The 270,348-nt window shown below is 42.3% G+C and overlaps 9 protein-coding genes, 1 long non-coding RNA gene and 2 pseudogenes across 13 annotated transcripts; 10 read left to right on the forward strand and 2 right to left on the reverse strand.

Annotated features, from left to right (window-relative positions):
- Window positions 1-387: 387 nt before the first annotated feature.
- RNLS (renalase, FAD dependent amine oxidase) lies at window positions 388-105,079 on the reverse strand. Of its 3 annotated transcripts, none has more exons than XM_035138363.3 (7): window positions 104,950-105,079; window positions 103,834-103,939; window positions 100,433-100,575; window positions 98,163-98,321; window positions 30,185-30,358; window positions 15,282-15,457; window positions 388-682 (listed from the first exon to the last, which is right to left on the reverse strand). In XM_035138363.3, the coding sequence occupies exons 1-7, from the start codon at window positions 105,068-105,070 to the stop codon at window positions 530-532; spliced, it is 1,032 nt and encodes a 343-aa protein (XP_034994254.2). In that variant the 5' UTR covers window positions 105,071-105,079; the 3' UTR covers window positions 388-529. The 3 variants fall into 3 exon arrangements, with proteins under 3 accessions (XP_034994254.2, XP_034994253.2, XP_034994257.2); XM_035138362.3 differs by having other exon boundaries at window positions 98,163-98,324; XM_035138366.3 differs by lacking the exon at window positions 98,163-98,321.
- Window positions 36,218-38,008, forward strand: LOC118096479 (uncharacterized). The gene is made up of 2 exons (XR_004693927.3): window positions 36,218-36,569; window positions 37,526-38,008. It is a non-coding gene; the product is annotated as an uncharacterized LOC118096479 (long non-coding RNA).
- Window positions 104,252-126,525, forward strand: LOC118096473 (lysosomal acid lipase/cholesteryl ester hydrolase-like). 2 transcript variants are annotated; one of them, XM_088670297.1, is made up of 11 exons: window positions 104,252-104,469; window positions 113,363-113,414; window positions 114,707-114,819; window positions 115,375-115,498; window positions 116,929-117,127; window positions 117,415-117,524; window positions 117,836-117,972; window positions 124,705-124,851; window positions 125,365-125,436; window positions 125,527-125,595; window positions 126,200-126,525. In XM_088670297.1, the coding sequence occupies exons 3-11, from the start codon at window positions 114,715-114,717 to the stop codon at window positions 126,431-126,433; spliced, it is 1,197 nt and encodes a 398-aa protein (XP_088526423.1). In that variant the 5' UTR covers window positions 104,252-104,469; window positions 113,363-113,414; window positions 114,707-114,714; the 3' UTR covers window positions 126,434-126,525. The 2 variants fall into 2 exon arrangements, with proteins under 2 accessions (XP_088526423.1, XP_034994244.2); XM_035138353.3 differs by lacking the exon at window positions 104,252-104,469 and adding an exon at window positions 112,543-112,657.
- Window positions 115,518-116,654, forward strand: LOC118096474 (small ubiquitin-related modifier 3 pseudogene; annotated as a pseudogene).
- A 3,604-nt stretch (window positions 126,526-130,129) lies between the features above and the next one.
- Window positions 130,130-147,703, forward strand: LOC118096564 (lipase member M-like). Its single transcript, XM_060275203.2, has 11 exons — window positions 130,130-130,280; window positions 131,756-131,784; window positions 136,158-136,268; window positions 137,239-137,353; window positions 138,405-138,603; window positions 139,337-139,446; window positions 140,825-140,961; window positions 143,286-143,432; window positions 143,709-143,780; window positions 145,962-146,027; window positions 147,452-147,703. Exons 1-11 carry the CDS (start codon window positions 130,130-130,132, stop codon window positions 147,701-147,703), a joined length of 1,389 nt encoding a protein of 462 aa, XP_060131186.2.
- A 3,088-nt stretch (window positions 147,704-150,791) lies between these two features.
- LOC118096277 (lipase member M) lies at window positions 150,792-165,304 on the forward strand. Its single transcript, XM_035137859.3, has 10 exons — window positions 150,792-151,113; window positions 153,558-153,666; window positions 156,386-156,479; window positions 157,274-157,472; window positions 158,512-158,621; window positions 159,186-159,322; window positions 162,667-162,813; window positions 163,534-163,605; window positions 163,856-163,921; window positions 164,531-165,304. The coding sequence occupies exons 1-10, from the start codon at window positions 151,100-151,102 to the stop codon at window positions 164,756-164,758; spliced, it is 1,176 nt and encodes a 391-aa protein (XP_034993750.2). The 5' UTR covers window positions 150,792-151,099; the 3' UTR covers window positions 164,759-165,304.
- Window positions 165,305-172,468: 7,164 nt separating this feature from the next.
- On the forward strand, window positions 172,469-184,261 carry LOC118096565 (lipase member M-like). The gene is made up of 9 exons (XM_088669838.1): window positions 172,469-172,549; window positions 175,378-175,471; window positions 177,391-177,589; window positions 178,188-178,297; window positions 179,202-179,338; window positions 180,308-180,454; window positions 181,723-181,794; window positions 183,539-183,604; window positions 183,941-184,261. The coding sequence occupies exons 1-9, from the start codon at window positions 172,469-172,471 to the stop codon at window positions 184,166-184,168; spliced, it is 1,134 nt and encodes a 377-aa protein (XP_088525964.1). The 3' UTR covers window positions 184,169-184,261.
- A 1,844-nt stretch (window positions 184,262-186,105) lies between these two features.
- Window positions 186,106-198,393, forward strand: LOC118096228 (lipase member M-like). The gene is made up of 10 exons (XM_035137757.3): window positions 186,106-186,213; window positions 189,258-189,366; window positions 190,327-190,444; window positions 191,377-191,575; window positions 192,504-192,613; window positions 193,123-193,259; window positions 193,475-193,621; window positions 194,205-194,276; window positions 196,348-196,413; window positions 198,143-198,393. Exons 1-10 carry the CDS (start codon window positions 186,203-186,205, stop codon window positions 198,374-198,376), a joined length of 1,203 nt encoding a protein of 400 aa, XP_034993648.3. The 5' UTR covers window positions 186,106-186,202; the 3' UTR covers window positions 198,377-198,393.
- A 7,042-nt stretch (window positions 198,394-205,435) lies between these two features.
- LOC118096237 (lipase member M-like) lies at window positions 205,436-214,210 on the forward strand. Its single transcript, XM_035137782.2, has 9 exons — window positions 205,436-205,546; window positions 205,913-206,030; window positions 206,578-206,776; window positions 208,992-209,101; window positions 209,734-209,870; window positions 210,991-211,137; window positions 212,255-212,326; window positions 213,256-213,321; window positions 213,853-214,210. Exons 1-9 carry the CDS (start codon window positions 205,445-205,447, stop codon window positions 214,084-214,086), a joined length of 1,185 nt encoding a protein of 394 aa, XP_034993673.2. The 5' UTR covers window positions 205,436-205,444; the 3' UTR covers window positions 214,087-214,210.
- Window positions 214,211-214,732: 522 nt separating this feature from the next.
- On the reverse strand, window positions 214,733-217,856 carry LOC148685634 (uncharacterized; annotated as a pseudogene).
- A 10,775-nt stretch (window positions 217,857-228,631) lies between these two features.
- LOC118096238 (lysosomal acid lipase/cholesteryl ester hydrolase-like) lies at window positions 228,632-239,438 on the forward strand. The gene is made up of 10 exons (XM_035137783.2): window positions 228,632-228,735; window positions 230,338-230,446; window positions 230,805-230,922; window positions 231,527-231,725; window positions 232,571-232,680; window positions 234,065-234,201; window positions 234,579-234,725; window positions 236,041-236,112; window positions 237,078-237,143; window positions 238,829-239,438. The coding sequence occupies exons 1-10, from the start codon at window positions 228,641-228,643 to the stop codon at window positions 239,060-239,062; spliced, it is 1,287 nt and encodes a 428-aa protein (XP_034993674.2). The 5' UTR covers window positions 228,632-228,640; the 3' UTR covers window positions 239,063-239,438.
- A 2,896-nt stretch (window positions 239,439-242,334) lies between these two features.
- Window positions 242,335-251,644, forward strand: LOC118096414 (lipase member M-like). Its single transcript, XM_035138226.2, has 10 exons — window positions 242,335-242,456; window positions 244,657-244,765; window positions 245,153-245,270; window positions 246,461-246,659; window positions 247,287-247,396; window positions 247,870-248,006; window positions 248,429-248,575; window positions 249,857-249,928; window positions 251,052-251,117; window positions 251,411-251,644. Exons 1-10 carry the CDS (start codon window positions 242,365-242,367, stop codon window positions 251,642-251,644), a joined length of 1,284 nt encoding a protein of 427 aa, XP_034994117.2. The 5' UTR covers window positions 242,335-242,364.
- The last annotated feature ends 18,704 nt before the right edge of the window (window positions 251,645-270,348 follow it).

The following is a 270,348-nucleotide window of genomic DNA, read 5'->3' on the forward strand; positions in this document are numbered from 1 at the left end:
CAATATACTGTTTTTTCCAGGTGGCCTCCCATCTAGGCCCTCACTGCACCCAGCATGGTGGCTGCATCATGTGACGTCTTAAGATGTTAAAACCCAGTTAGACTCACACAACTACCCATTTACCACACTGGCTTGCTGTTCTTTGGTGGTTGGTTCCTATAATAATTAAGGAGGTAGTCTAAGGTTTCCTCCACCTTACCCATCTAAAATTGGTGGAAATGTTTTGCCCAGATCTGGGAAATTTGGGTGAAGACAGAAGGCATACAACCATTTTTATGTATGTCTGACATTCTGTGAAGCCAGAAAAGTTATCACAGTGAGTGTCTTCAAGGCACAGCAAATAAATAAACAACATTTCCAACTATTGCAATAAATCTGTGAAACGTCTGCAGACTTCTCATGATTTATTTCCTTAAAATAGAGGGCAAGTAGGTCAAGTATATCGAGCTTTAGTGTATTTTATAATTCGTCATAGAAATAAGATGGTATGGGGTGGGGCAGGAAACAAACAAGCAAATTATGAAAAACCCTACAAACTGGACTTCAAAGCCTGCACAATACTCATTGCTGAATCTATGCACCCATCAAAGTTGGAATGAATAAATCCATCACCTCCACAGACAAGAAACGGTTTCCTATGGAGAGTTATTTGTCCTGGACTGCCAGGGAAAGCTTTGGTAACCTGGAAAAAAAACAAAACATGGAGGGGATTAGAAAAATAAGTTTGGTAGCTATTCATTATATTGCATTATATTGCATGACATATGAGTAACTCATATCTCAAGGAAAGACATGTATTAATCAGAAGAAACAGTCCCTTCGTTTTAATAATAATTGACACCTATCACAACAAACATATTTAGTGCTCTTTCATTCTATGGTAAAATGCTTCATGACATGAGGAGGGAAAAGGAACTGAAACCTCTATAAAATTCATGAAGGCCATCTGCCTAAAATACATTTGCACTACTGATGTTGCCGAGTTTTGGAACATTGGCAATATGAATCTTAGCAGCACGCAATACTTGTCTCAAAGTATTTCTGGTTCCAAAGCCATTTCCACTCACTCGTACATTTATCTTCCTCGCTGGATCTCAGGGGGGAATCGAAGGAGGTCTTTCATTCTCCTCTCTTGCACATGGCATGCTGCTGCACACGTGAGCCAACTGCACTGGGAAAAGTATTTCCCCCAGTATGGCACCTGACAAGCCAAGTTGGTTTGGTGTGCCTCACCTGCACCTGCCAACATGGGTGCCAACCTGAATAAAATATTTTTTTGGGGGGGGCAGGTAAGTCCCACCCCACATATTCGATCAAATGACATGGCATACCATTTGAATGGGGATTCCCTTCAACTTTTGGGGAGAGTGGCTCCTTCAAATATTTTAAGGTGTGGGAAAGAAGGGACCTCAGCCCCTAGGAGTTGGCTTCTATGCACACCAATTTCAGCATAGTCTGAAGCTGCACGATTGCTAGAGTTAAACAGGTCTGGGTGCAAAGAGGTCCTTGATGCGAGTCCGCCTGGGAAATCAATGGGCACTGCCTTGAGTTCCAGGATGGAAGAAAGGTGGGATATAAATGTAAATAAATGGATGCATGACTAGATAGAAAAATAGATTTGAACTTGGAAAGATTGAATCCCCATCTCTTATATAGGCTACGACTCCAATTAAGAGATTTCTTACGACAGCTAGCACTACAAGACCATCATCCTTTAATATAGCTATCCATCAATAAATATCCCTCGTTTGACTTGTAACAAAACAATGTTAAAAAGACATTAAAACACAATGTATGTTGAGCCTATGACATTGCTAATGGTCAAGGAATTCTCTAAACAGTGAGAAATGGCATTACATTTTTCTGGGCAAAGTAAACACTGCATGCGTGGTCCCCCCCCCCCCGACTTTGTTAGGAGAGGAGTGGAATAGATTCCTTTTAGCATCAATAGACCTGTTTACAGAAAGAGAGTACAATATAAATAAAAAGGAACATAGACTGTGATTACTGCTGATGCAAATGGAAATAGCTGTTTATATGTTTACAGATATGGAATTTGCCTGGGCTTTATAAAAGGGACACATCAACAGATTAATGTCAACAGGGCAAAACAGCAACGACTACATATCGAAACCTCTGACTCAGATGAAAGAAGTGATACGGAAATACTTTATCTTGAATTAAAGCGATGCCTGCCATATGGCCGTATGGCTATAAAGATGAGCCACAGCTGAGTCAGCAAGCTAATGCCAACCCCATCTTCCTTCCTCTTGGCCTCGGTTTCTGTCCTCCTGCACTCTTAGCTTTCTCCTGCTTCCCACCTTTTCCTGCTCATCTTGCCTCACCTGCCCTGTTCATCCCCATCCCTTCTCCATCACTTCTACCATATGCCTTTTCCTAGGCTACCTACTGCCTCCCTCTTTTGACCCCCATGTTTACGTTCTTTCCTACTCACCTGATCTTTCTGCATTTCCCCCCTCTCAGTGGTAAAGGGCCCCTGACCATCAGGTCCAGTTGTGTCCGACTCTGGGGTTGCGGCGCTCATCTCGCTCTATAGGCCGATGGAGCCAGCTTTTGTCCGCAGACAGCTTCCGGGTCATGTGGCCAGCATGACAAAGCTGCTTCTGGCGAACCAGAGCAGCGCACGGAAACGCCGTTTACCTTCCCGCCGGAGCGGTTCCTATTTATCTACTTGCATTTTGACGTGCTTTCAAACTGCTAGGTTGGCAGGAGCTGGGACCAAGCAACGGGAGCTCACCCCGTCACAGGGATTCGAACCGCCGACCTTCTGATCAGCAAGCCCTAGGCTCAGTGGTTTAACCACAGCGCTTTCTGCATTTCCCCCCTCTCAGTGGTAAAGCATCTACTTAATATAGAAGGTCCCAGGTTTAATCCCCAGCCTGATACCTTGGAGAGCTCCTGCCAGGCAGTGTGGGCAGCACTGAGCCAGATGGAGGAAGGCTCTGCCTCAGTACAAGATATCTTCCTATGCTGCCTTGTTTCCATATACTGTATATAACTCATAGGGAAGTTCACCCAGCCTTGAGATGGCTGAATCCTTCTAACAACAAGCAGAATTTATTATTATTGTTCGCCCCTGCAAAGCTGTGAAGTCTGCTTTTAGAAATCCCACACTGTCATGTAGCAGTCTATATTACCAGACAATGTCTGTGCACTGGGCTGCTTGCTTCTGTAGGTTTGCATTCCTTCTTTGACAATTATTGTAAAAAAAATAGTAATAATGGCATCGGTAATGCTTACAAATATGCCTAGTTGATGTTAGACTTAATCAGTGCTAAAAAAATTTTTTTTAAAGAAAAGAAAAAGAGGTGCCGGAACTCACCATGAACACCTCCCTCGTTCTCTTAGAATGGCAATGGCACCCACCTGAGAGGCGCTGGAACTGACGTGCAGCGAGTTCCGACTGAACAAAAGCACTGGACCTAATAGTCTAAGAGCAGCCTCCACGCGTGTATTACTCCACATCCTGCTCAAAATGTATTTTTGAGTTAGCTGCTCTACTGCATTTGGTGGCCCACTTCCACATTCTGCCAAGAGGGGCCATTTGACTTTCCCCCCAAAGTCCTGCTCCGGCGGCACCAACAATTTTTAACCTTTAACCCTTTTCAATTCTGAACTGAATTTAGCTTGCAGATAAAAGGCATATTTTATTTATTTCATGTGTTAAAATTCGTACCCAGTTTTCCACCAAATGGTGCTCAAGACGGCTAACAGCCACAATGTAAATACAATATGAGAAAGCATCAATAAAACACATTGTAAAAAAGAACTAAAGTAAGGCAGGCAAAACATTACTAACAACTTTTAAAGCAAACCCAACATTAAGCCTCAAACCTCAGCACCCATTTCGTATTCAAATTAACAACTAAAGACATCCACAGGAACATAAAGCTCAGCCTGGCTGATGGAGACATTCCTCCTTAATCAGTTTTATTTTACTCACTTATTGCTTTATCTTACACACGTTTATCACCAAGCGTTGCAACACCAACTTTTGCAAAACTTTTATTTAGAAGGCAGTTGTTAACTAAGAGCACCAGCCTTTGTATCACAAAAATTGACACGATGAAGTCTGCTGAAAATCTCAAGCAGGGTGGATGGAGGTTAAGGGAACGAATATCGTGGGTGATGCTAATGGCCATGTGATGACAAAAAAAACAACATGGGTGAAAAAGGCCCAATTTTATGCTCTTCCTGGTTAAGTTTTTCACTGCAATGGATGCCAATGTTTATGAATGTTGCTGTCTAATATTTATTGAATCAGAGATACGCTTGTAATATTGACTGAAATGTACATCTTCTGGCAAGACTAAGAGAAGGGATTGTGCATCATGTTAACTGAGATCAATGAATAATTTAGAGTGGCCTGCATTTTCCTTTTCCGTTATGCATGTAATAAAAAGCCAATACCCATCCTCACCATCGACAGAGCCATGTAAAGCCAGGGCTTTACGTTACATGCTCTTCATGTCAAGTAGCATGCTTGGCTATTGACACCAATTGCAATACCCACTGTGTGTGTGTGTGTGTGTGAGTGTTGATGGAATTAGGGAACAGACAGAACCCAGGCCCTTTTCCTTCCTCTGGAGAAAGGTGGGGTGTTAGGGCTCACCATGATATTTGACTGAGGGAACTTCCAAGCTGTCAACAATCTATGGGAGGGGCTGAAGTGCATACTGGGAAAGTTAGCCTTGCATAGCTGAAGTGGATTAAAGCACTCCGCCATCCTAGCACAACAAAGACACTTAAAAATAAAAATAAACAGGCTTTTTGCAGTTAGGAAGGTGATGGGGAAATGCATTGAAAAGCGTGGAATGAATAAATGATTAACCAGAAGTACAAATGCCCTGAAAGCATATCAGAATGCTCATTGTTGTATCAAGGCAGAGGCTGGGTACAAGCCAACCTCCTTGTAAGCTTAGTGCAAGCAAATCAGGATGCTCAACAGATTTTCTGGAGGAGCCATGAAACTGAAAATACAGTGAGAAAAGCCTGAGCTTCTCTTATGAGCATAGTTAAAAAAACCATCTAAGTATACAGTGCCTTGAACTCTCTAAATTTAACATTGGACAAAAGTATCTAAAAACAAAATGCAATTTAATTCTTTCTTTCTTTTTCATTTTGGGGGCGGGGGGAGCAGCCCCTTGGAAATTCCCAACTGACCCATTACAGAGAACAAGTAGCTGAGCCTGCAGGATGAGAGAAAGAAAGGGAAAGAAATTATTTAGTATAAGGAGGAAAGGGGGAAGATAGGGTGTGAAAACAAAGTGGAGCAGGGGCCAACAGGAGAGTGATGTGACCAAATTAAGTCATGGCATAAGAAGAGCCCGGCAGGCCCATCTAATCCAGACACATTCCTATGGGAAAGAGGATTTTTGGATCTCTCTCTGTCTTTCCTCCCCTAGCCTCCTATGTCAGCCTTTCCAGCACAGTCAATGGATATTCCCCCTATACATTCTACCACTGTGGTTAAGGATCTGCAGCCAAGAACCAACTGTGCTGTAAACCCAGCAAAGTTTCTCTTCCCCCTGTGTATCAGCTCCCTTTAACATTTAACATGCCCAGTGGCCTTTTATTGTTTGTTTAAAAGGCAGTAGGGGGTGGGGGTGGGGGAGGAAAGAACTGTCTCTAGCCATTGCAAGCCAGCTGTCATATGTGGGCCACTGAGCTTTCTTTAATAATGGAAGGGATGTGCTTTTAGGAAGCAGTTCGAGACTTGACAGCTCGTGGTGGCCTGTTTGGCCTGCCTGATTCCACCTTTCTCAAACGAGCCCATATAAAAAAAGCAGGACTCTCTGGAGAGCGCAGAGTACAGTAGATGAGTCATGCTGAGCATTACTGTGACATCTGCTACCACAGCTATCGTTATGGATCCGTAAGCCTCCCTGTTCAGGCTGACGGTGTATGTGTGTAGGAGGAGTTAATGGGAGAGAGAGGGAGAGAGGGAGAGAAAGAAAGAGAGAGAGAGAATTTCTCTTTCCCGAACTCTGTAACGCAGTGCCAGACTGCAGTTTTCAAAGCTGCAGCTGCTCAAGGGACATGCAGAGGGGCACAGCATCTATGGCAGTGCCTAGGAGCAATCTGTCTGCAGAGAACATACGTGCAGGAGGAATCCAAGCGCACGCTTCTGAGACCAGCTTTCGCCGCTCCACATTGTCACGGAAAGGAGGGCAGGGGCAGGGCAAGGCCTGGTGAAATGGCAGTTGTATCCAGGAAGGAATACAACAAGGGGAAGGAAGGAAAGGAAAAGAATGACCAAACTTAGTGGGGCCTTGTAGACATCTAGTTTAACCCCCTCCTCGGTACAAGAAACCCATAGCTAGATGATCTGACTAGACTCTGCTTAAAGACCTCCATCTCTCCCTTACATAACTGGTTTGACTATAGGCTTGTCCTTACTACGACGTTTCTCCAGCTGAAATCCACCCTCCCAATAGTTTTAGTCCTATCCACTGGGGCAGCAGAGAACAAATCTTTGCTGTCTTCTGTGTGAGAATCTTTGGGTACCTGAGTGCTGTTGCAATCTGTCTCAGAATTCACCAGACCCAAATTGCCCATTTCTTTTAAGCGTTCCTCATAGGCCTTATTTTCCAGATTCTCAATCATCTTTGTTGCCTTTCTCTGAACCTGTTCTGGTTTGTCTATATCCTTCTTAAAGTGTGAAGGAAGAACTGTGCACAGTGCTTCCAGATGAGCTTTGAACTGTGCAGAATAAAGTGGTGCCTTTATGCTACATCACACAGCTGACTCATGTTCACATTGTTCCAAGACATCACAGCCAGGTATTCCCCCCAAATCCTATACTTGTACAATTGATTTCCTTCCCTCTAATTGAAGAACTCTGCAATTTTCTCTGCTGAATTCAGTTTCTTTTTGTTTCAGACCAGTTTTCTAATCCTTTTCATTTTGCCAGAAATATTGATCAACAATGGGAAAACAACCAGAAATTTCAAACACTATGGAAATTGTATTATATTTATCAGGACACCTAATGTCCATTATTACTTCCATTATTACGTGGCTTACATTATTAAGATTCACTTGCAAATATCACTCTTTTTAGGGAAGCTAATCAGTGCCATGCTTTATTCATATCCTATACTGTGATGTATGGTTGCTTTTGAAGAGTTCTTGTGAACAATTAGTACGAAATGTGGCCACCCAACTGCAGAATGGACCACAGAGAATATATAGCCGTACCTTGGAAGTCAAACAGAACCTGTTCTGGAAGTCCATTTGGCTTCCAAAACATTCAAAACCCAAATTGCGGCTCCTGTAGCCAATCAGAAGCCCCAGAAGCCCCGTCGGATGTTCGGCTTCCAAAAGGACTTTCGCAAAACGGAACAATCACTTCCGGGTTTGCGGCGTTCGGGAGCCAAATGTCTGAGTTCCAGGGCATTGACTGTATGTCAATTCTGATGAACTCTACTGGTTCCCAGTTCATTTTCTGGGCCCAATTTAAAGGGCCCAATTCATTAATCTTTGACTGCCATTCAGAGTAGTTAAAGGACCATCTTCTCCACTATAAACCTACCTATTCTTCAAGATATTCCTTGGAGGCCTTCTTTCACTTGAAGTATGAGAGGGAATTGCCCTTGGCAGGTCCTTTATTGTGGTGGCTTCATGGCTTTGTAACTCCGAGACAAACAGTGTGTTTGCAAGGCAACTTTTGCTTTCTGACTACGGTACTGCACTTTTTAGGGGGAAGGTTCTGCTGCTTTTTTGATTTTGTTGTTGCTGTTTTAAATAACTGTATTTGGTTTTGATGCTGTTTAGCTGCCTTAGAGTGTCAGTGTTGTGAAATGTAAAAGGGAAAAAGAGTTTTTAAAACTAAACGAAATAGAATAGAGTGGCAACTGAAAGGACAACAACGGGAGCAAAAGTCATCTGAACAACCAAACCCCATTTTACTACACAGTAGAAATGATAATGTTTTTGGTGGTGGTGGTGGTGGTGGGAATGGGTACATAGATCTACGCTTGGTTCAGAGTAAAGGTTCTTTTAGGTAGATCAAAAGATGTACATCCCTCTGGCAGTGAGACCAAAGGATATACTGTAGAAGTGAAAGACAGCAAAACAAAGGAGGTTTAAAAAAATAACAAACAACATATTAAGAAAATGAATGCAAAAAATCCCCCCTTCAAATCTTCCCAGTAAAGTTTCCCACTTGACTCTTCCCTGGAATCAGTTGTTGTTTAGTTTGGGTTTGCTTCTTCCGGATCAAAGATTTGTTTAGAAGTGCAACTGAGCTACAAATGTCAAGTTTACTGCTCTACTTCCCTTGTGTTATTGTATGCCACTAGGTACAGAGCAGCACAAAGCATCAACCTTTGTAAGAAACAGATGGTACTGAGCAACAACATCTCCGATCATTCATAAGAAAAATAACTGTCTACAAGATAACAAACCTCATGTGCCTCAGGTGTTTAATTGGGACTTGGAAAATCCAGCCCCTCTGCTGTTAAAAATTTAACTGGCACTCTAAGCCAGTTAAAACTAGGGAGACTAGTTCACCTGTTCCTGGACTGGAATGGGGAGGAGAATGGACAGAGCAAAAGAGGGCCACCTGAAAGGGAGCAGGGTGCAACAGGAGTGAACAACAGGTGTGCAGAAGCAACTGGGCAAGACAGAAGCCTCTGGACCTACAATTTTTGATTCAAACAATGGACAGAAGAGAACCCTATCCTATGGAGGGAAAGAGAGTTAAAAGGGGTCTTCTGTCCATTGGCTACATTGGATCTTCTAGTCAGTGTGTACACAGAATAATAGCATTGTAGAGTTGCATAGGATGCTGAGGGTAATCTAGGCCAACCCACCTGTAATCCAGGAACCACGTAAGTATGCACACATATGCGCACACACAGGGAAGAAATGCAGCATGCCCATGTAGGATTATTATCACCTGGCTGTGCTGTACTTCCAAATTCAAAATCCCCTTCCATAGGGTCGTTCTGGCTGTACGATACCTGTGGCAGAGATGCCCTTCTGTTTCAGCAGGAGAGACCAAGGCAATGTGCCTCTTGGGAATGGGAGGCGGGTCTGCTTTTAAATGGAGCTACCTCTTTGCTTTAGGAATGTGGGCTCCTTTAACATATAACTTCAACGATACAGCAAATGTGCTGCTCATAAAAAAGTATGAAATGGCCATATTGCTCAGGCTATGCTCTCCCCCCCCCCCCGAGTCCTACCACAATGCTACATGATGGCTGAAAAGACTTTCTGGCTCAGGAATCCTTGATTGCTGATGCTAATGTTGTCTTATCATAATTAAACCATGGGATAGAACACGGCAGCTGTGCTGCTAAGTAGTATCAATAGAAGTTTGGGGGGACTAATCCCACATTTTCCATGGATAATTGTAATGTCTGCATTTTAATCCTGGGATTGTATTTGGCCCATATGAAGGGCATAATGGCTGTACTGAATTAACAAAAAGAATAAATCCCGCTTGAAAGCCTTGGGGGGTTGGGGGGGGGACCACGTCCACCCTCCATTTTCTCCTTTTGCTGCTGTGTCAATAGTTGATTGGAATGTACAAGCAAAAATGGCTGTAAGGTAATTAGTGAGCACCACTGCATAGCACTTAAGCCTAGTCAGTTCTTGTAGGGAGCTTCCTTTCTGAGAATGCATTCTTCGATTACATTCACTTAATGCCATCTACAAGGACAGATCTATGGCTGACAAATAAGCTTCTTATGAATCAGCCACATCTAATATATAAGCATGTGTGAATTAATGGGGCAGGCAAAGACCTCTTTGTCGCACAGTCGTTGTCACCATCACCATCATTGTTATTTATCAAATTTCTATACCACCTTTTACCTGAAGATCACAGGGTGGTTTACAATATAAAAACAGAAGAAATACATACTGTACCATAATAACAAACCAAAACAATAGAGTGGTACCTTGGTTCTTGAATGTAATCCGTTCCGGAAGTCCGTTCGACTTCCGAAACATTCAAAAACTAAGCCGCGTCGGACGTTCGGCTTCTGAAAAACGTTCAAAAACCGGAACACTTACTTCCGGGTTTTCGGCATTCGGGAGCAAATTGTTCATCAACTGAGCCATTTGAGAACCAAGGTTCCACTGTATCTCCCCCCCCCCAGATTAAAAGGTCACTGTATCTCCCCCCCCCCAGATTAAAAGGTTTAATTATCTTAAGGCCTGGGAGAAGAGGTATGTTTTTGCCTGTCACCTAAAGATATGCAAGACTCCCCGGGGAGAGAATACCACAAATGGGGAGTCACTGCAGAAAAGGCCCCTTCTCATGGCACGGTCTTTGAGGTACTGCAGTCCTGAGCTGTGAAAGGTCAAAACCAGCACTCTGAAATGGGCCCAGAAACTAATTGGCAGCCTGTGCAGTTGGGCCAAGATTGGCATTATATGCTCAAACCATCTTGCCTCAGAAAGCAACCTGGTCACTAAATTCTGCACCAGCTAAAGTTTCTGAACTGTCATCAGAGGCTGCTCCACGAATGACACATTGCTGTAATCTAACCTAGAAGTTACCAGAGCATACACAACAGTAGTTAGACTGTCCCTGTCCTGATATGGGTGCAGCTGGTCCACCAGCCAAACTAATGGAAGGAACTCCATGGCACTGAGGCCACGTGAACCTCAAGTGACAGCAAAGTACCCCCGAGCCATGTGCTAGTTCCTTCAGAAGAAGTGTAACCCCATCAAGAGCAAAATAAAAAAATTCCTTCCAGTAGCACCTTAGAGACCAACTAAGTTTGTCATTGGTATGAGCTTTTGTGTGCATGCACACTTCTTCAGATACCCATCAAGAGCAGACAACCTCCCAGCCATTCAGTCTAGGGAACCACTCACTAACAATGCCTCATTCTTATATGGATTGAGCTTCAGTTTATGGGCTCTCATCCAGTCCATTACCAAAGCAAGAAAATGGTTCAGCACATACACTGCCTCACCTGCAAATGTAAAGGAGAAATGGAGCTATGTGCCATCAGCATATTGCTGACAACGTTCTCCAAACACTAGGTGATTTATGATTTCATGTGCAGAGGACGTTATCTGGCATGTGGGTCATTATGTGCATTATAAGGTTTGCATAAATGTTAAATGCAAAGATCCATTTCATGTCCCATTTACTTTGACCCTGAGCTATATGCCTAGCCCTAGCCCTAAAGTACCATGCCACACAACCCTATGCTTGGTTCTTGGCTAACCTGTAGTGGACACAGTAGTGGTGGCTAGAGAATATCTAGGTCCAAGGAAAGGCCTGTTCAAAGCGCCCTTATTATTTTTGATGTGGCCAGGTGGTATAATCTTGCTACATTTATATTGCTGAAATGTTGTTGCCATGCTCTTATGTTCCTTATATGTTGCTGTTTTATTATTGCTGTTGGTGTGAAATTATTCTTACAATTGTTGATTACGTGATGTATTGTTCTTGTTGTGGACAACACAACACCTTTTTTGTGTGGAAAGGTGGTGTACAAATAAAGTGATGATGCTGATGTTTGTTAGGGAAGCTAACTCATAGGGTAAGGGTGCATAGGATTGAAACTTTGGGTGCCTACCTATAAAGATGAATGTGGCAAACAGATAATTGCAAACACGTTTACGAGACACACACTTGCCAAGCACTGGCTGCCTCAGTGGCGGCCTCTGCTTTTGCTCCATGGCAGCCCTAAGATCCACGAATCGTGTTCAGAGTTGTGCATCTCTCTTCCTCTCTCTGGGCTCCAGGAATTAAATACCATGTCCCTAATTTCAACCAGCTATTACAGTGCAGGCATTGTGGGCATTACAGTAGCACGAGTGATGAATTATAATAACCACAATAAACCTAATTAACAACCTGGTGTTTTTATCTTTGTAATTAAATCTAGCTGCCATAATGATAACCACTCTGGAAATCCTGCTGCTGCTGCTATTATATTATGATCAAAACAGATTACCTTATGGTAGTATTTTTAACCTCTGGTCCTCAGACGGCCTCTTGCTGGTTCAGAGGCTGCTTCCTGCCGCTCTGGAGCAAGAGTGGCATTTGAGCCGCCTGCTGCTGAGGCAGAAGCTCAATTTGCCCCTTCCTTCGACAGAAAGGGAGTCCCAGAGCCAGATCACTCTGCAGCTAGATGAAAGTGGGGAGATGAGCGAGTGATAAAACTCAAGTATCAGGGCAGGCTATGCTCACCTCCTAAGAGGTCATGGCAGAAATGGAAAGGGGATTGACTATTCAGTGGCTAAGTTTACATGGCCTCTTTCTGCCAATGCATACAAGATGACTGACGATTTAAAATAATGGCTTATAAGGCACAGTACAGTGGAACCTCGGTTTATGAACACCTCGGTTTATGAATTTTCGGTTTACGAACGCCGCAGACCCATCTGGAACGGATTAATTCTATTACAGTACTTTCAATGGGAAAGTTCGCTTCAGTTAATGAATGCTTCAGTTTATGAACAGACTTCTGGAACCAATTACACCCATGCTTTGGGTTAAGTACGCTTCAGGTTGAGTACTCCGCGGACCCATCTGGAACGGATTAATCCACTTTCCATTACTTTCAATGGGAAAGTTCGCTTCAGTTTATGAACGCTTCAGTTTATGAACAGACTTCCGGAACCAATTGTGTTCATAAACCGAGGTCCCACTGTACAAAATGAAAACAAAGCAGAGAAATAGGAAACAAGCAAATGGAGTTATCAAAGATAGTCACTGTTTTAGGGGAATTTATTTTTCATGTTCATCATAGTTTTGATTTTTAGAGCTGAGCAGCCTGAGGCCAGAGTGTCTAAAGGACCACCACTTTCAACATGAACTTATCTTCAGAGTCCCTTTAGTCTTCTGGGGGCAGGGAGGTGCTTGCAAGCAAGGGGGTCCTTTTAGTGGTGGTGCCAAAATACGGAATCCCCATTGTTCAGTCCGGACACTGAGATCCAGCACCAAGGGCCTTTTGGCGGTTCCCTCACTGCGAGAAGCAAAGCTACAGGGAACCAGGCAGAGGGCCTTCTCGGTAGTGGCGCCTGCCCTGTGGAACGCACTTCCATCGGAGGTCAAGGAGATAAACAACTACCTGACATTTAGAAAACACCTAAAGGCAGCCCTGTTTAGAGAAGTTTTTAATCTGTGATATTTTAATGTATTTTGCTATTTGTTGGAAGCCGCCCAGAGTGGCGGGGGGAACCCAACCAGATGTGCGGGGTATAAATAAATAAATAAATAAATAATAATAATGATAATAAATAGATATGCTTCCTGGGATCTTTCCTTAGTTATATTTTGGGTGCCAGGCAAAGATTATACTGTTCTTTCATGCTTTTAATGTATCTAAGATCCTCTCATTTTTTGTTTTTTAAGCTGCTGTTTCATTTGCTGGCCTTGATGCTTTTTTTATCTTGCAGTTTGATTGTTGTTTACTTTGCTGTTTGGTATTGTTTATTCTTCGACTGGATACTTGAGGGTATTGACATAAAAAATGGACTTTTATAAAACAAACAAACAAACAAAATAGTTCCTTAACTTAGTTCAGGGGCAGTGTGATGAGCATACCTAATAGCAAACAGCTTACTGTGAGTGTTAACAGGTCTGTCTCCATGTCTGGTCCTGGCTTGTAACATCTTGTGAAATTCATTGTGCGATGTGATGTTCTCTGTCGAAAACCTTGGTTATGGGGCATCATTGAAGAACCATAACTAACTGCTATCTATCTATCTATCTATCTATCTATCTATCTATCTATCTATCTAATCTACACACACAAACCATTTTGAGCTGCTCTAAGTTGTTAGGGTGCTAAATTTCATTTAAAAAGGAGAAAAAGAATTTCGAAAAGCCTGGCCTGAATTGGACACTTCAGATATGTGTCCATCTTGTTACAGCTGGTAAACTATCAGCATCTTCTGACAATTATCTGCACACATGTATCCACACACATTACAGTTGCTATATGCTATGGCGCCATTTGTTTATGTGAAGGCATAGAAGAAGAGAAGGAGCTATGCCAAAAGAGAGACAAATATGAAGAAAACAGCCATTTTAGCCACCAGTGCAAGGTGTCTCATATTTGTCAGTCAGCTAGAATCCCCGCGACGGGGAGAGCTCCCGTTGCTCGGTCCCAGCTCCTGCTAACCTAGCAGTTTGAAAGCACGTCAAAGTGCAAGTAGATGAATAGGTACCTTCCCACAGCGGGAAGGTAAACGGCGTTTCCGTGTGCTGCTCTGGTTCGCCAGAAGTGGCTTTGTCATGCTGGCCACATGACCTGGAAGCTTTACGCCGGCTCCCTCGGCCAATAACGCGAGATGAGTGCCGCAACCCCAGAGTCGGTCACGACTGGACCTAATGGTCAGGGGTCCCTTTACCTTTACCTATATACTATTTCCCTTTATCATCTTTTATCCAGAGATAGGAAAATAGCTAACCAGGATTGCATCAGACGCACCATTTTTTTGTTGCCAGCATCTGGCTAGCTGGAGGCCCAGCCTGGGATGGGGGACATGTATCTCCAGAAGGGACTCACACAGGGAACCAAGATAGCAATAGCGTCTCTGCTCCATTTCACACATTTGACAAGTAACTGTCCTGCAATGCTCAGTTGTCCTGTAGCAAGGACAAAGAACTAACAGGGCCAGAAAGGATAAAGCAGAATAAAGAATAGACTTGAGGCCCTCTGTGCGAGCAGGTTTTCACGTCACAGTGGTGCATGGATATTGGGTCTCTCTGTGATACGCTTGACCACCATGATTGCTGCTGAAGCCATTGCACCATGGAATCCCAGCCATGCAGGGTGCTTTTTTTATTTTAAAGGTGGGTATGAACCCACCTTAGAATGGGTCAACCTCACAGAATGCTTAGCCCAATTCTGCACATTTTCCATAGTTGGTGGCAGGCATATTACTTAACTGGAGATGACAATAATTGAACTAAACCCACACATACAGAACTCAAAGTGCTGTAAATGGTGTTGGTAGGTGGTCTCCCCTCTGTCTGGATCTAGACCTGCTTAGCTTCAATAAGGTGACTGCATCCTGTGCCCTCAAAACAAAGTCCTGGCTCTTTGTGCTCTACCACAGAGCTTCAGCAAGGGACCACATCCTGATGCAATAGTGATATGTAGGCAGCTTGCATTCAGATGTCTCACAAAATGCTGAACAAACTACAGCGAGTCAGTGTTCAGAAGCCAGTGCAATACGTGAATAAAAATCATGTGCGCCTCTCACATTCCCAAACAAACTATCATTGGATGGTATCTGACTTGGGCATTTTGCTATCATCCATTATTAGAGATTACCTGAGAATACCTCCACCTATGGCACTTGATGCTGGCTGGTTTAGGCAAGCTAGGTACAACATCTTTCAGCTGGTCTAGGATCAACTGCTGAACCTTCTCCTTGTCTGACTCCAAGTGGCTAGTTCCAAAGGGAACGCTGGTGTGAACAACAACAGATGGAGCGACATCAGGTGATTCTGCAAGAGACACAAAGAAATATATAGATGTATATTTACAGATGGCATCCAAATAATTATGTTCAAGATTCAGCACTGTTTTGTACCTTAAACGCAGCTTCAATTGGAATCCAAAAGCAACTAATGGCATAGTAGCTCCCTAAGAGTTAATATGGATAGTGCAAAGTAAGCATTATAATCTGTTTTCTCTCTGAACATCATTTAATTCAGGGGTGGGGAACCTATTTCAGCCTGAAGACTGCATTCCCTTCTGAGGGCCACATGCCAGGGGTAATAAATGTATTTTTTACTTTTGTACAATGGGCTAGTATCTTCACATATTCACAAGCCCCTCTCTGTCATCTATCTGTGCAAGCAGGAGGCATTATTGGAGTTAAAGGACATAATATAAGTGGGCAAAAACACTAAAGTTGTGGCTTGGGGACAGGGGGTGTAGCTTAGAGAGTCCTGAGGACCATATAGAGAGGAATGTACCACCTAGTAACTTATATACTTTATATACTAAAGGACCCCTGGATGGTTAAGTCTAGTCAAAGGCGACTATGGGGTTGTGGTGCTCATCTCACTTTCAGGCCGAGGGAGCTGGCATTTTTCCACAGACAGCTTTCCGGGTCATGTGGCCAACATGACTAAACAGCTCACAACAGAACTTCGTGATGTAAGCCAGAGCGCACAGAAACGCCCTTTCCCTTCCTGCCGCAGTGGTACCTATTTATCTACTTGCACTGATGTGCTTTCAAACTGCTAGGTTGGCAGGAGCAGGGACCAAGCAACGGGAGCTCACCCCGTCACAGGGCTTCAAACCACTGACCTTCTGATTGGCAAGCCCAAGAGGCTCAGTGATTTAGACCACAGCACCACGCACACAGTGTGGCAAGGATGCAGAACCTGTGGTTCTCCAGATGCTGCTGAACTCCATTTCCCATCAACCCCACCTAATATGGTCAATGGTCAGTGATGATGGAAGTTGTAGTCCAGCAATATGCAGTATGTTGTAGTAGGTAAAGGGTTAGACTAGGACCAGTGCCTACTCAACCACAAAGCTCATTGGGAACACTTGTACTGGTCGTATTCTCTTCATTGGCATGAGGCTAAAACAGGTTAGCGAACAGCCATGTGCATCACACTGAGTTGCTTGGAGAAATAATTATAGTAAGACAATAAATCAAAATATGCTGCCACCAGTGAGACAGTGGTAGATCCTGCTGCCTGGTCCTGTCAGCTGCTTCCTCCCTTCCCTCACTATTCAGACCAACCATGTCCCTACTAACCACATTGGGTGAATGCATTAGCAGAATGAATTAGGGATGTTTTGCAGTGGAAAATTTAACACCATGAATCTGATTGCAAGGTGGCAACCCTGAGACACTTCCAGGAGTAGAGGCAGCTCTTACTAAACCTCCTTCAAGTCTCTGTCTAGCTTCAGATATTTTCTTTCTTTCTTAAATCTATTGCAGGTCACACCTAAAATCCTTCCAAGCCACCTGAGGCTGCTTTGGGTCTAACTCGGTGCAATTTGTAAATGATTTATCTGCCACAAGAAGCTTTTCTCAGCTCATCCCCAAAGGGGTGCTGTGAGGGTTGTGTTGCCCAGGAGCAATGAACCACAGGGGAGATGGGAAGCTTCCTAGTACAAGTAAAGGAAGAGAGGGACACTGTGCTCACTCAGCAATCAGGAATGGCAACCGAGAAGCTGTTTTTGTTGGGATGGCAGCAGAGAACTGTGTGTGACTGAGGCTGAAACCCAAACTGCGATGGATTTAACGCTGAGGTTACTGGAGCAAGATCCTTCTTAAAATTAAGGGTTATTCTTAGAAGAGGACATTTGAAAACACACGAAGCAAAATCGGATTCTGAAGGCGACTGGCTATGTTTTTATTGGGGGGGGGGGCGACCACCACAGTTAAGTCCCATGAAAACGGTGGTGTGGTGAAATGCAGAAACTGACCAAAACTAAACGTGATCCGATAGGAGTCCACCTTCCTGTATTCTGCGTATTTGCTTCTCTTTCTACACTTTGCTCAGCATGTGCCTCATCTGATTTCAGGCACAGAACTCATTTATCACTCAGAAATGTCAAACATGCTTGCGTTTGGAGCCAAAATGTAAACAGGGCTCAAGCACTTGGTACAGCCCCAGTTCTGTTGCGTATGACCACCAGGATAGTCTCGAAACAAACCTAAAAAACTTGTCACCGCTCAAAGTCTTGGGGAGGGTTATTTATTGGGAACCAGAAGCTTGCTATGGTGAAGTATCACTGCCCACTCCGAAAAGATGGCCGATACCACATGGAAAATAAACAAATAGCAGCAGAGAGTCTAACTCGGACAAACAAGATACCACAACAGTGAAGAAAGAGAGGGAGAGAAAGAGCGAGAGAGGCCAGTAAGAAGAAAGTACCATATTGTGTGATTTTAGCTATAGGAAAGATCTTGGTGCCAATGGTCCTCAGACTTATTGCCAACTAAGGAATGAATCGGTAACATTAATTAGAATTAGATTAACACAACTAAATTTGGTCAGATGCTTCCAAAATAAGTTAGGCAGCAATTGTAACCCTACTACCTGGGAGTAAGCCCCACTTAGCTCAATAAGATTTACTACTCTGTTAGGATTGCCAACTACATGCAAAGGCATTTGGGTCATATGGATGCTCCTGTTCCTCCTCCTCTCCCACTGCGTCTTTTTTCATGACTCTCTTGTATATGTTTATAGGCATACATTTCTTGCTTTGTCTCCTGTTAATTTGATTATTTCCCTTTTCTTGACTGAATTATCATGAGCGATTTCTTATTCTTTCCCACGGTGTACCTGCACTCCGATGGAGGAACGTTATGATTTGAGGTGTGTGAGCTGGTTTCTGCTGTAATTATTGATTGTTATTGTATGCTAAGGTTTTTATCGTTGTAGATGGCTAGAGAACACTGCCAAAGGGAGACAGATAAATATTGCAAAATAATAATAAAAAGTCTGCTCTCCCTTTCTTCCTTTTCCTTCAGCAGTTACCATATTCACCCCATGGGCTGTGAGCAGTAGATATCTTTGATGTATCCATGCTAGGCTGCTTCCCCACACCCCTCTTCTTGGTATAGTTAAAATGTAAGAGAATAAGGCATTCTTTTTTCCCTTTTGCTTTTAAAAAGAGTCCTTTCATCCCTTCTTCAAAAGGCAGAAAATAACCTAAGGAGAAAAACTGCAGTTGATCCCCCAATTTCTGATGCAAATTATTCAGAGTGTTGGAGATTTTGCAGAAGTCTTTCCCCTGTTACTATCAAACAAACAGCCCTTTCACTGCATTTATAGTCGTCTTTCTGCCAGGGGACCCTCATACTCCTTGCATTCTGCATAGAGGAAAGTTCTTGGGATAATGAAACCTCATGAAGATTTTGCACTGGACTGTTCTAAGTATTTTTGCTCGTCCCCCTGCCACCCGCTTCCCTCCCAGCCCATAGTGTCCTTATCTGTTTGCCTTTCTATTTAGTCAACTCCTTAAACTAGACCTGCTCGAAACAGGTTTCTCAGTTTGCACCCTGACTTGCAGGTGATTATTCCATAGGAACCTTCCTGTGGATCTGTTCCAAGGGCTACATTGCAATTCTGATCCCAGTCGACTAGAGCTCACCTTTCAAATAATTGGCAGCCAACGGGACCGTTGCTGGTGGCAAGGCAAACAGAAATAAGCAAGTCAGAATTTGCTCAGGAAATAACACCAGAACATGCTGAGTCGCTGTATGGAAATATATTTCAAGAAGCACTGTGCTGTGGCCCCTCGTTCCATACACAATGACACCGGGAAAAGTCAACTTTGTTGACTTCCAACACATAAAAAGAACTTTCCCAATCTGGCTGTCACAACTCCATAATAAAGCTGGGGAGGTGGAGCCTGTAGTGCCTGAGTGCTACTCAGTCCTCAAAGCTGCTGCCATCACGAATATTTGTAACAGAGTTTTAGGTTGTCCCTAAAACAATCACCTATTAGCTTGCATTGACTGCTGCTTGCATAGCCAACATGGGCAAGAAACTGCAAGCCCTCAGTGGCAGCTTACAAATATCGTCACTTGATGCTAACGCTAACCAGACCTCCCTCTGGTCAGAAGTCCAGGATGTATTTAGTAGGGTTGCAGCATTTACCGGAGTAAATTGATGAATTGGGAGGCTGATATTTTAAAATAACTTACAATAAACTAGTTACAGGTAGGTAGCCGTGTTGGTCTGACGTAGTCGAAACAAAAAATAAATAAAAAAACCTCCTTCCAGTAGCACCTTAGAGACCAACTAAGTTTGTCATTGGTATGAGCTTTCGTGTGCATGCACACTTCTTCAGATACAATAAAGAATAAACTGTCAGTATTAGCTGCTATCTTAGTAGATAAATTCTCTCTTGAGCAAAATAAATGTGTTTTTTTTTTTTTACATTTTCTACTCGTCTGCTGTGACGAGTGCTTGCATTATCTAAAAACAAAAAAAGGTTCTCTATTCTATTTGTTTTATTCACATGAAAAACCATGCAGCTTTGATCAATCAACTTACCATTCATCTAAAACTCATACAATTAATCAGCTAGGGTTTAGCATTTTTATTGTTTTGTATTTAGGAGCTATGTGCTGAAACAAAAAAAGCAAAGAGGCAGGCCAAATAAATTTGAGGAAAGATACAAGGAAACAAAAACAAGTTGGTTTCCCAAAAGTTCTGATTCTAGCGCTTTCGTAGCTACACTGACTGTTTTCAAACCATCACATTAAAAATTGTTTCTATGAATTGGCCCACATCTGATATTATGTAATTGGGGCTATGAATCTTAAGTTAGAGAAAAATATATTAACACTGTTGATGTCATACAAAAGATCTATCTTAAAAAATTAATTGCTTTCCATTTCCATTTTATCAGCTGAAACACAGAAGATTAAATGAAATCATTTAATCTAATCTCAGTTGAATAGTTTTTTTATGTGCTAATTCGCATTTAAAGGTGAACCCACCTAATTTACACTTTCTGAAACAATACGTGAACCAAACAAAACATACCCATTCCTTTAAAATTCATACTTCTCCAAATTTTCCAGTGCAGTTCTTTGCCCAGTGATGTGTACATAACAATGTACCTATTAGTGAACATGATATAAAAATAGATTACAGTCGTACCACGGTTATCGAACTCCCTGGAACTTGGGATGTTTTGGCTCCCGAACATTTGAAACCTGGAAGTGACCGTTCCAGTTTTTGAATGTTCTTTTGGAAGCCAAACATCCAATGGGGCTTTCACTGCTTCCAATTCGCTTCAGGAGCTTCCTGCAGCCAATCGGAAGCCGCTATTTGGAAGCTGAACGCTTTGGAAGTCACACGGACTTCTGGAACGGATTCCATTCGCCTTCCAAGGTACGACTGCATATTAAGGAATTTATATGATCTATTTATATTATATTTGCTTTGCAAATATGGCAGCACTGAATAAAAATGTGTATATTATGAGAAACTTGCATTAAATGCTGACTTTTCATGAACACCTTTTTTACAAATTGCAAACTGATGTGGAAATGCAGAGAACTGAAGACTGGAAAAATGGGAAACTGGTAAAAACTGAAAGTGATAACGTAGCTAACAAGTAGCTATATTATTGCTACTTGTTTCTGATAAAAGAAGGACTTTGGGACAAACAGATATGGATATTGCATGCTTTCCCACATATTTTCAAGAAACACTTTTGTTCACAGGTATTTTGCCTATGGGAAAATGGATTTTTTTAAAAAAAAAAAGAATTAAAGAAAATTAAGGAGTTTAAGATAACTACTGCCACAAAGGGGTCTGGGAGTACCAGGATAAACAAAAGTTGATGTTAAAGAGACATTAAATGTTTAAGAAGTTATAGTGATTTAACTTTTTAATCTTAATGATTAAATGTGCTCATGACATCCATGAAGTTTGAAGGAAAGAAGTATCAGTGAAAATGGTACTACAGTATTCTTAGCTAAACAACAAACCTGAGCTCAGTAATGTCTAAGCCAGGGGTCCCCAGACTTACCGGCGTTTGGGCCGGTTCCCACCACGCCGATTGCGCGGCGGGCCGGAGGACGGGGGAGCGTGCGCCTGTGCGGGCCGGCGGGCGGGGGAGTGCGCGCCCGTGCGCATGCGCACGGGTGCTTGCTGGCGCGGCGGCGCGCTTCCAGGGTGGAAAAAGCGCCGAAAATCCGTTGTGCGCATGCGTATGGGCCTCCCCCGACCCGGAAGTGCACCAGAAATGACCTCTTCCGGGTCGGGGGAGGCCCATACGCATGCGCACAAAGGATTTTCGGCGCTTTTTCCCCGACCCGGAAGAGTGCTGCCGCGCTGCGCGCCGTAAGACTGGGCGGCGTCGCGGGCCGGACTGGCAGGCCAATTGGGCCGCATCCGGCCCCCGGGCCGTAGTTTGGGGACCCCTGGTCTAAGCTATCTTAGCAGATTGAAAATCATGAAGAATTAAAGGTTTTGCTTGAGTAAATGTCTCTCTCAATACACTTCACAACGTGAGAACTCTTCCCGCGGAGACTGGAGAAGGTAGAAATTATACAGTCTATGAAAGTGGAAAACAACACAGCAATCCGGAAGGTTTTAGAAAGCAGTGAGGTCTGAAATCAACGGTTTAAAGTCAAGCAGGCAAAAATGCCTGGTCTGTTCAACCCAAAAACTTCTTTTTGCAAAATCCGCTACTGTGTTTGCCAGCTACCTTTTCATTTACATTATTTCTTATGCATGTGAAATAGGGAAGGAATAAGCCACTGACAGCCACTGTGGCATTTTCCAGGTGCTGTGGGACTCTTATTCCATCAGCCCAAGTTAGCATTAGACAACGGTCAGGGATGACGCAGCTTCTGAAGGGCACCATATACAAGACCACCATGAATAAGTGGTCTCTGCTGTTCTTATTAATTTTTTAGACAACCCCAGAGAAAGCCACAGAATTAGAATAATTCTGCCGTTGTTTTAAAATGCTGTTTTGACAAGTTATCAAGCAAGTTCTCACAGAAACTGACATTTCTTATCATAAAAAAGAAAGCTCTAAAATCTCTGATTTTTCTTTTTTCTTTAATAAAAAAAACACAAACTGTATTTGCCCAAGTATAATCGCATTCTGTGTAAATTGAATCGGTGATTGTTACCCAGTTCTGAACTTAAAAAAGGAGTTGATGCCAAAAGTCCCTACCACAATCAACACTTTTGTTCACGGTCTCCACAGGGATGCAGAGAACAGAATGTGCTGAGAAACTAAACCACATTAGCTTTTAGAAGTGGTAGTTCCTCCCGTTTGTGAATGAAGTGGTATTTCTAGGGCAAACTGAGGAAGCACGCGCTAGTTTCCATCTGCATCTCTGCCCTGTGGTTCATAGTGTTTTATTTTTTTGATGTGTAAGAGAGAGAGAAAGGAGAACAGTCTGACTAAAAGAAAAGCATTTTTAAAAGAACCATAGGTATTTCTTTCAGGCCTGGTTGAGATGTTCAGTCCTCATGCCAACACATACGATGACCTAGAATCAGAGCTTGGTCACTTTGTGAAAGGTCGATATAAAAATGTTGGGTGTAAACATGCAAATAAATCAATAATCTCCCTTTAAAGCTATCTGAACTCACGTGAGAGTTGGGAGGTTGCATGTAATGTATGTGCAATGTGCCTAACACTTCTCCCTCCCCAAACACCCACCCCCACCCCAAACACCATAATTTATGTGATCCTGGGCAATTAGGTTTCTCAAGTCTCATCCTTATTCTCACCATATGAATGCTATTGTCCAAGGGCAAAATGACCAAACCACATCCTCAGGCTTCCTTAAAAAAGACATTTCAGTTAGCCACTTGATTTTATGGTACGGTACATGTTTTATGGTATGGTGTACATAGCACGTGTTCAGTACTTTTAAGTGGTAAAGGACAACGCTCTGTCTTTTAGCGTAGATATAATCTGCTGTGCCATGCATGTTTTGCCCTGAAATATTGCTAAAGCAACGGCAATTAGTCTGCCTACTGAAGCAGGGTTTGCGCTCACTATTTTTAAAATGTTGCATTTGTGTCCTGATCTAACAATCTGTTCCAGGTGTGCAAATTCTGACGCATGCCCTGAGTTCATTCCTTGCAATGGTTTCGCCATTTGTGTCCTGCTTAATGGGAAGTTAAGACCTGCTTGTTCAGGAAGATCGCTAGCTTGCCTTTAAAAAAAAAGTTTTAATTAATACTGCTTATTTTATTGTGTTTTTTTTCCATTGTTTTATTTTACAGGATCGCTATATGGCTCAATCAGCAAAATCTCTAAGTGGTTTACATAAAGTGCACATTAAAATTACCAATAAAATCAGATGCTAAAACTTTTTTCAAAATAAAACCAGGTTGTTGTTTTTTTAAAAAAACTAAACAACAACAACAACAACAACAACAAATTATTATTATTATTATTATTATTATTATTATTATTATTATTATTATTATTATTTATACCCCGCCCATCTGGCTGGGTTTCCCCAGCCACTCTGGGCGGCTTACAACAGAATATCTATTAAACATTAAAGGCTTCCCTAAATAGGGGTGCCTTCAGATGTCTTCTAAAAGCCTGGTAGTTGTTTTTCTCTTTGACATCTGGTGGGAGGGCATTCCACAGGGCGGGTGCCACTACTGAGAAGGCCCTCTGCCTAAACTAAAATGACATGTTAAAATACATGTCAAATGTGTAAGTCTAGGTAAGCTTCCATAAACAAAAACGTTTTTAGCAGGCATCAAAAGCAGTACAGTGAAGAAGCTGCCTAATCTCAATGGGCAGGGAGTTCCACAGTGTAGGTGCTGCCATGGTGAAGGACTGATCCCTTGCAAGCGCTGAACGAATATTATGCGGCACTTTGTATTTTTATAAGCTATTAGCCACTTCACAGTACGCTGTGCTGAGACTGCACGATTAGAATTTTTGTAATAAATAAGAAAGCATTTATATAAGCATTTATATAAGAGGTTAGCCTCCAGTGCAATTTATTTTAATTATGTAGAGAGAATGCAGGGGAAAAAAATGCCATTTCTGACTACTCCCTTCCTTTCTCCTAAAGAACAAAGCAGAGGTCTCCAACCCAGTGCCCATGGGCAAAATGGTATCTATAAGGGGTTTGAATTGTGCCATTGGGCAAGTTCCCTTGACCCCGAGTGTTCATTTAAAAAATAAATAAAATCTCTAGCTCTCCTATAAAGAAAGTTGCAGGGCAAATTTGTGTGAACCCTTTATGCAATTTTCTGTGAAATGAGACTGGTGGTGTGGCTACCTTGTATATTTTTCCTAGTGCTTAGGAATGATCTCTCTCTCTCTCTCTCTCTCTCTCTCTCTCTCTCTCTCTCTCTCTCTCTCTGTGTGTGTGTGTGTGATATATCTATCCATCTCCATAATCAGGACCAGTAGGACTTAGCTCCCGGCGGCAGCCATTTTGTGATATGCCATGCCTCCTCCATGGTAGCCATTTTGTGACTGGCACTTCCAGCCCTCTTTCAGAATTTGAAATGCTCCCCAAAGGGCTGGCAACCCCTGAATTAAAGTCCGAATGGCAATCTGTAAGGGAAAATGACACACACACAAATAGGGATCTAATAACAAGCCGGGTGAGAAGAAAAAACCCGGAAAAGTAGGTAATCAGTTATTTGAGCGGACTGGGTGCCTCTAAAATATCTATCGAGAAAAATCATTTTGGATTTAATAAGATGTATCTAGCTATGAATAATGAATAAAAATAAATTCCTTCGAATCTAAAAATAAACTTGGAATTTCCTCTGAAATGTCAGTACTGACGTTAATGTACTACTTTGCAAACGGATGGGCTGTTCTTGGTTTTTCTATTAAAAATTCACATGGCTTGTCGAGTTTCTTCTATTCCTCCTGGAATCGCCTTAATGTATAGAGCACATATCAGAGGGAGTCCTGCAAAGAGAACGCTGGATAACCTATTCTGTCTTTCGTTATCTTCGTGAATAATTTCTTAGTGGCCTTGAAAGGAGCTACGAAAGGGGCTGTAAAGCAAACCGATAAAGCGAAGAGGAGTCAAATGTATTGCTGGAGTGACCCGCTGAGGGAGGCAAAGTAAATAAAGGCCTTTTTGCAACAGGAGGAGGAGAAGTAACCGTACATGCGGAGGCTAGAGCAAGCTTGAAAAAGCTGAAAACATTTTCCTGCAAATTTCTTAACTGCAAAGCAAGGCACAAGAGAGGCGGTATACAGCATGTCTAGTGGTTAAGGATGATGATCACTGTAGTTCAATAACTTCTGGAGGGCCACAGGTTCCCCATCCCTGATCTACTGAGTCTCACCAGGCGAGAATGAGCCTTGCAAGGAACGCTGTTTTCTGCTCTGTCTGATGCATATTGGCATGACACAACTGGCACCATGTCAAGAAGCCTACACGAAGTTGGTAGGCAGGACAAAGAAGAATGACACCTTCTGTCTGCACCCTATGGCTTGCTTCTTCTTTCGGCAAAGCCCACTCTTTGTGGGTTTCGTGCACCAGAGTTGGCCAAACATGTTATGCACTGCAGACTGAGAACAATGTGTATGAGTTAAGTTTTAAGCACTTATTTATACCCTCGTACTTATCTTCCTTCCAATGGGAGCACAGGGCAGCTAACATGCCTGTGCATGTGAAACATCCATAATATCTATAATATCTATGCAATGACTATGAGCATTATAGTTTTGGGGAATATCTATCATCTATCTATTTATCTATCATCTATCTATCATCTCCCTGGCTAGATAGTCTTCACCATAAGCATCCTGGCTTGCAATAATGCTCGTTATACATGGCATATGAAGTATGTCCTTAAGGACAAAAATCCCCTTCACTCTTACTGTTCTTATTCAGCTATTTCATCCCTGTTTTTTAAAAAAATTAAAGAAAACCCAGAGAATATGGAACCATCTCATAAAACCCCTGAGATTAAATAGAGCCCTTGCCATCACAACTATTTCTGTTTTGCTGCTAATAAGCACATTGTCCTACTACTACTTTTCTTGGAACCGAGTAGCAATTTGCAAAATTCAACCGAGTTAACAAGGGGCAACAGAGTACAAAAGAGAAGGAGGACCATATGTCATAATGAGGTCTTGTGGGAAGAAATTCATCTGCAACTGCTGGTCTTCAGCATTTTTTTTAAAAAAGCTTATATCAGTTATATAGTTCACTCCCTCTGAGAAAGCTGGTTATCTTAGACAAATTACTGCCAACAAATATTTCTCTCCCCCCACTCTCAATTTATAAATCTGTGTCATGAAGGATGAGGATGCTTTGATACACTGTGGCTTTCTCTTAATCCACCAGGAGCAGCTGGTTGAATCAGGCTTACATGTATATAGGCACAATGGCATGGTATTTCAATCAACGGAGGCTGATATTTTACTCCCCCTTCCATTCTTGTTTTGTTTAATTAAACACAATAGAAACAATAATGGAGTTGGCACTTCATTGAGCAATACAAATTTCCTAACAGGCACCTGCCCATCCCATTTGCTTGGACTACTGCAATGCGCTCTACGTGGGGCAACCTTTGCAGGTGACCTGGAAACTACAACTAATCCAGAGTGCGGCAGCTAAACTGGTGACTGGGAGCAGCCGCCGAGACCACATAACACCGGTCTTGAAAGATCTACATTGGCTCCCAGTACGTTTCCGAGCACAGTTCAAAGCGTTGGTGCTGACCTTTAAAGCCCTAAATGGCCTCGGTCTAGTATACCAGAAGGAGTGTCTCCACCCCCATCGTTCTGCCTGGACACTGAGGTCCAGCACCTAGGGCCTTCTGGCGGTTCCCTCGTTGCGAGAAGCCAAGTTGCAGGGAACCAGGCAGAGGGCCTTCTCAGTGGTGGTGCCCGCCCTGTGGAACGCCCTCCCATCAGATGTCAAAGAGAAAAACAACTACCAGACTTTTAGAAGACATCTGAAGGCAGCCCTGTTTAGGGAGGCTTTTAATGTCTAATATATTATTTTATTTTATTTTTCTGTTGGAAGCTGCCCAAGTGGGCGGGGTATAAATAATAAATTACTACTACTACTACTACTACTACCACTACTGTAGCTATTAGCCCCAAATAATTCTCCCCAATGTTCCAGAAGTGGCTAGCTGCTTCTGTTGTGCATTTTCTCAGTTTGCAGAAGAGAAATATCCATTTACAGGTGTGGTCTCAATCCAAACTGCACCTGCAAGAACATTGTCAGGTGGGTGGGGCTGTCCACCTGCCAATGTTGGCCACAGGAGGTGGGCCCTTGCAGGATTATGGTTGATCTGGGCAAGCTTCACAGCTGCCACAATCACAGGACCATAAGTTGGTTGATGGCAAGATGGCAATAGATGAGAAGAAGAAGGGGAAAGAAGCAGCTAGCCAAGCTGGATTCCCTGACAAACCATGCAGGTGAAAAGGTGAAAAGTTACGCCTTTCTGCTGAAAAAAATATCCTTAAATATCAATTCTTAACCTATACTTTAATATAACCAATATAACCAATATATTTTCATGTTTCAGATGTTTTAAATGTGAGAATCCTCACAGCACACATGATTTTGTACAAAATGCACAATATAAGAGATGGAAGGTTAAAATTCCTCTCCCACATCACAAACATAAACCGTAAGCCAACTGGGAGAGCAGAGCAAGATTTGGGGAGCAGTCCAAGAGATGCTGATGGAAGTGAAAACTGGGAAGATGCCCTGGGAATTTTATGGAAGGGTATGATATGCATCTCTAAAATAAATAAAACAAAGACAGTATGACTGTTGTTGACAATGAGGACAGATAAAAGTAGTTATTAATAACTATTTTTCTGGTTATAAATTGAGGTGTGGGGGTGTTACTGGCTTGATTTGGTTTTGTCCTTGTTTTTATAATATATTTAGTGCTTTTATCTTGTATTTTTATGCTGTGAACCACCCTGAGATCTACAGTTGAAGGCTGGGATACAAATTTATAAATACTACTACTAATTTTTTTTAAAAAAAGTATGTCTTATATATGGTTCTTACACTGTTGGAAGTCAGGGCTTGCCTAATAATAATAATAATAATAATAATAATAATAATAATACCCTGCACAACCAAACTAAATCTGTGCAATTTTTATTTAGTGATCTGAGCAGGGAAATGAAGGCTGGGAAATATAGAAAGCCATCTATATCTAGATCTATACATACATAGACATAGATGGCTATGTATATATACCTATCTTTGAATGAAGACCAACTTAGAAAGCCATCTAGGAAAACAGCAGGCTGCAACTGAAAGCACATCACTCTAGTACTTCTCATGCTTCATTGCCCTGTGTTCAATATTGGATTTAGGTCAAGGTCCAGATCTTGACCTTCTATGCCCTTGGTGGGCTGCACCTCCCATGGCCTCCTGATATGACCTACATGACAGCTGCATTCATTAGGGATGCTGCAGTTACAGGGACAAGGGTGAAACGGTTAGGAGCAGAGGGCAGCCTTTCCTGGCAGATGGCCCACAGCGGTGCCCTTAAAGAGCAGAGGCTCAAATGTCTACAGATTCTACCCAATTGGTGCAAATTGCCACTGCACTTGCACCTTTGCAACAGCAGCTCTGCAGGAAGAGCTTGGCACAGTTTCCCCTGAAAGAATACAGTCTTAAGACACAACATGCGGACTGTGTGCATTCCTGCCTTGGAAAAAGGCAAGTCTCGGTTCATTTTGAGAAGACACCTTTGAAAATATACAATCTAGAGGGACTTCTAAGGAGATGCTGGAAATAGGACTTCACTTTCAGGGGCCCACGCCACTGTCCTTCGAGACAGATAGATGCCGACAACCATTTGCACATCATTAGAACTGTGGCAAAATGCAGAATTCTGGAGACTTTAGAGCCAAAGTACACATTAAATGTGTGGTTTGTTAACCGTGTCTTGGAAACTGCAATGTAGGAGCAGGTGAAGTTGGGGGGAAGCATACCCTAGGACAGGAGAAACGAGGTGGAAGGTGGGTGGGTGTTAAAACCTTTCTTCCCATGCCACAGTCCTGATGAAAATCTCTCCTCCTCCAAAGAATACATTTGCCTCAGAAGGGGAGGAAATAAAAGTGGCACCCAATGTCTTTTCCACAACCATTTTCAGCAATGTATTCCGAAACGCTGACAAAAGCAGCACTTCGCAAAAAAAGATGAAGGTCTTCTCGAATAATATATGGAATTACGGAAACGTCATGGTCTTTCCATGCTAAACCCCACCCACCCCCAGTCACTGACACAGGACTGGGCTCATCAGCCATGCCTACACAATTCATTTCTGGAGCCAAGCATGCTCGGTGGGGAGAAGTGACAAAGGGTAGTAAAATTCTGGATGGACGGTAGAATAAATTGTGCAAAAATCAAAGCTTTAAACAGCAGAACCAGGGCATTTCTTGGAATAGCTGGGTTTTGATGTTTTCCTTTGTTCTTCCTCTTTCTCTTTTTAACCCATCTCTAACACTGCTTTCATAAAATGCTATAATATAAACCATGTGTTGGGTGATGATGATGATGATGATTTTTTAAAAAAATTCTTCTTAATTTCATTGTGCATTTTATTACAGGCCAAATGTGACATTACTTTTTTGTTTGTTTCTTGTTAATCCCCTACGGCATGGAGTTAAATACTTGCTCTGTTCAGAATAGCAACACTCAATTAAGTCGCTTCTCCCCACCCCCTTCATGATCTACACCCTCCTTTGTTACTGTGCTTAAAGGGAATAATGGGAGCACTGACCTGTATTGCGCTTCTTATTATCAATGGAGATGAAGCGTATGCAGGGATTATCGGAGATGTACCGTACTGCCCAAGGGACATCAATCTGTGTGCCGGCTTCATAAAAAAGGCCTAGAGCATAACGAGAGGAGTAGCTCACAGATTCCAGTTGCTGCCTTTGACTTTTGTTAATTACTGCGGGGGGGAAAAGACAAATAAAGGAATTAGACAATTACTTTTCTCTCAGAGCATTAAACCTGCAAATAATGCTATAGTTAAGCTGCTTAGACTTTTCCTAAAACAGCACTCATATGTGCCTAGAAATAAAAGGGAGGGGGGGGGGTGCGGGCGGCAGAAGCCATGCGCCATTGCATAGTTTCAAATGACAGAACATGAATGTAGCCCTGGGTCTTTGTTACTGTCACATAAGACGGTCATCTGACAATTTTAAGGATATTTAAGAAGCCACATTTTATGAAGCATAGGATATATCCTTGTGTGTAAAGTGGAAAGGGAAGGGGACAGGTAGATGCGAGTGGAGGTGAAACAGAGCAGGGGGGGGGGCGATATAAGCCACTTGCACAACCACAACAGAATCTTGAGAACACATTATGGCTAAGAGGAAAGTCCTGCAAGATAAAATCGTATCATCCACAAAATATATGTAATCGGATTACTAGCTAATGGCTATAACGAGCAGCAGCAGCAGCAGCAGAAGAAGAATTACATCTCACTAAGGGTATCATATCGCATATTAAAACATTTAATTTGGGACATTTCATAACTTACAGTAAGTTCTAAAAGCCCACTCAAGAACAGAGACGCTGTACTCCATTCAGAAACCCGTTCCAAAAATGTTATTAGGCAAATAGGAATCCATTTCCTCCCAAGGAATAAAACTCAAAGGATGTCCTAAGAGTGTACTTTCAAATCTTTGTTATTATTGCTGTTACATTTCTACCCCACCTTCCCTTCAAGGACCTCACGGTGGCATATGTGGTTCTCTATTTTATCCTCGTGCGTGATAGTGGCTGGCCCAAGGTTGCCCAACGGCTGAGTGGGCTTTCGAACCTGGGTTTCCCCAGTCCTACTCTGACACTCTGACCACTGTGTGTGAACCGTGAGGAGCCTACATCATTATTCATGCCCCAAGAACTACTATCAGATTTGCTGATGAAGTACCCATTCCCAAATCCCCTGCTCCAAATGTCCTTGAAAATTCTTCTCCCTTGGTGTCAGAGATGACCTCAGGCAGCTCACAATGTTGTAAAGCTCATGCCACGCATACATATATCCCCAATCATTCAAAAAAACAAAACAAAACTGCCCATCCTATCCGATCTATGCCATCTGAGCTGTTGAGGAAGTTTCCTCATTCAATATACCATCAGGTGATGGAGATCCCCTTAGGCATAGAGCCCTGAGCACCCAGAATGGTCTGCGGTGGCCATCTATCCAGGGCTTCGCTATTCATCTCAGCACCAAACTAGATATGTTTTGTCATGTAGTTTGCTCTTTAACAGGTGGGTCCAATGTGGTGGAACTGGGTCATGGACTATGGCATGGTCAGAACGGTCCCATTTGGAATTGTACACCTATCCACAGTGGGAGGTATATAGGAAAACTATGGAACAAACATTTTGTTTGGCCCCTAGCGATGAGGTCACCTTTGGTGTCAAATAAATATCAAATATGTGAACGGAGTTCCCCTGGTAGTGAATAGGAAAGGGTACTGTATATGCCCCAGGGGCAGCTGTGGTGGTCTGGGCTGGTGACCTTGTCCTCTTATTATAATGCAGACATAAATTCAAGAATGTGAGTTTTATTTTAGTCTCTTTCTCCTTAAAAGCAGTCAAGGAGAATACTTTCAAGCTTCCATAATAAAGAACAATACATTCGTAATATTGTACTCAGTAGAATTGCCCGCATAGGTAGATTTCCTTTGCGTGCAAAAAATTACTAAAAAGTCATGCAACCACACGTGTGCATCTGCGTGTTTGGAATTTAGAACAAGGACTCCAGAAAATATCAATCTTAAGCACCAAATAATCTTTTCATTACTAATCAGCAACATTCTTGACAACACAGACTCAGTTCTTGGTGACCTCTAGATCTGGGAGTTCATGAGTACAAAAATATATATGTCTATGCTGCTGTGAGTATAGATAAGATTGTGAGTCATGGACAAGAACCAGCGCATTCACGATTAGAGATTAAAAGCGCTGTTTCATTTCAACATGGCTCCAGAGTAATTTCCCCGGACTAAACACACATGGAGACATTCATTCATTCATTTATTCCACTTTCACATCTGCTAAGGACCCTCAAAGCAGCTGGTACCATAAAACTAAAAAAAAAACAACAAAACCCACAGAAACATGCTTATATATATATTTGCAGATTTCTTGACAAATAAACAATTTCAGATAAGAACAGAGGGGACTAACCGCTAACCTAGTAAGAAACCATTAACTGGTTACTACCTCGCTAAAGCCTGGTAGGAAGCAAAAGTCTACATTCCTAACAATTTCAACAGAGCCACCCATTCACACATTGAGTGAGAGAAAATTCCACAAAATCAAAATGGCATTTCTGATAACAGTTACAGGAGGTAGCCGTGTTGGTCTGACGTAGTCAAAACAAAATAAAAAAAATTCCTTCCAGCAGCACCTTAAAGACCAACTAAGTTTTTTATTTTGGCATGAGCTTTTGTGTGCATGCACACTTCTTCAGATACGGTATGTGGTATCTGAAGAAGTGTGCATGCACATGAAAGCTCATACCAAAATAAAAAACTTAGTTGGTCTTTAAGGTGCTGCTGGAAGGAATTTATTTTATTTCTGATAACAGATATTCTTGTTCAGGTTAAGTACAGAGGGGCTTTAGGCTCAGTGGTGGGGTACCTGCTTTGCATGCAGAAGATCCCAGGTTCAATCTTTAGCTAGGGTTGGGAGATACACTGTTTGAAACCACAGAGAGGCACTGCTAATCAGTGTAGACAGTCCTGAGCCGGATGCAGCAATGATCTGACTCAGTACGTATAAGGCAACTTCCCATGTTCCTAATGGTGGCACCCAAAGTTTTATAAGTCCATTGTTTTCTTTAGGTCCTCCGAAATATGGCCAGTATTCTGAAGAGTGCTAGTCATTGGGCAGGCAACATTTTCACATGTCTTCTGTGAAAAGGAAAATTACAGTGCTCTGGCCTGAAAAAGAATGCTACGGTATGTGATATTATATTTTAAAAAGTCATTAGGAAAAAAGGAATGACCATCTGGGGGAAAGGATCCGCAAGAACATTTTGTAAGGCAAAGACAAATACAGTGGTACCTCAGAAGTCGAATGGAATCTGTTCCGGAAGTCTGTTCGACTTCCAAAACGTTTGGAAACCAAGGCACGGCTTCTGATTGGCTGCAGTATGCTCCTGCAGCCAATCAGAAGCTGTGGAAGCCCCGTCAGAAGTTTGGCTTCCAAAGAACGTTCGCATACCCGCAAACTTGTGGGTTTGCAGCGTTCAGGTGCCAAAACGGACAAGTACCAAGGCGTTTGACAACCAAGGTACGACTGTATGTTTCTCGCTGGCTAAATGAAGTTGATGCTTCCTTGAAACTGAGGAAATCACCAGTGCCATCTGCAGGTAGTCACAGCTGTCACTGCTTCGCGTCACCCAGCAGTGGTTCTGAAGCAAACTCCAGAGCTGCGAGCCCCACAGGGCAATAGGAAGGGCTGCTAATCCATAGCTGTCATGCACTTCAACTGTATTCACAGCCTCCGCCCTGACTACTTGACTCACCCTTTCATCGGTGCCTCATTCACCCCACGGGCACTGAAGTTTAATGACTCTTTTAAACACTTTATATACACCAATGAAGTGGGAGGCACCACAACCCAGCCTGCCCTCCCCACCCCCACTTCATTCAGCTGAATGCAAGAAATCTGCAGCTAAAGCATCCCCAACAGTTATTAATTTTATTATAGAGGTGAGGAAACCTCCCCGCCCCCCAGTCTGAGGGCAGTATTCCCTCATGAGAAACCTTCCGGGAGCTACATGGCAATGATGGGCAGGGCCTGTTGCAAAAGCTGGTGAAGCAACGGCTATGATTCGTATATTTGCACATTCAAGCTATGCAAACGTCACCTGTCTATCCTCCATCCATTATCGCAGTTCAATGACACATTTTAGCCAGGCAAAAGCAATAAGAGAGGGTGTAGCTATGTGGCTTTGTGTGTGTGTGTTTTGGGGGCAGATAGAACAGCTAAGAGAAGCCAGGAGGCCTGAGGTCCTGAGCCCTATGTTTTATTATAATGCAGGGGTGGTGAACTGATTTTAGTCCAAGAGCTACAACCAAAGGCACAATCATTCAGGGGTGGGTGGAACCAAATGCCAAGGGTGGCCAGGGCCAGAGGCAAAAGTGAGTGGGGCAACAAACGTAAATGTTAGCTTTATACCATATGTTAGCTGGTTTCTGCACATACCTCTATCTATCCTCCATCCAGGCAAGCAAATGCCATTATCAGAGCTTCAGGACACATTTCAACATGAAAAGAGGGGCTAAAGCAGGGTAGATGAGGAGCATGGCTTGGGGAGAGGTTGCGTGGCATGAGGAAGAAGAAGAAGAGTTTGGATTTGATATCCCGCTTTATCACTGCCCAAAGGAGTCTCAAAGCGGCTAACATTCTCCTTTCCCTTCCTCCTCCACAACAAACACTCTGTGATGTGAGTGTGGCTGAGAGACTTCAGTATGACTAGCCCAAGGTCACCCAGCAGCTGCATATGGAGCTGCGGAGACGCAAACCTGGTCCACCAGATTACGAGTCTACCGCTCTTAACCACTACACCAGAAGGTCAAAAAGGAAGGCCTGGAGGGCTGCATCTGGCTCCCAGATCTGAGCCCCCCCCCCCGATATGAAGATTTATGCCTCACTTTTCTAATACAGGCAGCAACCGTTTTAGGAGTATCCAATATGAGGTCAACCATGCACACGCGCATCGTGCCGAACCTGGAAGTGACCCCAAAACATCACAAAAATGTCACCAAAAAGGCGACGGAATGGGGTAGGCTGACATGGGCCCCACTGATGCGCATGGGAGTCCGGAATTGGTTGTTGCCCATATATACGAGCTATTCAAGCCCCCCTGCGACAATTAAAATCACAATAAGAAAATACAGCAACAAGAAGAAATATATAAAACAGACACAGGCATGGCAGATAAAACAGTCTTCAATAAAAACACCTCAATGTGGAAAATTAAGAGATTGATAAAATAAAAGGATGTCTTCACAAGTCAGCAGAAGGCCATCAGAGAAGAGGCTCCCCAAACCTCATAGAATGAAGCCTTCTACCATCCTAGTTGCTGTGGCTGTTGTCCTACTCCTCATCACAACTGACCATTCTCCCAAAGTGGGACATAGACAAGGGCTCTGTGGTGGCTGCCACTCCTGCTTAGAGACATCCCGCGAGGTTACAACCTGGTGCCACCATAAATAACTGGTTCCATAGTAAAATCACTCTTACCATCAATAGTCCCCCCCCCAAAAAAACTTCAATGCAAATCCACCCTCATGTAAATTAAGCCCATGAGGTCTAGGCATGCCCTCTGAGGCAGCCGAGGACAAGTCTTTGCCATCTTGCACGGGGCAGCCATCCAGGTTTTTGTAGACTTCCATCATATCCCCCCTCAATATTCCTTCAACCTACTTCATAGGACTTTGTTTCAAATGCCCACCAGGTTCCTTGCTCTCCTCTTAATTTGCACCAATTTGGCTATATATTCCTTAATATGTGGTGCCCTGAACTGGGCACAGTACTCTAGATGAGGTGTGACGACTGCAGGATAAAATAGGACTATCACTTATTGCTACTTGGAAACCACGTCTCTATTAATGCAGCCTAAAACTGCATGTTCTTTTATTGCAGCCATGTTACACTACTGACTTATGATCAACTCACGATTGCCCACAATCCTGGGGTCTTCTCACTACAGCTAAGCCACTATACCCGTGCATTTAATTTTACCCCTCCCCCCCAGCCTATACCTGTGTATCTGATTTCCTTCACCAAGCGCAGCACTTCGAAATATGAAACACACCAAAGTAGTCCAACGACATTCAATTCTACAAGTAAGGGATGACTAACCTTTTCAGGCCTATGGGCACACTTTAACCTTTTAGTCACTTATCTCCCCCTCCTCTGAGAGACAGAGAGAGATAAGGTGGCATGCACACACACACACTTCACTTTTCCAAGAGATCTAGGTCAAAGTCGGATCGTGTGGAGTTAATCTGACCTTTGAAAAACACTTAAGATATGAAAGAGGAAGTGGGAAAGAATGTGGCGCATCCAGCTTCAGCTCCATGCATTTTTCAACAGAGAAAAATGTAACCACCTTCACCACTTCATGAGCAGTGAGTTGTGTGTGTGTCTCAGGAGACTTGTGGGTGCTAGGAAAGACCTCATGGGTGCCATGTTTGTGACCCCCTTTACAAGTTGTGTTAAGAAGTCCTGCTTCCTTAGTTGTGGCTCTTGTGAACTACTGAGTGACAGTATTCCATGTGCCAGACATTTCAGCTGAAGGCCAAGCTGAAATTAATACCATTTTACATTCACACGGGATAGCTGATCATCTGTGAACAGGCACAATCTGGATCTTATAGAGTTCCCCTGTGTGCTCAGACTTCTGAATGGAGCACCCTTCCTGTGGCGCCCTTCACTTTTCGTTAGCTATCTCAGTAATAACCATGATTGAATAGTCACTGGAAACATGGCTTAAATCTTAAGGTGAAACACCAGTTAAATGGTTAATGTGACAAAAAAGGATATAAAGCAGAAGCTTCCCTTAAGAGAGTCTGTGCCAAACTAACCAATCCTCTACTAGGTTAGTCTTTTAAAGAAAGTTTATATGATTGTTCAAATTACCAATGCACTTGCACCAACTTTCTCCTTTAATTGGAACAGATGGATATGTTGTTGTTGTTGTTTAGTTGTGTCTGACTCTTCGTGACCCCATGGACCATAGCATGCCAGGCACTCCTGTCTTGCACTGCCTCCCGCAGTTTGGTCAAACTCATGTTCGTAGCTTCAAGAACACTGTCCATGTTCGTAGCTTCGAGAACACAGATGGATATATATACACACAAAATATGCAATATCCTCCCCATGGATCTACATTACTGTGATGTTTCATTATTAAGAAGCCATTTGGCAGGTGAAAGTGTACATGCATGGTCGTGTTTGAGGGCCTATTAGCATCTAGTCTGAGCAAATAAAAGCCTTTGTGAACTGCACGTCAAAGTAACATTCAAGTTTTGAAGGAAAGACAAAAAATGTTCACGTTACGTGTTGTCTTTCACCCATTGCCTAGGTCAGATTAAGAGAAATATTGCATAACAATGCACAGTTATATGCCTGGCATTGTGAAGATTTCTGCTAAGGACAATGAGGTGAGTCAAGTTCAATCAAGGTGAGAGTTTCAGTTTTGGGAATTCTGCGTGTGGTGGTTTGAATTTGAACAGGGTAGATGATTTAACATTGTTTCTAAAATTATATATATATATATCTCCTTCCTTCCCAAAGCAGATATGATTTAATAACAACTCTAGAGTGTGGGTGTTGGGGGAAGAGTTGCACCCTTGCTTTTAGACTGCACTCATACAGAGTACAAGATGCTGGAGCTCTCCGAGAGTTTTAAAAAACCAAGCTAATTAAGTCATGGATAGAAGGTTTGCAACAGACCACCATAACTGGAGCATAAGCGGAAGCCTTGGTCATAACTGTCCCACTGGCAATTTAATTACAAAGAACCAGAGATGGTTATTTCCCCCTGTAACAAACTAAAAACAAAACTGTATTATCATTCAGATGTAGCAACACCTCTCCCATTATGACTTAAACAGAAAAACCGCTATCCCGATGCTACAACATTCAAAGATGCTAGTGCTCCATCCTAATACGGACAAGTGATAAATTAAGGACTCCAATGTCCAGACGCCAGAAGACACTCCCATGTACCATGAGAGCTGGGAGATAACCATGTTGAGTGCTAATAAATTAAGAAATGAGAACCAACAAACTCTCTATAGAGAGTGAAGGAATTGACTGAATACCCAGTATTGACTTGGAAGTGGGACAATGCCCAGCAAGAGTCATGTGCTGGGTCAAGGATAGTGATGACTTGTGTGTAGGCTCTAGGTTGGTGCAACTGGATGAAAGCAAAGGGCAGGTGGGTTCTGCAAAGAGGAAAGCAGAAAACACACAGTGGGGGTTCAGGGTATGCCTCACCTTGCTAAGGCTCCCAGAAGCAGGGGCAAGGGCTGTAGCTCAGTCTTAAGAGCGTGGAAAAGGTCCCAAGTTCAATAAATGGCATGTCCAAGTAGGGTTGGGAAAGAGTCCTGTCTAAAACCCTGGATAATTGTTGGTTAGCCAACACTGTGCCCTCCAGATTAACTGGACTGTAAATCCCATCATCCCTACCCATTGGCCATGCTAGAGATGATGGGAGCTGGGGTTCAATAGCAATTAGAGCGCCACAGGTTTGCCCACTTTTGCTGTAGACAATACTGAGTGAGATGGACCAACAGATCTGCATGATGTAAGGCAGCATCCTGTATTCCTTATAAGAGTGGTGGTACCCAAGATGAAGCTGAATGGGGGAACAAGCTAGGAAGGAGAAAGAGAGAGACCTATGTCCTTGATCTGGAGGGAAAACACCTCAAAAGCAGTAGTATGTGTGGGAATTAAGGAATTAAGGACCATTTATGAACAAGGAAAGGGAAATTGTAGGAAGTGGGATCAGTTGAATGAGACATATTAAATGGCAAGGAGAAAGGAAACCAGGGATAAAGGAGCTCTTGTCGGTAAGAGAAGAGAAGAAACAGGCTCCTTGTATGAATCTTCTTTATACTAGGTCAGGTCATTTTGCAGTGTACTCTCTATTGATTCATCTATTTGGAAAAAAATCATAGACAGTTAAAAATTAGTGGTGTGCAATAATAAAAACACATCAAATAAGGCAGATTAAAAACAGTTTCCCAAAAGAAATCTGATATCTGATATTGAGTCAACAGAACCTACTGGGAAGGCCTGTAGAAAGAGTTTCTAGCATCTGATGAAATGTGCATCAAGTTGGTACTTGTCTGACTTTAGTGGACAAGCGTGCTGAAGGACCTGATCTGAGTCACCATGAAACAAACCTCTGGTGCCCATGGCACCTTGAGGTGGGCCTATATATTGAGCAGAGAGTTTATATAGGGAGTAAACTCATCTCTCAAATATCCCAATCCCAAGCTGTTTAGGGCTTTATACGCTACCGGTAAATTTTAAATTTGGCCTGGGAACATATTAGCAGCCAGCGTAGCTCTCTCAACACTAATGTTATGAGTTGACACTAATGTCCTATACACAGAGATATGCCGCAAACCAGGTGAGGCTATTTATCTATCTTGCCCAATGTTCACTACTCAGGCTGGCTGTGGCTCTCCAGACTCTCAGGCCAAAGTCCTTCAAATCACCTGATACTTCAGGTACTGGGGACTGAACCTGGGAACTTTTGCATGCCCGAGACAGTATGCTTCTGAATAGAGTTGGTAGAAACCACAGGAGGGGAAGAGAGTCCTGCTGCTTGCTTCTGTGTTTCTTTTCCCCATGATTGTTTCTTGTCAAACAGAGGTTTTAATCAGTAGGAAAATCTAGGGCTTGGTGAACTACCCTTCTTTCACTTCAGAAGGTTGATCAGATATGAGGAATATGTGGCAATGAGGTGATATTCTAAAGCAGGCATCCCCAAACTGCGGCCCTCCAGATGTTTTGGCCTACAACTCCCATGATCCCTAGTTAAGAGGACCAGTGGTCGGGGAAGATGGGAATTGTAGTCCAAAACATCTGGAGGACCGAAGTTTGGGGATGCCTGTTCTAAAGCTTTTGGGGGAGGGTCTTTCCTTTTAAATATTAGGTGGCTGAAAGTCTCTCTCTCTCTCCCTCTCTCTCTCTCTCTCTCTCTCTCTCTCTTCCTTCCTTCCTCAAATACTTATCTCACCCTTCCTCAGGTACAGTGTGGAGTCCTCCTTTCTCCTCATTTTATCATCACAACAACCCTAAGAGATAAACAGTCCAAAAAAACAATGATTTGGTCCAAAGTCAGCCAATGACCTTCATGAGAATTTGAACCCAGATGTCCCCAGTTCTCTAGCTCTGATACTTTAAGCTCTGAATTATGCTGGACCTATTCACACAAGGAAAGGTTAAGTGAGATGGGCTCAGTAGACGAGCATAGAATTGTGCTGTTCACCTTTTATTTTGTTACTTTCCTTTTGTATGTATATACATATGCTTGGGGTTGTGTGTTCACACACACACGCACACACACACACAAATAATGTTTAAGGTAAAGGTAAAGGGACCCCTGACCATTAGGTCCAGTTGTGACCGACTCTGGGGTTCCGCGCTCATCTCGCATTATTGGCCGAGGGAGCTGGCGTATAGCTTCCAGGTCATGTGGCCAGCATGACAAAGCCACTTCTGGCGAACCAGAGCAGCATACGGAAACGCCGTTTACCTTCCCGCTGTAGCGGTTCCTATTTATCTACTTGCATTTTGACGTGCTTTCGAACTGCTAGGTTGGCAGGAGCTGGGACCGAGCAACGGGAGCTCACCCCGTCGCAGGGATTCGAACCGCTGACCTTCTGATCAGCAAGCCCTAGGCTCAGTGGTTTAACCCACAGCGCCACCTGTTTAATGCAGTGCAAAAAATATATTATTTCTTCCTTCAACAGACTGTTTTGTTTAAGATGATTTTATTTGTAGTGTCTGACTAAATCATACTTTGGCCAAGAATTTAAAACTAGTCAATTAGATACAGATTGTCTGAACAAGCTGTAGTATTTTGAAGCTGCTGCTGATTGCTGTTTTAAGTTAAAAAGGAAATTGTGGTTAAACTGTAACATAGGTATTTTTAGCGTGGGCATTCTGTTTAACAGAATTCAGAAGAACATTTGCCCTGACAGATTATGCAGCCTGACCTTTTTTTTACCTTGGAGCTGATGGTTGCCAAGACCAAATTCCAAGAAGAAGGGATACAAGAAAAGATGTGGTGTTAGTTCCGTGGAGTTGGAATGTTCCAAAAAACAAGGAACATCGATTGTGCCATAACTAGCAATAGGATTGTTGAAGTGGTGCCCAATTAAATGTTCTTTCGGGATGACTCACTGGATGGGATCTGACTGATCCAACAGACTCCAGGCTGCGAAGGAATCCTCCTCTTCCCACCCACCCCTGGCTAAATTGGCTGGAGACCCTGGGAATTTTATGCCTTCTCCTTGCATTGTGTGGTTGGGCTCTTTGCCTGAATCATCTACAGCTATTCATAAGTATCTTGTTGCTGCGCTGCACCTGCTCCCTTGCTTGTTGGCCAACGAGGACTGGACTGTGAAGGATACAGCCCTTGCTTGTTTCAGGGGGGTTAAACCAGAACACATGTAGTCCCTTTCCCCATTCTATGAGACTGATGGCAAAGCAATGAATGTCTAGAATAAGGGGGTGGGGTGGGAAATGGAAAGAAAGGCAACTTCCTGAAATGTTTTGATCAAGGAGATTCATTTACTCATGAGACTAAAAGCCGTGTCTGAACATGCATGGGAAGATACCCTGGGGGGGGGGATTAATACATGCACAACAATTGCTAAGAGAAGAACAATACAAAGCAATGTTCAAGCGTTCTGCAGTCCCCACTATACTTGGGAGATGGATCCAGATTTAGTCATCCTTTAGAGCATACTCATAGAAATAAATGGGACTTCAGCTAGTGATGATTAACGCAATCTCCATGGATTTCAGTGGATGTACTCTAAACCTGAATCTGACTCTCGGAAATCACAGAATCATGGAGTTAGTGCCACAAGATTCCTGAAGCAAAAGCACTTCCACGTAGGAAATATTTGGTATGTTTATAGCCCTGGCTTTCTTCCCACTATGGAACTCAAGTAGATGTACATGGGTTTCCCAGAATGTCTCACATCTAGGCACTGATGAAACCCAAACCCGCTTCACGTCAACTAGATTTCTGCTTCATGTGCCTTGTACACCACACACTGGGGCACAATACCTTGAATCCTTAATATGGGTTGGCATATGAAAGTAGCACAAATGCAGTGAAGAGAAACGACGATTGGTTGCAGCCAGATTACATGAACGTGCATTTTTAAAATGGGTATCACATATCTATCATTGCAATCCTATACATGTCCCCTCAGATGTAAGCCCCACTGAGTTCAGTGGGAGTTACTCCTATGCAAGTCAGTATAGGATTTCAGCCTAAATCGGTTCAGTATGCTTCCCGTGCACCAACCAAATTGATTTCAAACTAGTTAAAACTCAAGTTAAACACCAGCACTGAACAGACATACTGTATAAGCAAAGCTTTCATATGTTACAATACATGTGCTATTCTGGTGTGTCATTAAGGGTGTAAACAGTAACAATAATATTTAATAATTGACACCACAATCCTAGGCATGTCTGCTCAAAAGTAAGGCCAATTGAACAGGAAAGTATGTACTGTATTGTAGCCTAAATCTTATTCAGAATTGTTGGTAACTGGGAGCTCACACACAGTAATTGCATAATTTTATGAGTAGGTTCGAGATGGTTGCTCTGATACCTGTTGTCCGAAGCCCCACATGCTATGGTGATATGCAAGTCTAGAGATAGGTAAGGTTTTTTATTCTGTTTGTATATAAAGCCAAACCTACCTAATTTGTATTTTCCAAAATAATACATGAACCAATCCCAGCCATCTTTCAAAATTCACACTTCTCTGAATTCTGCAATGCAATTCTCCAGCCAATGAGAGTAACACACACGGTTTGGGTACATTGCTTTCAAAGAATGTGTACATTAGGCAAAATTGGACACAAACATCTTTATTACAACAAATACACACTAAAATGATGGTGAATTGTCATGATGATTTTTTTTCTAATGCAATCTAGAAATGGAACTGTGGTGAACTGAATTTAAGGCTGGAGAAACAGAGAGAAATCGAAATTAACAGATCCACCCACACCTGTGAGCAACTTTGGACATTTGTCTTACAAGTAAAATGTTTATTTATCTAGGCAATTTAAATTCTGCTTATCTATTTAAAAAAAGCAGGGAAAGTTTAAAAACGTAGTCTTTATGTAAGACTATAGAGAATTACTGTTTGCATTATGGAGAAAACTTTTAGAAGCACTTCTGAGAACGAAACTGTAGTATAGGAAACCGCCCTTGAACACTGTTGCGACTTGTAAGGGTAGAGCTGTATTTTTAAAACGCAATGTGAGAACGAGCCTGAAATGCTTTCTTTCCCTTTAGAATAAAGGACATTTTGCAATCAGAAGCGACACTGTTTCAACCTGACAGGCCTTAAACTCTATACAGCATTATGTCTGAGGTCTTGAATTATACAAAATTACACATTACATTAAAAGTTGATGAAGTCAGCAAGCAAGAAAACCATTCCTTCCTTTGTGGGATTTCTCTACCAGAGAATCAGAAGCTGCTTATTAAGATACTATCTGTGAGGAGGCTATAAAGAAGAGACTTTAAAAAGAAAAAAGAAGAAGCCATTTGTTAATCATTAAGGGTTTCTTTTTTAAAAAAAAACTGTCACAGTGAAATGATGCTGGCTTGTTGCCACCGCATAGGCCATTTCCAGCTGCAGAGCATTTGACTGCTTTTATACTTACGTAGGAGGTAGCAAAGGTTATGAGAAAGACATGGTCCTCGAGCTGTGTTTCCTTATCACGTCTTCAGATTTTAAAGGGCAGCACTGCAGATAAATTCAGCCATGTTAAGGCTTGCACAACACAGTAATGGCAATTTAAAAAAAGAGATATGCAAAAATGCAAGTGCATATCGAATCTGCTGAACTTCCATTTTGGTGTTTCTACTGAGAGCCGCAACATAATAGTTATCTTTGCAAGAGCACAGTGCTTAGGAACATTACAGCAATTGTCTATTAACGAGCGGCATTTCTAAATCACTGTCGTCATGAATGGTTTCCTATAAAGTTTATTGCCTGAAGTTTGTGACACGTGAAAGATGTGTAAAGGGTACATTTATGGAGTTATATAATCAAAGCAGGGGAAAAGACACGAAGAATTACGTCGCAATGAGTTTTATGAAGTATCATAATGAGTTACGACAACTTTTCAGATGCGTGTATCAGTTCAGTGAAACAACTGGAAAACAAAATCAGGCCTACATTATAAGAAACTCAAGCAGCTATTCATATAAAATCTTAAATTACTCAGCTAGAAGGCTGTTCTGATACAGACCAACTTAAGCGGAATACCCTGATTCTAAAAATATGATGTAGGCATATGCTTCTCAGTGATATCATTGCCACATATTTCCAGATCTAATGCGCTATCTGGCTAAGGCAAAACACCCGAGTCCCACTGTTCTCTTTGGGAAGGAGTTAAGTACATCCTCTGAAAAGTGCAACATAAAGAGCTATAGCTGTGTAAACTTTCAAGCATTGAGATTATGAATCATCTTTCTAAATACAGAAAGTGCATGGAGAAAACAAGGACACCCAATAGTAGTTTCTTGTAAGCTCATGCTTAACCAGAAAAACCTTCCTCCAAATCCGATCATAATGATTTGGAGGGCCCTGCTCATAAATATGCTGTTTCGTTATGTGAAGGGGAGAAATGGCTCTTCTGTTAGCCTAGGCATCGTTACTGGTGGGTGGTGGGAGGCTTCATAGAATTGTATGCACACGTCTCCCAAAAGGGACAATTTTTGGGTGTGTGTGTGTGCATTTATATCCCACCTTTCTTCCAAAGAGCTCAAGGTGGCGTACGTGGCGACCCGCTCCCAATTTCAGTCCAAAGTTGCCCATTGAGCTTCATGACCAAGGGAAGATTTGAACCCTAGTCTCCCAGGTCCTAGCCTAACATTCTAACCACTACACCAAACTGGCTCTCCTTATGATTGTGACCTAGGTTTTAATGTGTTCATAGACACTTCCTAGAGTGTTACAGGACTAAACAGCTGGAAGAAGTGTGGTTAACGGAAAAGGGTATAGGGGACATGACTAACCCCTAGCTCTATAAGCAAATAATGAGTCACTAGGCAGTTCCTGAGCTTAACTAAGCCCCACACGCGTTAGAATTGCAGATCTTGTTGCAATCATGCCAATAAAATTTGTGGTCTTGGCTATCTAATATTCCAATGTCTTATTTCTTTCTCTCAGTACTTTCTTTCAGCAAGTACCTGCACCAGCATTAAAAGTGAGATCTGTAACAAAACGCTGCAGTATATTGCCACCTAATAATAGGAATACTTCTGTTCTAGGTGACTGCCAGCCTGCCAGCTGTGCCCTCCTTTAGGCTGCAACAAACCAGGAAATGGTAGCTTGTGGCCACCCAGATGTTGTAAAATTCCAATGTAAAATTCCACCCATCTCAGTTAGCATGGTCAGTGTTCAGGTATGATGAGAGCCCAACAATATCTGCTCTAAGGCATTAAGAGGTCAAACTGGGCATTTCACACCACCCAACTCTCCTCCCTTTCTAACACTCAATCTTCTGTAGGTAATCACTATGCTCTGTTCTTATTGGGGTTTTGTTTTAGGAATTTGGGTTGTATTTAATGTTAGTCTTACTCAGAGTAGACCCACTGATGTTAATAGACATGACTAACTTAGGTTCCTTAATTTCAGTGGGCCTACTTTGAACAGAACTTAGTTGAACACAGTCCTTCGCCTCCTTAGGTTTTTATTTGTTAAAAATTTGTTGCGCTTTGGTAAAACTTAGGGTTCTCTTCAGCATACTGATACGGTAACTCTCTCTTCTTTCTCAGTAACCCATTTTGACTACAATCCTGTTGGTACCTTGAACGAAAGTTCACTATGAGAAGGAGTGATATTTAGCTTAGGGGTTTCAGTAGTTCATATTTTAGCAAACCCAGCTTCTCCTCTGGGCCATGGGTCATATAGCATCTGCCTTGCATGCAGAAGGTTGCAAGTTCAATCCCTGGCATCTCGGTAGGGCTGGGAGACACCTCTAGAAAACTACTGCCAATCAGTGTAGACAATACTGAGTAGATTGACTAAAGCTCCAACTTGTTATAAGGCAACTTTCTGTGTTCCTGAAGTGCACACATACTGTATTCTGTTCTGTGCATTTTGAAAACAAGGTAACTGGTTCACTTTCATCAAGTGGTAAAATTATGAATTCCAATTGTTTGACTTTAAGATCATGTGCTGGCAAAAGGGTGCGTGGCATAGCAACAGCCTCTCCCCCACCCCCAATGGATGTATTTATTAATTAAGCTGGAATTACTCAATGGTCTTTGTAATAATTTGGACCACGCCATGGCAGCTTTGTTTCCTACCTCGAAGTGCAGAGATTTAGACAATGAACCTTTTCACGGTACATGCCATAAATATAAAACTCTCATTGCTTATATAATCTTAATTACAAAGCACTTAGCAAATAACTTTTGCATAAAGCATAGCATGCCTCAAGCAGTTGAGGTGAACAATGAAATAAGAGCATTCATTTTCTTCGTGCATGACACTATTTGCAGAAATGGCACTAAAAGCCTTTTAAGTCACACAAAAGAGAATCTGGGTTTCTGAGGTGGCCCCTCCCTCGTCAGGGAACAAAGGCACGTCTAGTCATCTTGACCGACCCGTTTATCTCCTCCACACTCATGATGGATCAAAATAATATTTGGTTTAGGAGAATTCACTCATGCACCTAGCTCTAGCTGGTAGATCTCAGGTTTTACACACCTGTGCCAAGGCACCTGGCTTAACTTCTGCACCACGTAAGCCAGGAATGGGTAACTTGTGGTCCTCCAGTTACTGTTGGAGTCTAACTCCGATGAGCCCCAATCAGCATGGACAATGGTTCAAATCACCTGGCTCTCTGTCCCTATGTAAGCAGAAAATGCTTACTTCCCATTTGTTCCAACCTTCACATGAAATTGCTGGAAGAACGGTGCTTTGGAGTGGGTTTCCCTCTGTGTACTACCCAGATCTATCTATTCTTTCCCTCTGAACCAGATAGGGGCAAAGGCAGAAATCAAGCAGATGAATCTCTGCGCCCCGATGTCATTGCTCAGTGGGACGCTTAAAAGTCTTCCGGCAGGAGAAGTGAGCAGAGCAGGCAGAACGTGGCCTAAAGCATGAAGTCAAAAACAACTGTGAGACAAGCTGGAAGGGAAAAGAAATATATATATATATGGGCAATACCCCCAGGTTGGCGGATCACACTTTAAGGCAATCACATCTTCCTTAGGCACAACACCAGCTACCTCTGCTGTTTCATCCAGAGATGGAATATACCCAACAAGATTCACAAAGCTTCCTGAATGCTTCTACACAACACAGATTGGCCCAGTGATTCAGGAGTGGATAAGAGGATCTGCCCAGATCCCAGGTTCTCCATGTACCATGCTGACAGGGAGGCAGGGCTTCCCACTTGTCAATCACCTGACGAGACGCCAGGAGACCCAACGTCAAAAGAAGTAATAGTTTAATGGCACTCAGAGTGCGCTCCGGATTCTTTCTTTTCTTCCTTTGCAGCCTGGCTTAGACACAAGTCAAGCTACACCAGGGAGTTCTCAGTTGGCTGATTGGCACTGACAACACGCCTTTCTTACCACTGAACAATTAGGTGTGAATTCCAAGGCTCCCACTTGTTCCTTTGCAGCTGTGTCTTTACCTGCCCCCCCCCTGTCAGGTGTGGGCCAACTGGGTGTTATTTGTGGAATGGCCTCATGGGTCAAGTTGGGACTAATTTTGCCTGTGGGCCATAGATTCCCCCACTTCTGCAGTAATGTACCAACACATTCATTTTGCACGGCTCATTTTTTGGAGCCAGAATATTGACAGATCTTTCCGCCAAGTGCAGTCTTAGTTTCCCTCCAAACTGAGCTTCCATTGTGCTACAGTCACTGTCAAGACACTGTCAAGGATTCTCAGTAGCACCACACAGAGCTGCTGAAGTGAAAACAATGGGTTGTTACCTCCAGCAGATTGGAAGCCACTTCTCCCCACTCTTTGGGGTGGAGTGGGGTGGGGCCCTGTTGAAGGGAAGGGAAGCAGGTAGAGTGGAAGTGAATGCATCCCAGGCACAAAAATCATCTGACCCAGCCTATCCTTCTGGGGCCAGAACAAAGAGCTGACATCTACTCCCACTAAAGTCCTCAAGTGATTCAGCGAAACCACATCAAAACACTATGGGAAACAGCTGATGGGCTGAGCAGCATAAAAGACATACTATAAGCATAAAACAATCTTTCTTCACTTCTGTGAAGCGAAGCATAGTCAACCACTGTCTTTTCTTGTCATGCTTTCTTTCTTTCTTTTTTAAAAAAGTCTCTTACAGCATATACCACTTAATGCATTGTCTTGATACACGTGCATATTGCTCTCACAGCCCACCCAATGAAGTATTGATCCTGCATTGCAATTGCTGCTCCGCTTTCCTTCCATGAACATATCATTGTGTGTAAGAAACAGTATTTCTTATGCAGGACTATGTCCTCATGATCGCATGTCCTTAACATTATGGGCTGGTTAGTTTTACTTCCACTGATTAATCCCTCTGTGTATTTTCCCCACCTGGCATTTCCCTTTAAAACGATTCCTTCCTGTTTTTAAGAAACATTCATTAGGGTGGGGTGGGGGTTGTAAATGCATTTTTTTAAAACTAGTCCGCTTCATATTTGGATAGAGCAGGCATCCCCAAACTGCGGCCCTCCAGATGTTTTGGCCCACAACTCCCATGATCCCTAGCTAACAGGACCAGTGGTCAGGGATGATGGGAATTGTAGTCCAAAACACCTGGAGGGCCGAAGTTTGTGGATCCCTGGGATAGAGGGTCTGTATTATACACCTGGTACAGTGAGTTCTATAAAAGCTCACACCATAATAAAACAATTCACTTTAGGGGTGTTTATAATCAGGAAGAGATTAAAGCAATGAGGATCTTATTATACTCAGCCAAAGACTGAGACCCCACCTCCCAGATGAGAGTGGAACAAATCTGTCAGTTTTGGGTTCTCTCCTTTTCTCATCCCCCCTCCTTCTCTCTCTCACACAGAGTCCTGTATCCTTTCAAAACAAGCATTGGGCGCCAATGGTTGGTACTGGTAGCGTAGTGGCAAATTCAGAAGTGCAGGGTTCCTTTATGACAGTCATTCCATACTTCCTCACAGCCATGCCGCCTTCTAAGATTATACAACCTTCTAAGACTATGCATGAAAAATGAGCTTTCGGTCTCTTACTTTGTTTGGAGTTCTGATGAACAATATATGCAGGATCAAGGTATGGGTTTGTTTGTTTGTTTTTAGTTCATCAAGAAGACGACAAAGGTAGAAAGAGCAAGAGGCTTGGCTTTTGCTGAGAATAAGTTACAACTCAGCAAATCACACAAACACACGCTCAGAGCAAAACGTTTTTGGGTTTTTGCAGAACAAAGCAAAGCAGCTTTTAAAAGTTTCAATAACACAGCCCACAAGTAAAGTATTCTTTTTTATAAAAAAAAAACCCAACCCTTACAGGGCAAAGACATAAATGTGCAAAAATTAAATTACAAGTCCTCAGTTTCAAAATACCAGGGTCCTTCCCAAAGCAATAGCAATTTGCCTTCAAATGAAGCCCATTTCAAGCATTTCCCCAGAGGGAAGGAGGAGGCACAGCCTTTAGATAGCCCAGAATGTCCTTGGCAATGCTCTTGGCAAGGACATTCTGGTGCAAAATTACAAAACTGCCTGAGGGAAAAATCTTGGGTGCTGCAGATAATGACCTATTAGTCTTGTTCTTTAGCTACTTAGAGGGCAATTAATATGAGAACTTTGCAGCAGCAATGCATAAGTCAATGCAAATCATCCCTCATTGGGAGCTGGGTTGTAGGATGCCAACATGGGGACTTTCTTAGAACTTTGCTCCCAAAAAACATAATGGGTCAATGACCCGCAACCCTGGCTAACTACACCCCTGGTTGGTGCAATGCACTAGAAAAGTCTCTTGATGTTGTTTAGTGCACAAGTGATGGAGCAGGAAATAACTATAAGGCCAAACCCATTGACTCCAGGCCACAAAGTGAAACAGGAAACAAAATATAACTTCACAGGCTTTAAAAGAGATATGGGAGTTGCTATGGCAGAATATAAATGACATTTTTTTCTCTCTTTCCTGTCCCTACATTTCTTTGAAAGCAAAATCTCAATTGGATTGTGTTGGGCCAAGGAACCGTTTACTTCAAGGTGGAGTCAGTGAATCATGAGGAAAAACTGGAAGTGCTGGCAGGCATATGCTAATCTGCTGTACAGTTTGTTCTCTTGACATATACTAGGAAATTGCTTAAATAATAATAACAATATTAATATATTTAAGTATTTCCAGCTGGCATACATATCCTTGATCCAGCACATTATCTGCTGCACCAGCTGGGTTAACCGAAATCCGTTTTTTAGTGGCAGAAAAAAATTGTCACTGTTCTGGTCAAAAGGCGCTGCTCAATAAGGAAATTAAACTCCCTGCCTTCTCCTCAAATTTCATATCACCCTGATTGGGCAGATGAAAGATATTTGATAAGATAAGTGGAAGTAATTGCCATTACTCAAAATATGTATTAATTACCTGTGACTGGACGTATCAAGTTATTCAAGTTTGTACATTAGAAATTAATGAAGGATATGCAATATTTGCCAGTGAGGCTTCGAGAATCTTCAGTGATCTAAATATATTGCAGCTAACAGCCTTCTAGCATTGTCAGGTTTTCTGTGCTTGTGCCCGATAACCTTCAAGGTTCCTGTCCACATGTGTGACAGAAGGCCTGTGACAGAGCTGTGAGCAAATGCCTTCACAAAATTCTCTAACCCAGAGGTTTTCAACCTTTTAAAGTCCACGGCTCCCTTGACCAATTACATTCTTTCTGCGGCACCCCTGTGGGGCTCAGGAGCCCAGTTATGTCACCCCTTGCCTGCAGAGCTGGCAGCTTCTCACCTTTTTTCGAGCACCCTCCCTTGTGCAGTGTTCTCTCAGCTTCCTCTTCTCTCCTCCCTCTTGGGAGTCCTCTGGGCTCTGCCGCCCTGGTGTCTGAGCTGCCCCCCCCCCCAAAGAGAGGTACCTCCTCACACTGCCCCACACAGCAAGCACAAGAAAGGCCAGTACAGTGCCTGCCTGCCTGCCTGCCCAGCCTCCCACTTGTCTGTCCACTCCCAACCGCACGGGCTGGTGGACTGGCTGGCTAGGCTCACCCTGAGGTGCCTGCTTACTCCAAGGCCCCCTCAGCTCCAGGCAACAAGCACCCCCTGACCAGCCTCAGAGCCACCATTTGCCTGTGTAGCTTGTACCCAGGACTGCTGCAACAAACAGTCCTGGGGAGGCAGAGACGTGAGGAGGGGGGGGGAAGGAAAGATGGACAGAGGCCAGTGTTGCCGGTGGCACCCTGGGCCAGCATTCAAGGCACCTTAGGGTGCCATGGCACGCTGGTTGAAAACCCCTGCTCTATTCTATCTGTGTCAAAATACCTAAAAAAGAGGCAACACACCGACCAATTCCAATGGGCGAAATATATCTGTTTTTATCTTTATAAACTATAACAACATGTGAGACAGTGATCCAAGGTAATCAAACTACAAAAAATAAATCAAATACACACCGTGTTTCTCCAAAAATAAGACACCGTCTTATATTTATTTTTCCTCAAAAAAAACCACAGTGGCTTATTTTCAGGGAATGTCTTATTTTTTTAAAAAAAATAAAATATGGTACAGTTAAACCTACAAGGTTAAACTGCCTATCACTATGGCTTATTTTCAGGGTATGGGTTATTTTTGGGGTATAGCTTATTTTCAGGGTATGGCTTATTTTCGGAGAATCTCTCTCTCTCTCTCACACACACACACACACACACACATTATGTCATACAATATATTAAGGCCAATGGCCAGCATGAACACGAGTCTATGCAGTCCATAATATCTTAACATTGAAAAAATACAGAAAAATACAAAAATAAAACATACCTTAGTGTTTGTATACAATCTGTGGAACAGGGGTCATACACATATGTAACCCCTGCTGCCTGAAGCAGGAAATATAAAGCTTAATATACAGTTCCACCACAGGTAACACCCTAGTTAATCAAGGATATTGTAATTTTAAAGTTACATGCAACCTCAAGATCCTGAAAGTAATATAATTAGATGAAACAATTCAAATCTAACAATCCTTCTGAATGAACATAAAAATAAATTGTGATTCTTTTTGTCTTAATAATTTTACATAATCATGTTTAGCGTTCACCTTCCTCCTGTTAATCCACAATACGGTGTAAAGCAAGTCCGAGTCTGAATGATTGTTAGCTAAAAAATGTTCAACCAGGGGTGCTTCCCAAACCGCATTCCTAATGCGGGATCGGTGTTCACCGATGCGTGTTCCCACAGACCGGATTGTTGACCCTATATAAAATAATTACAAGGGCATCTAATTAAATATACCACCTCTTTTGTTTGGCATGTACTGAAATAGTTGATAACAAACTTGAATTTGGTCTTTTCGTTATAAATCACCTTGGTTTGCAAGGCCAGAGGGCAAGCGGGACACCTGCTACATCTAAAATGTCCCACAGGACATTTCTATCCTATTCTATCTGTGGGCAAAGAAACTGATGTATTAAAAAAATAAATCCTGAACTTCTGCAGTGGGGAGTAGAAATTATCCCAAAGGTTCTAGTCAGTGCTATTTTTCTAGAAAAAGAGATGCTGGAACTTACCATGAGCGCCTCCCATGTTCTCTTATAATGGCAATGGTGCCCACCTGAGAGGTGCTGGAGCTGAGTTCTGGTGAGTTCCGGCTGGAAAAAAAAGCCCTGGTTCTAGTGGTGGAGAGTTGTGGGTCTCGCCAACAACAGTCACAATAGCCCACTTGAGGTTGTTGTTTGTTTGTTTGCCTTTCAGGGTTGGGGGTTGCTGCTGCTGCTGCAAGTGAGAGCAGTAGCAACTGTGTTGGTAGTCTGGCTTACCATTTCCATCTTCCAAAAATCCCTGGACCTACCTAGTGCCATTCTGGGACACTAGAGGAAGATGGCCTACAGAGACGACGACATCTACTCTCTCTCTTTCCCCCACCCCCAGCACATGATGGAGAAGATTATGAAAACCAGACATTTTCTAGCTAAGAAAAATAAAATATTTCTTCCACAACAAAGGTCTTCTGAGAAACTTCTCATGTTATCCTCAGCTCTAGGAAGCACAGGCAGAAATAGGGTGGGGCCAGGAACTTGTTGCATTGGGAAATGATGGGTCAAGGAGTTTGGCCTGGCAAGTCAGGAGGCAGACACTTTGGGTGGTACTCAATGCTAGTCCTACTCAGAGTAGAAACACTCGAATTAACGACCTTGACTAAATTAGTTCCACTAATGTCATTGGGTTCAATGTGTGCAAAACTCTCCCACAGGGGTGGGAAATCAAAAGACCAGGAAGAATCACCCACTAAATTTCTGCAGAGAATGTGATGTGGTAAATAAATTGTTAAGCAGAAACCATTCTACAATAGTGATCCTCTGAACACACCCTCTGTAACACTACACTATAGAGGTCATATTATATTTCAGTCCATCTCAGATCTCAGTCCTGAAAGATTGTTGGCAACAAGGTGAAAAGATTAAAAAGACTGCAAAACGCATTGCATACCATTGGATCACCTTTCTGTGGAAATGATACTGGGTGCTTTTAAGCATGACATGATGCAGATTGTGATGAACAGTTCTGTGTACCTGCTGCACCTATGAAAGTTGAGCTTAACTATAATGGATTTGACTGCACTCTGAAACACCAGGGATAGGGAACTGGTGGCGCTCCAGATGATTTTGGACTCCCAACTCCCGTCAACCCCAGCTATCGTGGTTGAGAACAACAGGGGTTGTAGTCCAGCAAGACCTGAAGGGCAACAGGCTTCCAACCCCTGCTAGACACACCTCTGTAACGGACTGACACAGTTTTGAAATATTTATTCCTACCTGGCTGGAAAAGAGTTAATCCACCTCCAGCCTGACTGACATAACATTCTGATGGGGGTGGGACTGTTCCCAGTTTAAAAGGAGAGAGGAGCGGTTTGGTCAGTTAGGTGGTGGGCAGTTGGCAGTTGGGAGTGGGCGGTTGTGGAGAGTAGAGGGTTAGAGAGGGATGCAGGAGCTGTTGTAACAAGTCTGTGTCAAATAAAAGGAAGATATGTGCTTTTAAGAACCAAAGAAATTCATGTTTATAAGTTAAATAATAAAGTTAAATGTGCTTAAACGTTCACTGACCCGGCAGTGTCTCAGTACCTTCAGAGGTGTGACAAAGAGGGGAGAACAAAGCTTTCCTGGGGAAGAGGAAACTGTTTGCTTTTTCTCCTGTCATACAAAGGGCTGGTTAGCGAAGCTGGAGGAGCCACGTAGTTGCCTAAGGGAGAGGCACACTATAGCAGTAGGGGTCCATGGGAGGGACTTCCCACTGGTGGCCATAGGTTTCGAACGCAGCGCCTGAGGTACTCTGGAGACAAGTCCAATTTGGACACTCGAGGTTTTCTTCTCCTGTTTGTAGAGAAGCACAGGGAGAGCCTCTGAGGTTAAAACAGTGAGGTGGGGGATCCATCACATTTTTGGTGGCAGCGGTGGGATCGTCACATTTTGGGTGGCAGCGGTGGGATTCTAAAACAACACCCACACGCTGAGTGAAGTCGAATAAGACAAACAAATCCTGTCAGAAGATGGCACATTTACGAAAGGGGAGAGAGGCAAAGGGAGATGTGAGAACTGAGGAAGTTGAAACTAGTGAAGAAAATTCCAACTCAGAGCTACAAATTTTGAAGATTAAGTTGGAAATAGCTCGCATTAAAGCAGAAAAAGAAATACAGCTGGAACAATTGAGGACAGAGAGAGAGAGAGAGATGTATTCTTTTCGGCTTGAGGAGATGAAATTACGGGCAAGATTACCTCAGATCCCCGTTACTAATGATAGTACCTCCAGTAGTTTGAGGAGATTCCCAAAAAAACCATTCTTTACTGGCATTTGCAGGAATCTTTGAAAATATGCACTTTGAATAAACAACTTACTTTCGTTATTCACCAGGATTTTCTACTCACAACTCAAACACACTATGCTTAGACATCAGAAGGTATTCTAGGATTGATCTTTATTATCATGTGCCCCTGTTATATTGAAACACCAATGCACAAGGTAGACTATTAAATGAAAGTCTACTCTCTTAAACTGAATACTATTTTTTTTAATAAAAATAATAAGTTAATTTGCTTTCTCAAAATAAAAAAGCCTTTCATAATAATCCAGCTACAATTCAACCACATGTGAAGCATGTATACAGTGAACAAAAATGGCACACTGAAAAGCCCAAGGGGATTCCCCCCCCCAGATTCTTTGATCTTCTGGACCTCATCCTAGTTTTGCAGAGAGAGAATGAATGAGAGAATGAATGAGAGAATGAATGGGTTCAAGCAAAGCTCTGGCTGCACTCATTGGCTAAAACCCTTAGTGGCTAGGCTAGTTTATTTCACAGCAACTGTACCGGGCAAGGAGAGCATGCAAGGACTCCCCCGCCCCTTTTAAAATGCAAGGTGACCCTTGCATTTGCCCTGCAAATATGTGCCCTGCAGGGTTTGCATTTATCTGCCCTGAACAAATCTGCTCATTTCCTATGTTTTGTCAGTTTTCATGGCAAATTAGCAAGTTGTATTGGCTTTAAAAAAGGCTTTTTTGTATCCATGACATAACGACATAGTATACGTTATGCTGACATCATTGTATCCAAATGATATTGCTTATCTTTAGGTACAAGGGCAACCAATCACATATACTTGGCCAAGTCTTTAGTTCTGCATAGGCCGTTGTGCCTACAAAAGATAATGTGCTGAGCGATCTTCTTAACAAAAGAAGCGGATTATGTTGAACATGATTCCTTATCTGAATCTAAATATGAGCTTGATGAGCAACGTACAATCTGTTGTGTGATGCCAACAACAACAACGGGATAGGGAGACAAAAAATTATTTTCACATGTTGGATGGGGTAATGAGAGGAAGGAAATACAAGCTGCGCCCTGGACAGCAAAGTCCACAAATCTCTAATGTCTGTTAACTCTTCCACACTCCAAATTAAAACTCTTATTAGATGCAGATATAGATAGATTTATCACCAGCTCATTTTTCTCTTCTCCCACACCTTTTAATTTTTATTTTTAAGAAGCTGTCTAGTCTAATGAAGACTTGTGGACTGCTTGAAAGCATGAAGATCTTTTTGTGACATTTTTGTTTGCCTAATAAAAAGTACTGCCCTAATTTTGAAGTTAGTTTATTCTAAAATAACCATAGTTCATGTTAACACAGTTTCATATGCTCCACCAAAAGAACCTGCTTTGTCAAGCAAAAAGATAATAGAGGAACACTAGTCTCAAGATGAAAAAAAGAGAAAGAAATGGGTGGACAAAGGAAGAATTTCAGAACTAGGCATTGGGGAAACATGTTAGACCTTTAATCTGAATATGGTGGCTTGTCATCTCAAAAGATGTTTGCAGGATACCATGTGAAAGCAAGCATCAAAAAACTGACTTTGGATCTAGAAAGTAGCCTTTGAGAAAGTGAAGATGAATCATGGGGCTATGAATCATGAGTTTGATTCCTATTGTGTATTCTGGTAGCCTCAGAGAAGGGTTCCAGTGAGAGACTGAAAGAGGACTCTTCCTAGATGAAATATATCAGAATGAACTGGGCACAGATAAGCAACGGCAAAGGAAGATATAACCTAATCTCGGGAAATACATACAAATACACACAGACACGTATCTCAGCCTTTGGTTGATTACTCATACTCATGATTACTCATCACAATGTTTTTATTGTGTTGTTCATGTCCTTTTCATTTCTGAAAATTTTTTAACCCAATGGCCCACCACCTTTATTACATACCACAAATCCTTTCCTTTTAAAATAATGGTTATAGTTCAGTTGTCTATCTCAAGCAGCGCGTAATTGGCGTTTCAGTTTTAAACAAAGTATGCCAGGTACGTCTTTCTTGCCCTTATACTGGGAAATAAAACTTGCAGATCAAAGCAGAGCTTTACAGAAAGTACTATCTAAGGCGGGGGGGGGGGGGAGGAATTTTGTGGAGTATCACTACATTAGTATGTATAATTTAAGTGTGTTTGGGGTCTGAAGTTCTGAAGGACCCAAATATTGATATGAATTTGCATACCACTGAAATTCCATAATTTATTGATAGGGGAGCCTATTAAATAATAGAGGTGATGCTTGCAGCAGTTAGAAAGCTTATGTATAATTTACAAATAAAAAAAAACACATAGGTGGAATTCCAGTTTACTTGCACAGAAGTACTGTGCATACTGTACATTAAAAAGTCAACTTCTCATTTCTATTTCCACAAGATGCATTTTGAGATCTTGGGGGCCAGTGAAAGCTTTGTTTGAGAAAACCGGCTTTGCTAGATAAACATCTCTCTGAATATTAAATATTCCCAGTAATCGGAGACCCTCTTGTTACCCAGATCAGGAGCTGACCTGAGCACCAAGCAGAGTGAGGCAGACATCAGTAAATTTCTGTTCTTCATTATCAAAGGAGAACAGATAGCATGAGGATCAATCGCTTCTTCCAGGACCTGGTACATTATTTATTGAGAAAGGTTTATATCTTGCAGGGATGGTGAACCCTGTGCCTGTCCAGATATTGTGGACTCCAACTGCCATCATCCCTGACCACTCGGCATGCTGCCTGGGGCTGGTGGGAGCTGGAGTCCTAAAACATCTGGAGGGCCACAGGTCACCCACCCCTGATATACTGCTTAATCACAAAACTTTTTTGCAACATAATCTTTATTAACTTTATAAAACAGACACTTTTACAAACGATTCATAATGAAAAAGGAGAAATAAAATAAAATAAAAACATTAAAAAAATTATCTGCGACTTCCCTTCATTTTTCTGCTGTTTCTTACAGTCTTCCTTATTTATCGTTGTATTTTCATTTTCCAAGTACAATTTTTGTTTCTTATTTTGTGAATATGCCGAGTTGGAATATTAACCATGTTAAAACATAAATTTTCTTAAAGTCTTTTTAACACTTGACATTGCTTTGGTCAAACATCTTAAGTTTTCTATTTCCTCACATTGATTCTTAACAGTTCGTGGTGCGGTTTAAGTCTAGTTTACTTCCCCATTGATTTAATCACAGATTTTATCTATATATTTCATAAATTTATTCCATTCTTTCAGATGGGTTTCATTGCTCTGGTATCTGATCTTTGCTGTTAATTTAGCTATTTCCAGGTATTCTAACATTTTTTGTTGCCATTCCTCTAGTGATGGGAGTTGTTTTTGTTTCCACAACCTTGCCAGAAGAATCCTAGCCCCAGTTGTAGCGTAAAGAAAGAATTTACGGTCATTTTTCTCTATATCCTCCCCAACCATCCCCAGTAGGAAGGCTTCTGGTGTTTTTCTAAAGGTGTATCTTAGGATTTTTTTCAGCTCGTTATAGATGGATTCCCAAAAGGTTTTTAACTTCTCACATTTCCACCACATGTGGATAAAATCCCCGTCCTTTTCACCACATTTCCAACACCTTTTATCGCCTGTCTTATACATCTTAGCTAGCCTGGACGGGGTGAGGTACCACCTGTACATCATTTTGAATAAATTTTCTTTCAACGTGACACTTGCTGTAAATTTAATGTCTATGTTCCAAAGTTTATGCCATTTTTCGAATTTGATATTATATCCAAAATCAATGGCCCAGCGGATCATCACAGATTTAACTGATTCATCCTTGGTATCCCATTCTAATAAGAAATCATAGATCTTGGTTATCGTCTTGGTGTTTGATTGGATTACCATTTTATCCAGTTCTGAGGCCCCACTTTGAAATCCATTACTTTTATTATCTTTTACAAATATATTGTGTAATTGATGATACTCCATCCACCCTCCCAGTCTATCCTTTAATTCCTCGTAAGGCTTCAATTTAAAGGTTTTTGTGCTTTTTTCTTCGACCAAAAGATCCCGATAAGTTAACCAAGCCCTATCTGTAGTTATTCTTTTAACCGCAAATGCTTCCTGTGTCGATAGCCACCAAGGTGTGCTTAATCACAAAACTAAGTGGTGTACAAATTCTGAACGAAAAGTAATACAGGACGGGACATTGCAGATTGGCACTGCAAACAGGAAATGGTAAGACATCTCTAATCCACACTATCACCTGACTAGAAGAACACAGAAAGAGCTTTCAGGATCAGACCATCCTGTTTTTGACAGCGGCCAACCAGATGCGAAGTCCATAACAGGACCCGAGGGAGAGAGAACTCTCCACTCCTGTGGTTTCCTGAACCATCCTCTCACCAGGTACCTCATCTGCAGTTTTTCTCAAACACACCTATGGAAATCACTCTACTGTGCCATGCTATATTACTCTTTGTACAAATAAATGGTCACATTTTCTGCAGTCTCAATAATGATTGTGGGGGATCAAACATAAAACGGAAGAAAAACAACTGGACACCACATAAAATATGAATGAACCAAGTACAGTATAGCTATTCTTGTATGTAACTGTCTCATATGGAAGCATCTCTAATCTCTACTTGAGCTACCTTATTCCTAACCACAAAAAGTCACATAAAAAAAAAGGTTTAACAATGGTATTGGCCTTGTGCACTGCATTGCTGACAGCTCTCCAGGTAGAACTTAGAGCTTATGATGGGTGGTCTTTTAGGTACACAGGACCAAGACACTTTTGCAAATGCAAGCCTTGCTTTTAATAGCATCAGATCACTTCGACTGGCATCTCCTTGTTCTAGAGCATGAAGAACAAGACCGCTGTCACATGAGAGCTGATTTAGTTACATGCCACTGAAAACTAGCATCTCAGAAGCCTTACTTGCATAACTTAATTTGTTTTATTATTATTTTTCCAAAATTTGAGAAAACGTTTTCAGGCTGAGACAGGCCGCCTGGAGCAAATTTTTACAGCTGAGCAATAAACCTCTTAAAACATGGGCTTATAATGGAAATCTTGTCAGGGCCTTAATTAAAGTAGGCGCCACAAAAGCGCAACCACTTAGACAACAAATGGATTTTGCCGAGAACACTGGGCATCTACTGACCCGTCTGCCTTAAATGCTTCCATTTCTATTGAATTCCCAACCCTTTCGTTCCATTATTCCAAACTATGGTTCCAAAGACGTCTCTGAATCAGACCTCTTGTTCATCTTGCAGTAGTACCGTGTTTCTCCTAAAATAAGACGTGCCTCTAAAATAAGCCATGGCACGATCTTTTACAGGCAAAAAAAATATAAGACATCCCCCGAAAATAAGACGTCTTAGGGGTACCGGTACCTACCGTACCGTGCTGAATGGCGCTTCCGTAAGGAACAGGAAAAGGAAGATTCCTGTCCTTGCCGGAAGCGGATGCCCACGTGGAGTGCAGAAGGACTGGGAGCCGGGAGAAGCTGCAGCACGTGCTGCGCAGAGCCTCGGACTACAGTAGCAGGACCCTGCGCGACCTGCAGCTCGCACCACGCAGAGCCCTGACCCAGCGGGAGCCCCAGATCCCCGCGCCGAGCCAGCAAACGGCAAGGGCAAGCAGCGCGCGCTTTGCCGAGCCCCGACCCAGCGGGAGCCGGCGAACGCAGCAGCGCGCGCCGCGCCAATCTCCAGCCCAGCGGGAGCCCCAGATCCCCGCGCCGATCCCCAGCCCAGCAGGAACCACAGCCCAGCGCCGCGCCGAGCTCCGACTGAACGGGAGCCGGCTAAGCCAGCAGCCCCAGCCCAGCAAGAGCCAGCAAATGGCAAGGGCAAGCAGCGCGCGCTTTGCCGAGCCCCGACCCAGCGGGAGCCGGCGAACGCAGCAGCGCGCGCCGCGCCGATCCTCCGCCCAGCGGGAGCCCCAGATCCCCGTGCCGATCCCCAGCCCAGCGCCGCGCCGCGCTCCGACTGAACGGGAGCCGGCTAAGCCAGCAGCCCCAGCCCAGCAAGAGCCAACAAACGGCAAGGGCAAGCAGCGCGCGCTTTGCCGAGCCCCGACCCAGCGGGAGCTGGCGAACGCAGCAGCGCGCGCCGCGCCGATCCTCCGCCCAGCGGGAGCCCCAGATCCCCGCGCCGATCCCCAGCCCAGCGCCGCGCCACGCTCCGACTGAACGGGAGCCGGCTAAGCCAGCAGCGCACACTGCGGTAAGCCCCAGCCCAGCAAGAGCCAGCAAACGGCAAGGGCAACTTAATTATAATGGAATAAATGTGGATTGCTGTACCCAATTTAATTAAAAAATAAGACATCCCCTGAAAATAAGCCGTGGTGTGTTTTTTTGGAGGAAAAATTAATATAAGACGTGTCTTATTTTAGGAGAAACACGGTAGTTGTGTTACACAAAAGCCCTATTCACTCACTGTCCCCTCATGTGATTACCACTGTGTAAGGGGAAGAGTAGGACCGCACTCAAAGGCCCAGCCCCCCTCTTTAACTCCCTCCCCCACCTTCCATGCATGGAGGAGGGGGAAGGTCTGAATGAAGGTGACCTCTAGGCGAGTAGGCTCCCCACGTGGTTTAGAACGCTAAACCCACATGGTTCAGAACTCTACACTCAGGTCCTGCATGCAAGCTCCCACGGGCATCTAGTTCACGATTTTAACAGGATGCTAGACAAGGCACATCTACACCATATATCAGAAGCAGATTTAACACACATTTAAAGAATATGGCTTGCCCCCAAAGAATCCTGGGAACTGTAGCCACCAACGTATTGTTAAAAGGGCCATAGTTACAAAGTACACAGGCTTGCATAAAATAGTCACATGCTAATTTATAGGCATAGTTGCAAATTTGGAAATAATTAGTAAAATTTAAATAGAAATAGCGGGATACATCTGTGTGCCTGGTCAAGTCTGTGACTTATTGTTGATGAGAAACCCCAAGGCTCTTCCTTAGTGGAGTTTTTTTTAAAATCATTAATCTGACCTTGGACAGGACACCACTTCCGATAGAGAACTGTCCTCTGAACTTGGAAATATCAGGGCTCTTAGCTGCAAGGGGAGCTTTCACAAGTAGAAAAGGTTTCCTGCTGCAGAAGTAATCAAAGCGAGGACATGTTTGATTGATGGCAGGAGTGGGTCTAATCTTGTAGCCTTGCCACCCTTTTCTTCTCATGTTAGCTTCTCATGTTAGCTGCAGAGGGCTTAGGTATAAGTTCTAACCACAGCATGACCTTCTGTTAATCCCTTCCGTCTATCTAACAGGGGCCACGGGAATATCAACGACCAAATTTACTCATAACCAGTGCAAAATGTGAGTGTTAATGATCTGTATCTCACAGACTTACCATAAGGTTTAATGAGTTCGTCACTCCTGCAAAGCAATTTGCACTTTTATGCACTCGGAACAATTTCTTGGCAAACTGGGGCAAATGAGACTTCAGAAAAGAATTCAAATTCAAATAGTGGGACGTGCTGTAACTTCCTACAGGGATCACAAAGGCACTACTGCTTAAATGTTCAATATGCTGTGTGTATTTTGCACCCAACTATATATAAACACCAAAATACATTTGGAAATTCACTTGTCAGTTCCTATCTCAACCTGGAAGTGGACGATGGAAATGTACTTGATTGTGACAATTCCCTGAGCAGAAATCCCCCCTCCCCAACATGGGGTGTGCTTGCAGCTGTTTCCATTCCCATTTAATCTGTACAGTCCACATGGCGCTATCCACAAACACAAATCTCAGTGCTTTCCCCTAAAATTGGGGATCTGGACTACTCTGGTCTACAGTGGTACCTCGGTTTGTGAACGCAATCCGTTCTGCGGAGGTGTTCGCTCGCCGAGGCATTCGCTCGCTGAAGGCATGCTTCTGCGCACGCGCTGCGCAGATCGCTTCTGCACATGTGCGAGCTGCACAGATTTTGTCTGCGCATCCGACGCCGCGGAACCCAGATGTAAACACTTCCAGGTCTGTGGCGTTCGTAAACAGAGGTAGGTGTAAACCGAGGTTCCACTGTAATTCAAATAGGAAAAGCATGGATTAATAGCCAAATATTGCTCAAATATGGAAAAGGCCTATATAGGTTTAAAAACACAAAGAACCATCTGTTCTTAGACTCCAACTCCCATCAGACCCAGCCAGCTTGGCCAATCGTCAGGGCCACAAGTTCCCCATTCCCAACGCACTAGGATTCACAGGAATCAAGGCCCACATGAAAGCTGGTTGTTTGATGTAAGAAAGTGAAGGACTTCTGGGAAATGATTTATAATGAGATGAAAAACAATGTTGAAATATACATTTTTTAAAAAAACCAAAAGCCCTTCTATTGGGTATTGTGGGTACAGAAATTCACAAGAATGATAAAAAATTGTTTTTATATGCAATAACTGCAGCAAGGATACTATTAGCCCAAAGATGGAAGCAAGAATAAATGCCAACTAAAGAAGAGTGGCAAGAGAAATTGATGAACTATGCTGAGATGGCGAGATTAACCAGGAAATTCGGAACCAGCAGGACCAGACTATCCTAAAGGAATGGATGAAGTTTTTGATATATTTGGAAAGCAATTGTAACCAATTGACATCGCTTGTAGGGTTAAAAGAAGCTTTGTAAGGAGTAATGTATAAATTATTGTGAAAAGAATTATTGTGAAAAGAATAGATGTATTGGAAATTTGAGTTTATAACAATAATTATAGTAACAAAATGCATAACTAGAAAGACTTTAGAAAACCATCAGTCGAGGTTGAAGGAAGTCTTAAGCTGTGATAGCCAAAAATTTCGAAACAATGTTTAAAAGGATGTTATGCTGGAGAATATGTGTAAAAACTAATACAAAATTATTTTAAAAAAGTAAAAGAAAGAAAAGAAAGCTGGTTGTTTGAAGTCTGCTGATAACTCTTGTGTTTAACTTCTGAAAATTGCCACATGGGGCAAAAAAAAAAAATCAATCTGTCTCAACCACAATGCAAATTAGATGTGCAAAGTGGCACACAAAGTATGCAAGCCATTTTTAGTGGTGGGGACACACACTAGACTTTTTAGCTGTGCTACAGAGATGTTCAAATTCTATATCTCCTCTCTCTCTCTCTTTCTTTTCCTCCTGGTTAAATGTACTATCTTCTATTCTGTTCCCAGATCTAGATACTTAAATTGCTTGTAATGACTTTGTCCATACGCCAATGATACCAATTTATTGTTTATGTTTACTGTTTCTATGCTTACAAAAGCCATATATTATAAGAAATTAGAAATTGGGGGTAGGGATAAGAATTGAGAAAAACTGCAAGTCTCAACCAGAGGCGGCAAAGACTCTTCATAGACATAGAGCATCCGAGGCCAAATGATCGTGAAAGGGATCAAACCACTTTATTGGTAATTCCAGGAATAAAAAGTATTATACTACTCAGGTATATATTAAAAAATGTAATGTGTGAAGTGGTGCTTAAGCTTTCATGTTTTCTGGGTAGATTAAGATCTGTAGTTTTGATGTCCACAAAGGGAAAAATGTGTTTTAAAATACTTTTCTCTAATAGTATTTTTTCCCTGGTCAGACAAGTCTCCTATAAATCTGCAAGTCAGTCGTTGCAGGGGCTTGTAAATGATCCAAAAGTACAATATGATTAAGCCTTTAATGGACAAACTGTAAACCTTAACAGATGCACTGAAATATTTAAAAGATCCTTATGACCTAGTTCTGATTCCATTGTTTCACCCCTCTAATGATGTTTTGAATTACACTATAAGCATTTAGAAGCTGCACCTACTCACAATGCTGGCAACTTCTCAAGAGTTTTAAGCATATTATGTTATTACTATTAGGAATCCCTTGCTGGTATTATATTGGAATTATGTTCTTAAAGCATCCATTTTAAAATTATGCCTTTAAAATGCCCTAACGGAGAAGGGAGGCAGGCAAGCACAAAATCACATAATATATTCACATTTCATTATCGTAATTTACCAACAAAACAATCTGCTGTATCGAGCACTATTGTTGTCCCTATATTAATTTAATTTTGAGAACTAAAATTTAAGTTCTCACTGTGTCATTGTGAAGCCTTCATCCCATCCACAGAAATAGGGTATTAAGGACAAGAATCTTCTGGGAAAATATTGCCACACAATATCATAGGATTTTTAAATGGCTGAGCTAGATACAAAAGGGCATTTCCCCAAGTATTAAAATATACAAACTTCAAAGCAACACATAGAACAATCCTGTACGCTTCTGAGTTCTTTGCATGAAGGACAGCATTCAAATATTGTTACAAGAAATAGTGGTAACTGAAAGGTTTGGTGTGCTGGGAGTCATGAGGAATATGATCCTCTTGCACACCTCGGAAGGCTGCACAATGGAACAGCCAACGCAACTCAATATTAGCGCAGTCCCTTCAAAGTGTAGTACAATAGGAGTAAATGCTGTCTGGGGGAATCTTTGCATTAGGAGAAGGTGAAGAATATAACCCACTGCATAAATTATTAAATTACAGTTCGTCTCTGCACCTTTCTATAGTAGTCTCAGGTTTCATATACTGACTTGGCATTCCTTCAGTTCAAAGCACTTTAAAACACAGTAAGAAAATTATGCAGCCTTTCCAGTTGCAGTAGGGTCATATGCTTCACGGGCCTCAGCACACCAAATCCGCAATAAGTTGTTGCTATTACTCGAACTCTGTTTGGATGCTGTTCTTTGTCCAAGGAACTCAGAAGTGTGCACAGGGTTATCTCGGAACAATCTGATGACCTACTTCAGGCTGAAGTAGTCCTCAGGCTGTACTTCAGTAGTACTTCAGGCTGAGCTGTCCTCTCCAAAGCCACCTAGACTACTTCATAAGCCTGGATTTCAAGGTTGATTTCATGTTCTTTAATGGCTATCGGATAGGAAGCGAAACAGGGCTACTCTGAAATTGTTATTGTTGTTGTTTAGTCGTTTTCTCATGTCCGACTCTTCGTGACCCCATAGACCAAAGCACGCCAGGCACTCCTGTATTCCACTGCCTCCCGCAGTTTGGTCAGACTCATGTTAGTAGCTTCGAGAACACTGTCCAACCATCTCGTCCTCTGTCATCCCCTTCTCCTTGTGTCCTCCAACTTTCTCAACATCAGGGTCTTTTCCAGGGAGTCTTCTTTTCTCATGAAGTGGCCAAAGTATTGGAGCCTCAGCTTCACGATCTGTGCTTCCAGTGAGCACTCAGGGCTGATTCCCTTAAGAATGGATAGGTTTGTCTTCTCGCAGTCCATGGGACTTTCAAAAGTCTCCTCTAGCACCATAATTCAAAAGTGTCAATTCTTCGGCGATCAGCCTTCTTTGTGGTCCAGCTCTCACTTCCATACATCACTACTGGGAAAGCCATAGCTTTAAAAATATGGACCTTTGTCAGCAAGGTTATGTCTCTGCTTTTTAAGATGCTATCTAGGATTGTCATTGCTTTTCTCCCAAAGAAGCAGACGTCTTTTAATTTCATGACTGTCACCATCTGCAGTGATCATGGAACCCAAGAAAGTAAAATCTCTCACTGCCTCCATTTCTTCCCCTTCTATTTGCCAGAAGGTGATGGGACCAGTGGCCATGATCTTAGTTTTTGTTGTTGTTGAGCTTCAGACCCTATTTTGCACTCTCCTCTTCCACCCTCATTAAAAGGTTCTTTAATTCCTCCTCACTTTCTGCCATCAAGGTTGTGCCATCAGCATATCTGAGGTTGTTGATATTTCTTCCGGCAATCTTAATTCCATCTTGGGATTCATCCAGTCCAACCTTTTGCATGATGAATTCTGCATGTAAGTTTTAAATAAGCAGGGAGACAATATACAGCCTTGTTGTACTCCTTTCCCAATTTTGAACCAATCAGTTATTCCATATCCAGTTCTAACTGTAGCTTCTTGTCCCACATAAGAGATTTCTCCGGAGACAGATGAGGTGATCAGGCACTCCCATTTCTTTTCTCTGAAATAGGGCAGCCATATAGAAGCACATCAGGTTGTAACTTCAAAAGACAATTACATTTTACAAAATGCATTCCCACCACCCTGTCCCTAAATGGCCAGAGAACCCATGCTTTTCAACTTCCAGTACCGATGAAATGTTGAGCACCGAGTCATAGAACTGTAAAGTTGGAAGGGACCACAATGGTCACCTAGTCTAACCTCCTGCAATGCAGGAATCTTTTGTCCAACTTGCGGTTCGAAGCTACGATGCTGAGATTAAGAGTCAGAGTGTCTGTTCGAAAGAAAAAAGGAAATGTTTGTTGGGGGCAAGATTGGCCTTCTGGAGCACCAACAACCTATGACATCCTCAAGGTGAAATCCTTGCCCTGAACTATGGGAGAAGGTTTCAAGAAAGAGTGGGAAAGGGGGGAGGGAATGACCAGAACCCCCAGACCCCAAATATAGCATTACAGTGGTGCCTCGACTTATGAATTTAATCCGTTCCGAAGGCACCTTCATAGGTCGAAAAATTCGTAAGTCGAAAAGCGCCATTGGAAACGTGATTTCCCATAGAAATGCATTGGAAACGGAAAAATTCGTAAGTCAAAGCAACCCCATCTAAAAAGTCGTAAGTTGAAAAAACCCTATCTAAAACCGCTGCGGTTTCCGTTCAGATGTCGAGAAATTCGTACGCGTGCGGCCATTTGCCCCATTTGTAAGTCGAAAAATTCGGTTGTCGAGTTGTTCGTAAGTCGAGGTACACTGTAAAGTACTAGGGTTTGATGCGGGTGTTACAAGGCTCCTGAAAAGGCACACACTCTTGTGAGCAATTAACTGTTTAGAACCAGTTGCAATAACTGCTGCATCGCCAGCAGCAGCCCATCACTTTGAGCAGAAATGCAGGACATGTACGGTAACCTCTTTTTCCCCAATGGTGCTTGAGAAACCAAATGGAATTTTGCTAATCTAAGTGGATTCATTCATTGCTCCCTTCACTCTGTACTACTTCCTACCGATCAGGTTCTTTCTTTCTTTCATTGCAATGCTTTCCTCATCTTTTGTTATTGCTTTCCCTGCCTCTAGTTATTACAATAATCAGCCTGAAGAACAACCACATCTGAAGAAGTTGAGAGGAAAAATGGGCTTGGCCACTCAAAATGCGAAAACTTTTGACATCTCTTTTTTAGGCTGGGAAGGAATTAACCAGCAGCTTTCCCCTTACTTTAAATTATCAAGTAGCTGTGGTATCCCAGCACTCGTTCACATGAATGGTTATTTCATAACATGGCTCTAACTCACTTTACACCGAGCAAGCATTGAATAACCAGGAAATGAATAATGAAAGCTACACTTAAAAAGACACCCAAACAAGTTAAGATATGACAACATACAGTGCAAGTGGAGATGAATTTGAAAATCACTCCAGATAAACAAAGAAATGCAAAAGTTCATGTAGTGGCTATGAGTAGAAACTCAAAAGCCTCCAGCTGAAATTTCTCCCTATCCATGAAGTCGGAAAAGCAAATAGGAATAGGAGTATTTCCACCCTGTGAGTGTTGTAAGAGGTACAGTAACACAGAATATTAGTAAGCAGAATTATTACCTAACAACTCAGTGCTTTTTGTTGAAACTATTGCATTTAATAAAATATACTTTATTATGCTTAATTGGCACAGAGCACGAAGACTGATCTAGTGACTTCTTGTACTAAAAAATAATAATACTCAGTGTTTTTTTTTTTTGCCATGCTCTGCTGCAGGAAAAAATAAAATAAAATCCCGGAGCAGCTTTTAAGTATCAGTAGGAAGACTGTCCCTGTTATTAGGCCTACGATCTAGTAGATACACAAAATGAAAAAATGGATTAGCATATGGGACTCATGTGTGAGTAAGCCCTGGCAACCTTATGAACAGGGAAGCCCATGACTGGCTAGAGCTCCATGTGCTCCAACAATGCACATGTGGGGCATGAGAACTGTGCTGTTTGTGAAATGGCGCTTGTCAGTTTCATGGCAATTTTTAAAAGACAGAATGTTCTCTAAATTCTGGAAAGTAAACAGATCAGAAATGCAGTAAGTGCTCCCACTTATTTTTGCACGATAAGTAAAACCTCTGTTCATTAAATATCAGACAGCCAATTTTTATTCTACAAAAGATGACTGTTTGGACAGAAAGACATTCTTTTAATCTAGCCACGTCTGGGCATTCTGTGTTTATGAGTGGGAGCTCCCTTTAAAACGAACATGAAAGGACAAAGCTTACACAAGAAGCCCATCCACAGTCAAGAAAACAATAAATAACAGAATAAGATCAGACAGATAATACAACAACACTTTACACTTCTCTTTTTTTAAAAGTTCAGAGGTTCCATTTCTTCTTAAAAGCATGAAAAAGCCGTACATATTGTAGCAATCATATAATTAAGATTTCAGAAGAACAACCGATGGGAGTGTGGGGGGAGCTATGATAACAAACGCCTACTTTAACATATTTGGGCAGCAAGACCCACACAGCTCTCTGAGAACACAATAATCTCTCTTCATGTTGGGATTCCCACAAGTTAAAAAGAGCTGCTGCTTCTTCTTCTTCTTCTTCTTCTTCTTCTTCTTCTTCTTCTTCTTCTTCTTCTTCTTCTTCTTCTTCTTCTTCTTCTTCAACTGTGGGTTCCCATTATCCTATGGAAAATCTGCTAAGGTCCAGAAAGCTAAAAATAAAACAATGACGATCATATCAAATCCGACCAAAATTTATGATTGGGCTGGGTTAACAAATTGGAAAGGAAAGGAAGATGAATTGGAAAGGAAAGGAAGATGAAACAGTGACACAAACATGAACAACAAAAACCAGAGGCAGGTAACCATCTATGTCAGGCATAGGCAGGCATAGGCCCTCCATGTTTTGGGACTACAACTCCCATCATCCCTAGCTAACAGGACCAGTAGTCAGGGATGATGGGAATTGTAGTCTCAAAACATCTGGAGGGCTGAGTTTGCCTGTGCCTGATCTATGTCCTATAATCAATGGAGTCATTCCAAGTGATAAGAGTGGAGTAAGATTTTTGTAGGGTAGGACATGTCAAGCCAGAGGTGGAGGAAAGGCAGGAAGGAAGGCAACGCAAGATCAGCAGCCAGTAGTGAGCATCTGGGGGGGGGGTGCATATTTGTCCATTTCTCGTTCATGTCACTTCTGCAAGCGTTCACTCCTAAGGCCGTTCCCTTTGTGCATCAATCTACAACCTCTTTTTCTTGCAAAGCAAATTACTCAGTTGCACCAATGATTGCACAGGTTACTGTCAATGAACGAATACAAGGAAAGCTGTTCTGGAAGCTAATGGAGGGGAGGGCTTTGTAGAAGTTATTGCCGCAGGACACTTTTGACACACTTGCAAGTGAGTAATGTTTGATAAACAGTTAAATCTGAATGGTTATTTTATTGCACTCCCAAGGTAGATGTCAACATCTTTACCAATTTTGCTTTCTTTAAACAAACAACAACAACAAACATAAGACAAACTTGCTGGATCAGACCAAAGGCCCAGCTAGCGCAGCATCCTGTTCTCCCAGTGCCAACCAGACAACCAAGGAAAGCCCAGAAGCAGTATCTGAGCACAACAGTACTTCTCCCACATGTGATTTTTATTTTATTTATAAAATTTCTATTCCACTCTTCTGTGCAAGGGAAACCAGGGCAGCAAACATCAAAATATTAAAATAATACAATTTAAAGTAAAATAAACTCACGTTTAAAACAATGGAAAACATTTTAAAATGATTCAGAACATCTCCCCCCCCCCCAAAGCCATTGCATACCATCTCATAAAAGGTAAAGGGACCCCTGACCATTAGGTCCAGTCGTGTCCGACTCTGGGGTTGCGCGCTCATCTCGCATTATTGGCCGAGGGAGCCGGCGTATAGCTTCCGGTCATGTGGCCAGCATGACAAAGCCACTTCTGGCAAACCAGAGCAGCACATGGAAACGCCGTTTACCTTCCCGCTGTAGCGGTTCCTATTTATCTACTTGCATTTTTGACGTGCTTTCGAACTGCTAGGTTGGCAGGAGCTGGGACCGAGCAACGGGAGCTCACCCCGTCACAGGGATTCGAACCGCCGACCTTCTGATCAGCAAGCCCTAGGCTCAGTGGTTTAACCACAGCGCCACCTGGGTCCCTATACCATCTCATAGTTGCTAAGATTAGCACTTGTCAGATTTCTGGTTTTAGCACACATTTTAATAGTGAGCTGTGACTATAAACAGACAGACGTGTTCTATGTGTGGAAGGCATCCTGACCATACAGACCAGTTCCATCCACTAGGTAATAAATATACAGTGGTACCTCTACTTACGAATGACTCGACTTACGAATGTTTCTACTTACGAATGGAGCTCCGTCCGCCATCTTGGATACTGTTTAGATAGGATTTTTTCTACTTACGAATTTTTAGATAGGGATTCGACTTACAATTTTTTTCGACTTATGAATGTGCGTTCGGAACGCATTAAATTCGTAAGTAGAGGTACCACTGTAATATAATATAATATAATATAATATAATATAATATAATATAATATAATATAATATAATATAATATAATATAATATAAATTACCCTGTCCAGCTGGCCAGGCCTCCCCAGCCACTCTGGGTGGCTCTCAACAGAATATTAAAAACACAATAAAACATCAAACATTAAAAAACTTCCCTAAACAGGTACATCTGACGTAGGTAGGAACCTTGGAAGCTGCCATACGCCCAGGCAGAACAATGGTCTGTCCTGCTCAGTATTGTCTAAACTGATTAGTAGAGGGTGGAGACACGGGGAATGAACTGCTCATGCAGCAAAGCATGACCTGCACTGCTGAAGGCCAAATGACACACGTCCACATCTGCGTAGTTCTGTCTTTGAGTATTTAACAAAAAAAATATGAATTGTCACCATAGGGGCCCCAATCTAGACTGGGACCCTACAGTATGAGGGATTAGGGGGGCTTCTTCCTTGGTCCTGATTTGGAATAAAAGGTCCTACTGAAATGTTAAAGTCATAGCTAACATAGCTTGCAATCCTTTAATCTCCACTCACAAGCAAGTTCCATGAGTCTGATGGAATTTACTCCCAAGATAAGTGGTTATAGGACTGCAGCATTAGCCCAATGCTTGGGTAAAAGTTTATTGAACTATTCTGATCCAATGCTATGGGGGTATTCAGAACTGTGGAAGGAGGACCTCATAAGATGTCTGGATGGCGAGGTGGCAACTTTTCGTTTCCATGTCTGAGACTTGTATGGAGTAATTATTTTGTTAAGATGAAAGTCAGCTACACAGTGCAGCAATGCTGAAGCTACGTAGGCGTAGCAAGTGATCTGTTGTTAAATGAGAGACTTTTGAGAGTCTTATAAAAGTTGCTCGGTACTTTCCAAAAGGAGATGAGTCAAATAAATAAGTAACTGAAAGTATCCTTAAAATAATTCAAAGCAAAAGCTAGGAGGATAGAAATGGGAGAAGAATACACACAGAAGAATACTCATGCAGCAATGCAAAATTATGACATTGCACTTCTGCATTTTAAGAGGGTCACAGAACATCATCCAATGAAGACATAAAGGATCATTGTTCTCCTATGCAACACAACTGCCCACAGGAAATTAACATGGCCCTGGGAGGCTTTGAGACATGCTTTATAAATCTAATTCCGTACTTTTTTACAGCAGATTTGTAGATTTTATCTTTAATATATCCTAGATGGATGCTTGCTGTGTCTCCCGCTTCCCCCCTCTTTATCTGATTGCTGGGAAAAGACTGAAATAATTATCATCTTAATTGAGAATGAGTTTTTTTTAAAAAAATAAAAGAAGTCTTGGAGAAGGTTTTCACATTCTAAAACGGAGGAATCACAACTCATATTCTCAGAAGGTAAAATCCACTGCCAACCAAAATGCTGCCAGTTGTTACGTCCCATGAAAAACGTATCACACTTCTTTACTGCTAACCAGTCAGCTCCTATATGTATGAAGGGAGACACAAAATCTAAAATCAACTGGCAACTAGTCCTACTTTTAGAAAACAGAGCAGGATAATAACCATCTGCTCCATTGCCCCCGTGATGTGCACTGCCCCCCCCCTCATTTATGAGCTAAACAAGTGCAAACTGATTCTGCGAAAGAAGTTGCTTTGCAACCTAATCCAACACGGAGTGCAGTCCCTCAGAGGATTGGATATCGAGACATAAGTGGAAGGGAAATCTATCCTTTCTGGAATTTCTAGAATCCAATGCCAGCTCTGGAGCAGCAGGTGTTACATCCGTTCATCAGACTGCTTTAAAATTCCTCAACTATAGTTTGTGCTGCAGCAGACAGAGAAGCTCTCCTGAGTTACACGCTCATCATTGTCATCTGTGGGTCCTAATTATATGCTGGGGCCTTTTAGAAAACCTGTCTGTAAAAAGAAATAGCTGAGTATGGAATATTGGCTGATTTTGATGCAGTCCTTGCTTGTTGACTTATAGCTGCCTTGGACTACAACTCCCATCAGCCCCAGCCAGCTCTTCTTAATTTCATTTATCTGTCGCTTTCCATGAAATATGTCTTAAAGCGACTTATAGGTTCATTAAAGCATGGGCTTTTTTCCAGATGCGACTCGCCAGGACTCAGTTCCGGCACCTCTCAGGTGGGCGCCATTGGCATTCTAAAAGAATGAGAGATGTTCATGGTGAGTTCCAGCACCTCTTTTTCTAGAAAAATAGCGCTGATTATAGCCATTACGTAATGATGCTCTAGGGATAACATGCTTAATAAAATGTTTTTTTAAAGGAATCAGCTTTCAGTGAACAGCAGCAGCAGCAGCAGCGCAGTATTTTAAGCATTAAAAACATTGAACGAAAGGCTCAAAAACCTAATTTCCAAACCTTCTTCTAGATCAGGCATCCCCAAACTTTGGCCCTCCAGATGTTGTGGACTACAATTCCCATCTTCCCTGACCACTGGTCCTGTTAGCTAGAGATCATGGGAATTGTAGGCCAAAACATCTGGAGGGCCGCAGTTTGGGGATGCCTGTTCTAGATGCATAATTGCTATCTCTTTTCTTTTTTAAAAAAACATGACTGTTGGCAGTGAGAGTGGTTCTAGATTCAATACTAGTAGGAGATGATTTTTGTTGTCAAGTTAGACAACAAATTCTGGATATTATCCAGTGGGTAAGCAACCTTGCCAAAAAAACTAAAAATTAAAAACTGTATCATGTGATTACAACAACAAAAGCAATTATGACAACAAAGCACACACAAACACACTTTTGAAATTGAAACCTACCCCAATTTTATATTTCCTAGTTAGGACTGGAACAATACTTGCCAAGGAGCCCCATGGCCATTAGTTTGATAAAGACAGTAGACTTACATAGTCTAGTTCAACGCATTCTACGGTCACTCAAGAACCAATTTCCTTATGAGTTTTATTTAAGGCTGGGTCAAAGCTTTATTCCTTTCTCTAGGTGAAAAGGAGATTCAAAGTTGCAGAAGGGCACTGTTCTGGTCGTATGTGTCATGCACGTAGAAACTGTGTCCTTACGGATGTTGGATTCCAACTCCCCTCAGCCCCAGCCACCATGAACAATTGCCAACCATGATGAGAATTGTATACAACAACAGCCGGAGCACCACAGGTCCCCCAAAGTACTGATGCTAACTCACAAAATAGTCAAATTGCTTAATAAACCTAATAACGAAGAAGAACAGCATTGTCTTAGCATTATATGTTTTGCCTTGTATTAATTTGTTCCTGTGAGCCTGTCTTGTAAGCTGCAAAACCTCAGTTTTTCCTCCTTTAATTGGAGCATATGATTTACAGCTTTCTTCTGTAGCTTTTATGAAAGACATTTTTAGCTGTCCCGTGTGAGTTGCTAACATCTGCACTGATGAAGAAATTGCAAAAAGAGAGGGGGAGGGAATGCATCTCACAAAGGATTACAACTATCAGATTTTTAAAGAGCAGTTATATATTATAATTTGATGTGCTGATAGTTTTTGAAGTACAGTCCAATGTAAACTTCAAAAGATAATGAATATTTCATTACCATGGAGCTGACAGAAAAAGTTCAGAATTAGGACAGTTAGACTATATATAACCACTTAAACGGCCTCAGCCGTATTTAGGGGCTTCAATTGTATTTCCTGATTGGTTATGAACTGTCCTTTTCTGCCCTGCAGTATTGAGGGATGTTGGTGAAAACTGCAGGCGCATCAAGATCTATCAAGGAGGGCACCAGGAAGCCTCTCTGGAGTAGAGGTTGACGGGGTCCCTAATGCCTCGCTTCCTCTGCCCCATGACAACTTCCACTCCTCTGATCTCCAAAATAAATATTTTATTCTTCTTTCTGCTCAGCATCCTGAAGGGTGTTCATTTTATTTTTTTAAAAAATTCATTTATTTTTGCCAGAGTTCCACCGTGGGTGGGCTTGCAGCGAAACAATGCTGAATGAAGATGCCCTATTTTTCTGAACTAGGAACTGACTAGGGAGATTTCAAAAGCAATTAATCCTACAAACCCAGCTATGCCGGTTTGGGAAAGACCTTTGAGATGAAACATCCACATGCTGTGTGGAAAGTGCGTCCTCCCAAAGAGAAGCCATCATCCAGCCTTTGTGGAAATATTTAGACTGAAGGGCAGGATACAAATCCACTATGTTCATACATGCACCCACCATTTGCTTGGTTCCCGTGCCTCACTGCTGATCAGCCTGCTCTCCTTCCCACTGGGTAATATTTTTAAAAGCAGGAGCATAATGCATGTTGCTGACTAGAGCAGTGTTTCCCAATCTTGGGTCTCCAGCTGCTGTTGGACTACAACTCCCATCATCCCTAGCTAGCAAGACCAGTGGTGAGGGATGATGGGAATTGTAGTCTAGAAACTGCTGGGGAAGCACTGGACTAGAGGATATCAACCCAGGGCGGATCTACACTCATGGTTTTTAACGTTAAGGAAGGGTTAAGGAATGGTTTTGATAGTATCGACGTCCTACTTTTTACTTTCGTAATGCGTTATTAACTTGTCTTTTTATTGCTTATTTTTTAATCGTTTTACAGTGCTATATACTGCTCGTATGTCCCTATGTAGTGTTTTACCTTTTTTTTTTACTGTATTCAAACTCTGACCAATGGTATTTGAGGCACAGATAACAAAAGACAAGAGGCAGGGAGGGTTAAAAGGTGACCCCAGAACAGAGCAACAAGCAGGGAAAGAAGCAGCATTTTGGAAAATTGTGTGGCCGGGTTGTGTGGCCGGGTATTACTTACATTTGAAAGGGGGGACGGGACGGACGGACACCAAGGTAAAAAAACCAAAAACATTTTAATTAACAAGTATGCCCTATGAAGTTTTAAAATGACATATCTAATGTCGTTCTATTAGGATGAAATAATGAAAGGGGTCAATGCAGATCCAGCCACAGTGGTGCTAGTTAAAAGGGGTATTTCTGAGAAAACCTTCCCAAAAGCTGGCATTAGTATATACTAGTCAATGAAAGTGCACGGGGAGCAAATTTCCTTCTCATGCTGCCCATCTACCCTGACTGGCCCCACCCCTCCAAACATTGAGGAATTCATCTACATACAGGAGTTAACAGGTGAACAGGAAGGAGAGATGGTCCTTCTTTCTTATAACAAATGCATTTAATGAACCGTGCTCCAAATTGCCCCCTCCTCTACGCATCTTTTGGGGCTTAAAGAGGGGAAATACAGATTCAAAAACTCCATGGGATGGACATACTACAGCAGGCATCCCCAAACTGCGGCCCTCCAAATATTTTGGCCTACAACTCCCATAATCACTAGCTAACAGGACCAGTGCTTAGGGATGATGGGAATTGTAGTCCAAAACATCTGGAGGGTCGAAGAGGAGGACATCAGGATGGAGAAGCAGTGAGTAGGGAAAACAATTCCTTCTCCCAATTTCCACTCCCAATTTATCTCATGGAATGTGGCCTTTTCTTATTTAAAGGGATTCTCCGATGCTTAAAAAACAACAACAAATCTCAACAGACACTGAACATTCTGAGACAACTCAAAATGCTCAGCCTTTATTAGTCTGTTTTGTGTGTTTTTGCGTTATATGGCGGGGGAATTGCCATCTTGGTTTCCCCTCTTTAAAAATAATAATTGTTTTTTGTACTTATGCAAACCTCAGACCTCATTTGGCTGAGCCAAATGCCTGAACTAACCCAGTATTTTCCAGTGGAGATTTTCAAGTCATACGACTTACACAGTGGTGGCTCGCAATGCACAAATATCAAGGAGACTCATGTATTTATTGTGTTAGCCATAGCATGTGGCACAGTTGCCTCAATTTGCAAAATGGGTAACTATACAGTTAAATTTTCTGGCGGACTATAAAAATCACTAAGCTGAAAGTAGCGACTAGTTGAAGTAATTAATCAAGGAGATAACCTTTGAATGCATTGCTCTTTTCAGGAATATGGTTGTTAGTTAAATATGAACATCTGGGAAGCCATTATGAATTCACTGTGCATAAACCTGCTGACCTGTACATAAAACTCCATTTTATTACGAAGAAATTAAACGTAATAAGGAACGAAACAACAGCAAAAGTGTGCTTTCCTTTGCTCCCAATCCCCTGCCCACTAATTACAAAAGACAGCAAAATCTTGACGAAAGTTTGGGATACTTAAGATTCTGCAGAGAAGCAGATACAAGATCGCGACATTTTTCAGGGGCTCAAAGTAGTGATTACATCGAAGTTTGGAGACTGGGCCCATGGGAAGCCAAACCATGGTAAAAATACTCAGGACTTTGTTTTCCTTTTATCTTTGGCTCTGGCTGTTGCATCAGGTAAGGGAACAATGAACAGAGCATCTACTGGCATATCTGGGTCCCCATTCAGCAAGGGACACACACACAGAAACCTGCTTCTCTGGCCCCAGTTGGATTTGGACATCCAAAACATGTTGCCACTTAGAAAAGTACCTTTTAAAACAGGCCTGAAGAATCAGGTATTGAGATAGAACAGAACAGAACAAGGACCACAAACACAAAATGTTCCAAGCATTGCTGCATGAAATTTTCAAGTTCTATTTGGGTTTTTGCTTTGTTCCTGCCTTTACATTGGTTGTGTGTGTGTGCAACAAAAATCCTGCTCACTGTGAAGATACAAAATAAATCTAATCATATGTGTGCAAAACACCCAAACCTTTAACGGGAGCAAGTGTTTGTGCTGGAATATACCTCGTCTCTAGTATGAAGAACTAAAACCAAATAAGTGGTTGGTTCTAACTGAGTGGGAGACGTTAAAAGCAGTACTTAACAATACAAAATCCTGCCACTTCACTTTGAACACACTGCTACCTTTTGCCGGGGGGGGGGGAGATACATTTGGTGATAATCACGCCTTCTTGTCAGGGCAAGATGAGAAATTAGGGAAACCCTGAACAAAGCTGCCAATTGCCACTATCATTTCAAACCAAAAGGAAGAACTGATATAATTGAGCTTACAGATGAGATGCATGGCTGCCCAAGTTAAATGGTACAGTGACTTCCCCCGTGAAATTCAGAAGAAAAGCAAGAAGCAAATATCGGAAAGCCCTTCAGTTCTACATCTGAAACTGGAGCTGGAGAACAAAAGCATATAGCTCTGCAGTTTTCAAAAGCTATGACTCAGCAATACCTCCTCCCCTTCCCCAGCTTTTCATTCCCTAAGAAACTACAGTCATCCCGTGTCTGTGTATATGAGGCAAAATCTATGTGAATAGCCGTACAGGCACAATGTTTCAAAAAGTTAATAGAAGCCTTCATTTTAACACTTGCTGCCCTGGGAAATGCTTTCTTCAGTTTGCCTAAGGATTCTGCAAACGGCTGCCAATTTTCAATTTTCCACTGGATAATAAATACATTTTATTGCTATTATTAAATAGATGTTCGTTCGACTTGCCTATAAAAACTTTGTATTCAAACCAGCTGACAAATCCCAACGTCTCCCCACACTCTGCAGTGTATCAACAACCATCAGTAAAAGTATAAAATATAAATTCACACGCATACACACAAATTATACCTGAACCACTCTTAAAAAGCACGGCAGTGACAACAAAACAAAGTACAAAAGCAGCTGACCACTTTGAAACCAAAAGCCTGCTTGGGGCTTAAGCACACATCTAAAAATGGGAAGTGAAGGAAAACAGATTTGCACAAATAATAATAATCAGGACAGTCTCCGATTACATGCAAAAGGAAGAAAAAAGTTGCACAGTTTTACAGGAAGAGACATTTTCGAAAAGTAACATACTGTAAAAGAAAAAAAGACTTCAACAGAAAAACTGAGCATGGCTATGCATCAATTGATCTTGATAAGTGCTCAAAATGTTGCCTTAGTCTGCAGTTCCATAAATACTATCTGAGAATAAGTCCCATTGAATTGAGTGGGCTTATTTCTAAATAGATATGCATAGGATTCCACAGTACAAGAAAGTTAACTGATCTCCTAAGCATACTTTCGAAACGTATGTGGTTATAAATTAGTGAAAATCTTAATCAGGCATCCCCACCCTGCGGCCCTCCAGATTTTTGGCCTACAACTCTCATGATCCCTAGCTAACAGGACCAGTGGTCAGGGATGATGGGAATTGTAGTCCAAAACATCTGGAGGGCTGAAGGGTGGGGATGCCTGGTCTTAATCATCAGGAAATAATCTGGAAATATAACGTTACTACTGCCTTTGAGTCTAGGAGTAAAATTATCTATGATCATAAATAATCTTGTCAATGATAATTTTGATCAACTGATAATTAAAAGCATGACAGATATGTAACTATAAACTATAACTATAAACTATAAACGATATAAAAAATAAGTGTTAGTTTCTATTTTTAAAATAATTATAGTAAGGACGCCACAACACATGTATAATTCAGTAAGTGATTAATCACTTTATACGAGCAGCAAGGTACTGCTAATACAGCTAAAAACAATGCAACAGAGTACTGGGGGTGATTTAGAGACTCCCCCCCCCCAAATATTATAAAATATTACACACTAGTTTTGCCTGTGAGAGATATCTATTCCCTCATCATTTCATCATGTGCTATGATCAAATACTTCCAGTGCTAATTAACCATTGGTTTCAATAACTTTAAAACTTGAATACTATGTGGTTACCTGTTTTGGAACAAGTCAGAATCTTAAACCAACTTAAACCATGGTTTAATATAGAGGTTTGTACCAAATGGGAAATTATGGTTAACTGGAGATTTATGACCTCCATTCAGACGTGCCAGAAAGAAAGGAAGGAAGTGGCTGTGGGGGGCACAAGACTTGTTCATATCTGGTTATTACACCAAGATATGAGAGTCTGAACCCAGCTTTTGTCATAACAAGAAATGACAGTAATTTTGCTGCCTCAGAAAGTTCCAGCTTCACTAATCTAATTATATTTTCAACATCTACAATTTAGGGACCTGTTTTGAAGGGTGCAAATAGAAGGACCTAACATGATTTAAAGGTGTGTTGGCTGAATATATCCATAGGACTAAAAAAAAATGTATAGCATCTTGATGAAAATTATATTTAAGGATTTTATTTAGGCTGCTCAATAACAGTGTTCTCTGGGTAGCTAACAATATAAAATACAATACCATAAAACAACAAATCGTATCATAAAAAATTACAGCAGAGATAGCAATAAAACCAGTTTTACAGCATGACTGAAAATACACAGCCTATAAACAGACTGTGGGAGAATTAAAACAAAACAACACAACTTCACTTGATATAAAAGATGACCATAAACGTGGCTCCGGGTGTACCTCTCTGCGAAGGACATTCCACAGCTGGGGTGCCACCACTGAGAAGGCCCTACTGAGAAGCAGATTACAAGATTGGGGTAGATATATGTGGAGTAATGCTATCTTTCAGGAATCAAGGTCTTAAGCCATTAATTGTTTTAATGGGTCACAACAGCACTTTGCATTGGGCCCAGAAACTAAGTGGGGACTAGTTTGGGACTACAGTTTCTAGGCAGTCTTCTGCAGCAGCCCCACATACAACATATCGCAATAATCTAAACGATACGGTAAGTTTCCAGAGCATGGCAACTGTGGTGGTGGATATCTCCATTCAGAAAAGCACACAGCTGATTTATCAGACGGAGCTGATGAAAGGTGCTTGAAAAAGGTAGGGAAAACCTGGACCTTGTGTAATCAATAAGCATCCCTGTGAAACTTGATCCTTTAGAGAGGGAATAAAATTTACTGCTTGCAGTGCATTTATAGAAATCATCATGAAAATGATGTACAGGTGATATATAACAGATAACAAATGTTGGAAATGTAAAGAAACGGAGAGTACTTTTTACCATATGTGGTGGGAATGTAAGAAAGTGAAGGACTTCTGGGAAATGATTTATAATGAACTGAAAAAAATGTTGAAATATACATTTGTTTAAAAACCAGAAGCCCTTCTATTGGGTATTGTGGGTACAGAAATTCATATGAATGATTAAAAAAACTGTTTTTATATGCAATAACTGCAGCAAGGATATTGTTAGCCCAAAGATGGAAGCAAGAATAAATGCCAACTAAAGAAGAGTGGCAAGAGAAGTTGATGAACTATGCTGAGATGGCGGGATTAACTGGGAAATTCGGAACCAGCAGGACCAGACTTTCCTAAAGGAATGGAAGAAGTTTTCGATATATTTGGAAAGCAATTGTAACCAATTGACATCGCTTGTAGGGTTAAAAGAAGTTTTGTAAGGAGTAATTTATAAAATATTGTGAAAAGAATTAAGAATAGGTATCAAGATTTCAATTTATAGCAATAACTAGAGTAACAAAATGCATAATTAGAAAATATTTTAGAAAACCATCAGTTGAGGTTGAAGGAAGTCTTAGGCTGTGATAGCCAAAGATTTTGAAATGATGTTTAAAAGAACGATATGCTGGAAAATATGTGTAAAAACCAATAAAAAATTATTATATATATATAAAAAAGAAACTTGGTCCTTTAGGAAGTGTGTAACCCATTCCCAGAGCAGGCTGAACACAATTCTCTTGGGCTGACAAACCATCCAACAGTTTCATGTTATTAGCCCTCATCCAGCCTATTACCATGCCCAGGTACCGTACTGATTTAGGAGACCTCTATATGATTAAAGAGAGAGATGAACTGGGCGTTATCTGCATATTGGTGACACCTCAAACCAAATATTTGGAAGACTTCTTTCAAACTGCCACAGGTTCATACAAAGACCTAACAGACCCATCTTCTGGAATTTGCTATCCAAGTGAGGGGAGTGGGGTGGGACACACCACTAAGCAATGGCTTCTATTCCCAACTTGGGCAGCCCATCCAGAAGGTGATCATGGTCCATGGCATTGAAACCCACTGAGAAGTCCAATAGAATAAAAAGGGATACAGTGGTGCCTCGCTTAACGAATGCCCTGCTTAACGAAATTTCCCCTTAACGAAAGGTTTTTTTCTAGCGGAGGTTGCCTCGCTAGACGAATTCGTTTTATGAAAAATTCGTCTAGCGAATCACGGTTTCCCATAGGAATGCATTGAAATTCAATTAATGCGTTCCTATGGGCAAAAAAATAAATAAATAAAATTCAATGCATTCCTATGGGATTCGCTAGACGAATTTTTCGTTATAAGAAAAGACCCGTGGAACAAATTAAATTTGTCTAGCGAGGCACCACTGTACTGTACTCTCCACCCCATTTTCTCAATAAAGGTCATCCCACAGGGCGGCCAGGGCACTTCTTATCTCCAAACCAGGCCTGAAGCCTGAATTAAATTAAATGTCATCTAAGTGACAAAACAAAAATGGGAAAATTACCATTAGACTGACTTATCCAAGAAATGTTAGAATTGTATTTGGGAAGCAAGTCCCAGGGAAATTTAACCTGCGGCAATAAAATAAAAAATGGGTTATTTTTCAATAGTATTAGAAACTGGGAAGAAAATAAAAATGCATTGAGTTGAGTGATATAACTCACAGGAAACCAAAAAGAAAGAACAAATCTAACTTCTTACATGTATGGTCAGGCTGAAAATTATGAAGTATGTTTGGAAATAAGCAATCTTTCCACAATCTCTTTGCACCTTTAAAACCAGGCCCCCAACTTGAAGATACTGTTAAAAATACATAAATAATAAAACTGATAGGTTGTGACATTTTCTGCCACATGCAGTTCTCCCATGAAAGATGTATAAAAAAGAGAAACAGTAAAGCACATATTACCGGTAGCAGCACAAAACAATTTGAGGAATAATAATAATAATAATAATAATAATAATAATAATAATGAGTTTTAAATATCTGTTTGAAGAATGTGTTAGAAAAATCTAATTTTGGCAATTTTATAAAATTACAACAATTATATTCCTGTGTTTCAAGCAGGAAAAAACATTACAGTACAGTGGTACATTGGTTTACGAACTTAATCCGTTCCAGAAGCCCGTTCTTAAACCAAAGCGTTCTTAAACCAAGGCGTGCTTTCCCATAGCAGCGGGGGACTCAATTTACAAATGGAACACACTCAACAGGAAGTGGAACATGTTCTGCTTCCATGGCAAAGTTCACAAACCAAAACACCTACTTCAAGGTTTGCAGCATTCTTAATCCAAGTTGTTCATAAACTAAGCTGTTCTTAAACCCAGGTACCACTGTACAAGCTTTCAGAGAAAAATAGTTTTTTGCTTTAAATAAATAAATAACAATAGTTTGGGGGAATTGCAAAAACATGCACAGATCCCAGGTAAGAGAGATACAATTGTAACCTCAAGTTTCAATCCTTAAGTCCCATTCAAAACAAAGGGGGTTGACTTCAAATAGACGGTCATAGGACTGCAATTGTTAATTATGCCAACATGTAGGCTAGTACAGAAATCTTGAGTGATAAATCATCATAATATCCACCCTGCAACTTTCTGCCATTTGTTCTGGGCTTCTACCTAGTTTGTAAAATGTTTCTCTCACCCACATATTACTACCATTTCACTCTCTCACAACCTCTCCCCAGGATGGAAATTTGGGCATAGAAAATTTGATATAAATTTGGGAGTGGGGCGCACGGTTGAATCACAGAAGAACAATCATAGAAGTGATTCTCCGATTGTTCATTTCTGATGCTTGATGTGAAAACAAGATGAAATTAAAGCACAGCTTTATTTTATGTTGTGGAAAGACTTCCTTCCTTCCTGTTGTGTTTTATGAGACAGCATTTGCTGAAGAGAACAGCGCTGTGGAAATGAAAGCTTGCATGCATGAGCAGCTGAGGTGGTTCGGAGGAATTGGTTTATAATGCTAAATAATGGAATAATTTTCCTAGCAACGTCCTTGGTAAGCACACAGAGCGTGGCACGCTAGCATTAATTATACAGTCCATTTTCATCTCAGATTGCCTGAGTTTAGCATGAATTGGTGGATCTTATTCATTTGGAAGGAAGTTCTTCAAGGCATCAGATAAAGCTCTCTGATGGCAAAAAGGTCTTCTGAGGCCCCCTATCTCCTGACATTGCATAACAAGATGTTCTTCCTTTTTTCCATGTTGCAAAATAATAATAATCTGAGAGAGTAAATACTGGCTGCCTGCAAGATGGATGGAAAAATTCCACAACTTTATATTCAAATTAAAAATTCAACAGATGGGAGACATATACATCCCCTGAACAGCCCATGTGCTTTTATTAATATGGTTAGTATGGCTTCTGACAAGTACCGCGGTCGTCGGCATTTATCACTGTGTAACCAACCAATCCCCCCCCCTTAAGACAGCTCACTTTCTTATACCGCGCCACTGCACTTCTACCCAATTTCAAATATTTATAAAGCATCCCTTCGTTAAAGAGCGACAAGTTCAGAGGACTCGGAGAGCGGCTATGTTGTCACTGTTCCCCTCCGTCTCAAGGCACCAGAAGAGAATTGCCCAGATTGTCTCCACATGTGCCCTGATTCTGCTCAAGACGAACTGACCCAGGCTGCAGCCACACACATTATATAACTGCAAGACGGGTTCTCCATTACAGAGAGCACGATTTGCGGTGGGGGCTGAAAACCACGCCTATGGCAAAGGTGGGGGCATGAGTGGCCACCGTTTGATTGGTTAAGGGCTGTTGTTGGGCAAATTGGTATGTATCATTTTGTGAATCAAACCTTGGGGTGTATTTAAGCTTAACGTTGGTTTTTTCTGGACCCTTCTCTTTGGCTGCGTTTCTGATCCCCACCCTCCCTCCCTGTTTTTTAGGCCTCTGTGTTGACATTGCTATGACTTTTCTTGGTCGCCTGTATTCAGGGGCCGGTAGGAATTTTTCCCATCTGGCTGATTGGCTGGTGCCATTTGGGTTTTCGCCTACTGCATAGCAAATAGTCACAACTTGTAAGGTTGGCGGTTAGGCATTGGTTATGTTGTTTGTATTAAGGGTCTTAAAGATTAGTTGGCCCCAAGTTTATGCCTGAGTGGTGGGGAAATCCTGGTCAGGTATACAGTGGCTCTATGCTGTGTCCGTAACCCCTAGGTAGGGGCCAGGACGGCATATTGAAGCCTCTGGGAGCCTGAAGGGAGAGGGGAGAGTTCTGTACACCCGGTCCCCGTCTCTCCCTGTGGGGATTTCCCCGTGTTGACAAGGCAAGTTTATCTTATTATCAGTTCTGTCCTTAGGTGACAGTTGGGAACCAATGCCTACGCAACCACTCACACATTGTTTTGGATTTTAATAAAGTTGTGGCCAAATTCATGCCAAAAACCATTAAACTTAATTCTGTGTACGTTGTGATTTATTTAGGGGTGGTTTGGGGACCTCCACACGCAATAGCCAGCGCTTATTCTTAACAAGAACGGCACACAGATACATGCTGCAGGAATTCTGCCTGAATAATCCCCCTGCCTTTACTGTTCTGCGATGCACGAGAAGCCAGGACAAACAACACTGAATTTCCACATCCAAAAGTATGCTCAGGGCACCTCCGGGTTAGTGCACCAAGGAGGAACAGAGCAGGTTCACAGGCCACCACAGCAAGCTGTTTTGGTCATCTTGTATTGCATGCTTGTGGGTATGGAGAAGCAATCCGTTCAGGGCTCATCCATACTTCCTGTTTAATGCAAACAGTAGGCTCCCTGTGCCTCCATTAATTCTCTCTCATCCATATGAGGTTCCCCACCAAATCACTGTCTTCCCACACGTACACCCTCTGAATTTTCTTTCATATTAAGGATGCTCTGAAAAGTAGAGCATATGAGAAAGTAGGAGAGGGTACAAGCTTACTATCCACATTAAACAACACTATAGATGAGCTCTGGGTTCCTTGACCTGGGCCCAGATCCTCATGGTTAATCCTATTTATCAAGCACCTAATGTTGCACTAATCCCAATCTACTGCACCGTTACAACATCTGCAGCCTTTTTATGGCATTTAGAGTGGTGTGCGGAATTTAGATCTTGGGCCACAGGGGAATGCTCAGATGCTCACTTCACAAAAAGCCCACGTTCCACATAGGCTGATAAAAGATGACACATTAGATTGAAACCAGTCCACCAAAATGGTTGTGGGAATTGTCCCCAGGAGCTTGATTTCTAGGGGGAATTTTTATTTAGAGAAATGCTGCCAACAAAGAAAGCCTGATAAGGAGCAGAATGTAACACAGTAAGAATCGTTATATCAGTGAATTCCAGAATATCAATCACCACGAAGACTTCGAAGACATAAAAGCTTACAAATACTATGAAGGAAATTCAGAAATTATTTCCATAATTTCCATAAGACGTGTGCCTTGTCCGAAAATACACCAACTGAAACCGAACAGTTTTGATTTGTTACAGTGTCAAAACTGCCAACATCTTTTTCAGATGCCTCTACATCACTCAGAAATTAGAAGGCAAAGTTGTGAATGCAGTAGCTACATGTTACCCAAGAATTGTTGTTTTAACAGAGCTTTTGCCTCCCATCCAATAATTAGCTAACCAATTATGGAAAATATGATTGTGTACTTCCATCTAATAATATCCTAGCTGTGTTTCTCTGTCGTTATTGCTGGTTCTAAAATACATAATGCTTTAGACATGGTCTTGTGATCTACACTTTCCCCCAAACCATATTCAGCTGTACTTTCTGCCATGGGTGCAGAGGTAAGGCGTGGAAAAACTGCCCCATCTGGCTTTTTACCTTGGGCCTTCAGTGCAGTGGTTACAGACCACAAAAGAAGGCCATGCACAAAACTGAGCAGGTATTCTAAAGCCCACCCTTGACCCCTTGAAGTACGCAGCCTCCAGAGTTCTGCACACCCACCTATCATTTTGGAAACCACCCGGTCCCCCAGACACTTTTTGCTCAGGTAGACCTCCCCCTCAGGCAGCAAATTTTTTCAGCCTTCCAGGGTTGCTCCAGTCACCCCAAGGGGAGTGTGGAGGATGCTACAACCCCAGCCAAGTCCATTCTTTACCTCCTTCACCCCATTACCTCCCCTGTTCCCCATATTTGTTGTATTCTTTGGTTAGTCAGGTCCTTTAAGGGTGGGACACAAAGCTATGTGTTTTCCTTAAAGGTCATTTCCCTGTATTTTAATGATCTTGGGAGGGTTCTAAGGAACCCAAGTTATCTATTAAATACAGAGGCATAGCAAGCCCAGGTGGTACCCGGTGCAGAATTTTTTTTGTCAACCCCCCCCCCCCCAACGCGGCTCTGGCGAAAAGTGAAAAACATGAATTGCTTACAGAACAAAACCGACTTCAATCAGTATTGAAAGAACATATAAGAACAGTTGAAAAATCTCATGCAACAGAAAATTTAAAAAATGTTCCCCAGTGGGGGGCACCGAGTGTCACCCCCCTCCAGAGTGGCACCTGGGGTGACCCGCCCCCATTGCCCCCCTTGCTACGCAACTGATTAAATACAAGACTAAAGGCAACCTAAGAAGGGATATCTACCTGTGGAGGATATCCAGGAACATGGGCGTAGACTCTCTAGGAACCTTGACATACAATCATGGTCTTTAACTCTTGGGTCACTGGGGTATTTGGGAAACTTCATTCTACTCAAGTCTCCTCTTCTTGTGACAAGTAACAGCACTCCACTTCCTGGTTCCCCCTAACTATCCCCAATTCTCAGTTTCCCCTGTCCTTTCTGTTCTAATGGGAGCCAAACCTCCTCCATTCGATTAGTTTTCACTACTGAATTTTCAGCTTCCATTTCAGCCTACCAAATCTCTTGCATCCAACCCTGCTCCTGTTGAGGCAACCCTAAGTCTCTCTTTCCCAATCTATCCCTATCACAGAAACAATGCAGCAACGGTAAGCCATTAGTCCAGGCATGCTGGTGCTTAAGCATACAATCTACTCCCAAGTAACCATTTTATGGTCTCTAACCATTGCTTTGCAACTAAACCCACATTGATTTAATCCAAATTGAGACTGAGTGGTATGGTGCCAATTCCCCATGGCAACTGACATGCAGTGCAACATCCTCATGGAGACTCTGGGCCCAAGATCTAAAAATATCATGCCTCTGCAGTAATGTAGTGCTTGATGTAGTGCTTCCTTGGCTGAAGACTTAAGTTGGAACAAGCAAGAAGAAAGAGAAGGACTGGGCCCCAACACCCACTTGAAGAAGCTTTACCACGCTGCAGCCTATCCCTGTTGGATTTGCTGCACATGCACAATTAACTAATCTACGTTCCCACATTGCTCACAGTCAGCAATGAAGCATACTTAGACTCAGAACAGTGTGACAACCTCAGTTAAATTCCCGCATGGGCTGCACCAGACAAGCATACCTTTAGTAAACTGAAACTATTAAAGGTCTGCATAATGTTAAGATCTACCGCATGCTTTAACCACCTTATTATGCCCTCTGCAGGAAGTAAGCTTGCGAGGCAACTCTTCTTTACTGGTAAGTTTGCCAAAATGACAACAAAGGAAAAGCTATTTAAGGGGGCTATCTGTTTAAGTATTAGATCAGGAGTGGCCAACTCCCAAGAGACTGTGATCTACTCACAGAGTTAAAAAGAGGCAGTGATCTACCCCATTTTGGGGGGTTCATGTTGTTGAGCTTTTTTTTTTAGGGAGGAAAGCCCGTTTTTAAGGGGTTCAGGTCAAAATTGCTGAGCTTTTTTAGGGGAGTCAAAGTTGTTGAGCTTCTTTGAGGGGAGCTAGTGATCTACCAGTGATCTATCACAGACGTCCAGTGATCTACTGGTAGATCACAATCTACCTGTTGGACGTGCCTGTATTAGATGATTCATTAATTATTGCAGAAAAAGGTATGTTTGTCTGAATTATGCAGATGTTTGATAATTTCTGCTCTTAATTTCAGTCATCATAAATGTTTCTGGATACTATTACGATTCATAATTTCCCACGACTGTTCCTCCTGCATTCCCTTAAAATAAGTTAAAATAGACACAGTACATTCATTTGTAACCTTAAATGTTGATTCACTAGATAGATTTATCTACGTGAATCAATTTTCAGTGTTTCTAATAAATTTTATCATATAGTTTGGCACATATAAACTATATAGTACATATATTATGACAGTAATCTTATGTGCTTAAATATGTGATGTTATCTGACAGACTTTCAGTATCTCTGTGGAGCAGCAATGGCTTGTATGTAAGAAAGACATCCATTCATTGGCAGTTTCCGAACTGTGAGGGCAGGTGAGCTTTTAAGAAGGACTGGCAATCTTTACACTGCAGATGAGAGATGGGGAAATGATTGAGAGAGATCTCAGAACTAGGAGATAAGGCAACCATACAAAATATGCAAATTAACTGTGGCGAGCTTCTGTGGAATGTCCTACAGGAATAAAGACTCACCCCACCTGCCTGCTACATTTTGAATGCTACCATTTTATTTCCTTGTTGGGTAATATTCTCTCTTCTGCTTAGTTTTAAGCTTTTAAATTAGGTTAGCTTATTTGTATTGCTTCTGTATGGATTTATTTATTTATTTTTGCATTTATTGACATTATTTCTAATTGTTCTTAATGAATTGTTACATTTGTTATTGCTCATTTGGTACGTAACGAGCCGTTTTGAGCACCACTGTGGAAAAGTGGAATGCAAATGAACTGATGGGGATATATCCTAAAACAGACTCAGCTTTCATGTCGCAAGCCAACAGCCTTATCCGCCCCCCGCCCCCAAATGAGGGCTCAGTGTTTCCTTAAAATAAGAAAGAAAGAAAAAATGCACGCAGAGCTGAAAGACCAAACTGGCTTCACATTAGAAGCTGGATTCTGACATTCCCAGGACAATTATGAAGTTGTGCAAATCTCTAGCTGCCTACTAGTCAACAGAAAATAACTCTATATAAAAAAAAGAAACCTAAACAACAACAACAACAACAACAACAACAAGCTTACTTCTTTTAAAGACATACTTCCTCATATCATGGCAGTATGGAAAATGGTGTGATGTTTTCGGAAAGGCAAATGTTATACAGATATTGCTACAGAAACTTCACTGGGTTGATAAGGGCTTGGAATAAGCAAATCACCAGTGTTATAAAAGCATGGGAATGTTTATCTTTTGGCTCCATTAGCACCTTTTTATTAAACAATTTTGGCTGAGTGAAGGCCTCTCAAGCTAAGTGTGGGGTGCTGGAACATGACAACAATAAGAAATTATGCCTGCACAATATCAGACGTGCACAATTTGTGACCCCAAAAGCTGGATTCAGCCTACCAGAAGCTCAATAAATCTCCTATTTTTACTGCCTGCCTGGGCCTGCAAAAACAGGAGTCAAGGACTTGGCAGCCTACCACACATTTGGGCTACATTTGGTAGAGCAGGCCAGCCTGACACCTTTTGAAATTCCCACGATGAAGCAAGACATGTTATATAGGCTGTTACACACACAAAACCACACACACACGAAACTCAAGTTAATTGCACGCAAAAACTGCAAAAAATAAAATAAAAAAATTAGCAGGGGCAATTGGAGTAAGATTTATTATTTAATTTTCTAATCTTGCTCAGCTTTTTTTCTTCTCTTTTATTTAATCAAAAGAAAGCCTATTGGCTCAACATGTTTTATCTGTGGCTAAAGGATCCTGTATCAATTCTGCCATTTGTATTGATGTAAACATCCAAAATGTATTTTGTACAGCTAACTATTTATCTCTATCCACAGTACCTATATTTTCCTTTACTGCTATGGCTAGTGGCTAATGAAAATAAAGCTTCTATCTACCTACCTACGAAACTCAAGTTAATCGCATGCTTGTTGAGGTATAAAGGAAGCGAGGAATAACCTTATCTTGCTGTAGATGGAGATTATAATTTTTGTGACTGAACTACATGTACATCCCATAATTTCTCTGAGGAGAAACAGCACCCCTCCATTTTCTTCCCCTCATACAACCTGTTTGTGGGCTAGACAGTGTGTGGGCACCCAATGAACTTCAAATATTAGGTTTTTTAACCTGGGTTTCCTCAGTCCTGGCCTAGCCTAGTCCTCTATTAACGATACTACCTAGGTTCCCAAGTGAAGCACTTACCTATACAGGAGGAAATTCCTAAGGAAGTAGGTGGTATTTTACAGTTTGGGTACAGTTTGGCTCTCACCTAGGTTTTAAGGCATATTCCACACATTATCTTTCTCTTGTAGTCTGGTCTACTGCATTTGCAAGCATAAATATTAGAATCTATTATCATTATCATTATTTAAATAGGGTTGCCATATTTCAGAAAGTAAAAACCAGGAAACCCCAAAGGTGGTTGAGCTTTTTTGTTTTGTTTTAGGAAGACCCCAAAATAGTTGAGCTTTCCCCCCCCAGGAAACCCCCCAAATTGCTGAGCTTTTTAAAGGAAAACCCCAAAATACACCCCCCCAAAAAATGTGATTTTTCGATTGACTTGCCTAAGATCCAGGACAAAGCGCCACAGATAAAAACAAGAAGCGCTAAAAACATAGAAAAAACAATTATTGAAAACAATTAAACATCATATATATTAAAAATAAATTTTTACAATAAAAGCAGCACAGCCCCAGTTATGCTTCCTCCCTATGAGGGCTCTCAAAACTCCTGGCTCTTTCAGAATGCTTTTCTTCCCCCAGCTACACCCCCTCGCCCACCAGTTTGTGACAACATGGTTTTCACAAAAAGCAGATGGTATGCTAGATATCAGCTTTCCATGCTTCTGTTTTAATACAGCAGTCTTGTGCTTCTCTCAAGCTAACTCTAGATGAACAGGGAGGGATGAAAAGGAAGCCCATGTGCATGACACCGTACCCAGCTGAAAGGGGGACAGTCACGCAAACAAAACTGCCAAATGAGAATACAGAAAGACAGACAAAAGGAAAAGAAATAAAAAAAATTCCTTCCAGTAGCACCTTAGACACCAACTAAGTTTGTCATTGGTATGAGCTTTCGTGTACATGCATCTGAAGAAGTGTGCATGCACACGAAAGCTCATACCAATGAAAAACTTAGTTGGTCTCTAAGGTGCTACTGGAAGGAATTTTTTTATTTTGTTTCGACTACATCAGACCAGCATGGCTACCTACCTGTAAAAGGAAAAGAAACATTCTTATTCCTTTTTTCCCCTTTGGAGTCCTATGTTTGGGGCACCTGCTAAGTTCCAGGGTCTGTGTACTAATGTAGGTGGTGGATGGCTGATGGAGGACCCTGGATACGAGACAGGGAAATGTTGGTCTCCCAGGGTGAGATGCTGGGAGGAAAAAGTGGGGGTGCCAGGTGAGAGCTGGGAGGAGCAGCTACCTTTTGTGGGTATTAGGGGCTGAGAACCCTTTAGGAGACGACTCCATATTTTACTTTGTTGTTGTTGTTGTTATTATTATAATTATTATAATTATTATTATAATATTTATTTATACCCCGCCCATCTGGCTGGGTTTTCCCCGCCACTCTGGGCGGCTTCCAACAAATACCAAAATACATTAAAATATCACAGATTAAAAACTTCCCTAAACAGGGCTGCCTTTAGGTGTTTTCTAAATGTCAGGGAGTTGTTTATCTCCTTGACCTCCAATGGGAGGGCGTTCCACAGGGCAGGCGCCACTACCAAAAAGGCCCTCTGCTTGGTTCCCTGTAGCTTTGCTTCTCGCAGTGAGGGAGCCGCCAGAAGGCCCTCGGCGCTGGATCTCAGTGTCTGGGCTAAACGATGGGGGTGGAGACTTGTTCTGTTTTTGTTTTTTTTGTAGCTGTTATTGTATTGTGAAAAACTTGAATAAAAATATTATTTAAAACAAAAAAAAAATAAACAGGAAGAAACTGTCGAATGGAAGGGATGCATGCATACAATCCCAAGTAGTCAATATATCACTTCACACATCCGAAGTGTTGGTAGTATGGTACTACCGTCTTTCAGCCAACACAGGGGTCAGCAAACTTTTTCAGCAGGGGGCCGGTCCACTGTCCCTCAGACCTTGTGGGGGGCCGGACTATATTCGGGGGGGGGACCACAACAAATTCCTATGCCCCACAAATAACCCAGAGATGCATTTTAAATAAAATGACACATTCTACTCATGTAAAAACATGCTGATTCCTGAACCGTCCGCGGGCTGGATTTAGAAGGTGATTAGGCTGGCCCCCGGGCCTTAGTTTGCCTACCCATGCGCTAACACTATTACCAGGAAACTCTGATAGCAGTGTTAGCTGAAAGAGAGTATACATGAATAGGAGACAGCCTTGCCTAGCCAGCATGGCCAATGCAAGTTGTAGCCCCAAACATCTTGATCAGAAAAACGATGACCCACTCTGCAGCATCCTTAGCCGGCTGGGACAACTGCAAGCTGCAGAGTGAAACAGAAGATACTTGCTTATTCCTCTTGATTAGCCAGCCTCAGCCTCTGCCCTTTTCCTCAGTGAAGACGACAGCTTGACTGCTCCACTTCACCCTCAACCATACATTAAAATGGAAAGGGAAAATAATTGACTGAAGATTCTACAAGTAACTGACTGTGCTATGGAACAATTGTGTTGTGTAACGGTATGGAACAAAGCCATGGGGAATTGCTCTAAAAGGCATCAGAGAACAAATGTGAATTATCATGCCCACTGGCATTTTCATTAATGCAAAGCGAGCAAGCAATGGAAACTTCACCAAGGAGAGATCTGGATTTTTTTTTTGCTTTAGCATCCCAAATTCTCCAGTCCAAATAACATTGTTCAAATAAGGCATGAGGTAGGTCTCCTGTTTCCAAAACAAATTGCGTTGGCAGACATACAGAACTTGGAATATTTGACACGGATTTGGATGGAAGAGGAGGAAATGGTGAAAAAAGAGGGAGGAAGCCTTGAAAATGGAAAGGTAGAGTTTTATGGAACGAAGACACAAAGGCATTTATTCATTCGCTCACTCACTGTCAGTATAACACAGACATCTGGCAGTATACAAAAGGCTTTGAGTTGTCAGAGAGGACCCATTGAAATGAATGGCTATAATTAACTTTGGTCTGTTAATTTCAATAAGTCTACTCTGAATAAAAGTATATTTAAACAACTCAGGACCACAATAACTTAAGGACCGCCTCCTTCCATATGAACATGCCCAGACCCTGAGATCATCTTCTGAAGCCCTTCTTCATGTACCTCCTCCTCGAGAGGTCTGGAGGGTGGCAACACAAGAACGGGCCTGTTCTGCAGTGGCTCCCTGTTGGGGAATGCTCTCCCCAGAGAAGTTCGCCTAACGCCTTCATTACACACCTATAGGCACCAGGTAAAAATGATCTTCTTTAACTAGGCCTTTGGTTGACTGACATTCAATGCCCTTTTAAAATGTGGTGGTTTTTTTCTGGGGGTGTTATTGGGTGGTTGTTGTTGTTATTTTGATTGTGTATTCTGTGTTTTTATATTGTGATTTTATCCTGTGAACCCCCCTGAGACCTGCGGGTATAGGGCAGTATAATACTACTATTGCTAATAATAATAATAATAATTGATGACAAACCTTTATTGCTTTGCCTCTTATTGAAGTTCAACAGAATATGCCAACCAAAAAAACCCAAAAGATACAGAGGGCTAAAAAAAGAAGGTTATTTCAATGGGAAACTTGGGGGAAAGAGGAGCTATGCAAGGATGCGAGCTTAAATTTAGGGACTGCCCATGGAGTCCAATGAATGCTCCAACCCTAAAATTAAGGAATGGACCCACCTTGTGATTACCTGTCTCTTGGGACACCCTTGCATTCCCAGTTCAGGAAAGCCTTTATGTTACTACAGGGGAATGCTGGGGTGGGGGGTCTAATTGAAATTGAAAATAATTCCCGCTCTCCTGAAATCCACCTGACAATCTGTAAAAAGCCCTCTTAGCACTTGTTTACACACAATTTTGCAGTCGTAAGCATGTTAAGTGGTGACCTGCATGTGGGAATGAGCTGCTAAGGATAACACCACAGATGAAGCTTTCATATTTTAGTCACCAGGCATCCCCTCAACCTTGATGCTGTGCTGGAGCTGTAAGTCATCAAGGGCAATCTGGACACGCTCCATCATGTGTGGCGGCCGAGGGTGCAATCCTATACGCAGTGTTGCTAGCCTGATCATCCCTGTCATTTTATCAATTTGGCTTGGGCTGGTGGGAGTTGCAGTCTAACAACATCTGGGGAGCATCACATTGGCTACCCTTGCTTTACACACTTACCTGGGAGTAAATCCCATTGAACTCAGGGGCTGTTCCTTCCAAGCATCCATGTTTATGACTGCACTGTTAATGTGATGGATATTTAAAATCTCACTTACACATGTGGATGAGGAACTTCCTATTATTTATTACATTTCCCCCCTTCAATATTTTTTTAAAAAACCTTATGAAGTCAGCAGAAACGTTTTAATTGCAGAAAACATTGATTTAGAGGCTGAAGTTGAGCTTGAAATAATAGCTGGCGTTTATTCACAGCTAAACCGAACCTACCTTCGATTTTTAAAGGCATTTTGATTTAGCCATTTCAAAGGCCATTAAAATGCTGCCACCCACTGCCTCTTTAAAATACTGCATCTTAGAACAGGATTGCCTCATCCCCTGCAAGACTGGTTCCCAGTGCAACATGGGAAACACTTCCAGGTTCATTAAATGGTAACCCTTCAAGTGCCAAACATTTCTCCCACCCGATAAACCCAATGCAAGGAAGTGCTAGACTTGAAACATGTCAAAATATTGTTTCTTTGGAAGCTTAACTCTGACAGTTAAGTGTCACAGTGGGGATTCAATTTGATAAACTCATGCTGCTCCTGGTTTTTAAGTTTTACTTGCAGCCTTTTTGCATTCTGAAACTGAATGTTTGGGAACTTGTGTTTCCGGAACCGCCCCCCCCCCCAAATTCAGTGGAAAGTGGCAATAGCCATGGACTGACACCAATTTTTGTTTTTAAATTACCGACTCATTTTGAGAGAGAAAAACCATCTTAATAATTAAAATATTTTCACATGTAGGGTGAAATTGCTAAAGGTAAATGTCAAGTAAAAATAAGCTTAAACTTATAAATGAGGGAGGAGCTTTTGTCTTCCCATTAAAGGAGTCTACCCATTTGAATGTGTTCAAACTGATCAGGATAAATATTAGGCTGCAGCCTGCTCAAGATTCCGTGTCCTGTGAAATAGTCTTCAATTGCAGCATCACATCCACAAGAGAAAGGGCATTAAAGCAACAAGGAGAAACAAAAATAAAATTAACATAGATGAGTAACATGGAAATGCCACAATTCTAAGTGACAGAAGCAACCCGCAGAAATCACTACACATCTCTCAGTATTTCCAGTTATTATACTATCATTTCCTTTGTTATGAGACCTGGTAAACGGATAAGATAAACCAAATTATGCACTGCCCCCAAGATTAGGTCCAGACCCCATTCAGAGCTTCAGAAAACAGCATGCCTCAATCTGAAGGGTTTTGAAGGCTGTTTAACTCAGTATTAGGGTCCAAGGCAAAGTCTCTTTGGTGGTGGGGAGGTTTCATCCTCCACCCCTCAATTTGCTGTTGGGAAATAAACAATAATCTATATTTGTTTTCATTTTGAAAAGTGGGTGGAATTTGCATGCCCAGCATCCCTCTAGACCTAGAGAGTATTCAAACTTCCAAAGCACAAGCAAACAGGTCCAAGAATCTTTCTACTGGACATGTTGAAATTCTGATTTTTTGATTATTATTTTTTAAAGGAAAAACCTTACAATTTCCCCTGCAACTGTGGCTAGAACTAGGTGAGAATGCTTAGTAACTCCTATACGTAGCTTTCTATGGGCTGGGATGTTTTGTTTATCTATCTAATCTATCTATCTATCTATCTATCTATCTATGCATCACCTGAGATATCTGTTTCCGTACCTGTAGTCTAAAGTAGCACAGCCCAGGCACCTTAATGACAATTATGCCTTCAGTTGTCCTAGATGTAATGGACAAAGTAATTACGGATTTATATGCCACACTTAAAAAACAAAACCAGCGAACCTCTCTGGATGGCTTGCAATAAAGACAACTGAAATACATAACCATTCCAAGATGGAATCTGCATCAGAACGAAACACATCGGGAGAACAGACAAAACCTGACCCACATGAGCTTACGTACAGCACTTGCCAGAATGCATAACAAATACAAAGATCTTTGCCCGGTGCAGAAATGGCATCAAAGACGGTACTAGCTGAGCCTCCCTAGGGATAGATTCCCTTTTCAATCACGGCATTTCATCTCTCCAATTGCCACATGCCTAACATCAAATGGCTGGGGCAGAGGGATGTCTCCAATATGTCCGCAAAGTTCAGATATACATTTCCATATCTATTACACTACATAAAAACACATATAAATTACATTAATAACAGAACATTGGGGTCTTCACAATGCCAGTATGAACTGACAGCCAGCCAGCATGGAAGCCCCGGCTGCAAATCCTGTCAGCCATGACACTCTCTCTCAGCCCTACCTACCTTGCAGGGTTGTTTTTTGAGGATAAAACGGGAGGGAGGGGAGAGAACCACGTATACTTCTTTGAGCTCCTTGTGAGAAGCGAACGATATAAATATTAGCAAGCAAGCAAGCAAGCAAACAAGTATGTAAAACAAAACTAAACGAGGAGCCTTACAGTTCACAATGTCTCCCTGAAGCTGAAGAATCTGTGGGACAGGCATTGTGAGAATAACTATGTCAAACTGGTCTGAGGAGCCTGTATTGATGGAGACCTCCCACTTCTCATCTCTGAGGCAGATTTGTGTAACGTGGTGGTTATAGAAGATATCAGCACCTGCTTCAAAAGAAAGAGAACCTAACAGATATCTGAACCAATTAACGGACAAACATCACCTGTGCTTTAGTCACATCAAGGCTGGTGCTACACACTTTACTCACAGATGCCTTTGAAGGCTGTCCAGCAACTTCATCCTCTGAAGAACACAGCTGCGCAGGTTTTGACCGGACACAGTTAGGCAGAACATGCGACTCCACTTCTTTCCCATCTTCATTGGCGCCTGGTCTGTCTCAAGTTCCACATAAACCTGTTTGTGCACTAGATCAGAGCAGCCTTTCCCAAATATGTGCGCTCCAGATGTTTTGGACAACAACTTCCACCAGTCCCAGTTGGCACAGCCGTGCTTGTTGCAGCTGACAGGAGTTGTAGTCTAAAACATCTGGACAGCACCAGGTTGGCAATGGCCACCCCAGGGAGGCCCTCCTCTGGGTTTTTCTGCCATCTTGGATGAGGTGGGCTGTGACAGTGGAGAGGGGAAGGTTCTCCATTGTGGAAACTCACTTTGGGAATTCTCCCAGCGCCTTCCTGTGGATATCTACTGAGAGGCAAGTCCTGTTCAAGAGGGCTTGAATACGGGACAGTGCCTGAAATATTTTACACACTTCCCTGTGATTAAGAGCTATTGAACCCAACAAGGCTTACCTCTTGAGTAGACACATATGTTGCAAATGCCTTTTCGGTGACAAAGACATTTACATTTTCTAAGATCTTTAAGTTTCACATGGCATTTTATGTAGCTGTTCATTATTCTATTTCATTTATAACTGTTGTTTTTAATTTGTGTTGATTAGTTTGTATCTTTCTTTCTTTTTGTCACATTGAAGCAACTCCACTGCAACTAATGGACCTTATTTTCACATGGGTTTCCTCTAGCAGCTGAGAATAAGCCAGCTAAATATGCCATAGGTTCTTGGCTTTAATCCCACCTTAAATCACGATGGACCTGTTCTTCTCTGCTCCAAGAAGAGACAGAAAGAAAAACCAATCTGCAAATATTCTTTTCTCTCCCAGCACCTTCCTGGCTGGACCTCACTTGCTAGCTTGTCCTTCTGTCTGCCCTGCCACACCAGTTAATGCAAGTGATATATTAACTTTCTGGTTTTCTCCTCTGACATGAACTTCTGTACACAGAGGGTGGACTATGAGAGTCAAAGTGCAAGTCTGGGACACTGAAACAAGCAAGGGAGAGTAGGGTAGGCATGTATGTTAGAGAATGGAAAGAATTTGGGGCTCCGTTTCTTCCAGCCAGATGGAACCCAACTTGAAGAGGTTCAACATCTTTTTCTTTGGCCTTCATTAGTTAATCTCAGGCCTGTGATAAGGAAAGCAGCCATCCTCCAAGAAACAAATCTGGCATTCATAACTGACACCTGTTTGGTTAAGAGAGCCAGCCAGATCTTGCTCACCTGCTTGGAGTGGTAGTCAGGAAGGCAAAGTAGCACATCCCCGATGGCTTTTAGAATGGGCTGCAAGACCTTCCTTATGCAAACGGCAATGGGGAGGTGAGGTCACTTTGGCTGGATATTTAACTGCTGCAGCAGATGTTTTACTTGTCTGCAATTTGCTTTTATTAACAGTGGATGCTGCAGTTTTAATTATGAGTGGAAGAACCTACCAGCTTCTCCGGAGCCATTTTATCATCATAACCAGGTTGAAAGCCCAAATGAAAAAGGCCAGAAACTGCTTTGCCACCATGCACACAATAATTTGCTGAATCGAGCACAGGATGCAGAGAGAGATAAATGTTTTAACTAAGTTATGTAAAATAACGCAGAGACAGGCCAAATCCAGTAGCTCTGTTTCTGATCCACCATTCATTAGTGTGTGTGTGTGTGTGTGTGTGTGTGTGGAAAGAGAAGCATGAATTTATAGTAAGAAATAAAAATAGACTAGGGTTTATCCACAACAAGATGTCACCTGTCAAATGTGATTTTATAAACACACCAAGAATGCAATTCTGTACACACTGGCCAGAAACAAACTGCACTGTTCTCAATGGAGCTTACTTCCGATTAAACATGTGTAGGATTGCACTGAAAGATTCACTTTTAAATGTGGGGCATGCTTCCACAATAATATATTTAGGATCATTGTTTCAAGGTCTTTACCTGACTCCTTTAAATAGTGCTTCACAATTGATGAAATTCCCTCTGGTGTTACAAAATTCTCCGCCCCTTCCTTCATCTGCATTCCTTCTACAGGGGCAGTCAATGGCCGCAGCACTCCGTGAGTCAGCAGATCTTCATAAAAGCTGAAAACAAGCAAAACAAAAGCATAAACACATCAATGTCAAATTGTCTATAGTTACTGTATTAACTATGTCCCCAAAAGGATGCTTCTGTTTTAAATACCCAACTTGAAGTTGAGTGATCACATTCACAACCATTAAAATCAAAAGGAAAAATATCCACGTGCGCAGCAATGGCCTTCGCATTCACCAGAAAGCTATTGCTACTTAGGATAAATGATCAAGAACGGATTTCACAGCCCTAATTTTAAGATCTGATTGACCAGTTTATGTGTGCTTATTTGTGTGTATGAATCTAACCCAGGCATCCCCAAACTGCGGCCCTCCAGATGTTTTGGCCTACAACTCCCATGGTCCCTAGCTAACAAGACCAGTGGTCAGGGATGATGGGGATTGTAGTCCAAAACATCTGGAGGGCCGAAGTTTGGGGATGCCTGATCTAACCTGCTGCTCTCAAGATGCTATGTAAGAATGTAAGACAGTTGTCAACCAATAGGAAGCCATAGGTTCCCATAGGTTGGGAATAACAGCACTCTCCCCATTTGTGATTCCAAGCAACTAGCATTCAGAGGAATATTTTCTTCAAAAAAAAAAAAAATCATTTCAGTAGCACCTTAGAGACCAACACGGCTACCTACCTGTAACTATTTTCTTCAACAGTAAATGTAAAACCCCAACTACCAACCCCAGTCAGTATTGCCAGTGGTCAAGGACGCTGGGACTTCAAGAATGTTTGGTACTAGGGCACTTTGGCCACTCCCAATGCTTGACAATACATCAGGCCTGAGGAACATTTGGCCCTCTGGATATGCACAGAATGCAGGCATGGATCAGCTTCCTGAAAAAGGCCTGAAAGTGCATGAATGCTGCCTGCTGAAACCTCAGAAGGCAAAGGTCTGTTAGTGCCAGTGTCCTCCTGCAACTAGTAAAACCAGGACAAATGATGCAAAATATCTGAATCTGCAGTAGAAATGACGTAAATTAAGAAAAACAAATAAGCAAGCTGCGAAATATGTTTATTTTAGTCAGGTCTTTATTCTCTTCTGTGATGAATTAATTGCTACACACCCAGTTTAAAGGGAATGCAATGTGGAATTAATTTGGATGACTACATTATTGGGCACTCCTATTGTTATTCTATTATAAAATCTTGAGCACAGCCTTGGGAGGGCAATTGTACCCTGGGAGAGATTTTTTTTTTAATAACCCACTGAGTAAGTAAATAATAAATAAAAAATGTCCTGATTACACAAGTCACAGAATCTGGCTTTCCTTGGTGAAGGGATCTGGATTTAATTTATTTCATTCTAGCACAGACTCTTTTTCAGCCCAGTTCAAATAACATATCCCTACGTTCCACGGGAAGGAAGCAGCAGGTGTATGGGGCTGCACAGGTCACCCAATGCATCAGTGGTGGGCAGTCTGTGCCCTCCAGATGTTGTTGGACCTCGGTTTACATCAGGCAGTATGGCCAATGGTCAGGAATGATGGGAGTTGGGAGTCCAGGCCACATTTCCCCACCCTTGCCTAATGTTCTGGTTGGGAGAAGCAAGCCCTCCTGCCTCCCCCCCCCAAGATAAAGCAGCAATCTACAGCTGGAAGCAGGTATGAAGGTGCCCAATTCCCTCTCTCTTCCCAGGGAAAGATGACTACACAGTTGCTCATCATCACACATTTATCATCACACCTATCAAGCTTACCAAGAATTGAAGCTACTCAAATTCTTGTTGAAGCTACCCACGTTCTTACCACACTTCTGTGTCCGAAGGAAAACACAAGGATAAACAAAGTGACATGGGAGAACATGAAAAGGAAATGATGCATGGTTCCTGCCATGCCACCTACCCATGTTTCCACAAAATAGTCCTGTGTAAATTACTCTGCCGATAGAGACTCAGGAGGTGCCTTCTCTTTCAACTTCAAAAAACATGCTGAAAACTTTCGTATTCTGTCAGGTTTATGCAGGCAACTAGGAATGCACATTTCTGTAACTGATCTATGATTTTGAATGCTTGTATTTTTATAATAGTATGGTTTTGTGAACTTGAAGAGTTCACTCGCATGAGATGTGGTTCCTTGGCTACATGTCTGGCAGCAGCTACTACCCACCACGTACAGAGAAAAAGAACAAATTGGGCCCCAACCTGTCAATTACATCAGAGGTCCATGTTCAAAGCTACAAATGGAACTTTCTTTTTAACAAGCAAGTGATTTAGATCAGGGTTGTGCCGTATGTGAAGGGAAATACCTGTCTAGGGCCTCCCTTGCCATGTGCCGGGTTGCTTTGAGCCACCATTTTAAGTTTCCCACAATACCTTGAAGCACTTGATATAGCACTGTTCGAGGCCAGTAAAATGGTCGCCAACAGGCACTGATTGGAAGAGCAGCGTCACGAGGTAAGCCTACCGGATGCATGGAGGACAATTTGCCGAGGACTGCTTCAAGCCCGTATTCAGTCGTAAGAACAGCCCTCTTCCAACAAACTCTACTTGTGAGCTTCCATAGGCACTGGATCAATGCAGACATACCAATTGATCAGGCAAAAATAGGCTGCCAAACTCAAACCTTTCACAGGTTTTTGATGTCAAGAAATGAACAGGTGAAGCTTTTTACAGAATGGAGATAGGTAGGGCTGCTAGCTAAAACTGTCTGCTACTCACACTAAAGGCATAGGTGCATTAGCTGGTTGAGAACTTGGCAACCTTACACTACCTGCTCTGTGAAACAGAAGACTAAACTTGATGGAAAAAAATCTCAACTTTCAAAGTATCCTTATGTTAACAAAGATTTGCAATTGCTCTTTCATATACGAAGAATGTGCAAGATTTGTAACATGAGTCACTTAGGATGCTCCAACAGTCATACAGACACCAATGCTTCACAAATGATGGAACACAACTGTAGCTTACAAGTATGTACAAAATTAAAGCAACCTCTTATTTTTTTTAAAAGCAAAAAGTTAAACAGTAAAAAGCTGAGCATGAACAGAGAAAATGCAAACAGATTCTCTCTCAAGAGTTTCAGTAAGATCTAATTAGCAAAATTGAGGTCCTTTCATTAGCTGTGGCTCTTTCCTTCTTAAAAGTCACTTTACCAAATTCCCTTTAATATTTCATTCATTGGTGCTCAGCAGTAGATTGCAATGTAATCAATAACCACGCGTTGCTATAACAGTATTGGCAGGGCTCACCCTTGACATAGGAACCCCCCACCCCCCAAAAAGAGAAACCCAACCCGTTGTCATTCATTTCCCCCGCTCACCCTTGATGCTTTTTGGCATATTCGGGCATCCGAGTGACGTACTGGGCTCCTAGATCTGCCGTGCATTTCGGATCCTGAGTGCTGCGGCTTGTAGCCATTCTTCCCCCTTAAAAATCACGTGCGTGGAGACAAGGAAGTTTTTTAAAGCACAGCCGCGCGTATCCAATCAGCTTCCTCCGTGGGGCAAAATAAGCCAGTGGCGCCTAGTAACTGGGAAGCAGCAGGGGCATGGTTTGTTGCCTAGCGCTTAATTAAGAGCTCAAACCCAGATAAGTGTATCTATAGGATTGCTGCCTAAAGCTGTCTGCTTAGGAATCCGGTTCCAAGTTATAAAGACCCAACAACCCCAGCTTCGTCCGGAAGGGGAATTTTCACCGTGCATATCGGGGGAGAACAGACTTCAGGGCTGTGTGTTTTCCCTCCACCCCAAATCCACTAGCTGCTGCTAGGTGCAAAGGACACGCATTCGTTGGTTGGTTGATTGACAGACTCTCTACAAACCTATAAATATACTGTACCCAAGCGATGTAGAGTGTTAAAACACAACAGCTCTTCCAAACAAAAATCGAGTCCGGGTTAACTCGAGTTTTCTGCGGTCTAATTTGGAAAGCGCGTGCGTCATTTTATTAAACAACGGTGAGTCAGAAATCCTTGACGCTCCCCTGGCAAATCAGCCTGAGATCTATTAGATCCCGATCTATCTTACTCCACGCTTGAGTATAATGCACGCTGCCTTGGAATAAGCCTTGCATGGGAGGACGTATTCTAAAGCCGTGCGCTATGCGTAACGCAATAAACGCATCTACCGCGGGACTCACTCAACTTTTTTATTTTTTTAGTTTAGGACGGCGCTGCAGGGCGGCCACAGACCCTGGCGCAAAATTACCTGCAAGTCCCAAGGAACACGATGGGACTTGCCTCTGTAAACGTGCAAAGGTTTAGGGCGGACACTCTCTGCAGCGTGCTCATGTGGAGAAGCGGAGCTTGGGCGCGTTTATTCCCGGCACCCCTCCTGCCAGCTTTCCCAGATCCCGCAGCCTGCCTTCCCCGTTTGTTTATTTTAATAATTCTTTTACCCGACAGGATCTACTACGGCCGAAGACGAGGGAGACCCACCTGCCCCACGCGCCTTGTCCCACAGCACGATGCGCAGGAGGCGCTGCGGCAGCTCCCTGCGCAAAAGCGCAGCGCACAGGCTGCCCGTCAGCCCCGCGCCCACGATCAGAACCCGCGCCATGGCGGGACCGGCCGGCGGATGGGGGCGGGATCCTCCCCCTCTTCCTGGGTTGCTTGTGCAACCGGGAGGCGGAGCCGACTCGCTGCGGAGCGCCGGCAGAGGGAGATTGCGCCGCTTCCTCGCGAAGGCAGCCGCTGTTGGATAGCTTGTTCCCCGTTCTTGGTGCCACTGCGAGCGCGGAGCTTCCTCAGAGCCGGCCTTCTCGGTGGAGGAGGCAGGAAAAGGACATTACTTAATTTCTCCAAGTTAGGAAGCGTGCATAGGAACCCTGCTTTGTGCAAAAACACACCCCGCTCCCTGTTCAGTTGGATTGCGCACCAGAACCTAATTACATACTTAATTACCGACTCGGGGCCTGCCCAAGACATTTTGGCACCTGGTGTAAACCACAAAAGAGTACCCCGTCTCCCCACAGGGGAAGAAGAGGGGAGTGAAGATCTAAATCGGGAACAAGCAGGGGAATAAAAACATTAGGATCTGCTGCCCCTGTGTATCCTGCCGCCTGAGGTCACCTTGCCTCTCCTTGCCTTATGGGTGGGGGTCCTGGGCAGCCTTGCCTGACTGGAAGGGGAACGAAGAAATGTAATGAAAGATGCATGTGATTTTAAAAAAAGAATACACACACACACAAACACAGAAACATCTTCATATGTAATATTGACACATCTCAATATTAAGAATATTTCACAATACTCAGTATAACATACATTAAAATGTTCCAAGGAAAGTTCACAGCTCAGATGCATTAAGCATGGTCCTTGCTTTGAGATGAGCAAATCACAGTTTGCAGCAGTGCACACGGCAGCTCAGCCATAGCTTACGTTTTCAAATCGGATGGAAGCTGGTTTGAGGGAAAGTGCGTCGAAACAGTAGGCTAGTATTTCTCAAGAAAGTAATAGAATACATATGGATTGTGGCCAATGTTAGGTGTAAAGCCCCCACCCCCTTCCCTTATCTACCGCTCTCCCCCTTTTCCTCCCCAATGTCTCAACAATTGAAACTGATCTGTAAAAATGCTATGAGAGACACTGCCCATGTCTTTGTAAACTGAGAAAACCTTTAATAAAAATAAAAAATTTTAAAAAAAATGTTAGGTGTAAAGGTAAAGGCAAAGGTACCTCTTACCATTAGGTCCAGTCACGGTCGACTGGGTTTGCAGCGCTCATCTCGGTTTACTGGCCAAGGGAGTCGGCGTTTGTCCACAGACAGCTTCCGGGTCAGGTGGCCAGCATGACAAAGCCGCTTCTGGCGAACCAGAGCAGCGCACGGAAACACCGTTTACCTTCCCGTCGGAGCGGTACCTATTTATCTACTTGCACTTGATGTGCTTTTCAACTGCTAGGTTGGCAGGAGCAGGGACCGAACAACGGGAACTCACCCCGTCGCGGGGATTCGAACCGCCGACCTTCTGATCGGCAAGCTCTAGGCTCTGTGGTTTAGACCACAGTGTCACCCACGTCCCTAATGTTAGGTGTACTTAGCTTGAAATATCAGTGGGGGGAGTGCCATGGTTCTGGAGTACATTTCAATGTGCATACAGCCTAGTTTTCATCATATGGTGAAGACAGGATCAGTGCTATAATTTGGCAAGCTAGGCAGTTGCCTAGGGCAGAGACCTCAGAGAGGCGCTGCTTTATACAGATTAGTTTGTGTTATATCTGATAAATTTCTGAAAATATTTTCCTTTTATTTTATATTTGGGATAATTTTATTATTTTTGAAGTAATTCATACATTAGAATTGTTGCAAAAGAAACTTATTTGGCTTGGCAACTATATCAATTGAACATGTCGAAGCACCAGCACTTAGACCTGAAGGAACTAGTGACAGCATTTGCAAAGGAAAATGCATGCAAAGCGAGATTTTGATGTGGCTGAAATTGAGAACAGCTTGGGGTAAAGATGAAGCTCACTCTTTCCTCTGGCCTTGTGACACCCAATTTCTCTGATTCGTTTTTTAAAGCACACCACAATATCACACAGGGCAGGGGTTTGGAAACTGTGGCCTTGCAGATGTTGAACTCCGTACTCGCACCAGCTCCAGCCAACAAGGGCTGTGGTCAGAGATTATGAGATTTGTAGTCTAGCAACCTCTGGGGGGCCACAGGTTCCCTATTCCTAATATAAGAAGAATGTGTGGGATCAGACCAAAGGCCCATCTAATCCAGGATCCTGGCAGCCAACCTATGGCAGCCTGCGGGAAACCCTCAAGATGTGGGCTTAATGTGTAGTGTAAAATATTTCTCAAGTCTGTTTTAATGCTCTGTGGATGACTGCATACAAGACTAAACATCTATACCTGCATTTGTCCTGGAAGGCAACACTTTGTGCTTGGTAATTTATTTATTTTTTAAATTCAACAGTGGTTTATAATAAAAAGTAGGAAGAACTGAGTGACTGAGTTTCCACTTGTGACTCCTAAACACAAGTATTTGGAGGCCTACAGGGCTTTATGCTTCAGAAACCATTTGAAAGCTCCTAAAGAATCTGCTTAGCTATCAGTATTATGTGCACCAAAGTAACTGGTATCAAATAATAGTTACCTGGTTTCTGTTTTTAAGCAAATATTTTTTCAGTGTATTTTTTTTTAACTACAATTGTTGCAAACTGTTCCGATTTAAAAAATAAATAAATTAGCGGTATATAAATATTTCTTAGAAAACAAATAAGTAAATACTGTAGCAAGTTTGAAACTGTGGCATGGAGCAGCTGCAACTTTCAAGGGCTGTTGAAGGCAGCTTATTAAGTACTGAAATCGCTTGCTTTTGTTTGTGCAGAAGTGAATGTCAACCCCATTTCCTTTTCAAAAATGTGTAGATATTAGGGTGATGTTTTTTTTACAACCTCATTTCCCTGTATCATAATTTGATGAGCTTTCATTAAAGATTAGATAAAATCTTACTTTCAAAGAGATTTGATAAAAAAAACACCCCACACACAAAATGATTTTTTAAAAATTATTTATCAGTTTTTGACCATTTTTGAAGTCACTGTAAGCAGATATAAAATTGAACCCAAGCTTTAGAGTCACATGTATACAACATTATATAGGGTCATCAAACACACAAGGAAGCTTTTTTTAGCTGCAATAACAGTATAGACACTGCTAGAGGATGATGTCTTGATTTCAGCAAGGCCTTTGACAAGGTGCCCCATGATATTCTTGTAAAGAAGCTGGTAATATGCGGGCTAGACAATGCTACCATTCAGTGGAAATGTAACCGGCTGACTGACTGAACCCAAAGGGTGCTCATCCATGGCTCCTCCTCATCCTGGAGAGAAGTGACTAGTGGGGTGCCACAGGGTTCTGTCTTGGGCCCAGTCTTATTCAACATCTTTATCAATGACTTGGATGATGGGCTTGAAGGCATCCTGAGCAAGTTTGCAGATGGCACCAAATTGGGAGGGGTGGCTAATACCCCAGAGGACAGGATCACACTTCGAAATGACCTTAACAGATTAGACAACTGGGCCAAAGCAAACAAGATGAATTTTAACAGGGAGAAATGTAAAGTACTACACTTGGGCAAAAAAATGAAAGGCACAAATACAGGATGGGAGACACCTGGCTTGAGAGCAGTACATGTGAAAAGGATCTAGGAGTCTTGGTAGACCACAAACTTGACATGAGTGTGATGCAGCAGCTAAAAAAGCCAATGCAATTCCGGGCTGCATCAGTAGGAGTATAGCATCTAGATCAAGGGAAGTAATAGTACCACTGTATTCTGCTCTGGTCAGACCTCACCTGGAGTACTGTGTCCAGTTCTGGGCACCACAGTTCAAGAAGGATACTGACAAGCTGGAACGTGTCCAGAAGACGGCAACCAAAATGGTCAAAGGCCTGGAAATGATGCCTTATGAGGAATGGCTTAAGGAGCTGGGTATGTTTAGCCTGGAGAAGAGAAGGTTAAGGGGTGATATGATAGCCATGTTCAAATATATAAAAGGATGTCATATAGAAGAGGGAGAAAGGTTGTTTTCTGCTGCTCCAGAGAAGCGGACACGGAGCAATGGATTCAAGCTACAAGAAAGAAGATTCCACCTAAACATTAGGAAGAACTTCCTGACAGTAAGAGCTGTTCGACAGTGGAATTTGCTACCAAGGAGTGTGGTGAAGTCTCCTTCTTTGGAGGTCTTTAAGCAGAGACTTGACAGCCATATGTCAAGAATGCTTTGGTGGTGTTTCCTGCTTGGCAGGGGGTTGGACTGGATGGCCCTTGTGGTATACCCTATTTTGCTAAGAACACTCCCCATTGTGGAATGTGGTGTTGTGTCCAAATTTGATACAAAATATATATAGAATTGTTAATACAATTTTATGAAATGGTATAATGGCATACAAAAAAAAATTTAAACGGTTTGTGCGTAACCTTTTTAATATTTCAATGGAATATACCTCAGTCATTAATAGGCAAAAGTTCATCCATTTGTGCTACAGAAAATAATTTTTGAGAAAAAATATGAAAAAGTCATCACCCTAGTAGATATGCATGCTGGATGTGCAGTAGAAATCCAAAACGTACTTCCTTAGAAACAGGTGAGTGATTATGGATCAAGCTGGTACCCTTTGATTGGGATGGGAGGGAAGTCCGATGCAGTTCACATTTAAGGATGAACCTGCCCTATTTTAACTTTCCCAAACAATGTGCAGACACAGCCACCCTGGGAAATTCAAACTTCTCTGAGCTTTGCTGTGCAGTTCTCCAGCCAAACCATATGTATAAAAATGCACAGCAGGGTAAAATGTGCACATATGCCTATATTAGTGAAAATAACATAAAAAATGCATTATATTACGGGAAACCACTTTGAAGAAGCAGAAGCAGCAGTAATGATGATGATGATAGTGGTGGTGCTGGTGATGTACCCCACCCATCTGACTGCATTCTCCCACCCATTCTGGGAGGCTATTTGTATCTATATTTAGGGAAAGTGCATAGAAAAATGGGTACCGTATATTCCGGCGTATAAGACGACTGGGCGTATAAGATGACCCCCAACTTTCCCAGTTAAAATATAGAGTTTGGGATATACTCGCCGTATAAGAAATACGACCTGGCGTGTAAGACAACCCCCGACTTTTGAAAAGATTTTCCTGGGTTATAAAGTAGTATACGCAGGAATATACAGTATATTAGGAGAGGTGCACACCAAAATGCGGATGAGCATTTGTGAGGACTTTAATTCTCTCCGCCCCACCTTGCAAACTGGTATGCTAATATAGGGAACTGAATTTAAGATTATAAAAATTAGAAATGGAGAAATTGAAATTGACACACTGCCCATAGTTGAAGAGTTTAGATTAGATTAGATTTCAGAAGGACTTGAAAGTGTTTAACTTGGGATATATATCCAATTCCTTTTTTATTATTAGAACTATGCATTGGTTTGTGAAATTTGTATGTATCTATCAGAAGGTCGGCGGTTCGAATCCCTGTGACGGGGTGAGCTCCCGTTGCTCGGTCCCTGCTCCTGTCAACCTAGCAGTTCAAAAGCACGTCAAAGTGCAAGTAGATAAATAGGTACTGCTATAGTGGGAAGGTAAATGGTGTTTCCGTGTGCTGCTCTGGTTCGCCAGAAGCGGCTTTGTCATGCTGCCCACATGACCTGGAAGCTGTACGCCAGCTCCCTTGGCCAATAACGTGAGATGAGCGCCGCAACCCCAGAGTCAGTCACGACTGGACCTAATGGTCAGGGGTCCCTTTACCTTTTTATTGTGAATGAGAAATATTTGTCTCTGTGTGAACTGGTACTATGTACGGCCAGAAGAGGGCAGGCTTATCCTTTGGAATTGCTTTTCACAGTTGCAGCAGCAAATTAGTCGATGCAGTTTAGCTACATCTCCGTACAGACGAAAGTGCTAAGTAACATATATTTATTCTCTCTCTCTCTCTCTGTGTTTTCTATTCTTCAGTGATCTAGCGTATTGATTGTAGAAGTGTATTGATGGCTTTAGAAGCGTATTGATTGTAGAATTTAGGCCCTGTGACACTTGCACACACTTTTCTTATGCTGTCTCTTTAATCACATGCAACAAATTCCTGGTTTGCAGAATTGGGAAAGAGAACCAACTAGGCAAGTGTAGAATAGTGTAGAAACCCAGACTCGCATTGAGGAAGCCAGGGCACTTAAATAAATTTTGGTAAGGTAGACACAGTGGCCTAAAATATCAAGCATGATATAAAAGAAGAACTGAACCTGGCCCTTGGTTCTGACCCAAGTATTAAATGTATATAAAAGCATTGTGATACTAGCAGTTTTCCAAGCGGCAGACCAACTGTGTGTTACAAAGATGTCTACAAGCTTGACATGAAGGCTAGCAACATCAACCCCACCATGTAAGATTCCCATGCAGACAACCGCAGTGCCTGGAGACAGTCAGGTCGTGTATACATGGCAGTGACCAGAAGTGGAACGACTGCATCCGAAGCACCACAACCAGATGCCTTCATTTGCCCCAGCTGCAACAAAACATGTCTCTCCAATATGTCCATCTCTACAGCCACAGCAGGCGCTGCAACCATCCAACAGTTTGACTTCACCCCCAGAGGCGCTCCCCTCCATTGTCGCCTGAGACAGACAACAACATATCTTAAAGACAGCCAGCAGAGGTTTGTTCCAGGTTTTGCAGGTCCAGACAAGAATCTTAGTACCTGAAGACGCACACCCCGGTTGGGCTGGGTTTACTCGATCAAGCTGGGGCTTGGGATGACTTAATCCTTGGCACTACGGTTGCTCCTCCTCTGTGTTGCTGCCTGCTGGACCTCACCAGCCCCAACCCCTAAAGTCTATGACCTGAAATGGTGTAGTGATGGATAGGTGGCAGAAGAGCAAGAAAGCCACACAGACTGGGCCAAGTCAAGTCAGTTTATTGTGTGTTAGCAGACAGCCATTCTACACATGAAAACAACAACAAAAGTACTGTATTATTATTATTATTATTATTATTATTATTATTATTAAAATTTACATTTCTGCTTCTTAATTTTTAAGTTTGATAGCACAGATTTTTTTGAAGCAGGAAATATAGATATTCTGAAGTATATACTATATCAGACAGCAGAAAACAAGTCTTTGCTAGGGATCAGCTTCTTTTCTGTGATCTTAACAATGGGTAAATATACCTGCAATTATTTCTAAGATCACTTATAAAAAGGGCATTCATGAATTGTATCTTCTATTGACACAACCACAAGCTCTGTCCTTCTTAGGAATTCCTTTGTTCCAGCCCATTCAATCTGCTAGTGGAAGGACATTTAATCTTGCCTATGCGAAGGCTACCCCCATTTTGACATTTGGTAGGTGTGGCCATTGCAGCTGGATTCTTAATTTTTTTAAAAAAACTGACTTAGCTGATTTTGCTTAGCAGCAGCAGCTGTTTACTGCTCTGGCTGAACCTTTGCTTCTTCTCCCCCCCCCCCTTTTTAAAAAGTGCTTTGTACATGGTGCAAAGGTAATAGTCCAATGCTATGTCTGATGTGGCAGTCAGTTGTAGGGATGCAACTTGGCAGTGCACTGAATGCTAGTGCCTGGGCTAGGCAGATGTCTGACCTTACTGGCACATCCTTATCCCACCAGTTGCCCACAGGTAAGAACAGGGGGAAACCCTCGCAGAGTTTCCCCATTCCACTGAAAGATCACCACAAGGCTGTGCTTTTGAAACAGCATGATTTACAGATTTCTTCATTCTCTTATTTATACAAACCCTGCTTTTTTAAGATTAGCTTTAAGATTAATGTTAACCCTCAAATTAACTTTAAGATTAACATTAACCTTGTTTGACAAAAGCTTTCTAAATAGCCTTTGGAAGCCAACAATTAATTGGCTGTCCAAACTTAATTTGCCTAGCTGTTTCACAATAGCTTAGGAAAGCACGCAAGTGCTCTGATTTATGAGCTAACCTTTTCATGAAGGTTAACTGGGACCCTGTAAAGATGTTAGCTAGATGTATCATTTTTTAAAAGTGTACATAAATATTTTTGGGGAGGAGGAAAGGGGGATGTGAGCAGAACCGACTCAAGTGGTTTCTTAAACTGTAAGAAGATCTTATCTCAAGTGGCTTGTTGTCTTTTGATAGCCAAGACAGTGTCACAGTTATTTACGTGACCCCTGCATTTTTCTCCCCTCCCTACTCCCTGAGCTCCGCAGTTTATATATTGGAAAGGCTCAGAAAACAAAAGACACAGTTTATTCTAAACGGCATGTAGTGAGAGAACTGTGGCTGCTTTTTACCATCTTAAATGTTTTAGCTCTGCCCTTCATTAGGTTTACTTGTGTTTTCTGACTTTTGCAGGTGCTGCTGTTTTTTTGCAGTCGAACCATTTCAAAGCATCAGATCTTCAGAGGTAAGGTTCTCAGAACTGTCCAGGGTGCGTATAAGTGTGTATACGGTTAGATCTAAGGTGTTTTTAATACTAGATGTATCTTTCACCCACAAGGTATACAGCACATGGATTCTGCTGATATAGGTGTAGAAGAAGATGTCCTCTCACTACACAGAGAGGGGTAGATTGACAGAAAACTGATGGTCGCTGCCTATTGCAGAAGAGAGACCTTTGATATATAATGTGGGAAATGTATATGGATGGAGAAAACTTGAGTTGCAGCAGTAGCCATGTTTCACACAAGGGCCAAACGACATAGTACGTTTAGCTCCATATCTGTGCCTCTAAATGCAGGGCTGGTTTGTTTTCCATAGATTGTCAGCATAGGGACCCTGATGCAGATAGGGACCCTAGCATGGTGTTAGGGTGACTTTAACCTACCTGCTGCAGTCCTGGTTTGACCACCCAACCGACCCCTCAGTGCCTGCAATCTGCATTGAGGAAAATAACCCTCTTATTTTCACATCAATGGGAACTTACCGTATTTTTTCCTATTGCTGGCACATAAGGTCTGATCTGGTTTGCTGCTGTGTAGGGGGGCGGCACTGTGGGACGTGGGTGGCGCTGTGGGTTAAACCACAGAGCCTAGGGCTTGCCGATCAGAAGGTCGGCGGTTCGAATCCCTGTGACGGGGTGAGCTCCCGTTGCTCGGTCCCTGCTCCGGCCAACCTAGCAGTTCAAAAGCACGTCAAAGTGCAAGTAGATAAATAGGAACCGCTACAGCGGGAAGGTAAACAGCGTTTCCATGTGCTGCTCTGGTTTGCTAGAAGTGGCTTTGTCATGCTGGCCACATGACCTGGAAGCTGTACGCCAGCTCCCTCGGCCAATAACGTGAGATGAGCGCGCAACCCCAGAGTCGGTCACGACTGGACCTAATGGTCAGGGGTCCCTTTACCTTTTTTTTAGGGGGGAAGGGCTGAAACCTAAAGGCACAGATATGCAGCTAATGTAACATGTTATTTGACGGGAAGCGCTTTATTTTTGTTATTGCAGAAGGGGACCTTTATATGTGGCCAACATTGCAATGCTTCTTATCTGCTGAGTGCTGATTTCTGTCCACGGCGGTGCTCCGACAAGCAGTTAATTCACTTCTTTCTTTGAAAACACTGTTGACTTACCTGAAGGGCAATGACCCGATGAAAGATGCTGTGCTAATCATTTTAGAAGCCCTGAGTACGAATAACATTGACGCATGCGAAGTTAGCTCAAACTCATCAAATTTGGGTGTGCTAATTAAGATCCATTCCCAACAGGCAAACAGATGATGTCGTGGGCTTCCATTCTCATCTGCTTGGTTTATGGCTCTGCGTTAGCTCATGGACTTATTGGGGATAGATCGGTTGATCATGAAGCCACCTTAAATGCGGTAAGTTAATGTAAAGCGGGGAATGTTCCCCAAGACACAGAATGAGAAAAGCCCATTAGGGGTTCAGTTAAATGGGTTCAGCCCACAAAATGTGTGACCTGTTCTCTGCCAAACATCATTCGATACTGATTGAGCTTGGATCTACTCCAGGGGACACACTAGCTGGAAAGCTTCCAGGGGCCACAATGATTATTAATCGTTGGAAAAAGAGAAGCATCCCTAAAACAAAACGTTATGAGAGATGGGTGAGGGCCAGATTCTCACTACCATTGTTCTATACAAAGAGGATGAGGAAGATTCTTTTCTTCCCCGCTCCCCATACATGGTATGCTCCTTTCCTGCCTCGCACAACATTGTCAAAGATGTGAGAGGAAGTGAAAAAGAAGGGAGTTCATGGGCAAAGGCGTGCTCTCGTTCACATGGCTGTGTCTGGATTTTACTACCCCTCCAGTCCCTCTGAGCTGTGACAGAATATATTTACAATACTTACTTGTTCTAGCAGAGCCTTTTAAAGCTTCTCAAACTGATTTTAAAATATTGTGTGGGTCCCTGTAGAAAGAGCTCATCCAGTATTGGGAATACCCTGCTGAGGAACATGACGTCACGACAGATGATGGCTATATACTTACCGTCTTCAGAATCCCACATGGCAGAGCTGACAGCCCGGACCCAAGCGCGGGTTTGTACTATAAATTCTTATTTGCTTGATTTCCATTAAGACTTAACAATGCTTAAGAATTAGTACGCTTTTAAGGAGGGAATCATTTCCCCCCTCCCTTCAATCTGTGTATAAATATCTTGTTTGCCTTCTGAATTTTAAAATGGCTCAACCTTCCTCTGCTCCCCACTCCAACTCATCTGACCCTTCTCTGTGCATGTCTGGGGCACTGAAAGTGGGGTTAAAAATTAGAGCGGCACCACTGCTACTGGGGGCAGGTTAGCTCAGGTAGAGCATGTCAAACTATTTGCAGCCAGTAGTTACAATAGACATGCAGACTTTTCTGGGTATGTATTTAGCAATAGATCCACAATCTAATCTAGCAGCAAATGATATATTACAGGACAAAAGTTACTGTTGAGTGGTGATGTAAAAAATAATCAGTTTCGATTATGACCTGCATTCATTGCATTCAGCACTGTTTCCATTCTGCAGTTCAGCTTCTGACAAAACTAAGTTATTCCTCTCACAGTCTTCTGGCAGAATTTTACATAATTACAGAGGTAATCATTTTATTGTTATGTTATTCCACACCATATATTTAAATGCAAGCAAATGCAAGTCGTGTGTGTGTGTGTGTGTGTGTGTGTGTGTGTGTGTGTTAATCAATTACAAAACCTTTTTGGACTAAAAACAACAGCAAATACCAATTGTATTTGCTGGATTGATTTCTGCTCTGGACATGGGACTAAGAAGTGAACACCAACAATTTCTGCTTCCGTTTCCTATAGAATCCTCCGACATCCTTGTCTTTGAGCTGGCCAAAGTTCAAAGATAATGATGGGAGAGCAGAAAGTGTGTGGGAGAGGAGGGGGCTCCAAGAGGACTGGCTCCTTGCGAGGTCCCTGCCTGACGTGACACCATGTCCGAGGAGAAGCCCAAGAAAGGAGTAAAAAAACGGAGAATGGCCATATCAATTTAAAAGTAAAACAAAACGGCACACACCACTAAGTAAGCTTATGAAGGCCTATTGTAAGAGACAGGGTTTGTCAATGATTAGTCAGATTAGTCAGACTTGATGAAACCAATTAATGAAACAGACACACCTGCACAGTTGGAAATGGAAGATGAGGATACTATCGATGCGTTTCAACAGTAGACGGGTGGCATGTGCTAAATATCCTGTCCTTTTAGGAAGAGGAATGTAAAATTTCAACTCACTTTAGCATCTGTCCTTGGATGTGCTATTAAATAGTAAACAAATGAACTTGCCAATCATACAGGAATCTTCTCATGTTCTGAAGACATTTATCCAAATTCTTTCCCTGTCCCTGATATATTGCATGTTCAAGTTGAAGCTGCACCTGTGGAAAATTACTGCATCATACAAATGGGCCCAGTCAAAGCATCCCCCAGATTGTTCAGCACCCCTCTCTTTTCATTTCTTTCAGGGCCAAGGCCAGTAGTATTTCTGCAGCATGGCTTGCTTGTAGACGCTGCGAACTGGTTCCAAAATCTTCCTCATAACAGCCTGGCTTTCATGCTAGCTGATGCTGGCTATGATGTTTGGCTAGGAAACAGCCGAGGGAACAACTGGTCCAGAAGACATCACATTCTTTCACCCAGATCACCAAAGTTCTGGGAATTCAGGTAGCCTGATTGTTTGGCAGCAGCATTCCTGTCCCAGCTATACAGCTCTCATTAAAGGCAGCCCCACATTGGAGAATGCATTGATCATGTCAGCATCTATTGTGTTGAAAAAATTATAACGTTAGGCCCTCTTTTCTCAGTAACCTCAGAGTATCTGCAGTTACTGAGCACAGCACAAATGGGAAGATAGTAGTCCTGACATAACTGTCTGGAATTAAAAGAGTCTGGAAGGTCCTTTGTTATCCCCATGAAGCCAGCCTAACGTGGATAGTATTTTTTCCCTCCAGCTTTGATCAGATGGCAAAATATGACCTTCCAGCAGCTATAGATTATGTTCTGCAGAAAACTGGGCAGGAACAACTGTTTTACATTGGCCATTCACAAGGAACCACCATGGGTAAGTTCAAAAGCATGAAACTTATTTCCAAATGGGCAAGCCTAGAATTGCAACCTATTTAAAGATGCCTATTTACAGTCACTCTGCATATCCACATGCAGTGAAATATGAAGTTATAGATGACAATTTTGCTAAACCTGTTTGCTTGTAGTTGTGCGATGGGTGAGGTGTGGGGTCCTGGCTTTGCTTTGCCCCTAGATGCTAAAATGTCAACAAACCAGTTCTTCAAGTTTACCATTAACCCCTACCCCCCACGTATTTCCTTTCTTTGACGACAAAACCTGTTCCTCTCTCCTCTTTCTTCCCCACAGCTTTTATAGCTTTTTCTACCAATCCTAAACTGGCTGCGAAAATCAAGCTGTACATTGCCTTGGGTCCTGTTGCCACAGTTAAACATGCTAGAACTCCTCTGGCAAAGCTCTCGCTGCTTCATGAAGTGCAAATCAAGGTATGGAGTTCTTGTGAGTGTTCACTATACAGATCCAGAGCGGAATACCCTGTAGTGGTAAACAATTTGGTGCTGCTGCGGCCTAAGAACCACAAGAGCAACTCCTTTAGCACTGTGTGACGCCTGACAGGCCGGGCATCAACACCTGACGTGGGTTGGGCAAGCATTGGAGCTGACGCCAGCCTCTTTTTCCTTCTGTGGCCTGGCGCTGTGAAGTGAAGCATGGCGGCAGTCATAGTATCGGGTGGCTAGAGCTGCAGTGCCTTCACCGCAGCTGCCCATTTCCTCGGCTGCCTGCCACTGCCAACACCCATCCCTCGGTAAGCTTTCCACAACCGGGAGGCTGTGGAAGGGGACCACCAGAGGGCACTTTGGCAAGGCCCTTATCAAACCTTGCAGTGGCCCTATGAAAAAAGTACATCAGTGGACAACTTTGCCATGTAAACTAGGCAGACCGCTGGTTTAACTCAGCACTGGCTATAAGTTTTTGACTTGAGGGCCACATTTACTCATGGCCAAGCCTCCGTGGGGGGGGGGGGCATGCCAACAGGGGTTGTGGACAGCAGTGGGTGTGGCCACCTCACACTCTTGCTCACACACTTATCACATGCACACACAGGATACACAGTGCATGTCAGCTGAGAAGGAGGAAGATTGCTTCCTCGCACTCCAGCAAATGATCTATCTGCTGAGCAGGGAGGGGATTATTTACATCTCCCTTGGGGTGCATTCTGTCTGCTTTACATCTTGCCCCCCCTTGCTCCTGCCACTCTTGGTCTTTACCTTTTCAGGACTTTAGGATTGTCCTTCATATATGATGTACGATTACTTTAGATTTTACCGCATTACACTGGATGTTGTTTTAATATTGTACAAATGTTTGCATTTTCATTTGCACTGGGATCCATGTGCAGATGCCTTTACAAAATTTTAATAAATCAGTAGATAATATAGTCGATTATAAGGGCCAGGAGCGTAGGAAGATAGGGGCGGTGGGGGTGGTGCGCCCCGAGTGACGCGATCCCAGGGGCGCCATCGCTGCTGCCTGCCCCACTCCAAAACATGCGCCCTGCCCCTGTGCGCGGCACCCTGCCCCAGAACGCGTGCCACGTCATTGCACATAGCGCCACCACCCCAAAACGCGTGCCATGTCATTGCGCATGGTGTGCCCTGCCCCCAGAATGTGCGCCACGTCACTGGGGGCAGCGTGCCTGTTCTCCACCCCTGGTGGCAGAGCATGAAGCTCCACCGCTGATAAGGGCTCTCTTAAGGCCCACATTTCATTGCATTCCAATAGTACTTAAACTAGAGACATTTGCCATGCAGAGCAGTGTCCGTGCCTGTCCTATCTTAAAAAAGGTAAAGGTAAAGGGGCCCCTGACCATTAGGTCCAGTCGTGACTGACTCTGGGGTTGCGCGCTTGAAATGTACTCGGAGTCGAGAGTGAATTTCATGCTCTTTATTCAGCTCATAGTCATCAAGGAGAAGAGGAGAAGAAGAATGGCTCTTTTCCCAAAACCATCTGCTTATATACATTATTTACACAATGGGCCTTGCGTGATTGGCTACTTCAGGGCTACACCTGTGGGCCAATTATATTGTGGATTGACTTCTGCCTGCAGCCTGATTGGCTGCTCCTACAGGCCAATCAGGTAGCAGATTCGCTTCTGCCAGCCGCCTGATTGGCTGCTCCAGCAGGCCAATCAGGTTGCGGATTCACTTCCACCTGGAGTTGGATTGGGTAGCTCCCGCTGATTCTGAATCCTATTGTTCTAGGATTCAGCTCAGTACATAACACCCCTCCCCTCTAAGTTCCAGTCCTGCCCGGGAAGTTGCATTCGTAGTCCCCAAGGTCTGCTGGCCGCCTCCGTGTGCGTTGTGGCCTGGGGTGTTCCTTGGTCAGGGGTTCTGGTTCTGGCTCGTGTTCCGAGGCTGCTGGCTGTGCCGGGGCTGTCTGGTCTGGCGCCACTGAACCACTAGGTTGTGGCTCTGGTTCCGGTGTCCTTCCAGCCTCGGGGCGCCCCTCTGTGCCTACTGCTTCTGCTTCCCCTGCCCACCCCTCTCGCTCTACAGGCCTCACTGCCCTGCTGTCCCCTTGGGACCCCTCTGTCCCGCTCTCCTCCCGGGTTCCTCCTGGGAATCGTCGCCGTAGCTGGTCGCAGTGGCGGCGCCAACATTGCCCCCCTTCCGTTAGTACCTCGTACGACACGGGACCGGTCACCTTGGTGACTGTGGCGGGTACCCATGCTGGGCCTGCCCCAAAATTCTTTGCGTACACTGCGTCCTGGGCCACAAATGTCCGGGGGTTCCTGCCTTTCCCCACCACTACCTCATCCTGAGCTCTGTCGGGGTGAAGTCGGTCCAGTCTAGTTGCAAGGCGCCGGCCCATTAGTAGTTCAGCTGGGCTCCGGCCCGTCGTTGTGCTTGGGGTGCTGTGCTGTGCTAGAAGAAATGCGGCAAGGCGGTATTCCCAGTCCCCTTGTGTCATGCGGCGGAGGCTGTCCTTGGTGGTCCGCACCATGCGCTCCGCTTGGCCATTGGTGGCAGGGTGGAATGGTGCTGAGCGGATGTGGCGGATGGCGTTCTGCGCTGTGAAGGTCTGGAACTCCTCTGACGTGAATGCGGTTCCATTGTCCGAGACGAGGGTGTCAGGGAGCCCGTGGGTTGCAAAAAGCTTACGTAGTACCCGGATGGCTGCCGCCGTAGAAGTGGACGGTACCAGTGCGACCTCCAGCCATTTGGTGTAGGAATCCACCACTATGAAGAATGTTTTTCCCTGGAAGGGGCCAGCGAAGTCCACGTGCAAGCGTGACCATGGATGTCGGGCGGACTCCCAGGGCTGGACTGGGGCCCTTGGGGGATCCGGGCGGGATTCTTGGCAGGTCTTGCAGTGTTGGACCCAGGCCTCTATCTCTCTGTCAATCCCCGGCCACCACACATAACTCCTGGCAAGGGCCTTCATCCTCACTACCCCTGGGTGTGTCTCGTGTAGGGCTGTAAGGACCCTTTTGCGGAGGGGCTGGGGAACAACAACCCTGCTTCCCCATAACAGGCACCCCTTGTGGGCCGACAGTTCATGTTTGCGGTTTGTGTAGCCGGCGAATTCTGGCCCGGGGCTGCTGCTGGGCCATCCTCGCCACACCCAGTCCAGGACCCGGGAGATGACCCTATCTTTTGTGGAATGGTGCGCAACTTCTTGTGCCTGAATGGGTCGGTCGGGAAGCAGCTCCAGGGTCATAACCTCTTGCGCAGGCGCTGGGTCGGGGCCTGTTTCTGGTAGTGGTAGCCTGCTGAGGGCGTCTGCGTGGCCCATCGCCTTCCCAGGGCGGTGGATTAGTGCATACTGGTAGCCGGCAAGGAAAATTGACCACCTGAGGACACGTGGAGACAACACTTGGGGGGTCTGCTTCTCGGGGGCAAACAGGCCAAGCAATGGCTTGTGGTCAGTCACTATGGTAAAGGGCCGCCCGTACAAGAAATCATGGAATTTTTTTACGCCCTTCACGATTGCCAGACCCTCCTTGTCAATCTGTGAGTAGTTTCGTTCGGCTGCAGCAAGAGTCTGGGAGAAGTATGCCACCGGCACCTCTCTTCCATCCGGGAGTTGGTGTCCCAGGACAGCGCCGATGCCATAGGGAGAGGCGTCGCATGCCAGCACCACTGGCAGCCTCTCGTCGAAGTGTGCCAAGACCAAGTTCGAGACGAGCAAGTCCTTGACTGCCTGGAATGCGGCCCTTTGTCGCTGGCCCCACACCCAAGGGGCCCTTTTATCTAGGAGTCTGTGTAGGGGCTCCGCTACCGCTGCCTTATGGGGAAGGAAGGCATGGTAAAAGTTCAATAGTCCCAAGAATGACTGAAGTTCGGGCTTGCTCTTGGGCGCTGGGGCCTCACAAATGGCCCGTACCTTGTCACCGGTTGGATGGACCCCTTCTGCGTCCACCTTAAATCCCAGAAAGTCCACCTGCGGCACTCCCAGTAAACACTTTTCCCGCTTCACCTTGAGGCCCGCCGTCTGGAAACGGTGCAGGACGGAGCGGAGGCGGTCCTCAAATTCCTCTGGTGTGGGCCCGGCGATCAGTACATCATCGAAGAAAGGGGTGACGCCAGGAATCCCTTTAAGGAGAGAGTCCATTAAATTCTGGAATATGCCTGGTGCCACGCTAACGCCAAATTGCAGCCGCTTTACTCTGAATGCCCCTCTGTGCGTCACAATCGTCTGAGCCTCTGCTGTGGCTTCGTCCACAGGCAACTGTTGATACGCTTGGGCCAAGTCCAGTTTGCCAAAGATTTTTGACCCAGCCAGGGTGGCGAGGACATGGCTGACCACTGGCACTGGGTATGCATGGGCCGTGAGAGCCTTGTTTATGGTGCATTTGTAGTCTGCACAGATGCGGACCGAACCGTTAGGCTTGACGGGTGTGACAATTGGAGTTTCCCAGGGGGCGTTGGGCACCGGCTCCAGCACTCCTTGCTCCACGAGCCGGTCCAATTCCTCGTCTATGCGGGGTTTCAGGGCGAACGGGACCCGGCGGGCCTTGTGCCTGATGGGTCGTACAGCGGGGTCTAGCTGTAGGGCAATGGGGGGTCCTGTATATCGTCCCAATGCCCCATCGAAAACCCCTGGAAACTCTTTGCATATGGCGTCCACGTCCACTTGTAAGCTAGTGCGGTTCACCCCGGTAACGGCTAGCCCCAGAGGTCCAAACCATGCCAGTCCCAGTAAGCTAACGTAGGGGCCCTTAACTACCAGCAAGTCCAATTGTTGCTTTCGCCCTCGATATTGCACCCTGAAGGTCCCCACCCCCATTGTAGGGACCTTACGTTTCTGGAAGTCCCGGAGGGTGAATGGGGCCGGCCTTAGTTTGGGACCCCCATTAGGGCACAGTTCCCTTAATGTTCGGGCCGAGATTATGGATAGAGTTGAACCCGTGTCCAGCTCCATGCGGCATGGGGCTCCCTCTATCTGTACCTCTATATAAATTTTCTCTGTGCTGGGATGGGGCAACTGGAATACCTGGTAGTCCGTGATCTCCGTCGAGTTGCCTTGGTGCATGGTGCCGTGTGACCTGGGGCTCCTGGGTCGGTCATCTGATGCTTGTCGACGGGTGAGTCGAGCCCGACACACCCGGGCGATGTGTCCCAATTTTCTGCACTGCCTGCACTCTGCGTTGCGGAAACGACAGGTCCTCCTCTCGTGGTTCTCCCCGCAGCTTGCACAGTTCCCTCCTTCTCGTCGAGGCTGCTGTGGTGTGTGTGCTGCTTGAGTGCGCCGCTGTACTCGGTGTACTTCCTCCCTGTCAGATTCGGATTCGTCGGTGAGGTCTTCGTGGTAGACCCTCGGTTGGGATGGCGGGGCCGGTCGTGCCTCTTGCGTTGACCTCTCGGCGGCTTCGGTTTCCAGGGCTTCCTCCAGAGCAATCTGGAACGTGAGGTCTTTTTTGGCGTAGAGGCGTCGTTGCAACATCTCGTCCCTCAGGCCACCGACGAGGCGGTCACGAAGCATGTTCTCCAACTCTGAGAAGTTGCATAGCCGGGCGGCTTGGCGGAGGGAGGTCACAAACCCAGTTATGGTTTCCCCCGGGGCTTGCCGCTTTGCGTAGAAGGCATTTCGGCAAGCTACCACCGAGGGCTGTGGTGAGAAGTGCTCCTTCAGCCGTTCCATTATTGTTTTGTAAGAGACGGTAGCGACATCTCTAGGTGCAAGGAGAGCCCGGGCGATTTCAAACGTCTCCTCTCCACAGACGCTGAAGAATGTCGCCCTCTTCATGGCATCGTTGGTGACTTCTTTCGCTTGCAGGAGGAAGTTGAAACGGGCGGCGTACCCTTCCCAGTCTCCTGATGCTGGTTTGAATGGCGGGAAGCTGCTGTCGGTTGCCATTCTGGGTTCCTTGGGTCCTGGAGCTGAAGCCTGGATGCACAGTGCGATGCAGCGGTGCAGCAGGTGGCGGTGCTGCGGTGCAGTGCGTGGTGGCGGTCAGCTCAGCAGGATCCCACCTTCGTCGCCAGTGAAATGTACTCTGAGTCGAGAGTGAATTTCATGCTCTTTATTCAGCTCATAGTCATCAAGGAGAAGAGGAGAAGAAGAATGGCTCTTTTCCCAAAACCATCTGCTTATATACAGTATTTACACAATGGGCCTTGCGTGATTGGCTACTTCAGGGCTACACCTGTGGGCCAATTATATTGTGGATTGACTTCTGCCTGCAGCCTGATTGGCTGCTCCTACAGGCCAATCAGGTAGCAGATTCGCTTCTGCCAGCCGCCTGATTGGCTGCTCCAGCAGGCCAATCAGGTTGCGGATTCACTTCCACCTGGAGTTGGATTGGGTAGCTCCCGCTGATTCTGAATCCTATTGTTCTAGGATTCAGCTCAGTACATAACAGCGCTCATCTCACATTATTGGCCGAGGGAGCCGGCGTATAGCTTCCAGGTCATGTGGCCAGCATGACAAAGCCGCTTCTGGCAAAGCAGAGCAGCACATGGAAACTCTGTTTACCTTCCCGCTGTAGCGGTTCCTATTTATCTACTTGCATTTTGATGTGCTTTCGAACTGCTAGGTTGGCAGGAGCTGAGACCAAGCAACGGGAGCTCACCCCGTCACAGGGATTCCAACCGCCGACCTATCTTAAGTGCTTATAATTTGGGACTTTTTAGATCATATTATCATTCTACAGAACTGGAATAATGAGGATTCCATATCCTTAACACAAGTGTCACTTTGAAATTTTGCAGGCCATGTTTGGAATGAAAGAATTTTTACCAAAAACTTTTTTTGGTTCTTCGATTGCTGCTGAATTTTGCAGCCGAAACTTATTGGCCCCCATTTGTGGCAACCTCCTGTTCATATTGTGTGGATTTAATGAGAAGAACCTAAACCTGGTGAGTAGAATTTTTTAATATATGCTTTGCTGCATTCCCAAGACCATCTGTTCTGTCTACTTTCTCCTCCTGAATCACATGTATTAGGAAAAGCAACGGCCACACTCAAGCATGGACCACTTAAGGACCAGGGAAGGAGCCTGAACATAGATGGTGCCTGGCTTGGATAAACAGAGACACATTATCTGTCTGGTTCTGTCTAAACCAGGGACCTCCGGTCATCCAGATATTGGACTACAATTCCCATGATTCCTGACCTTTGAACACACTGTCTGAGGCTGATGGGAGTCCAACAATGTTCACTAGGTTCCCCATACACTGGTCTAAGCAGTCAAGGCAAGAAGGGAACAAACTGTGACTATACACAAAAATTCAGCTGTCGCCAGGCCACAGTTCTATACTTCACTGCATGCACATTTAGCTAATCCTATAAATATTGTTATTCTGAATCACATGTTTAATCTTTTCTATACCTCGCTGGGTTTGTGAAAAAGAAGCTATTTTATCTTTCAGAGCCGAGTAGATGTGTATGCAGCCCAAGCCCCATCTGGAACATCTGTGCAGAATATGATCCATTGGAAGCAGGTATGAGCCACTGGAAATATTAACCTCCCCCTCTCCCATTGTTCCTTTTCCTGACACGTGTGTACATTTGAGATTCTTTTCTATCTGCAGAGCGTCCTTAGTGGTAAACTCCAAGCTTATGATTATGGATTGTTTGACAACCTAGCTCGTTATAACAAGGTAAAGCGTTTTCCAAGTTTTTTTAGATTTTGTTCTAAAATGGGAAAAAAATAATACCAAAAGTTTGCAAATGCCCTTACTATCTCCACCACCCTTAAAGCATTGAATACCATGCTGTATTTATTCTAAAAAGCAACTGACAGGTGACAGTGAGGCAGGGGTGAGACAGCAAAAGAAAGAAAGTAGGTTGTGCAAGAGAGTAAGCCGGCTTACACTGCCTGATGAAGCCAGGTTCAGTGATTAAAACATTGCAGTGATTAAAATTAATTAAAAAATAATAATGTTCTGTACCTTTTACTAAACAACAATAGCATAACAAGCTAGTTAAAAAATGCTACAGGTTCTTAAACTCTTTTTTGTTTATTGTTATTTTAACTTTGCAGAAGTATTAGATTATTGTTGTTAACTCTTCTTATTGATTTTTTTAAAAAATTCCTTTTGTAAACCATATTTAGGGTTCTTCTTATTTAACAGTGCATACTTTTAATGAAATATTTATTTACATTTCTTCCCCCTACCCTTACACATAAAAAATGGACAAAACTTTGCTAAAATCTTATTCTGTTTCATTTGAGCTCATTTTCTCTTTCAATCTTTTTTAAAGGTTCAACCTCCTGAATACAATATAAGGGATATGAATGTAACAACAATAGTCTGGAGCGGTGGAAACGATTGGCTTTCTGGCCCTGAGGATGTCGATGTGTTAATCCCCAAGATCAAAAACCTCCTTTACCACAAATCTATTCCTGAGTGGAATCATCTGGATTTTGTGTATGGTCTTGATGCTGCCGATCGAATGTATTATAAAATCATTGAGAATTTAAAAGAGAACCTTTAAGGAAACGTGTCTCTTGAAATAGAAACAAAGTCCCTTTGCTTTCCTGATTGTCTGATTTTTTAAAATAAAAAATAAACTAATACTTTATAAAACTTTCTCATAGTATTACTGTACCCAGTACATTTCACCCCACCTCAGATTTAAATGCACATCAGTCAAATTGGATTTGATAAATATATTACCAAATTTATACATCACCCAGGACATTTCTGATTATTATTATTATTATTATTATTATTATTATTATTATTATTTTATTTATTGAATTTATATATAGCCAAGGGTCACAGAATAAAATCAAGATATAAAACCACATAATAACTAATAAAAATAAAAACAAGAACCCAATAGCCCCCCCCCAATAACCACACAATTTAAAAGAGCATAGGATGTAAATCACGTCAACCAAAGGCCTGGTTAAAAAGGAACGTTTTTGCCTGGTGCCTAAAGGTGTATAATGAAGGTGCCAGGTGAACTTCCCTGGGGAGAGCCACTGCAGAGAAGGCCCCGTTCTCGTGTTGCCACCCTCCGGACCTCTCGAGGAGGAGGCACATGAAGAAGGGCCTCAGGAGATGATATCAGGGTCTGATATCTCCTGCCCTGCCCTGCTGAATTCTACCTGAAAATCATGGAGAATGGCCTTTTCTGTGGTGGTTCCCTATTTATGAAATGCTCTCACCAGTTGGGGCTTGCCTGGCACCACCACCAAATATCTTTAGGCACCAAGCAAAAGCTTTCCACTATTTTATTGCAATATTGTGTGCCACCTCATATTAAGTTCGAGAGCCAAGGTGCCACTGTATACAACCTGAGCCTATGAGGGAGGGGTCCACAGCTTCCATACCCAAAAGGGGTCTTGTTTCTCCCTTGGATTCTTGGATTCAAACGTAAATCAAACATTGCTCTCCAGCATCGCTCTCTCTCTCTCTCTCCAGCTTGCTGTTTTACCTCAAGGTCACATCACTCCGCTCTCAACACTTGTCTTTTGACTTTTTGTCAGTTGAGGGAAAGGATGGGCAGCCAGACTATCACTTCAACACAGAAAGTTAACCTGGCTTATATTTTAACACTTGCTGGATCCAGGCTTAGAATGACACGAAGCCTAGTCCCCAACCCACACTGTCAAACTCATGACAGTATCAATGTGGTATTATTATTATTATTATTATTATTATTATTGTTGTTGTTGTTGTTGTTGTTGTTGTTGTTGTTGTTGTTTGGTTGCTAGGTTGTAAGTTGCTTTGGGTTGCCCTGGGCAACATAAAGCAACTAACAAATGTAATAATTAAAAAATATTTATAGCACTGGAGACAGTCACTCTACTGGAGCAAAAGCACTAGCATAGTTTGTAAACATGCATGAGCTGCCTAAATTGTGGTTTTGTTAATTCTCCTTGACCTCTCAGCAGCTTTTGATGCCATCAGCCATGGTCTCCTTCTGGAGCGGCTGTCTGAGTTTACAAATGGGTGGCACCACTTTGTGGTGGTTCCAGTCTTATGTGGATGGTTGTTTCCAGAGAGAGATGCTTGGAGAGTGTTCTTTGAGCCTGTGGAGCCTTCAGTGTGTGGTTGGTGTGGGCAGAAGGCAGTTTAAAGACCTCTCTTCCAACGCCTATCTAAATTATACGTATCTTTCGTCCCTCAACTCCCAAGCTGATAATGGATCATTTCATGCCATTCCATCTGTGTCAGGCTACAGATATACAAAACTGCCCACAAATTGTGCGCTTCTTCCATCTTTTGGTTTCAGGACCTGACACATTGTTTTGTTTCCCATTCTTCATTTCTACCTATTTTCTTTTCCTTCCTTCCTTTTTTCTTTTTCTTTCTCTTTAAAAAACAAAACAAAACCAGAAATAAGTTCATTTGCAGAAATTCCTGCTATGCAGGCTATAAAATCCAGCACCACTTAAGCACTTGAAAAAATAAAATAAAAATGCTATTGGTCTGAATGGGGGAAAGTGCAGGAGGGATGCAATGCAGAGCCTGTGGACTCAGCAAATAAAACGTTTTAAGTGTGTTTTAAGTGCCATGTGACACTAGATGGCGATGGTGAGACTTATGGAAAATCCAATGTATTTTTTAAACAAGCATTTTCAGAATGCTTTTATATATGTGTAGATTCCACCTGTGTCTCTCTGCAGGGAGAAGCTTTCCAGAAACAAGTAATATGTTGCTATTTATTTCCTTGACAAATCAGTAGGTGGCAGCAGAAGAAAGTAAATAGCTCGTGTCTTTGGCTTCCCTTACAGTTTCTTCTCATCCTTGGGTCAAGCTATCTAAGAAAGGATGTGTGTTATTGTCTCCCCAAGTCTCCCTTATCTCAGCATTCCGTTTTGTCCATTTGCCGCCTTCTCCCTTCCTTTATTTTCTTAATGAAGTTTCATATTTCCGGGTCGCTCAACCACTGCCACAGTGTCCTTTCTCCTGGCAGATCAAGAGGAGCAGAGGACAGCAAAGGTTGCAAGGTTTTAAGCTGGGGCAATCAGAATAAGGTCCACTATCTGACTGCTGACTTAGGACCCTAAACTGTGTTTTTATAATCGACTTTTTATTTTGTTCTGTGCATATTGCAATGTTCTTTTGTTGCTATGGCTGATGGCTGATGCAAATGAAGTTACATTCATTCATTCATTCATTCATTCATTCATATAATTTGGAGGGCTAGATCATTTTCCCCCCTCAAAAATTATTTCCTCTAGCACAAATGGATGAAATTTTGCCTATTAAAGACTAAAATGAGGTATATTCCATTGGAATATTAAAAAAAAAGGTTACACACATTTTTTTTGTATGCTGTTTTACCATTTCATAAAATTGTATTAACAATTCTATATATATTTTGTATCAAATTTGGACACAACACCACATTCCACAATGGGGAGTGTTCTTAGCAACATAGGGTATACAAATGTCACACCTGCGCAAGGTAAAAGCCCCTTTTTGGGACCTCAAAACTCAGCCAGCAGACCCTGCCGGGCATGCTGGGAAAAGAACCTACAGGAGAGGTAGCAAAACATCGTCCTCTAGCGACGTCTATACTGTTACTGCAGCTAAAAAAAGCTTCCTTATGTGTTTGATGACCCTATATAATGTTGTATATATGTGACTCTAAAGCTTGAGTTCAATTTTATATCTGCTTACAGTGACTTCAAAAATGGTCAAAAAACTGATAAATAAAATTTTTAAAATCATTTTGTGCGTGACGTTTTTAAAAAAATCAAATTTCTTTGAACGTAAGATTTTATCTAATCTTTAATGAAAGCTCATCAAATTATGATACAGGGAAATGAGGTTGTAAAAAAGTCATCACCTTAGTGTATATGCTTGCCAAACTCAAAGATTGTGTAATCTCCCACAGGCTTAGATCACTTGGGTTGATGCTACAGGAGTTTAGGATCAGGGTTGTTAAAGACTAGCAAGCTCCTCTGAGTTCTAAGAGTTCAGAGAACTGTGGGCTGGCTTTACTCTCTGAGTAGACTGCAAGGGATCTGGCTCGGAAATGCAGGGTGTATTTTTCCAGGATCTTAGATGTTGTAATAAGCACCCCCAGATTTCTTCCTGGCTGTGGTTGAGATGGAAGGTAAGAAGTGACTATCAGATTGTTAAGAAGCAATTGGCCAACCCTACAGCACTGTTGTGCAGCAGTTGTGCAAGGCAAGGTGCAAGAAGGCTGCCACACCTACAATAACCCAATATGCTGATATTTTGTTTAATTACAAGGCACGAGATCACCCTTCAGCTCTATATGCAAAATGACATCATTAAGCAAGAGGAACTCCTGGCCCAAGAAACAGGTTTCTCTGCAAAGAGAAGCTATGTGTCTGTTCAGAATATGGTGTTGTCATGTAAGTTGCTGAGTTGTAGTTATTTGTTTAATCTTATATAGCAGCAGTATGCAGGATCAAAGGCATGGAAGATTAAATATAAATAAAGGGAAATCAATCCTTTTTATTTGAAGGGAACAATACACCTACACAAAATTTTCTCCAGTATCAGTGAGAACTTTTAAGTTCGATCACTTCTTTGAAGTGATTGGGGGGAAAGTGATGAAAATTCTAATTGAATAAAAGTTGCACAGTCCTAGCTCCATATAAATGAAATTACAGAGACTATATGGAAGGTTGTATCACCTCATTGGAAACAAATCAAGTTAAAGCTACCAATCAGAGTGTACCACACTGTATGGAAAATTGCACAATCCCTCAAGTTACAGAAGTCCACATAAAACAGTTAAGTTAGCCCCAAAACCAATAATCTGCTACAGCAAACGGCACAAATATGACGCAACTCACAAACTACCCAATTCCAAATTTGTCAAAACACAATTCTACACAAATCAGTATTGGATTGCACAGTTTTGGTATAAACAAGCTACGGAACCTGACTTGTGTGGTGATACCCTGATCCCTCCCAGAGTAAATAAAGACACTGGACAAATTGCATAGGGTTAATGGGCGTTAAAAGGCCACAACTTTATTGATTACAGATGTAGAGAGGTATTGGCTTAGGCATTGGATCTAACCGTCTATATCCGACTCCAGCCCGCTCTGCTGGCAGTCTGTGAAGGGTTAACCACCATTGGGTGAGCCCTGCGATGCACATCAACTAGGACTCACCCTGGGGCCACCGCTAGAGGGTGTGCCTTTTGGCCCTCACCTACCACGGTTTCGGACTTGGCCACGCCCCAGACTCCTTAAGGGAGTACCCTTCAGCATTTTGGGGAGGTGATGGCAGCAACCTCCCCCCCACCTGTAACCTTTCAGAGATAATCCAATGCCTACCGCCAAAAACCAAAGTTGTGACGAGTTGCTACAAGGTAGGCGAAAACCACCAGGCCAGAGCCAATTTGCCAAGTGGGAAAATTCCTACCAGGCCCCTCAACGACGACCAACCGAGGTCCATAGCAATGTCAAAAAGAAGGGCCCTGCCTAAAGGGAGGGTGGGCGGGAAAAACGAAGCGGCTGGGGGGTCAGGAAAGAGAGACTGAATCCCAGCTGCTGCTCGCTTAAACTAGCGAGCCACGCCCCCTTGGAGCATCCTGATTGGACACGCCAAGGGAGCACCGCGTCTGGGAGCCAGCCAATGGGCTGGGAGAATGGCAGCCATTCTCCCAGCACGTGCTTGGGCTCGTGGCCCGCCCACAATCTCACCTCCTTCTACGTCGGAAGTGACTTTTTCAAAATGCAGAACAATAAAAAAAAACTAATATAAATAACAATGCCCAAACGAACTATTAATGAATGTATCACACATAAGGAGAAGAAATCACAGACTGCAATTTGTTCAGTATGTTTCTCAATTATAATTCTCTCCTTAATAGGTCTGCAAGCCTTTAAACACGTTCCAAGAGTAAGTATGTATAGAATTGCACTGCACATCATCTCAAGAAAACACTTACGTGGTCTCTTTAAATGTTGTTAATTAGAATTGGATGGTTCTATTTCTTTTCAACAAACTGAATAACACAAAACCAAAGTTTCTTTCAAACAAACAAACAAACAAACCCAACAAAAACAGTGCATCACGTGACATATTATATTTCAGATTTCATGAGTTGGTTAAAAATAATGTCCCTATAAAGCTTTCTTCTTCTTCTTCTTCTTCCTCTTCTTCTTCTTCTTCTTCTTCTTCTTCTTCTTCTTCTTCTTCTTCTTCTTCTTCTTCTTCTTCTTCTCCTCCTCCTCCTCCTCCTCCTCCTCCTCCTCCTCCTCCTCCTCCTCCTCCTCCTCCTCCTCCTCCTCCTCCTCCTCCTCCCAAACAGGTTATGCTATAGAGTTCCATGGAAAGAGTGTTAACGTGTCCTTTGGTCTCTTTACGCATGGAATAAAGCCACTGCCACTGACCCACAAAATAATCCTCATAGTCTGGTCATCTCAGTGCTTGAGTGCTTGAGGTTGCTTGCTCAGCTCCTCGGCTAGTGCATTATTCAGCTTCCTATCTAGTAGCTTTTATTCACTAATTATACAAGATTATCAATGGGGATAATAACATGGGTCGGAGCCAGTTTCAGACTACACTCCTAACCCCACTTACCGCATTGCATTAAATAGAAATTACTTCTATGGTGACGCTAGGATTGTACTGTTAGTCATGCTTTGAGCAGATTCACTGAAATCAAGTTGTTGTTGTTTAGTCGTTTAGTCGTGTCCGACTCTTCGTGACCCCATGGACCATAGCACGCCAGGCACTCCTGTCTTCCACTGCCTCCCGCAGTTTGGTCAAACTCATGTTCGTAGCTTCGAGAACACTGTCCAACCATCTCGTCCTCTGTCGTCCCCTTCTCCTAGTGCCCTCAATCTTCCCCAACATCAGGGTCTTTTCCAGGGAGTCTTCTCTTCTCATGAGGTGGCCAAAGTATTGGAGCCTCAGCTTCATGATCTGTCCTTCCAGTGAGCGCTCAAGAAATCAAGTTAGATGTGACCAATTTAAGCCCCATTGTTTTCAGTGCGGCTTATTCTAATATTCATGAATATTCTCCAGCATTGTAGGGCAAATTTCTCATAATAAACACTTCTTCATGTAGCTTTGACTAATGTAAGCACATTTACAAGCAATATAATGAATTTGTATACGCTATTTTCAATAATATTTTCATTTTTATGCACACTTTCCTAATATATGCATTTTTGTAAACATGGGTTGATTAGTGAATTCTAACGATAACTGTATTTCAGTCCACATATTATTTTGGAAAGTACGGATTTTATAGATTTTGCTTTCGATGTGAACTGAATTGAATCTCTCTCCTATCCCTGCTTCAGGATTATTATTTTGCAAGTCACATGTACATCGCAGACAGTGCAGTGAATAAATGACTCTCACACCTCCAGTTTCCTGGTTATGCTTATATACAATTGATCCTCTACTAGTTTAGAGTCTTAATACATAATGGGATAAATTCAGCAACCCCACTATTCTGAGATGAGAATTCAAAAGGCATACCAGTTGATCCAGAGGCTCTAGTTCCAGGAATGTCAGGTTTCTAAACCTGAACGTCTTCTAGATTACAACTGTAATTGTTAGATTCCATCAGCAAGTTCAGAGATAATGGTAATTATAGTTCAACAACATCCAAAGGGCCACAGGTTCCCCATTCCTATCCAAGAATGAATCACCATGTTGTTTTTCAAAGAATGAAATTGCCACTTCTTTATTATGAAAGAAAGAATCTAGCTGAGACATTATGTGTATGCAATTCTATCATACTGGGCTTTGGGGGTAAGGTAGCTAAAATGAATGAGCAGTTAATGAAAAGATACATCAAGGCACTTTATGGGTGGGATGTACGCAGTATAATTGCATGTTCTGAAAGTGTAATAGTCTGTGATCATGCATTCCTTAATATCCTTTTGCTTTAACACCTGAGCTATATTAGAACCTGCACATTCAGGTGTCTAGCAGATCCTGCAGAACCTGGCAAGTGAATGTAGACTTGTGTACAACCACCTCTGGCAAAGATCTGGAGTGGAAGTGTTCTTTCACTTTTCTGGCTTGCAAAAATACCACAAGTGGCTGGATGAGAAGGGTTTTTTTGTTTTAACTATAGACAACTGTTGGCTCCCAGGGTCACAGTCACTTTGTACTGAAGAAGTGTGGAAGGTGTGAATTTCAGCACAAATGGTGTGTATTTGGAATGCTTTTGATGGAAATAAAGGGTGTGGGAGGTTAAAAATGAAAGTTGGATAGTGGGGTTGCTGGATCTATTCCATATCTATTAGAAAAATCTGTTGTTATATAATGTGGAATAATAAGAGAGAGAGAGTTTGTATAAAAGTGACTAAAATTATCAGCAGCACTTAGGTTTAGGACAGCAGCAGAAGGGAAAAGTGGTGGCAGCAGGGAGCCACAATGGAAGCAGAAGCCATTAAAAGCTGCACCTCAACTTTATGAAAATTTGGGCTCAGCTTATCATCAGTACAGGAGGGATGCATGTTCTGAATGAAACCATAGCAAAATTACCTTTCAAGATTTTAAGAAGGAGCTGGTCTGAATACAGCAATGGTCTTGAGATGCTGGAACATGGTGAGATAACACGTTCTCCACATACAAATAGAGCCTAGAAGATTTTGGCTTCTTGTGCATGTTACTGCAGCATGCACTGTGGGAATCTCAAGGCTTGCAAATCAATCACAGGAAGCATAACAGTGTGCGGAGTAGCAAATGGCAGTTTGGGTGTGATTGGATGTCTGAAATAGGATTGGCTTTTTGCCAAAGGCTTCAAATGCTGACAAAGAACAATATAGCACCTTGCTGACAGAAGGAGTTTTATGTATCCAACCAGAGGAACCAGTCACTAACAATATTTCTGTGTTGTCAATTAATCCTTGGCAGGCTGGCCAAGACATGTTGGCTAAAAACAAAAACTAGCACCACCTCTTTTTAGGTACCTTGGCAACTGCCTTATATTGAGTTAGACACGGGTCCATTTAACTCAGTACTGTCTGCAATAACTAGGAGTGCTTCACCAGGGTTTCAGCTAGAGCAGGGGTGCCCAACTTCCAAGAGACTGTGATCTACTCACAGTTAAAAACTGGCAGTGATCTACCCCCTTTTGGAGGGTTCATGTCAAAGTTGATGAGGTTTTTTTTTTTTGGAAGGAAACTCCATTTTTTAGGAGTGCAGGGCAAAGTTGTTGAGCTTTTTTTAGGGGAGCCAAAGTTGTTGAGCATCTTCGGGGGGAGCCAGTGATCTACCAGTGATCTACCACAGATGTCCAGTGATCTACCGGTAGATCACAATCTAGATCACGACCTACCTGTTGGACATGCCTGAGCTAGAGAACTGTCCTAGGCCTGACTAGAGTTGTCGGGGATTGAGCATGGAACCTTCTGCCTGCAATGAATGCATAATCCGAGATCTTGGATTATGTTATGCTATTATGAACACCAACAAAGGAAAGCCCTCTAAGGATACAGCTGCAGAGGGACTATCAGGACCAGCTGGGGGCTGGGCAGGGAACTTTTGGCAGATTTGTTTCCCCAGCTATCTAGTAGCCCTGTGATGAGGAAGAGGAACCAATGGGCTGCTGGAAGAAGCCTGACAGCTGTGGTTGACATACAATTCAGAATTTATTTGGAAACTACTTCCAGGTGATGTCATATCCTGAGGTTTCTTGCCTGCCTTTTGTGTAGACCAGGTCCTAATTTGTAAATGTACCTGTCCTCTGCTGAAATAGGGATAGGAGAGTTATCACCAGGTAAGATGCGGAAGAGTAGTTGGGAGATCGTCTGCTATTATGGAGGTGGGGCATGATGGTGGAGAATGTTGGGAGGTAGACCTGAAGCATGGGATGCTGTCTTATATACTACTCAGGGTATTGGTCAGTCTAGCTCAGTTTTGTTTACCCTGACTGGCTGTGACTCTCCAGGTTTTCAGACAGGTTTTAATAGCCCTACCTGGAGGTGCCAGGGATTGTGTCTTTTGCATGCAAAGCAGATGGTCTACCACTGAGCTATGCCCTTCCTCAAGGAAGGCCCTTCCTGATAAAAGATTACTAAAGGCAGTTGGCTGATACACTATTTTTAGTGAAGCTGCTGCATGGTGGGATGGGGGAGCAATTCAGTTTGGTTCACATTTTAATAGGAACAGACCTTCTCCATTGAGTTCAATATCACAAGCAGCTTCAGATACCTATTCCTTTTGTGTTGTTGATTTTCAAATGAAGGCGCATGCAGTTGGTTGTCTGTTTATGGGTGACCCATTTATTTATTTACTTTTTACAGAGAATCAAAATGTGGCTGATGATTGTGTTGGTGTACATGACTGAAGGAATTGTGTCTTCAGGAGAATTTCAAGCGCTAAACAAGCCAAATCCAGAACAATTTTTGAATACTGTAAGTACATCTCTGGATGTGAAAGGAGCATGATATTGCTTGACACTATTTACAGTTTCATCCTCCCTACATATAGGATTTTGCCACCTTAGAGTACTTAATATTGGGTGCAAATGTTCAACCAGAAAATATACAAGGTTGGTAGTGTGTTTGAAAGGTGCATGTATCTTAAATGACTACTTTTCTTGGTGCTCTATACAAAAATAAATGCTTGATGCAGGTATAGCTCAGGGCATCTTGCTGCCTGAACCAATCAACAAATTTCATGTGCAGATATAGAGCAAATGGGAATTAATCTGCTTGGCAGCTTAATCCTCCAACTGCCAACTGTCCCCCAGGAATCTGCAATATGTGGTTGTCCCCTTCCCCTGTTTCTCCAAATACAGTGATGGGAAATCTCTGGTCCACAAATCTAATTGACCATTTTGGGTGAAGCATGAATTGGCCACCTTTACCATGCCTGATGTTGCTGAGGCTCGAATTGGAAACTGCAAAGGAAGCATTGCAAGCACAGTCCAATCCTTCATTTGCAAGCAGAATTCAGTGCCTTTTGAATCTGGAGCTTTTTCCTGTTGCTCTGCACAGCGATTTGGGGTGGTGGGAGCATAATTTGCTTCAAGTTTGGAAACCACTGCTGTGCATTTTGCTGAGAAAAGTGACAATTTGTATGCATACACAATACATGCATCAATAAAAAATGAACTAGTTCACAGTGGGATGCATTCAAGGCTGCTTTGGAGACTATCCTTTACATAACCTTATTGCATTATATTATGAATTTTTATACTATTCCATATTTGTCCCCTATACTGTCCCAAGTGGAAAGTGCGTATATGTGAAAATGAGCTAAAACCTGAATTCTGGGTTTCATTTAACAAGTTTAAATCCTGCAACAACAATGGACCAAGAAGCATAGACAACTTTCCTGAAAGTAATTCATTTCAGAAAATTCTGTTTCTCCTTTATCTAGGATGGAATCATCCGTCGCTGGGGCTATCCAAGCGAGATCCATGATAACATCCTGACAGCTGACGGCTATTATTTGACCATGAACAGAATTCCTTATGGCAGAGGAGGCAAACATGGTGGGTCTCCAAAGTGAAAGAAGAAATGAAAATATAATAGCAAGCCCCATGTGTTCTCCAACCCTATCTAAGTAGCAATTAAGTAGAAATCTTATGGGCAGGTCTGTTTCTTAGAAGTTTCTTTCCAAGAACAGCAAACCAGAGTCTTTCCCACCTTCACTCCCTTCACAGCAGAGGTCAGAGTCCCTTTCCAGCCCACGTGCTGCATTATCCCACAGACAACTCTAGACAGTAAAATAAAGGGATGAGAATTTTTTTTGGGGATGTGCAGCAGGACGTCCACCTACAGAGCCCAACCCCTCCACAGCATAAAATTTATGTGTGCTACTTTATGTGTATAGGTGCAAATTTAGATATAATTCCTATAATTTAAATCTAAATACAATATACAGTGGAGAAGATTATGATCCGGTGACCTGTATGCCTGCTCAGCCTGCTGCCAGGGTGAAAATTGTGGATGGGGAAACTTCAAAGTCCTTGCTTTCTCTTTGAAACTAGGCTTGGACTGGACAAACAGAGGGTGCCTTCAAATGCAGGATAGCCCTCTGCCAGCCCTTCCGATGATGATGATGATGATATATTATTTATATTCCCCCATCTGGCTGGGTTTCTCCAGCCACTCTGGGCAGCTCCCAATAGAATATTAAAAACATGATAAAAGAACAAACATTAAAAACTTCCCTAAGTGTCTTCTAAAAGCCAGATAGCTGTTTATTTCCTTAACATCTGGATGGGAAGGCGTTCCACAGGGCGGGCGCCACTACCGAGAAGGCCCTCTGCCTGGTTCCCTGTGACCTCACTTCTCGCAGTGAGGGAGCCGCCAGAAGGCCCTCTGAGCTGGACAATGGGGGTGGAGATGCCCAAGTATACTGGGGTTTTAAAAGTCAGCACCAACACTTTGTGCTCGGAAACATACTGGGAGCCAATGTAGGTCTTTCAGAACTGGTGTTATATGGTCTCGATGGGCTGTCCTCTGCAGAGAAGGCCACATGGCCATCCTAGTGTGCTGCAGTCTTTTCTTATGAAAGTTAATTCTTTGTATCTGTTTCAGGTTCCAGACCTGCTGTCTTGGTGATTCCTGGATTAATAATGGAAAGTAGCACCTGGGTCTCCAATATACCCAATAATAGTTTGGGCTTCATCTTGGCAGATGCTGGTTACGATGTTTGGCTTGGGAATGTTAGAGGAACGTCCTGGTCTAGAAAGCATCAGAACCTTTCAATCTTGCAACAGGAATTCTGGAATTTCAGGTAGGTCCTCACAAATTGGGGGGTGGGACTTTTGAAATGCATATGCACTTGCCTATTACTGCCAAGCAATGAAGCACTGGGGCTTATCAGGAGTGGCTTGCTAAATGAGCTACCTGGCTGGTGGCTTGCTGCTGCTTAGCCAGGAGGAAGAGGGGGAGGTGACATGGTGAGCAGGTAACTACAGAACTGCCGGATTGGCTCCACCAGTGTGTTTGAGCCACACTCACATCTGCCCCACCCAGTAAGAAACAATGACCCACCTGCCAGAAAGCTCGTGGTGCTGCTGCTCCCCAACTGTCAATCTATTTCTGGATACAGGTAGGTAGCCGTGTTGGTCTGACATAGTCAAAACAAAATAAAAAAATCCTTCCAGTAGCACCTTAGATACCAACTAAGTTTGTCATAGGTATGAGCTTCCGTGTGCATGCACACTTCTTCAGATATCATGCACACGAAAGCTCATACCTATGACAAACTTAGTTGGTCTCTAAGGTGCTACTGGAAGGATTTTTTAAATTTTGTTTTGTGTATTTCTGGAGTTTATGTTAGATTTCATCTGCAGGAAATAAATACACATGGTTTACAACTACAGACATAAGAGACTTCTGTGTCTTGAGATCCATGAATGGTCAGCTCACACTGTTCATATATATGAAACGCTGATGCTTTAATCAGCGATGAGACATCTTGTGTACCAGAAGTATATGCCCAACTTAGTGTTTCTCTTTCTCAGCTTTCATGAAATGAGCCTCTATGACCTTCCAGCCATGATAGACTACATTCTGCAGGAAAATGGCCAAAAGCAGATCTATTATATTGGACACTCTCAAGCTGCTACTTTAGGTAAGTTTCAAATATAGAGAAGGGCTGTCTCATTCACACACACACACACACACACACACACACACACACAGAGAGAGAGAGAGAGAGAGTATATATATACCCGAGTGGAAATATAATTCGTAGAGATATCTCTGCAATCTAGCAATTTTTGCCATCACTGGGATGATGAGCGTGTTAGTATGTTCAAGACCCCAATCGTGAGCTCCAGAGCTAATATTTGTGAGAATCAATGGTAATTAATGTGCATCTCCAGCAACACCCTGTAGTATGATAGTAATTAGTTTATTGCAGCCATTGGCCCACATCAAAAACAAAACAGAAAACAAAAACAAACAATTCATCATACATTAATCACAGCAAAACAATTATTCAAGTTGGGAGTGCCAAATTTAAAATTTAAAATAACACATTAATAACATTTGTTTCATTTAAATTAACCCATATAATGGATAAATAATCCGTCTGAGATCTTAATTTAAACCATCATATGAATCTAATATACATCATATTTAACTCCCCTTATGATTCTTGGTTTTGACAAAACTATCGAGGTTGTGCAGTGGTCCATTTCTTTTCTTATGAAATAAAACAGTAATCAAAAATCTAGCGACCGTAAGAGATCTACTCGGGTCATCATCATTCAGTAGGTAAATTAATTTAGCTTCCTGAGTTCCGTCAGCAGTTTTTGATAGAAGTGGGGTCAGAAATTTAGACCGAGCCGTCGCGTGAAGTGGACAGTAAAAGATTATATGTTGTAAGGATTCTATGAAGCCACTATTACAGTCACATAGAAGAGAAATCTGGCCATTACAGAGTCGGTTACTCATAACATTTGATGGGAAAGCATTAAATCTGGCTTTTATAAGGGCATACCTATACATCACAACAGATAGAGTAGTTAAATAGGGTGGAAGTTTCATTGGTGATGAAATATTAAATTGGTGGTCAGTCTCCTCTAACTTTTGAGAGACAGCTCTCTTGGCTGAAACTAAATCCAGTCCCAATAGTTCAGATGGGGATATCCCAAGGGTTACTAGTTTAGAATGTATAATTTTCGCCCAAGGGCTGGGAAAGTTATCTCTCCAGAGACACTGAATTAAGCGGAGGTTAGGAAGTCTATGCCATAATGTCAACCCCCTGTAGTATGAGTGGAGAGCACATTGGATGCATCATGACTTGGTACAAATCTCTGTGTGATGCAAGTCTGCACGCACATTTGCCTACAACTATGTGTCCAATTCCCAAGTAAGAACTTTTTTTTTGTCAGGGCAGTTAGTAAAAATGAATGAACTCTGTACCTTTGCCTTTCAGACTGATGAGTCTTTCCTTCCTATGCTTTCCCCAATTATGGTTGTAAATAAATTATTATTTTTTGCAGGTTTCATAGCCTTTTCTATGATGCCAGAGGTGGCTGACAAAATCAAGTTATTTTTTGTTTTTGCTCCTGCGTACACATTTCAGAACAGCAAAGGCCCAGTAATCCAGATATTATTTTTCCCCGATTTTCTTTTAAAGGTATCAGTTGCATTGTTCTTGCTCTTTATTAATTTATTCAGCTTTTTCTCACAATGTGAATTTGCAGGATGCAGATTGAGGGTGGAGGGTACAATGACAATAAAGTATCTATCTATCTATCTATCTATCTATCTATCTATCTATCTATCTATCTATCATCTATCTATCTATCTATCTATCTATCTATCTATCTATCTATCTAATCTACCCATCTACCTACCCATCTACCTATCTACCTATCTACCTATCTACCTATCTACCTATCTATCTATCTATCTATCTATCTATCTATCTATCTATCTATCATCTATCTATCTATCAAAATGTACTGGAGCTCGAGCTGGCTGTAAGATACCACGCAATAAGTGGAAAATGAGGATTCGTGTCTTAGAACAGAGTAGAATGGCATCAACTAGAGCTAAATGCAAGTGTTGTCTCTTTAAGGAACTGAGCATTCAGCAGTATCTGTCAGCCAGGAAAAAAGCTGGTTTTCCCTGCCCGAAAAACTCATTGCTGAATATTTTGCTTGAATGAGGCAGCTAGGTCCTGCCACACCTGATCTGCAAATGAAAGGGCAGACAGCCACGTGAGAATATGGTGTATATGACTGCATTATTATATATATATAATAGTAACAACAAATGCTCTTTCAAATGGTTCTCAGTACCATAGGGGGCACTCTAGGGCATTCAGAGCAGGAGCCAGTCTTTATTATAAGTTTGCCAAGCCAAAGCTTGCAGCAGAAATAAATCGAACTTTTAAAGGTCTTTATTTAAGCTGTCAATCTTGCTATGTCTTCTCATTACTGATGGCAGTAAGTCGGGAGTATGTCTCACCCCTGCTGATAGGCTTTTGTATAAACTTAATTTCATGTTGTATTCGTTTGTGTTCTGCATACCTATCTATGCTATCTCTCGCCTTGCTTGAGCCTTTGGCCTCCTTAGATAGAAATAAAATCTTTCTTCTCTCTTTATTTGGGGTTTAATAACTGCCGACTTAGGTAAACACTTCATGTATCAGGGCAAGTAGTTCTTCTCCTCTACAAAAGAATATCTAACCCATTTGTTATTATTTAAGGTGCTTCCATGTGTGTGTGGACCTATTGATACACACACAAAGGCACTTCACATGCCAACCGGACACACGGACAGCGGGTGTGGTCACTGTATGTGAGTCAGCACCTGGAGCAAGGCCTAGTCCACACAATCCTATAATTCCTTATACAGTCATACCTCAGTTTAAGTACACTTGGGTTTGAGTACTTTCAGTTTAAGTACTCCGCGGGCCCATCTGGAATGGATTAATCCACTTTCCATTACTTTCAATGGGAAAGTTTGTGTCAGGTTAAGTACGCTTCAGGTTAAGTACAGACTTCCAGAACCAATTGTGTACTTAAACCGAGGTACCACTGTACAGTACACTGTACAGTGTACAGTGTACAGTGGTACCTCTGGTTAAGAACTTAATTTGTTCTGGAGGTCCGTTCTTAACCTGAAACTGTTCTTAACCTGAAGCACCACTTTAGCTAATGGGGCCTCCTGCTGCTGCCGCGCCGCCGGAGCACTATTTCTGTTCTCATCCTGAAGCAAAGTTCTTAACCTGAGGTACTATTTCTGGGTTAGCGGAGTTTGTAACCTGAAGCCTTTGTAACCCGAGGTACCACTGTACCTTTGTAACCTGAGGTATCACTGTATAATCATTCAATTTGTGTGTTTGTGTGTGACCTGAATCTCCCCTGTGTTTCTTTGCTGTGACATATTATCAGGGCCAGCCCACTCATGAGATAAGGTGAGGTCACTGACTCAGGTGGCAGGATCCACAGGGTCAGCAGATCTGGCCTCCAAGGAACACATCACCTGTTGCCGCCGCTGCAGTGGCAATGTCAGCTGTGGCGTACTCCTTGGAGACTAGATCTCCCGTCTCCTTGGCAGTCCCCCCCCCCGAGTCCCACCTCTACAGCAGCTTCTTGATGAAGAGGAGCTACTGGAGGTCTCCTCCCACCTTTGTTACTGATGTAGATCTTTATCCCCCCCCCCCGTTCCTGATGTAGAACTTCACTCACTCCTTCTTCCCTGGTGGCAGTGGGAATTTTGTGATTCGCCTCTCAGGTGCCAAAATGTGTTGGGCTAGCCAACAATGCAATCCTAACCATGTCTACACAGAAGTATGTCCCATAGAATCAATGGGGCTTACTTCCAGGTATATGTATTTTTATTCATTGCAGATATGTTTAGATTTGTCACTTGGGCACATGAGTGTGATAAGAGAAATATAAGTGCAAGAGAACAAAGACATAAATTCACAATTCTTTTAATGTTTCACAGGTTATATTTGGCACGAAAGAATTCCGCTTATTAAGTAGAAGTCTGAGAGCATTAGTTGCTAAGATTTGCAGCTCCAAATTAACACAAAGACTTTGTGCCCAAGGTCTTTACCTTATAGGTGGCTTCAATAAGAACAGCTTAAATGTGGTATGTATGTATCTTGAATTATTTTCTCTCTCTCTCTTACTTCTTGCCCCTTGACTTGTGGTTTCCCATTCTTAATCTCTCAACTACAGATCTATTGATTGTGGTACTTTTTCATTCCATTGTTTTTCTAAAAAGAGAAATATAAGGGTTGACTTGGATAGACTTCAAGGCCTCTTCTTTGCATAGGCTCTGATTTTGTTTCTCACACTTGTTGGCCCTTCTTCATTATGTGTGCCACATTAACTGTTTTTCTTTCTAAACTGTTTTTTCCCCCAGAGCCGAGTTGATGTGTACATGGCTCACTTTCCAGACTTTACTTCTGTAAAAAATATTGTACACTGGGGACAGGTAATGTTTTTAAAGCAATGTGTACTTCTTTTAAAAATAATAATCAGCTGAGGTTGTGATTTTTATTCTAAATGTAGAAGCTCCTAGGCTGTAATGAAACAGAGGAGGCAGATCTCGAAGGGGGAAAAATAGAAAAAGAATGGAAAAAAATTCAAGGAATATCTTAAAAATTATATTGAAAAAATAGATTTGATAACAGATTAAGAGGAGTCCTGAAATCAGAAACTAGGAGGATAAGAAATTAGAGGATGAAAATAAAATAACATGGTATAATAATTGAAGTAAGATGTAACGAAATGTTGAATAAAAAGAATATAGGATGTATGTATAAAGCAGGCATCCCCAAACTTCGGCCCTCCAGATGTTTTGGACTACAATTCCCATCATCCCTGACCACTGGTCCTCTTAGCTAAGGATCATGGGAGTTGTAGCCCAAAACATCTGGAGGGCGCAGTTTGGGGTGCCTGGTATAAAGGATACAATATGCAAGAGGTACATAGGGAAGAAATGTACATTATGGATTAATCAGGCATGTCAAACCTGCAGCCCTCCAGATGTTTTGGCCTACAACTCCCATGATCCCTAGCTAGCAGAACCAGTGGTTGGGGAAGATGGGAATTGTAGTCCAAAACATCTGGAGGGCCACAGGTTTGACATGCCTGGATTAGATGATTGGAAGTCAAGCAAAAAGAGTGGGTGGTGGGTGGTGGAGGGTGATGAAGCTGATTGGGACTTCTTGATTATAATTTTGCGTATGTAAGATGATATTTGTAGGATGAAAGAGGTATGTATGCTAATTGTTATTTGTATGTACAGTCGTACCTCGGGTTACGACCACCTCGGTTTGCGAACAGTTCGCGCGGCGAAAACACTTCCGGGTTTGCGCAGTTCGTAACCCGAACTGTTCGCAAACCGAGGTGGTCGTAACCCGAGGTACGACTGTACATACAAATAACAATTAGCATACATACCTCTTTCATCCTACAAATATCATCTTACATACGCAAAATTATAATCAAGAAGTCCCAATCAGCTTCATCACCCTCCACCACCCACCACCCACTCTTTTTGCTTGACTTCCAATCATCTAATCCAGGCATGTCAAACCTGTGGCCCTCCAGATGTTTTGGACTACAATTCCCATCTTCCCCAACCACTGGTCCTGCTAGCTAGGGATCATGGGAGTTGTAGGCCAAAATATCTGGAGGGCTGCAGGTTTGACATGCCTGATTAATCCTGATTAATCCATAATGCATAAGCCGCGCGCGCGCGATCGCACAATTTGTGCATGCGCAAAGCGCGAAAATCGCGAAAATCGCGCTTTGTGCATGCGCAAAATGGCGGCGCCCATCGCGCTCGGTTTGCGAACTATTCGGGTTACGAACTGCGATCCGGAACGGATCGCGTTCGTAACCCGAGGTATTACTGTATGTCAATTGTATGGATGGATGTCAACTGTTTTTAACCAATTCTCTTTATTTCTAATAAAAATTAATAATAATAAAAATTAAAAAGAGAGAGAGAGAAAGAAGAGGCAGAGAAGCTGCATTTTGTGAGCAGGACATCACCCATGGTTCTGAAGACACAAACCAATTAGAGTCGTACCTCTTGTTACATCCATCTTTGGTTGCGTTTTTTTCAGGATACAAGCGCGGCAAGCCTGGAAGTGTATACTTCCGGGTTTCGCCGCATGCGCAGACACACTCTGCGCGTCTTGCGCATGTGAAAAAGCGATCTATCGTGCTGCGTGCGTGTGCAGAAGCGGCGCTCTAGTTGCGGACTTTTCTGGTTGCAAACGGCACCCGGAACGGATCGAGTCCATAACTAGAGGTACCACTGTATTATGGCAAACTGTTAGTCTACAATTCAGGTCACATTGAAACAGCTGAAAGCTTTCAACTGGTCTTCAGCTTTGCCCTGACAATTATTGTCTTCTGTACTTTAGAGCTGACATCATTCTCAGAGCTTGGAAAACTGCAGTTGGCAAGCTTAATGCAACTTCCAGTACAATCAGAAAAAAAATAAGTTCCAGCCATTAGAACTGGTCCGTTCAATTCAATTGTCACCCATCTTTAAAAAAAAACTCCACCTTCTTGGAGACATGTGCAAATTAGCCGGCTGACTGCTTACCTAGCCTAATGTGTTATAAATATAATGTCAGCTTAATTTTATTCCTTATAGGCAGCAAAAACAGGGGAACTGAAATATTTTGACTACGGCTGCAAGAATGAAGAAAAATACCATCAGGCAAGGACATGCTTTGTTGTTGTTACATTAGTGTTGGTAAATGCATGGCATAATTCCCCCCCCCCCCAATCCCTGTACAATGGCATTGGAGGTTTCTGGTTGTACAGGCTGGACTTCTTGAGTGGAAAAAGGTGAATTGGAAGTGCCTGGGGTGATGGAGAAAACAACACCTAGCACACTGAGAAGCAGCTCTATAATATAGCTAGATGTTACCCTGGAGTGTTTGCTTTGAATATTTTGAATAATTGCCATATACATAATTGGCAGACAGAGAATTGTGAGTTCCTCTTTCCCCCCCCCCTTTACTTCATTTCTCATCTTATCTCTTGGTTGATATTTAAATTCCCTATTTTGCATTAATGAAGATATACACACAGGAAGGCGATAGATGGGATATGAAGGGATGAGAGGCAAGATAGAGAGGATCTCCCAGGGAGGCAGGCTAGGGGAAGAGGGGGAATCTTCCAGGTGAGTGGAATAAGGGGTATGATGCAATTGTAATAGATGGCTTTGTATTCACTTTCGCTTTTCTTTTTATCTTCTTCCTTCTCTTATTCTTGTTTTTTAATCTTTTCTCTTCAGATTAGCTTGGCTTTTATTATATTTTAGGTGGAGAACGTTCAATATGGGCAGGGTATAAATAATAAATAATAATTATTATTATTAAAAAAGAAAGCATGATATACAGGCAACTCCCCATTTATGTGTGCTCAAGGTATGTGTGACTGCTCACATGTGCATTGCCATGAACCCGGAAATGGCATGGAAAGGGGCAAAAACGACCATGAGAGAGCATGAAAATGGCACGAAACCAGATTTTAGCAATCCCAAGAGCCCTTACACCAATCTTTGAATCCTGAGGAGAGTTGGAGTTTGAGCAAGGAGGTTTGGAAGGAGCGAATGTGGTGTTTGCAGGCTTTTACAGTGCCGCAGAATGTAACCCCCACATAAATGTGGAATTGACTGTATGGCATTCTTGCTACATACATGTCAGAATCCCTTACTCTTAATTCATCAAATTGTCAACACTGTAGCAAAACTATTGCAAAAGATGAGGCAAATGTATCAATTCTTCCCCTTGTCAAACTGTCTTAGCTTCATTTCATATTCTCTACAACTTTCCCCTGAGGAGAAACATTTAAATTTAAAACTCTTTGGTAATTTTGAATGTTGTTCACTTTAGATTTCACCAAACAAGGGGATTTGTCCAAAGTGCATTGTCTCTCCCCTATAGTTGTGGTGCTTTTCTGTATTTGAGCATATAATCTGCTGCAAATTCTTTGAAACTTATTTTTCTCATTCTTCTTTTTATTCAAGTTTACAGTACTTGAAACATGTTCATTTATTTATTTGCTTTTGGCATTTATATACCGAGTGTCCCGTGGGCAGTCCACTAATTAAAGTCTGACAATGTTCCCTTCCAGAAAACTCCGCCATTCTATAAAATAGAAGATATGACTGTGCCAACTGCCGTGTGGATTGGGGGGCAAGACTGGTTGTCTCGCCCAAAAGACAATGCAAAATTAATACCTCGAATTTCTAATCTCATTCACTTCAAGTGCTTTCCTGACTGGAGCCACTTTAATTTCCTCTTTGGACTTGACGCACCTCAACGCCTTTATTCAGAAGTGCTTGATATGATGAAGAGAAACCCATTAGAAACCTGGGATTTTTAGGGAGGGGGAAGACAGATTTTTATTCCACTGGTTTTCAAAGAGTAATTCAAGTCAGGTGTTGTTGTACTCCTATTAATTTTTATATAAAAAAGAACAAAGCACCTGGGTGGGAGAGTGTGCAAATCTCTGTGATCTTAATTGATTGCTGGTCCAATACACTTTATATTACAGGCATAATTTTCATTTTTAAGTTCAATGTTACCTGCAAAGTTCCCCAAAATGATGACATGTTGTACAACTTTTCTATTTCATGTGAACTTTTTTTATTTTTACATTTCCCGCAACATCTTAAAAAATTCTTCTGAATGCAATATAGTGGATAGTAATAGATCAGCTGAAGTCTGGGGGAACAGGCTTCTGAAAGGAAGCCTGTATTCTCTCCAATTTGGAAGCCAAATTTTCTTCCCACTCACCCTGAAGGATTCTTATGCCAAAGCTATCAAAACCATCTCTTTTGTTTCTGATATTCTTTATAATTATAAAAGACTGAATACATTACTGATACCTTCATATTAGATCTTTTTTCTTAATGCAGCTGTGTTGAACCAAAAGTGAGACTGTTCTGGAAGACTGGTAAATGCCATCTTGGTAGTTAAGATGACTCCGAGACTAATTGTTATTTGATACAAGGATGAGCTCATAGGTCTATCTGCTTTGAAGGCTTAGTTTTGGTTCAGCTAGTTGGGAGAGGAGCATAGCTGCCAAGTTTTCCCTTTTCTCGCGAGGAAGCCTATTCAGCATAAGGGAAAATCCCTTTAAAAAAGGGATAACTTGGCAGCTATGGAGAGGAGAGACGTCTCATGCTGCCTGCCTGCCAGTTATTCCCTTATCTGAGATGGGTGAGAGTTGAGAGGTGGCCTCTAAGCCATGGGTGAGTTAATTAGGCTATTGATTCCAGCTTATGTATCTTGCCTTGTGTATAAATAATGCTTAACATATTAGCACTGTTAGCACTTCGTGGACAAGTCATGAGGGCCTCTTGCTGCTGCTGTTCGCCCTGTGTCTGTAAAGGCAGCGAGGCTCTGCAGGCTATGTTATGAGTTTATGCTTCCTTCTTACAATAAAGCATTGGAATTGATCACTCTGGTGTTTTTGTCATCCTTCTTTGATCCCTGCACCAAACCACTCTCAAGGGCCCTCCTTTGGCCCTGCAGTTCAGAGCAGCAGGTAACGTTGAATTGGTTGTTAACTACGGTACCTACTAAATAATAATAATTGAAGTAAAATTATTTCCAGAAATTTGATGCGTTCAGACCAAATACAGGCCATGTTTAATACTTTGACAGTATATAATTCAATCCCATCCACAGAATAGTAGCAGTCTAGAAGCCTCCTCATATATATAACAACTGATATTTATATACTACAAATACACACAGGCAGAAGAATATAGATGATATAAGTATTAGAGACCCCAGGTGTATATTTTTTATTATTTTAATAATGTTTTAAGGTTTTACTTTAATCACATTTAACCTTTCAGACTGTATTAGGCAGGCATCCCCAAACTGCAACCTTCCAGATGTTTTGGCCTACAACTCCCATGATCCCTAGCTAAGAGGACCAGTGGTCAGCGATGATGGGAATTGTAGTCCAAAACATCTGGAGGGCCAAAGTTTGGGGATGCCTGGCAGGGCCGTCTTGAGCAGATCGCGCGCCCTGGTGCTGAAGGGCGGAGATCGCTCCGCCGCCCGACCCGCCCTCGCAGGGCGCAATTGGTTTCCGCGCGGCAAAGCCAGCCCCCCGCCATGGTGCACTGCGCCACCGGGGGGCTATGTAGAGCCGGCCCTGATGCCTGGTACAGTATTAGGCTTGATTTTTGTGTTCTGCAATTGTGAGTCCTGGAGCTGGAGGGCTCCTGGGGCTGGAGGGCAGGGCAGGGGGCAGGTGGAGGCCTGCAGAAAGTCTCTGCAGCAGAGTGTACACCAGCAATGCTTGACGCTACCTGAGACCCAGGAAGAGGATTTTATGATGTTCTACCCTCAATGAAGGCAAGGTTGCCATGGTAACATTGGACAGCTAAAATAGCTATAATAAATGCTGGGTCCCTAAATTGTGATGATGAACTTGAACATAGTTTCCTTGGTTCTGTGGTTTATTCAAAAGGTGGTTGTTCCTCACCTGGGTAACAAATAAGGTGTTGCAGACATGAATTCTTACCACACAGACAACTTTCTCTACTACCGTGTTTCTCCTAAAATAAGCCATACCCCGAAAATAAGCCATACACCGAAAATAAGCCATAGTGATAGGCAGTTTAACCTTGTAGGTTAAACTGTACCATACTTAATAAATAAATAAATAAGACATCCCCTGAAAATAAGCCACCGTGGGTTTTTTTTTTTAAAGAAAAATAAATATAAGACGGTGTCTTATTTTTGGAGAAACACGGTATATGTTTTTAGCTTAGAGTAGAATGGTTTTTTGAATTCTTTATTTCCAGTTTTTAACCCTATCTTTTATTGATCATTTTAATGTTAGTTTCATTTTTTTTTTTTGTAAATTATTACTATTACTCATTAGATTTATATACCACCCCTTTATCACAAGATCTCAGGGCGGTTCATTCACACATTCTATATACAATAAAGCAATAGAAGTTTTGTTTAAATAAATGAATAGATATATAAAATGCGGATCACCCTGTCCACTGTATAGAAGCAACCCTTTTGAATTAAAGGATTTAGCCAACAAAGTTGTCCTGTTCACACAAAGACTTCTGCTTGTGCAATGGAGTTTCCTCTTCCTTTAGTCCCACCCCCACGCTCCCCCAAATCTATACTTGAACTCCACCCAACTTTCCAGAGCAAATTTCAGGGGGGGGGCCAGGGATGCAAGGGAAAGGGGGAAAGAAATGCTGCTGCAAAGGCAGAAATCCTCGCAAAGATGAGGTGGCTTGGTTGGATACATTAGTGAACATGAAAGAATAATGTAGATCCTATCACAGAAGGTTGTGAAAGCCATGACACTGGAATGGTGAAACAAGCATTGCATATTAAACTGGTTATACCTGACTTTTTTATGACAATCTGTCAAATCTGACTGTGGGAAACTATTCATATGTACTTTAAATGTTTCCCTACAGCAGTCAGTATTTCTTTACATCTGTGCATGGAGAATCGATTGGCCTTTTTCGGTCTTTATTTTGTCTTTTGGGACAATGAATTTTTTTTAAGGCATTGGAGATTTTTAGGTTTCTGCTCCTCTTGCAGCTCTCCAGAGCCTAAATATTATAGTCAGTATATACATTTAATAATTTGTATTTGTACTTGTATTTGGATTTGTTTTTGGCATCCGTCTGTCTAGATAATTTAAGAGCGCACTATCAGGAGTGAAGTCAAACTGCTGGAGAGTTAAAGCACCTGCTGTGGCTGTAGAGACAGATACAGGAGAGACATGTTTTATTACAGGTATGGCAGATGAAGGCGTCCGATTCTATTGCAGCAGATGCACTGTGGTTTTTCTTCTCTCTGCGCTCCTCTAATTGTCATTTTCCCCTCTGGTCACTGCTGTGGATACATAACATGACTGTCTGTCTCCAGGGTTTGTAGGGAGCAGCTCTTGTCTGGTTTAAAACACAAGCCCTTTCCGTCATGTAAAACAGAAATAAAGATAATGGGGGTAAATGGTTTTGGGAATACTTGTGTTATATGTGATTATTAACAATCATTTGTTATATTTAATTGAGCCCTGAAGAAAATTCCCTTCTCTAACAAGGCAGACTGCAGCTTAATATTCACTTCTCTGAAAAATGAGAGTTTATGTGTAGTGACAGTTCCCATTTCTCTGCTTTTCTGTAAAGTTTTCATTCTTCAATAACTTGGAATAAAGGGCATTACTGTTATTTTGAATCCAGTGGAAATGTCAGTCACCTGCAGAACTTTAATTCTAACATGCGTAAGCATGAGCATTCATAGACTGAAATCCTCTCTTTATAGATTGGCAAGTCAAATGGAAAAGAAAATGTTCTGAAGAGCTCAGATGCATTGTTTATTTATTGCATGATACAAATGAAGCTACTCGTTTATTGCACAGAATAGAAACATTTACCCTCTGAAGTACACGTCTGGAAGTTCATAGGGAGGAAAAGGTGCCTGGGTGAGTGATTAGGAGGAAAGAAACTGCAGAGGAAATAAAGGGTTAAAGTGGTACCCACCTTCACTGCACCTTCACTCTCAATTAGATCATCCCAAAATGATTTTTTAAAACTACTTCACTTTCAGGAAACTATGTTGGGAAAACAGGAGTTGTGGAAACAAAATAAAAAAATTCCTTCTTTTTTAAAAATTAAAAATAAACTTTATTGAGATTAAAATGCATATACAGAATCTGGACACCTCATCAAAATAAAACATTAAACAAAACAAAACAACACTAACGAAACACTGATGATAAATAATATTGATTAACCAAATGACTAAATGATGAAATAATAATTACAGAATACAGACAGAAAATTTAGAAGACAAAAAATTAAACCCAAATATGTAAAAATCATAATAAATAATAATAAATAATAAATAAATCATATGTAAATCATAGATGAATCATATCTAAATGTAAATACACACACACACACACACACACACATCATATATAAATCATATTTTTTCATTCCTCCTGACTACATATATATACAACAACCAAAAAAAGTAACAAAACAAAAAAGAACTATTTTTTCCCTTACTTTACACCCCTCCCCCTCTTCTCCCTTTAAAATTGACTTCCAGTCACCCTTTACTCTGGTCTTTTTGTTTTTTTATTGTGTTTTTTACACATACTTTCCTCCTCTCTTCTTCTTTTGTTTCTATTTTGTGCCTTTCATATATCCGCTAAAAGATTTGTTTTTTCTATTTGTTTTTTTATATTGTTTAAATGAACTCCAATTTTTTCCCAAATTTTCTTTTACACCTTTTGCCCTTCCCGCTCTAATTGTTAAATTTTGATAATTTATCAATTTTCCCACCCAATCCTCTTTTTTCGGTACTATTTTACCTTTCCAATTCCTTCAGTAGCACCTTAAAGACCAACTAAGTTTTTATTTTGGTTTGAGCTTTCGTGTGGAAGTTGCCTTGGGGGGCAATTAAAATGCAAAAAGAAACGCATGCTCCCTGAGCAGAAGAGAGTGGAGCTCTAGCTGCTTGTGATTTGAGCAAACTGCATCTGTGAATGAAGCCTAAGGCCAGGCACCCCCAAACGTCGGCCCTCCAGATGTTTTGGACTACAATTCCCATCTTCCCCAACCACTGGTCCTCTTAGCTAGGGATCATGGGAGTTGTAGGCCAAAACATCTGGAGGGGCGCAGTTTGGGGATGCCTGCCTAAGACTGTGTCAAGACGGTGTTCCCTCTTCACAGTAACACTCCAGTACACTCAGCGTGATATTTGCAGTCTTTATTACATATATAAAAAAGAACAGCTATAGTTCAAAATCATGTGTCCGAACCTGTACAGTCAGATTCGGGGAGGGGCTTCTTTCGATTCCGGCGTCAACAAAGTAGACGTGGAAACCTCGCGAGACGTCTTTGATCTTTATGTTCCCCCCCACTTTCTGAGTCTGAACTTCCTTCTCCAGGCTCTGGTGGGTTATAGGGCTCCTCACCATCTCTGACCCCCTGCTCTGCCTGACTGCTCTCTGCCCCCTGTTCTGCTTCATGCGTCATTTCCCTGTCTTCCTCTTCTGACAATTCCTGCTCAGAACCCTCCCCTGATGAAGCAGTGTGTTCTGGCTCTTCCCTGACAGACTGCCATGTCACACGACTGGCTCATGTTCAGCAGCTTTTCAACTAAAATGTAGGTCCGTTTCATCACTAAAAGAAAAAAAGGTTTCTCTAAAATATTCAGTTGTTTTTCAGGTGTTCCAGGATGTGGCTGCTGGTTATCATGATGGTTGTACAAGGCACTGTGAATCCAGTAGAGTCCACGAGCAAAACAGAAGTGAATCCTGAAGTATATATGAATATTGTAAGTTAAGCTCTTGAGACAAAGCAGCACTATAGCAGTGTTAGTGGTGGCTTTGCCCTGGTTCACATGCAGTGGTGAAAAGTGGGAGCAAATCTTCCCATCAGGCAGCTGACCGTCACAGTAATCTGGGCCATCTAAAGAGGTGCCTGACTATGTGACCCCCCCAATTAAACTGATTCTTTCACTCTCTTTCATGGGGAAAAATTCACATATTTTGACTTAGTAGGATCTGAAGGGCCCAGGTCATGGTGAAGCTATTCTGGTGCCTTCCCTGACCAAACAGGGAAACTTGGGCCATGCTATTTTTATTCAAGAATACTGAAGAACTGTCAGCAATGTTCAATATGCATAAAATATAATGTTTATACACATTGAAGTCTGCAAATGAAAACTTTTACAAAAGGTTTTTTTTCAAATTAGACAGGCTTGCATTAGGCAAGAGAGGTTTGTCTCTAGGTAAATGCGGCGAGGAAAGTGTTTAGGCTGACTGACAGGGCCATCTCCAGCAGGTTGGGTGCCCTGGCGCTGAGGTGCAGAGATTGCTCTGGCACCCCCGCCCCCGCCCTCGCAGCGTGCAGCATGGCTTCCGCGCGGCTTTGCCACACAGCGCCCCCTTGCCTGCCCAGCATCCTGGCGCCCTGCGCCACCGGGAGTACACCTAGAGCCGGGCCTGCTGACTGATTATTCATCCTGAAAACCAAGCAATCTTTCATAGGAGGAAGGTCAATCTTGAGAACTCAGTGTCCACACTGATTAACATGCAAATTGCTTAGCATCTATCTATGGGACCAGAGACAGGAAAGTTTATTGAACTGTATTAAAGACCCAAAAGAAGACGGGACCACATTGATTGCTGGTTTAACAGCAATGCACTGCTTTGTGTTTTGTAATGTTTATTTGGAACTATTTCAAGATTTTTTCCAGTAAAACTTTGGAACTCATTTTTGTGTTGGAAAGCAAATTCATTTATACTCTGCACAAGGTCCATATCAGGAATTCCACGTTCCGCAACTCTAACAAACAGTGCTTATGCAATCATTCCCATAACTCTTTGATTCTTAGAAATGGCTGAGTCTTCCTGAAGACTTTCTACATCCAAATAGATTTAAGAATATGCTATGACAGAAGGCCTCTTCAAGTGTTTCGCCTGAACATGCAAATGCAAAATGTGTGCCTGAAGGTGGCGTTGCTTCCACTTCTGGCTTCCCTGTGTTGAGCAGGTCTGAATGTAACTTACTTACAACTGCCTTACCAGCTTCCTCGGTATTTGGGACTCTGTGTTATCAGGGGTCACTTTTGTGAAGAAGTTTCTAAACAAGTGCCTCTGCTAGCCCCTTCTGACATGATAACCTCTCTGGAACATAGCTGCCAAGTTTTCCCTTTTCTCGCGAGGAAGCCTATTCAGCATAAGGGAAAATCCCTTTTAAAAAGGGATAACTTGGCAGCTATGCTCTGGAAGCACACAATTTGATTCATTAGATATATATTGCTCTACACTTTAAAATGTTTCAGAGCAATTTACACTGTAAAGGTAAAAGTAAAGGGACCCCTGACGATTAAGTCCAGTCGCAGACAACTCTGGGATTGCAGCGCTCATCTCGCTTTACTGGCCGAGGGAGCTGGCGTTTGTCCACAGACAGCTTCCGGGTCATGTGGTCAGCATGACAAAGCTGCTTCTGGCGAAACCAGAGCAGCGCACGGAAACACTGTTTACCTTCCCGCCAGAGTGGTACCTATTTATCTACTTGCACTTTGACGTGCTTTCTTACTGCTAGGTGGGACCGAGCAACGGGAGCTTACCCGGTCGCGGGGATTCGAACCGCCGACCTACTGATCGGCAAGCTCTAGGCTCTGTGATTTAGACCACAGTGCCACCCATGTCCTTAATTTACACTGTAAAGGTAAAAGGTAAAGGGACCCCTGACCATTAGGTCTAGTCGTGACCGACTCTGGGGTTGCACGCTCATCTCGCATTATTGGCCGAGGGAGCCGGCGTATAGCTTCCAGGTCATGTGGCCAGCATGACAAAGCCGCTTCTGGCAAACCAGAGCAGCACATGGAAACGCCGTTTACCTTCCCGCTGTAGCGGTTCCTATTTATCTACTTGCATTTTTGACGTGCTTTCGAACTGCTAGGTTGGCAGGAGCTGGGACCAAGCAACGGGAGCTCACCCCGTCACAGGGATTCGAACCGCCGACCTTCTGATCAGCAAGCCCTAGGCTCAGTGGTTTAACCACAGCACCACCTGTACCTCATATTAAAACAAGATCTTTATTTTTTGAGCCACGACTCTCTGTTTGCTGCTCCTCATTTGGTGGTCTTCATTCACTTGGAAGATGCCTTCTCATGGCCACCCAGTGGGTAAGTACATACAGTGGAACCTTGGTTCTTGAACGGCGTAGTTGGTGAACAAATAGCCCCCCAAATGCCGAAAACCCAGAAATAAGTGTTCCGGTTTTCGAACGTTTTTCAGAAGTCAAATGTCTGATGTGGCTTCCGCTTGAATGCAGGAAGCTCTTCCAGCCAATTGGAAGCCGCACCTTGGTTTTCGAATGGTTTTGGGACTCGAATGGACTTCTGGAACAGATTAAGTTCGAGAACCAAGGATCCACTGTATTTGTTCCCATGAACAATTCAACAGACCAAACTCGACTCATAGGAAAGTCAGGACAAAATTCATTTCGTCACACCAACATTAGGGTTTTTCTAATCCCTGTAGAGTGAAAAAATCCGGTACTGGGGGTATCCTTCTGAAGAATACGAAGTTATTACAAAGGATGGCTACTTCCTGAGCCTAAACAGAATTCCAGGAGGTAAACTTGAGGGGAAAAGTCGATTGTAGTAGAGGAAATAAAGGCTGCCTCTTTGCACACTAGCCATCTTCTTTTCTCCTAAAAGGGCACAGTTTGGGCCAATAAGGAAAGAAACACCCCATATGTGCAGTGCAACAACACTGTTCCTGGCAGAGACCTTCAGTGTCTACAACTGCCTCGTTAGGGAAGGCCTACTGAAAAGAGTTGCTGTGCTTATTAGGCCTGGCACTCCTGAGCTGGTCCTGTTTCTTCTAATAAAGCCTTAACTTCACTCCTTGTGATTAATTGCTGGTTCCCTCTGGCTCCCTCCTGACAGTGTGTTTGGTACTGAACAGGCAGCCTGGAGGACCAACAGTGGAGGACGGACTGATAGACAACCAGTCCTGTGAGCGATTGGCTAGAATGCTGATAAAAGTCATGAGACTCTGAATTGTGTTTGATGCGTAATGCCAAATGAAACAACCATGTAATGCAGATGTGACTAAAACTACATTTGCTGTAATTTCCTCTTCTATAAAGCTGCCAAAACTATTTATGAGATGGGGGAAAGCTGCTGAGGGCACTCTGATTTGGATCAAATAATTTTGGGGTGGATAATGCGTGTATACCCCCCCCCTCTCACACACATACATACACAGTGCCTGTCTTCCATTCCAGGAAAAGAAAACCTAGCACTCTTAGAGACTAGCCCCCTAATTCCCATACATTTTAGCCACTGCACTCTGCACTCTTAGTATGAGCATTATGAGTGGCATTATAGAGGTTTAAATTTCTGAAGCTTTTTCATTTTTCAGGCTCAAAAGCTGCTATATTGCTGGTTCATGGTTTGACCTTGGAAGGCAGCGACTGGATAGCAAATCCGCCTCATCAGAGCCTGGGTTTCATACTAGCAGATGCCGGATATGATGTCTGGATTGGAAACAACAGGGGAAACTCTTGGTCGAGAAGACACCAATCCCTTACCATTGAAGAAGAAGCATTTTGGGATTTCAGGTAAGCTCAGAAAAGGCTGGAATTCAGCACTCAGGGGACTGTTGCGTTTTTCTCCCTTTGAAGATCTCCCCTGCATGAAATAACTCAACAAGGTATACTTGATGGTTTGAGAGTGAAATCAATATGAGATAAAGTTTAATAATTTTATATATATGCAAAATGTTTTTCAACAGTTCACAAGGACATAAAATTCCAGCATTGAACACACTCTGGAAATGAAAGGGAACTCAGCCCAGTCCATCACTGACTGGCAACACCTCTCCAGAATTTTAGAGATAATAATAATACGTAATAATTTATTATTTATACCCCGCCCATCTGGCTGGGTTTCCCCAGCTACTCTGGGCGGCTTCCAACCGAATATTAAAAACAGTACATCATCAAACATTAAAAACTTCCCTAAACAGGGCTGCCTTCAGTTGTCTTCTGAGTATCCCAGAAATAATTGAGGGTGGCAGGATTGATCCTGGGAAATTGCAGGTGCTTGATTCCTTGGTGCGTCCCTGGAAAATTATATGCAGAGTTTTGGTCACAGTTTTGAGAGTGGGTCAAAGGTCAGAAGAACCCCAGCTCCATCATGGCACTGTCTCAATCTAAGTTGCATCTCCCACAGGTGAATTTAAAGAAAGACTCCTGGTCCTGAATAGTTTGATCCTAAGCATATTTACTCAGAAGTAGTGATGGGTGAACTACTCTTGACTTGATTGAGAATTTGGCTGAGCAAAAGAGCTTGACTTTTTTTTTGGAGGGAATGCCCCTCTGAAAACTCTCACACTGCTAATGATGTCACCAGATATGTGATGAGGTTGGTGATGGTATAAATGGATACTTACCTCCTGGCAGAATTACTCCAGGATTGTAACCATAAACTGTTTTCATTCAGCTTGAAACCAAATGTTCCTGGAGAATATTCTCTTTTTGTACATATTTATCAGAATATCATTTTATCTTCTTACCTTCTCTTCGCTAAAGTAACCAGTGCACGTGAGCATAGCATAGCACACACACTTAATTATTATGGATGTCTCCTGATTTGCAGTTTTCATGAAATGGGCATCTATGACCTTCCTGCCATGACAGACTTTATTCTGCAGAAAACCGGACGGGATAAAATCTACTGTGGTGGCCATGCTCAGGGATCCACCATAGGTATGTCAAGCATAAAGGTTGGCATTTAGCTGTGAAAAAGACCTGTGTAGTCTGTGACTGTATTCTATGCTGCCCCCCACTCAGGGGCAGTAGAAATGCAGGGGAACACATGTCAGGGGTGCTTTATCCAAGAATCAGATTAGCTGAAAAGGCTGGGTGCTGAACTTCCTCCTGGCTGCTTGAGGAAAGCAAATATTGGCCTGGTCATCACATTTACTGTTGCACAACACACACCTATTGCATTGTTTTACCTACTTGTACTCGGAGACTCAAAAACCACCATAAAGGTGGTTTGTACAGACTGCAGGGCCTTAGCAATATTTCCAGTTTTGCCATTTACCTTCTTTCCTTTCATCTGCATAACAGGTAGGTACACTCCAATCAGCAGCACTAGGCATCTAGATTCTAGAAAATTGCCCAATCTAATTCTATATACACACTGGTTGATAATTTAAATTACTAATTTGATTACAAGTTTTTGACTGTAAATACTGATTTGCTTTGCACACCCTCCTTTCCCCGTTAAAAGAATGCTAAATGGAATTTCTCATCTTTTCCTCCCAGCTTTGGTTGCATTTTCTGTAATCCCTCAAATGTCTGAAAAAATAAAGATGTTTTTTGTCATGGGGCCAGCATACACACTCCACTTCAGTATTAGTCCCATTATACAACTGCTGCGTATGCCTAGCACATTGCTCAAGGTATGTGTAAAAGGGTCGTTTTCTTATTATCATGTAGGGTTTACAAGATCAGTAATGTCAAGTGTTACATTCTTATCCAAGTTTCATAGGAAAATAAAAATAAACAAGCAAGGCTAGCTTTTGCGGGGGGAAACAAAACTAAATTCATTTACTTTTTGTCATGGATGCCATCTCTGGGGCACCGGGTGCCAAGGCACCCACTAAATGTTCTCTGTGGGTACCCTGCCAGGCAACCCAATGTGTTGCATGCTGCAGTGGGGCGCTCTGTCGGGCCCTCCCACTGCAGGGGTAATGTGTGACATCATGCGCATGTGCTGGGCACTAACAATGTTGGGTGCAACCTGGTATACCTGTTTGTTTTTTTCAATGTGAGTAGTTTTGTGACCAAAACAAATTTCTCTTTAAATACCCCAACCCTCCCCGAATAAATAAAGACACAAGACACGGTGAGTAAGGTTAATGGGCATAAAAGGCCACAACTTTATTGATTACGGATGCAGAGAGGTATTGGCTTAGGCATTGGATCTAACCGACTATACCCGACTCCAGCCTGTTGTGCTGGCAGCTTGTGAAGGGTTAACCACCATTGGGTGAGCCCTGTGATGCAGATCAACTAGGAACTCATGCTGGGGCCACCAATAGGGGGCGTGCCTTAGGCCCTCACCTACCACGGCTTTGGACTTGGCCACGCCCCTGGACTCCTTAAGGGAGCACCCCTCAGCATTTTGGGGGAGGTGATGGCAGCAAACTCCGCCCCCCACCTGTAACCTTTCTGAGATAATCCAATGCCTAACTGCCAAAACCAAAATTTTGACAAGTTGCTATGAGGTAGGCGAAAACCACAAGGTTAGAGCCAATTTGCCAGGTGGGAAAATTCCTACCAGGCCCCTCAACGGCAACCAACCGAGGTCCATAGCAATGTCAAAAGGAGAGACCTGCCTAGAGGGAGGGTGGGCGGGAGAAACCGGAGCAGCTGGGGGCAGGCACAAAGAGGCTGAGCCCTGGCCGCACGCTTGCTTTAAGGCAGCAAGCCATGCCCTGGGACGTCCGGATTGGACACGCCGGAGAGCGCTGTGCCCGGGGCCCAGCCTATGGTTGGAGGGATGGCAACCATCCCCCCCAGCACGTGAAGGGCTTCTGGGTGCCTGCAACCTCCCTTCCTGCTATGCCGGAAGGGACTTTGTCGAAAATGCATACACCCCTAGAAAAAAAAATCCAAAAGCATTGTCCTAAAGGATTTTTGGGAAATCGGTATTACAGACACATCTTAGCAGGAAAACTTAAAAGAGAAATTCAAGTTTTAGAATACCCTTAACTTTTAGACATTTATTAAGTTAAGAATGGTTGTGGCAACTTTTCATGGTGTATTTGTGTTTTGGGTGTGTGTGTATATGTATATGTGTACAGTATTTGTATATGTATATGTACACACATATATACGTATGGGTCTACGTATGCTTATACATATACATATACAGTGGAACCTCGGTTTACGAACACCTCGGTTTACAAATTTTCGGTTTACGAACGCCGTGGACCCATGGGAAAGTTCGCTTCAGTTTATGAACGCTTCAGTTTATGAACAGACTTCTGGAACCAATTACACCCATGCTTCGGGTTAAGTACGCTTCAGGTTGAGTACTCCGCGGACCCGTCTGGAATGGATTAATCCACTTTCCATTACTTTCAATGGGAAAGTTCGCTTCAGTTTATGAACAGACTTCCGGAACCAATTGTGTTCATAAACCGAGGTACCACTGTACATGTAATAACTGAAAATGATCCTTTTAGAGTTGAAATGTAAACTGAAAATGAACTTGCACACAAGTTTCTGTGGAAGGTAGCATATAAACTAAGTCAGTCATTTGATTTCAAAGAGCACAAACTCTAGCAGTTCACATGGGTTAAGAACATAAGAAGAGCCTTAATATATCAAAACTTTAGACTCTCTCGAGTCTAGTGGTCAACCAGATGCCCATGAGAAACCTGCAAGCAGGACCTGAGGGCAGTAGTTCTCCCCACACTTGGGATTCCCAACAACTGGTACAGTGGTACATCGGTTCTCGGACATCTCCCTTCGGGTTTAGGAACGCCAAAAACCCCAAAATAAATACTTCCATTTTCAAATGCGCCTTGGAAGTCGAACTGCTTCCAGTGAGTGCTTTTCAATTTTCTCAATCGCTTTTGCAGCCAGCCCTTTGTGCCTCAGTTTTCGAACGTTTTGGAACTTGAATGGTCTTCTGGAACGGATTACGTTCAAGAGCCGAAGTACCACTGTATTCTGGGCACACTGTCTCTGCCACTGGAGGCAGAACAGAGCAGGAAGCTTGTCAGAGATATAGTGGGACCATGGAAATAGCAGGGTGCAAAGGATCCACTCATCTCCCCTCTACATACACACACACACACACTGGAATGATGCTAAGGGGAAAGCATATGGATATAATAATGGGCCACAACTTTATTTAATTTACAGGGAACTGTAATAAGCAGAAGTTGTTTAACTCCACCCTTGCAGCAGAGCAAGATCTAAGAGGGCACATCTCCCACTGTCTAGCTTACCATACATAGCATCATACAATCATAGAATCATAGAGTTGGAAGAGACTTCCAATGGTCATCTAGTCCAACCCACTGCAATGCAGGAGAGTCTACAACCTCCAGACGGAGACTTCTCCAATGTCGACCATGGGCAATTGCCTTCCATCCTGTCTCCAAGCACCAGATCAGTCAATTGGCTGATATCTCGTTCTTACTTGCTTATGCCAATGACATATCTGACTGCCTCATTTCATCCTAGCTTAGATGTGATGTCACCAAGAGTAGTTCGCCTCCCACATTCCTTTGAGCCAACTGGCTGTGAGAGGGTGATTGACTAAATAACTCTTCACCATTAAGATGCCTCAGGCCATGTAGCCTAGCTCTCAACCCTTCATTGTCCACACTGAACCTGCCAGAAGAGGGAGCTAGCTCAGATTTCGCTTTCCTACCTACCCATCCGCAGGAGAATACATAGAATGAGTTGGGTTATTATCAAAGCATGGGTTATTGTTGTGAGTTGCTTTGGAAGCCTTCACAACTGAAAGCTGGCCCATAAATATAGCAGAATCATAGAGATGGAAGAGACCCTGAGTGTCACCAACCCAACTCCTGGAATGTGGGAATTAAGTAAATAAAATTAGTACTTATGTAAATAATGCATTTGATCAAGTCAGGACAGCAAAATCTGTAATCCTGGTTAATATTATAATATGAACAATATTATTGTACAGATCAGAACACATCTGTTGCTGTATTCGGAAATATACTGGTTCACTATGAAAAGAATCTATGGATTTTTACAGATTATATTTGGCACGAAAGAATTCTGCCTGCTGAGTCCCAAACTCAAAGAACTTTTGGCTCCAAAGTGCAGCTGCCGACCGGTTGATATAATCTGCAAACAAGCTCTTTTACTTATCAGTGGATTCAACGAGAAAAATCTAAATGAGGTATTTATGTGTGCTTCAGGTAAATATCCCCCTACTCTACACTTTTCTATTCACACTGCTCAAAAAGGCTTAATTCAAGCAATGAAAATACTTAATATGGAAAGCATCAGGAAAACTCTCCAGCACTAATAATAAAAATGATTATTTTGAGTGCTTGGTTTCAATGTAAAGAAGTTACAAAGTTGAGCTTGAGGTGTGCGGATTTTAACCTGCTGGAAAATAAGACCATTTTCAAGAGTTTGTCTGACGTGGCTTCTGCAAAGTCAAAGGTTGGATGTGTCACTGGCCTCTGAATCACTGTGAACTCCAAGTTAAGAAGGATTGACTTGTGATTTCTTAAAGGAGTGCCAGTTACCTATCTATACATGCATTCATTGAGCCATCAGTAATACACTTGAGCAACTAATAGAATAGCACTTGGCTCCTTTTGATCAGCACAGCACTGCTCCCTCCTTAGCTTATCCCAGGAAGCCATGCTACACATGCGCAAAAGACTATGTCTCCATACACACCAAAACTTTAAAGCTCATACAAAGCAAGCACCAAAGAACCTGGGAGCTGTAGTTTAAGGACGCTGGAAATTGCAGGTCTAGGGGGATGATTTTTGTATGGTCTTTCAAAGCCTGGTATGCACACAGTTGCAGACACCGATTATTGCAGGTTGTGGTGCAAAAATGTCCTCTGAAGTGGAAGGAGATTTAAATGCACCTTTTCTTTCAGAGCCGTACTGATGTGTACACATCAATATTCCCGGATTATACTTCTGTGAAAAATATCATCCACTGGAACCAGGTACAGTTAGGAAAATGAAAAACATCTGTTGTGCATTCTCTACCTACAATAGTGCAACATAATATTTTTTTGTTTAAATACAAGGAAGCTGCACTTGAGCCCTGAGCCTGAGGTTCCTTACCTCTGATATAGAGCAATAATTGTGGAATACTCTTCTTAAGTTGTTTCCTCTCCTGATAATCTCTGCTTTGATATCTTGGCGAGAAGCACACATGCTCACACAACTGTGGTGTTATGTTTCATTTTCTAGTCTGGTAGAACTGGGGAATTCAGATACTTCGATTATGGCCCAAAGAACATAGATAAGTACAATCAGGTATGTATGTTTTTGCTTGGATTGGATAAGGATGTCTAGGAAAGGTCTGGTTCCAGCAGCGGCGGAGCAAGCCGATTGGGCGCCTGGGGCGGCATGCATGCCCTGTGCCCAGGGGCGGGGTGAGCTGGGGCAGGACGCTCTGTGGGGCCTCCAAGGAGTCTGCCTGCCTTCTCCCACTCAGCCGTCCTGCAGCTGGGTGAGAAAGGCAGTGGGTGGACTGTTTGGGGCAGCGTGGAGCCTGTGGGTGCCCAAGCCACCGCATCACTCCCAGGAGAGACACGTGGCTCAGGCGCATGGCAGGGCCTCCCCAGTGTGTGCCGCCCGGCATTTTGTCACCCCCACTGTACCCTCCCATCCTCCGCCCCGGGTTCCAGTGTCCTACGTTGCACACGTGTTCTAATTATCTTCATTCGCAAGTTCCACCTCTGAAATTTTCCAACCAAAAATAGTAGTTGGCTGGTATAGTAATACTTCCACGAGGGTCTTCAGCTTTGCTGGGAGTGCACAGCTGGGAATCCCTTGAATTAGAGTTTAGAAATTCTAAATTCACTTTAGGTTACATTTCAGCAGCATCTGTAGTTTATTCTTGTTTTTTCTTCTTTTTCACAGACAACTCCACCCTTCTACAGGATAGAAGAGATCACAGTCCCAATTGCGATGTGGAGCGGAGGACAAGACTGGATTTGCAGGCCAAAGGAAGTTGCGCAATTGCGGTCTCGAATCCCTCACCTTGTTCACTATAAGGAGTATCCAGACTGGAACCACTGGGACTTCATTTGGGGCATTGATGCTCATCAGAGGATGTACATGGAAATCCTTGACCTGATGCAGAAATAGCTGTGGGATTTCTCTTTTGTTGTGCAGGGCTTTTCTTCAATACAGGGTCTTGCATACTGCTGCATTATGGAATTTATTTATTGCAAATTTAACCTGCACAGCAAATTTTAATTAAGGTTTAATTGGAAAACCAGAGAATTGTTGTTTTATGTTAATTAAAAGCAACCTCCCCCATATTTTTAAGAAGGTCTAAGGCCCATAGCTACCAAGTTATCCCTTTTTAAAAGGGATTTTCCCTTATGCTGAATAGGCTTCCTCGCGAGAAAAGGGAAAACTTGGCAGCTATGCTAAGGCCATGTGCAAGGAGAAGACTCTTCAAGGTCCAAACACATATGGGCAAACCATTTGGAATGCAGCTTTTGTCAACAATATGTTTCAAGGCTTTGGAAAATAGCATCTGTGTTCATGTGAGATAATGCTTTGTTTGTATGGAAATGTTGCAAAAGCATAAAAGATTGAGTCATTATTGCATATGCTATGGCTTTTGGCAATAGATTGGATGTAGTTCAATTTTTTTGCACACAAATATTAAAGAAATATAAGTTCATCTAAATCTTGACTTCATTTGTTTATCGGTCCGGTATACCTGAAGGAGCGTCTCCACCCCCATCGTTCTGCCCGGACACTGAGGTCCAGCGCCGAGGGTCTTCTGGCGGTTCCCTCACTACGAGAAGCCAAGTTACAGGGAACCAGGCAGAGGGCCTTCTCGGTAGTGGCACCCACCCTGTGGAATGCCCTCCCACTAGAGGTCAAAGAGAACAACAATTACCAGACCTTTAGAAGGCATCTCAAGGCAGTCCTGTTTAGGGAAGCTTTTAATGTTTGATGGATTTCTGTATTTTAGAATTTCTGTTTTGTTGGAAGCCGCCCAGAGTGGCTGGGGGAACCCGGCCAGATGGGCGGGGTATAAATATATTATTATTATTATTATTATTATTATTATTATTATTATTATTATTATTATTATTATTATCTGTATCGTAGATTTGATTTTCATAAGCCTAGGCTGATATTTCTTGTAGAAAACATTCAGGGAGACAGCTTAATATATACTGCTTAAGCAACAAAAAGCTCCAAGGGTTTTTTGTTTTTGTTTTTTAAAAAATAATTTTTTATGCAACTGTAATTAAGAGCAGTTAATTTGATTTCTTCTTGGTGCGCTCAGCACCTCATGTGATTGCTTGTCTGAGATACGAAACTGCAAGACTTCAAAAAGTTTCAGATAAACTCTGTATTACAAAGGAGCACCTGCATGAGGAAACCCAAAGTGTCTGAGAATAATGGTTCTTTCTTGGTGACAACTGTTTCTTTTATTTCTTGTAGAAAACTTACAGGGACACAGATTTATATACTGCTTAATCTACAAAAAGCTCCAAGGTTTTTTTTAAATCTGATTTTAAAAATACCAGCAAAACCAAACAGTAAAAAGAAAGAGGTATGAAATCTATCAAAATATAAATTATATCAGTTTTAAGCCAAATATACATACGGCAATGACTGATTAACACACACCTGAAAGACACAAGTTTGTGCGTGTGTGCACAGTGTCGAACTCAGAAATGAATGAAAATGCCACCAGAAATGTCATGAAAAAGGCAGAATGGGACATTCTTATATGTGCTGTGCTGACATGTATTGGGCCTGGGAACAGAACCCCAGCATGAAATGTGTGCAGACTGTAATAGAATTACATGTTTGGGTAGGTCTGCTTAAGCCAAGAGCGTGGAACTCAACGCACCTTCCAACTGCTCAAGCATTGCAGCTTGCCAGAGGGAACAATACCCCCTATCATCTCCCCCTGTGTGCTGTACTTGGGCTTCTCTGAACCCCCACACCCCACATGCCAATTTTGGAGGAGGGCAAAGGGTCAAAAGCCCCATTGCACAAGTGGTAGGGTTCGTTGCATAGTTTCTGCCGATGGTGCCTCTAAGTTTAATACCACCCAGGGTTTTTAGCAGGCTCTGAAAACAATACGCTGAAGGTGTAGGATGTTCTAGAACATAAATGCTGGCAAACAGAAACCTCGCAACCATGGAATGAACACACGTGGTACTTGTAAACTGTGCTCCCAAACTGTTAATGTTAAACCTTGAATCTGACCTGGAAATACATCAGCAGCCAGTGCAAATCTTTGAGCTGGGGTGTAACATGTGGACTCATTCTCATTCTTGTTTGGCAGCATTCTGCATTACATGCAGTTTCCGCATCAAGTAGAAGGCCCCACACAGAGTACATTGCAGTAATCCAGTCATGAAGTTACCAGTGCCTGAACTTCTGTGGCCAAGCTATCTCTGTCCACAAATGACTCTAGATGTTGTAGCAGCTGAAGCTAATAAAATGCTTTACCTAGTCACCCTATTGTAGCCTTATTTGCTAATAAAGGGTCCTTAAGTTGCGCTCAGGCAGGGACAGGGACAGTCAATAATGACACTGAGGGTTGAATCCAGAGAAAGAATTTAATTCTTAAATTTAAGAGACTCTTGGTCAGGGGTCTGCAACCTTTAAGACAAAATGAGCCACTTGGACCCGTTTCCGAAGGAAAAAAACAACAACTGGGAGCCGCAAAACCTAAAATGAGATGCCTAAAATCAATGGCTAACAAGGGAGTCTTAAAATGACCTGGAAAAAGGCCTTAAAAGGCCTGGAAACAATGCCTTATGAGGAATGGCTTAGGGAGCTGGGTATGTTTAGCCTGGAGAAGAGAAGGTTAAAGGGTGATATGATAGCCATGTTCAAATATATAAAAAGATGTCATATAGAAGAGGGTAAAAAGTTGTTTTCTGCTGCTCCAGGGAAGCGGACACGGAGCAATGGATTCAAGCTACAAGAAAGAAGATTCCACCTAAACATTAGGAAGAAATTCCTGACAGTAAGAGCTGTTCGACAGTGGAATTTGCTGCCAAGGAGTGTGGTGGAGTCTCCTTCTTTGGAGGTCTTTAAGCGGAGGCTTGACAGCCATCTGTCAGGAATGCTTTGATGGTGTTTTCTGCTTGGCAGGGGGTTGGACTGGATGGCCATTGTGGTCTCTTCCAACTCTATGATTCTATGACTCTTTCCAACAAAAGCACCCTCCCCTGCAGTCTGTGTACGTGTGTTGGTTAAACAATATAGGAAGGCGATTAGGGGGAACAATGTAAAGAGCAATTTAGCCAGCAGAGTTTGATCATATTCTAGAGAGCCAGTTGGCCAGCAGATTTTATTGCAAATTCAACACAACAGGGCAAGGTGAGGCTAATCAAGCTGCTGGCATGGCAAACAATGCTGTTGTTAAGTAGCCTCCCCTCCCCCTGCTCCACCAGCTAGAAAAACACCCACATTCATTGCCTTTTGCCTCTCCAGCCCACCCCTCCCCTCCCCTCCCCACTCCTTCAGAATAATAAAATACAGCAAAGTATTTTTTTCAGACCAGAAGGAGGAAGCTGAGATTTGCGTTCCCTGGCTACTTTTGCTCTCTCTGTGTGTGTGTTGCACAGCCTATCTGCCACATGTACTTCCAAAAGCAAGAGAAGTTCCCATTCACCGCCGTCCCAGCAGCAGGATCCTCTCAATCAAATCCCCCCCCCTCGCAATTTCATCGAAAGGAAGACACCCTGCCCTGCAAGAAGTGGAGGGAGGCGGGGAGGGACATAGAGCTTTGCCATTTACTTTCAAGTTTCTTTTTCAAGTTTCTTTTCTGCAGTCCCGTCTTCCTCCCCCCTCCCCCCTCCCCTTGCACCTCCCATATCATTCACCGTACTTCCAAAAGCAGGCTCCTCTCAATCAAATCCCTCCCCCCCCGCCCAGGTTCGCAATTTCCTCGAAAGGAAGAGGGAGGCGGGGAGGGACATAGAGCTTCGCCATTTACTTTCAAGTTTCTTTTCTGCAGTCCCTTCTTCCTCCTCCCCGCTTCTCTCCCCCCCTCCCCTGGCACCTCCCATATCACCGTCCTTGTCTGGAGACTGGAGATCCATGCTTTCGTCTGCAGCTTTCTTTTGTATTTTTCCGAGGCTGCCGTGCAGGGGCGAGGGGCGGGGCTGCGGCCCAGAGTGACACTCCCGATTGGCTGGCTGGCGATGACGTGACCGGGACCCCCAGGGGCCGTGGCCAACGTCCACGCCCCCCAAGGGGAGGGGGCAGTCCTCTGCTCTTTTCCCTGCCAAAAAGACGCAGGGGAAAAAAGACGGAGAGAAGAAAAAAAGCGTGTGCCACACCGCACACTTTTCTCTCTCCTTTTTAAGTTTCTGCCTCCCCCCCCCAGCTACATCTATGGTTGGCCTCGTTAGAATCCGCCCCGGAGCTGCGGCAAAGGTGTAAAAGAGCTGCATGCGGCTCCGGAGCAGCGAGTTGCCGACCCCTGCTCTTGGTGATCAAGCTTCACGACAAGAGTAAAGAAACACAAATTTGCAATTATTCTTATACACTTCTTGGCCTCCTTTCCCCCTCCTCTGTAAATGTGCGCACACAAGGGGGTCACAGGTTACAAGTCCATATAAGGAGAATCCGTATCCTGGCCTTCTCATAAACACAAGGGGGTCACAAGTACATATAAGGATCTTCTTCCTGTGTCCGGTTCTTCTTGTAAACACAAGCTGACTCAACAAAGCCTTCAGTAAGACTATGCGTCAAGCATAGCAGCAGTGCATCCGCAGTGAATCGCTGATAAGCCTCTCTGCCTCTCATTCTGTGTTCCAGAATAGCAAGGTGTCTCACTGTTACATTACACTTTGGCACACAGAGAGGCAAAGAGAGCAATATGGGGGGTGGGGTGGGGTGGCTAAGCCATACACTCAGAATTATACAATGCAGGCAATGCAAACTATAGGATCAGATCTAGCTCAATAACACAATTGGCAACACCCCCCCCTTCATTATCACCTGGATCTCCAGTGATAAAGCTACACCCAGAAGCACTCTCAGGCTATGTAGCTGTTCCTTCAGAATAATTGGCCAGTTTCTCAGACCCAGGAACCCGCGTCTTGCTCACAGTGCCCTTGTCTTTCCATATTCAAGCTCAGTTTATTTTCCCTCACCAGCCCACATCTGAACAAGAGCACTACAGAAGATGTGAATTGTTATTTTATGATATACAGTGGTACCTGGGGTTGCGGACCCGATCCATTCCGGGGTGCTGTTCGCACCCCAAAAAGTCCACAACCCGAGTGGTGCTTTCACGCATGCGCGAGAATGTGATAGAGCACTTCTACACATGTGTGAAGTGCGCAGAACGCTTCTGTGCATGTGTGAAGCACACAGAAAACTTCTGTGCGTGTGCGAAGTGCGCAGAAAAAACACAACCCGCAGTGAAAAACTCGCAACTCGCATCACGAAAAAACACAACCTGCAGCGGACGCAACACGAGGTATGACTGTGCGCATTAAACACCGTCGGGACTTAAAGTAGAACTTGCTACTTCAGACTACACCAGATGTTCATGGGACAATCGGAGAAAACATCATGTGTGGATAACACTCCCAGGCTGCAATTCTATGCCTATGTACACATAATGAAAAAGAAAGATGTTGCACCCAGTTAATGAGCACAGCTGGATGACTTGAGGTATTTATGAAGGAAATTTTCAGGTCTCCTTTTGCATTCATCAGAAACACTCACCTGAAGGCACATCAACACCTGCTCTCCTGCATTCATGTGAGTTCTGCATTGGACTATTCAAAATGCTAGATGTATGGAATCAAATTCCAAGGCTACATTTTAAATTTAAAACTATCGGAGTCTGTATTTAAACAACAAACAGTCTTGTAGTGCCTTAAAGACTTAACAAACATAGACTTTCACGGACAAAAATCTTCTTCATGAGAGGCATGAAATGTTGTCCTGAGTGGCTGGGGAAACCCAGCCAGATGGGTTGGGTAAAAATAATAAGTTGTTATTATTGTTACTATTATTATTATCATCGTAGGTACATATATGCATGCGTTCTATGTGTGATTATATAAAAGCAGGGTCAGAGGAAAATTAAAGTACAGAAAGTGACAATTATGTTCTTAACATTAATAATTGTGCTTCACAGTTTTTGATGACATTCATACTGGCGTATTTAAACAGTTATTGGATATGGAATCTAGTTGGTGGGGTTTTATTAGATTTGCTTGAAAAACCAAAGCAAGCTTTATCCTCCAAACCCTCAGTAAGCCATCTTATTGCATTTCTCCTTGCATGTTTTTCTCGTTTAATTTTTGGAAACTCATTTTCGTTAAACAGAAACTTCCCTTCCTCTGAAACCAACACAGAAAGCCAATAATATATGTATAAAGGTTTTAAGAATGCGGAAGGAGGGGAACATAAAGATTAAATGCTAATATGCAATGTGAGATATATTTTCAGAATATTAACTTGGGCATATAGATTTGAAAATATTTCCCATTCTTCAACCCTCAAAGTAGTATTGTGTGTTCAATATCTTTTTTTGGAGACGTTTAAAAAATCAGATTTATAGCAAAACTGAGAGATTTTACTAGTTCTTAAGAAAAGGCAAAGTAATGAGATTGGTTTTGGAAATGAGGACTTTGTTATTGCCAGTATTACAAAGGCATGAGATAGTGGTTCCTCAGTTTTGTACCCTTCCTCCTTTATTCCCTGTCTTTACTTTTGCAGAATGCTTAGTAAAAAAAAACACTCCTTAGTATTTCAGGCACAAGGAGTCAGTCAGCATGCTTCCACACAAGTTTTATTTTCTTTTTTACATGGCTAGAACTGTGTGCATGAGAGGGAGAAAAAGAGAGAGAGAGAGAGAGACCCATTGAATTATACATTCCCCTCTCTGCCTCCATAGCCTAAACCGGTATGATCTAAGAAACTTTGTAGCTCTTGATTTTATTGACTGCATAAACTGACCCAATAGATGGACATTTTCATTGGGTATGGGGGTGGGGGGAAGCCCTCCAAACACTTTATGTTAAAAAAAAACTACTGACACTAAAATAGCGTATTATTTAGAAGCAGCAAAGAAGTGCTTTCTGCCTGCAAATGTTGAACATATGTAAACTTCTGCTATCACGGCTTATCTTACAACTGCCACAAAAACGAAATGTTCAGGATTTCAAAAGTCAATGCATGTTTGCAAGGCAAAGTTGGCATAGTCAACTAGGTTTGCTCTACACTCAGGTACTCTTTCAATACTACAAATGGTCCCTGCAAGTTACACACAACACAGGTATTGATTCTGTTCTCTCCAGTTTTGAATGGCACAAGTGATTATTATTATTTAGATAAACAACCCTCTTCCCTCCTCTCTCCCCCCTTCCTAGGTATTCAGAAGCACACTGTCTCTGATTGTGCATTAAGAAGCATTCTGACTTATTTTTCTTTTTAAACAGGATCTAGGTGCCACATGCTCTGAAATGGGGCTGGAAATGCCCCTATGAGAGATGATGCGTGATGACATACCCATTGATATTAGGCAAGCACGTCTGCTTTGCTGTTTTCAGTGCCTGTTTAAAAAAACCCCTTTATTTAAGCTCACCACTACCCAAACATGCATTGTAACATGTAATTTTATTTTATTACATTTTTATTTTTTGAAATTTCGAAAGGCCAACTTGTTTTTAATATCTGATTTTAACAATGTTTTAATAGATATTTTATATTGCTTTTTGTAAACTGCTTTGAGGTTTTGATGACTGAGCCATATAAAAGCTCTCTTAAATAAGTAAGCGCAGTAAACCTTTCCCCCATCTTATCTAAAATATCCAGTTGTTTTGCAGTTTCTCAAGGATGTGGCTACTGCTTATCATGATGTCAGTGCATGGAGCAGTGAGCTCAGAAGACTTGAATCCCGAACAGTTTATGAATATTGTAAGTTGAATATTGAATGAATATTGTGAGTTGAGTTCTCCCAGTGTGATCTTCTCCCTATTTCTTGCACAGTGAGCACCACCCCCCCTGTCCACCAAGACTTGGGAGTGTGTGTAGAATTGTAGCCAGAAGCACTATAGCATTCTTAGAGTCTTAACCCTCAGTCATGCATTTGACCAAGAGTGTAGAAGAGAGCTTTGCGAGCCCTTCCCCTCTACTATGGAGTACTACATACTTCTGGATGCACTTTGTTATAAAATTATTCATGAGAAAACATAACCCTATGAATGCTAAATGCTGCCCTTGATGGTCCTTGCTATTAGTAGATTCTGAGGGTGAGATGTACAAATGTGTTGATAAAGGTGTGCTCATTTCTTGGAATGTTTTTAATGGGCCCAAAAACAACAACACTATTTTCAGTGTATTCATACAATCCCCTTCACAATGGCTGAGTACCCTTTCACCGCAGCACACCCTCCTACATTCCTCTGATGAAAACCGGGGTGCGTGTCTTTGGGTGCCCCACACTCTGCGAGGAGGATGAGCTGGCGCTGGTGCTTGCAGTGATTCTGTGCTCTCTCCATAGCTGCCATGTTCCGGCCTGAGAAATAAGGGACTGGACCGGAAGTAGCAGACCGGAAGTAGCGCTGCCGCCATTTTGGAACTGGGCGGAGCATGCTCAGAAGCGACTTTTGATGCTGCTCTGCCCTGTTCCAAAATGGCAGTCACACCAGAAGTCACGCTGCAGCCATTTTGGAACTGGGCAAAGCAGCATCAAAAGTCGCTTCTGAGCATGCTCCGCCCAGTTCCAAAATGGCCACCACACCAGAATAAACCGGGGGAAAACAAAAACATCTGTTTTTTTCGGCTGGGGACAGCTGGAGAAACGGGGGTTTCCCGGGGAATACGGGAGACTTGGCAGCTATGGCTCTCTCTCGAGTCAGCTGCCACACATGTCCTTCGGTGCTGCACTCTCGTGGGAACCAGCTGACTCACAAGAGCACAGCACCACTGCAAGTGCCAGCGCTGGCTACAAACACCGGCTCATCCTCCTCACTGAGTTTGGTGGTGGCAGTGGAAGGGGAAAATTCAGGGATCTAATCAGAAACTAGAATGGCTTCTGTAATTATGGGAATGTCCTGGGAATGTCCAGCATTTATCCAATGAAAATAGGGGCATCCTATTTAAGAATAAGAAGAATACCCCACACATCTCATTGGGTTGCCTCAGCCACTCTGGGCAGCTTCCAACATATATAAAAAACATAACCAAACATTAAACTTTTTAAAACTTTCCTATACAGGGCTGCCTTCATATGACTCGGGGTTTGCATAACTCCATACCCTCCAATATTTCTCCAATGAAAATAGGGGCATCCTAAGGGAAAGTGGGACATTCTGGGATCAAATGAGAAACCAGGACAGCTTCTGTAAGCCTGGGACTGTCCCTGGAAAATAGGGACATTTGGAGGATTTGGGGTATGTCTCAGTTGGTTCACATGACCCATACATGGGAACATTCACTCCTTAAGTTGCCTTGGTAGTTTGAGATACCAAGAAAAATTAATGTGTGAAATAAATAGAAAGTATTTTCCCCTCTATTTATGCAACTGTAATTAAGGGCAGTTAGTCTGATTTCTTCTTGGTACTCTCAGCACCTCATGTGATTGCTTGTCTGAGGTATGAAACTGGGAGACTTCAAAAAGTTTCCGATAAACTCTGTATTACAAAGGAGCACCTGCATGAGGAAACCCAACTTGTCTGAGAATAATTGTTCTTTCTTGGTGACAACAGCTCATTATATATCCTTATTCACAGGCTCTGTTCATAAAAACATGTCAGCGTAATTTACAATACAATTTGTCCTTATCGTGAACACTAGTCCCTCAGATTGGAAACTTGCCAGGTCTTCAACTTAGAAAAGTTGAAGACTGAGAACACGCCGGCGCTCAAGCTGTGTTCCAAGATGGGTGGCAGCCTGAGGCTTGTCTGAACACAGCAAAATAAGCCCAGTTGTAATTATTTCACAATGCTGGCTAAGCTTCTGTAAGTTTAATGTTATCTGCTGGCAATGAGTGTGTAGCTCTGGCACTGGGTATGTGGCTCTGGCATAGCTATCCTCCTGCATGTGAAAGGATTGGTCCAGAAAGCACTCAAACAGGGGGAGTCAAGGTAGTGTTCTCCAAATCGTGTTAGACTACAACTCCCATTATCCATGCTGGCTGAGGCTGATGGGAGTTGGAGTCCAGCAACAACTGGAGCGCACCCCACTGGCCAGTCCTGCACTGGAGCATCTGCATTGTCTTGTGAACCAATTTAAAATGAACCACCCCTAAGGAGTGGGGAAAACATATATTGGCATTTTACTGTGGTGTATTGGTCCTCTTGGCTTGCGGTATCAGGAACTATCTAAGTCATTCCTCAAGTACTGCACTTTTAGTTGCACAAGCAGCAAAGGGTTGCATGGTTTCCTCCTCAATAAACTATATTAAAGTTGCTTTTCTTTTTGCATCCTTTGTGTGGTCTCCCCTTCGTACTTTCCAGGAATCTTTTTGTTCTCACCTTTCTTTGTGCTGTCTTTCCCCCCAAGGGGTTGCTGATACACTTCGGAGGTATTGGCTCATTCTTCCCCAAATATCCAAAGAGATACAAATATAAATATTCACTCTCGGACACGGCTCTCCTGGGCCATTCTGATCATGTCGTGAAGGATCCATGCTTAATGCTTAGAAATGAGCCTTTAGGCGAAAACTTTCAGCTTCCAGCAATTACTTTTAAACCTCAACTGGTGGAGAAAATGGTCTAACATGTGGCTTTGTATCCTTACAGAGTCAGATAATCCAGTACTGGGGATACCCTTCAGAAGAACATGAGGTCCTTACAGAGGACGGCTATTACTTGAGCCTGAACAGGATTCCAGGAGGTACAGAAAAACTCATGAGACCCAGTGCCTCAAGGACTCTGTTGTGACTCATATCATTGTACAGTAATGACCACTAACATGAAGTCTGATCTGGGAAAGAAAACATGGGGAGGAATGTACTCTTCTGATCTTTCCAACAGCGTAAACATTTTTCTTTCTTTTTTTAAAAAAATTATTTTCAAAGTTTCAAAAATGAAACACAGGTGGGTTTTTTTAACCCACACATACATACATACTATTTTTTTATTTAAAAAACCCCCAACAATAACCCAAAATCAAATCCTTACCTTTATGGGGTTCCCTGAACTCTTCCCTTGGCTTCCGAAGTTCTTCTTCTTTTAACTGCATCTAATTACTTTATCCCAATTTGTTATACTTCATTTTTATCCTTTGTTGTTTTAAATTACAAGTGTTATGTGAATCCTACTACTATTTTAAAACTTTCACAGCGTTCTTTGATATATTCAATAAAATTGTGCTATTCTCTGCTAAATTTGTTATCCTCTTGGTGCCTGATCTTCCCGGTTAGCCTTGCCATCTCCGCATAATCCACCATCTTCAATATCCATTCTTCTTTTGATGGGGCTCTTTCTTCTTTCCATCCCTGGGCATATAATATTCTTGTCGCTGCTGACACATACATAAATAATACTTTCTTATCTTTCGGTAATTCTTCTCCTACTAAACCTAATACAAAAACCTTTGGGTTTTTTTAAATTAAAAGTTATTTTGAACATTTTTCCCAGTTCACTATAAATCATTTCCCAGAAGGCCTTGGCTACTTTACACGTCCACCACATATGATGGAATGTGCCCTCTTTACACTTCCAACATATGTTGGTTGTGTTCTTATACATTTTTGCAAGTCTTGTAGGAGTCAAATACCATCATGAAATTCTCTTATAGCGCACAGCAAGCAGTAAATTTTAGGTCCTTATTCCATAACTTCTCAGCAATGTAAACATTTCTAATTGCCAGGCAGAGCAATTTTTCCTCCCTTCCTCCCTGTGTGCTTTTCTTGAGGTTCTCCGCAGATGATTTTGGGAAGGCACAGAGTGTTTGAGTGGGGGAAACCCCATTATGCTAATTGGATGCCTTGAGCTGGCTCACACAAGCACGCTGGGTTAGTTGAATCCAGCCCAAATGCTCTATCTGCAGTTGTGAGCAGGAAGAGAGCCTGATGGCTAGAATGTGTAGCATGCCTCCTTCCGTGAACACTGATTTCCTGTGCCTCATCCTCTGCTAACTCTGTGTGGTGCAAGGGTTAAAGCTTTGGCCCAAGATTGGGTAGACCCAGGTTCAAATCCCCAACTGGCCAAGAAGCTTCCTGGGTGACCTTGGACACACTCTCTTACCCTAAAAAACTTCATTGAATTGTTGTGATTGTAATACGAATGTGGGAGGTGGGACTTTGCACAATGCCTAGAGCTCTTCAGAAAAAAGGTGGCATATAAAAGTTATAAAGAAATAGATAGCTGCTTCCGGAGGAAGTGGTATATAGATAATTCCTCCTTGGTATTTGTGGGCAGCAAAACTGGGGAAACAAAGATTTTTCCAGAAGGACTAAAATTCTCTATTTATGAGGCGCTCCAAAAAAGAAAGAAGACAAGACAAGAGAAAAAAAACTAAACAGCCAGATCAAATGTTCTTTCCTGAGAATTTTTGGGTTAGCTCTTTTTAAAAAAGGTGTGTGTGTTTAGGTTTCAAGGTTCAGTTCCAATGTTTCTGCATCTAATATTGAGACTTTAGCTTCCCAACTGAACAGGAACTGGAACCAATCTTCCTTGCGTCCAAACCCAGCATTTAGACCCAAGCCTACTGCTCCATGTTAGATTAAGTTTTAATTTTGTATCTTGTGTTGTGTTTTGGAGGTACTAATCAGTCAGTCAGCAATCAAGCAATGTCTTTTTTACTTCCAGGCTCCAAATCGTCTATACTGCTGTTGCACTGTTTGACCATGGAAGGCAGCGTCTGGGTCTCAAATCTGCCGCATCAGAGCCTGGGCTTCATACTAGCAGATGCTGGATATGATGTTTGGATTGGAAACAACAGAGGAAACTCCTGGTCTAGAAGACACCAAAACCTTTCAATTGAAGACGAAGCATTCTGGGATTTTAGGTAAGTTCATTTGGTGTGTAATCACTGGAATTCACCATTCAATGAGATTTATTCTTTTGCAGTTGAGTTACTGGAATTTGGCATTCCGTGTTATTTTGTAGTTCAAAGCATGCTCACCCTTGCCTACCTTATTATGCAGTGAATAGACTCGATGAAGGCTAATGTCGGGCTATATTCAGGCATTTAAATAATTCTATATGTGTGCCAAATTATTTTTAGTACTTATCCAGACCATAAAATTTATGGACACACCCATGAAATGATTTCACTGCAATCCCTTCATTGGCAGTTTGATTTTATGGTCCAGGAAAAGTTTTACCATCTGACTTTGCTGTGATTCTGTAAATGGAAACATTCTTCTTAGTAAATGTGCTCATGCTTTTAGTGTTAATTTGTTGTATCGCAGCCTAGGCACAGCTGGCCCTAGTAAGTATCTCTTTCCCTTCATCTTATCGCCTAATTTTAGGTATTTGACGGTAAAGTCTGCTTAATCTTCCCTTTTGTTCCTTAAATATGCTTTCTAGAGAAAGAGCTTGTGCTTGTAACCAAAGATTATGAGTGCACTTAATTCTCATTTACTTTGTTTTGTGGTTTTCAGTTTTCATGAGATGGGCATCTATGACCTTCCTGCCATGGCAGACTTCATTCTGCAGAAAACTGGACAGAAGGACATCTATTATGTCTGCCATTCTCAAGGATGCACTGTCGGTATGATAACTATAAACCTTGGCATGCACTCTATAGAATTGGACAGTCTTTTCTACAGTTGGCTATGTATGCAAATTTGATTGCTACAGATCAGGAAGTTAAGCCAGGGGCCAGTTTGGCATGGGATGGCCCAATGTTGAACTAGTTCTTGGTCATATGCAGAATAAAGGCACAAAAACCACATCATTTTTTTTTTTGATGGCACCAGCTATTTACTGTAGGTGGCACCAGATAGCTACTGAAGTTTTAGTTATCCAAGAACCTGTGATAGGTTTGCTGTCTTTATAAGAAGCATAGTACTCTTTGGATATTTGTTTGAATGCACAAAAGGGGGAGTGGGATTGTGTGTCCCTGATCTCTTGAATAAGCCTTTTATAGAGCCTGAAAGTGTATGTGTGGGGAACATTTTCTACATTATTGGGAAGTGTGAGGTTTGAGGGGCATGATTACATTGAGAGAGCCTTCCATGCGGCCTTAAAAAACATTTCTAATTGATGTAGAAATGAGGAGAACTGAATTTAAGATTGGAAAAATGAGAATCTGAGAGTAAATGAAATTGATATATAGGATAGAGGGCTTTCTAACTCTGCCCCATCGCAAAGCACTTAGGCTTCAAACTTGCATCTGTTCATCTGACATAAAGCCTATGTCATTTTGTTGCAATGGTGGTAATTATGTCATTTAGTGGGGTTCCAATTCCATCCCGGGCTCTTTCCCATGAAATAGCTTTGTATATTGCATGTAGTCTAACTCTTCCATTTTGAAAAAGAATTGCGCCACATGAAATGAATGTTAATTTTGCTCAACTAAGTTTTAAAGTAAGAGTCTGCCTATAAATGCTGCATTACTTAAATTCAAAACTAAGGGATGCTAAACTGAGTCTCCATTCCCCCCTCCTCTCTAGCTTTTGTGGCATTTTCTATTTTACCTAAAATTGCTGAAAAAATCAAGATGTTTTTTGCCCTGGCCCCTTCCTATACATTGCAGTACACTATCAGCGTCCCACTACAAATCATACGCTTGCCAGCAGCACTGGTGAAGGTATGTGTGCAATCATTATCTTTTCTCAATTTTTGTAAGCTCTGCTTGACATTATGACGAAATGGGAGGTGTCTAATTTTATGGCTCAAGCCCAGTTTTTTTGTAGGTAAATTAGCTGGAAAAACATGGGTTTTTTTGGGGGGGGAAGAGAAATTAGTAATTTAGATTCCAACACCCTTAAATTTTCAAACATACATGCAATTTGTTTTTAACTAAAATGTTATCATGGCTATCAAAGGACAGAAAAGAAAATTCGAAGGATAAACTATTTTTTTAAAAAGTACCCTCTTGAGACTGGATATAGAGAGTCCAAATTAAGAAGACCAAGGATCATAACACAGAAGACCAGACAAGATGTTTTGGCTCACCTTATAAGGATATAAAAAGGGAAAGCCTGGAGGAGAATTAATAGAATTGTGGAAATGGCAGGAGTGTCTGGTCTACTGTGTGGTCTGGTGCCATTGAGCTTCTGTCACAACTTTAGTGTCACTGCAGTTTACTGAGATGTACAAGACAAGCAATGGCAAGCTTTGAGCTTCATGGATATATTAGCAGAGCCAATCCACACAGCACAAACTAAATCAGTGAAATCAACTTGCACCTAACCTTTCTGAAGTTAAAACCTGTAGAGAGTCATCGTCTTGACTTTATCCTTATTCAACTGCTCCATGGATTATTATTATTTTTAAATCATCAGTGTAATCAATCATTTGGAAGATACGTATAATATTTCTACCTTTTAAAGAATAACTTATAAATTATATTAATCCAATACATCCATCGTTGTTTCCTTGTTTTGTAATGAGAAAACTTTGCAATTTTTATATTTGGCAATTAAAACCTTTTTACAAATCAGAAACAAAAAAACCCCCTTAATATGAACCAGCTACAGGGACATTTAAACCGCCCCCCCCTTTAAGAAATGCTTTCGAGAGATTGGGATTATGAAGTATCTCTGGCTTTTTGCAGGCTATATTTGGCACAAAGGAATTTTGTCTGCTGAGTCCGAAACTGAAAGCCATTCTGGCCCGAACGTGCAGCTACAGCCCAGTAGACGAACTCTGCAAACAAGCTCTTTTTCTTGTCAGTGGATTCAATGAAAAAAATCTAAATGTGGTATGTCTCAGTGTTTGATATTTATTTATTCATCATATTTATGACTGGGGTGTATGGGGTGTTAAAGGAGAGGTAGTGCCTCTGTTGGGGGACACGTCATACTCCTTCTGGGGTAGTTTGTCCACTATTGGTCCCCCCCCCACCCTACAGTCAGCTTTCACCTGGCCAGCTAAACCAGGTGAGGGTAAGCAATGGGTCTCAAACCCTTGGTGAGTTAGAGATTTCCCTTGCATGCGTAGACCGGCTGTGGCAGACTGAGTGGACAAGACCAGTATTGGGTCCAATGCTCAAGAAGGCAGCTTCTGCACATGCTAAAGAGGGAAGTGAGGGGCAGATTGTCAAATGTAAGAAGGGGCTCTGCAGGCCCACAAGCAAGGATGGGGGAAGACCCTAGCCAAATCAGGACTCCATATAACGCCAGGGAGCTCTAGACATGTAGGTCACTATGTGCACTGGGCCTCTTTTCACAGTCACTGAATGGGCAGGTAGGTGGTGGTGGGCACAGACAACAGGTGTGTCCTGGGTGGGGAAATAGGCCATATAACCATGAGCCAACTCCTTGTGGCGCATGAAGGGCTGTTCATTATAAGGGTTATTCACAGGTATCTGAATCATAAAATCCTAGAACTGTGGAGTTTGGGCAGTCAGCTGGTTCACACAACTCATTCATGATGTACCAGTTGCTATGAACTGCAGGTCAGGGTTTCCTCAGCATTGGTTTTGCACTTCAGAAGTGCAAACCCAGGAGGACTCCCCTGCTCAGCGCCTGAGGGCCCCAGTCCGGCCACTCACCACCTGGCCGGGGCGGGGCCTAATGGGCTCTCTAAAGGACTACTGCCACTGCTGCTGCTGGGCAGAGAGGGCTCCGTTTTGTTTTGTTTTTTCCTGTTTAAATTCCTGTGATTTTTTACCTGTGTCATTTTAAACTGTACCGTATTAATGCTGTATTCTTAGTTTTAGATTTTGATCTATGTGGAAATTGTTTTCCATTTCGTTGTGTATTTTTTGATGTGGTTTATATATTGTTTGTGACTTTTGTAATTGTGTTAATGCTGTATTGTTTTAATATTTGATTGGGAGCCGCTCAGAGTGGCTGGGGGGACTTGGCCAGATGGGCAGTGTACAAATAAATAAATAAATAAATAAATAAATAAATAAATAAATAAATAATAATTACAACATATATCTGCTTTTGGCCTCTGCCAACAGTCCAGTACAAAGAGTTTTTGTTAAGTGAAATGACTTCTAAATTTACCATTCCCTTACAGAGTCGGACTGATGTATATGTATCACGATTCCCAGATTATACCTCTGTGAAAAATATGATCCACTGGGGCCAGGTAGAGATAATAAGATCTCCCTTTCCCTTTCTCTCTCCTTCTCTCTTTGTTGAATGTTGTCTGCCTTATAACAACTTAGATATTGTTTGAATAGAAAGGAGCCATAATAGCTGAGTTTCCAGTGTTTCCAGTGCAAAATGACTAGACACATATAAAAAACGCTGTGAAAATGCTTTTTTTAAAAATGTTTTGAAAAATGTATTGAATTTGACATAACCTCATCATCGTCATCTAGTGTCAAATTTGTGCACTTAAAACACACATTGAACATTATATTTGCAGCTGTATAGCTGGGTCCCCAATTTAGCAATGGCAAAACCAGAACCAACAAGCCATTGTAACCCAGACGCTGCCTAAATTGGCCTTACCATGAGGTAAAGTGAAGTTGTCAACTTAGGTGGTGGGTGCTGGAGGTGCAGGAACAGAAGCCCACCCCATGTTTAAGCCAGTGCCCCTCTCCTGAGCTTGTGCCCCAGTAGCAGTAATGCTTGCTTATTGCTAAACTGGGCGGTATGGAAGCTTACCTTCCAAGTTCCGGACTGCAGAATCCGGGACCGGCAGCCATTTGACACCGGAAGTTGCGTCGATGTAACTTCCGGTGTCGCTTTGCCCTTCTATGGGCACCAAAATGCCCGCCGCCAACACCGGAAGTTACGTCTATGCACTTCCGGACATGCGTAGATGTGACTTTTGAAGCTGGCGGTGGCCATTTTTGGTGCCCATAGAAGGGCAAATCGGAAAGAGAAAAAATGGCCGCCGACAGGAGAAAATAACGGCGAAAAACGGGAGACGAAGTGATACGGGGGACCACCGGGGAAAGGTAAGTAAAAAAGGGGTTTTCCCGGGGAAAACGGGAGACTTGACAGCTATGTATGAAAGTCTTGCCTATTTACTTTCTCCCAACACATCACAGAGAAGATTATTAAGAAAGGTCCTTGGCTGAGTGAGCAGGAAAAGAGGCAGCTACTAGCCTGGCCCACGGCATTTGTTTGAGTGGGAAGTGTGCAAGAATCAAGCAAAGTGCTGGAGGAGAGTGGGCTGCCTTGTGGCCCTTAAGCTAGCCTGCTGCCCTCATGTGCAGCATAAGTTGCTCTCCACTGCTAGAGTTCCAGCAAGATTCAACTGCCAGCACAGTCACCATTGTTCCACCTGCCTTGCCCCACCCTCCAGCCCTAGGAGTCCTCCTAAGGGAGCTGTGCTTAGAAGAAGAACTGTGAGCGGAGAGATTTCCAGCCGTCCATCAGACAAGGCCTTTCCCACCTGCCTTGCCCCACCCTCCAGTCTCTGCTTCTCAATTTGTATTGTATTATTTTATGCACTGCGACTTGCCGTTGTTTTTATTATTAATATAGTTTAGAAATTATTTATTGTAATGGTTAAGAGTGGATTTCTGTTTAATTTTTATATGCTGATGTTTAATAGTCGATGCTATTCTAATGGATTGCTGAATATTACTTTATTTGATATAAGTTGCTCATTTTAAAGTTATGTTTTATTATCACATTTTTGTACTGGATTAGATTGTTATAAGGTGTACATTCTTTGTTTCTTCAGCTTGTAAGCTGCCTTGGGTATAGTAAAATAGAAAGGCGGTATACAAATTAAATGTGAAATGAAATGAAAGTGAAAGATACTCTGTGAGTGCCCTCTTCCAACATCTTCCTCTTGAGTTAGCTTTGCTTGCTGTTTGCTTTTGTTGGAGGGCTATATATTCACCTATCTATTGTTCTCTTTCGTTTTCTAGACAGCTAAGGCAGGTCAATTCAGATATTTTGACTATGGCTCAAAGAACATAGATCTATACAACCAGGTAGGAATTTGCTGGATTTTTGTGTTGCCTGCAAAGGGAATTAAAAGCGAGGGTGTGTACAAAGGGGCAGTTCAAATTGGGTTGGATGCATCCCTTGTGTGCATGTTTTGTGCATCATCGACACAACACTATCCTCGTTCAAGTAGCAGTCCACGCTTTCCTCAAATTACTTCTGATTTTCACAACTAATTGATAATCCAATAAAAGAACCCAATTTAAAATCACTTGGTTTACTTTGGTGAAAGTTTGTTGTGTACAATGTCACAGATTATTTTTTTAAAGCTGCAGATGTGTACATATATCTAGGTGATATTCAAACTATCTGTCTCTTCCTAGACGACTCCTCCCTTGTACAGAATAGAAGAGATCACCATTCCAACAGCGATGTGGAGCGGAGGACAGGACTGGGTTTCGCAGCCCAAGGAAATTGCAGAATTGCGGCCTCGAATTACTAATCTCATTCATGACACAGAGTTTCCTAAGTGGGACCACTGGGATTTCATTTGGGGCCTCGATGCTTTTCAGCTGTTGTACCCAGAAATACTTGACCTGATGGAGAAGTAGCTGGGAGACTATTTGGTTATTGTTGCTCTATGAATGGTGAAATCAAGGTGGGATTCTGAGATCCCCACAATCTTCAGAAATAAAGTTTAAATATATGTCGCCTCATTTTGATTATTAAATTAGCCTTGCTTTCAAACCTCCTAGAGAGCCCTTCTCCAAGGGAACCAGAAAAAGATCACAATGAAAATCAGCTCCAAAAAGGACTCAAATGAAAATACGTTTTTTAGACCCAGGCCCAGGTATGAGAACCACTAGGGATTAATGTAAGATCAGCAAGGAAGTTTTATTTATTTATTGCATTAGGAAGGTACCCTATGTAGAGTGATACATTATATCCTATTGAATTTCCTGGAAAAAACAGGTGTTTGTTTCAAACACCCTAGACTAGTGTTTTATTTAAATATATAATAGTGTGACAAATATATGTGATAAAACAGGTAAGCTACAATGGTTAGACATTTACAAATGTCTATTTAGACATTTGCAACGAGTCACTGAGATTTATTGCTTTGTCAGTAAGCTCAAGTACATAGTCAAAATTAAGTTGCATCTGTGTATATAAAAATGCAAGTACATCTCCCTGAACATTCTAAAGTGTGAATAATGAGTGCATTGTGTTCTGTTTCTGCCAAAATGGAGATGTGAAGCTTTTTGAATTCATGCATTGATCACACCCATAGCTGCCAAGTTTTCACTTTTCTCGCGAGGAAGCCTATTCAGCATAAGGGAAAATCCCTGTAAAAAAGGGATAACTTGGCAGCTATGATCACACCTACAGATCCATTGCCAAAAAGTAAACACACACACACACAAAATTGAAATGTGAAGAACACTTGCTTCCTGCTGAATGCAGTTTTCCTGTCTCAAAAAAAAAAATCAATTTAACTTTTTATTATCCAAAACATTTCTATATTCTAAAGTAAAGGAACAGGTTTTCCAACCAACACAATAAAATGATGGTTTCAATTGAGACAGAGCACATCAGAACACATTTGCAATGCATGTTTCAGTCCTGAAAATGTGCAGTGATAATCTTTACTCATGTAGAGTATATCATACTAGACTAATCATAATTAACCTCTGCTGTGTCTGAGATTAGGGAGCACATCTTCCTCATTTGGGGACAATGTGGAGTTATATCCAGGGTGGTGTTGACCGCAAGTGTTTCGTTTCAAAAATTCACAGCACTCACAAAAAACCTAAGCAAATATGACAGCACCAACATTTTCTTCCATTCATTTTCATTGGAGATACTTTGAACTTAAGCTAGGTGAGGGGCTTGTTGGAAGAAGATCCACACACCTTTTCTGAAAATACTTAGAATTGCATGTGGCTCAGATTCATCTCCCCAGACCCTGGGGACTCGCAAAGTCTCCCATGGGACCTGAGAGGTGACAGAGCTGAGTTCCAGTTAGTTCCAGCCGAAAAAAGCCCTGGATCATCACCAATTTGTTCTTAAGCTCAAATCATTACAAATATACTGCAAATGTGGGCTTGAATTGCAATATAATGTTAGGAAATTTGTTCCCCGCCTGCCTGGTAAAGCCACCTGAACTCCTATAAAAAAACTTCTGCAGAGGAGAAATGTATAATATATTTGGAATCTGGAATTTATATGTAAAGATTTAAAATTTAATAAAAATTTGACAAAAGATACAAAAACCTCTGCAGAGAACTGGCTGCCCTCCTGAATGATGAGGGATACCCAACACTGGGTAGATTACAGCCATGGTGATATTTTTAAAAAATTAAAATTGTATTTAGTTGCCGAGAAGACTAGTTTGCCTCTTAAGTCCTTAAGTCACAACATAGCATCCAGAAATTCAAATGGATTTGCTGTGCGTCTTTAGTCAGCTATTATGTTCCAGGCAAATCTGGTCTAATGAATAAGCCCTGCTTCCATTTCATCATTTTTAATGCCACCACACCTGTGTATAATTAAACGCTGCACTGCTACATTGACTTGCTTCCTTGCAGTTTGTTACATTCTAGATCTTTTGCAACATTTATTCAAGGTCCCAGCTCCATCTGAGAATGAAGGGCAGGTAAGCAAAGGGCTAATTTTATTTTTTTAAAACCTGATCTTCTTAATTTGATTATGGTGATATATTCTTTATCTGGCCATTTTTCAGACTGTTCTCTTAATGAAAATATAACTGATTATTAATTATCATAAGGCTCAATCCTGTAGATGTCGAATCTCAATGAACGAATAATGCTTAATATAATGTCATACTTACATGTTCAAGTCCCATTGAAATTTGTAGGATTAAAGCACTTCACACTGTGAGATTTGCAGTGGAATCCTATGCTTGTCTCTACAATACATAGAAGTAAGTTCCCTTGAATTCAGTGGAGCTTTCTTCTAGGTAAGTGTCTGTAGCATTGTAGCTCTTTGCTTGCTAACCTGTACTCACCTGTAAGTCGCATTGAAACCAGTAGGGCTTACTGTACTTTTGAGTACAAAAAACTGGATGTGCTTTTTTAAAGACTGACTTAAAGAAAGCAGCTGGAAGTACATTGTTTGGGCTTCCAGGGTGTTGTTCAGGCTTCCAGAAAAGAATATGGGAAAATTCTCATGCAATTTTGTATTTTTATAAATAAAATTAAGTAATCTTTAAAAAGCATTTCTATACAGTGGAACCTTGGTTTATGAACACCTCGGTTTACGAATTTTCAGTTTACGAACGCCGCGGACCCATCTGGAACGGATTAATTCACTTTCCATTACTTTCAATGGGAAAGTTTGCTTCAGTTTATGAACGCTTCAGTTTATGAACAGACTTCCGGAACCAATTGTGTTCATAAACCGAGGTACCACTGTACCAGTCTCTCAGAAAATGTAAGGGCCACATAAAAACACTGAAAAGCAATACAATGCAATTGTTAAAATAATTCCTTATGCCTGTGTTGTTGTATGATAGGATCCTCTAGAAATATTTTGCAAAATGATAGGATCCTCTAGAAATGCAAAATGATAGGATCCTCTAGAAATATTTTGGCGGAGAACAGATGAAGTCCCACAATTGGAGTACCTGAATGAATGTCCATTTGTGAAGTGCAAATATGATCATTGGATTCAGTCCTGCAAGAATTTGTACAGTTAACTTTTGCTCAGGCCCATTATCTTATTTTATAAATTGTGGGGTACAGATTTGTGTTTTGGATTGAATTCAATACCTATCATTCACCCCATATTTGTCCTTATTCTAATGTTTCTATTAATTGCCAAGCAACATTAAGAGATTTCAGATTATGGTGTCTCCACCATTTGGAACAACAGTGGACCTAGCTAGACATGGCATTAATTACATGAGGAACAATTGTAACATGGTTTTAAAAGATTTGAAAGCAGGAAGTGGGGTGTCATTTGACAGCACAGGATCTTGGGAGGGGGTTTGAAGCCTTCCCAGTCAAAATCTTGGTGGAAATTACCCTCCACCTCCCTTTTGACAATTGGCACAAACAAAGAAAATCCTATTGGACATGAGACGTGGCAGGAGATTGGTTACTGGCCTGGGAAATTCTACTAAAAAAATAGAAATAAAATAAAGAGTTGGGTTTTTGTTGTTGTTGTTGTTGTTGTTTTTTGGTGTCATGTACTAGGCAAGATTTTCCCCACATCCCATTGCAGTGAGATGCAGTTTGCGTCATAATTTTGGGTACTATGTTTTCTCCTCACTCTTGTTCTCAGGAATGTGCAATCCTCTTATTAATTGGTGAATCAGTGGCACATAGATAATTTTGGCAGTAGTTGGTTAATTCTAGCACTGGAATTAACTTTTCCAAATTTTGGAATGTGAATTTTGTCTCACACCCAGAGTTGATACCAAAAATCGATTTTTGACAAGTTGAACAAAATACAGTCCTACCTTGTCTTAAGTACTCTTCAGGTTGAGTACTTTCAATTTAAGTATTCCGCGGACTTGTCTGTAATGGATTAATTCACTTTCCATTACTTTCAATGGGAAAGTTTGCTTCAGGTTAAATACGCTTCAGGTTAAGTACGGACTTCCAGAACCAATTAAGTATTTAACCTGAGGTACCACTGTAATTACTTGCTTTATTACATTGCGTGCCCAGGCGGAGACCCCCGACCCCAGGCAACACCCGGGGGGAATAATAACACATGACATGTGTTATGGGATTAAAATTGGCTACAACTTTATTAAACTTTCAGATGTAGGAAGACCTTGGCTTAGGCATTGAGTGTTTATCCCTCTGAGCCCCTGGGCGGGGATCTGGGGCACATCAGGGTTAACCAGTCTGTCTGGGGATTGGGCTGGCTCTGGATGACGTACATTTAAGCAGAGAGCCCACCCCTCATTTCACCGCAACACAGGGGAGTGCACTGACAACCATTCAGCATATGGCCAGTGACTCCCCTCAACACAACCCATTAAACGGGGAACTCTAGGATCGCACCCATGGGGGGGGGGTGTCACGACTTCACGCCCCCCGCCATTGAGGGAAGATAGACTAAAGGATTCCTCTCAAGGCCTGAAACCAGCAAAGTTGTGATGTTTTGCTACGGGAAAGGTGAAACCTGCCAATGTTAGGAAAATTCCTTCCCGGTTCTTTAACAGCAACCATTGCAACACTGTAGCAGCGCCTGCATATCTGTAAAGAAGAAGTTAACCTGCAATAAAAGGCCTAAACGAAATGAGGGTAGGGCGGTTGAAACTCTGGAGCCAACTGAGAGCTCCTAGGTAGGCTCCACCCCCTTATATGCTTACTTGGTCCGCTCCCCTGGCTCCACCTCCCCAGTCACGATTTTGTTATTTAAACTGAGGTTTGGTGGGAACCTCAGGGTTCACGACTTGGGGAGGTGGTCCAGGTGTGCTCTGCCGGGAGTCACGTAGGATCGGGGGTGCTGCGCTCAGGCATGCAAAGGGTGCCCTTCATTTATTGTGGAGAGTGGCTATTCTACTCTGTGTCATTTATCAAATATTGCCAAACACTGATTGCCACCGTACATCTGCTGTCTCATAAGGTCTCCAGATGTCAAATGCAAATGTAAAAACATTTAAGAATATTGTAATACATTGATATTGTATTTCTTTGAAACTACTGGTATTGCTTTACCCAGGCCTACAATGTGGCTCGTTTTGGTAGTGGCCTGCTTAATCCAAGAGGCTTCCACTGCGGAAGAAGCTATAAGTGGAAGACATTTGAATCCTCAAGAATTTATGACTATTGTAAGTTGCGTATTCAAAGGCATTTCCTGCAGAATTTCAGATCCTGTGTGGGTTATCCCAAAGAAACTGATGATTCAATTGCAAGTGTTTGACACAAGCCATCTTTTCTGGTTAGGTGAATGACCGAGTCAGGCTAATTTATGCCCTGTGGAAAGTTCAGAGGGCCTAGCTTAATGTAAATGTTGACTTTGAGCCTGCCTGTGTTTACAGGAGATTATTACCTGAAGGCAAACATGAGTCCATTATGAAAAACTTGGCATACATCTTATGTATTTCTGTGTGCTGGTTTACCACACAAATTAAGCAATTTGCCTTAAAGTAGCACAGAATGATTCTTCTTTGACTGTTTTGAACCAGCATGGAGAAAACCAGAGGCAATCAACATGCTGGGCCACTGCACACAAAAAATATTGGCCTAATGTTGATTGGTGCTATTCGGACAAAGACAGCCAAAATTGATTCCAATTCCCATCAGTTCTAGCCAGCAGGGCTAATGATCAGAGAAGATGGGGGTTGTAGTTAAAAAAATAAAATAAAATTGGAGGGTACCACATTGCCTATACCTTTGTTAGATGGAATTAAAATTAGCCTCATTGACAGCTCTAATGTGTGAACTGGGCTTTAGCTTTGAGCTTTTTGGTGCTTACTCTTTCTACACTTGCCCTCTTATGCTGCTGTTAGGCGGCTTCCAAATGAATATTAAAAAGCAGTACAGCATCAAACATTAAAAACTTCCCTAAACAGGGCTGCCTTCAGTTGTCTTCTAAAAGTAAAATAGTTGCTTATTGCCTTGACATCTGCTGTCCCCGGGCAAGGATTATGCAAGTTGTAGTCCACCCACCAACATGTGAAGGGGACCTGTGGCTTAGGGGCTGGCTCGTAAAATAATTTATCTTGGCTATGCTTATATGCCTTGGAGTGTGGGATGGGGCCATGATTTCTTTTCCTCCCAAACTGCAGAATGAAATCATTCAATATTGGGGGTACCCCAGTGAAGAGCATGAAATTCTGACGGAGGATGGCTATTACTTACAAGCAAACAGAATTCCTTGTGGAATGCACAGTTCTGGCAAGACAGGTAATTTTGGAATGTAACAGCTGTGCATTTGGATTCATATAATACCTTAACTTTCTTTTTTGTAAGTCGTTTGGGTTTCATTTCGGGGGTGGGGGTGGGAAGGCCCCAGCAGATAGCTATAATTAATAAATAAATAAATAAGCTAAAGTGTCCCTGTTCACTAGGGAGAATTCTTGTCTTCTCAAACCTTACCCTGTTAAAAACTGTTTCATTTATTTTATTGTATGGCCTTCTGGATCAATAGTGCTCACTCCTTTGTCACGCTGTATAAAACGGGGTAATCAAAATCACGCTCTGCTGTAAATTGCAACTCCCATCATCTCTGATCATTGGCTCTACTGATTGGAGCCCAAGGGAGATGGAAGCCACAACATCTAGAGAGCACCAGGTTGGCTATTCCCTCTTAAAATTGATTTTAGCCACATGTACTTATCCTGGAATGAAAGAGAAATGAGACTCTTCCTGTTTAAATTTTACGCGATATTTACTTTCTGAGTGGATGTGCATGGGATCGGGCTATAAACATTCATTCATTTAGACATGCTTAAGATCAAAACAAATGTTTACTAACATATCCTGATTTTGAAGCCAGGCTATAGCTGAGTAATCCCTGAAAGACAGCAGCATCAGTATATAATGTGGTCTGTGGGGCACAGGGCCAGGTTGTGGGATTGGGGGGGGGGTAGTGGTCCTTGGTGTATGAAGAGTACCATAAGAACATCCCTCTTTTTATCTGTGAAATGTTAGGTGGTAATAAGAGGTGCAAAATAATTACAGGAACAAGTAACCATGTCTGGCCTAGAAAAAAATGACATTTGTTCAGGAACTCTGGAAGTTCAGATGTATCCTGCTGGAGTCATCACTACAAAGCATCACGGTGGGAAGTTTTGAGGTCACCCCCCTAGATTATATTTCTGTGCTTTCTTTCCCAGGACCTAAACCTGTTGTTTTACTAGTACATGGCTTGCTTGCTGAAGGTAGGTGCTGGATTGCCAATCTTCCCAACAATAGCCTGGGATTCTTCCTGGCAGATGCTGGCTATGATGTTTGGATAATAAACACTAGAGGGAGCAGCTGGTCTAGAAGGCACAAGACCTTGTCAATTGACCAAGAAGAATTTTGGAATTTCAGGTATGCTAAAAGGGCATTTTGGAGCTTAGGCAAGATGTACGCTTTTCCTGAGTGCTGTCCCTGACATACAGCTATAGCAACCTTATCTTGTAGGGAAAGCACTCTTGGACAGGGCTTTGAAGCATGGCAGAAGATGTTCCATTTGAGGTCTTGTAGCAATATGTTTGACTCTGCATAACTCTATACGGTTAACCCCTTAGCAATATCTACACTACTCCCCTGTTACAGAATTGCATGCAATATAATTGTATGCACAATACAAATAAAAGAGCCAAGCTCTATGAGTGGTACTGTTTTTCTATGCATAATTTTATAAATATTAATACCTCAGTTACATGTATTGTTGTATGTATTTAGGCACTGATTACTTTAGGAAATCTGGCATGTACAGTATATGCATATAATATCTGTATATTATTACACATATAACCCCAGTCAGGGGGGGTTGGGGCGGTCCGCACCGGGTGCCATCCTGAGGGGTGACACTCGGCATGCCCCTCCTTGGCCCGCCCCTAGCCTCCGTACAGTCTGTACGGGCTGCCGCGCAAGCAGCACCCTGTTACGGGGTGCCACTACTGTGTTACTTAAGATTAAGTTACTTAAATTACAGTTACAGATTAAGCTACAGTTACAGATTAAGTTACAGTTACAGTTACAGTTACAGTTACAGATTAAGTTACAGTTATTTAAGATTAAGGCCCACTGAATTTACTTTGAATTGACATGGTTAGTATTATGCTGTTAGATGTTTACCTTAAGAAGGAAGGGGCAGAGTAACACTGGGAGGTCCACAGGTTCCCCCATCCTTGTTTTATACAGTGGTGGTTGTTTGTCTAAGCGAGAAAGAGGTTCTTCCAGGATCTTCTGTTTCTGTATCTAAGCGTAGGTGGGCAATACAACATCTGTGTTTTGTATGTCTATATTTCAGTTTTCATGAAATAGCAATATATGATATTCCAGCAACTATAGACTTCATCCTAAAGAAAACTAGGCAAGAAAAATTATATTATATTGGCCATTCTCAAGGTGGGACACTGGGTAAGTTATGATCAAGTTATTGAAATGTATTTCATCCTTGCATCCTTGTTGAATATGCAGTACTGGGTCTCTAGGAAGACTCATCAACTGTAACTAAGGTGAATCCTGTATGCTTTTCTTTTTTCTTTTGGCAAATGGTTTGCAACTCAGGGACAGCATAAAGAGCCACTTACACACTAGAAAGAGATAATTGCTTAAGGTGAAAGCCAGTTAGGGTTCCTCTGCTGATTAAAAGCATCTATTCGTGGAACAGAATCACAAACTGATGTGGAAGTGTGGAAAACTGAATTTTGGACTGGAAAAATTAGGAAGAGAGAGAATCTGAAATTGACCAATTGGTTAATCCCTAGTCCCACTGCATTCTGTAGGACTTCTGAGTAGCCAGGAAAGGAGTGCACTGTTTAAGGATTCATAGGGGCACAAGAACAATGCAAGTATTGTTCCCCACCCCAATGCACTGTCCCAAATACTTACGGCTCCCATTTATGGAATACTTTGTTTTTTTGCAGGTTTTATTACCTTTTCCACCATTCCTCAGCTTGCTCCGAAAATCAGTCTCTATCTGTCATTTGCTCCTGGCTACACATTGGTAAACAGCAAAGGACTTTTCTATAAACTTTTGGTAGTTCCTGATGGACTCAGAAGAGTAAGCATTTCTTATATGATTTAATTACAATGGACTCAACGTAATTATTTCTGAACAGTTTTGAGTTTTGGGTGATTCCCCTTTGTCCAATTTGTAAGTGAGCTGGATAAAAGAAGGGATCTCCAAACACTCATCCATTTTTGTGTTATGACTGTGATAAAGAGCTAAAGGCTTCTAAGCAAATTTGGAATCATTTGCACATTTTTGTATTTCAGCTTATATGGGGCAATAAAGAATACTGTCTTCTTAGCAAGGAATTGAAAGCCCTCACTGCCAAGATATGCAGCTACCCAGTTATAGACAAATGGTGCCTCCGGTTCCTTTCCCTTGGGGTGGGATTTAACGAGAAAAACTTCAATGTGGTAGGTGCTTTCTCTTTATATCTTTCGGCAAAAGAAAAAGAAAAGCGAGCATCTACACATGAATACATTATGGAGCAGCAGCAGCACTATAGCCGCCCAGCACACACTGTACAATTGTTTTCATGTTATATTTTGATATTGAATTCTAATAAAGAACCTGGGTCAGGCTTGCAGTTCTGTTGATGTGTGTGGCTCGTTGAGTGAGCCTTCTCTATAGTGTACCCCAAGTTGCAGAGCGCCCTCCATTTAGATGAGATTTCTCTGTAGGGTGAAAGTTGCTGCTGACTATTTCTAGGATGTTGCTCTGCAACATAAAATAAGCTATGCAAGATGTTATTTGTAGAGTATGAGTTCAGAACATAAAGCATATAGGTATCATATGAAGCCCTGGTATTGTGCTGGTTCACGCTGCAGTGTTGCCCCTAACCAGTCAAGGAAGAGAATTAGGACTGGAAAACCCGGGTGGAGGATGCTACACAAAAGCTTCATTGGAAGGGAGGACAATAAGAGAGACTGTGGAATGTGTTTGCTGCTCTCACACAGCACGTAACTTCAGGCAGGACACCTTACCTTGTTTTTCCAGAGTCGAGCAGACATGTATGTTGGAATCTTTCCTGATTTTTCTTCTGTGAAAGCAGTGGACCACTGGAGCCAGGTAGATTTTGATGACTGTCTTCAGTGCAGTGCCAAAGCCTTAGTTCAAAGTTTGGTATTTTGACTGAATGTGCTGTTTAGAGTATGTGTTTATTAATAATCACATGGGTAGGGCATACCTTCCAAATGTCCTGAATTTCCAGGGACAGTCCCCGAATGACGAAAGCTAACCCAGCTTCTGATTTGTTCCTGGAATGTCCTTCATCCTCCCACCAGTGGCTGCCACCACTGAACTTGGGGAGGTGGATGAGCAAGCGGTTGTACTGAGCAATGGCTGCGGCTGAGAAGGAGCCACTGTGGCAGCCCAGCCTTGTGTGAAGTGCCTGCTCTGAGGGGCAGGCAGAGGGCAGGGCTACCCTGGGTGGGAGGAAAAGGGGATTGGAGCAGAGCACAAGGAGTCTTTATTTGTCTATTTAATAAAAAGCCCCCCCCCAATCTACATCTAATCTTGCCCCTTTCGAAAACTTATATTTTAGTGTATAAGTTTCTTTTTGTGAATTTACCAAAGAATAAAATAAAATAAAATTAGAATGAAGGGATTTTCTCAGGGCAGTGGAGGGCATGTGTACTGCACCCCATTGCTACAGTACTGGCACTCATCATTCTCCTGGTAAGAAATGCTCTGTGGTGGCGGGGAAGGGCCAAAAACATGGGGTGTCAAGGAGGGTCAGTTGGGGGAGAGTGAGAAATGCCTCTTATTTTCATCTGAGAAATGTTGGAGGGTATGCCAGGGTGGTTAGGGGAGTCCTTAGTTTTACATATATTACACCCAGTGCTTTTTTCAGGGGGGGGGGGTAGCGGGGTAGGCATATCCCTAAACATTTTGTGTTGCCCCGACTGACTGACTGACTGACTGACCGACAGACAGACGGACCGACATGCCAGCTGTCTCCACAGTAGCAGTGCAGACTGGAGCTCTATCATTCTCCCCGCCGGTGCCTGGGGAGGGGAGTATGGGGTGGCAGTGGTGGAGGCAACAGTCTCCTCCTCCTCCTCCTCCTCCTCCTGGGCTAAAGCCAGCCGGTGAGCGCTTGCCCCTCCTCACTTAAGCCAACTCCGCCATGGCCGTGGGCTTTTCCCGTACTCTCAGCGCCACTGCCTCAAGTCCCTCGTCTGGGGGTTGGGAGGGAGTTGTAGGAGAGGAAGGGGGCTGAGCGGGAAGAGGGAGAAGCCAAAATGAGAGCACACCTAATTATTATTTTTTTAAGAGAAAAAGCACTGATTACACCAATATTTAAAGATCAGCACAGGCCCTAGACAACTTGGGACTAGGATACCTTTAAAGGTAAAGGGACCCCAGACCATTAGGTCTAGTCGTGAACGACTCTGGGGTTGCGGCACTCATCTCGCTTTATTGGCCAAGGGAGCTGGTGTACAGCTTCCGGGTCATGTGGCCAGAATGACTAAGCCGCTTCTGGTGAACCAGAGAAGCACACGAAAACGCCATTTACCTTCCCGCTTGGAGTGGTACCTATTTATCTACTTGCACTTTGATGTGCTTTCGAACTGCTAGGTGGGCAGGAGCAGGGACCGAACAACGGGAGCTCACCCCGTCACAGGGATTCGAACCGCCAACCTTCTGATTGGCAAGCCCTAGGCTCTGTGGTTTAACCCACAACGCCACCCGGATACCTTTGTATGCCCTCAAAAGATTGCTAAGATTTTCAGTGATATTCACCCTCTGGAATATGCTCCACATGACACTTTTCTGGTGGAAACAATAGTTACAAAAATAGTTTGGCTTTTATTGATATATGTTAACTGTTTTATTGTTTTAGTTTGTGATAAATATTTCTATCTATCTATCTATCTATCTATCTATCTATCTATCTATCTATCTATTCTATGTAAACCACTTAGGGATCATGTATATTAAGTGATATAAAATATTATATATTAATTCCTTAAATAAATTAAATATTTTTACACATATTTTTAAAGGGCTCCACTATTTTAGCAAGAGGTTTTATAAATATTGCATGAGGAGGAATTATAGCAATTTTGTATTTGCACATGACTATGTTTCAAAATTAAAATTTTCAAACTCTACATAATTCTTGTCCTTCTTCTAGATCACCAGGACACATAAATTTAGATTTTTTGATTATGGATGCAGGAACAAAGTTGTATACAATATGGTAAGGAAAAGGATGGGTTTGGGTTCTGTTTTAAAATTCTGCGTTAAAAAAAATGCTGTAATGTTTGAATTCTTGCACACTTCCTTCAGGAACTCTTAAAGACTGAGAGAACATCAAGGAAGCACAGAGAATAGGCTGAAATTATGGGATATATCCAACACTGTGCACACAGAGTACCACTTGCCTCTGCTCTGGGGCCTCTCTCAATTCTTGGCACAGATTTTGAGAGTGTGCTGGTTGGCAGAAGTTCAGTAGTGCATGCAGAGGTCTATAGCAGAAACAGATCTGCAGGGCTGGATACGATCCGATGGCTTTATTTCTATGGAAGCAAACAGACAAATAACAAATATGCATTCCAGTCTGGATCCTGACCTCTGCTTCTTTTAATTTCCTTACTAGATATCCCTCTACTTTCTTAAAAAAAACAGCAACGCCCCATCATATTTCTTCTTGAGTAATCAGTTCTTTCCTTTTTAATATTGTAACATGTTTTCAAATGATTAAATGTGCATAGGTGCTCTTCTTTTTCATTCTGTACCTCCCATGATTGTTATTCTCATTAATGTCTTTGGAATTATTTTCATCTTGTCAGCATCATCATTTTAACTGTGATGTGTTCACTAAATATTCATTACGTGTGGGAATCAACAGAGATCAGCAGAGATGGTCAGCTTAACATGACAACTTTTGTTGAATTCAACATTCAACAAAATGAAGCCCATTTTCCATCTTGGGCCTGGGGGCAGGCCCCATACTCACCTCCGCGGCTTATAAGGCTCCAAGGAGGCCTCGGGACATTGCTGCTGCTGCTGCTCTGCCTATGAGTATTGGGGAGGACTGCTCCCACTTGGAGCCCATTTTCCACCTTGGACCTGGGGGCGGGCCCCATACTCACCACCGCAGCTTATAAGGCTCCAAGTGGCACCCGCCCTGTGGAACGCCCTCCCACCAGATGTCAAAGAGAACAACTACCAGACTTTTAGAAGACATCTGAAGACAGCCCTGTTTAGGGAAGCTTTTAATATTTAACAGACTATTGTATTTTCATATTCTGTTGGAAGCCGCCCAGAGTGGCTGGGGATGTCCAGCCAGATGGGCGGGGGTATAAATAAATTATTATTATTATTATTATTATTATTATTATTATTATTATTATTATTTGAATCTGATTGGCAGCCTTAGTGTGGTGCCCTCTGCACATTAGAGAAATCATTTTCTCTTCTCAACATTAAAATGCTAGAATTTCCTAAACAAAGGAGCCAGTAAAATTTCGTAATGTTCTTCCTCAGGTTGTAGCAAACTATTGTAGGATATCATTAACTGTCACTAAGTAAATGTGGATGAAAAATGTAAATTACATTCCTGCATTGATATCCATTTTTGCTATTACATATTTATGGGATCGTCACTCCACACATTCCTTTCTGATCTTGATTCACATGATCCGGAGCATAATATTATACATTAGAGTAATTAATCTTCAACCACCAAATTAATGGATCTGCAAAAATGTACTTAATGTAACTAACACACAGGAGGTTTTCCTATGTATTACTGGCCCAGAGAAAACATTCAAGTATTAAAGAGGGGGAAATGGATAAATGGAAAAAAAAATCAGATGTCATACATCTCAGAACACTGAAGGTTTTGAATCAGCAAATGTCCGAAAGGTAAGAAAATTTGTCAGCGCCATCACTGAAAGCTATTTCTGTTTTTTTCTCACCTACAGACCACACCTCCATTTTATAAAATAGAATGCATGGAAGTGCCAACAGCTTTGTGGAGTGGAGGACAGGACATTATGGAAGACGAAAGGGATATTCAGCTCTTAATCCCTCGAATCCCCCATTTAGTTTTTTACAAGAATATCCCTGATTGGCAGCATCTGGATTATATATTCGGTCTCGATGCTCCAAAGCAGCTATACCCTGACGTGCTTAAACTGATGCAGAAGTTCAAATAAATTCTATATTTAAAGTATATGTTTCCTATACTGTATTCCATATTAAAGTTGAAACTAAAGCTGATATAGTAACATAAGAATATGCCCACAGTCTAGAATCTTGTATTTTCAGAACGGCTAACCAGACAAATGCATCTGAACAGTTCACAAGTAGCACATGTTGCTTTGGTTTCCATTCTATCCAAGGGCAAAACAAAGCAGTATTTTGCAAGTGGTGACAGCAAGCAGGATTCCTTCTCTTTACTGCTGCCTTTTTTTCTCTTGTCCCCATCAAGGAGCCAGAAGGGGGAAAACAAGCCCTTTCCCAGCCCTGAACTCTGACCTTCCCATAGTGCCAGACATGGGGCTGACAACACACCCTGGGTGTGGTTTCCAAGCACTCTTGAGAAAAACTGTGCAAGGGATTTTGTGGAGGTGGATGGGACAACCCACCTGCAGATTATGTGATGACATAATGATGCCAAGTGATTGATAGGTGTGTGGCCCCACCCCATCAAATTTTGCCCATGAGATTGATCCTCTTAAGGATCTGGCCCAGAGATCCAAAAAGGTTTGCCACCTCTGTACTAGCATAACTAATAGTTGCTGATAGACTTACTTGAAGTGTACATTGTCTCTCTCTCTCCCCATCAGCTTGTTTACACTCTCAAATAAATTGAATAAGAAGGAGGTAGACAAATAAATAATACTAATACTATATTATTTATACCCCGCTCATCTGACTGGGTTTCCCCAGCCATTCTCGGCAGCTTCCAACAAAATATAAAAATACAATAGTCTGTTAAACATTAAAAGCTTCCCTAAACAGGGCTGCCTTCAGATGTCTTCTAAAAGTCTGGTAGTTGTTTTTCTCTTTAACATCTGATGGGAGGGCATTCCACAGGGCTGGTGCCACTACCAAGAAGGCCCTCTACCTGGTTCCCTGTAACTTGGCTTCTTGCAGCGAGGGAACCGCCAGAAGACCCTTGGCGCTGGACCTCATTGTCTGAGCAGAATGATGGGGGTGGAGACGCTCCTTCAGGTATACTGGACCGAGGCCGTTTAGGGCTTTAAAGGTCAGCACCAACACTTTGAATTGTGCTCGGAAATGTACTGGGAGCCAATGTAGATCTTTCAAGATCAGTGTTATTTGTTCTCAGCAGCCACTCCCAGTCACCAGTCTAGCTGCCACATTCTGGATTAGTTGTAGTTTCCGGGTCACCTTCAAAGGTATCCCCACATAGAGCGCATTGCAGTAGTCCAAGCAGGAGATAACTAGAGCATGCACCATTCTGGTGAGGCAGTCCGCAGGCAGGTAGGGACTCAGGCTGCGTACCAGATAGAGCTAGTAAAGAGCTACGCTGGACACAGAATTGACCTGTGCCTCCTTGGACAGCTGTGAGTCCAAAATGACTCCCAGGCTGTGCACCTGGTCATGGGCGTACCCAGGATCAAAACTAGGGGGGGGGGCAAGGGGAGGGGCCAAGGCACGGAAGGGGAGGGGCCACAAAGTGGGCGGGAACAGCGAACTCGCGCTCCGCCGGGCTGTGCCCCTCCCTAGAAGCAGGGCTGGTGGGCGGAGGCGGAGCCCAGCCCAGCGGAGCGCGAGTTCAGCGTTCCCGCCCGCCGCGCCGCGCTCTCTGGTTCCCCGCCGCGCTTGGCCTTGCCAGAGGGCGCGACGGGGAGCTGGAGGGAGGGCGCAGCGCGGCGGGCGGGAACGGCGAACTCGCGCTCCGCCGGGCTGTGCCCCTCCCTAGCAGCAGGGCTGGTGGGCGGAGGCGGAGCCCAGCCCAGCGGAGCGCGAGTTCGGCGTTCCCGCCCACCGCGCCGCGCTCCCTGGTTCCCCGCCGCGCTTGGCCTTGCCTGAGGGCGCGCCGGGGAGCTGGAGGGAGGGTGCGGCGCGGTGCGGCGGGAATGGCGAACTCGCGCTCCGCCGGGCTGTGCTCCGCCTCTGCCCACCAGCCCTGCTTCTAGAGTAGGGCAGCTGCCCTAACTTGCCGCATGGTGGGTACGCCCTTGCACCTGGTCCTTCAGGGGCACAGTTATCCCATTCAGGACCAGGGAGTCCTCCACACCTGCCCTCCTCCTGTCCCCCCAAAACAGTAATTCTGTCTTGTCAGGATTCAACCCCAATCTCTTAGCCACCATCCATCCTCCAACCACCTCCAGACACTCACACAGGACTGGTTCTGATTTGAAACAGAGTTAGAGCTGGGTATCATCCGCATAGTGATGAACACCCAACCCAAACCCCCTGATTATCTTTCCCAGCGGCTGCGTGTAGATGTTGAAAAGCATGGGGGAGAGGACAGAATCCTGAGGCACCCCACAAGTGAGAGCCCGGGGGTCTGAATACTCATCCCCCCTACCACTTTCTGAACACAGCCCAGGAGGAAGGAGCGGAACTATTGTATAACAGTGCCCCCAGCTCCCAGCCCCCCCCCAAGATGGTCCAGAAGGATGCTATGGTCGATGGTATGAAAAGCAGCTGAGAGATCCAGCGTAACTAGGAAACAGCTCTCACCTTTGTCCCTAGCCCGCCGGAGAAGAGCGAGGAGCATTCTCAGGGATGACTCACACCCTGGCCAGCACCTTTTTAATCTTCTGCCCTCGGGCAGAACATATAGAAGCACGATAAGCTGCACCAACAGGTTAAAGAACAATTTATACCCATGGGCCGTGAGACTGCTGAATGGAAGACAGCAACATTGCAGCTAACGTTCGGGGTTGGTGGTCGTGAGACAGCAGAGATTGTGGGTGGGTGGGGGGCATAGCTGCCAAGTTATCCCTTTTTTACAGGGATTTTCCCTTATGCTGAATAGGCTTCCTCGTGAGAAAAGTGAAAACTTGGCAGATATGGTGGGGGGATGAGGGGCTCATTTAATCTCACTGTAAAGTGGTACAGTGACAATAAAGTCTTTCTATTTTGACTATGGCAGTAAGAATAAGGCTGTATACAATACGGTAATTATAAGGGTTGTGGTGATGGGGATTTGTCATAGATTTAAATGTGTTAAAGCTGCATATTTATTTGGGACTAGCTCTCAATAAACTTAGTGGGTCATGAAAAGAAAAGGAGTAAACCTTGCACAGTTGCAGAGTCCCTGAGATGGTTGGATGGCACCTTGTACAACTTCTGCAGCCAAGGTGATGCCAAATGTATTGTTCTTATTTCCTTTGGAACACATCCATGAGCCGAGAGTGGGGTCTTGTTGTCCAGACACCCCAGGGATGCCATGCACACTGCCCAGGCTTGCGTCACTGGCGAGGTCACCTGGGTGCTGCTAATGCAGCGGTTTGACTTCACCGCTGGAATCACATTCCATTGTCTCCCAAGACAGCTGGATACTGACATTGTAAACTTAGATCCCATCTCTCTCCTGGTAAACCCTTAATGCTTCCTTGTACACTACAGCCATGCCTGGGCCTCATGGCTGAGGTCCTGGATTCCACAGCCCAGATGATCACCCAAAGAGCACCAGATAACTCAGGCAAAGGCAAACAAGTGCAGTGTCAGCACCTTGGCCAGCATGGGCATGCCGTGCTCCAACAACAGCATTTTCCTTCCTCATTCTTTTGTAAAGGTTTTTATAGTCAGGGGTGACCACCCTGGCCTCTATGTGGTTACAGATGCTTATTTCATTTCATTTATCGTATTATCCTTTCCTTACATTGGAATGTTGCTTATTCCCAAGGAGATGTGTTTAGCCTCAGAGCAGAAGCAAACTCAAAATTATTCCTGTAGTCATGATGGTGCTATGTTTTAAGTGCTTTTTAAAACATAAAGCCGCACATGCTCTGCATGAATGTGTTTGTGTATGTGGATAGATGATAGGTAGATGGAGAGATAGATAGATAGACAGACAGACAATAGTTTCAAAACTGTTATTTTGTTTGCAGAAGCAGGAATGTAGAAGCAGTTGTGAAGCAATGAAATGGTAGTGGGGAAGAAATATCTTGCGTAGCTTTCTAAAACCTTCTAAACCTCAAGCCTGCAAGACCGTGAAGTCCAGAGCCTAAAAGTACCAAGCTGAACCATTTGTCGCTTTGTCAGACATACACGTTACCCCTGACACAGATCCTCAATGTCATCGTACATCCCACAATGTTAGCATATGCTATGCTCAATCAGTCATCCAATAATTATCCTGGACACATATGTCAACAATATACAGCAAATCATTAATACATCACAGATCCATTAAGATATTGAAGAAGAACAGTTGAAAATAATACTCAAGGTACCATTTTCCAGGACCATAGGTCACACATCCCAGAGTTTTGATGGCCCTGCATATGAACAATCAGAAGGCTTAGAAAACAGGTTAAAAATCTAAGATTGGTAGGTGAAACCCATTTTAATCATTCTGATATTTTCATCCACAGACCACTCCTCCATTCTATAAAATTGAAGACATGGTTGTGCCAACTGCCGTGTGGTATGGTGGACATAATATTATAGAAAACAGAAAGGACATTCAGTTGTTGCTTCCTCAAATCTCTAATTTAGTTTTCCATAAGTATATTCCTGAATGGCAGCATGCCAATTCTTTATGGGGTCTTGATATTCCAAAGAAACAATTCCCTGATGTATTATATCTCATGCAGAAGTACAAATAAAATGTTATAAAAGTCACTAACTGTATATATTCCATGTGATTGTAGATGCTGCAATGGGTCTGCATAATGTGTATTCATGATCAATTTGTAAACTGAGGTGTTCCCCGCCCCTAATTACCTATTGCTCATCATCAAATTAATTCTACCTGCTGGCACTGACACAACTGATAGTAGAATTCATTGACCTTGCATCTCTCTCATGACATTCCAGTCTTACTTGCCTGTTCCCAAAACATGTCAAGGAGCTTCAAGGAGAGATACTGGATTAAGACGCCGGCTCTGGTGCTAACTCAGAACAACAGCCAAGTGACATGGTGTCTCTGGAGAGTATGCAAGAGCCCCTTCCTTCCCCCAGGTCTCAGAGCAGAAAGCTAAACAGGCACAAAGGGATTTCCTTAGAAGCCACCGTAGACTGCAGGAGGAGTCTGAGGACTAGGCGGTAACAGCTAGGGGGAAGGCAGGAGCATCATTCTGAGCAACGTCGGTTCAGGTGTTGAGGTTTACATTCCATGTCTCTGTGTGTGTTCATTGATTGAAATAAAGCACTGAAAGAAGCTCTCCGTGTCTCTGATTTTGCTAGGCAGCTAGCAAGTGAGCTGTTGAAGGCAAGCTCCTGTCAGCCACTGGCCTAATCCAGCAGGCTTTTATTATGTTCTTATTAAATACAGGCATCTCTGTCCCATTTAGAGGTTACAGTAGGTGGCAGGATTTTGGCCATGTGCCCATGGCTCAATGGGGAATCGTGAGCATAAACAAGTTCTGTGGGTTCTCTCCTCAAGAGTGGAGTGGGTGCAGCTGACTCTTGCATTTCTACCAAGGCTTTCAACATGGGCACAGTCCATTTCAAACATGGTTTGGCACAGAAACTCCTTTGGTTGCCCTGTATGATGACCTCTGTTGAGAGAGAGACAAGGGAAACATGTCCCTGTTAATTCTTCTCGACCTCTCAGCAGCTTTCGATACCATCAACCAACATCAACCACTGAACTAAGGGTGGGTGGCACTGCTTTGTGATGGTTCCAGTCCTACTTGGATGGTCGTTCCAAGAGGATGTTGCTTGGGAAATGCTTTTCAGCCCCTTGGAACCTTCAATGTGGGGTTCTACAAGACTCAATACTCTCCCCCACATTGTGTAACATCTGCATGAAACCACTGGGTAGGGTTATCCGGAGGTTTGAAGTATGTTGTCAGCAGAATGCTGAGGACACTCAGCTCTATTTCCCCTTTACATCTGCAGGTGAGGGAGTGGAAGTTCTGGACCAGTGTCTTGCCTCGGTAATGGACTGAATGAGAGCCAACAAACTGAAATTCAATCCAGATAAGACTGAGACACTGTTAGTGGGTGGGAGAAGATGGGTGGGAGATTGCCTGCTCTTGATGGGGTTACACTTCCTCTGAAGGAGCAGGTCTGTGACTTGGGGGTACTCCTGGATCTGTTGTTGTGGCTCGAGGCTCAGGTACAACTTAAGTGGATACAAAATAATAATGATGACACACACAGGACAAAAAAAAAAAGGAGACATACAATTTATATACCACTTAATATAAACATAAATCTCCAGGTGGGTTATATTTTTTTAAAATATGCAAGGAAGTGTAATCTACATTTCAATGCTTTGTACAGACTTGCTTTGCCACTAGGCATATGATAATTATATAGTAGCTGATGAAAGTGATCTAATTCTCTGCTGTTTATTAAAACCTAGGTCTTCTTCAGTGTGTATTAGAGATGTGGTTGCTCTTGATGAACAGGAACAGGTAAGCAAAAAATGTTTTCTTCCCGTATGTTTTTCATTTATTTTTTTGGTGACATACCTTGGTCTTACATTTTAATAGCTTGCATTTAACAAAGTTTGACATTACTATCATAAAGTACAACCTAGTAATCCAGTAGAAATTAAGGCTACTTGCACAAAATCTGCTGACACAGAACTGATGCAGCCGTGGGGGAATAACAAACTGCATAAATGTTTACAGAATGATTTATACATTACTTTCTTCTTTGCATTTGTAGCCTGCCCTTCCTCCATAAGGAAAATACAATTTTTTAAAAAAATTAAAATATCAAAAACTGTTAAAAACATCTAAAAAGCAAAAAATATTTTTAAATCAAATTTTTAAACAGGTATAACCAACAAAAAATGTCTTATGTTTTGGAATACTTGCTTATTCTTTCCCACCAGCGTAATAGTTTCATTGTGGGGCAGAATTGAGCCTGCTTAGCCTTATTTCCAAGATAGGCATGACTTTTCCTTTTTACAGTATTTCCCCACAAACCATCCATCTCAGTGACTAATATTTTCAGAAGAGAGATACATTATTTCTTCCCTGCACAGCACCACTGGAACTGTAATTGTGCTCCCTGCCCTCAACACGTCTAGAACCATTCTAAAAAAAGGTAAGAACAGGTAAGCTCCCATCTTTGCTAAGAAGTTTGAAACAACAGATATTGTTTTACACAGGTCAGCGATGTGGCTGTTTTTGGCAGTGGTGTGCTTAATCCAACAGACAACCGAGTCAGAAGAATTCCTCAGGAAACGGCACTTGAATCCCCAAGAATTCATGACTATTGTGAGTTGCTTGTTCAGATGCATTTGGAAACAATAGGCTATTGCTAGGACAAAATAATTTGTACATATTTCTTTTAAGTGATATTCCAAAGCATTTGCTTTTCACAGAAGGATTTCCAGGCTGCCCTGAGTTACCCCAAAGAGGGCTTGATAGATTTAGCTGATCCCATGGCCAAATGACATGTTCTGTTTAATGCTTATTACATGGTGTGTAAATAGCTCCTCCTGTTTGCTTTTGTTACAGCCAGAAGGGGATCTAGGACTTTTTTTCTCCTCTCCTCAGCACCATTGTAACTAAAATCCCCTGTAGCACATCTAGATTTAGAATAAATGTCTCAATTTGATGAGAATTTCTTTGTTCTTGCAGAATGAAATAATCCAATATTGGGGATACCCCAGTGAAGAGCATGAAATCCTGACAGAGGATGGCTACTACTTGCAAGCAAACAGAATTCCTTATGGAATGCACAGTTCTGGGAAGACAGGTAATTTGGAATGTAACTGGGTTTTATAGGGTTTTGTTTTTTTTAAAGGAAAAGTACTGGCAGGATTCCACATAGCCCAGAGAAAACAAATGTGTGCATATAAATGCTCAGTATTAACATAGTTTCTGGGTTCAGAATGGTTGAAGACCCTAAGTCACATCCCACTTTGTATGTTTTGATGTGATCTTAGTCTTCTTACCAATATTATAAATGTCAGCACAGCAGCTTGTAATATTCTGAAAGCTAAGAAAAATTGTGAAGGATAATTTGAATTGAACTAGTTCATTTTGCAATTGGACAAATGTGAGCTGGAACAAGTTGCTTTCTGGTCATGTTGTACTTGAACTAGAATTAGTTTATTTTCTAAAAAGACTTTCCAAGCTCTATTATCTATGTCTCTGTGTGATGCTGTGTAAGAATGAAGTGCTTGGGTTAAGCTTTCGTGTGTGTGGATAAATTGTGATTTAATTGCAGGAAAAGAGGTACAATCTAAAAGGTAGATTGACTACAATATTTTCTAATCCCCCTTTTTTGTTTTTTTCGTCAGATCCTAGGCCAGTTGTTTTACTGGTACATGGTGTTTTCGGTGAAGGTAGGCACTGGATTGCAAATATTCCCAACAATAGCCTAGGATTTGCTCTAGCAGATGCTGCCTATGATGTTTGGATAATAAATAATAGAGGTACCAGCTGGTCTAGAAGACACAAGACTCTGTCAATTGACGAAGAAGAATTTTGGAATTTCAGGTATAAAGAGACAACTTGTAGCTTGGATAGTTGAGATAATTATAATGACTGCTGTCCGTAGCTGCCAAGTTATCCCTTTTTTACAGGGATTTTCCCTTATGCTGAATAGGCTTCCTCGCGAGAAAAGGGAAAACTTGGCAGCTATGCTGCTGTCTCTGAAGTACAGCTGCTACCAACATATCTTTTTTCCTTGCATTGTGTTAGGGTCCTTCAGTCCTGGAAATACTTCCCAAAAATGGCAAATGGTAGATTGTGGTTCCTTTTCTTAGCCAACATCAACATGACAAAATTCATGACTTTCTCTATATTCATGCAGACTGAATTTCTGGTGCTCTGAGATGTAGATAAAGTGGTTTCCTAGACTGCTCTTGATGTGGTTATACCATTATGAAGGAGTGGGTATATAGCTTGGGGTACTTTTGACCCCTTGCTTAAGAGTCAGATGGCCATGGTGCTACAGAGTGCCTTTCACCAGGTGTCCCAGCTGTGCCCCCATCTGGACAGGCATAGCCTAGCTTCTGTTGTCTATGCTCTGGGAACCTATAGGTTGGATTACTCAGCTCATAATACATAGGGCTGCCTCTGAAAATGGTTTGAAAGCTTCAGCTGCTGCAGAATTTGGCAGCCAGGTTGCTCACTGGGACAAGATGGTTTGAACATAATTCTGGATCCACATGTCCTTCCACAGTGTGGACATAGGTTTCTGGGTGGGAGTTGATCATAGTGGCCTCCTCTTATAGTTCATTTCTCCTTTTTGCCATGAGTTCGTGCTTCTTCAAAGTCCATGACACCTTTGGCAAAGGCTTGTCTGCAATTGGAGCACTCACAGGCCAGTGTTTCCCGGCTATCAGTGATACTACATTTTTTTAGATTTGCCTTGAGATAATTTTTAAACCTCTTTTGTTGGAAGAGAGTAGTTGCTTTGGAATATGATAATCAGGCATCTGAACAAGATGACAAATCCAATGAAGTTGATGTTGAAGAATCATTGCTTCCACACTGGTAATCTTTGCTTCTTCCAGTATACGGACATTAGTTCACCTGTCTTCCTAAGTGATGTGTACAATTTTTCAGAGACACCATTGATGAAACCTTTCAAAAAGTTGGAGATGGTGTTTATAAATAGTCCATATTTCACAAATGTACAGTAAAGTTGGTAATACAATACTGTAGTTTATAAACAAGCATTTTGGTTTCCCTGGGAATTTACCTAGGAGAAGAAAGAAAGGCTCCCAGGTAAGACCTGGGGGTCCACTACTTTCTGCGTGATACAAGGGTCCTCTCTACTTTTGAGAGAGGACTCTGATTTTTCTTCACTCTTTCTTTGTCTGGTTTTGTTTTTATCTAGATTTAGAAGACCTCTGAAAGAAGCTCTGTATTGGGAAGTTTTTAATAATTGATGTTTTATTATGTTTTTTATATTTTGCTGGAAGCCACTCAGAACAGACCATCGGGGAAAATTTTGATCATGGCAGCACACTCCACAGAATATCACAGAGTACTGACTCCAAAACAGGCATTTCCTGCTCTTGTAAAGCATCATCAGTGTGATTCCGTGCATTGTTCCTGATGTAGATCTTCATTCTCCATTTGGTCATAATGAAGAGATTTATTGCCACCTTGACCCCGGTGTAGATCTTCACTCACTGTTTCCTCCCTGGAGGGTAGTGGTCAAATTTTGTGGTTCACCTCCAGTGTCGGAATATCTTAAGCCGGTCCTAATACTACTAATATATAAGGCCCTGAACAATTTGGTATTTAGATTACCTGATAGATGGCCCACTTTTGTACAGACTTGTCGGTTCCTCCAGACATATTGTGAAGACACACCCCAGACATACCAGGATGTCCACCTCAGTCTTAGATTGTGGAAAAGGACTTCTGAATTACCATTTAAATTTAACACAGTTGAGCAATTTCATATAATTTAATACAATTCTTTAAAATTATCCTTTAACATGTGGACAATGTACATATTTGAGAACCTATTGGGCTAGTTTAAGGGTGATATAAATATTTAAATAAATCATAAATACATACCTACTTTCTGTTTCTTTACTCTTTCCATGGGACAATAAACTTATAACATCATCCTCCAGATGTCAGGTTTACATACCTGATGTATTGTATCTTTTGAATTTATACATTGATGTCCTCAATTGTATGCAATTGCAGACAGGCAAAGTTTCACCTATATTCTGTGTTTGTCTTTCAGTTTTTATGAAATGGCAATTTATGATATTCCAGCAACCATAAACTTTATTCTTCAGAAAACTAAGCAAAAAAGCTTGTATTATATTGGCCATTCCCAGGGAGGTACATTGGGTAAGTTAAGAAGAAAGAGAATGAAATGCCTTTTATTTTCTCGCCTTCTTGCATTATCAGGGACCTACTGGGAATGTGGTTCAGTCTCAGGACTATTGTGAAGACTAGTTCAGAAAAGAAAAGGAAAAAAGAAAAGAAAAGGTTAAAGCACACCTTTTTTTAAAAAAAAAAGAGAGGTGGGGAAGTGTAGAGTTCACATATGTTCCATGAGAAAGTCTTTTCAGGATCAGGACTTTAGTAGTCAAGCTGGGGCAGCATATACAGCTCTTATCAGTTCCACAGTCATGAAGAATGTCTATTTGTGGTGCAAAGACCAACAGGCATGAAATAAGTGGGTTCTGCTTAGACCTTATATCTGACACATTCTCTTGAAAACTCCAGTGCCTAATTTAAGGCAGATGGATACCCAGCACCCCAAAAGAAATCCGCCCTGAATTTGTTGAATGACAGGCATTTCAAAAGAAGAGATTTGGGAAACTTTTGACCTTCTAGATATTTTGGACTCCAGCTCCCATCAGCCACAGCAAGCATGGCTGATGGGCACCAGGTCCAGCAACACCTGGAGAGCCACAGGTCCCCCCTTATTTGTTTGTTTGTTTGTTTGCAAGTGCTATGTTCTTTCTTTTTTCCAGGTTTAATTGCCTTTTCAAGCATGCCACAGCTTGTTCAAAAGGTTAAACTCTTCATGGGCTTGGCTCCTGCCTATACATTGGCAGGCGTGAAGGGACCCTTTTCTTTACTTCTAAACCTTCCTCAAGAATTGACAAAAGTAAGTATTACTCAAGTTGTTGCCATTGTGCAGACCCAGAATATACCCTGTTTCTCCAAAAATAAGATGTAGCCATAAAATAAGCCATAGCAGGATTTTTAAGCATTCAAGGAATATAAGCCATACCCCGAAAATAAGCCATAGTGATAGGCAGTTTAACCTTGTAGGTGGGTGGGTTAAACTGTATTTTCGGAGAAACACGGTATATATATATATATATATATATATATATATATATATATATATATACACACCGTGTTTCTCCGTGTTTCTGACTGCATCTTTCCACAGTGGGGAAATAGGTTTTCGGGTGGGAGTTGCTGATGGCTAGAGCTTGCCAGTGGTTAAGAGCGGTAGACTCGTAATCTGGTGAACCGGGTTCGTGTCTCCGCTCCTCCACATGCAGCTGCTGGGTGACCTTGAGCTGGTCACACTTCTCTGAAGTCTCTCACCCTTACTCACCTCACAGAGTGTTTGTTGTGGGGAAAGGAGATTGTCATCCGCTTTGGGACTCCTTAGGGTAGTGATAAAGCGGGATATCAAATCCAAACTACTCTTCTTCTTCTTCTTCTTCTTCTTCTTCTTCTTCTTCTTCTTCTTCTTCTTCTTCTTCTTCTTCTTCTTCTTCTTCTTCTTCTTCTTCTCTGCTCCCAGACAGGATGAAGACTCTGTCACAGTCAGGGATGCTAGAAAGGAATGATTGACATTCCAACCTGCATGCGTCACAACCAGCACCATTTGCATTCTGCTGCTGTTCAGCTTCTGCCAAATACTCTGTTATTCATCTTACTGTCCACTATTGAGAATGCCCTTTTCCAGGACCTCACTCCCAAACTTTTTATGAATTATCAAGAAGGCCCCATCTGCCAATCTTAACACCTGAGAGGTTGTGTGGGAAGGAGGTGGTTGGAGTGCACCCCCTTAGAAATCTCTCCTCAGCTATCCAGAGCCAGGCCTACATCAGGACCTGGAGGCAATATTGCCTAGAAAGCCCATGCATATCAACTTGAGCGTGCTTGAAGAAAAGTGGTATATAACTGTAACAGGAACCTTAATGTTTACTTCCAAGAAAGGACGATTATTTAGTAATGCTTCAAATTTTTTATTGTATTTTATACAGCTCATATGGGGCAATAAAGAATACTGTCTTTTCAATAACAAACTAAAAGCCACCAATGCCAAGATCTGCAGCTATCCAGGGATTGACAGACTTTGTCTTGAAGGCATTTTCTTACTTAATGGACGTAATGAGAAAAACCTAAATGTGGTAGGTACTTTCATTCTCTATCATTTATGCATTTATTTCTTTTTGAAAGAACTTGCTGTGTACATATACAAAACAACAAAAAAGCAATCAAACAAAATATAGTATTTGCCATAATTTTGAGTTCCTTTACACAGCTCTTCCATGGAGAAATTCTTTAGGCCTATTCCAATAAATGTTAATCTATCTTTTAAATTTTATTTTCAAAATTAACTTCACGTCTAGTAGGTAGTTGGTCACTTACAGTATGCATCGCCATAAAGGAGGAAATTCAGCACACTCCAAACATCAAAGCAGTCTCAAAGTGACTTATTTTAATTGCTTATGCTAAACTCAAGATACAAAGACAAAACGAATTCCTATAGTCAGGGCAGTCTCAAGCAGGTCGGCCGCCCTGGCGCTGAGGGGCGGAGATTGCTCCGGCACCCCCGCCCTCACAGGGCAATGCATGGTTTCCGCGCAGCTTCGCCCCGCGCCACCAGGGTCTACCTAGAGCCGGCCCTGCCTATAGTGGGGCGGACTGTGACAGGTGATCTCTCTGCCTGTTCCATGTGCTGTCCAGGTTCTCACTGCTGAGAGGCAACTTCAAGGCCCTTGTTCTTCCTTCTTATGGCTCTTTATCAGCTGGATTCACAGCTTGGGAGGGGGATTCCCATCTAGGTACCCAGACACCTCTTCATCAGAAAGCTGCTTCCTTGTGCAGCATGAAAGTTTTTGTATGCTGTACTTCCATGACCTTGTGAACGTAGGTGTTCCTTGAAACATCTTCAAGAATGTGAATATAAAAAAGCATTTTCCTTCCTATCATTCTTCCAGAGTCGAGCGGATGTGTTTGCGCATCAAGGCCACAATCCACCCCCCTTGGGAAATAAAGACACAATGACACATGAATTAAGTTTAAATGTTAATGGGCAAAATTTTGGCCACAACTTTATTGAATACAGAATGTGAGCAGTATTGGCTTAGGCATTGGCACCCAAAATATAACTGACTCTTGCCCGTCTTGCAGGGAGTCTGGTAAGGGTAGCCACCTGAAGAGGCTCTACCCTGGGGCTCCCGGTGGGTCGTGGCATGGCCCTCACCCCCCCAAAAAGCATTTTCTTTCCTATCATTCTTCCAGAGTCGAGCAGATGTGTATGTTGGAATTTACCCTGATTTTACTTCTGTAAAAACTATCCTACACTGGAGTCAGGTACGTTCTAACAAATACCTTCTCAACATTTCAAAACATGGGAGTCAAAAGTCTGATGTTTTGACTTGCCTGTTTAGTTTCTCATGTTTGTGTTTTGGTACTAAGGTTTCCATTTCATTTTATAAAAATATAGTTTTCAAGATTACCAGACCACTCAAAAGTTATATTCTAGATACTTCAATATTCAAACATGAGCTGTAACAACTTTTTGGATCTCATGGGAAGAACACAGGAAGCTGCCCTTTACTGAATCTGCCCATTGCTCCTTTTAGTTCAGTATTATCTGCTGGTGGGGGTGAAGACAGGAAAACAGTTAGTGGAACTGCAGACAAGGAAAGGCAGAGCCCATTCTCCTTGCTGCTGAGTTCTACAAGGGCAACGCTGAGACTAAGTAGGAAGCTGACAGGCAGGCAGGCAGGCAGGGGGTGGGTGAAGGAGGGAAGATGGAGGTTGGTGGGGTACTGCCCCATTCACCCGAGTGCATTAACATCCACTGGTGTCGGGAATCCTCACATTAGAAAGAAGGTGAAACATATTGCAGTGGTCTTGGCGGCTGAAGATTAGTGAAGGCTGGGCAAATTAGTGAAGGCTGGGTCAATATTGAAGGCATAGGCACCAATTCTATGGGGTGAGGATAGCTCCTCCCTCCCTCAGTCTTGAGGGGCTGGGTTCAGTTCTCTAATATTTCCTCACAAATGAGGATGATAGATATGTTAATAACCTTCTACCTGACTTATTAGAGACACCACTGTTTTAAAACAGAGCTTTTGGTCCTATCATTGCCCAGGGTGGATGGGTGGGAATTCTGATAAAAAAGATCCCTAGAGTTTGATTTTTTAAAAATTGTGATTTCCATCTTCCAAGAGGATTTTGTATTTTGAACATGCACCAAATTTCAAATTGTGTACAAGTGTTTTCCATCTTTATAGGTTGTTAAAACAAACCAATTTAAGTATTTTGATTATGGATCAAAGAACGAAGCTGTCTACAACATGGTAAGTGTTTTGGATTTTAATGAGTGGTTTTGGCGGCAGGTTAAACAATAAATGAGAACCCTGTTGGGATTTCTGAGTTCTTATATAATTCCTTTGGGAAAGATGCAGAACTGGTGTAGATTATGGGTTTCTCTATGAAAGTGCATACATTTAATGAGTAGGAACATAGAAAACTGCCTTATTCCAAGTCTGACTATTGATCCACCTATCTGTCTATACTGATTGGCAGCAGCTCTGATTCTAAGCCCTGCTAGAGAACCTGAGGGACCTATGACCTTCTACACACAAACCAGATGCTTCCTCAGTCCTGAAGAGCACGTCCTCCTCATGAGCCATGAGGACTCTCATTCCTTTTGCTATTCTTACTGGTCCAGAGTAAGGAGTTGGATACTGAATAGATAGTTAAAGAATGATTTTCAAGGGACAGATGTTAGATATTCAATGCATTTGAAGATCCAAAAGATGTCTTTAAAAAGAGAAAAAATGTAAAAGTGAACCTAATTTTCATATTTCTGTTCTTTTTATCAACAGAGTACACCCCCATTTTATAAGATAGAAGATATTACTGTGCCAACTGCTGTGTGGAGTGGTGGGCATGACATTCTTGTAACCAAAAAGGCTATTGAACGGCTGCTCCCTCGAATCCCTCATTTAGTTTTCTACAAGAATATTCCTGATTGGCAACATTTTGATTTTACCTGGGGTCTTGATGCACCGGACCAGTTGTTTAAGGATGTACTTTGTCTGATGCAAAAGTTCAAATAAAGTCTTAATATGAGGGGCAGAATATACCGGTATATATGCTATTAATGCAGACACTTTTTTAAAAAAAGTCTTACATTGATTGTTTTCTATACTTACGTTTTTCCTTTCTGTCACAAATAATATTAAAGGTGGCTAGAAATAACAAAAGGATCTAAGGAAGAAAAACACATAACAAAATTAATGGTAAAAAAGTAACAACAAGCAGGGGTACAGCCTCTAGCACTATTACTACTACTTATTATTATAGTCTATTCTATTACCATGCATTATAGAATAAACTTGCTTCTGTGCTGCAATGAATCATGAAATTCCTTATCCGAGATTCCCCCACCCGCTTTAAAATGTAATAGAACAATTAACTGCAAAGTAAAATGTACTCTGCATTTATACTGTTCAGTGTTGTCATATTGAACAGAATCCTAATTACCTAAATTGATTGGGCAGCAGACCTCTATATCCTCCAGGCATGCTTGGAGTTGTTCAGCAACCACTCGCTCAATCACCTTGCCCAAGAATGGAAGATTTGAGATTGGGCGATAGTTGGCCAAATTAGCTGGGTCTAAAGATTTTTTTTTTAAAAAAAGAAGTGGTTTAATGACCACCTCTTTCGGTGGGCCTGGGAAGGCTCCCTCACAGAGGGAAGCATTCACCACCCCCCAGAGTCCATTGCCCAGCCCGGCTTGCTTTTATCAGCCAGGACAGGGTCAAGAAGACAGGTGGTTGGTTTTACTTGTCCACGCAGCCTGTCCACATCCTCGGAAGTAACAGATTGAAATTGATCCCATATAACATGACTAGACAGGACTCTGGCACTCTCCCGCCCCGGCCCTGCTCCCACGGTGGAGTCTACCTCCTTCCGAATCTGAGTGACTTTATCTGGAAAAAAAAAAACTTTGCAAATGCATTGCAGGAGATCTTGGGGTCCCTACCAGGCCCCGATGACAAAGGTGGTTCTGCTAAATTGTGAACCGCCTGAAAGAGTCTCCTGCTGCTGTTTTCTGCAGATGCAATAGAGGCAGCAAAGAAGATCCTCTTTGCCATCGCCATCGCCACTTGGTAGGCTCGACATTGAGCTCTAACCCATGTCCGGTCCGATTCAGAGTGAGTTTTCCGCCACTGGCGCTCTAACTGTCTTAGCTATTGTTTCATCACCCTCAGCTCCAGGGAAAACCACGGGGCTGTCTGGGCTCCATGCAATCGGAGAGGATGCTTCGAAGCCAGACAGTCAATAGTCCTGGTTAACTCCGTATTCCAATGGGTCACCAGGAAATCAGCTGAAAGGCCATCAACATGGGATAAAACTTCCCCTACCACTCTTTGGAAACCATTTGGATCCATTAAGTGATGGGGGCGGACTATCCGAATCGGTTCCACCTCCCTGCAGAGGGGAAGGGTCGTGGAGAAGTCCAGTTGTATCAGGAAGTGATCTGACCATGGCACTTCTTTTGTTTCACTTTAACTTAATGTCGGATCACCAACATCCATAGAGGTGAACACCAGGTCTAAGGCATATCCGCGGCTATGAGTTGGGCCAAACTTATTCAGGGACAGTCCCATGGAGGCCCTGCTTTCCACAGAGTCCTGAGCGGCCCCTTGTAAGGTTGTGTTGGCATGGATGTTAAAATCCCCTAGGACAACCAAACTAGGTGTCTCCAGGAGCACATCCGTCACGCCCTGAAGCAGCTCGGGCAGGGAATCCTTGGCGCAGTGGGGAGGTTGGTACACCAAAGGGAATCCTGTACTGCCCCTATTGCCCAACTTCCAGTACACTAGCAAAGCAACATCAAACCTTGGGTTACATGAAAATATACTCCACAACCACACGAGATGTAACCGGCTGCACTCTTGCAAAATAAAGTATACTATTCACTGTATCATATGATATATTTCAACAGAAATGAGTCATAAAATTCAATGGAACAAGCAGAAGACCCAATGGATCAGTTCATATTCTAATCAGTTCGTGGATCAAGTTTAGACATTAGTACGTGTCTGTTCCACCTGCATCAGTTCATAAAGTCCCAGCAATAACAAGTAGTTCCAGTTCCACAGAATCCTATTCCAAAAGACAAGGATTTCCGGAATATAAACCTTGTTTCGCCATCCTGGGCTTCATCAGTAGTACAGGTTCAAAAGTGATATAACAAGATAGTAGAAATACTATGACACAGATATAATTGGTAGGTTGCTAGCTGTCAGTAACAGGTAGTAGGAAGTAATGGTTCTGCAGTTTTAACCATCTGCTTTACCTATGTGTGTATCTGCTTTCATTTTATGTTACTGTACTCTGACTGGAATGATTTTAAAATTCAGTTACTGCACGCAGCCCAGAGATCACTAAAAGAATTTGGAACAAATAAAAACAATTGTTGTTGTTTAGTCGTTCAGTCGTGTCTGACTCTTCGTGACCCCATGGACCAGAGCACGCCAGGCACTCCAGTCTTCCACTGCCTCCCACAGTTTGGTCAAACTCATGTTCATAGCTTCAAGAACACTGTCCAGCCATCTCGTCCTCTGTCGTCCCCTTCTCCTTGTGCCCTCCATCTTTCCCAACATCAGGGTCTTTTCCAGGGAGTCTTCTCTTCTCATGAGGTGACCAAAGTATTGGAGCCTCAGCTTCAGGATCTGTCCTTCCAGTGAGCACTCGGGGCTGATTTCCTTCAGGATGGATAGGTTTGATCTTCTTGCAGTCCATGGGACTCTCAAGAGTCTTCTCCGGCACCAAAATTCAAAAGCATCAATTCTTCGGCGATCAGCCTTCTTTATGGTCCAGCTCTCACTTCCATACATCACTACTGGGAAAACCATAGCTTTAACTATACGGACCTTTGTTGTCAAGGTGATGTCTCTGCTTTTTAAGATGTTGTCTAGGTTTGTCATTGCTTTTCTCCCAAGAAGCAGGCGTCTTTTAATTTAGTGACTGCTTCCATGATCTGCAGTGATCATGGAACTCAAGAAAGTAAAATCTCTCACTGCCTCCATTTCTTCCCCTTCTATTTGCCAGATCATTTGCCAGTGGCCATGATCTTAGTTTTTTTGATGTGAAGCTTCAGACCATATTTTGCGCTCTCCTCTTTTAAATAAGCAGGGAGACAATATACAGGCTTGTCGTACTCCATTCCCAATTTTGAACCAATCAGTTATTCCATATCCAGTTCTAACTGTCGCTTCTTCTCCCACATAGCGATTTCTCAGGAGACAGATGAGATGATCAGGCACTCCCATTTATTTAAGAACTTGCCATAGTTTGCTGTGGTCAACACGGTCAAATGCTTTTGCATAGTCAATGAAGCAGAAGTAGATGTTTTTCTGGAACTCTCTAGTTTTCTCCTTAATCCAGAGCATGTTTGCAATTTGGTCTCTGGTTCCTCTGCCCCTTCGAAATCCAACTTGCACTTCTGGGAGTTTTGGTCCACATACTGCTTACGCCTGCCTTGTAGAATTTTAAGCATAACCTTGCTAGTGTGTGAAATGAGCGCAATTGTGCTGTAGTTGGAGCATTCTTTGGCACTGCCCTTCTTTGGGATTGGGATGTAGACTGATCTTCTCCAATCCTCTGGCCACTGCTGAGTTTTCCAAACTTGCGAGCATATTGAGTGTAGCACCTTAACAGCATCATCTTTTAAAATTTTAAATAGTTCAGCTGCAATATCATCACTTCCACTGGCCTTGTTATTAGCAGTGCTTTCTAAGGCCCATTTGACTTCACTCTCCAGGATGTCTGGCTCAAGGTCAGCAACCATACTACCTGGGATATACGAGACCTCCATATCTTTCTGGTATAATTCCTCTGTGTATTCTTGCCACCTCTTCTTGATGTCTTCTGCTTCTGTTAGGTCTTTTCCACTTTTGTCCTTTATTATGGTCATCTTTGTACGGAATATTCCTTTCATATCTCCAATTTTCTTGAACAGATCTCTGGTTTTTCACATTCAGTTGTTTTCCTCTATTTCTTTGTATTGCTCGTTTAAGAAGGCCCTCTTGTCTCTCCTTGCTATTTTTTGGAAATCTGCATTCAATTTCCTGTATCTTTCACTATCTCCCTAGCATTTTGCCTGCCTGCTCTTCCCCGCAATTTGTAAGGCCCCATTGGACAGCCCCTTGGCTTTCTTGCATTTCCTTTTCCTTGGGATGGTTTTCGTTGCTGCCTCCTGTATAATGTTACGAGCCTCCATCCATACCCTGTTTCCCCTTTTTTAATACGTAGTCATAAAGTAAGCCATGGCAGGGTTTTTAAGCATTAGAGAAATATAAGACATTTCCCGAAAATAAGCCATACTTCCGCACCACAGGCACCTCCACTCACAGAGTCACTCCATGTTGGCTGGCACTGCAGGAGCGCGATCAGCTGTGAAGCGGCGCTCCAAGAGCTCCGCTTAACAGCTGATCGCACTCCCGCCTTGCTGGCTGCATCCCCGCGCTTCGCCTTCTCATCCACCGCTGTCCCTGCCGCTTCCGTGCTTCCTGCCACCACTGGGCTCACTGCTTCATCCTTGTCTGGCCCGGCCAAGGAGCTTGGAGTGCCCTGCAGCAGCGGGCGGAGCGCCTGAGCCAGCGGCCTCCGCCTGGCCCGGCCCGGCCAAGGACGCCAACCGCCCCGCCCCCCAGAACCGGTGGCTGCTGCAGCGCCGAGCACTCAAGAGAGCCCAGCGGTGCCCCGAGCCGTAAAAACCGTACTGGTAATAATAAAAAAAGACATCCCACCGAAAGTAAGCCACCCTGTGGTTTTTTGAGGAAAAAGGTTATAAGACAGTGTCTTAAAAAGGGGGAAACAAGGTAGTTCTTCTGGCACTCTGTCCACCAAATCTAAATCCTTAAACCTGTTCCTCACTTCCGCTGTGTATTCATAAGGGATTTGATTTAGATTGTGTCTTACTGGCCCAGTGGTTTTTCCTACTTCCTTCAGTTTGAGCTGGAATTTTGCTATAAAAAGCTGATGATCTGAGCCACAGTCAGCTCCAGGTCTTGTTTTTGCCGACTGTATAGAGCTTCTCCATCTTTGGCTGCAGAGATATAATCAATCTGACTTCGATGCTGCCCATCTGGTGATGTCCATGTGTAGAGTCATCTCTTGTGTTGTTGGAAAAGAGTGTTTGTGATGACCAGCTTGTTCTCTTGACAGAACTCTATTAGCCTTTGCCCTGCTTCGTTTTGAACTCCAAGGCCAAACTTGCCAGTTATTCCTTTTATCTCTTGATTCCCTACTTTAGCATTCCAATTCCCTATAATGAGAAGAACATCCTTCTTTGGTGTCATTTCTAGAAGGTAAGTCTTCATAGAATTGGTCAATTTCACTTTCTTCAGCACCGGTAGTTGGTGCATAAACTTGGATTACTGGGATGTTAAAAGGTCTTCCTTGGATTCGTATTGAGATCATTTTATCATTTTTGAGATTGCATCCCAGTACAGCTTTCACCACTCTTTTGTTGACTAAGAGGGCCACTCCATTTCTTGCCCACAGTAGTAGATATGATGGTCATCTGAACTGAATTTGCCCATTCCTGTCCATTTTAGTTCACTGATGCCCAGGATGTCAATATTTATTCTTGCCATCTCATTTTTGACCACATCCAGCTTACCAAGGTTCATGGTTCTTACATTCCAGGTTCCTATGCAATATTTTTCTTTACAGCGTTGGACTTTCCTTTCGCTTCCAGGCATATCCACAACTGAGCAACCTTTCGGCTTTGGCCCAGCCACTTCATCAGCTCTGAATCTACTTGTACTTGTCCTCTGCTCTTCCTCAGTAGCATGTTGGACGCCTTCCGACCTGAGGGGCTCATCTTCCAGCGTCATAACTTTTATATGCCTGTTGTCTTTGTCCATGGAGTTTTCTTGGCAGGGATACTGGAGTGGCTTGCCAGTTCCTGCTCCAGGTGGATCACATTTAGTCAAAACTCTCCACTATGACCTGTCCATCTTGGGTGGCCCTGCACGGCATAGCTCATAGCTTCTCTGAGTTATTCAAGCCCCTTCACCACGACAAGGCATGATCCATGAAGGAGATAAAAACAATAACTTCCTACAAATGGAATCAAACAGATCTACTGAAATGGTGACATTATTTGCTGTGCATTACTCATAGGAAAAATAGGTTTTTATATATTTTGCAATCTTATGCTGTAATTACAAAGGAACACTCTTGCTCTGAATGACATGAACTAACTTAATCTGATTAGCTATGCAGCATTGTGACATTGTTCCACTCACTGTGGCAGGGGTTCCAACTTGAATAAAACATTGTGGGGGCCCAGGGAAGCCCCGCCTCACACAACTGATCACATGATGCAGTGCACACACACCATTTAAATGGGAATGCTCATCAACTTTGTGAGGCCCCAGCACCATCAAACATTTTATTGTGGGGATCAAAGCCCTCGTGGGCCCTAGGAGTTGGCTCCAAGCACTGTGGGAATCTCTGATGAGAGGAATTATAAGTGTGTTTCATGCAGTGCTTTTCTTCTGGAGAAAAAGGTGCCGGTACTCACCATGAAGTTGTTACAGTAAATGCCACACGTTTAACCAGTGCTTCTCTTCTAGTAAAAAGGGTGCCAGTGCTGCGTACCCCCATGAGTACCCCCAGAAAATCAGTGGTTTCATCTGATGGCTCATTCACACTTACTTTTGTCCTGAGTGTTCTAGCCACAGGCCTGCACTTCCAGGTCTGTGTCCTGCTTTCCTCTTGAAAAACCACTCTTTAGTGCTGAACTGGAACAAATGACAAGTCAGGTTTTCTGCAGATTGTCGTTTGCTCCAATTCAGAGGAAAAGAACAAAAGCAAAGCTGGTGGTGACTCCTTGCCCTCCTGCAGCCACCAAGAGGTTCGTAATGTACAAAGAAAAATACATTTGCAAACTCACCGTCCACAAAACAGGGAAGTTCTCTAATAAAATGTCTAAAATGCATCTAAGCTAAGAACAGTAACACACAACTGTCAGATAACTGGTTGACTGATTGCAGGTAGGATTACTAATATGTTTCGTTGGTCTTTCACAAAGACTGCAATTGTGTAATGCCTTGAAGCTCTTTCAAATGAGATGAACAGAGGATAAGTTTATTAAATATTTTAAGAGATGTGTGTTCTAGCAGCTATAACTTTGTTAGATGTTCATAATTTACATGGCTGTCACTACCAGTTGCTTTGCTTGAGTGTCTCTCTGACACCCAGCCAGGAATGATGGACTCTGTTGTGGCTCATTTCATTGTGTGTACAATAATAACTACTAACATGGTCTGGCCTGGGAAAGAAAAAAATGTGAGGAGGAATCTTCTGATCTTTCCAGCTGCACAAGCATTTCTGATTGCCAGACAGAGCAATTTTTCCTCCCTCCCTCCCTGTGTGCTTTTCTTGAGGTTCTCGACAGATGGTTTTCGGGAGGCACAGAGGGTTTGTGTGTGGGAAACTCCATTATGCTAATTGGATGCCTTGAGCTGGCTCACACAAGCATGCTGGGTTAGTTGAATCCAGCCCAAATGCTCTATCTGCAGTTGTGAGCAGGAAGAGAACCTGATGGCTAGAATGTGTAGCATGCCTCCTTCCGTGAACACTCAATATTTATTTTGCAGTTTGGTGACTGGAATTTGACATTTAATGTTATTTTGTAGTTCAAAGCATGCTCACCCTTGCCTACCTTATTATGCATTGAATAGACTTGATGAATGATTCCTCATGTGTGCCAAATGGTTTTTAATAGTTATCCAGACCATAGAATTCTGTACTAGAAACCATTTAGTCCATTTGTGGAAAAGATGGGAAGATTTCCTGTTCCTCACTTCTGAAAGATATTGATCGATATGAAAATGTAGTGTAAATATAAAAGATCTCCTACTGATGGTTTACTTATATTTAGCATTTATATGTGTGGACCCAGGTGGCGCTGTGGGTTAAACCACAGAGTCTAGGGCTTGCTGATCAGAAGGTTGGCGGTTCGAAGCCCTGCAATGGGGTGAGCTCCTATTGTTCGGTCCCAGCTCCTGCCCACCTAGCAGTTCGAAAGCACATCAAAGTGCAAGTAGATAAATAGGGACCGCTCCGGTGGGAAGGTAAACAGCGTTTCCGTGTGCTGCTTTGGTTTGCCAGAAGCAGCTTTGTCATGCTGGCCACATGACCCAGAAGCTGTCTGCGGACAAACGCTGGCTCCCTCGGCCTATAGAGCGAGATGCGCACCGCAACCCCAGAGTCGGACACGACTGGACCTGATGGTCAGGGGCCCCTTTACCTTTACCTTTATGTGTGCAAAGCACTCTACATATTATTTATTTATTTTTTTACACAATCGCAAACAGATATTATAAAAATGCATCATGCATTTTAATTTTTACAACACCCTTGTAAGGATTATTTTTGACATATTGCAAATACAGGCACTGAGGCTTTGAGAGAGTAGTTTGCCTAAGGCCCCGGCGGCAGAAGCAATATTTTAACCATCTCTTTGTCATTGTGCTATATCATCTCTCTCTCACGAGACACTTCAGTTAACCCCCACTAAAAATTTCACTTAAAATAAAAAGCTGCCAAGCAAGCTAGATTAATCCCTGCATTTGAGACTGATTTGACTGCCCTGCCCTGCTGTCAATCCATGCTGCCTTGGATTTCCTTGAAGAAAGGTGGGATATATAGAATTGTACCGTTGGAAGGGACCCTGAGGATCATCTAGTCCAACTTCCTACAGTGCTGGAATATGCAGCCGTCTCATCAAACCTGCAAACTTGGTGTTATCATTCAGAGCCCAGGACACTTCCAAGTGGGCCACAGGCTGTTTTCCAGGGGTGAGCAGCCTGTGGCTGAACTCTGTGACTGTTGGACATCAGCCCCAGTCAGCATGGCCAATGGTCAGGGATCACAGAAAATGTAGTCCAGCAGCAATTAGCACAGGTTGCAGACCTTCTCCAACCGAGATTCAGAAACCAAGGAATAGGAATGTCTATATTATAACATAAAAAGTATTACGTATCTAATATAATAATAGTAATAGTAATAGTAATAAAATTTTATTTATACCCTGCCCTTCCCAGTTTAAAAATGGGCTCAGGGCAGCTAACAACAGATATAAAAACATTGATTAAAAACAACATAAAACACAACATCAGTATAGCATCGCCAGGGGAAGGGAAAAAGGAATGGAAGCTTAGGTTAAATTGAAGGCCAGGCAAATTAACTGTCTTACAGGCCCTGCGGAAGGAGATCAAGTCTCGCAGGGCCCTAGTCTCATGGGACAGAGCATTCCACCAGGTCAGTGCCATCACTGAAAAGGCTCTGGCCCTTGTGGAGGAAAGTCTGGCTTCTTTAAGGCCTGGAACCCTTAAACTGTTACTATTTGTGGACCTGAGGGTCCTCTGCGGGGCATACTGGGAGAGGCGGTCCCGTAAGTGGTCCTTAGCATGTTTCAGAAGCAGCAGCAGCTGCAGAACTCTTATTACCTGCATACTGAATTTACCTTTAAAAAAATCCCAAACCTCTTGAACAATTGGGAATGATTGTCATCACCCAGTCTTGTTCTTTAAAATTGCCCACAATGCTTTGCATATACCATAATCAAAATGATGCCAGGAATTAACAAACTAAATAAGAAGGTGACTTCATGTAACTAGTTGGTTCATTGCTGGGCAATATTATTTAATTGTTGAAATAGTTATAAAAGTATTCATAAAAGTACGTCAAGGTGGCATACAATATACAAAACATAATTAAATCAGTGTAATCATGCCTAAAGGAGAATTAGGAACATCAATAAAACACCAGTAAATACTGTTTGGTTAAAAGGAGAAAATCATATTGTGAACGACTGTGTAAACAAGGTCGTTATTAATCCGGTGTTAAGAATTGACTTCTACACCATTTGTTTGTTACCCAGGTTTGTTACATTTTTAAATAAAAACATGGAACAAAAGAATAACAGCAAACCCAACAGATCCAGCAGGAACCCAGTTTATTAAAGCTATTGCAATAGGACACCTTTGCTAGCCCTGTTCATTTCCATGGGTTTAGTTTGTGTACAACTTGCATGGATACAAAATGATGATGATGATGATGATGATGCACACAGGACCAAAAAATAAAAATAAAATGTAGATATACAATTTATAGACCAGGTGGATTTAAATCTCCAGGTAGATTACATTAAAAAAAATAATGCAAGGAAGTGTAATCTACATTTAAATGTTTTTTTACAGACTTGCCTTGCCACTAGGCATATGATGGGTATGTGATGGTCCTTTTGTCATAACCATTTTGTTTGCTCTGCATCTGTTCCATAATTAACAATGCATCCAGAAAGACACGTGTCGGATACTCATATAGAAGCCGATGAAAGTGATCTAATTCTCCGCAGTTTATTCCAACCTAGGCCTTCTTCAGTGTGTATTGGAGATGTGGTTGCTATTGATGAACAGGAACCGGTAAGCAAAAATCTTTTCTTCCCCATATATTTTTCATTTATTTTCTGGTGACATACCTTGGTCTTATATTTTATTAGCTTGCATTTAACAATATTAGACATTACTATCATAAAGTACAACCCAGTAGAAATTAAGGCTACTTGCACAAAGTCTGCTGACACAGAACTGATGCAGCCGTGGGGGGAATCACAAACTGCATAAATGCGTACAGAATTATGTATACATTACTTTCTTCTTTGCATTTGTAGCCTGCCCTTTCTCCATAAGGAAAATACAATTTTAAAAAATGTTTAAAACATTTAAAACATCTAAAAAAATTAAGCTCATTTAAAAACAGGCATAACCAACAAAAATGTCTTATGCCTTGGAATACTAGCTTATTGTTTCTCACTAGAGGATTGGTTTCATTGTGGGGCAGCGGGTGTGGGAAGGAGCTTAGTGTTGACAGGTATGTGTATATGTTTCAATGTTGGACATTTTCCTCATGACAGGGGTTCTGAGTGAGCTCAGGTTTGTGGGGGGTTCACTGTGCGGTGGGTTGCATGAGTGCTGTTCCTCGTATTCGTGAAGAAAGCTGGAAACAGTTGCAAATTCATAACAAATGTTTATTTTTGCCTTTAAAAACACCAACATGATCCAGCTACTACTGTTTCTCATTCTGCTCTGGCCACACCTTTTCAGTCCTTGTTCCTTCCAGCCCAGCTCTTAATAAAAACAAAACAAAACAATATGATAAATTATTATTATTATTATTTTAGAAGTTCATTCACAGAAATAATATTCTTGCAAATATTAAAATTTTACACAGGATTCTTTCAAATTTTGTTTACACTTCATGGAGTCTTTCTGGAAGTGTAGTTGTTCCTTCAGCCTCCATTAAGTTGGGCAACCTTGTTCAAGTAATCCTTGCACCAAACAAAAGCTCAGCAAGAGATTCTCCATGTTCAATGGGAGATGCCCTATAATTTACCACAGCCAGTACCTTTATTCTGCACTTTCTTTGTGCTCTATCTTCAATGAAGCCACTTGATTGAGGCAATTTGGGCCTTGAAGTGATGTGAAGAAACTCACATACTGTGGGAAAGTTCTTACTCATGAGGTGCAAATTATCTGTCCAAATCACCTCAAGAATGCCATGTCTAACAAAAATGGATATATTGTTTTCCCAGTGACCAGGAAGCTGCTTCCCTCAGAATCCAGCATGCTTACCCTTATTTCAGAAATAGCCATGACTTTTCCTCATGAGGCAGTTCTTTTTTCAGTGTTTCCCCACAAACCATCCATCTCAGTGACTAATATTTTCAGAAGAGAGATACTTTATTTCTTCCCTGCACACCACCACTGGAACTGTAATCGTGCTCCCTGCCCTCAGCACGTCTAGAACCATTTTAAAAAGGACTTCCTATCTTTGCTAAGCAGTTTGAAACAACAGATATTGTTTAATTTCTAAGCAAAGGGTCTGCTGGTTACTCTTTAAGGTTTCCAGACTCAAAAGAGAGCAGGGCAATTAAAGGCACAGAAGTCCCGTCCTCTATTGAGTCTGGCAACCCTATTATTACCAGGTAAATGTGTGTAGGATTACACCCACAATTAATCACTTACAAAATCCACATAGGCCTCATAGATCAGGTGCGTAACCAACATATTTCAGAGGTTGAATGTGTAATGGTGTCAAGGTTACAGGTACTGCACATCACCATAATTATTCACAAAACATATGGAGCTAAATTCCCTTCAACACTTCTGCAGCGTCCAGTTGAAATTGAGACTGTTGGCGAGGAGCAGGAACAACCATCAGTCTGCTTTTGATGGTGTATTTTTTCCCCTGTTGCAGCAACTTTTTAAAATATATATATATATCTTTATTGTTTAAAATTATAGAACAAACATAATAACACGCAAAATACATATTAAACAAATTTTCACACAAACTAGCAAAGAATATACAATATACAATACAAAAATAATAATAACACCCACTAATGGTAATTTTTCAAGACGTATAATCAAAGGAATATTAAAAATATTAAAAATGACTTCCAATTAATCTCACTATTTTTTTGTCTCTTGATTAAACCTGTATTTAAGCATAGCTTGTATTTTGAGCAGAGCTCTCTATTAATGCACCATACAAGTGAATAATAGTTATACTTGCACTATTCCCTAAATTGAACAATAAGAATATGAGATCAAGTTTATATCCTTCTAACCGCTCCTTTCTTCAGCAAGCCAAATTTATTGCAATTCCTCTAAAATCAGCATACAATCCATTTAAATCATCAAGCTCCTTTCGGCATGATTGTAATCCACAAGAGAAATTGGGGGTAGAGATCGTCGTATCAAATGTTCTTAGAGAAAATCTTCCTGCGTCATTCACCACGCCCTTTCACCAAGGCTATATGTTACTTTACAAAGTTATTTAGACCCCGTACGCAGATTTGTATTGCTGCTTGCTGTTCGCTAATTTAAATGGGTAGAAGAGGAAAGACAGCCACTCCACAAGCAACCTAACACAGCTACTCCTGAGGAATCAGCAATGGAGTCCCTGCACAGCCCCTTCTACCTGTCTCGGATGGTGCCCTGCAGTACTCCTTGTGATGGGCAGAGGCTCTTTTTGTGCACTCTAGGCACCCTGGTAACTTCCAGAACAAGGACACGGTGCCGTCAATGCCCCTTTAAAATTCCTCATGAAGTTACCCCTTCATCTGGAGAGATGAGGAGTCAGCTTGCTCACCAGGTGTCTGCCCCAGAAGTCCCCCACTATAAACCTTTCATGGGCTTTGCCAGATTTGGGCACTTTAAATCAGTCCTGAAACTGGATTAGGATATAATCAGAAAGATGCTTTGGAAAGCATGTTGGCTGAGCTGCCCTTCAGCAGTCAGACTTGGGGAGATTAGGCTGATAAAAATGGTTAATAATAATTTTATTGTTTATATGCTGCCTTAGGGTGATGGCTTTTTCATTGTTTCCGTCAAAAATTATTTCCTGTAGCACAAATGGATGAACGTTTGCCTATTAATGACTAAAATGAGGTATATTCCAGTGAAATATTTAAAAAGGTTACGCACAAACCGTTTTTAATTTTTTTGTATGCCGTTTTACCATTTCATAAAATTGTATTAACAATTCTTTATATATTTCGTATCAAATTTGGACACAACACCACATTCCACAATGGGGAGTGTTCTTAGCAACATAGGGTATACAAATGTCACACCTGCGCAAGGTAAAAGCCCCTTTTTGGGACCTCAAAACTCAGCCAGCAGACCCTGCCGGACATGCTGGGAAAAGAACCTACAGGAGAGGTAGCAAAACATTGTCCTCTAGCGGCATCTATACTGTTACTGCAGCTAAAAAAAAAGCTTCCTTGTGTGTTTGATGGCCCTATATAATGTTGTATACATGTGACTCTAAAGCTTGGGTTCAGTTTTATATCTGCTTATAGTGGCTTCAAAAATGGTCAAAAAACTGATAAATAAATTTTTTAAATCATTTTGTGCGTGAGGTTTTTTTTTATCAAATCTCTTTGAAAGTAAGATTTTATCTAATCTTTAATGAAAGCTCATCAAATTATGATACAGGGAAATGAGGTTATAAAAAAGTCATCACCCTAATGCTGCCTATATAATTGGGTTGCCCCACACACTCTGGGTGGCTCCCAACAAAAGAATAAAAACACAATAAAATGTTTCTGCCCCCACAGGCTAAACTACTCAGAATATGCCATACAAAATTAAGACCTAGCTCTGTGTATTGGTTTTCATTCCGTCCCCCCTCCCCCACTCTGTTTCCTAAAGTGGAGGTCATTCGGAAAAAATGAAACTTGAAGTGTCTAGGTTTAATCTAGATGGAGCCCAGGAAGGAAATTGCAAAGAAGCAATGGTGGTATTAATAAATAAATAGCTATTTGTTTACATAAATTTAATCACTAAAAACCACATTCTCAGTTAAAACCACATTTAAAAACTGTATATATACAATATAAAATCTAAAAATAAATATCTAAGTGGGTTACATTTTTTTTAATAAAACAAGGAATTGCAATATGCATTTCAGTGCTTTGTACAGACCTGCCTTATCACTAGGCACATGCTCAGTGTGTGATGATATTTTTTTGAAACCTTTTTTATTGCTCTGCATCTGCTCCAACAGTGTATGATGAAACAGATACTGTTCTCTGTAGCTGATTACAACCTAGGTCTTCTGCAGTGTCTATTTGAGATCAGGTCGCTACTGATGAACAGGAACAGGTAAGAAAAAAAATACTTTATCCCATGTATCTTTTCAATTTATATTTTGCTGACATAACTTTTGTCTTGCATTTTATTGGCTTGCATTCTTAAGTTGTACATTTAACAGAGTTCTGCATTCCTGTATTGAAGTTGTTGTTGTTGTTTAGTCGTTTAGTCGTGTCCGACTCTTCGTGACCCCATTTTATTGAAGTAAAATCAAGGAAAAAATTAACAGACTTGCATCCCATTGTATATAATAGTAGGATTTACACACTACCAATGCAAGTTTAAAGTGTGTTGTACCATTTTAAAATAAATTGCAAACATGTTAGCCAGGCCCACACAGTTTAATTGATTGAGTCATGGAGTGTTGCAGACCCCATTTCCCAGTATCCCAGCCAGCAGCAGACTCTTCTGTTCCAGTGGTCCTGGGAACAGGAATTCCCAGCATCTTCAGACTCCAATGAGAACTCTATTTCCCAGCATGCTATTTGGTGTTATTAATTCCTCATCTGATTTGTTGTCTGCCCCCATGCCTGCTTATTCAAAGAAAGTCCCAACAAGTTCTGTGGGGCATATTTCCAACAAATCCCCTATTATCTTTGGTTCAGGTGTCCAGCTGATACCACACAGCCCAAATTTTCATTATCTTCATAGCCATCTCATTTTCTACCTGAGCTGGTGTGCTGTGACATTGCTTCATTTGCACAATTGGTGCTCTCCTTCAGTTTGGGACTCAACCTTTCGGGTGAGGGGCTAGCCATTTCACTTTAATGGGTTTAAGTTCTGTGAGCCTTTGCCATAGTGCTTCCTCCCCCCCCCCCAAAAAAAATGTCAAACTCACCATGAAGTGCTACTGAAGGAATTTTTTATTTTGCTTCGACTCTCACCATGAAGTTGTGACAGTAAGTTCTTACCTGAGAGGTGCTAGAACCACATTCCAGTGTGTTCCGACTAGAAAAAAGCACTGGCCATAGTAAGCATTTTGTTTGCATTTCATGGAGGTTTTCTGGAAGTGTAGTTCAGACTGTGTTGCTCCTTCAGCCTCCAGTAAGTTGGGCAATGTAGTTCAACAAACAAACGCTCAATAAACAAACAAAAGCTCAGCAAGAGATTATCCATGTTCAATGGGAGATGCCCTATAATTTACAGCCATGTATGAGCCAGTCCCTTAATCATGCACCAAGGCAATTTGGGGCTTGAAGTGATATGAGGAAACTCACATACTATGGGAAAGTTCTTACTCATGTGGTGCAAACTGGGGCCATTACCTGTCCGAACGACATCAAGAATGCCATGTCCAGCAAAAATGGTTATTATTTTCCCAGTGACGAGGAAGCTGCTTCCCTCAGAATCCCGCACACTTATCCTTATTTCAGAGATAACCATGACTTTTCCTCACGGGGCAGATCTTTTTTCAGTGTTTCACCACAAACCACCCATCTCAGTGACTAATATTTTCAGAAGAGAGATACATTATTTCTTCCCTGCACAGCACCACTGGAACTGTAATCGTGCTCCCTGCCCTCAACATGTCTAGAACCATTCTAAAAAAGGTAAGAACAGGTAAGCTCCCATCTTTGCTAAGGAGCTTGAAACAACAGATATTGTTTTACACAGGTCAGCGATGTGGCTGTTTTTGGCAGTGGTGTGCTTAATCCAACAGACAATCGAGTCAGAAGAATTCCTCAGGAAGCGGCACTTGAATCCCCAAGAATTCATGACTATTGTGAGTTGCTTGTTCAGATGCATTTGGAAACAATAGGCTATTGATAGGATAAAATAATTTGTACATATTTCTTTTAAGTGATATTCCCAAAGCATTTGCATTTCACGGGAGGATTTCCAGGCCGCCCTGAGTTACCCCAAAGAGGGCTTGATAGATTTAGCTGATCCCATGGCCAAATGACATGTTCTGTTTAATGCTTATTACATGGTGTGTAAATAGCTCCTCCTGTTTGCTTTTGTTACAGCCAGAAGAGGATCTAGGACTTTTTTTCTCCTCTCCTCAGCACCATTGTAACTAAAATCCCATGTAGCAACTCTAGATTTAGAATAAAGGTCTAAGCAATTCTTCGTTCTTGCAGAATGAAATAATCCAATATTGGGGATACCCCAGTGAAGAGCATGAAATCCTGACAGAGGATGGCTATTACTTACAAATAAACAGAATTCCTTATGGAATGCACAGTTCTGGGAAGACAGGTAATTTGGAATGTAACTGGGTTTTATAGTGGGTTTTTTTAAAGGGAAAGTATTTGCAGGAATCCACATAGTGCAGAGAAAACAAATGTGTGCTTATAAATGCTCAGAATTAATTAGTTCAGTAAAATGAAATTTGCTGAATCAGTTCAAAAAAAATTGAACTACACCTGACAGTAGTTTCCATAATTTCTGGGTGAACTAAATGTAAATTAACTTCATTTGGGGGTAAAATTTTGAATAATTTCTAATTCATATTCAAGTCCATTCTTTTGCTTTTGTTTTTTATGCTTTTGACGCTTTTGATTTTAAAGTTCGGAATGGTTGAAGACATTAAGTCACATCCTACTTTGTGTACTGTATTTTGATGTGATCTAGTCTCCTTACCTATATTTTTTATATCAGCACAGCAACTTGTAACCTTCTGAAAGCTAAGAAAAATTGTCAAGTATAATGTAATTTGAACTCTTAAGCAAACATGTACTGAACTAGTGTGTGTGCATACATTGTGATTTAATCGCACTATGTTGATGAAGTGAACAGAAATTATCTCAAAGGTTGGTTGACTACAAGCTTATCTAATGCCCCCACCTTTTTTGTTCCCCAGGTCCTAGGCCAGTTGTTTTACTGGTACATGGTCTTTTGAATGAAGGTAGGGCCTGGATTGTAAATCCTCCCAACAGTAGCCTGGGATTTGCTCTAGCAGATGCTGGCTATGATGTTTGGATAATAAATACTAGAGGGACCAGCTGGTCTAGAAGACACAAGACCCTGTCAATTGACCAAGAAGAATTTTGGAATTTCAGGTATAAAGGGACAACTTGTATCTTGGATAGTTGAGAGAATTGTAATGAACTGTCTCTGAAGCACAACTGCTACCAATATATCTTTTTTTTCCTTCCGTTGTGTCAGAAGTGCTTTACTCCTGGAAATACTTCCCAAAGATGGGAAATGGTGGATTGTGGTTCCTTTTATTGTTATTTTTGGAGCCAACATCAACATGACAAAATACATGACTTTCCTCTATATTCATGCAGACTGAATTTGTGGGGCTCTGAGATCATAACTAGGACTGTGCATTCGCTCTGGACATATCTTAGATCCTGAATTGAATCAAGCCAATCTGGAATTTGCTGGGAATGTGTAGATGAAGCCCTAGATTGCCTGGGGCTGGGCCCACCTGGAGCAGTACAAAGATGTCAAAGGGGTGCTAGGTGGGTGGACAACAATATGTTTAATTAAAACCAAGGAGGCACTGGTAGTTTCCTAAACTGCTCTTGATGGGGTTATACCCATTCTGAAGGAGTGGGTACGTAGCTTGGGGTACTTTTGAATCCTTGCTTAAGAGTCAGGTGGCTATGATGCTACAGAGTGCCTTTCACCAGGTGTCCCAGCTGTGTCCCCATCTGGACAGGCATAGCCTAGAGCTTTTTTTACAATTTACATATAATTTGATTACAATAATCACTAAGTGGTGGAGGTCGGGGATTCTGTTAACATGTTTTCAAAGTCAGAATCCCATTTAGGAATGGGAGATCACAGCTCAAATCACCCCAATTCACCTCATTATATAATAGTGTGATCTATTAATGCAACATGAGGGTAAGTGGAAAAAATATCACCTGCATTTTGTTCGTGTAATGTCTTACAGCTTCCATGAAATTGCGATATATGATATTCCAGCAACAATAACTTTTATCCTGCAGAAAACAAAGCAAGAAGGGTTGTATTTTATCGGTCAGTCTCAGGGTGGGACGCTTGGTAAGTAATGTGAAATGAATGGAATTTATTTACTGCCCATGTCCCTTTTTTAAAGCCTTCTTACAATCAAGAATTCAAAATACAGTGGTGCCTCACTTAACGAATGCCCTGCTTAATGAAAAATCCGCTTAGCAAAAGGTTTTTTCGCACGGAGGTTGCCTGTCTTAACGAAAGGTTTTTTCGTGGCCACGACTCGCTTAACGAATTTTGTCCCTTATTTTTCCCCAGCTGGTTCCCCTTTGTGTTCTGCTGGTCTCTGCCTGTTGCCCGAGCAGTGAGGGGCAACTGGCAGAGACCAGCGGAACACTAGTGCGGGAAGAATGCGGGGAGAAGAGCTTCTCCCCCTGCCGCCTCGCCTCGCACAGCCGGCATGGGGCGCAGCTTCGGAGGTCTCCGAGGCCGCGTCCCATGCCAAGGAAGCCGTCCTCCACCAAGGCAAGCGGGCAGGCGGCTGTCCGCTGGCTTGCCTTAGCCGAGGAAGCCGTCCGATCTGCGCTGTGTCGGGCAGGGTGAAGGGAAAGCGGAATCCGCTCCCCCCGACCAACACAGTGCACATCGGATGAGAAGCTTCGTCCGATCTGCACTGTGGCGGTCAGGGTGGGGTGGGGGAAGCGGACTCCGCTTTCCCCCCACACCGACCGACACAGCGTCCCCCGGAGCCAAAGTCCGACGCTGTGGGGGCTTTTCGCCGTTTGCCTTCCCCGAGCCAAGGGGGAGGCAGACGGCGAAAAGCCCCTGGCCGCAGCGCCGCACTTCGGCTCGGGCACTGGCTTGGGGGCGGTGGGGGAAAGGCGCAGGATCATTCCTTCGCCTTTCCCCCATCCCAACCGACAGAGCCGGATCCGACGAAGCTTCTGAAGATTCGTCCGATCCTGCTCTGTCGTTGGCAGCAGCAGCGCTTGCTTTCTTGGCTCAGGAAAGGCAGGCAGTGCCTTCCCCGAGCCAAGAGAGCAAGTGCCGCCACTGCCGCCAGTCCCCCGGAGCCCATAGGAACGCATTAATTGACTTTTAATGCATTCCTATGGGAAACGGTGCCTCGCTAGATGAAATTTTCGTTGGACGTATTGAGTCGTGGAACGAATTAGTTTCGTCTAGCGAGGCACCACTGTATAGGAATACAGAGATCTGTAGTACAAGTCAAACCATTGGTTCATGTAGTTCAGCATTGTCAACACTGACTGGCGGCAGCTTTCCTGAGTATCCTACAGTAGTCTTTCTCAGCCCTATCTTCAAACACCTGTACTGATGCCCTGATCATATGAATGTACTCTTTTACTATGGTAAGACAATTCCCCAGTATGAGAGACCCAAAGACTCAGTGTGCATATTGGCTGTGGTATATCTGGAATAGCTGCTGAATTCTGGAATTCTTTCTCTTTGGCAGGTTTAATTGCTTTTTCACTCAGACCACAGCTTGCTCAGAAAGTCAAGCTCTTCATGGCTTTGGCTCCTACCTACACATTTGTGGAGACCAGTGGACCTGCAGTGCTACTTTTCAATTTTCCTGATGGATTTATCAGAGTAGGTATTTCTCATTGGTTTTTAAAGTGTGTATAATCAGCTCAATGATATGGGCACTTCATTCCTCAAGCTTTGGGAGGGGGGCGTCATGCAAGATGTTATATATGTTCCTTGGTGTCTCCTGCTCTGAGCTTGAGTCCTCATCACCATGCATTTCATACTTTTGAGGTATGCATTGTCATTCGCTGCCTGGCACAAAGCAGCCAATCATGCACTGGGGTGGAGGGGCTTCCCTGTTTTCCCCAGTCTGTTGCTGAAGCCTTAATAAAACCTTTAAGTTGAATAACTGCTTTGGGTCTTGCTTGGATACCTGGTATTGCTTTAGGAAATTAATCCTAAAGAGACTCACCAAGAGCTCTCTGTGTTTTATTTTACAGCTGATATGGGGAAAGAAAGAATTTGTCATTCTTAATAACAAACAGAGAAGACTGAATGCCGAGCTGTGTAGTTATCCAGTAATTGATGAGATTTGTATCCAAATTGTTTTCCTGATCAGTGGGTGCAATCCAAATAATTTAAATGTGGTATGTTGAGCTTTATTTTGCTAAATATATTGATAAAACGCCATACTCCAGTCCCCCCAATAGCAATATATTTTATTCTAATAGATAAAGATAAATTAACAATGAAATCCTAAGCATGACAATTGAGTAACAAATATGATGTATTAATATGTGTATCTGAAGAAGTGTGCATGCACACGAAAGCTCATACCAAAATAAAAATAAAATAAAATACCAAAATAAAAACTTAGTTGGTCTTTAAGGTCCTACTTTTTAAAGTTGGTCTTCAAGGTCCTAATTTTTTAATATGATGTAGTTCAATAGTACACGCTTCACATTATGCATGTATAGGATTGGAGCCCTAAATGTGTAATTGAGTGACCAAGTCTGTACATGTTGCAGCTACAATTGATAGGAATTGAGAAGAATCTTTATGGAAGAGACCGTGGAACATTACAGAATGGATAAACTATATGGTTTTTGTTGTTTTCTTTGGTTTTTGTTGTTTTGAGAGCAATGATGATGGTATAAAATCAAGCCAAATTTTTATTGACAGCAGCAGACAGGGTTGGAATGGCCTTGGGTCCCAGTATCAGTTCATCATCCCACGAGCCCCATATTGATGGAATGGGTCTGCTGGGTTTGGACCACCCCAAACCTGTTCCATGTGTTTAACTTTGCTGGGGTGAAAGCCAAACAAACAAGGCCTCACTGGGCAACCGCGGTGCAGATTCCTACCAGGCTGATACCTAACACTGAGCTTGTAGGTGGTTGTGGTTAATTCTTCCCTCAGGCCACTTATGGGGCACTCCCTATACTATGTTGACCTCGCCCAATGCCACCTCTGCTCTCATACAACCATCTTTGCCTAACAAAGGAAGGCATACTTTCACTGCCAGAAAGGTCGAGATAACCTCAACGAAGTGCCAAGCAGGTTGAGAAAGAAAGAAAATCGAAAGGCATTGAATTTCGATGGGAATTTCTGCAAGGGATTTCATTCACATACAAAGGGAAAAAACAATGTTGCACTGAACTGATGAAGGCCAAATCCTTTATGAGGAAATATAAAAAAGACTTTGGGGAACCAGAAGAAGTAGAACAGAACAGTGGAGAGGAGAACAGAGGAAGAAGAAAAGGAAGAACAAACAAACAAAACATTTTACCAAAGATGGAGCTTCAAAGAATGTGAATGGGTTAAATCAGGGGTCGGCAAACTAATGTATGTGTGTTGTATTGCTCTGATGCTTGTGATGTTTTTGCTAGTGCAATTCACCCATTTCCTTCCTCAGAATAGTTTAAAAGATAGTTACATTCTTATTATTTCCCTCCAATCCAGAGCCGCGTTGATGTGTATACTGGAATTCTTCCTGATTTTGCTTCTGTAAAAAACATCATCCACTTGGCCCAGGTGGGGTTCAATGCATATTTTTCCTTATTTCAAAATTCAGAGCTCAGTTGATGTACAAATGAATGCTTAATGTGTGTGGATATTTAAGGGTTTTCTTCTTTTAATTTTCAGAAGGTGACAGGAAAGTTACAGTAAATGAAAAACAATACTGTATAGCAATAAATGGTATATGACAAACTGCCACGCACAGGAGCTTTGTTGCTCTGAATTATTACTGGTGTAGTTGCCCATTTAATTGTGATATATGATATATATACTTATTTATTTGCAAAGTATGCAAAATATTGGAAAAAACAGATTGTATTAAAAAACAGATAAATATGAAAAGGTTTCAAGATAAAATAATAATATATTCTTATGAAACCACACACAGATTTATGAAAACAGTCTAGTAATCCATCATAGACTGCCTTGATTGGTTGTGCTCTTTATGTGTACAAAGAAAATCACAACAAAATAGTTAACCTATATTTCAATTGCTTGAAATTTATAGCAAGATCTTTGTTGACTATATAATCATATTATACCATATTTGCCAGTGCAAGTAGATAAATAGGTACCTCTGAGGTGGGAAGGTAAACGGCGTTTCCATGCACTCTGGCACTCATCACGGTCCTCCGTGCACCAGTAGCGGTTTAGTCCTTCTGGCCACATGACCCGGAAAACTGTATGTGGACAAACTCCGTCTCCCGCGGCCTGGAAGTGAGATGAGCGCCGCAACCCCATAGTCACCTTTGACTGGACCTAACTGTCCAGGGGTCCTTTACACTTTTTTTTTACCTTTACCATACCATATTATACCACATTATTACTATTATTACTATCATTATCATTATCATCAATTGTGTAGGGATTGGGGACAGGGTTCTGACAATTCATATTACCAATTTTTAATCTATGTGTACTTTATAAATATGTCAGCATAAAACATTTGAAAATTCTGTACTTTCCCCTTTATTTTATAGGTTTTTAAATCAAGAGAACTGAAATATTTTGACTATGGCAGCAAGAACAAAGCTATATACAATACGGTAATTATAAGGGTTGTGGCGATTGAAATGTGTCATAGATTTCAATGTGTTAAAGCTGCATATTTATTTGGGATTAACTCTCATTGGACGAGTGGCATAGCAAGGGGGGGCGATGGGGGTGGGTCACCCCGGGTGCCACCCTGGAGGGGAGGTGACAGTCGGTGCCCCCCACTGGGGAACATTTTATTTATTTTCTGTTGCATGAGATTTTTTAACTGTTCTTATATGTTCTTTCAATGCTGATTTCATATCTGAAGTTGGTTTTGTTCTGTAAGCTCTAGTGGTGTTTTTTTTTTGCAATTCATGTTTTTCACTTTTCACCAGAGCCAGAGCCATGTGGGGGGGGGGTGACAAAAAAATTCTGCACTGGGTACCACCTGGGCTTGTTACGCCTCTGCATTGGACTTAGTGGGTCACCCCAAAAAGAAAAGAAAAGGCTAAGGAGTAAACTCTGCACAAATCCAGTTACGGTTGGGTGGGGCCTTGTATGCCTCCTTCCAACAACTTCTTCAGCCAAACTGGTGCCAAATGCATGGCTCTGCTTCCTTGGGACCACATCAGTGAGGACGAGAAAAATGTCTTGTTGTCTGGCCAGCCCAGGACCCCCATACCCACCACCCAAGCCTGTGCCCCAGGGAGGTCACTTTGGCACTGCTAATGCACTGGTTGGACTTCATCCCTGGAAATGCACTCCATTCTCTTCCAAGACAGATGGATACCAACATTGTAAACCTAGATCCCATCCCTCTCCTGGTAAACCCTTGATGCTTCCCACTATTCCTTGTGCAGCCATGCCTGGACCACATGGCTGAGGTCCTGGATTCCACAGCCCAAATGATCACCTAAAGAGCACCTGATATTGCAGGCAGTGGCAAACCAGCCTGACTCCAGTACCTCGGCCAGCATGGGAAGTAAATATTTTTAGCCCTAGAGCAGCAGAAGCAATTTCAGTTCTTTCTTTTAGTCTTGATGGTTCTATTTTTCAAGTGCTTTTTTAAATGTAAAGCTGCTCATGCTCAGAATATGTGTGTTTGTGTGTGTCCATATATGTGGAGGACGAGGGTGGCGCTGTGGTCTAAACCACTGAGCCTCTTGACCTTGCCGTTCAGAAGGTTGGCGGTTCGAATCTGTGCGATGGGCTGAGCTCCTGTTGCTCTGCCCCAGCCCCTGTCAATCTAACAGTTCGAAAGCACTCCAGTACAAGTAGATAAATAGGTACCACTGCGGCGGGAAGGTAAATGGGCGTTTCTGTGCACTCTGGTTCCTGTTGCGATGTTCCATTGCGCCAGAAGCAGTTTAGACATGCTGGCCACATGACCCAGAAAGCTGTCTGTGGCAAAGAAATATTCTGATAGCTTTTAAGCTGAAGTCATATGTGCAGCTTTCAAAACCCTGCTCCCCCCTTGCATGCAAGACAATCCAGGTACTAAGCTGAACCATTGCCCACTTTAGCAGACATGCACATTCATCCTGATGCAGATCCTCAATGTTACATTTCACAATGTTGGTATAGCCTATACTCTAGCCAGTCAACCTTCACACATAAGTCAAACTAATGCTCAAGGAACCATTTCCCCATAATTTTGATGCTACTGCATGTGAACCATCGGGAGGTCAAGAAAATGTAAAAATCTAAGATTGGTAGGTGGAATCCATTTTAATCATTCTGATATTTCCATCCACAGACCACTCCTCCATTCTATCAAATCGAAGACATGGTTGTGCCAACTGCTGTGTGGTATGCTGGACATGATATTATGTCAAACAGAAAGGACATTAAGCTTTTGCTTCCTCGAATCTCTAATTTGGTTTTCCATAAGTATATTCCTGAATGGCAGCATGCCGATTTTTTATGGGGTCTGGATGCTCCAAAGAAACTATACCCTGATATATTTCATCTGATGCTGAAGTACAAATAAAATGTTACAAAAGTCATATATACTGCATATATTCCATTAGGGTTGCCCTATGTCGGGAATTTGCTGGACGTATCCAGAACACTGCAATTGGAAGCAGTGTCCAAGCAGAAATTGCTAAAATGTCCAGGAAAATCCGGGTGTATGGCAACCCATGTCGGACTTGTGGTTTTGGGATATCTCCCTTAAAAAATCTTTGGTGAATTTGCAAAAAAACACACAAAAAAACTCAACAACCTTTCTGTCTGGATTTTCACTGTTGGGAATATGCCAACCTTAATTCCATGTGACTGTAGATACTGCAATAGGTCTGTATAATGTGTATATGTGATCAATTTGTTAACTACGTATTGCTCACCATAAAATTAAATCTACCTGTTTGCACTGATACAATTGATGGTAGAATTCATTGATCATGCATTACAAAAGCATAATTCTTTCTGCAACCACATTATCTTTTAGGCACAACTTAGATATTACCTGTTGTTCTCATTTGGCAGAGATCTTTGTAGATTAGAGGTTCTTAACCTCAGAGCGAAGGGGGTCAATAGCCCCTTTTGAAACCTGATGGAAGAATGAATCCCCCTTGCAGGAGTATGGAAAGGAGTATGGAACCAAGACTATGGTGATCTGAAACTGAACACACCCCAGAAGAAGAAAGGAGCTGGGAAATAATGGGTGATGAAGAACAGGCATGAGATAGCAGGTTCTCCAGCCCTGAACAGGGACAGGGGTCAGATGTATTAGAAACCGTACAGCAGCCAAGTGGCATACTTTGGAGAGTATGCTAGAGCCCCCTCCTTTCCCCAGGCTTGCCCTTCAGGTCTCAGAGCAGAAAACTAAACAGGCACAAGGTGATTTCCTTAGAAGCCACCGTAGACGGCAGGAGGGGTCTGAGGACTAGGAGGTAACAGGCAGGGAGGAGACAGGAGCATCATTCTGAGCAACGTTGGTTTCATTGATTGAAGTAAAGCACTGAAAGAAGCTCTCCGGGACTCTGATTTCGCAAGGCAGCTAGCAAGTGAGCTGTTGAAGGTAAGCTCCTGTCAGCCACTGACCTAATCTAGCAGGCTTTTATTATGTTCTTATTAAATACAGGCATCTCTGTCCCATTTAGAGGTTACACTAGGAGGCAGGATTTTGGCTATGTGCCATTGCTCAATGGGGAATTGTGAGCATAAACAAGTTCTGTGGGTTCCCTCCTCAAAACTGGAGTGAGTGCAGCTGACTCTTGGATTTCTACTAAGGCTTTCAACATGGCCATAGTCCTTTTCAATCAGGGTTTAGGACCGGTTTTGGCATAGAAACTCCTTTGGTCACCCCGTATGATGACCTCTGTCAAGAAAGAGACAATGCAAACATGTCCCTGTTAATTCTTTTCGCCCTCTCAGCAGCTTTTGATACCATTGACTATTATATCCTTCTGGAGCGACTCTCCGAACTAGGGGTGGGTGGCACTGCTTTGTGGTGGTTCCAGTCCTACTTGGATAGTCGTTCCCAGAGGGTGTTGCTTGGGGAATGCTTTTCAGCCCCGTGGAACCTTCAACGTGGGGTCCCTCGGGGCTCAATCCTATCCCCCACATTGTGTAACATCTACTGTACATGAAACTGCTGGATGGGGTTATCTGGAGGTCTGAAGTATGTTCTCAGCAGAATGCTGATGACACTCAGCTCTATTTCCCCTTTACATCTGCAGGTGAGGGAGTGGAAGTGCTGGACCAGTGTCCTGCTTTGGTAATGGACTGAATGAGAGCCAACAAACTGAAACTCAATCCAGATAAGACAGAGACACTCTTAGTGGGTGGTTCCCTAGGCAAGATGGGTGGGAGATGGGCTGCCTCTGTAGATGGTTTGCAAACTTCACCTAGTGCAAATAGTGCCTTGTTGCTCACCAGAGCAAGACGGTTTGAGCATATTACACCGATCCTGGTGTAACTGTACCGGCTACCAATTAGTTTCTGGGCCCAATTCTAAGTACTGGTTTTGACCTATAAAACCCTAAACAGTTCAGGACCGCAATACCTCAAGGATCACCTCTTTCCATATGAACCTACCAGGACCCTGACGTCATCTTCTGAGGCCCTTCTTCATGTGCCTCCTCCTCGAGAGGTCAGGAGGGTGGCAACACAGGAAGTGGAATGCTCTCCCCAGGGAAGTTCACCTGGCACCTTCATTATATACCTTTAGGCGCCAGACAAAAAAGTTCCTTTTTAACCTATGCCCTTTTAAAACGTGGGGTTGTTTTTTTGGGGGGTGGGGGTTATTGGCTTGTTTTTATTTTGATTATATATGTTGTGGTTTTATATTTTGATTTTGTTCTGTGAACTACCCTGAGATCTCCAGGTATAGGGCAATATATAAATTCTAACAACAACAACAACAACAACAACAACAACAACAACAACAACTGTATTGCCTTCAACTCTTCCCTGTAAATCAGTCTATTTTGGACCCAGATAGTGGCATAGCTAGGGCTTTTGCTGCCCAGGGGCAGTCACCGAGTTTGCCGCTCCTCTCACTGTTCCTCATCTGGGAGCCCTGACGGCTTGCCACTGTCCTCCTCTCTGCTCCAACCATCCTCCTTCCCCACCACCCCGTGCTTCCCAAGGGGCAGGAAATAAGGTTCAAATTTCCACTGGGCCATGATGCTCACTGGGTGACCATGACGACGTCCTCTCTCAGCCTAACCTTCCTCACAGGGTTGTTGTGGGGATTAAATGGGGAAAGGGAGAACCATGTATGCCATCTGGAGTTCCCTGGAAGAAAGCATGGAAAAATAAATGCAGTAAATAAAATAATAATTAACTGCAACTGCACACACACACACACACAGTGTAGGTGCGAGCTGGAATGAAATGTAATTCATTTGGCTCTGGCATGTCACTCAATTGCTCTTGGAGCACAAAAATTAGCAACAACAACAACAAGCTATTATTTATAGATTGAATCAATGTTAGTTCTACTCAGAGTAGGCCGACTAAGGGGTATGAATAACTTAACCCTGTTCATTTCAATGGGTTTAGTTTGAATACATCTTGCGGGTGTACATGGAATACAAAATAATGATGACAACGCACACATGACAAAAATAAATAAATGTAGATATACAAATTATATGTCACTAATTTAAAAATAAATCTTCAGGTGGGTTACATTTTTAAAAAGAATCAAGGAAGTGCAATGTACATTTTAATGCTTTGTGCAGACTTGCCATGATGGGTGTGTGATAATCCTTTTGTCTTAACAATTTTGCTTGTTTTGCATCTGTTACCAGAAAGACGTGTTGCATAATTATATAGTAGCTGATGAAAGTGAACATATTATTTGCAGTTTATTACAACCTAGGTCTTCTTCAGTGTGTATTGGAGATGTGGTTGCTATTGATGAACAGGAGCAGGTAAGCAAAAAATCTTTTCTTCCATTTATCTTTTTCATTTCTTTTCTGGTGACATACCTTGGTCTTACATTTTAATAGCTTGCATTTAACAGAGTTAGACATCCAGTAGAAATTAAGGCTACTTGCACAAAGTCTGCTGGCAGGGAACTGATGCAGCCATGGGGGAACCACAAACTGAATAAATGTGTACAGAATTATTTATATATTATTTTCTTCATTGCATTTGTAGCCTGCCCTTCCTCCATAAGGAGAATATGGTTTCATTATGGGGCAGCGGGTGTGGGAAAGGAGCTCAGGGTTGACAGTTATGTGTGTATGTTTCAATGTTGGAAAGTTTCCTCATGACGGGGGCTCTGAGTGAGCTCAGGTTTGTTCGCTGTGTGGTGGGTTGCATATGTGCTGTTCCTCGTATTCGTGAAGAAAGCTTGAAACAGTTGCAAACTTATAACAAATGTTTAATTTTGTTTTCAAAAATACCTTCAACATGATCAACCTCCCAGCTTCTGTGGTTTCTAACTCTGCTCTGGCCACACCTTTTCAGTCCTTGTTCCTTCCAGCCCAGCTCTTAATAAAAATAAAATAAAATAGCAATGAATTTATTAATTAATTGCCACCCATATAATTGGGTTACCCAAGCACTATGGGCACCTCCCAAGAAAATATTAAAAACACATCACAACATCAACCATTAAAAACTTCCCTAAACAGCAAAGCCTTCCGATGTCATCTAAATGTCAAATAGTTGTTTATCTGTTTTTCATATGATAAACAGGGTGGGCGCCATTACCAAGAAAGCCCTATACCTGGTTCCTTGTAACTACACTTCTCCCAGTAATGGCCGAATCTGTTTAGGGCTTTAAAGATCAGCACCAACACTTTGAATTGTGCTCAGAAATGTACTGGGAGTCAGGGTAGCTTATGTAGGACTGGTTTTATATGGCCGCAGTGGCTTTTCTTAGTTACCAGTCTGGCTGCTGGATTCTGGATTAGTTATCGTTTCTGAGTCATCTTCAAAGGTATCCCCACGTAGAGCCATAGCAGTAGTCCAAGTGGGAGATAAGCAGAGCATTTACCACTCTGGAGAGACAGTGCGCAGCGAGGTTGTGTTGCAGCTGGCGTAGCAAACGGAGCTGGTAGACAGCAGCCCTGGATGCAGAATTAACGTGCACTTCCATGTACAGCTGTGAGTTTAAGTTCTGTGTGCCTTTGCCATAGTGCTTTTTTCGCGAAGAAAATAGGGGCCAGAACTCCCCACTGAACTGTGACAGTAAGTTTTTACTGTTATCTGAGAGGTGCCAAAACCACACTCCAGTGTGTTCCGACTGGAAGAGCATCACTGATTTTTTAAAGGACCATTTTAAGAAGTTGGATCCTCCTAACAGAGGGTCCATGTTGTGCACGGCCCTGGAACTCTTCCCCAACCGTCTTGTGGGTGGGGCTTTGCCCTGTTCCAGCCGGTGGTGCCACAATTATGCTGCTGGCCTTTAGCCAATTGACAACGTGGCAAGGTTGAGGGTTGGGGGTATTTATTTGGTGGCGCGACATGGGGACCCTCTCTTGCTTCGTGCTGGTGAACACCCGCCCATCCACCCATTAGTTAGGTCATGTCTGGCCTTGCTTTGGACTTCAGTTGGTCACCTGTTTTAGAACGGGGGCCGGGTAGGAATTTTTCCAATGTGGCAGATTGGCTGTGGCCACTTGATTTTTGCTTACCTCTTAGCAATCGTCACAACTTTGTAAGGTTTTGCGGTTAGGCATTGGTTTAGGGGAATGTGGGGAGTGGAGGTGTGGCCATCACCTGCCCCCTCCAATTAATAGGGTATCCGTTAAAGAAATCCGGGGTTATGGATCTCGTCTGAAGCCCGGGGAGGGGCTAGGGACATGCCAGGACACCTGGGAATCCCAGGGGTGAGCACCAGTCAATATACATTGATGGAGCTCCACCTGCTGGTTGTTTACCCTTCCAGGTTCCTGCAGGGTGGGCAGGAGCCAGTTATAGTTTGATACCAATGCCTAAGCCAATACCAGTCACACTTGTGTATTCAATAAAGTTGTGGCCAAAATTTGCACATTAACCTTTAAACTGAATTCTGTCTCCACTGTGCTTTTATTTCCATGGGGGTTGGGTTTTTGGGCTTGGTGCACAAAGACTTCCCATTTTTGCTAAGGAGTTTGAAGCAACAGATATTGTTTTACACAGGTCAGCAATGTGGCTGTTTTTGGCAGTGGTGTCCTTAAACCAACAGACAACCGAGTCAGAAGAATTCCTAAGGAAACAGCACTTGAATCCCCAAGAATTTATGACTCTTGTGAGTTGCTTGTTCAGATGCATTTGAAAACAACAGGCTATTGATAGGACAAAATAATTTGTACATAATTCTTTTAACTGATAGCATTTGCTTTTCACAGAAGGATTTCTAGGCCTGCCTATGTTACCCCAAAGAGGGCTTGATGGATTATAATGGATTAATTTAGCTGACCCCAAGGTTAAATGACATGTTCTGTTTAATGCTTAATACATGGTGTATGGGTATCTCCTCCTGGTTGCTTTTGTTCATTACACCCAACAGGGGAGGAAGGCAGGATCCAGAATTTTTTTCTCTTTCCCTCAGCACCATTGTAACTAGAATCCCCTGTAGCACATCTAGATTTAGAATAAATGTCTCAATTTGATGAGAATTTCTTTGTTCTTGCAGAATGAAATAATCCAATATTGGGGATACCCCAGTGAAGAGCATGAAATCCTGACAGAGGATGGCTACTACTTGCAAGCAAACAGAATTCCTTATGGAATGCACAGTTCTATGAAGACAAGTAATTTTTATAGGATTCCACATAGCCCAGAGAAAACAAATGTGTGCTTTTAAATGCTTAGAATTAACTACTGTAGCTTAGTTAAGTAAAGTTCACTGAATTAGTTCAAAAATCTTTTAACTACACCTGACAGTAGTTGCCATAATTAACTTCATAAGTGAATTAACTTCATTTGGGGGTACAATTTTTCAAAAAATTCTAATTCATATTCAAGTCCTTTCTTTTCTTTCTTGTCTTTTAATGCTTTAGACTCTTTGGACTTTAAGATTCGGAATGAATGAAGACAATAAGTCACATTCCACTGTGTGTGTTTTGATGTGATCTTAGTCTTCTTACATATATTTTATATGGCAGCACAGCAGCTTAAAGCATTGAAACTGAGGAAAAAATGCCAAGGATAATTTGAATTGAACTCTGAACCAAACATGAACTGAACTAGTTCATTTTGCAATTTGACAAATGTGAGGTGGAACAAGTTTCTTTCTGGTCATGTTGTACTTGAACTAGGATCAGTTTATTTTCTAGAAAGACTTTCCAAGCTCTGGTGTCTATGTCTCTGTGTGACATTGAGTAAGAATGAAGTGCTTGCGTTAAGCTTTTGTGTGTGTGCATAAATGGTGATTTAATTGCAGGAAAGGGGTACCATCTTCTGCCCAGTTTCTCCTATCTGAGCTCAGCTAAACACCTTTTTGTCTTTCCCTACCTTATTTCTGAGCCAATCACTACGAGGTGGCATGAATAAATGGAGTCAGACCCTGCTCAAGACATTTTGCTGCTTGATGGGCCAACAGCCCTCTCCAATCCATTCCATGTACAGAAGCCATTAAGACAAGTCAAGGGACAGCATCTTAGGTTAACAGGGTTGGGAGCAGCAGGGCAAGTCACATGATAATTATGCTTCAGCTCTCTCTTCCAACTTCCAGCTCCAGATCCTCTGCTACCTGTAGAACTGCCTCACCCTGCATATCAGTAGGGCCAACCAAACTATTGTTAAATAGTGCCAAAAGGTGGGACAGCCATGGCACATCACCTAGTTAGAAGTAATTATCTCTGTCACATATATAATTGTATCTATTCTGGACTAGAAGAGATCATCACAACACACAATGTTGATGAAGTGAACAGAAACTATCTAAAATGTAGATTGTCTACAATATTATCTAATGCCCCTTTTATTGTTTCCCCCCCAGGTCCTAGGCCAGTTGTTTTACTGGTACATGGTGTTTTGGGTGAAGGTAGACTCTGGATTGCAAATATTGCCAACAATAGCCTGGGATTTGCTCTAGCAGATGCTGGCTATGATGTTTGGATAATAAATATTAGAGGGACCAGCTGGTCTAGAAGACACAAGACCCTGTCAATTGACCAGGAAGAATTTTGGAATTTCAGGTATAAAGGGACAACTTGGATAGTTGAGATAATTATAATGACTGCTGTCTCTGAAGTACAACTGATACCAATATATTTTTTTTCCTTCTGTTGTGTCAGAAGTGCTTCACTCCTGGAAAGACTTCCCAAAGACGGGAAATGGTGGACTGTGGTTCCTTTTCTTGTTATTTTTAGAGTGTATATTAACATGGCAAAATTCATGACTTTCTCTATATTCATGCAGGCTGAATTTGTGGAGCTCTGAGATGTAGATTAGAATCATAACTAGGACTGTGCATTTGCTGTGGATGAATCCTAGATCCTGAACTGAATCAGGCCAATCTGGGATTGCTGGGAATGTGTAGATGAAGCCCTAGATTGCCTGGGGCTGGGTCCACCTGGAGCAATGCAAAGATGTCAATGGGGCAGTGGTGGGTGGACAACCACACGTTTAACTCACTTAACATTCTTTTTAAAGGCACAATTGCATTTAGGAATGGGAGATCACAGCCCAAATCACCCCAATTCACCTCATTATTTGGGGCAGAGTCCATACATACCTCTAATAGTGTGCTCTACTAATGCAACATCACATGAAGGTAAGGGGAGAAAACCTCACTTGCATTTTGTTCGTGTAATGTCTTACAGCTTCCATGAAATTGCGATATATGATATTCCCGCAACAATAAATTTCATCCTGCAGAAAACTAAGCAAGAAGGATTGTATTATCTCAGTGTGTCTCAGGGTGGGACACTCGGTAAGTAATATGAAATGAATGGAATCTATTTACTCCTTGAGCCCTTAATTTTAAAACCTTCTTACAATCCAAATTTCGCATCACAGATATACTTCAAATCTAATAATTCAGATTGAAGCAACAACAAGCAGGAATTTAAGAGAGCTTTTTTGGTGTTGGTTTTGAGGCCTCTGGTTTTGAGGCCTCTCCAAACTGGTTGCAGACAAGTATATAGGAACATAGAGAGCTGCAGTACCAAGTCAGACGCTTGGTCACTCTAGCTCAGCATTGTCAACACTGACCGGCAGCAGCTTTCCTGGGTATCCGATGGGAGTCTTTCTCAGCCCTACCTTGAGACACCTGGATTGAGCACACATGAATGTGCTCTTCGCCTAGGATAAAACCATTCCCCAGTATAACAGACCCAAAGACTGAGTGTGCATATTGACTCTGGTTTATAGCTGCTGAATTCTGGAATTCTTTCTCTTTGGCAGGTTTAGTTGCCTTTTCACTCTTGCCACAGCTTGCTCAGAAAGTCAAGCTCTTCATGGCTTTGGCTCCTATCTATACTTTTGTGGACACCAGTGGACCTCTTGTGCTATTTTTCAATCTTCCTGATGGATTTATAAGAGTAGGTATTTCTCATAGGTTTTTAAAGTGTATATAGTCAGCTCAGTGATATGGGCATTTCATTACTCAAGCTTGGGGGGGGGGAGCGTAATGCAATATGCTATATATGTTCCTTGGTGTCTCCTGCTCTGAGCTTGAGTCCGCATCACCATGCATGCCAGACTTTTGAGGCCTGCATTGTCATTCACTGCCTGGCACAAAACAGCCGATCATGCACTAGGTGGCTATTGCCAGGGGGTGGGGGCAGTTGAAGTGTATATAAATCCGACCCATTTCCATGTTTTCCGGAGTCTGTTGCTGAAGCCTCAAAAAATCACTGCCTTGGGTCTTGCTTCAACTCCCATATACTTAACAATACCTGCTTTGCTTGGAAATTAATCCTAAAGAGACTCACCAAGATCTCTCTGTGTGTTTATTTTACAGCTGATATGGGGAAAGAAAGAATTTGTCGTTTTTAATAACAAACTGAAAAAACTGAATGCCAAGCTGTGCAGTTATCCCGTAATAGATCAATTTTGTATCCAAAGTGTTTTCCTGATCGCTGGATGCAATCAAAATAACTTAAACGTGGTATGTTGACTCTTTAAAGGTAAAGGGACCCCTGACCATTAGGTCCAGTCGTGACTGACTCTGGGGTTGCGCGCTCATCTCGCGTTATTGGCCGAGGGAGCCGGCATACAGCTTCCAGGTCATGTGGCCAGCATGACAAAGCCACTTCTGGAGAACCAGAGCAGCACATGGAAACGCAGTTTACCTTCCCGCCGGAGCGGTCCCTATTTATCTACTTGCACTTTGACGTGCTTTCAAACTGCTAGGTTGGCAGGAGCTGGGACCAAGCAACGGGAGCTCACCCCGTCGCAGGGATTCGAACCACCGACCTTCTGATCGGCAAGCCCTAGGCTCAGTGGTTTAACCCACAGTGCCACCCGCGTCCCTATGTTGACTCTTTATTTTGCTAAATATATTAAACACTATACTCCAGTCCCCCCAACAGCAATATATTTTATTCTAATACAGTATATAAGGATAAATTAACAATGAAATCCAAAGTATGACTATTGAGTAACTAATATGATGGAGTTCAATAGTACATGCTTCACATTATGCATGTATAGGATCGGAGTGTATTAATGTGTAATTGAGTGACCAAGTCTGTACATGTTGCAGCTACAATTGAGGGGAATTGAGAAGAATCTTTGTGGAAGAGACCCTGGAACATTACAGAATGGATAAACTATATGTCCCCCCCCTCTGATTTTTGTTGTTCTGAGTGCAATGATGATAGTATAAAATCAAGCCAAATTTTTATTGACAGCAGCAGACAGGGTACAGGTTGGAATGGCCTTAGGTCCCAGTATCAGTTGATCATTCCACGAGCCCCATATTGATGGAATGGGTCTGCTGGGTTTGGACCACCCCAAACCTGTTCCATTGAAGTCAGCCAGTGTTTAACTTTTCCTCACTGGGCAACCGCGGTGCAGATTCCTACCAGGCTGATACCTAACACTGAGCTTGCAGGTGGCTGTGGTTAATTCTTCCCTCATGCCACTTATGGGGCACTCCCTATATTGTGCTGACACTGCCAAATGCCAATTCTACCCTCATACAAACAGAAGTAGAACAGAACTGTGAAGAGTAGGAGGAAGAGGAGCAGGAAACTCACAACCACATCTTTCCTGAGATGGATGCTTTTCTATGTAATATCCCTTTCCCTTTCTCAAGGTATATGTATGTTCCATTGCTATGATGCTGGTGATGTTTTTATAGTGCAATTCATCTATCTCCTTCCTCAGTATAATCAGAGACGATTCCAAAAGATAGTTATATTCTTCTTATTTTTCCCCAATCCAGAGTCGAGCAGATGTGTATTTTGGAATTCTTCCCGATTTTGCTTCTGTAAAAAACATCATCCACTTGGCCCAGGTGGGATTTAATTTATATTTTCCCTTATTTCTAAATTCAGAGCTCATTTGATGTACAAATGAATGCTTAATGTGTGTGGATATTTAAGAGTTTTCTTTTTTTTGATTTTCAGAAGGTGACAGGAAAGTTACAGTAAATGAAAAACAATATAGCAATAAATGGTATATGACAAACTGCCATGCACAGGAGCTTTGTGGCTCTGAGTTATTGCTGGTGTAGTTGCCCGGTTACATGTGATATATGATATATATGTGCCTAAAGATTTAGAAATTGGCAATAATAACATGCAAATGAAAGCAAAAGTAAATATCCTTAAATTGGGTCATGAAAAAGAAGAAATAAAGAGAAACTTTTCATTGTCTAAAGAATATGTTCTTAAACTTCAAACCTAAAGTGATTTTTTATTTATTATATTTGAAGTGATCATGAAGTTTGAATTTGCACACTGCAATTTCTCATTACCTTACATAGTTTGGCTATTACTAGGATTGGGAACATTAAGGATTGATTTTTGAAATGATTTTATACAAGTTTCAGTATCATTTACTTATTCATTTCCAAAGTATGCAAAATATTGGTAAAAACAGATTGCATCAGATACCATACATATGAAAAGTTTTCAAGATAAAATAATAATATATTCTCATGAAACTGCACACAAAATTATGAAAACAGTCTAGCAATCCATCACAGACTGCACTCTTTAAGTGTACAAAGAAATTCAAGACAAAATAGTTTATTTAATTGTTCGAAAATTTAAAGCAAGATCTTTCTTGACTATATCTTCTTCTTCTTCTTCTTCTTCTTCTTCTTCTTCTTCTTCTCCTCCTCCTCCTCCTCCTCCTCCTCCTCCTCCTCCTCCTCCTCCTCCTCCTCCTCCTCCTCCTCCTCTTTCCTCCTGTAGCAGCGTAGGATGGCTACCTATAGCCATGAAATACTACCAATATAATCACAAGAATAAAGTTTCACATCTATCTATTTAAAGAAAAGTTTCCACAGATTTATAGGGATTGGGGACAGGGTTCTGGCTATTCATATTGACAATTTTTAAATCTATGTGTATGATAAAAATATGTCAGCATTAAAAATTTGAAAATTCAGTACTTTCCCCCTTCTTTTATAGGTTTTTAAATCAAAAGAACTGAAATATTTTGACTATGGCAGTAAGAACAAAGCTATATACAATACGGTAATCATAAGGGTTGTGGTGATGGGGATTTGTCATTGATTTCAATGTGTTAAAGCTGCATATTTATTTAGGATTAACTCTCATTGAACTTAGTGCATCACAAAAGAAGAAGAAGAAAAGGTTTAGGAATAAACCCTGCACAAATTTATGACAGATTCATTAATACATTGGGAAAGAAAAGTTGAAACTAATGCTCAAGGAACCATTTCCCCATAATTTTGATGACACTGCATACAAACCATCGGATTGGTTGATGAAACCCATTTTAATCATTCTGATATTTTCATCCACAGACCACTCCTCCATTCTATAAAATCGAAGACATGGTTGTGCCAACTGCTGTGTGGTATGCTGGACATGATATTATAGAAAACAGAAAGGACATTCAGTTGTTGCTTCCTCGAATCTCTAATTTGGTTTTCCATAAGTATATTCCTGAATGGCAGCATGCCGATTTTTTATGGGGTCTGGATGCTCCTAAGAAAATATACCCTGATATATTTCATCTGATGCTGAAGTACAAATAAAATGTTACAAAAGTCATATATACTGCATATATTCCATTAGGGTTACCATATATTTGGAATTTCCCTGGACAGGGTTTTGGCACAGAAACTGCTTTGGTCACCCTCTGTCGAGAGAGAGAGAGAAGGGAAACTTCTTCTTCTACTATTTCTTTGGCGATCATTCATAGTCTAGTGAGATCATCTTCCATAAACACAGTTTTAATAATGAGTTCGTAAGTGACTGTCGAGGCCAATTCTAGATCCACATTTCCTTCTACAGTGGGGACATTGGTTTCCTGGCAGGAGTTGATTATGGTGGGGATTTACCAAGTGTGCCTTCCTCTTAGCATTTTTCTCCCTTGCGCCCTGAGTTTGAGTGTTCTCAAAGCCCATGACACCTTTGGTAAAGGCTGTTCTCCACTTGGAGCGCTTGCAGGCAAGTGTTTCCCAATTGTTGGTGTTTATACTACATTTTTTTAAAAATTGCATTGAGACCGTCTTTAAATCTCTTTTGCGCAGTCAGGCGGAGTCCCCCCAGCCCCCCAGGGCAGCCCCGAGTGGAATAATGACACAGGACCACGTATTTATGGGATTAAAAATTGGCCACAACTTTATTAAAATTCAGATGTAGGAAGACCTTGGCGCAGGCATTGGGTGTATATTCCTCCCAGCCCCCCGCAGGGGGTGGGGTGATCTTCAGGGTTGTCCAGCATGAGTGGGGGTTGGGCTAACTCTGGAGAACATATGTTCAAGCAGATAGCCCGCCCCCCCGGATCACCGCCGCTGGAGGGGGAGGGCAATAACCAGCCAAGTGGCATCGCCAAATGCCCCCCCTTGATGCCCGATTACGGGAACCCTGTTATCGCCGCCGCAATAGGGCGGGGGGTCACCGCCCCCACGCCCCTCCCCTTTGTGTAAATGACTAAAGGATTCCGCCCAAGGCCTGCATCCGCCAAAGTTGTGACGAATTGCTACGGGAAAGGCGAAACCTGCCAATGCAGGGAAAGTCCTTTCCAGCCCTTTAACAGCGACCGGTCGTAGCAGCGCCTGCGTGCGTGTACGCCTGTAGAAGAAAAACCTGAAAAGCAAGAAGCCTGTGGAAGAAAACCTGAAAAGCAAGAAGCCTGTGGAAGTAAATATTTTTTATTTTTTATTTTTTATTTTATTTTTATTGTCTTTTTATTTATTTTATTCTTCTATGGACCTGTAAAGCAGGCAAAAGGTTAGGGAGTGGAGGGTGGGAAAGCTCTGAATCCGTCGGCTGCTTCCCAAGAATGGCTCCTCTTCTTTGTGTGCAGGTAAGCCTACCTGATCCTACCTGGCCAATCCCCCTGGCACGCCCCCTTCGGCCGGATTGGTCGGCTGATGGAGTGGGCGGTGACTCCAGCCTCCAGCCTCAGGTAGGCAGTGCCAGCCTCCAAACTTCCAGGTCTGCCCTAGGGTTCCCAAGGGGGGCTGCGCGCGACTGCGCAAAATGCGCCTCCCCTTTATGTTGGGGAAGCGGTCATTGTTGACTACCAGCATTACACTTTTTTTTTTTTTAGTTCGGAATAAAGTAATAGCTTTGGAAGACTATAATCAGGCATCCACACAACATGACCAGTGCAATGAAGTTGATGTTGAAGAATCATTGCTTCAACACTGGTGATCTTGGCTTCTTCCAGTACACTGACATTAGTTTGTCTGTCTTCCAAAGTGATCTTTTGAGGAGTTGGAGATGGCGTTTATAAGTGGTCCATGTTTCACAAGCATACAGTAAGGTTGGTAGTACAAGAGCTTTGTAAACGAGCATTTTGGTTTCCCTGAGAATGCCCTGGTCCTCAAACACTCTGCACTTCAATCAGGAGAAAGCCGCACCCACAAAGCTCAGACGATGCTGGATTTTGGCATCAATGTCGACCCTTGAGGAAAGATAAGTGCCCAGGTAGAAGTGATTGATATTTTCCAATGTTACACCATTGAGTTGGATTTGTGGCACTGCAGAGGGGTTATTTTGTACTTGCTGGTGCAGCTCTTTGTTTTTTTTGGGTGTTGAGCAATAGGCCAAGCTTTTTGTAAGCTTCTGCAAAGATATTTAGGATGGTTTGGATGTCATTCTCTTCGTGTGCACACACTACGTTGTCATCAGCATACTGAAGCTGTTTGATGGAAGTTACAGTAACCTTAGTCTTTGCTTTCAGCCTGCTCAATTCTTTTCACAAAGACAATTTTCTAAGGCACAAGAAGGAAATAATTTTTGGCGCCCTGAAGTTCACACATGGAAGCCTAGGGGGTCTATGGACCCCAGATCAAGAACCCTGCTGTGGATCATTGTCCTGACAAAGAGATCATGATACCAGAGGTAGGAGAATGTACACCATTTCTTCCAGCAACTCCTGAGCTTTGCACCCATGGAGGCACCAGAAGTAGGGTGCTTTTCCCCAACTTTGTGCTCACAATAATCTCACCAATCCACCAGGCCATTATTGGGCAGCTCAAAGGTAGCCAGGGAAGTGTTCTCCTCCAAGTTGCAGTCACAGCTGGAAAGTGGTTCACGTTTGGGTTCTGATTTCAGACACAGCCCAGGACATGTCCAGGGATGAGCAACCTGGTTCTCACCACTTGTTGGACATCAGGCCCAGCCAGCATGGCCAACCGTCAAGGATCACAGGAAATGTAGCCTAGCAGCAATTAGCACAGGTTGCAGACCTTCTCTGATTAAGATTCAGAAACCAAGGCATAGGACTGTCTATATTATAACATAGAAAGTATTAAGTATCTGTTCCTTAGGATGTTTTGGAAGAAGAATCAGCTACAGCACTTTTATTACCTGTATACGGCATTTACTTAAAAAACCTGAAAGCTGTTGAACAATTGGAACAATTGGAAATAATTGCTATCACCAACAGCAAGCTCAACAGATCCAGCAGGAACCCAGTTTATTAAAGTTATTAATCCTTATAAAGTCCCTTTCTCATATAATTGTGTGGTTCCTTTGTGTCTCACTGTTCTTCCTCCAACTCGTCTTGTTGTTATACTTCTGTTACCTCCACTTTTTCTCTCTCCCAGAAATCTTGTGCTCTTTGCAGATCTGTACATCTATCACTTTCAGCTTTGTAAGTGGAAAAGTCCCTCTGGGTATTCCCATCTAAACGGTATCTTCTGTTTCTTTAATGCCTCAACCAAAAACCTGTATTCCTTTCTTTTATTTGGGATTTCCTGAAGAATTATAATCCTTTGATCTTCTATGCTTAGATTGTTTTGAAAATGAGTTTGCAGATTTTTATCTCTCATTGCTCTTGAAGCAAATTGCACCCAAAAGTCCCCTGGGAGTTTCTTAGCTTTCACGTAAGATGATTGAATTATATAAGCTCTGTCTCTTGAATTCTCCATTATCTCTGGTTGTAGTTGTAAAAAAGATGCCAATTCCTTTGCCAATCTTTGTTTTAAATATTCCTTCCAAAGCTCCAGTATATCTCTAAACCTCAAAATTAATAAATACATCTCTGAGACTGCAATCTTGTCCTCTAAGGTTTATTTCTCAGCTTGCAGAGCTGACACCTGACCTTGAACTTCTCCTATATGCTTTTTTAAAATTATTATCTTGGCTCCCTTCAGAAAGTTTTTAAACTGACCCTTCCAATGGTGTTGTCCTTTTACCCAAATCTTTAATGTCACTGGTACAATCCTTAATGTTTTAAATAACTCAGTCAATGCTACATATTTTTGTTCTATAGATAAATGAATTCACATCAAAATCTCACTGAAATCACATTCAACTGGCAGTGACGCTTTTCTGCCATGGGCCTTCACCATCTGTCATATTCCCTTTTCACCAACAGTACCTTCAAAAATATCTTTATTGCTTTCCACACCTATCTTCTCTTGTCATGACAATATTTTGCCACAAGATGGTAGAATAACTTATTTTCTTAAAGTGTATACCTGTTTACATTCCACAATGCTCTTTTAGGGAGCCCTGTTTAGGGAAGCTTTTAATGTTTGATGGATTTCTGTATTTTAGTGTTTTGTTGGAAGCCGCCCAGAGTATAAATAATAAATCATTATTATTATTATTATTATTATTATTATTATTATTATTATTATTATTTTATTTTCCGTTGCACCAAAATCGAGTATTTATATTGTATCCAACAGAGTCCATTGGCTACAACTATAAATGGAAAATAATTGTGGTAGAAACAGTCCTTTCTTGAATTATTAATTTATGTCCTTCTATTTCACATTTCTCTCTCCACTCCTTTCTTCAGCAAACCAAAGTCCCCCCCCCTCAAAAAACCTCCTCTTAAATCAGCATACAATTCATTTTAATAGTCAAATACCTTTCGGTATGATTTTAATCCACAAAGGAAATTGAGGTTGAGATTGTTTTACCAGTTATTCTTGGAGTAAACCTTCCTGCGTCATTTGCCACCCCCTTTTTACTCAACGCGGCAACATGTTACTTTGAGAAGTAATTTAAAGCCAGCACACAGATTTCTTTTGCTGCTTGTTGTTTATCATTCTAAATGGGTTGTCCTCCTCACTGTGTTTCTGTAGTTTTATAATCCAAATTTAGTGGGATAGAAGAGGAAAGGCAGCCGTTTTTCAAGTAGCCTGGGACAGCTACTCCTGAGGAATCACCAATGGAGTCCCTGCATGGCTCCTTCTACCCATCTTGAATGTCACCCTACGCCAGTACCACTCGCAATAGGGAGAGGCTCTCTTTCTGGCCTGGAGTCTCTACACAGCTCTGGTATCCCCCGGGGAGATCGGGGACACGGTGCCGTCACAGCCCCCTATAAATTCCTCATGGAGGAGCCAGCTTTGCCCAGCGGTTCCATCGACCAACGCATAGCTTGGATCCTGCAATTGTCCACAGCGGTTTGAAGCTGGCAGGCACTGCCTGGCTTTTAAAATAAATAATAAATAAATTAAAATTCCTCATGGAGTTGCCCTTTAAAAAATGTGCTTAAAAAAAGGATCGCAAATTCTAAATCACATAGTCTACAGGAAAACACAAACAGTATCTATAACTGCATTTTGTTTTCCCTAAATGTAAACTCGAGTCAAGTTGGATTAAAAGCGTGCTTCATGTGGGCCAGGAGATTGGGTCACTGAGGAAGAATTCATGAAAGCTGGGAGAATTTCCTCTCACACTTTGAATTATTGGGGGAAATGCTCTCCTTGGTCTAGCCGAGTGCATACTCATGTTGTGTAGAATCTACAATTCTTCAAAACTTTCTAACTTACAAGGCCTTTGTACCTCTTTATTGTTGTTTAGTCGTTTAGTCGTGTCCGACTCTTCGTGACCCCATGGACCAGAGCACGCCAGGCACTCCTGTCTTCCACTGCCTCCCGCAGTTTGGTCAAACTCATGTTTGTAGCTTCAAGAACAGGGTCCAGCCATCTCGTCCTCTGTCGTCCCCTTCTCCTTGTGCCCTCCATCTTTCCCAACATCAGGGTCTTTTCCAGGGAGTCTTCTCTTCTCATGAGGTGACCAAAGTATTGGAGCCTCAGCTTCACGATCTGTCCTTCCAGTGAGCACTCGGGGCTGATTTCCTTAAGAATGGATAGGTTTGATCTTCTTGCAGTCCATGGGACTCTCAAGAGTCTTCTCCAGCACCAAAATTCAAAAGCATCAATTCTTCGGCGATCAGCCTTCTTTATGGTCCAGCTCTCACTTCCATACATCACTACTGGGAAAACCATAGCTTTAACTATACGGACCTTTGTTGGCAAGGTGATGTCTCTGCTTTTTAAGATGTTGTCTAGGTTTGTCATTGCTTTTCTCCCAAGAAGCAGGCGTCTTTTAATTTCGTGACTGCTGTCACCATCTGCAGTGATCAAGGAGCCCAGGAAAGTAAAATCTCTCATTGCCTCCATTTCTTCCCCTTCTATTTACTAGGAGGTGATGGGACCAGTGCCCATGATCTTATTGAATCTAGAAAGGAACAAGAGTGAATTAAAGCACCCACACACATAGCAATCATATGAATGCCAACCCCAGATTAAGGTGGCTTATTACCAGGTAAATGTGTGTAGGATTACACCCACAATTAATCACTTACCAAATCCACATAGACCTCATAGATCAGTCGCGTAACCAACATATTTCAGAGGTTGAATATGTAATGGTGCACGTCACCATAATTATTCACAAAACATTTGATGCTAAATTCCCTCCAACACTTCTGCAGCGTGCAGTTGAAATTGAGACTGTTGGCAAGGAGCAGGTAAGCAACAACCTTCGGTCTGCTTTTGATGGTGTATTCCCCCCCCCCCCCCCCGGTTGCAGCAACTTTTTCAAAAAAAAAAAATCTTTATTGTTTAAAATTATAGAACAAACATAATAACACGCAAAATACATAATAAACAAATTTTCACACAAACTAGCAAAGAATATACAATATACAATACAAACAAATAATAACACCCACTAATGGTAATTTTTCAAGACATATAATCAAAGAAATATTAAAAATATTAAAAATGACTTCCAATTAATCTCACTGTTTTTGTCTATTGATTAAACCTGTATTTAAGCATGCAATAAACAGCCCAAATCACCCCAGTTCACCTCATTATTTGGGGCAGAGTCCATACACACCTCTAATAGTGTGCTCTACTAATGCAACATGAGGCTAAGGGGAGAAAACTTCACCTGCATTTTGTTTGTGTAATGTTCTTGAAATTGTGATATATGATATCCCAGCAACAATAAATTTTATCCTGCGGAAAACTAAGCAAGAAGGGTTGTATTTTATTATTATGTACTGAGCTGAATCATAGAACAATAGAATCCAGAATCAGCAGTTTGATTGGTCCGCAGGAGCCACCCAATCGAACTCCAGGTGAAAGTGAATCCGCAACCTGATTGGCCTGCAGGAGCAGCCAATCAGGCGGCTGGCAGAAGTCAATCCGCAACCTGATTGGCCTGCAGGAGTAGCCAATCAGGCTGCTGGCAGAAGTCAATCCACAAACTGATTGGCCCACAGGTGTAGCCCTGAAGTAGCCAATCACGCAAAGCCCATTGTGTAAATAATGTATATAAGCAGATGGTTTTGGATATATTTTTTATTATTTTATATATAGAAAAAGCAAGAAAATCCAACAATCCAACAATCAGATCATCATACACAAATAAGATAAAGAAAAAAAAGAATAAATATATACAAATCAGATTCTTAATCATTTCTAACTTAATTTCCCTCATAGCCTTCCCCGTGTCCCCTATTTGGCGGTTCATTGCATATCTCTTACATGCAGGTTCTATTCATGTTTTATATCTATAATTACTACTTCTCGACTTTCACTAAACTTTCCCTTAGATCTCAACCTGCAACATACATAATTGCTTATATTTCTCTTCATAAGTCAATTTTACAATATTTTTTGTAATATATTCTAAATTTATTCCATTCTTCTTTCGTCTTCTCTTCTCCCTGGTCGCGTAGTCTTCCGGTCAGGTCAGCGAGTTCCATATAGTCCAACATTTTCATTTGCCACTCCTCTAATGTAGGAATCTTTGGTGTCTTCCAATATTTTGCTAGTAATATCCTGGCTGCCGTTGTGGCGTATAAAAACAAGTTAGTGTCTTTAGTCGGTAATTCTCTTCCCACCATACCCAGTAGAAAGGATTCTGGTTTCTTAATAAACGTGTTTTTCAACATCCTTTTCAATTCATTATAAATCATTTCCCAGAACTCCTTTACCAATGGGCAGGTCCACCACATGTGAAAAAATGTTCTTTCCGCTTTTTTACATTTCCAGCACTTATTATCATGATTATGGTATATCTTAGCAAGTTTTACTGGTGTCAAATACCATCTATAAAACATTTTCATCATATTCTCTCTTAAAACCGTACATGCAGTAAATTTCATATTCTTCTTCCATAATCTTTCCCAATCATCCATCATAATATTGTGCCCCACATCTTTCGCCCAGTCTATCATAACTTTCTTTGTTGACTCATCTTTCAATTGCCACTGAAGCAGCAAATTATACATTCTTGAAAGATTCTTTGTCTTTGGTTCTAATAACTCTGTCTGCAACTTGGACTTTTCTAGAGAAAAACCATTTTTCATATCTACTTTATACAATTCATTTATCTGGTGGTATTGGAGCCAATCATCTAAATTACTTTTTAATTGTTCATACGTCTTTAATTTTAATTGGTCTCCTTCCTCCACCAGAATATCTCTATATTTTGGCCATCTGGTCTCCATGTTTACCCTCTTCCGGGCCTTAGCTTCTAATGGCGAAATCCAAAGGGGGGTTTTCTTTTCTAATAAATCTTTATATTTATTCCATACATTTATCAATGATTTCCTAATTACATGATTTTTGAAACCCTTATGATTCTTTGTCTTGTCATACCATAAATAAGCATGCCATCCATATACATTATTAAAGCCTTCCAAATCTAATACCTCTGTTTTCTCTAACAAACACCATTCTTTCAGCCAGCAGAAGGTAGCTGCTTCATAATAAATCCTTAAATCTGGAAGGGAAAAGCCTCCTCTTTCTTTACTATCTGTCAGAAGTTTATATTTTATCCTAGGCTTTTTCCCTTGCCAAATGAACTTTGAGAGTATCTTCTGCCATTCTTTAAAGCATTGCATCTTGTCGATAATAGGCAATGTTTGAAACAAAAATAACATTTTTGGCAATACATTCATTTTCACAACAGAAACACGGCCTGACATAGACAATTTCAGATTCGACCATTTATCTAGATCTCTTTTGATTTCATTCCAAACTTTATCATAATTATCTTTATACAAATTCAATTTTTTTGAAGTCAGATTAACCCCCAGGTATTTCACCTTCTTTACAAACGATAAGCCAGTGGCCTCTTCCAACCTCTTTTTCTCTTCTAATGACAAATTCTTATCCAACACCTTGGTTTTTGTCTTATTTAATTTAAAACCGGCAACACTGCCGTAGTCCTGAATCAAGTTCAGTGCATTAACTGCACTGATTTCTGGGTCTTGCAAAGTTAAAACAAGATCGTCTGCAAAGGCTTTTAACTTATATTGCTTTTGACCCACTGTCACACCTTCAATTTTGTCATCCTTCCTTATAATTGATAATAGTACTTCCAGAACCGATATAAACAATAAAGGTGAGAGAGGGCACCCCTGTCTCGTTCCCTTTTCAATTCTTATTTCTTCTGATACCACATTATTTACAATAATCTTAGCCTTCTGATCAGCATAAATTGCATTAATCCCATTCAGAAAACCTTGACCCACCCCCGTCTTCTCCAAATTTTTCTTCATGAAATTCCAAGAAATATTGTCAAAAGCTTTTTCCGCATCGATAAAAATTAACATGGTTTTGGGAAAAGGGGATTCTTCTTCTCTTCTTCTCCTTGATGACTATGAGCTGAATAAAGAGCATGAAATTCACTCTCGACTCCGAGTATATTTCATATTTTATCGGCTACTCTCAGGGTGCGACACTTGAAATGAATGGAATCCTTTCCTGCCTGAGCCAGGCTTTCTCAAACTCGGCCCTCCAGATGTTTTGAGACTACAATTCCCATTATCCCTGACCACTGGTCCTGCTAGCTAGGGATCATGGGAGTTGTAAGCAAAAAACATCTGCAGGGCCGAGTTTCAGGAAGCCTGGCCTGAGCCCTTAATTTTAAAACCTTCTTACAATCCAAAATTCGCATCACAGGTATAGTTCCAATCTAATAATTCAGATTGAAAGAACAGCATGCAGGGACTGAAGTGCTGTTTTTGGTATTGGTTTTGAGGCCTCTGCAAACTGGTTGCAGATAAGCATATAGGAACATAGCGAGTTGTAGTATCAAGTCAGACCGTTGGTTCCTCTAGCTCAGCATTTTCAACACTGACTGGAAGCAGCTTTCCTGGGTATCCGACGGGAGTCTTTCCCAGCTCTACCTGAGACACCTGGATTGAACACATATGAATGTACTCTTCCACTAGGATAAGACCATTCCCCAGTCTGAGAGACCCAGAGACTCAGGGTGCATATGGGCTCTGGTATATCTGGAATAGCTGCTGAATTCTGGAATTCTTTCTTTTTGGCAGGTTTAATTGCCTTTTCACTCAGGCCACAGCTTGCTCAGAAAGTCAAGCTATTCATGGCTTTGGCTCCTGTCTACACATTTGTGGTCACCAGTGGACCTGCTATGCTATTTCTCAGTCTTCCTGATGGATTTATGAGAGTAGGTATTTCTCATAGGGTTTTGTAGTGTGTTCATAGGCGCCAAACCCATGGGACCTTGGGGCCCCTCACTGCCGCCCACTTGCTCTGAGACCACCTCTGCCCACTGTGGTCGTAAGCCACCTCTGCTGCCTGCCTTGGCCTGCAGCAGCGGGACAGTGGGAAGCAATAATAATAATAATAATAATAATAATAATAATAATTTATTTATTTATTTATTCCCCCCCCCCAATCTGGCTGGGTTTCCCCAGCCACTCCAACAGCGGCTTCCAACAGAAAAATAAAATACAGTAATCTATTAAACAGTGTATCTGACGAAGGGTGCATGCACACGAAAGCTCATACCAAAATAAAAACTTAGTTGGTCTTTAAGGTGCTACTGAAGGATTTTTTCTATTAAACATTAAAAGCCTCCCTAAAAGGGCTGCCTTCAGATGTCTTCTAAAAATCTGGTAGCTGTTTTTCTCTTTGACATCTGATGGGAGGGCATTCCACAGGGCAGGCACCACTACCGAGAAGGCCCTCTGCCTGGTTCCCTGCAACTTGGCTTCTCACAATGAAGGAACCGCCAGAAGGCCCTTGGTGCTGGACCTCAGCCTCCGGCCAGAACAATGGGGGTGGAGACGCTCCTTCAGGTATACTGGACCGAGGCCATTTAGGGCCGACATAGTTGTAGCAAACACCGCTGGGCTCCTGGGAGGAGCCCCATGCACTCTCTCAAAGGCCCCACAGGGCCTGCTGCAGTTATGACCAGCTCCATTGTCCCACCACTGCCTTACCTCTGGAGGCCCGTCCAGTCGTGGTTGATGTGTGGAGCCAGCAAGATGTGGCACATTGAGACTGTGGAAGCGGCTGTGGTGGGTGGTGCCCAGAGGGGGCTGGGGTGATGCATGGAGGCAGGGAGCAGAGGCATCATTAGTGTAGTGCGTACTGAAGTTGGGCACCCCTGAGTGTGTTAATGCAGTCTTCTAGCATAATCAATTTAGTGATATGGGCAGTGAGCTCCCGTTGCTCTGTCCCAGCTCCTGGCAACCTAGCAGTTTGAAAGCACGTCAAAGTGCAAGTAGATAAATAGGTACTGCTCCAGTGGGAAGGTAAACGGCATTTCTGTGCACTGCTCTGGTTTCGCCAGAAGCAGTTTAGTCATGCTGGCCACATGGCCCGGAAAAACTGTCTGTGGACAAACGCCAGCTCCTTTGGCCAGTAAAGCGAGATGAGTGCTGCAACCCCAGAGTCGTTTGCAACTGGACTTAACTGTCAGGGGTCCCTTACCTTTATACTATGTTGATTCTGTCCAATGACATTCGTGCCATCATACAAACAACATTCTTCACCTAACAAAGGAAGGCCATAATTTCACAGAGGTAAAGCAAGTGCCAATCAGGTTGAGATATTAAAAATCACTTCCTTGCCCTGTCAACCAGTGACCCAAATTGCTTAGTGAATGCTCTAACCCCAGTGTGGGTGGGCGGGAAGCTTTCATGGCAAATTGGCCTTGAGTATCATAGGCAGCAGCCTATGGCTTTCCACTCCCCTTTGCAAGGGCTCGTGGGACAGTTTTTTTCCATGAACCCACCACACAAACCTGATACTGGACAAAACTTTGCCCAGTATTTTTCCGCAATCTGTGGGCCACCGCACTGCTGGGCAAAGGTGTCCTGCACTTATTGGCCATGGAATGATGCTTAAAATAGTATGAAGATTAAAAAATGCAAATCGGCATGAAACTCACAACCACATCTTTCCTGAGATGTATGTTTTCCTATGTGCAATATCCCTTTAAATTTCTCAAGGTATTTGGATATTGTATTGCTCTGGTGTTTGTGATCTTTTTGCTAGTTCAATTCACCCATTCCTCCCTCTGAATGATAGGAGACAATTCTTAAAAACATTTCCATACTTATTTTCCCCCACAGAGTCGAATAGATGTGTATTTTGGAATTATTCCTGATTATGGTTCTGTAAAAAACATGATCCACTTGGCCCAGGTGAGCTTTCATGCATATTTTTCCTTACTGTATTTCAAAATTTAGAGGTCATTTGATATTCAAGTGAATGTTTAATGTGTGTGAATATTTAAGGGTTTCCTTTTTTTAATTTTCAGAAGGTGACAGGAAAGTTACATAAAATGAAAAACAATATAGCAATAAATGGTAACTGACAAGGTGCCACTCACAGGAGCTTTGTCGCTCTGAGTTACTGCTGGTGTAGTTGCCCAGTTACATGTGATATATGATATATATGCGTCTACTGTTGTAGAAACTGACAATCATCATATGCCAATGAAACCAAAAGAAAATATTCTTAAATAGGGTCATCCAAAAGAAGAAATAAAGAGAAACTTTTCAATTTCATTGCCTAAAGAGTAGTTCTTAAACTTCAAACATCAAAATAAAAAAAATTCTTTCAATAGCACCTTAAAGTGCTACTGAAAGAATTTTTTTATTTTGCTTCGACTCAGACCAACACGGCTACCTACCTGTAACTTCAAACATCAAGTGATTTTTTATTCATTATATCTGAAGTGATAGTTAAGTTATAATTTGCACACTGCAGTTTCTCATTAGCTTACACGGTTTGGCCATTGCGTGGACAGGGGGGGTCCCCCAAAAACCCCAGGCAACCCCCTGAGCGGAATAAAGGTGCAGGACACCATGCTATGGGATTCAAATTGGCCACAACTTTATTAAGATTCAGATGTAGGGAGACCTTGGTTCAGGCATTGGGCGTTATCCTTCCCAGTCCCCAGCCGGGGTTCTGGGAGTCTTCGGGGTTAACCACATGTATGGGGGTTGGGGCTGGCTCTGAAGAACATATGTTCAAGCAGAGAGAGCCCGCCCCTCTGTTCGCCGCCACTGGTAGGGGGAAGTGATGACTATTGGCATGGTCAAGGCTTCCCCCAATACCCTGATCTTGTTGCTGCAAGGGGGGTGAGGTCCCCGCCTCACGCCCCTCCCTCTAGGAAAATCGCCAAAGAATTCCGCCCAAGGCCTGACACTGCCAAAGTTGTGACGTATTGCTACGGGAAAGGCGAAACCTGCCAATGCAGGAAAATTCCTTTCTGGCCCTTCACCAGCGGCCTTCACGTAGCAGTGCCTATGTACCTGTAGGGAAAAGGTTAGCCTGCAAAAGAACTTGAATGAGGGTGTGGAGGGTGGGAGAAACTCTGGAACCAACTGGTGCTTGGAGGTAAGATTCAAATTCTATTGTGTGAGCCGGACAGTCCCTCCCCTTACCTGGCCATCCCCTGGCAACACCTCCCCAGGCAGGATTGGACGCTTGGCTTGGGTAGGCAGAGACCCCTGGCATCCTACCTGGGAAGGTGGTGCCAGCCCCGAACTACCAGGGAGTCACCCTCTGGGATCAGTGGGCTGCGCGCAACCATGCAAAAGTTGCCCCCCATTGATGTGTGGAGCGGCCATTACTAGGATAGTGAACATTAAGGATTGATTTTTGAAATGATTGTATACGGGTTCCAATATCATTTACTTTTTCATTTGCAAAGTATGCAAAATATTGGTAAAAACAGATTGTATTTTTTTAAAAAAACAGATAAATATGAAAAGGTTTCAGGATAAAATAATATATTTTTACAAAACCACACACAAATTTATGAAAACAGTCTAGGAATCCATTGTAGACTACCTTGATTGGCTGCAGTCTTTAAGTGTACAAAGAAATTCACAACAGTATAGTTTATTTATATTTCAATTGCTCAAAATTTATAGCAAGATCTTTGTTGACTATATAATCATATTATACCATATAATACATTATCATCATCATCATCATCATCATCATCATCCTTCCTCTTGTAGGAACCTAGGATGGCTATGTATAGCCATGAAATGCAACCAATATAATCACAACCAATATACAGTAATCACAAGAATAAAAGTTCACATCTATCTATTTAAAGAAATGTTTTCACAATTTTGAAGGGATTGGGGACAGGGTTCTAATGTATGTGTATGTTATAAATATTCCTGCATTAAAAATTTGAAAATTCTGTACTTTCCCCTTTATTGTATAGGTTTTTAAATCAAGAGAACTGAAATATTTTGACTATGGCAGTAAGAACAAAGCTATATACAATACGGTAATTATAAGGGTTGTGGGTTAAAGCTGCATATTTATTTGGGACTAACTCACTGAAGAGTTAAAGAAAATAAAAGTTTAAGGAGTAAACCCTGCACAAATCTGGAGACGGTTGGGCGGGGCCTTGTATGCCTCCTTCCAACAACTTCTTCAGCCAAACTGGTGCCAAATGCATTGCTCTGCTTCCTTGGGACCACATCAGTGGGAACGAGAAAATGGTCTTGTTGTCTGGCCAGCCCAGGACCCCCAAACCCACCACCCAGGCCTGCACCCCAGGGAGGTCACTTTGGCACTGCTAATGCAGTGGTTGGACTTCATCTCTGGAAACGCACTCCATTCTCTCCCAAGACAGATGGATACCAACATTATAAACCTAGATCCCATCCCTCCTGGTAAACCCTTGATGCTTCCCACTATTCCTTCTGCAGCCATGCCTGGACCACATGGCTGAGGTCCCGGATTCCACAGCCCAAATGATCACCTAAAGAGCACCTGATAATGCTTGGCTACGGCAAACCTGCCTGACTCCAGCACCTCGGCCAGCACGCAGTGCTCCAACGAAGCTGATGCTGGTTCCCACAGCATCTTTCCTTGCTTATTACATTTATAAGATTTTATAGTCGGGGTGACCTCCCTGGCATTTATGTGGTTGGAGATCTTCTTTTCTTTTCTTTTACTTTGAAACCATATTACCCTTTTCTTACATCAGAATGTTGCTTATTCCCAAGGAGATATGTTTAGCCTCAGAGCAGCAGAAGCAAACTCAGGTTTATTCCTATAGTCATGGCGGTGCTATGTTTGAAGTGCTTTAAAAAATATTCAGCATGTGTGTGTGTGTGTGTGTGTGTGTGTGTGTGTGTGTGGTTTCAAAACTTTTATCTTGTTTGTAGAAGCATGAATGTAGAAGCAGCTGTGACGCCAAGCAATGGCAGTAGGAAAGAAGTATTCTGAGAACTTCCAAACTGAAGTCATATGGGCTGCTTTCTAAAGCCTGCTCCCTGCTCCCTGAAGGACGATTAAGTCTAGAGCCCAAATGTGCTAAGTTGAACCATTGCTCACTTTAGCAGATTAATCCTGATACAGATCCTCAATGTCATTGTACATCCCACAATATTGGTATATCCTATGCTCAATCCAGTCACACATAAATCAAGAAGGCACAGTAAACAATTAAAACATGACAGACTCATTAATACAATGGAGAAGAAAATCTGATACTAATGCTCAAGGAAGCATTTTCCAGAAAGATAGATCATACATCCCAGAGTTTTGATGGTCCTGCATATGAACCATCAGATAGCTAAGATAACAGGTAAAAGTCTAAGATTGGTAGGTGAAACCCATTTTAATCACTCTAATCTTTTCATCCACAGACCACTCCTCCATTCTATAAAATCGAAGACATGGTTGTGCCAACTGTTGTGTGGTATGCTGGACATAATATTGTAGTAAACAGAAAGGATATTCAGCTGTTGCTTCCTCGGATTGCTAATTTAGTTTTCCATAAGTATATTCCTGAATGGCAGCATGCCGATTTTTTATGGGGTCTGGATCCTCCAAAGAAACTATATACTGATATATTCTATTTTATGCAGAAGTACAAATAAAATGTTATGAAAGTCACTAACTGCTTATATTCCCTGTGACTGTAGACGCTGCATTGGGTCTGTTTGACTTGTATTCATGATCAATTTCTTAACTGATTTTTGTTTCTATTACCTATTGCTCATCATCTAATAAAATCTACCATTTGGCATTGACACAATTGGTAGTGGAATTCATTGACCTTGCATTGCAAAAGTATGCTTCTCTCTGCAAAGGCCTCATCTTTTAACCACAACATAGATGTTCCTTGTTCCTTGTAGATCAGTGGTTCTTAACCTTTGAGCACAGGTGCTCATAGGCGCTTTTTAGAATCTGATGAAAGCAGTGGAGCCCCTTTGCAGAATTCTTTTCACAAAGACAATTTTCTAAGGCACAAGAAGGAAATAAAGAGAGGGAGAATAATTTTTGATGGCTGGTTCATGGGGCCCCTGAAGTTCACACATGGAAGCCTAGGGGTCCATGGACACAAACACAATTGGTACACTTTGAGCATGAAACTATAGGTAAGCTGTCTCTGTTTGTTATAAACTGTATAATTGCCTATGTATAATTTTCTATGTAGAGATGATAAAATGTATCATAATGCTATAAGATATATGTCTAAGGTAGGATCTTTTAATATATATTCCAGCTGATGAAGAATAAACGAAACAGGGCCTTGTCCTGGATTTAAAAATAATTTCAACTGGAATTTGTCTCATTACCTTAAGCAAAAAACAGTTTGAAGAATTCATAATTTATCTCCTTCCTGGCCCGAGTTCATGAATCATTGTCCTGACAAGGAGATAATGAGGCTAGGGGTGGGAGATGGTACACAATTTTCTCCAGCAACTCTGAGATCACATCCAAAAACTTATTGTGTACCCTTGGATGCAGCTCATCAGGCCCTGGAGATCTGAATTCATTTAAAGTAGCTATGCTATTGTCCATGGAGAGTCACGAAGAGTAGGACACAACGAAATGACTAAACAACAACAAACTAGCTAGCTATTCCCTTACTACCTCTTTACCTATCTTGGGCTGTAGTTCCCGTCCTTATATCATTTATTCTGCTATCACCAGGTGGCCATGCAGGAATTCTGTGTGGAAGGGGATTGTACAAAAGGCGGGGAGGTAGGACTTGTGCGTGTAGGTGAAAATGGGTGCAGAATAGAAGACATAAGTGGCCTAAAAAAAAAAAAGTTGGGAAGGCCAGATGTGAGCTTAGAAGTTGCACAGGGTGGGAAAAGGAAGCACTAGGAGGTTAATGTGAGGGGAGGTTAATGTGGCGACTGGAGTGAGTAGGGTGAGCCGGGAAGCAGAGCCCCCTAGTTAGGCAAAATTGCATAGAAACATGTCAAGTCCAATTGAAACTTAATCACTGAAGAATGTTCAGGAGCATTTTTTTTAAAAAAATGCAAACTGATGTGAAGAATTGAAATTGAGACTTTTAAAAATGAGAAAATGAAAAACAATCTATCCCCTTGGCAAGGATTCTCTCAACCTGTGGTCTGTGAGCTTTATTTAGGTGGTCTGCAGCAGACTGGAGCACTTTATCAATTGAATTCTATGGCATACAACTGTAATATATTAAAATGTGATATAAGGAATAAACGAAGCCATCAAAATATAACGAACAACGTATCACAGCACAGTACAATTGCTATCAGAGGCAGGAAAAATATAATTAAATGGTCCACCAGAAACCTCAGCAATTTTATTTTTTATTTTTTTCCCTTTATTAAACCATTCAAAAGTAAAATATATAAAAGAAATACAAAAATTACTTCCATTTACATCACATTGCATTGAACTACACAGATTTATTTAACAAACCAAAAATAAATCAATACCGATTTCACATAAATATTTAAACACAAACTCATACAAGTAAAAAAAAAAAAGAATACTACCAACACATTTTAAAGTTTACCGTCCCATAATTATTTCCCAACTGCACAAGCCTACTAGGACTTCCTACCAAACCCAGATGTATATTCTGCTCGTTCCTATGAGCATGTTTCAACTCAGTCCGCTTTATCTTTAATTTTTTCTATATACTCTTACTTAACTGTATCTGCATCGAAGTTCAGACTTGTTTTAAATCTTACTCAAGATTATTCGAATGCTGATGTGACTAACCGATTCTTGCTATATTTTTGTACATATACTTTATATCTTGTCCATTTTTCTTGAAATTTTTGCTTCGATTCTCCTCTCAGACTGTTGGTTAGTTGGGCCATTTCAACATATTCCTGAAGCTTGCTTTGCCACTCAAGTACTGTTGGGGCTTCTACTTCTTTCCATTTTGTAGCTATTAGAGTACGTGTTGCAGCCGTTCCATAGAGAAAAATCTCTTTTAAATTTTTTGGAATTTCTTTATTAAAGATACTCAATTAGAAGATTTCTGGCTTTTAATGAAGGGTGATTCCTCATCATAAATCTGGCCCCAAAATATTTTAACCTTCTTACACACCCACCACATATGATATAGGTCACCATTGTTTTCCCCGCATCTCCAGCATACATTGGCTATATTTTTATACATTTTTTTATAATAAGATAAGATATCTTTATTGTCATTGTCCCCTTGCAGGAACAACGAAATTACTCGGTTGCTACATCCACTCCGATAAAGCATTCCGCATAATCCAAAATCTTGCTGGGGTAAGGTACCACCTATGTTGTATTTTCATCATGTTTTCTTGTATGTTATATGATGTTGTAAATTTCATATTTATCTTCCAAAGATGTTCCCACTCAAAAAAAGAAAGAAAGAAAGAAAGAAAGAAAGAAAGAAAGAAAGAAAGAAACCTCAGCAATTTTCAAGCGGTCCATGGTTGGGAATTTTGAGGAACCAC

Source organism: Zootoca vivipara, chromosome 5 (assembly GCF_965207765.1).
Source record: "Zootoca vivipara chromosome 5, rZooViv2.hap1.1, whole genome shotgun sequence".
In the NCBI taxonomy this organism is placed as follows: Eukaryota; Metazoa; Chordata; class Lepidosauria; order Squamata; family Lacertidae; genus Zootoca; species Zootoca vivipara.

Excerpts from the sequence above, each read along its gene's own strand:
- RNLS (XM_035138362.3), bottom strand. The coding sequence starts at position 105,070 with ATGGCGCGGGTTCTGATCGTGGGCGCGGGGCTGACGGGCAGCCTGTGC. Across the intron at positions 103,940-104,949 it reads GGACAAGGCGCGTGGGGCAG|GGGGAAGAATGGCTACAAGC; the intron begins GTGGGTCTCCCT and ends GTGATTTTTAAG. Across the intron at positions 15,458-30,184 it reads TAATAAGAAGCGCAATACAG|AATCACCTGATGTCGCTCCA; the intron begins GTCAGTGCTCCC and ends TGTCTCTTGCAG.
- LOC118096473 (XM_035138353.3), top strand. The coding sequence starts at position 112,589 with ATGCTAGTGCCTGGGCTAGGCAGATGTCTGACCTTACTGGCACATCCT. Across the intron at positions 114,820-115,374 it reads ATGAAGCCACCTTAAATGCG|AAAGAGCTCATCCAGTATTG; the intron begins GTAAGTTAATGT and ends GGGTCCCTGTAG. Across the intron at positions 124,852-125,364 it reads ATGAGAAGAACCTAAACCTG|AGCCGAGTAGATGTGTATGC; the intron begins GTGAGTAGAATT and ends TTTATCTTTCAG.
- LOC118096564 (XM_060275203.2), top strand. The coding sequence starts at position 130,130 with ATGCTGATATTTTGTTTAATTACAAGGCACGAGATCACCCTTCAGCTC. Across the intron at positions 137,354-138,404 it reads TGGCAGAGGAGGCAAACATG|GTTCCAGACCTGCTGTCTTG; the intron begins GTGGGTCTCCAA and ends TATCTGTTTCAG. Across the intron at positions 140,962-143,285 it reads TCCCCGATTTTCTTTTAAAG|GTTATATTTGGCACGAAAGA; the intron begins GTATCAGTTGCA and ends AATGTTTCACAG.
- LOC118096277 (XM_035137859.3), top strand. Across the intron at positions 159,323-162,666 it reads TGCCTAGCACATTGCTCAAG|ATTATATTTGGCACGAAAGA; the intron begins GTATGTGTAAAA and ends GGATTTTTACAG. Across the intron at positions 163,922-164,530 it reads ACATAGATAAGTACAATCAG|ACAACTCCACCCTTCTACAG; the intron begins GTATGTATGTTT and ends TCTTTTTCACAG.
- LOC118096565 (XM_088669838.1), top strand. The coding sequence starts at position 172,469 with ATGTGGCTACTGCTTATCATGATGTCAGTGCATGGAGCAGTGAGCTCA. Across the intron at positions 178,298-179,201 it reads TTCTCAAGGATGCACTGTCG|CTTTTGTGGCATTTTCTATT; the intron begins GTATGATAACTA and ends CCTCCTCTCTAG. Across the intron at positions 179,339-180,307 it reads TGCCAGCAGCACTGGTGAAG|GCTATATTTGGCACAAAGGA; the intron begins GTATGTGTGCAA and ends GGCTTTTTGCAG.
- LOC118096228 (XM_035137757.3), top strand. Across the intron at positions 193,260-193,474 it reads TTCCTGATGGACTCAGAAGA|CTTATATGGGGCAATAAAGA; the intron begins GTAAGCATTTCT and ends TTTGTATTTCAG. Across the intron at positions 194,277-196,347 it reads CAGTGGACCACTGGAGCCAG|ATCACCAGGACACATAAATT; the intron begins GTAGATTTTGAT and ends TCCTTCTTCTAG.
- LOC118096237 (XM_035137782.2), top strand. The coding sequence starts at position 205,445 with ATGTGGCTGTTTTTGGCAGTGGTGTGCTTAATCCAACAGACAACCGAG. Across the intron at positions 206,777-208,991 it reads GAAGAATTTTGGAATTTCAG|TTTTTATGAAATGGCAATTT; the intron begins GTATAAAGAGAC and ends TTTGTCTTTCAG. Across the intron at positions 209,102-209,733 it reads TTCCCAGGGAGGTACATTGG|GTTTAATTGCCTTTTCAAGC; the intron begins GTAAGTTAAGAA and ends TCTTTTTTCCAG.
- LOC118096238 (XM_035137783.2), top strand. The coding sequence starts at position 228,641 with ATGATGAAACAGATACTGTTCTCTGTAGCTGATTACAACCTAGGTCTT. Across the intron at positions 232,681-234,064 it reads GTCTCAGGGTGGGACGCTTG|GTTTAATTGCTTTTTCACTC; the intron begins GTAAGTAATGTG and ends TCTCTTTGGCAG. Across the intron at positions 234,726-236,040 it reads ATCCAAATAATTTAAATGTG|AGCCGCGTTGATGTGTATAC; the intron begins GTATGTTGAGCT and ends CCTCCAATCCAG.
- LOC118096414 (XM_035138226.2), top strand. The coding sequence starts at position 242,365 with ATGAAAGTGAACATATTATTTGCAGTTTATTACAACCTAGGTCTTCTT. Across the intron at positions 245,271-246,460 it reads GCACAGTTCTATGAAGACAA|GTCCTAGGCCAGTTGTTTTA; the intron begins GTAATTTTTATA and ends TTTCCCCCCCAG. Across the intron at positions 248,576-249,856 it reads ATCAAAATAACTTAAACGTG|AGTCGAGCAGATGTGTATTT; the intron begins GTATGTTGACTC and ends TCCCCAATCCAG.